Here is a 275,531-nt window from a genome sequence, read left to right as displayed (position 1 = left end):
ACCTCTCTTCTTTAAGGGGAAGTATGATATTAGTTCTCTCCTTCTCAGGATCTTCACCATACAGCAAGCATCCTGCTAAGCTCTCTCACCATGTGCCAAATGCAGCATTTATGAGCTTCTTGAAGCATTTTTTAGTGTCTGACTCTGAAGAAAAACCCTCAGCCAGGCTCTCCAGGCTGTGCATAGTGAGAGTTGAGTGGCTCCATATGGAACTAAGATAGACATCTTGTGATACAAGGAGTATCCTAAGATCAGCTAGAAGCCAGGATACACATTTAGCTATACAACTTGTTCTGAGGACTGATTTTTTATTTTCCATCAACTGTTAGCTATAAGGTACATAGACAGCATTAGAAGGATGGACTAGTACCAAAGGTCTTCTGAACTCAAAATGGTCTCCTCTTGTGGTTTTCCCTTCTAACCCACTTTATGCATGATCATGGGTTGTTTGCAGAGAAAAATAATTCTGTTAACATCTGGGTACAGATGATTAGACTGAGATGACTTTCAGCTTTCCCTTGTTACACTCTGTGAGAGTCTGACCTCATTGATTTGCAATTGTCTCAAAGGAGCAATTTTAAAGTGAATAGCCCTGGCTAGGGTGGAGGACCTGGCTGGCCAGAGCTGAGCAGGGGGTGACACCTCAGGATGTGATAAGACATACTGGGTGGAGATTACTCCCCTCTTCTGAGCATCAGCCTGCAATGCTGGATGGTCCCTCCAGGCATGATTGGGCCACCTTGATTGTACTTGTGAAGTACCTGGCTACGGGGGCTGGAAGAGAGGAGGAATGTCACCTGAAAGAAGATAGGAACTGATGACTGGGTGGGATACTACACCCTTCTGCTCCCTGCCAGGCAGCCTGTCTTCTAATGATCCTGGCTGACTGACAGCTGCCCCTTCAGAACAAAAAGGACTCAGGGGTATGTATGGCTGTCCATGCTCTGGCTGTTTTGTTGTCTCTTGACTCGCTGCCATTCTGCACTGGACCCTGTCCAGAATCAGCACCATCCTGAAGAACCTCGCTAGACAGCTGGGCCCCTGGTGGTGACTCTCTCTCTCTCTCATTCTTCTCACTTTCTTACCCTTTTTCTCCACTTTTCTCTCTCATTCTTTCTTACCACTTTCTGACCACATTTCTCTCTCTCTTATATCTTCTTTTCCTCTCTCCCTCTTTTGCCTGGCTCTATATTTTTGCCTGTGTCAATTGTCAAATAAAATCTGCTTGCACCCGACCTTTCTACGGTTGGACTTTGTTTTGCAGATCTAAAACAAAAATAAATTTTAATGTTACCTCAGACCGTAACATTCTCCTCTGGGGTTTGCCCTTTTTCTTCTTTGAATTTGTTCTTTTGTTCCATTTGGAGAAATCAGCTGAACTGTGTTAGCAACTGACCCAAAGGAGATAAAGGATAATTGCTATAATTATTCCTGGAGAGCCAAGCTGGAAGACTTACAACCTGACACCACTTCAGGAGAAAAAGAGTTTGAGAAATCTTGTGTATGAAATGTTTCTAGGTTCTGGGATAGAATTAGTGACATGGCAGTGATTAAATTGTGATTTCGTACATTTTGGTATGTGATTTTAGTTTGGCTTTTTTTTTTTTTAACCATTTAGGACTGAAGGCTGACTATTGTCTGCTTAGAGAACCACAGTGGAAATAAGACATTCCCTTGAAAGATGGCAGATGTTTCAACCATTTAAAGCTGGGAGAAATGGAGGCACCTTCCAAGCACCCTGGCTGTAGTAACCATTGAGTTATAAAAGGAGTCCTTGCTGGCAAATAAATCTCAATGTATTAAGCAGTCATGACCATTTAGATAGGGTCCTTATCCTCTTGTCATGTGTTAAATCTGTTCAGAGCACATGAAGCTGATCTGGCCCCTTGGACTGCACATCAGTGTATTTTTGAAACATGCTAAACCAGTCTCAGTGATCTGGGCTTCTTGAGCAATCTCTTTAGCATGCAGTGTCTCACAAGTAGACCCTTTCTGTGTGGAAGTCAGACTGTATGGTGGGTACACACCACAGGCTGACTCTATTAAGAAGATAGAGAACTGCCTGGGCATTTCTCTTCACCTGGGAAGTGTTTATATGGAACCACTCTACTAGGAAGTTGCACAAACTTTGCACAGATAGTCTGAGATAATGTTCCTTTCACTTTGTGATTCCCACTGAGGTAAACAAAGGAAATTTGGGGTATACACAGAAGCAGAATTTTTGGCACCTCAGGAACTTCCAGGCACAAGAGATGGATCCTAAATAAAGAGCTAGGGGACTGTTGAGTAGGTTTTTTTTACTTAATCTGAGTTCCAGTTTTTCAGTTAGGCCCTTAAAGTTTGTCCAAGCCTTTGAGAGAGGAAGTACATTTAACAGTATAAATCTGCAGTAGCATTTTGACTGCTGGTGGACTTGGCCATCAGTGCCAGTCACCATTTGTGTCATTTCATGAGGTAATGATGAGGGGGATGGTGTTCAGCAGGAGTATCAGAAATGTGTCATAGAGGCAGGAGAGTTTTGCATGATCACAGAGGAAAAACTCCAGAGGACCACTAACATGCAGTGGTCTCCAGGACTCCCTGTTGACAGTGTCAACAAGGCATTTGTTGACAGTTTTCAAAGTGGAGCTACTGTAAAGGAATGATTAAACAGGTGTTTCTGACACTGACTGTTTTACATGAAGCCAATGTATCACTGTAGCCCATGGCACTAATAGCTTAAACATGAAAAGTGGCCTGTGGCCATTGATGAAGGAGCCAATTGCTTTACTTTGCTAGATCACACTGGGAAAATAGAAATGATTGATTTAAGGCTCCAGCACAAACATGTGCTTGCCAGCTCTCCAGCTGGACATTTCCACTCTTGGAATAGGCATTGCCTTGCCTAGATGAAATCTTTGGAGTCTGCTGCCAGATCTTTTGCCAGAATCATTAAACTGGTTGAAAGAGCAGTACTGTCATTTGTCTTCTGTTTGATAGCTAGTGGGCATACATCCAGAGCAGCATGAACACGAGATCTGGATTTTTCTCTCCAATTGAAAATAATTTAAATGTTTTTCTAGAGTTACAACAGAGTGTGTATCAGGCCCAGAGCCTTATACTGCCTAATTCTCCATCACGCCCTCAGCCAAGAGTAAGAAAGTTTGCATGGTACAGAGGCTGCTAATTAGGCAGTTCTTACCTGTCACTGCAGGTTACTGCTGCTGGTAACACATTGTACTGCAACAGAGTACAACAACAAAGCACTGGAGCTTCTATTCAATTTGCCAAGAACAGCTGTTCTGTGTTTTACAAGGCAAAGAACCTCAGGAATATGATTTACTATTACTAAGCATCTCACTTACCCATGTGCTTATTTTTTTCCAGACAATATTTAGCACTTAACTAAGAGGCATGTCCTGACAGGAAGGCATGTCCTGATGGGAAGCTGGGTGTGTGGATGTGCTGCAGGATTCAATGCAGCAGTGTCAGTAAAGTCAGGTTCCTTAAATGAGAACGCTGTTCGATGTCATCTGGCCTGGCCTCCCGCACAGCTCCAGTCAGCCAACTTCCTCCAAGCACTTCTGTGTGAACACTTTGGCCCATCTACAGAAGAAGGCACCCTGTCCTCTCCTACTTAGTCAAAGAAGAGGATCCACCAATGCCATTAATAATTTGTATTAGCAGTGAGTCATTGTTTGCTTTTGAACTGTGCCTTATGTCTATTTTAACTTGCCTGGATTTAGCCTGGGGCTGTTTGTTCTTTGCCAGTGATTTAAAGCACTCTGTAAGTCCCTCTAGTAAAATACAGTAAGATGACCTGGGCTTTTGACTAAGCCAAACAGACAGACCTTTTAAGTCTCTCACCATCACACATTTCTGTCAGCCCTCAAGCTGTTTTGCGTGGTTGCTTCCTGCTTTCTCTCCATTTTTCCATTGTCTGCAACTGGCCAAATACAGAGTAAAAATTACATCCTTGCAGGGGTGAAGTAGCAGTCCAGAAGCAGACCAGACCCAGGTGCTGCAATTGGGTGCCGGGCTTCACCTCTTCCCAGAGCTGCACTCAGCTGCCACCTCTCCCTGGAGGTGCCCACACTTTCTCCTTTGGCACTGATTTAACAGTGACTGTCTTGCACATCCAGAGATGGAGCAGCCTTCATTAATTTCAACAATTTGACTTCTGGCTCATGGCTGAGTGAGTTTGGTGAGAAGAGTAGGTCAGAGTCCCCCAGGAGGCCCAGCACAACAGATCATGAAACCCTCTGTCCCAGAGGCGGGCACAGACCTGGTGGGACCTGGTAGGAGCAGTGAGCAACCTCACTGAGCTGCTCTTTCTCCAGAGCCAGTGGGACTTGAGAGCTCAGCCTGCACTTGAGAGGAAGGTGACTCATTCAGCAACTGTTTAAGGTTCAGTAAGTAAATAGGCTTTGGGAGGGGTGCCTGGATGTAAGGAGAGCCTGACCAGGTCAATTGGGCTCTACTTGAGGATGGTGATGGTGCATTGGAGAGAAAAGATGCTCAGATTTGTCGTATAGGACAGAAAGGCTTCTGCTCCCTTTACCCCTGGCCACTCACAGCGTCATAGAGATGACGCTTTTGAAAGCATCAACTTGGGCATCTCCCCTCTGAGAGGATGCAAGGACATGAATGGGGCATCCAAACCCCAAGGAGCAGTGGGATGCACATGCCAGCCCTGGCATCTTTGGATTGTTCAGGTGACCAGCAGTTTTCTCAGGCTGTGGACATCCCCACCATGAGGTGCCCAAGGATTCGCATAAGATCCTGCTTCTTAGTGGACCCTGTGCTTCTAGTCCTTCTTCCTGTCCCTACACAGGGGATGAGTCCCCCCCAGCCCTTTTGTGGATCTAGATTTTGAAGGTGTTTGTGTTGGAGAGAACATTGTGGTGAATTTACAGCTCAAGGTCCCTTGTTACACCATGGAGCAGGCACAGCTATTTTGCTGGTACACTTGCACTATGAATGGCTTTAATTCAGTGTTTTGAGGTGTCCAAGTTGGGTTTTTTGGGGTTTTTTTTTTTAGGAATTTCAAATTAACAGCTCAGTAATGTCATCTCAATTAGCCTGAGGTAATTTGTGCTAGAATTCTTCCTTTTAAAATAAAAAAAAAAGAAAAAAAAGAAAAGCTGCTTTTTAATAGTGAGGTCTTTGCAAATAAAAGGCCATGCTGGAGCACTTTGAATGTGATTATAGTGACTCACATTTTTAATGGCTTTTTTTTATCTCAAAAATGGCTTTTTTCCAAACCAAGTCCTACAAGGCCTCATATAACAAACAAGGGTTACTGCTCTTTTCCACACATAACATGAAAAATATCCTTGAGCAGAGCACACTGCAGCCCATCTGCTGTAGCTTGGCCCGGCCCTGAGCAGCTCCCTGACCATCCCGCCTGGCTCTTGGAAAAGCAAACCACCTGCTTCCTGTACAGGGTCCCGCCTCAAGCCTCCCCAACACTTCTCTGAGGAGGAAACCCATCCAAGCTGCTGACGGGGGATGACAACCTTGGCATTCCCTTTTGCTGCATTTGTTCTTATGCCATTTGTTGTTCACTCAAGTGCTCCATGGACTTTCGTCTTCTTTTCCACCCAGAGCAGAAAAAGGCAGCCTGTGCCAGAGATAAACAGGCTCTAACTTTCCTGTTTATTGCACTCTCTTGCTCTCCAGATGTTGTTGGCAAAGTCTTAGTTTGGGAACCCAAAAGGGCACCCTTGAAAGGGAGAGAAAAGGAGAGAGGGAAACCTCGGGGAAGTTTTGCCAAGGAGTGATCTGAACTCCAGGTCCCCTCATCCCTTGTTCAGGGTCTGATACTGCAAATGCTTTACTGAGCTGAGCTTTTCATGAATCCCACTTAATGTCAAACAGGAACTCACAGGAGTTCCAGAAGTATCCCAGACACATACTTCCCAGACACTTCACCTGGACACCTGTAATGCAGACAAATTAATTTTGCAAAGGCCGTGCTGAGTGAAAAATGGCATTTCCCCCATTGCACCCTAGAGCTCTGCCAATTGAATGGACTGAAGCCACCACACAGTGCACATTGAGCATCCTCACATTGCTTTCACTCTCAGCTGATCTCACTGTCACTGCCTGAAGCAGATTAGGGATGATTCCCATAACTCCATCCATCAGCTACCCTGGGAGTGCCCTGCAGCCCTGGGCTGTGGAGGTGGGCATGGTTTCTAAAGGACTCAGACCTCTACAAAACAAATGGGTTCTTACCACCTGACTTCAGGGAATGTGCTGCTCCAGGGCACCTCTCAGTGGTCAAAACATTAATATGAAATTTAGAAGTCTTGAGTTGAAATCCTTCCGCAGTCTGAATGGGACATCTTTAACTACAACTTAAGAAGCTGGAAGAACTGAGCTAATGGAAGATGAGGACTTCTTCTTAGCCATGACCATGCTGCTGCCGTCCAGAGGTGCTGTAGTGACACTTCATATGGCCATGAGGACATGATGCTTCTCCCCTCACACTTTAAAAAGAAAACAAATTCAGTGTTGTTGCTTCACTAGGAAATGAACAGGCTTCACTACCTTTTTCTCTGAAGAAGTTAAGCCGTATTGTAATCCACTGATTATAAATAATCATCAGCAGTACTCTGAGGTAAATACCTCATATGAAAAATTTCAGCTCAGATGGTAGAAATCTGGCAGAGTTTTATGTTCAGCTCAAAAGTGGATCTTACAGCAGAGATTGAAGCACGGTTGCCAGCAGTGCCTGAGACTGGGATGTTTGTCTTCTTGAAATAGCATTATTTGGAGGAAAAAGTGTGGATAAGTCTGGTTAACTGGGTCCTTGTGTGGCATACATTAATATCTTAACTGGTACCAGCCCTATTATCTGCTTGTTAGGGTGCAACATGCTGTGCCACTCAGGGCTTAGAGTGCATGGGTGGTTTTTATTTCTTTCTTAGAGACCAAAGAACCAAAAAAATTATTTATTTGATATAAAGAACTAAGTCTTATAATGCAGAATAAAATCATGGTTTTAAACATGTCACCATTAACTTTTTGCTCAGAATGAAATCATAGCTTAAAAATGTGTCACGACTGACTGGCCAAAACTAAAGTCTACATTAATTTACTATGATAAATTACTCTAAACTGTCTTTAAATACACCAAGCCACAGGCAGAGGAAAGCTGCAGTTGGGGCTACATGATATAGGGTAAAATGTTCAACATTCACTGCAGTAAAGCATTGGTTAAGATGATCTCATCAACAACCTACAAGTATGCAGTTGTGCTAAAAATTATAGGAACAGTCCTAAAACTTATTTCAGCAAATGCTGGTGCTCATTGAAGCATTGCAGAAGTCACAGAATATGATATCAGAATCCCTGTGCTTTCTTTCAACTGCTTAGTAACTAATACCCAAAATGCTGGTGTGAACTGGGGGTTACTGGGAGGCATTCAGATCCTTGACTTGAACTTGCACTTGTAACAGACTGTGCCCCAGTACAGGTAAGAGAGAATTCTGATTTCCTACATGCACATGGATATGGCAATGTTTTAGTTTAGTTTTTCAAGGAATTGAATTCAGGTGAAGTAGGTCCAGCTGTGAATCCTGGCCTCCCCCATGCCTGGAACAGTCACTCCTGTTGGCTCTTCCCAATCACTCCATTTGGCTTTCACAGCAAGACTTTGGGTTATTTCTGTATTCCCATTGATGGAAGAGGCACCAGATCTGTCAGCAGTCAGGACACCAGCTTGAGTCCTCTGCACAATTTTTTTTTTTTGCATCTTGTGCTTGGAATCTCATCCTGAATCCTTTTGGGTCACCTGCACATGCAGAATTTGCTGGGTCCTCAGCAGTGTCTGTGTAGGGCCCACTGATGTGACTGCAGTACAAATAGTTTAAGATAACAGGCAGCATGAACATAATAAATAGGCTTATATGCACCATAAACATGTGTCTGGAATTACAAAGTTTCTAGCAAGCCCTGGTGGAACAAGACCTCAACAAGCTTTACAGCAGAAATAGTGGGAGCAAGAAAACAAACTGGATGGAGCCTGTAAAAATATGATCTCTTTGTCTGCAATAGCACAGGAGCCTCTGATGCAGAGATCTCTACCTGTCTCATGCTCCACAATCTGACCTTACGTCCCGGCTTGGCTTCCTGCAGCTACAAATCTGCAATGGGAATTGTGCACAGCAGAAACCCCTCCTCCTGTGAGGAAGGGAAAAGACTTGCATCTGAGCAGAGGCTATGCAGTAGCTGAGATACTCCAGGAGCAATGTTTATACTGGAAAAGCCAACCCAGCCTACTGCAAAAGTGGAAGTAAGGGCTTCAGCAGCATCTGAGGTGGTGTCCAGGAGACAAAAGGAGTGAAGTAAAATAATATGAAACTGCTGGGGCTTATTACTAGCACTGTTCTATCTAGTATGCTTCATTCATGAGTTTTAAGCACCTGCTGGAAGTTGGAAGCCTGATGCAGCAACTTGTCAATCACTTTAAAGATTACAGATAATGCATGAAGCAGGTATTTTGGGCCTTCCCAAACACACAAAAGAGTGGATGAACTTCTCTAAAGCAGTGTTTGTCCATGCTTTTTAATCCAAAGATCCCCTAACTTTTTGGAGGACTAAGCTACAGGCTGCTTGAGAAGTCTTAATGCCATAGTCCTCATGAATAATCCACTAAAAATTATGCTGCTCTCTGAAGGCTGTGATGGGGGCAGGGGATTTGCACAGTTTGGGGATGGGGGAAATAGTGGGGAGAGTTGCTTTATTTTGGATTGATCTCACAAACCATTCTCTAAGTCTTTCAGACCACGAGTGGTCCCTAGAGCACAGGTTGAAGAATATTCTCCCACAGACACAGTAACATCTGAGAGCAGAACTGCAATGTTCCCCAAAGCTGCCAAGCTCATGAGGGATTACTCAGAGAGAGCACTGGGTGGTTGGATCTCTCCATTGTTATTCACAGTTCTAATTTGCAGTGGAACAGAAAATAGTGCTCTAATTGTTGTCATAGTGAAGGAAATGTTTAAGCCCCAATGCAAATGTAACCCATACTGTTCCTATGCAAGCTTGTGTGGAAAGCCTGGAATGTAAGATCTCCTGAGTATTCCCATGAACTAGAGTGTAAAATCAGAGCTGAAACATTCAACACCTCATGTGCTCTGGTTTCACTGGTGGTCAAATCATGGAAGGAGTGAGAAGGAGTACAAATTTTTAAAGACAGTGGCATCAGCAGTCACCAGTGTAAGAGCATCCCAAGGAAGAAATGGGGGTGGGCTCTAGAATGTACAGGCAACAAACATAGAGCCCAGGAAAGATCCAGTCTCTTAATGTGTTTCTTTCATTTTCCAGGTTGAGACGAAGTCTTTTAGGAGTCTGGAAATGTTTTCTCAGTGAATGAGAGGTGCCTCAGGAATGAGACAAAAATTCATGGTCTGACTGGAATCAGTACTGCCTCCCCATGAAACCTTTTGAATAGTAAAAAACTGTAAATATTGAGGAGTCTCCTTTTGGTACTTACAATGATCTTGCTTTTTTGTTCCTCTTGAGGCGTCCTTAAGAGAGATACTTCTTTTCCCTTTGTCAGCAGGAAAGCAATAAAATTACAGTCATCTGAAAAATGATGGCATCAGCTCTAAAAAGCAGTAATGCAGAAGTATGTCAATTAAAAAAAAAAAAAAAAAGGAAAATTAAATTTTTGTTTTAACTTGTTTAAGGTAACTGAATTCCTCTGAGTAGCACATTGATCGTCATGAATGTCAAAATTTCCAAAGGTAACCTTCATAAAGTCTCTTAAAGTTAACCATCATCACCCACGTTCAGAATATGTTTCAGAATCTGCACAGCAAAACCAATGATAAAACCAGTATGTGTAATAATTGCTGCTGCTTTCCCTCCCTATTGCTTGCTTTCTTTATGTATGTGTGTGCCTCAGTGTGTGTTTGTAAAAGAAACATAGATCTAGCAATGAGCAGGACTTGCATGTCTCTGCACAGATCATGCATTGGTGACTCAGAAACATATCAGCCTGAAAAATAAAGATGTCTTCCCTCTCCAGTATCATCGCCCTACAGAAGGATCTTTCTTTGTCCTTCCCAAATCACCACTTAAAATATTTCAGGACTAAAACATGAGTAAACATAAAGATTATTCCTTGGAGCAAGCATTTTCCAGCAGATTTGGGTTGTCAGCTGTGGAGATCATTTGGCTTCCATGAACTTATTTGCAAAGAAAAAAGTTCTTATAAGTGATTTCATTTTCTTTCAAAGATGACTTTTCTGATAATGTTATACAATAAACCCCTAATAGCTGGTTTACAGGCCAGCTCCACAAGACAAACAGACCAACTTACACAAGAGAAACAGTGAATAAAATTGGCCTGGCCAAGGAAAGCTTCCCTAAGATAATTAAAAACACCTCATGCCTGCAGTGTGAGAAAGAAGACAGTTTTCAAAATGTTTATCTTAGAGCTAAAATAAAGGTCCCAAGCCTGAGTCTGAAAAGCAGATGAAAAATAGTTGGCTGCAGTAAGGAACTGATGCGCATCTGGGGGTAGCTGGGCCAAGCTCTGAGCACCGTGCAGGAGGAACCAGGGCCAGCGGGGTCAGCTGGATGGTCCCAAGATGAGGTGGGCAGGGACCTCCTTCCTCTCATTTCTGCTCAGCTTCACATGGTGGAGAGGCACATCCCCATGGTCTCAGTGCTGCATCTTCTGCCCTTCTCACATAAGGCTCACAGTCCCTTCTCACATAAGGCTTCCCATGAACTCACCCCAGCACCCCTTTTTTGCCAATATGTTCTTCTCCTTTTTTTGCTTACCATCATGTTGGCTTCTTTAGGCAGTGATTTGCATGAAATCTTAGAGTGAAATCCAAAGGCCAACACCACAGTAAAAAGGCTTTGGTTATATCCCCACCTTCAGTACCTAACTTTGGGGAACAGCCGACTGTCAGCTCCAGGTTTCCTGGTGTCGTGGCTGATTCTAACTCAGTGGGTTTGTTCATTTTGGAAGCTTACCTTCACAAGAAGAAAGGAAGCAAAGTTCAGCCATCACTGTGTGCATAGGAAATGAAAAAAAAACCCTCTCCTTGTTATAAAAATATCATCAGGCTTTTTCCTTGCCTTTCCCCACAACCCCAGGCAAGACTTCAATGCAACAGGCAGTCTTGGGCAGAGACATTTGCTGTGGAAGTACATCCATAGAGCACAGCACGGGGCTGGGTCCCAGAGGTAATTTTTGTTGTTGACTTGGCAGCTACAAGGATTTGGAAATCACCTAATGAGCATGTGCAGTAGGGTGTTACTACTTCACACTCTCATTAAATGTGCACCTGGTGTATTTCTGGGCAAAACAAGCAAACAGCCATGTGCAGAATGACCGTCTCCAGAAATAAATGGCCTGAGGAGGCAAAGGTTCTTGAGAGGACAAATCCAAAACCTTGGGCATACCCTTCAGATTGCAACATTGTACAGCAGGTACCTCCACTGTAAACCTCATCCCAGCACATTTGGCTGACCCTTGGCTGTGGATGAAGCCCTGCTGAACTCTGTGGGCTCACCATGTAAGGTCTTCTGCTAGGGCCTGCACACAATGCAGTGTGCTCCTGAGGGAAATGCAAGCAAGATGGACATATAACCAGAGAATATGACACAGTGGAATTATAGTTTTAGAGCCCAATAAACTGGCTACAGTAAATGCTGGCCATCCCCTCACAGAAGCCTGCACAGAAGAGTGACATCTTTCATCAGGTATAATTTCTTATTTGTGTCTCCTACTTTATTTTGGCTCAGAGTGGCATCTCTTCTTAGTAAACACCTGATCTGTCCTCAGTGTATTTTGTGCTACTAAATGGCTTTGTTGAGCCAGGAGGCACAGAAGTCCTAATGTTTTGCAGGGCCTCTGGGAGATCACATCAGCTGTATCAGGAGCAGCATTGAGTATTCAAGAGGAACAGATTAAAACACCCTACTTGTGGAAAAGAGTTGTTCAGAAAAAGTTTCAGACCCAGCAGGAAGAGTTTCAGAGGCTGAAAACCATGTGTTGAATATTCTCTAAAGATGGAGAACTACTAAATTTATAAGAGACATGCAACACCAGGTAACACCAGTGGTGCATTAACCTGTCTGCAGCCACAGCCAGGTGGTGCCAGAGCAAAGGGCAGAACACCTAAACCCAGTAATTGCATGTTGGGTCAAAGTGTTGATGGTCTCCTTGTCAAGACTCAAGGCTTCTAGGAACACATCCTTGTGGGATGAACACAGAGTTGCCTCATTGAAACAAACCAAAAAAAAAAAATATAGAGGGGCAGGATGTGCTACCAAATTGCACAGGTAAACACTAGGGCTATGTTTCCATATGCTTTCATGTTTATTGTAGACAAATTAATGTTCCGTTCAAGACAGATTTAAGGTTTGAGCACACTGAACACATGAGCAACTGTGCAGACATCAGAAGTAAAGAGACTACTTTTTTTGTTGCAAGATTAGCAGCTCAGGTTCAGGGAGATTTGTTATGGTTCCAGCACTTGTGCAGCACTTACTTGCACAGACAGAGCAAAACACAAACATGAAGCTGATAATTTCAGCAGTATGTTGAAGGGCTGTAGCAATCCGGGAAAGGGCCAAAATGGATGGTGGCAAATAGTGGGGAAAAGGTCATGAGAAAAAAAAAAATGAGGGAAGTAAATTGTATTAGCAGAAAAACAGGGCATGACCCTACCATTTGGCAAAGTTACAGAAATGTTAACCTTTGGAAATGCTATTAGTTCATTGCTGTTGGAAAGTTGGCTAGAAAGGCAAGGCTGAGGACTGACTCAGTTCTAGGGTTTCTGCTGTGCTAAGCACAGTAACACGCGAACACACCTCCCCTTACGGAGCCACACTCCTGAGGAACAGCCACTAAATACTCTGTTGTTCCCAATATTTTGCTGCCCTAGGCAACCAACCACCAATTCTGCTCAGCATGACACAGCCTGGAAGAACTAGATAGTCTAGAATCAATTTGCTACTCCAGTTGAATTTGATTTTATGATCTTAACACTTGTCATTTTGGGAATGAACAAAACATTCGCTGTTCCCAGGGTATGTAATGCTACTGGGAAGCCATAAATTTTAATTCAGTGCTTTATTTCCCTCATGAAGAGATGTTGTTCATACGTGCTGTCACAGTTGGGGGTTCCTCTTTTTTTTTTTCCTTTTGGTTGCCTGTCCCTTCATTAAGCTGGAACATACTCAGTAGCACAACAGTTTTTGTTTCAATCAATGATGGATGTTATAGTGAGAATTTCAGTCTGGTTTCCTTGGATCAGGAATTGTTTCACATGAGTTTTTCTGCTGGATGAGCTGGCACTCCTTTCTCCTACTGGCTCCTTCTCCAAGCTTTGCCAATCATTATTTTTCTTCTTTCAGCATCCAGCTTGAATTTGAAGTGGCAAGAAATTGGGATTGATGGTTTTATTCTTCAGAGGAAAGGAATAAATTCAGAGTTCATGCTGGTGCCCAAAGAGACTTAGGGGAAAGAAGTGCTCTTCAAGTGTGTCCAAGGGTATATCAGAGCTTAGAAGCAGAGTACTATTAAAAATATTTGGGCTTTTTATTTAAATTAATATTTTAACTTACTGGAAAACCATGCTCCCAGAGATCTTTTCTGTAAGATATATTGCTTCACACTTGTGAAAAAAAGCACCTGGATGTCTAGAGGGTAAAAAAAAAAAGTTCTGCTTTTCATTCTTCCCCTGTATATTCTCAATTTGAAACCAAAATTTACCACGACAAAAACTGAAGGTTCATACAGAAAAATGTCCAGTTAATTGAAGGATGAAGCAGTCTCTGAAAGAAGAGAGGTGATATCCTAAAGGAAAGAAATTTTAATGATAGCAAGCAGAGTTCAAAAGCTGATCTTTTAAGGATTTTCTATATTTTTGTGTTATGGTATAAAAGTATATCCTGTCTGTAAGGTCAGAAATCCTGTTTAGCTCCTGTTTGAGGAGACTCAAACTTTAGTCAGGAGGTTGGCTGAAGCTTTTCATATTTTTCAATACTCAGTGGTCCTAACATTTTGAGGACTGAAAAGGAAGAAACAGATACTGCAACTTGTATCAAGTCCAGGTCCCCATGGACTAATTCATATTGTTGAAAATATGCAAATTAATTTTACAAATGGATCTGGCTAAGAATCAGGTTTTAATGGTCATCAATTTAATGAACTTGCAGAGAGAAGAGGTCACCTCTTTTGCTTCTTAATAAACTCTAAACTTAATAAACTCTAGATAGCTGACATGTGGAGTTCACAGTTTTCAATGGTGAAAGGGAAGTTATTATTTTTGGTAGGGTTTTTTGTTCCCATCCCTGAAGACCACATGAAACCTGGCTACTGGCCTGGGACTTCCAGTTCACATTATTGTCTCAGTAGTCCCTGGAGTTAACCTAATAGCTTGGGATCTTGTCTGTAGGAAACATTTGGAGAAAAACTGATTTATGTTGCATTTCCTGCATAATTTTGATAGCTGCTTGGCTAGACTGACAACATCCCTCCTTGCACTGTGGGACAGTAATCTTTCAGCATTTGATGGCCTTTTACAAAAGAAAATCTGCATTTAAAACAAACAACAAAAAAAAACCATACAAAAAACCCCAACAAAACAGAACACCACAAAACAGTATTTCAAAATGAAGGCCAAGTTTTATTTAGAATAGACACAAAGCAGAATTTCAAACACACAGCATAAATATGGCCCTTTCCCTCTTCTGTGGTCTCTACTACACTGGAACAGGAAAGGTGCCAAAAAATAATCCATTCCACTTCAAACAGTGAGGGTACTAGATACAAACTCATTGAGGGAACCTAGGAGAGAACCTCATGGAAAGATGTGATGTGAATTAGAGTGGGGGCTGTGGACCCAAACCCCAAAGTCAGGGGCTGAATTCTGCTTTGAGGTTCTGCCCAGCTGAATGTTGCTGGATTGAAATGCTTAGATCTTAAAAACAACAACAAAAAATTAACTACTGAAAGAGAAGTGTTATTTGAAACACATGATAATGCTATGGACATACATACCTGACTCATGATTTGATCTGTTTTAACGTACACATTAAAGTGTATATGCTATCGAGCACTGAAGTGTTCTAAAATCATCAGAAATTAAATACAAAAACCCAACAATAGCAGAAGGAGAACCTTTGCTGTTAACAGAGTGGGTTCCAACAATCCCACCTAGTGTCCATCCAACAAAACAGCCCCAAAACTGTGTTGCTGGTGGCACATGTACACATTTCATCACTGTACCATATATGAGTACAGGTTCTAGAAAACAATCCAGATGGCAACTGAATCCACCTTTCTAGCCCTGGAAGGCATACCTGAGGCACAACAAATGGGCCAGAAGACAGCATTTTTACACCTTGTTTAAAACTGTGAATGACAAAACATGTTCTCTAATCTGAATCTCTAATTAGAATCTCTAATCATTATCTTGCTGCAGGATTTCCATTTCTTTATGCTCTATATTTCAGCAAGGCCTTTCCTGGGACTTCTGTTTCCCTGATATGATCATGTTTTATTCTATCTGCAACATCAACAGTCTGCAAGGGTGCTTTCTACTAAGGAAAAAAAGATGAACTTAAAGCTTTTTTAGAACTTCAGATACAGCATGCTATTCCAGTTCTAAATAAAGAGAAAATTCAAGTTTCAAACCCTGGTGCTTTCACCAGGAGAGATTAAAAACATGTCAGGCTTTGGAGGTTTTGATTATAAAGTTGTGTTGAGCCTCTTCTGCTCCTCAGACAATCACAGAAGGTAACACATGATGTTAGAAACCAGCCCTAGTGCAGAAAATTGCCATTTCAACAGAGTTCTAGTTGGACAACTTCAAGTGAGCTGCTGTCACATTGCTCCAGAAGCAATTTTAAGAGGTTGTTGTCTCACACTCCAGTGTCTATTTCAGCTGGGGGCTCCTGGACATGCACACCCAGGTTGAGCACTGCCCTGGAAACCTCCTCAGTCCCAGCATCAGGTTTGGGGACACTTTGGGAGCTACACAAACCTGTAGTATTGGTGTTGCCATTTTAGAAGTTGCATCGCTGTGTGCCACCCTATAGGCAAGTAAGGTCTTACAGGCACTGACATAAAGTACAGATAATTTTTTAAAAATAATTTACTCTAATGGTCATTAATGCCTCAAAACACAGTGGCTCAGAGTAAGTCTTACAACGGATACTGCAATTCATTCTCTAGTAAGATTTTCCCCAGACTACTATTTTATTGATGCACTAATGCTTATTTTCATCTGCTGCTCTTTGAAAAGATGTTTTTAGCAAATTTCATATATTTTTGTGATTTCATTTCAGACCTTTTTGATTTGTCAACAAACTTACAAGAATTATTGCATTGCAAAACCGTTCAGTAAACTTAGATGCAATTGAGTCTTATAAGACATTTTGTCTTACAGAAAAATAATTATCCACTGTTAACCCTTTAATCCCTGCTGGCTTGAATCAAAACCACATGCATCTTAAAAAAAAAATAATAATTTAAAATTGCTGCATTAAGCAGCAACAGCCAATACAGAGAGTACATTTTAAATTGCAGATTTACAATTTGTTCTTCTATGCATGTACTCTGGATTTTCTGAGTGCTAAGGAAAAGTAACAGACTCTGACATGTGTGGTCTGTTTCACCCAGTCTAACCCATTCCGAGCAAATGACTTTGCACATGGGTGAAACTGCCTTGGGTGACACCTGGTACAGCTCAGGTAAGGCTTTTCAGAAGTACATAATTCATTAAAACTGTAAAACACACAAGATCTGTCACAAGAGCCAGTTAAAACCACTGAAGTGTCTCAAGTGGGAGGAAGAGGTGGCTTATTTCTGATGTGGCATTTACACTCATTTTTTGAGTGACAAAGCTCTAAATAACTCAGGCTTCGCCTGTCAAAATTTGTTTTCAATTCATCATATTACCCAATCTGAAAAAAAAAAAAACAAAACCAGAAATTAAAAGATGTGATGTGCAAGAGTGAGCCCTGACAGGCACACAGGTTTAGAGAGGCACAAGCTCTCCCATCTATCACAGCCACTGTAGTCCTTTAAAATCAGAAGATTTTCTGGGTTAAGAAACAGGATGCTGAGAGGACTGAGCTGAAACAAACAGCTTTTCTCATCCTTGCTATTTATTTGCTCTTTTTGAGATGAAATGAAATACTGTATTTCCCCATTGCTTATGGCAAACCCTCACCTATTTGGATCATGAAACCTGAGCTGCACTTCTCCTTCAGACTGATTTTTTTTTTTTATTTTTTATTTATTCTCTGCTTTATTCTTGCTGTGTCCTGGATGGTTTTTGATTTCTGTTTCTTAAGAATCAGTCTTAGCAGTGCAAAACTGTCAGATTAGGGGCAGAGCCGTAAACCCAGGATGGAAAGGCAGCTAAAATGTATCAAGCAAGCTGACACCAGAACATGTTATGCACATCTTGAAGTGTCTAAAAAAACGTTCTCCATAGGCATTTTTCCCACTATAGAAGAAACTGCATTTCTTTTAACAAGGGATCCAATACAATAAATGAAAGCTGTTCTTTGTCCATTCTGTTGTCACCCCACCTACTTTGAAAATTTCCTTGAACTCATAAATTTTATTTTGTCCAGCATCAAACAGGCTCTGACTTTCAAAGCAGCCACAAAATGGTTTCAAGCCTATCTTCTGTCCTGTTCCAGAGTTCTCATTATTCAGTACAAATTTACTTGCTCTTGCAGGGATTTGATTAGACCAGTGTTCACAAAGAAGAATTTTAGTACAGCTGAGTTGAATTTGCAAGAGGTAAACTGTGGGTGCTATTTAGATTGCTGACTGCTGGGAATAGTATTTAAAAAGCATTGGAAGGCTTTGGGGTTTGGAGGCTTTTTTTTTTTTTCTCTTTTTCTTTTCCCTTTCTTTTTTTGTACATTGTATTTTTGGAAAACAAAACAATGCTATTTCTTTTCTGCTTTTCTCAGTCTTGGCCCTTTAGGAACCTGCCTCTGGTAGTTTACTGCCCTGAGCTCCTACTACCTACCTCACATGGACATGTGGAAGGATCAGGTTTGACAGCACTGAAAGAAACCCATCATGCTGTGTTTGACTACACTGTGAGTGCCATGATCCCCCCAAGGTTTCCACCTCCATCAAGAAATCTGTCATCCAGCTGATTATTCTTCCAGATTTGTTTCAACAACCCCAGCTGCTTTTCTTCCAGGTAACCACTTCCATTACTTGCACTCTGCTAAACAAACCAATTGCCCTGAACGTCTTTAACAAACACACAACCATCTGGCCAGGGTCCCACTTCACCTCATTCCACAGAGTAATCACCCACCCCCTTCTGCAACCTTAGCTGGATTTGCAATGGCAAAGAATGTGCATTTCAGAGCCATGAGCCCCTCAGCTTGGTAGGGCTCTTGGTCACTTTTTCTGTCCTAACATAGCAGACAGCTACCATGTATGTAAGTAATGGTTCAGACTTGGAAAAGACCCTTCACCAAACGAGTCTCAAATACAGTATTCAGCTGCCCTCAGGGAGTACTGCACAGTGCTACAGATAATACCACAACTGCCTCCAAAAGCTCTTGCCCAGCAAGCAGTGAGAATTAAAGGTTCATACTGGCATCCATTTTGGCAAAGTTATCTGGAGAACAGCCCAGGAGCCAGAGGGCTTGTGAGAGTGTCTTTCACTGAGCAAGAGCTTCCTGGGTTCCCAAAAATGCCTCATGTCTCAGCCCACAGGAGGTGATCCAGATACTCTGGGGTAGTTAACCAACAGGTAGTAACTGTGGTAAGATACAGCCCGAGAACAGATGTGTGCTACAGACTACACCTGATTCAACACAATGAACAGACATACTGTCCAGCTGATGCACAGACAACGCAGGTTTAATTACCCACAGCTTGATTAAGTGGTGTTGACATGGTTTTTATGACTAAGTCACCCTTGAGATGCTCACAATCTGGAAATCCCAACCACTGATAAAAATTTCCTTGCAGCTACATAAAATCATTGTGTTTTTCCTGACAAACTTTGGCTGAGAGTTTTGAGCATTTTTAACTTATCAGGCTTGCAGTATATTTTACAATGAGAGTGAAATCTTCAGGCATAAATCACTGACTTAAAGGAAAACAACTGTGTAACCTTACAAGATATACAGAAGAGGATGCACTTGGATTCCAGTTTCTGTCCATGGGCTCACCAGAGAGAAGGATCATAAATCAGAAATAGAGAATGGAAATCAAAGTAACAGGAAGTGTCAAAATGAAAACCTGGCAGAAATTACCAATAGGAGGAAAAAAAAAAAAAGTCTCCAGATGTTTTTTTATAGAATAAAAAAACTGAGATTCAGTGAACAAAAGATCCACAAGCAGAAAAGAAAAAAATTGCAGCTTGGGTGGGGGCTTCTCCTCTTTCTTTCCCACATACAAGCGAGGTCTAGTGCAGCAAGAAAATATGTATCTACTAAGAAGATGAGGGAGGCAAATGGGGAAAAAAGCAATAATATAAATATTACCTCCCCTCCTGTCTTCCCATGAAGCACAGCTCTGAAAACTCTGATCCTAGAAATATTTCAACCGGGCTCACAATTCAAAAGGTTCAATAAATCCAGGGTTGTTACTACAAGAGAACTTGATCAGAGCAGCCAGGCTGTAATGTTTAAGGGGCTCCTTATCCACACAGACCTACAGGCTGCAGCACTCAGTCACACAGTGAGGAGTGTGAGTCCCAGCCCTGACGAACCATCAAGGTTTTTCCTCTGGGGCCATCTGCTGGCTTTTGCATAGATGCTTCTTAGGGCTTTCTTAGGATGAAGATTGCTTTAGGTGCATCAAAAGTGAGGGATGCTGCTGCCATCAGGCATCATTTCTCACAGAGTTGTAGCCCAAGCTGTGAGTTCCCACAAATGCCACTGTAACTCCAGCTGGCCTGTGATTCTGACACTGGTCTGCTTAAGAATTAGAAAAAATATATAATCCAGCTCCACTTTCCGTACTTCTCTTGCAATCAGACATATTTTTCCCCCTTCCCAACGCATGTGCCACATTTAATCCTAAATTTTAATAATTTTGAAGGTACTATACATCTTTCCTCCAACAAGCAACTTCAAACATCAATATGTTCACTGAAGACTTTCTCAAACAAAACTGTGAATGAAGGAATTTGCAGACTAATACTTAGAAAGACTAAGTCACTGACTGATCCGTTTTTGATTTCTTAAAGAAGTTTAGTCAGTACACTGAATCAAGAATAGACTAGATTTTTATTTGTACATGATTGTTTCAGGGTAATTTTACCAATTGTATTTGTATTACCATTACATTATTATGCAAATTTATTCCCAATTTTACCATGTATTTGTATCATACTGGTACTAAACTACAGTGTACTATTGTAAACTCACTTTGAAGCTGCTTAACTCAAGAATGGCTGGAAGCTTAAGGCTATTGTTAAAAAACACCACTACCAAAACCCACCCCATCCAGTCAAATCAAACACCTTTTTCCCCTCATCCCTCCAGCATACTTTACAAGTTTTATGAATCTGTTCAACATTCATCAAGCATACAGTAAAATTAAGAAACCTTCAATCCTAGCACATTCCATCCAAAAATAGCCTTGTGTGTTAAGAAACCATAATATCCCTTATTACTAAGGGAAAACGTGTGTTGACCCACCAACAGCAATTTGCACCTGAAAGGCTTATTACCTCTCAAAAATAGTTTTGTCTCTTAGACTAGAGAGAGACTGACATGCTTTCCAATCCAAGAGTTCCAGTTGCTGTAATTTAACATTATGTAAATCAAGCCATTTTTTATCCACGTTTAACTTAAGCACAGAGCATTTCCAAAGTAATTACCCTCCTGCTTTCTTAATAGATTTGTCTACTTAGCTCTGCTCTGCTGCAGCCACAAATACTCACACACAAAGAATTGGGAAAAGCCACTTGCTGCATGCACTGGTCCAGATCACATGCACATAGATGTCAACAATGCACTGGAAAGTTACAATCCGTCTCACCAAAAGAGTTCTAAAAGGAAAACAACGATTTTCTGTGTACTGTTATAGCAACCACAGCACTGAGTGTAGAAATGAACAATATTCTTCCTTAGAGGTGAAGGAGTTCATGACAGTGGATGCACTACTGTTAGAAATCCTTAGCAATAGAAGTAATACTTGGTCTGTTTATGCACTAAGTTATTTTCATGAATAATGCTACAAAGTTTTTTAATTATTTCATAATCCTCTAAGATCTTGGGGCTCAGAATTACCTCAAACTCTAGACACACTGGAAAGGCCACAGAAGACCAGAGACACTCTTTGGTATTTTTGGCATTCTACTGCATTGCAATAATACTTAAACCTCAATAGTAAGTCTTGCAAATCTGTACTGGAAAGATGCTGGAGTTCTTAACAAAACAAGTCCTTTTTTATCTGCTGGCTGGTTGTATAACATATAAATTAATCCTGTCAAACTAACAAAACCCAGTGCTTCTCCACAGCCTGTAGCCAATGAAAAATCCCCTCGAGTGACATATCCCAGGAGAGTTCTGGAGCAGTGGGAAGTAACATCTGGGAGAGCACCTGACCAAAGACCAAGAATGAGGTCTTCACACTCCTCAGTTGTTTCTTTATCTGGAATGCTCAAAGATTCACTTTCTAGAGCCTTCACATTATTTCTTTCCTTCTTCTTCTTCTTTTTCTTCTCCTCTTTTAGTTCCTGTATCTTCTGCTTGAATATGTCATGATGTTTAGGTTCTTCAGGACCACAGAAGAGTTTGTCTTTGCTTAGATGCAACAAATCATCTTCTGTTGGGATGCAAATCATGGTATGTAATTCAGGGTTCCCCTTTCTCAAGAGGGACAGGTGCACCCATACGAGAGCCCTTGGATAGCTCATCAAGATTGGCAAAAAGACATCTTCAGTTATTTCCTTCTGTCCCAGTCGAGAAATAAGGCGGATTCGCCGATCTTTTCCAGCAGTGGGATAGCACCAGGCTGATAACTGCATAAGTAGTTTCTCACTCCTATTAAAAAAAATTCAAAAGGCAAAGGATAGTTATTACACAGAAACACAACACCCCACATATTTCCACGTGATTAAAAAATTCCCCAGGGCTTTCTGCAACCTTGCAAACTTGTATCACTCCGAGCACAAAAAGAGCATTGGTGAGTGAAATTCCTGAGCAAGGCTGCTACTTCTTCAAAAGAGACATTACTTGCTAAAAAACCCAAGACTTGTTAAATCACAAATGCTCAGAAACTATTGTCCAGAAGTGTAATTGTTCTCTTCCCTCAGTAACCACACAAAAATGAAAGACCAGCATTCAGGCACTTTCCAAACACTGTTGCTGCCCTCATGTGTTGCATTGGAATGCACAGAATTGTCTGTTTCCTTTACAGACCTTATTAAGTAGCAGAAAAACCACCTGTGATGGTATTTTAGAAAAAAGAATGCAAGGTTATTTGCACAGCAACAGTTTCAAAGTCACAAATATGATCCTATAAAAGCTCCATCCACTTGGAAGTATACAGAATATGCCAACTCCAAGAACACTCTAAACTCAAGAGTGCTAAGATAATTTAAGAAATTTATTTTATCTAGTCACTAGGTTTGCTAAAGAAATGCAGATCTTAACAGCAAGCTCTGATCCACAACAGAATTATTTCATCTCCTCACTGTATCTGGATCAAATCATGCTCTCATCTTAATAATCAAGGCTGAGCTCTTTCCCCAGTTCAGAAAAGTAGTGACATCTCACATGCATGTATTATTTTGACATACCTGAGAACAATAAAGTCACTTGTCATAGTTTCATCTCTCTCACCAGAATCCTGGGTGCCTGCAACATCATCCTTCTTTATGACACTTTCAGAGCTTGTCACTTCCATGGTCTCCTCTACCTCAGTCTCAGGGGAAGTTTCTTTGACCTCTTCAGCTTTGGGCCCAGAAAAGCTATGCTCTTCACTTGCACAGCACTCAGGGTGTGGGGAAGCAGCATGTCCAAATTCTCCTGAAGTTTTCATTCTTCCTTCCCAGTTCTTCGTCAGCTGTCCCCAAGGACAAACAAAAGGGGACAGAGTGCCCAGCTTGACATAATTTGCCCTTTTTGCAGGTGGACGTCTAGATGATAAATCAAATAGGTAAGAATGTTTGTTTCCTGGGCCCTTACTAAGTACCCAGCACTTCAGTAGGCTGTCTACTTTGTCCTGCTGGTCTAATAATGCTTTCTGTTTTCAAAACAAAGTACTCAGAACGGAGTCACCAGTGCATTCTTTTTGAAATCACATTAAGCAAAAAATTTAAAGTTATACTTCTAGACAACACTGCTGTCTCTATCTACTGTGACTGACACTGTGAGCTTCTACTTCACCCTCTTAGCTGGAAGGGGAACCAACAACATCTGGTGCAGAGGACACTTTCAGCTACACCATACTCATGGTTATGAATTCTGTATTTACTGTAGTGAAAAGGAAGGCAAACTAAAGAACAACTGGTATTTACAAAGTAGACACTGAAATACATCTCTTCATTCACTTTCTTTTTTAACAGTTAGTACACAGTGTGATACTCTGCCTTCGCCTTCTACCTCCTCCCTCATTTCATGCTAAGGGGGCTTGAAATAGTTTTGTTTATTTTGTTATGCAGCTTTGTCACAACCTTATAACTGAGAATATCTCTGGCAATAGAACACTTTATTTAATTTAAATATGTAATACATATAGGATTTTTTTCTATTTTAAATACTAGGATTTAAATCACTAGTGAAAGATCTTACTGAGTAAACAAAGCAGATAATTAAGGGAATATTTTAAGCAGTATTAATTTTTTTTCATTCTTGCTAACAATTTTGAAGTTGATATTACCGTTTGAATTTTTCAAGAAGACTGGTTTCCAGTTCTTTGGCAAACATCATTCCTGCCTGGCAGTCTGGAAAATCATTTGGAGTGTGAGGTGTTCTTTTATATTCAGAATGCTTTAAAGCCTCTTGCAAGCCACCAACTTGTACACCTCGATATATCTGTTATAAAACCCAAAACAAGCAATGTTTGTACTGATTTCAGGTTCCTGACACTAAAAAACAATGCTGCAAATCTACTGCCTTAGCAACCAGAAAGTCTACCACTACCTTCCGAAAAAATAAACTTAAGTATGATTTTAAAAGCTCTAGATGCTAATTTCAAAAAAGATGTTTCTTGTGCTCTTTCAACTTAATTCTGAAAAACTATCAACAAAGCTGAAGAGAATTTCCCAGGTTCTGATCTTGTAATGCCATATTACTTCAATGTCACTGCACAATTTATATTAATGGTAAAATAGGTATGACTGCAATTGACCCCCCTGCCCATTAAAAAGCATAAATTTACCTGCAGAAAGACATTAAAACTCTCATTTAACATTCAAAGTAGGGTGCTCCAAGGACCACCAACGAAGTATTCAAGCTCAACTAATAATTTTTTATTTCAGGCTCTCTCCGAAATCAGAAGAAATTTATTGACAGAGTAGTGGAGAGAGCCAAGCTGGAAATGGATTAGCAGCAGGTACCAAATGGTTTCTCTTTAGAGACACCCTTAGAAATTCAGAGCATTCTGGTTTTCTTTTTTAAACTGCCATGTGGGCACAGTTATACCAAACAGATGTAGAAAGCTATTGTTTACTTTTAAGATTTTTAAGACCAAGCCTCTGTCATCAACCAGTTCCCTCTTTTCAAGTGGAATTTTGATACTGCAATAGTGAATTGATCAGGCAAATATTAAATATACTCTCTAAAATTGATGTTGAACCAAATTGTATCATTTGTTGTATTTACTTGCAATTTGCAATGAAAATCACTTACAAAAGGAATCCAGAAAGCCATGCCCCAGCCCTTTGGCAGATAGATATCCCAGCCACTACCCCATCCTGGTCGATCTTCTCCAGCAATTTTTCCTGGCTGCTGCACCAACAGAATGGGAATCTTAGACTCAGAAGGACCCAAATCAAGGTGTGATCCAGGTACCAGTAATTCAGCTCTCATATGGTTTAAATCCTAAGAAAGAGAAGGCATTTCCCATAAGTTAATAACCATTTTTCTCTCTTCTAGATAACCCTTCTAAGATATGGAGAGGTGAGATTATTAAGAAGGAAACATATACTAGATGATATGCACCTGAACTGACCTTCATGGAAGATGTTTTTAGGAAAAGTCTTAAGCACCCTTGGAGGGTAGGTACTGAAATTCAGAGCAAAAATGATGTATAGCACACACGAAGGAGGAAAAACAAGTATTGTAATTTGGTATTTATGATTTCTGCACAAGACTAGACTGAACAGGTGCTTTCAGACAGTCTGTCAATACACAGAGCAAATCTGAGCTACATTGAGGGAGATGAGCAGAACAGTTGGTCACAAAACAGTTTCACATAAAGCATGCTGGCACCAAGGCTTTGTCAATCACCAGTTGTTATATTTAATTATGCTACATTTAGAATATGTTTACAAAAACCAAAAGACTAACTCTTTATGTGCTTCTACATCAGATATTTTTTAAGGTAAACATTATATTTCATGATAGCATGAAGAACATACAAAAAGATTGTGCTGTTATGCAGTAGTGTTGCATTTTTTAAGAACTCTGCTTTTTTTACACTATGGCAGCCAGTGTGGAAGACTACAAAACTAATTCTTTTTAAGAGAATATTTAGATATTTCTGTCGTACAAATATTCTCTTTTTTCTACAGCAAAATTTTATTACCTGTTGTGACTTAATCACCATTTTAGTCATGTTTTATGGGTTCCTCCTCCCGTGTCAATGGAAATGTCAAGATTTCCAACCAGTAACACCAAATTTAAAACTGTCTACAAATCACAACCATTGGACAGAATGCCCACAACAGTGTGCTGCAATTCAGAACCAAAGATTTATTTCCTTCCAGATTTCATAATTCTTTTCTCAGCAGAATTGTCCCAAGTGACTGAGAAGTGAATGGCCAGTGCCTCTTTGTGCCACTTCATGCCTTTTATCTGCTGTATACAAACCAAGGTGATGCAGAGCAATCCAATTCCAAATCCTTCTACTAAATAAGCCTACAATTATTTAATCCTATAGATGATCCAATAAAGTTTTATTTTAATTCAATCATGAACAAGTTTTGCAAGAACATCACACAAAGGCTTCAAAGTAAACACTTCCAACTCAGCAGCTGGATACTGTGACATTAAGAAACCACTGGTCTTGGATTTATATTCAAGAGTCTCACTCTATGGATCATCAGCCATTTTCTCCACGGCAATATTCCCTTAGTTACCTGCTCAGAGATTTTATTTTCAGTGACGTTCTTACAGATGTCTTGGTCCCAGATAAAGCTGTGAGCACATTCTACAGGTACACCTTCCAGGTACAGCTGCCTAACTTTAGCATTATCTACAAAAGAAGAGAACCTTCAAGCAGAATTCAAACAACTTGCAATTAAAGCATCAAATTACTAAACCCACTCCACTAGCGTAAGTACTACATGTAGACAACTAGAGAAACAGACTACTAAAAGCTTAACAAGCACCACTGCTTCTGCAATACCTATCATGCTTTTCCTTACACAAAATATGAAATAAACTTAGTTTTAGAAGCATTAACCTGACATTGTCTTACGAACAGGCATCTCTTACAACAAATGCCAGCACCTTTGGCAATATAAAGTTATGCCTTTAAAATGACACCTTTAATATTCTGGAATCAAACCTTTCAGGCTGAATGTGAAGCTCAACAGGTTTCGTAGGGATCAGAAAGAGCTACATTACAGAGCCTGAAATAAGTCTGCCTAAGTAAGCTTGTAAGAAAAGCAAGGGCATCCAGTTTAAGAACTGTACACACAGGAAATATTTTTGTGGATATGACCAGCTTGCAACTATGTATTTAGAACTCTCTTCCCACACCAGTTTTTCAGGCTCTGCACTTCAAGGGACTATTCTTTGCATATGTCTGCAAACACCAACAGTTGTGTTTATTACTGAAGATAAATATCACTTCTAGCTTTAAAACTGATTGCTGAGGTATTAAATAACCTTTCTTTTCTTTAGCTCCACAACCTAACCAAAGCAGAGAAAATAGGTATACCTACCTTTAGTGAACTATGGATTCAAAGCCTCCAGTGTACATTATGTAATGCATGCAGATCCATATTTTAAGTGAAATAATTCTTACCAATAAACAACACACCAACCCTATTAATAGTTCTGCAATTAAAACTTAAGAGGGACTGCTGCTAATTCTGTTATCTACAAGGTCTTACACATTAAAGGGACATAATGTGTTGGGTTTTGGTTTTTAAATCACTTCTTTCAAAAGATGATTCAGCCAATATGTCCAGTTAATGTTGACAAAGACTGTTGAACACAGAAGATGTGGATTATTCAGTGGTACTAACAATACAACGTACATTCCGTCTACTTGATCCCCAGTGAACTGGGAGAATTTAATCTCTCTACTCAGAATATTATAGCCCAAATCATAATCACAATTCCTTACACCAGTTCTCCTTATTTCTTACCTCTCTTCCGTTTTCTTCAGTCCACATTTTAAGACTGCTGGAGAAATAGCCCTAATGATGAATAAGTTGCTGATGAAAGTGGAAGTAAGATATCAGAGCCAGTATAGGAAATAGGGAGTTGTATTACTAACCACACGAAACTCTGCAACAATCAGCACATTATCTACTTCTTCCTGTATCAATGGCTGGTGCTCAGACAATACAGGCAGACAGAAGTTTTGTTCTGATTCATATAACTGATTAACAATCTTAGAAGATAGACCTAAGACTACTTCTGATTCTAATTCTTCCTTCCCCTCTGTGAGAAAAGAGCAGAAAAAGCAAAAAAAGCAGTTTCAGAGCCCATATGCACCTAGGAGTGAGTACCTGGGCAACTGATGCCAGATACCTAAACCTCTGCAAGAGGTGCATTTACAGGCAAGGACTCAGGTTCTGTGTTTGCAGAAGGAACTTTAGCTCACTTTTTTTTTCATGATGCATTCTCCTTCTATGCACCTCATTCACTGCTTGTTTAAAACCCCCACCATACTCCACATTGAGCAGTTTTTAAGGCAGTGAAATTTGCATTTCTCCATAGAAGAAAAAAGCAGACCAGAATGTCAGAAGCATACTTTAAAATGAAAAAAAAAACCCAGCACTAATGTGCAGTCATGTAAACAGTGACTGCCTACTGGGAGTCTTGACTTCCAGAAGGAATAAACTGCTGAGAAGGCACCAAAAGCTGATTTATTAAAAAAGCTTTCTATCCCCCAGCCAGAAGAAATGGGGACAGTTCTTTTATTAAATCCCATCAGCACATGACTGTAACACACAGCTTGCACACATGCATATGTATTCAGGAGTAACAGTAAGACCAGAATTACCTTAGATTTGTTAGCATGTGACTCATGGGGGAAAAAACCCACACAGGCATATATTAGAATAGAATTTAAAAAAAAAAAATAAAAATTGTATGGATAGCTGTGTATCATTTCATAGATTGCATGTACAACAAAACACAAGCAAAGAGCATGGCTGTAACTTTCCTAAAGTATACACTCATTCGACAAATAATGCACCTTTAGTTTAGAAAAATTTTTCTTAGAAAAACATTTAGCTTTCACACACACTAAAGAACAAACAAGCACAGACAGAATTTGCTGTCATGCACAGTGCCATTTCAATCCTCCTAATACTAATCCTAACTATTTGAATATCCAGGAAGCAAAAAGTGCTGAGCATCTGGAGGTCCCTTTTTATTGCTCAATCAACATGGCATGTCAGGAAGACAAAAGAATTACTACAAACATTTCTTAAGTATCAGGTTGCTATACTATCACATCTGACTAAAGTTACACCAAAACCAAGGCTCAGAAAGTTTATGTAGTTATAAAGCTCACAGAAAGGTTTTTCACTTTTTTTTCGTTGGTTGGTTTTGGTTTTGTTTTGGTTTTACATAAGAGTCAAACTAATGGAATTACACAAGTCGAATGTACTTTTTTTTCAGGTGGGTGTTCCTGTGGAAATGCTGGTAATACTATTGCTGTAGTGATGTATACTAGGGCCATGATGAAATTCTTTTATTTGTTTTAGACAAACTGCCCTTCAAAAAGGTGGCTTACAGACTTCTCCAGTTACAGATGATGGTTTTGCTTGAGAGGTCTTCAGTAGGTTCCCTTTCACATATTTAACTGATTTAACTCATGCAAACCTGCCAGGCAATATAAGAGGCTTACAGGAAGAAGGAATAAATCAATAAATCTAACTGGTTTACAGAGGCAGTGAAATATGCAATAAGACACCCAGTGTTCCAAGGAGACTACAAACTAACTAAACTTAATTCAGAAAGACCTCACAATGGGTCCTGAAACAGTGAACAGTGGCAATAAATGCTTTATGTTTGCATATATATGAGATGCAAAAGACATTCTGCACAGTAACTGATTATGTCCAGGCTTCCTTTTATTTGTAGGCATGCAACTTTACTTTTTCTTATAAACACCAAGACCTAAATGCACTTGAATGCTTCCCCCCTGAGTAGAAAACAGAAGAAGTATCTGATCTTAATAATCTAACATGGATTTATTTTCTGTAAGTATTTAAAAGTATCACTTCTCTGCTTTTAATTACTTATACAAGGAGGCTCATTAAGGAAGACACAGAGCACAGGTAGTAATTGTCACATAAACAACTGCAAAACTGTCAGGAGCAAGTCTTTTCAGAATAACAATAGTTTTCCTTTCCAACTAAACTAACACCAAGGAATAGTCAACAAGGAGACAGAGGAGTGGCACCTAGACCTCAGTCTTGAGTTTCTCAGCTAGGAGAGATGAACTACACCACAGGACTCTCCAACCCCACACATGTAATAGGTAGGCAGGAGATTGTGAATGATGCTGCAGCTCTTCCCACACAGTGACATGAAATCACACAGGTGGGAAGCATGGAAAACAGCCACCTTCCCTGCTGAACTGTGTCCCTGGTATTGTCCCTTTAACTTCTTGTAGGAGAGCTGACCTCTCCTTTTCTACTCCCTGACAACAATGTTCTTTTGATTTTTGACTAGAAGACAGCTGTATTGTCTAAGTTCTTTCATGCTTCTGATTACTCAACTTCTTTAGCAGCAACATGAAGTCCTTTAGCAGAATCTAAACTAGACAGTACCATGCAGTTTACCTTGCTAGCTGATCAAGGACCTTCTTCCTCTCGTAACAGTCAGAAAAAAGAAGTTGAAGTTTTTAGTTCACAGTGAAACAAAAAAACACTCAGAAAGGAATCAGAAAGCAATACCAGATTTTCTGAATATTTGTGATTTAGAAGTTTCTTTGCAAGTGAAGGACAATCCCAAGCAGAAAAATCTTGAAGAAAGTCATTTGTAGTCAACCAAAAGAAAAAAAGACTTCCTGTCCTATCATAACCATATCCCTCCTTCCTGAGGGACAACCACCTCTGGCAGTGGGAGAGAAACTATTCTGAGACTCTTTGATGCCCAGATGCCTTCTGCTAAACTTGCCTTCTTGAATGCATCTTCACAGGCATGGCAAGCAGAATGTAGGGCTCCAAATCACTTCCTGCATTTGCTAACACTAGTTCAAACCAGTATCTGTAAACAAGTGCTGTATCGCTCACCTTACTTCTCAGCAGGAGGGAATCAAGGTAGAGGTCATGTATGCTGCAGCATTTCCAACAGGAACATTAATGAGAAAGTTAGCTGAGCAAAACTAATTAACAGAAGAAAGGCTGTTCTACATACCGAGAGTAGAATAGGAGGATGCAAGAAAATACAGAAAGCTGTGCAGAGCTAAAAGACACTAAAATAGGTGTTCAACCTGATTTAAGTGAAAAATAAAGCTAGATTATTCTACTATCTTGCAAACACACTACCAAGGAAATGAAGTATTTTCAAGAACCTTCAATGTGTTCAATTTGTTTTAGCAACTACTGTTTTCTAGCTGGCTACTATTTCTTGTATTAGGTAAGGAAGTCTGTGTCTAGGCAACTTCACTGGAAATGCCTACACAGCACCATACACAAACGTCACTGTTTTCTGTATAGGCTCTTGCACATTTTCCAGAGACATTCAAATTCAACTGTTTTTGCATTTCGCACAGAAATGTTATGTAAGTCAGCACTGAAATGAAAGTTCATTTCATGCATGAATCCTTGATTTTTAACATAAACAGCACTGAGGACATCTGAATTGCTAATCTTGCAAAGGTTATTTTATATTATTTTCAGTGAAATTGCAACTTCCTTTATTGTAGGACTGCAAACCAAAAACAGCAGCTATCTTCTTGGGAGAGAGAAACAGTACCAGGAAGACACAACAGGAAAGAGAAACTTACTAAGCATCTTTTAGCACCTGGTTGGCCTTGCCAGGATTCGAACCTGGATCATCTGTATGGTCAGACAGAGGCTTCCACTGAGCACAAGACCAGCTTTGGTGCATGTCCCTCCCTCACAATTGCTGTTCTAAAACCTGTGCAACTTTCAAGTTGTTTCTGCCAGGGGCTGTAGAAAGGGGAGAGAAACATTCTAAAAACAAATGCTAAAGGAAAACAGCAGGAGGCAATCAGTAGAATATGAAAGTAAATGAAAGTGTAAAGAGAAACTGAATCTCTTGCATTTGGCAGTTTCAGGAGAAGCATAATATTAGCAAGGCATTTTACCTTGGTATTTTTCAAAGTCTGGCATGGCTTTTGTCTTCTTTTTTGGCAAATTGACTCGAGGATCTCCAACAGTGAGGCCCAGTATTGTACCTGGTAGCATTTCTGATGGTGAACTTAACCCTTTAAAAATACACAGATTAACACTGCCATGAAACTACCAATTAAGTTGTGATCTTTTTCTGCACTGCTATTTTGTGTGGTTTTGCCTGCAAGGCTGTAACACCACTGTAAGTCTGAGAAGCAATTCAGAGTACTCAATTTAACATGTTTTGAAAACTCATCAATGCTTGTTAAATATCCTATAACAAAAGACAACAACAGCAGCACAAGACTTGGTTTGCAATTACATTTATGCTTAGCACAGAAGTGAGGTCACTCTCACAATTTGGACTTAATTGATCCTTTACATTTGGCATGTCTCAAAGAAAAAGCAGTTTTGGTTTTACACTGTCTTCCAGAGAAAGGAAATTTAAAAACATTTTTTTTAAAGTTTTACCTCATCTCTGCTTAACTGCCTCACATTGGCTAGCTTGAGTATAGTGTGATACCAACCAAAGCCAGGTCCTTACCTGCTCCAGTGCAGGGAGGAGAAAGGGAGGAGATCTGTTAACTCTGGGATACTTTACAATGCAGCCAAATATTACAACTGTTCATTATAAACAAAAACATATAAAGCAAGGTATAACGCTTTCACCTTGGGGAGGAGCTTGCCATTTTATATGTGAAGGTATTGTACAGCTTATTGCCTTAACTTGGTGAGAACGAGGGGAGAGAATAAGAGCATACATCAGGCTGTACATCCATCAGCAATCTCAAATCTAAGCTCATGAAGATAAAAAAAAAGATTCAGCTTATCTGATAAGTATGGACTATGTAGAGGATTAAAATTCCCTTAAAAAAAAAAAAGTAACAGAAAATTTCTCAAACCTTTGACATGCCAAAATAATTACCTAAGCACATATTCCATGGCAACACTCTCCTGATAAAGCAAAAAATATCCATTTCCAAGTAAAGTCAACTCATTAGCATGCCAGTTTTGACCACCAGAGTTTGAGTTCCCCCATCCTCCCATAGCATCTAGATACCAAATACCTTCTAATAGCTCAAAGATAGCACTTTGACGTTGATGAAGAGAGACTTTTGCAGAATCCTTGCAGTTCTCTACCCACCAGCTATTCTGTTCCGTGTCTGAATCCGCCATCTCCTGGAAAACAACATATGTAATTAAATTCAAGTGCTCATTCAGTATTTTTAATTGGCATTAATTCATTCAGTTTGTCTTAATCACCATGGTTGCTATCTTTAAATCTCAAACCAAAAGAATTTTTCTTCATGCAGTCTATTCCTATATTCCACCTTACAGTAAAGTCCAGGACCTGTGTTCCAAAAACAAAGCAACCCACAATGCCTCCCACTTCTGTTTTTAGTTATTTCTTACAGAAAGCCAGATATTTTCTGGCCTCACAATGTATGCTGCAAGAGACAAGAAAACCAAACATTAAAACCACAGTGATGCCATGCACCAAGTGGACAAAATACTAAATCCTGGAGAAACAGTGTATTTGATTGAAAATACAAGTTTTCTATAACTTACACAGCCCCCCCTTTACTGACAGGTGCTCTACCTCATTGCTTGAGAAATATGATCCAACGTTTGTCAAAAAGAATATGAATTACTCTGGACCTCTCAGCACAATAATCACTACAGCAGAAACTACATAGCCTGCTTGACAGTCCCATTGCTTTTGTTTTCTTCCTAATTCCCTTAAAATTCAGACAGGACTTCTTCCTCAGATCAGCATCAAGAGGCTCAATACAGAGAAGCTAACAGAGTAGATATACATACATTAGCTTTTATAATAAGTAAGGATAGATAATTTACAATTCTTACTATAAAAACCAAGTTTGTACATTCTAGAAAACTTATCAAAATTACAGTAATATCCAAACTGCCTATTTCCTTACCGTTTGGAGAGCAGCAGCTTTCAAGGTCTCTGTAAGGACAGAGTGTGATAAAGGGCCAATGAGCCGGTACCTGAGAATCTCCATAGATCTATCACTGTAACAGAGGTAAATTTCAGGTCAATGTACAATAGTACAATGCAAGATTCTTTTTTCCACAGCACTGTTACGCCAGAATTCAGCTATATAAGCTGCTTAAGGGTCATAGTTTTCTGACTTTACTATGAACAAACCTGATCACAATGCCAGTAGCATGAGAGATCCAGGAGTAGGCCTGGAATGGATCTCTAGTCCCATCACCAATTATTTTTTTCACTGGAACAGCTTTTTCTCCTTCATCATCTTCCTTCTTTCTTTTCTTGCCAAGACTCAGAACAATATCCATTTTTTTTTCCTCTTGAACTGATGTTGAAGCAGGCTCAGGAATATAGATTTCTTCAGGCTCTGAACACTGAAAAATTGCTTTTAGCTCTCTCAATATGTCCTTAAGAAAAAAGAAAAGCTTGGATTTAGGATAATAAGCAGCACACTGAGAAGGTTAAGTACATGATTAAGAATTACACCCTACTATTTTATGTATAAAAACATACAGGAAAATAATACATACTTATTTTCCTATATGCATTCAAGGGAACCAACTTCATTCTGCTGAAGGCTGGGGTTTACTATCAAGAGCTGAAAGGAACATTGAATATTGCTAATTTATTCTCACTTGAATTAATATAAGGAAAAAAATTAACTTGTTAAAATTTATTTACTACTGAAACTCATTTGTAAGTATCTGATTATGACTGTGATGAGACCAAACAGCCTTTTGGGGGTGCCAGTTGGAAGGATATGAATCAAGCAACATCATCTTGCAAAGGTATGCTATGCTGAAGCTAGTGGTGCTGGAAAACTTTTTGACAAGCTCAAACACTTAAAAAAAAGCAACCTCAGAGGCATGCACCTTCTGTACAAACTATAAAAACAAGCAGCAGAACGTATTGTACAACTTATTGCCTTAACTTGGTGAGAATGAGGGGAGAGAATAAGAACATACATCAGGCTGTACATCCATCAGCAATCTCAAATCTAAGTTAGAGTGGAAATGGTCTTCCAACTTTTTAATTCCTAAAGCCATTTATTATATCCAGCTCTTCTAAACCTTTCAGAATGTATCTTCAGCATTAACAATGCACAACGCATAAACTAATCAGAGTACAACTATAAAGAAAAAAATACCTGCTTGAGAGCTGGATGCATCCAGATCCACAACTGTCTGTTTTCAGACCCATCCTTGGGTTTCCAGATAAATGTAACAGGACCAAGCATATCCTCAGGATAGCGATCTGCTCGGTAAAGGTTCAGGGAACCCTCAAATCCTCCAGAGAGACAATAGGCTTCTTTAAATGTTACCCCTAAAGAAAAAGATACTTTTAGAGAAACGAAATAGTATATTGTTTAAAAAAAGAAAAAACTGACATTCAGTCTGGCTACTGGGACAGTATCAAAGGAAGAACAGGCACCACAATTAATTTATAAGTAACTGAAAATAAGGATGCCTAATCCTAGTAACAGACACTTTAATTATGGATTTCAACCGAACTGACAACTCAGTATCAAGTTGGTTACTATTACTGAGATTGGCAGGACATTTAAAGGAAAAGGATGGCTCATCCCTTAGTCCATTCAGAACCTTAATTTTGTTTTGAACTACATAAAATTTACCTGTGTCAATACTACATATTCGAGCAAGCTGCTGCAGAAGCTCATTTTCTTTACCAGTCAACTCCAGGCAACAATAATACGATAAATCCTGAAACAACAGTATAGTGGTAAAGTGAGAATAACTCTTGAAGGCAAGCCTGGTAAGGAAGGACCAGACAGAGCTTCACTATTCACAGCGAAGTAGTAATTTTTATTTATTTTATTCACTAAATAATAGTAATATTTATTTATTTATTACTAGTAATATTTATTTATTTTATTCACTAAAATTTGTGTGAAAGAGAAATTAGTTGTTGGGTTTTTTTAATCAAAAATTGTTAGCTCTAGAGAGCTCTTGGGCATTTCTCGTTTGAGGGCAAATCTGCCTCTCTAATCAACAGACCAGAAAGGACACAGAACAAAGCACCTGTCCTCAATAACACCCTGCTCAGAAAGATGATGCAGGGATTCACTGAATCTCTTGCCTCTTGAGAAGACTGAAGAGGGCAGTATTTCATAGTTCCCAGAAGACTTTTCCTAAGGCTCATCTTGCCATGCTTAATTACAATTACAAAATCACTCATTTCATACTTAGCATTTATTAACAGATGACAAAACAGTACTTCAAAGAGACAGAAATATTCATTGTAACTGAACAGTTCATTTCTTCATCTTGGCAAAACAACAGAGAAAACAAACACAAAAGATGTAAATGTGGTACCTGAAGAAGGCAGTGCTTTGTCATGGCTCGGTAACAAGCCCTGTAGCTCTTCTCTGTAGGGCTGTCTCCTAAACAGTATCCCCATTTTTTTACCATATGAAATCTCTTTGCATGCCAAATATGTGTTTCCAGCCAAATGTTCTTTCTTTGCCTGCGATTAAACTCTGCTACCAAATTTATGTGGCGCCTTCTAGCCTTGCGGCATTTAGTCTTTGACTGTTCTTTTTTCTGATGTACAGCTTTCTCTGCCTGTTTGTGAAAGGAAAGAAATTGAAGTGAGTATCAAAAGCAAAAATTTTGGCAGAAGAAAAAGGCTGATGTATATAAGGATGCAGGAAACACTAGCATCAAGTGAGTTTGCTTCTTAAGAATCATAGAAACATAGAATGTTAGGGGTTGGAAGGGACCTCCAGAGATCATCTAAGTCCCACCCTCCTGCCAAAGCAGGATAACCCAGGGCAGGCTCCACAGGAACACATCCAGGTGGGTTTTGAAAGACTCCAGAGAAGAAGATTCCACAACCCCTCTGGGCAGTTCCACAATAAAGAAGTTTCTCCTCATGTTGAGGTGGAACTTCTTATGCTGTAGCTTAAACCCATTATTCTTTGTCCTACTACTGGGCACCATCAAAAAGAGACTGGCCTCATCTTCTTGACAGACACCCTTCATACATTTATAGACATTAAGAAGATCTCTTTGCCTTCTTTTCTCAGTGCTAAATAGCCCCAGTTTTCTGTTTTTCTTCATAGGAGAGATGTTCAAATCCCTTCATCTTCCTCGTAGATCTCCACTGGACTCTCTCCAGTAGATCCCTGTCTCTCTCTTGAAGTGGGGAGACCAAAACTGGATACAGTATTCCAGGTGTTGTCTCCCCCCGGCAGAGTAGAGGGGGAGGAGAACCTCCCTAGACCTGCTGGACACACTTTTCCTGATGCACTCTAGGATACCACTGGTACTCTTGGACACAAGAGCACATTGTTAACCCATGGAGAATTTACTGTCCGCTAAGACTCCAAGGTCTTTCTCCATGGAGCTGCTTTCCAGAAGGATGACCCCCTAATCTGGACTGGTGGTTGGTGTTATTCCTCCCCAGATGCAGGACTTTACACTTGTCCTTACTGGACTTCATGAAGTTGAAGTGCCTAGAGATGATAAAGTGATCAATGCCAAACATAAGACAGATCATTTTGCAATAAAATTCCTTTGAACCCATTTTAAGTATTTTTTTAAAGAAAACAGATGAAGGCCCCAGTGCTTAAGGAGCAAGTCACTCCTCAAGAAGATTCTTACTAAATGCTGAGATACTGCCACAAAAGCAGAGTTTCATGAGCAACCAGGAACAGTCAACGACTAAGTCTTAAGCTGCATGCAGCAAACACCTCCCATGCCTCAGTGGGAGGTACACATGAACCATCATGCCAGTCATGAACAGCCTATGCTGGTTTGAGGCCAACAGAGTAACACCCAACAGCTGTGGTGGGGTGCAGGGCAGGCAGGTATTATCAAGGACTCCTGGACCACCCAGGACCAATGCACTGCCTGAGCAACTCTTCCTGAAGTGGGCCCTTTTATCATCACTACTTACCTTTTCAAGATGTTAAATAATCACAAAGCCAAGTTGTTAGTGAGAACTATTTGAACTACTACCTAAAACTGAGGTCTTCATGCATGTTGAGTGCCATTATCAGTCAAAGTTTGAGAACCTGTTTATGCAGGGAAGTTTTGCAGATAAGCTCTGGTCTAAGCATTATTTAACATACAGCTGAACACTGTGCATTAACTATGCCCACTCTATAGTCTAACAAATACTATAAAATGCACTTATACCTCTTTTTTAGCCATCTCTTGGAGACGTCGGGGTAGGCGTTTGATGTTGTGACTCATAGCTCGCCTTCGCATGTGCCTGGGTAAAGTCTGGAAAACCAGAGAGTTTGAAGACTTCTGAGTAACTGCTTTCAGCATGGCACTGATCTCAGCAGCACGAGCTTGAGCAAAGGTTGACACTGGAATGCAAAGAACTGCATTAGAGCTCGACAAATGGCAAAAATCAAAGAAGGAGATGCTGCATGTAAATTACTGAACTGTGGCAGAGAATTCCCAGTACATCAGTCTAAAGAATTCTTCAGATAACAGTAAATACCGTATATTATTACTGAAGAAATATAAGTTCTCTAGAAAAATTGAAGCTTACAGATATGGGTAAAGAAATACTTAAATATGAATGAATCTTAAAGCCATGGTATAACCAGCAAGTCCTATTTGCATTAAGTACTTCTTTAATAAAATAGCAATCTTTTCAGAGAGATCAAAAACAAACTTCAGTACGGAAAAAAATGGAAGCAGAAATCATTAAACTGTTTGGGTTGAAAGAAACCTTAAAGATCACCTAGTTCCAACCTTCCTGCACGGCCAGAGAAACCTCCCACTAGACCAGGTTGCTCAAAGGCCCATCCAACCTGGCCTTAAAAACTTCCAGGGATGGGGAAGCCACAGCTTCCCTGGGCAACCTGTTTCAGTGTCTCACCACCCTCAGAGTAATGAATTTTTTCCCAATATTTAACCTAAATCTACCCTTTTTCAGTTTGAAGCTGGTCCTATCACTATATGCCCTTGGAAAAAGTCCATCTCCAGCTTTCCCATTGGCCCCTTACTACAGACTGTTTAAAAATTATTAAATAAAAAAATCAGGGGCTGGGTCTTGTTTTATGCTTATGGAAGCACTATCAGAGCATCCTGACATTTTGAAAAGCATTCTGCTCTCCTCAATAGACACTGTTAGATACAAAGTTGTTTTTTACTTACATCATTGGCAAAAACAGTTTCACTGACTATATTTCAAGCAGGTGAGAGTCAGTACTTACTGTACTGGCAAACAGAAACCAAACTGCCCATCCCTCATTACAAGTGCAACATTGCAACTCAGCAGTCTGAAGGGACTCACTGACCAATAGCTGGTCAGTCATTCTTACTAGTACTCAACTTCAGAATTTTGGAGAAAATTACAGAAAAAAGAAGGACCACAGCATAAGTTCTAATTTTGGGTCCTGCCCCTAAAACAAAGACAGACAACAAATGTACTCATCAGTAAGTTGGCCTGGACATAGTTATAATGACTTCTTTCTTACATACAAACCTGTTATGTATTTTGGCATTTCCTCAGAAATACTCTGGCATCCTCCTTGCCATCCTCCTCTTCCTCTGCCTCTCTCTCTTTTATTTTGCCCTTTTGGAAAATACTGGTCTTTCCTGTAAGAAGGCCCAGATGACTGATTCGAGTATTTTTGCTGATGATACTGGTGCTCAGAACGAATATCTCCTGCAGAGTTTACAGGTGAAAAGAAGTAACAGAAACGCAAAGCAGTCTGAGTAACTGATAACTATATGCAAGCTTTCATCATAAGATGGTGTTGCATATCCCTCCTATTATTTGTAAAATATGTACCTGAAAAATCCATCACGAATTAGAAGAATTGTTATTTTTTTACAGCAATAAAATGTTTGCTCTGTCCTGCAGCAAACCTGCAGCAGATTAAGTAACTATTAGACATTCTGAAAACAGAACCCAATCCAGACTTTGCCTCCAATACTCTTACCAGTTCCAACAGACTTAACTAACTTCCAGACTTAACTAAAATCGGCCTATGCAACATCAGTAGTTATTTTTACTATTGTCTATCGAGGGTTTTAGTACCAAGCCAGCAAAGCAAATGTTCTTCCCTCTCACACATTGATTTTCTTCCCACAAACTAATGTATTCTTGTCTCACTGCCATGTATTTCTGTTATAGCAATAAATAAAGTAGACACGATACACATACATTGGTGCAGTAGGCTACTTTTCCAGTACAAGCATTTAATATTCAATTTCAATACTGAAATTAAAAAAACCTAAAGCCTACAGTAAGCTTCCTAAGGTACAGAAAGACCTTTCAAGAATAAGAACATAACAGTACTTCAAGTTTAAGAGGGCCTTGAAGACCGTATTTAAAGATTAGCTTATATTCAACCTATTCAGGTAAGTCTTGGTTAGGATTTCTAGTACAATTTCACATATATATATGGTTCTCAGGCAGCTCATGCTGGAGGAGACTAAAACGTGCCAAGACAGCCCCACCCACTGCACCAAAAGGGATGTTTGAAGGAACAAGAAGCCATACAGTTCAGGGAGCTCCTCTAGTGAAAGTCAGCCTGTGCAGGAGAAATGGAGTAAGAGATTTTAAAAAAAAAAAAAAAAAAAAAAAAAGTTTGCAGGTTAATCAGCTTTTTAAACAAGCCTATCCCATTGTCCTCAGAATGCTATCACTGGCATGAGGAACAGCCAGGAGAAGATTGCACCTCCAGAAGCCTCAGTTTATATGAGCTGAATAACACTTCTTTTACTGTTTCAAAGAATCATGAAGCTGAAGTTTCATGCTCAGCAGTAATGCTGTTACAGCCTCAGTGCACCTACATATCATGCAGAACCGAAGTAATTCAGATGAAAAAATAATTTGGATGGAAACAAAAGCTAGATTTTTATGTGGCATAACTCGTGATTTTGGTTCTCCCCCTGGCTAAGAGCAGCACTATCCAGACAGAGAAGTGAAGGTGAGATGTAAATAGTGGTGAGAGATAGACACTGCCTCAGTCAGCAAATCTGTTAGACCTACAGCCCAAGACAACTGTGGGAGGGTAACCAGACAAAAATCCAACTACTATCACAAAAACACCCTTTTTCAAGCTGGCATAAGAGCAGAGGAACTAACTATTTTACTCAGAAGAGGGGAATGTTTCAAAAGATAGTGACTAACCTAATACCTAAAGGAAAAATATTTTAGGTACCATATAGCTTCATGGTTTTAAAATTAATTTTTACTTTCTTTCCTGTTTTAAAAAACAGCCCTATAAAACCGAGATATCACTAACATGACAGAAGAATGGTATGTGGATGAGTATGTATGCTATTCAAGAGGACAGAAAATAACCATGTACTCTTAGAAGTTAACTGTTACAAATAAAAGTTAGAAAAATGCATTTAATCTGGCATTACTCCAGTAATGATATTCCAAATTCTTTGGTCAGGGATAATTTGCCGTGTCATTCTGTCTAATTAGGAATTCCTCAGTCACCTAAATACAAAGTGTCACATAAGCATTTTTTTGTTCAACCACAAAGATGCAATCTGTCAGCTTCTTGAGGCCTAACAGTAACTCTTATGCATGCTTATTTTTATCCCAGAAACAATACAGGTAACAAAATGAAAAAATGAAACGAGGGTTGTGTGTGTGGAGATCAAAGTCCAGATGTGGGTTGAAACATTGACAAAAAAAGCATCTGGAATACAGGTTGATGGGACGCTTCAGGCTTCAGCTGCAAAAGTTACCTGGGTAGAATATGCCCCAGCAATGACCTGGCAACAACACTGCCATTTCTGGGGAAGCTTCTGCTGCCTCCTGACAGTACTCCACAGCTACAGGAGCTACAAGCACCAGAAGGCAAATAGGTCGGGCATGCTGCTCGGATGGAAAGAAAAAACACTGCTTTTACCGCAGGGCCAGCAGGACAAGCCAGCTCCTCCCAGCTCTCACGGAAAGAGAAAGAAGGTCACTAGACGGAATGTTAACAGTCGAATTCATCTTAAGACGAGGAGCACTCCCAGCAGGGGGTGGACACGGATTTGTTCTGCGACCGAAGAGATGACGCAAAAAAAACCCCAAACCAACAAACCCCGTGTCTGACTGAGAATCACGGCTAAAGCGGTCAACAGCAGAGGACGAAGCCCAGGGGTGCTCCCACACCGATCACGCCTCCCCAGCCGCCAGGGCTGAAGGGGAGGTGGCACCCGGCACAGACTGGGGACAGACACAGACAGACACCCAGACACACTTGGCCCTGACTGTGGAGGAGACACCCTCGCAGTCACCGCCCCCACCCCGGCCCTGGGTAGGGAGCCCCCCCGGCTGTACCTGGGGACGGGCAGGCTCTGCTCCCGCCGCCAAGGAAGGGCCCCGGCTCGGCGGGAAGGGTGACGCTGGCCGGCTGGTTCCTCATCCTCTTAGCCCGCTTCTTCTCCCTTGCCCCGGACATCTTCCGCAGGGCCCGGAGAGTGTGCGGAGTCGCACCAACCCGCCCCTCAGGCGGGCATAAGGCTTTCGACTGGGCTTGATAGGCCTCTCCGTACCGGAGGGGTAGGCGAGGAGGGGCTGGCGAACCGCGGGTGGGCGAGCGATGCAGCCACGGAGCCGCTCCCACCACGCACTCACGACGCGGCCTCCTCCCGCTCCACGCGGCCACCCAAAGGGGGGCAGTGCGCATGCGCACCCCTCCCCATCTTCCCCCGAAGGACTACATTTCCCAGAACCCCCCGCGGGGGGGGGGGGGGGGGCGGGGGGCGGTGGCGGCGGTCGCGTGAGCGCTGGGGCGTTAGGAATCGATCGGGGGAAGGCAGGAGCAGCAGGAGCCGCAATGGCTTCGCTTGTGAAGAAAATAATCAGCACTGCTAAGAGCCCTCAAGCGGTGGGTCCCTACAGGTATGCCTTAGCGAAGGGGTGGCTGAAGCAGAAGTGAGCAGGTTTTGCCGGTCGGGTCTTGAGTAGGACCCTGGGGCGGGGAGGGAGGGCGGTGTCTGTCAGGCAGCGGTGGTGAGGGGTCTCCCCCCGGTCAGGGACCCATCTCCTCATCTCCCCTCCCGGTGATCCCCTTCAGGGGGATCAAGGGGTCTGCAGTGCCACCGGCAGCCTTCAGCCTAACTGGAAGGCCAGGGGTGTCCTGATCGTTTTAGCTGAGGTTTTCAGACATTTTTCCGAAAGTCAGTTTGGTAAAATAATCCTGAAATTAGTGAATGAATCGGTGAGTGAAAACAAACAAAAATACGGGGAAAGAATTATTCCTCTCAGGGAAGAAATAATGCTTGCCTGGAAAAGAGCATGTGGAGTGAGGAGATGGACAGGAGGCTGAGCCCGACCCAGCGAGTGTTTTGGCACTTCCAAAGTTCCCAGGAACTACAGATCTCTTCTTATTTTGACTGGGACTGCCAGCAGGTTGTGAATGTTTTTCAGTCTAAAAACTAACTGCTGTAAAATTATATAAGATGTTGTTCAACGTTTTCACAAGTAAGTTGTTAGTTGCAGCAGTTCTGAATGTAATTTTACAATATCCCAGCTTTAATTGCAGAAAGGTTTCTGGTTGCTAATTGGGTTTGGAAAAAAGTTCAGTAACTATTGTAGACCCATATTGCAGGTAATAAGGCATTCTTACCAGGGCATTTTCAATTCTGCTTCCAGGATTTGTTTTCCCAATAAAAACACAGTTTCCTTTGGTTTAGATCTTTCCGCTTTTAGCTTCTTAGTGCCTTCCAGGTGCATCTTTGTTCCATTACTTGGAAGTTGAGCTTTCTGAGCTTCAATCTCTATCTTCTTTATAAGAATTGTACAAATGGAGAAATAGAAAGGGTAGAAGCAGAGAGACATGACATGATGGTTAATTTGGTGGTGGATTACTGCCAGGGGACAGGCATTACCTGGTGTTAGGAGAACATCTAAGACATGGAAAGGCAACATTTCTTTGACTGTACACACACTCATCAACTGGCCAAGTGTTGAACATAGGTCTCCACTTCAGTTGTGAATTAACTGAACTCCACCATTTTGTGTTTGTTTGTAGTTTTTGATGAAATAATGTTTATTATGCAGCCTGTTAATTCTGATAGGTCTAGCATCAGTAAGTTTATCACTAACTTAGTTTATCAGGTTTCAGTAAGCCTGTCAAAGTCCAGTGAGCAAAAGTTGCACAAGAAATTACTGCCACATCTTTGCTGTGGATTCTGAGCATGGTAACAGAGGAATGAGAGCTTAATATATAGAATGAAGAATTGGGAGGTGTGGGTGTGGGAGGTCCTGGTTCTGCTACAGCCTTTCTGTATGCTTTTTTTATGATCTTTGAATGTATTTTTAAATTTCCTTTACTGCATCCAGTGTCCAGGACTTTAAGATGGGGAAGTGGGTAGATATATGAAAAGACTCGTGTGTGCAAGTGTCTATGGGTATCTATGTATGTATATATATACACACCCCTGATTAATAATATTAAACTATTTAAAAGCACAGATTCTTGTATCAATCAACAATCATTTGTGTAAAGAAGATTTTATTAACTTTGCAGTGGTTGTTTGGAAGGTGCTTCTTAGCACCATCTCTCTGACCAAACGTATTCTCTTAGTCTGTCCAGTTATGCACTTAGGTATACTGAAATCTGAATGACTTCAGGCACACACTCAGATCTCTGCTAAATTAGAGATTAAAGAATAGCTCTGATTTGCCCTGGTTATAGGTTACTTCTGCAGTTAAAGTGTGATTGGGGTTTGTGTAGTTGCACTTTATCTAAGCTTCAGTGATGTGTTTGACTTCAGTAGAAGTTTACCCTTTAGTTGGTAAATTGTTAACAGACTCGGTGAATGGAGGATGTCATCTGTAAGCATACCTAGAGAAGAAAGTGGAGGATCAGAGAAGGGGATTAAACTGTTGCAGTTGTTACCTGGTAGTGGTATCAGAAGGCTTCAGTTTGTTTTTTTCCAATTATTCATTATTTAGGACTGTCCAAAATTGAAAGGCCCTTGTTGGGATAGTCTATCCCAATAGTCATTTCCTTTCTTGCACCTGGGACATGGTGACCCTGGATATTCATACACCCTGGAGAACAGCCCCAAGGAAAGGGATCTGGGGGTTCTGGTCAGTGTCATGAGCCAGCAGTGTTCCCTGGCAGCCAGGAGGCCACCTGAGTCCTGGGGTGCATGAGGCACAGCATTGCCAGCCGGGCAAGGGAGGTGACTGTCCCAGTGTACTCTGCAGGGATGCAGCCCTGTTGTGAGTTCTGTGTGCAGCACCACAGTGCAGAGAGGACACAGAGCTACAAGAGAGTGTCCAGAGGAGGGCTATGAGGTTGCTGAAGGGTTTAGAGGGAAAGCCATATGAGGAGTGGCTAAAGGCACTTGGTCTGCTTAGCCTGGAGGAGAGGAGACTGAGGGGAGACCTCATCTCAGCTTGCTGCCTCCTCACTAGGGAAGGAGAAGGAGCAGGTGCTGACCTCTTCTCTCTGGCACCCGATGATAGGATCCAAGGGGATGGTAAGAAGATGTGCTGGGGGAAGTTTAGGTTAGATAACAAGGAAATCAGAGGGTGGTTGAGCAGTGGAACAGGCTTCCCAGGGAAGTAGTTATGGCACCAAGCCTGCCTGAGTTCAAGAAGCGTTTGGATGATGTTCTCAGGCACACGGTGTGATTCTTGTAGTGCCCTGCACAGGGACAGGAGTTGAACTTGATGATCCTGATGGGTCCCTTACAACTTGGCAGATTCTGTGATTCTACAGGAAGCAGTACAAGGCAATCTCTTTCTTTAGAGAGCTCATACCTTCTCGTTGCATGGTTTTCTCTGTGTGAAACAGAAAGAAGCTTGTGGTCTGAAGCCTTTGCCTCAAACAGGACATGGTAGGAAAGAAACTAATATTAAAGCATCACATCTGTTTGGCTCATAAACACATCTTTTTTTGATCAGCAAACCTTAAATAGCTAGAAAACTACTTAATATATTAGTTTCTCTTCCTTAAATGGTGTACTGTTTTGGTTTTTTTCTCCAGCTCTCTTAGTTGATATAGAGAAAATAATCACTACATAAAATATTATGCTATGTCAGAGAAGTAACTGGCTTTTTTTTTTCTCTCATGAAGTTACAGGAAAGTGGAGGACAGAGTGGAAGGAAAGATAGGAGTGCTGGCACTGTTCAGATTGCCTAACTAATCATTTTTCTGAGTTGGTTCCCTGTGAAATTGATGGATCAAGCTGATCCAGTTTGATCAGTCTCAATTAAGAGAAGAGGTGTAATAAAAATGTTCCCTGAGAGTACCTTCCTTCTTTCATTGACATGAAAGGGAAGCTAACTTCATTTAGATACTTCAGAGAGATGCCTGCCTCTAGTTTGTATAACTTGAGGGCCTTGTTCCAGTGTCAAAACAATGTATTTTCTTTTGGAATGGGAAGTGATAAGAAAAATGGTGTTGGCACACCACAAACACTTTAAAAAGGATTTTTCTCTAATTTCTTTGCACAATATTTCATTACCAGCTGAGGAGAAGTAAATTGCATATCTTGCATGATATTTGGTAGATAGCTGAAACTTCTGTTTTAATCTTTTAATCTCTTTGTGGTAATTAGAGACATTAACTGCCAATGGCTTCACCAAAAACACACCTGGCATTTATATAACATTTTTTTGCAAATAGCTTTAATTCTGCATTCCTCTGAATTAGCCCAGTTAACAGGTCATCCAGGTTATGTTGTTGGAAGAGTATGATTGTTTTGGGAGTGAAGTGATCAAAGTACTGTACTGAGTGGCCAAATTCATGACTGGAGGAATACTGCCAAAGCACTGGCATGCAGGGGGCTTCACCTCACAGCTCTAACTCATTATCAGGGTTCCTGTTTGAGAAGAAAAATGTTACATTTTCTAATCAGCGCTTTTTTATTATTATTTTTTTTTTTTAATTGCTTTGCAGCTGAGATGCAGATGAAAGGTATTATCTACCTCTCAAGCTAGGATGGGGTATTTATCTGGGCAGATATGTGTCCTCTGAGCTATCTGCAGCGTGGAAGCTGTGTAGCTGTGTTTAGCATTGTATTGCTGTGCTCATACAGGGTTTATTACCTGGAAAACAAAGCTACAGTAACATAGCTGTGTGCTTCCATGAGTGATCTAATCCCAGCTCTCCCAAAGCATAAGCAGATTCAGCATATGACTACATGTACAGACTCGCTGTGCATAACCTAAGCCCTCTGCCTTTTTGAGGTATTATAACTTGCTGAAGAAGAAGTGAAATGTGCTTTCAGATAGCTAAATGTTTCAGTGGGGAAACATTAAACCTAAAATGTCACTTGTGTTTTTAGCCAAGCAGTGCAGGTAGACCGGACAGTCTACATAGCAGGACAGATTGGTACAGACCCTTCCACTGGGCAGCTCATCTCTGGAGGGACAAAGGAAGAAGCTAAGCAGGTAAGATGTCTTCTAGCAGTAAAGTTATATGGAATTGTCATTTGCTTAGTTAAACATGGACTTATAAGAAACTGAAGAGACCTAGAGAGCATGTGTCACATCCTCCAAGATGAGGGAAGAGCTGAAGGAAATCAATCCATCCTTTTCCTGTCATTTTCTACCCAAACAACTTTGAGGTCAGGGAAGGAATATGTGTTTGTAACAAAGGTTTAGATCCCCAGTAAAATCAGTAGCTTGAGTTGAAAGATTTATTCTTCAAGCAGCAAAGAGGTATGAGGTAATAGGATGTGATGGAGCTGCATCATGCATCCATGAAAGGATGGTTTAATGTTTGTAGTTCATTAGAAACTCCCTTTTATTGATTTCTGATTTTTGCTTATCCACTGAAGACTGTTGAAGATTTGCTGGGTGAACTTGTAACTTGGCTACATCCGTGTTACAGTATAATTCATATTTATGTACTTACCTAAATACAACCCAGCTGATAAAGATATTTGTCTCATATTTCATTAGGCTCTAAAAAATATGGGAGAAATCCTGAAAGCTGCAGGCTGTGACTATGGCAGTGGTAAGTACTGCTAAATAAATACTCAACGTGCAAGTCTCTGCAGTCAGTGGAAGTTTTCTGCCCATGGCACTGATATTTTAACTCTTAACTGGGGAAGCTCAGGTACAGACAGAGCTGCAACTTGCTACAGGGATTTTAAACACCCTGGGCTTTGCTTCAGGAAAAAGCAGGTTTGTATCTATGGTGTTAATATTCTAAGCACTTTCAGTATTTTGGGGGAGGAGAAATCTAATAGTGTGGCCAAACCAGGATTAATGCTGTATTGGGCAATCAGGAATACAAAATTGTAGTATAAACTATATTTTCTCAGACCTTTTATAGACTTTTTTTTTGGGAACTGTCGCGATCCGACCTATTATTTTAATATTTTGTTTGAGGAAAACCAGCCACTGCTTCAGAGACGCGCAGAATTACAAAAAAAAATAATAATACTTAGTGATTTTAACAAGTTATAGGGATTTATTTTCAGGGAACAAGAGAACAAGTAAAGAGAGGAGATCGGGTTACCGAGTCCAGGCCGCTGCGGAGCTGTTCTCGGCTTTGCCTTCAGGGCTGGTTGCTCGTTGGCTCCTTTGATTCTAAAAGTTTTATGTTTTCTCTCATCCTTTTTACCTCTTGGCGCAATTCTTCTTTCTCCTGCCAGAATATTGTAGTGAAGGTGAAAAAGAAACGAGCATAGAAAAAATCTATTCCCTTTTTTTTAACATTCCTTTTGGTCTCCTTATCCAAGTTGGATGGGTTTTCTAATGGGGTAACTAATTTACCAAGAGCAGCAAAATTTCCACTTTGATAACGTTCATAAATCAGTTCAAAAACAGGTCTCTTTGGGATATAATTATGGGCTTTTAGGTTTTCCCAATAGGGACTAAACACTATAGCCTTGACAAATTCATCCTCTTTATAGAAGGACACAGTCTGGTCCTCACTGCTGGTCGAGCTGGCAGAACAAGCTACGGACTCCATTCGTTTAGATTGTTTTAAATTCCCTTTTAAGTTAGTTTTGCAATTCAGGCGCCCAAGAGCAGGCTCTGATTTTTTCCTCAATAAAGATCCTGCCGACTACGCCAATAAAAATGTCACGATCCAACCTATTATTTTAATATTTTGTTTGAGGAAAACCAGCCACTGCTTCAGAGACGCGCAGAATTATAAAAAAAAATAATAATACTTAGTGATTTTAACAAGTTATAGGGATTTATTTTCAGGGAACAAGAGAACAAGTAAAGAGAGGAGATCGGGTTACCGAGTCCAGGCTTGTAGTATAAACTATATTTTCTCAGACCTTTTATAGACTTTTTTTTTGGGAACAAATATTATGCATGATATAATTTATTGCCAACAGTTGTCTTACCACAAGTTTTTTTAGTTGACCTGCTTATGAGTTCTGCACCTCTTGGAAGAATAGGGCTTAGAATGAAATTAAAATATATATTTTCAGAGCTGGTCAGAAATGTCTAATTCCTTCAAATTTTATGTGCTAGGTATTCATATTTTTTTAGGTGGTTGCTCTAATGGTCAGTATCTATTTGCAAAACTTGTCAAAATGTTTGGAATAATTGACAGGAATTTTTGAAATAAAAGCAAGAAATGTCATAAAGATTTTCATCTTTTGTATGTAAGAGGTCTAAAATAACTGCAGCTATGTCATTTCTAGTTGTGAAGACTACAGTTTTGATGGCTGACATGAAGGACTACAATGATATTAATGATATTTACAAAGAATGTAAGTAGATCTGTGGATTTATGTCCTAGTACCCCACTAACTCACTGTCATGTGAAGATCAGTTTCTGCTATTCCTATAGGTTGATCTTCCTTGTCTCTTCACCTCACTAGGTGCTGTGCTGTCCCTACTATAATTCTGCTGTAGGAAGCTACAAATGCTTAATTTCTGATTTTGTTTCTCCATTTTGTTAAAGTCTGTCTCTTTGAATGATTTGTGGGTCATTGTTATGGCACAGGGCTCACTTTTTATACAAGGATGAGACACATTGTTCCACTTAAGAAAAGAAAAGCTTCATTTAATGAAACTGAATGTAGACTGAAATAGGCCCATTCCAAGTTAGCCATATTATGCCGAAAGATTTGGGAGAGCATGCACATAAGTTCCCTATTTATATAGTTTATAGGGTATTATTTAGATAGGAACATTTGATCTTGAATCAAGTCTTTTATTGATGAGCTATAAACACAGCCTTCTACATGTCAAAATTGAATTCTTTTTGTCTTTAAGGAGAGTAAAAGCAGACGCACTGGATACTTAGTTACTTGTTGCTTCCTACCTGTGGTTTAAGAAAGCTGTTGTTTGAGTTATTATCCTGTCTCTTGTCAGTGCAGGACCCTGAATTTATCATTTCTGAGCTTAGTGTTAACTCTTGCTAGTAAAACTTTCATTTAATTATGCACATTCCTTGGAATCCTCAAAGTCAGGTTGGATGGGGCATTGAGCAACCTGATCTAGTGAAAAGTGGTCTTGCCTTTGGCAGGGGTGGGGGTTGGACTAGATGGTCTTTAAAGGTCCCTTCAAACCAGAAGTGTTCTATGATTCTATACATTGAGTTCTTATGTCTTGATCAGTACTCTTCTCCCACTCATACCCTCACCCCCAGCCCACCCTGATTTTTAAAAATCCTTGAGCATCAGCCTAATTGGGAATGGAGTTCAAGGGTTTATTTTTCCTTTGCCTTCTGTTCATGTGAGGTTGACTGAAGGCAAATCTAGGATCTTTGCTCATGACTCTCTCAGCAGGAGGCTGATTTTCCCTCTTGCTCTGTCTGTGAAAGAGCCCTCTCCCACTCCATGGTGATTGCAATTGGATAATCACCATTTTGATTTAATGTCTGTTTCCAGCCAAGTTGGTGTTAAGGCCATGCAGTGACAGCAGGGTGCAAGGTATCACTGGCCACTGGGGCACAACTGCAGCTGACATCTTGATGAATGGTAACTTGCTGAGGTGTCAGAGCAATCAGTGACCCAAAAAAAACAACAAGGGGGAAATGATAGCTGGCACAGAAGACTATTTGCTTGTAGCCTTGAACCAGAAACCATTCCTATGACTGCATTTTATACAGATGACTTTGAACTGTGTTTTATCAAGCAAAGTTATGTGACTGGTGGATGTTTCTGTTTAAATTACAGTTTTCAAGACAAACTTCCCAGCCAGAGCAGCATATCAGGTTGCTGCTCTGCCAAAAGTAAGTGTCACTTTTCTGCCTACAAAAAAAATAAATCTGAAACTCTTCATTTCTGAAGCATTCTGACAGCTTTTCTTATTCTAGAGTTGTTTCCATTGCAATAATTTTAATGAAAATTCTTAATTATTTAGTTTTTCTTTCTAAGCATATCAGTCGTCTTCCTACACATAAGAGCTCTGGCAGTGTTTCTGTCTGGTGGAAAATGGCCACAACACAAGAAATAAGGGGTTATGATACTGAAAGAAGAATAAAGTGAATTTTCAATATTGTTTAACATTGCTAAATTAGTCGTATAACTGTCAGAAGTAAAATCTCACTCAAATGTCACATGGTTCTTACAAGGTTGTGTTATACATGCAATTTCTTCATAAAATAGATGTAATAAATTGCTAATATGTTTCTTCATTGTTTTCTGACAGGGTGCCCGAGTTGAGATTGAAGCTATTGCAGTTCAAGGACTCCAAGATGCTTCAGCCTGACTATAAATAGAGACTGACTATACTACAACAGCAGTTTTAGATATAAGACTTCTCCCTTAATCCTGTTCCTAAAACTCACATCCCGTATAGTTACATTCAGTTGGAATCACTAAACTTAGTGAGGAAGGAGGCTTTGTTCTGGATTGTGGCCTTGGATTCTTGAAAATGTAAGCACACAGTGAGTTCTGTGCAGACCAACACTGAAACCTCCAGGAGTCCTCAAATCAGCCAAGCTTGATTGTAGGACAGGGCCCTTTTGTGATGGTGACTGGATATCCAGGTATTAAATTCACATTTGGGGGATGACATTTAGACTATCGGTGATGTGGACATGAGAATTGTAATGATTTATAATAGTAGGGTTTTAGTAGCAGCTTTAATAAGAAAATGTCAGATGGAAAACCAGTAGCAGACTTTAATTGCTTAGTCTACATTTGGGGAATTTTGGTATAGTTGTTTCTGAACTGTCTTAGACTCTTTCTTTACAGAATTGTATTTACTGTCTGGGGTGCTCCACTTTTGAAACTTACTTTTTTTTTTTCATATGGAAGCATTAAGTTCAGCAAGAAGAAAATAAGGCTTCTGAAATAGAGTGCTAACTTTATAAATCAACTGTAAATGAATCACTGTAACCTTTTTCATAATCTTTTCATAGCAATTCAGATTTTACTATCTCTTGATTAAAAACAATGAAAACAATTAAAAAAAAAAAGCCTACCAAAAATAATCCTGTTTGATGACAGTAAGTTGTATTTTCATCTGTAGAACTATTCTGGGAACAAACTTTTCCTGGTTAAGCTTTGATATTCCATTATTAAAAAGTCCATCTTGCTTATTCAATAGAAATCCTTCAAACCAAAAGAATGTTTTTATTACCTGTCTCCTAATAGCTATTGATGAAAATAATCCTCCAAGAAAGGAAGCTTTGAGCTACCATGGCATTGCACTTCTTGGCATTTTTCTTTCTGCCATTAAGGACAAAAGCATCTGCATGATGGGGCAGTTAAGCGATGTTGAAGTCTTACTAGTGATGCTACTAAGTTATCCCATTCCTCTGCATTTATCTCCTCACCAAGCAGAAATTGATATCCTGTTTTTCAGGAATTAGTTTCAAAGTCAGCTACCTCCTGGTAGAATTGATTCCCTGCCTTCCCCACAGCCATATGATTAAGCACAGAATTGGTTTCATCTGAGGAGAAATGAGCATTAGTCTGTGCCACCTCAATGCCTTTGTTTTGGTCTCATCTGGGAAGATGACTGTCCAGATACATATGGGGTGCTACTATCATTCTATCTTTACTTTCTTTGTGTAGAAAGTAAAAAGCTAAATATAGCAGTTTGGAGAATGTACCATGAGTGGCAGAAATGTGTATCTGCTTTATCAAACATACTGTGAGAGGGAATCCTGGAGGCAGCTCCTTCCAGACACTGCTGTTTCAGAGTGCCATGATCAAGCACTTCAGAATCTGTTTTTAGTCCCATCTCATGGCACCAAACTCACTGCACTTTGGAAAGCCACAAAACCAGCAGCACAGCAAAGAGAGGGCATAAAGCTGGTTTGCTGAAGGTCAAGTCATATACTGTGGGGTCAACAACTCAAATACAAACTTTGGTTCTCCTGTGTGTATAATGCCTACAGATGATCATCTCACATACTTCTTAATCATTTAATGCTGTTGACATGGTTGAGCATGCAAGAAAAATCCAGTCTGGCAGCATGTTGCTGTCTGGCTTTGCATGGCACTGGCAGATTCTGTCTTGTCTGAAAATCCTCTTGCTCTCAGTACCACAGCCACATTGTGTGGATCAGCTTCCCTGGATTAACCATAGGTGTGTCACACTTGGGGTTTCTTAACCCTCCTGCTTGTCAGTGGTGCTTTCCAACTCGAGTTACTTCAGCTGCAGCATTTTGTGTTCTTCATGCATTCCCAGTATCACTGAACGTACACCAAAAGGGCAGTTGGAAAGTTGTAAGAACAGTCAACCCTATTTACCCTTTCTTTGTAGTGTGGACATTTCTGCTTTTTGCTGAGCTTATAAATTGTATCTTAATAGGAAAAAATTGAAATGGTTACAAATAAGTATGTACTCTTTATGGATTTTTTTTTTAACAGCATTATCTTGCTTTCCTTTGACAAAATGGGAGATACTTATTAGAAACAAGATAATGCTTTGGTATTTCAAACAGTGAATTTCCAGCCTTTGAAAAGCACCTGACCTTCCTGCATTATAAACACAGGAGTTTTGTTAGTCTTGGCTTCTGCTTTTGTCCTCTCTCTTTGCCTATACTATGAATGTCTTTTATGCTCTACAGCTCTGACTCAAAAAGCAATCCCACCTAAGAAAAACATTACCAGACTTATTAAGAAGGAGCTGGTACTAACATGAATATGACTTTCTAGGAAACAGCACGTTTCTTCACAGTTGCTTGCCAGTTAAGGATAACAACAGTGTAATGGACTTGCATTTAAACATTCCTAGTTTCTGTTTCTATACTGCAGCTTTGCTCAGATAATTGCTTGTTAGAATACATTTCACTTATTTGTAGCAGATCTGGTTAAAGTCCACTTTCAGCAGATTTCAGTAGTGTTGAACAGCTCACTTCAGCCTTGTGTATCCTTGTTGTTACCCTTACCTCGCCTGTTTCTCTCCACGCCCTTGTGCTTTGCTGCCTCTTTGCCAACCTTGAACCTGACACTAGATGGCAGTTTTGATTTTTTTTCTTTGTACTGCCTTGTTCATTTGCTGACAGAAATCCTCTCTAGAGCTCCTTTGTCATCACTCATACAGATGAGTGTGGTGTACCATTGCTTTCCACAGTAAGGAGCAGTCTGAGACTGAAATCTAAGTGAATCACCCAAAAAAAAGCATGCTGAAAGGCAGCTCACAAGACACAAAATGCTACTGCCAGTAAAAAAGTTTGTAATATAAGTAGGTGCCAATTATAAATCAAGTCCACTTTTAGCTCTGTGATTCTTCGGCTTTTAGCTGAAGAGCAGCTACACAGTTTCTTGAATGGCTCAGGCCTTAATCTGTATTCTTCAGGTACTGGAATTGTAGAATGACTGAAAGAAACTCTTACTTGCAGTGATAACATAGCAGTTCTTAAACCCTCAGCCTTCCATTAAAATGTTTAGAGCTTTTATTTTTTTTTAAGCAGAGTTACTACATTTATTCTTTAAGACAAGAAGGCTAACCCCCATAATTCTCCAATATGAAAAGCAAGTTCTGTGGATATCACTTTGGTCTTAGTTTAAAAGTCCACAAACATTTCAGAAATCCTGTTTAAACAGGGGCTAAGTTAAACTTAGCTTTTTTTTTTTTTTTTGCTTGGTAGGCTAAACTGCTGGCATGCAAAATATGAAGCTCAAATTCAGCTTGTGCCAAACTAATTTCACCATTTAAAATTTGCCCCAATCACATGTAACTTTAAAAAAAGCCAACAAAACAGGTCCTCTATTTCTGTGAAAACAAAGCAGTACTGAAATTTGTGTGTTCTACCTGTTGTTTCTTTTAAGGTTTCTTTTTGTCTTTTTTTCAAGTGATTATACTTTCTACAGATTCAAAAATGCAAAAATAAAACTCAGTATATAATCCTAACAAAACTTTATTTAAATGTATAGCCAAACTTAAATTGCCCGCATCTCCTGATACAAGCACCTTGGTTTTGCTGCAGTTTTAACCTGAAATCAATCCCATATTGAGTTAAAAAGTCAACCCTTGCCAGCCAGAGCTGACAGGGTACAAATGTAACCTCTTCTAGGGCTGTGCTTATTGGTAATTGAAACAAATTTTTTCTCAGAACTTTCTTGTTAGCTTGGAAATTGAGTTTATTCTTTCCAGGTTCCTGCCCAGCACTCCCTGCAGCATGGAATTACCTCCACCCTGGGCAATGTTAAGGGCTGAAAATTGTCCAGCTTTTGATAAACGTTTCTGAAGCTGGTTTTGTTTTCTGATTACATTAAAAAAAGAAAGAAAACCAAAAAAGCTGAAGTAGGTTGCTCTGTCTCTGGAGGTGTATGTTGTAAACACAGACTTTGAAGCATATCCTTAGCCTTTAACAGGAGAAAGCTTTTTGAATGAATATTTTAGCCAATTTCTGCCCTTGGCAGTTGCTGTGAAGTCCCAGGTTTGTAGAAACAACCAACCACTCCTATTTTGGCCCTTTACAAATGCTTTGGTAGCTTACAGATAGGGATGCTAGGCCCCAACATATTTCTCAAAGTAGCAATGCTCAGCAAGCATCTAGCAGCCCAAGTCTTACCTTGTGGTAATTTAAGTGATTAACAATTCATGTTTAGCACAGTGTCAAGCATATCTTTTAGAAAGCAAAAGGAAAAATATCTTTCATTTGTTATAAACACAAAATACGTAAGGACTGAAGATGACTGAGAAGAGTTGATACTCTCCAATCAGTGACTGGCTTATATTCTTGTTTCCAATTAGTGTTGCCTGGTGACTTGAAAACACTGAATGGTGAGGTAAGAATGTATATTGCTGACTCCCTTGTATCTTCATAATTTAATTCTCAGTGCAGTCTCCTCTGTTGCTATTACTATTGCCGGGACTTGGAGAAACCCAGTCTAGTGGGAGGTGTCCCTGCCCATGCAGGTGGGTTGGAACTAGATGATCTTTAAGGTTCCTTCCAACCCAAACCATTCTGTGATTCTATGATCTCTGTCACAGAACTCCTCTTGGTTTATGTTTTTCAGTTGTTTGGTCTTGCTGGTCAACCTGCAACTCCTGAAGTAATACTCAACCTGGAAGTAGTCAGCACAGCTCCCCAGCTGATTTAATCTTCTGTGTTTTGGAGCAGGACAGTGCTGGCACTGGTGCTGGTGGCTAAACCCCAGCTCACAGGAGGAAACCAGACACCAGAAGGAGCTGGTGCTGAAAGTTCCTGAGGTGCCCTGGTCCTGGCTGTACACCCAGCCCAGTCTTGTATCAACCCAGGGAGTCCTCATCCTGCTCAGTACCTGTTCCCCCACTTCTCAGATCCCCCAAATGTGTGGTGTGTTTCTCATGGCTTTTTGTCATAGAATGTAATGGAATGTCCACATGGGCATTACTATTATAATCAGTAATTTCCACTTTAATTTCCAAAGATTTTTAATAGAACTAACGGCTTGATTTAACTTCTCTATTATAGAAGGCTAGCAAAAAAAAAAAAAAATCTGCAACATCCACCTATCAAAAAACTCCTAAAAAAAACCCCCAAAGTAAGCATTTTGCTCCTAAATGTTGATGGTATGCCTACAGAAAGTTGATATTAAATTAAGCTGACAAGTTCATAAGACTGCTGATAAGCAAAAAACCTTAGATTTAGTGATATAGCCAAGGCATATCAGTTTACACAAAAGGCTGATAGGTCAGGGATATAAATTAGATTATTTTATACAAACCGAAATCAGATGGAGTCAGATGTGCATATGCAGCACAAAATTGAGCTCTTAGAGGGGATTTGTATAATTTGCTAGTGACAGCAAAATTTCTGTAAAGTCGTTTTTTACAAAAAAAAAGCTAATAAAATAGCAACATGTGCTTGGCCTTTTTAGATAACTGACCTTTTCTCCAAATTCTACTTCCTAATGCCAGAAAATCCTGTAAACACAATCCTCAATGAAAACGTATAGTCCCTTTGCAACATTCACAACCAGAACAAACTTCTACTCTCTGTCGTATCCAAAACATCAATCATCTTAAGGGCCCATTTTCACAGGAAACTTTTTTGAAAGCTTTGCCATTCAGCTTCAGCTCCAAAAGGATTATTTAGCTTTTTGAAAAATAACCAAGACAGCCCCTGATAGCATACTCCTGGAGAACAGCACTACAGGGAAATGTAATAGATGACCTCTCCTTTGGGAACAGCCTTCTTTATGGGTCTGCTTAGAAATGTGTTTTAGAAGCCACAACTGTGTATGAGGAGCTCTACAGCTAGAGACAGGATATTAATCACTATGAATGTTAACAGCTGTGAAGTTATATTTTAAGTATCCTAGAATTTGTAAGACTAAAACATCCTACTCATAGTTTAAAATGCCCTCTTCACCCTGTTATTGCAGAAGTCATCTCATACACTGCACTACTTGCCTTGCAATAAATATGTGTTTAAAAATTGAGTGTTAACAGCAGATACCCACTTGAGTCCTGGACACTGCACACTCTATTTCTACCTTTTCCAAACCAACCTTTGTGTTTAGTTACAGCCTGCTAAATTGGAACTTGGACAAGTTGCCTGCATACTACCATTAGGGGAAAAAAAAAAAAAAAGCTTCACTATACTCTTGATCCTGTATTACACTGGTTGAAGGTTTCAAAGGTTTGAAGTTAGTAACCTGAACCTGGAAAAAATCCTAATTGAAAACTGAACAGTTATACTGACATCAGGAAACAATCCCACTGTGCCAGCTGTGTAGAGAAGGCATTTTGTGGCAGGAAGGTGTAAGTTCAGGTATTTCAAAACACTTGAAGTCTTGGCAGCTTGACTTAGAAGAATATATATTATATAAAACTTTTCCTGATGTCTCTTATTCATGTTTGTGGTTCGTGGCTCAATCCATAGATGTTCTTCTATTTTCCCAGCCTGATAAAATTTCAATTATTCATGTGGACAGAAGAGCAGGCCCAAGAAGAAAATGTTCATAGAGACAAAACTTCTACTCCTTGTTATTAGCTGACTCTGAAACACATGGAAAAAAAAAACCCAAAAAACAACAATTAATTGCAGAATTGATATTCACTAAATCTTACAGGAATTAAATGTGAAAGCTTCCTGGAAGCACTCCAGCAGGAAGAGGGTATCTGCTCTTCTCCAAGATGTGTAGGGAGGTTATGTGTGGACCCTGAAACAGGCACAAGCATCCACTGTCTCTTCTTCCTCTTTCCCCATCCTGTGCCTACAGTTTTATGGAAATCCAGTTATGCTGCAACAATCTTCTTCTCCTCTCCACCCTGCTGCATTTTCTCTTAACTTTTGAAATCACTGTGTAATTGCAGTCATATGTGATACAGAGGAGAAGATCTCATGGGCTTTGAATCTTATATAGTAGCCTTGAATAAAAATAAGAGGCAAACATCTTAAATTCTAGCACAGAAAATTACATTTAAATGTAAGAAAACATTTTTTAGATTTTATTTTATTTTACTATTTAATTCAAGGGCAAATGATTTATTGGAATAGGCTGCCCACAGAATCTGTAGTTTCCATCCTTAGGAATATCTAAAACCCACCTGGACAACCTCTCCAGCTGACCCTGCTTTGTCTAGGGAGGTTGAACCAGGTGATCTCCAGAGGTACCTTGCTACCACAACTATTCCATGATAACATGTGATTGAGGAGCTGCTCCCAGCCCCTGAAGGCCATCAGTAGCTGAGAAGCCATGAATCTCACTGGCTTGCATGACAGATAAAAGATGGTGCCCAAGGGAATGATTGGCAGAAATCATAGTGTTGGAACACTCCAGATCAAGGTACTCCTTTCCCAGCCAGAAGACCCTGCAAGGATAGGTTGGGAACACAGGGAATTTTTCAGGGGATGAAAGTGACAGCAGAGACATCCAACTACAGTGACTCTCTGTGACAAAGGGTTTCACAGTTAATCTGCAAGAACGTTGCTAATGTAAGATAAAAAAAATTAAAAATCCCCTTTAGTGGTATTGAATGCAACATGCTTAGTGTTCACTGAGCACTCCCTAGCTCAGTTATGGACCTCAGCTCCCTCTACAGCACTGTGTATTTTGCACTAGGGTCAGCTCATATCCTTAGTTGTACCTTCTCAGAGGCAAGACTCTGAATGTCTCTGAACTCTCTCTCAGAGTAAGAATTTTTCCATTCCCTCTAGCAATTCTGCTTCTCTGCCCAGAATCTTTAGTTATTCAATATCCTTTCAAGATGGAAGAATTGCTCCCTTACACAACAGCACCCCAGATTTAAATGGCCACTGTTCCATTCTTAGCATCGTTTCCTCTTCTCACCCACAGCTGTTCTGAAATGTATTATGGAAGTAGGGCTGCTCTTCCTGCTTCCTTACAAAACTGTTGAGGAGAATATTCAAAAGGCAGGTAAATGCAGAAAGTAAGTATTTCAAGAAAGCTGTAATCTTTACATGATGAGATCTCTGAACCTGTGATTCTTCAGGAGGAAAAGGAGGATATGCTTTGAGGTTTCCCAGAAGCAAATTAAGTCCTTTGCTGAACTGGGCACAAACAGATAATTCTTTGCAAAAGAAAAAAACAAGGTGAATGAATATATTTTTTTTAAAAAACTGCTTATCTAATTCCACTTGTGTAATCCTGAGGTCATACAGGCACATACACCATGTCCAAACTGCTTGACCACCACCCTACTAATCTGGCAGGCTGCAGTGCTCATGCTGCAAACCATTTTTCTTAATCCTGTAGCACAGATGGAACATGCCAAGACACCACAGCATAGGCATGTGTATGCAACCCCTTTGACTACAAGTTTTTGTGGACAACCAAGACAAAGAAAATGATCTTGGGCACAGTTCAATGTGTTAAAGACTCAGCAGTGCCAGAAGCCCTTAGTAGGACAGGGTGCTGCTCTGAACTGCCCTGTATGGCAGTGGCTTTTCATATTTTGTCCTGTAATCCCTCTTCTGCAGGAATTTCTTACGTGACTGCTCCCTGCAAGTCAACCACTGCAGATACTCAGTAGCTCCCCACTTTGAGAAGAACTTGTCTTTCTCCACCAGTCACAGCAGGTGGCTTGAAGAAGTCTTGCCCATCTTTTTAAATGCATCTTTCTGGACCTACCCAACAGTTCAGCCCTGCTGGAACACATGACTTCAGTGCTTCTCATTTATCTCCTACCAAACAAAGATCTCCCAGCATACCAGGAAGGGTGACAGATGTAAGGCACCTGTAAGGGTGCCTTGCTGGTCTGTTTAAGGGAGCCCTTACCCTTTATATTCAACAGCTCAAAGGCCAGCACATACACTAGCACTGGGAAGGAACCACAGACCTCTCCTTCCAGGTGCAAGAGGTTAATTTGGAAGTCATGAAAAGTGCTCGTGTGAGATATCTCCCACCCTTCCTGATAAAGCTGTCCTCTTCTGAAGTTTTGAGCATGGCTATGTAGGCTCTGTTAGGACAGAGGGGAGAGAGGAAAAGTGAGTTCATCCACTGCATACCTGTTCACTAGGGGAAGGAAGGAGGTGTCTGCATTGCCTGCTCACCCTTTTCCACATTTCAGTGATACCATAATGTAATTCTAATACCTCACATGGTGGACTCAAATGAATGTGGCATTCTTAGTGAATGTGGAGGAACAAGAAACAACTTTTGCAGAAAGACTGTGACAACAAGAATTGTGAGCATAATTTCCAAGCCTGCCAGAGGGATAGTCCTACCCCCTCAATTTCCTCTCTTCACAGGTGTGATGGTTTCCTAAATGTAATTTATTTGGCTTGTGATTTTACTCTCCCACCATGTGACTGCAATTGCTGTGCAATGTGCTTTCACCCTTACAGTGCTGATTTCAGATGATAAGGAAAAGGAGGGAATCTAAAATGACTCTTATAGAATGGAAATCACAAAGCAGCATTAAGGCACTAGCAAATAAGAACAAGCATGCAAATAATAATCCAGAGTCATGATTTGAACATAGGTTTTAATTTTCCAAGACTGCATGTTACAGTCTACAGTCTAGAATTCTTCCCAAAAAGGGGAAATTTATCATTGGTAAGACTCATGTATTATGAAAAGATGACCCATGTAAAAAGCATGACTTCTTCTTCTTTTGAAGCATGACTGCTTCAAAAATATCTCTTAATGTAAACAAAAATATTTATGACTCTCTTGTGTTAAAATGCAGAAAGCAGGTGTAAGCAGCCAGGGCATGACAAGATGTGCTCATTAAGGACACCACAGTCTTTTCTGTCTCCTAAACCATAACCCATGTGGTCCTTCTGTCAACATACCTATCTCTGTCACTGCTGCACCATCCACAGCTTCTCATGTTTCTTCTTTTGTTTCAGGCCCTCCACTTACTATCTCACTCAGCAGCGCAGCTTCCATCTGTTCTGCTGTCTCACCTGGGAATGGTAACCATGGAGATCAAATTAGGATTCACTGAGAAAAGCACCATGTACCCCAGCTCCTTTCTGCAAACCTGACTCTCCAGTGCTCCTTACCCAGGTACCCCTTGAATAAATCCATAGGAAACAAACAGGATGCTCTCAATCACTTTCCATCATCCAGCTACTCACATGCCTCATGCCTGTAAAGTCCTGATGCTGTAATCAATACACATCAAAGTACTATTTATGTTCAAATTATTTCCCCTGGATTTTATTTTCTATATGTGCAATTTAATTGCAATTGGAACAAAAACAAAAATAGAAAACACAGTAATGCAGCTCTGGCTGAAACTGTGCTTTCCCTAGGAAGCTGCTACCTAATTAATTTACTCACACAGCTACCGAAGCACAAAGGAAAACAAAACAAGTGTTAAGTATCATATGCACCACAGCAGAAAAATGGAAGTTCCCTCCATCATATGTATCACAGAAAGATAATGCAGAGTGAGTTAAGGTACTACTTCTAGCTTGGAATGAATAGCAGCAGAAGCCCTTTTCCCAAAAGCCTGGCTCGCTTGCCCTGCATACAGCACAAATCAGTTGGTGCTCAAAGACCTATAACTTCAGGCAAATGGTCACCGTGCTCACTCAGGGTGTCCTGCTCTGCTTCCAACACTATGCCCTGAGTCTTAGAAATAGTCATTAATGAAACTGTGAGTTCCCAGGTAGACAATCTGTTTCACAGTAATTCATTGCTTACATAAAACAAGACTTCGTTCCAAAGGGTAGGTTCCTATTTCATGTAGGAGAAACCCCACATTTCTTTTGTGAAGAGACATAGAAGACAAATCAAGCCCCATGCTCAGCTACTGGGATGCAAAGGGTTGGATTTATAGAACCAGTTCAGTGACAAGCACAGCAAATCCACGAGGTTATTGGGAGTGCATGGTATTGGCTCTGGGCTTCACACAGATCAATCCTTCTGCAACTCACACTTCTTCAAGGCAAACATGGAATGAGGAAGGCTGCTGACAACCATGTTTCCCTGCAGATAAGTACTTCTCAGGTTTTTCACATGCTTATTCCCTCAAGAAATGCTCCCCCAAGAAGTATCCAATTCCTCACTGAGCTGCTTTGTACCATTTAGGAGAAATTCAATTCCTCCTGTGAAGTGTTCACCTTCTGTGTGTGCAAGGCCAACGGAGACACAAATGCTCTGGGCACTAACCCAAAGATGAGCACAGACTGCAATCTCTGGCAATGACCATAGCTCCCAGTAAAGGTGCCTTTCTCAACTCACCCAGAAACCACTGGTTCCTCATGCAGCCTTCCTCCCCAGTTAGACAGCTCCAAGCATTTTTGGAAAGCCCATTCCTATGTCCCTTCACAACTACTCATATTCTCCTTGTATAGTAGCCAAGCTTCTAAGACAGGCTGGGTAAGTCCAAGGGTGCATCAGAGAGAATGTTTTTTGTACTACAACTAGACATGTACCCTCCAACTTCATGTGCACAGGGATGGTTGCCTTATCATAGAATCATGCTTTGGATTGGAAGGTACCTTAAAGATCACCTAGTTCCATCTGCCCCTGCATGGGCAGGGACATCTCCCACCAGACCAGGTTGCTCCAAGCTCCATCCAACCTGGCCTTGTACACTTTCAGGGAAGGGGCATTTACAACCTCCCTGGGCATCCTGTTCCAGCGTCTCACATTCTTCACAGGAAATAATTTCTTCTTCATACCTAATCCAAATCTGTTCTCTTTCAGTTTGAAACCATTCCCCCTTGTCCTATCATTACATGCCCTGCAAAAAGATCTTCCCCAGCTTTCCTGTAGGCCCCTTCAGGTACTGGAATACCACTACAAGGTCTCCCTGGAGTCTTTTCTTCGCCAGCCTGTCTTCACAGGAGAGGTGTTCCAGCCCTCTGACCATCTTTGTGGCCCTCTGGACTCGCTCCAAGAGCTCCATGTCCCTCCTGTGTTGGGGCCCCAGAACTGGACACAGCCCTCCAGGTGAGGTCTCACTACAGGGGATTAGAGGGCAAGAATCCCCTTAATTAGTAATTATAACTTAAGTAACAGAGCCTTTGGTCTCCGCACATACTAGGGAATATGCAAAAACGAAGGAACATGCCTGATGTATACAGAAACACAACATTTTTAATGAAGGGTATGATGGGGCATTGTACCTGCTGTGAACATAAAGTCATGCAATGAAATAACAGAGATGATGACTGTAAATGCTTATTAAATTGGACAGCTTGGACTTGTGAGTCTGAAGCTTCCCCAGCCACAATCTTCAGTGGTCCACATTATATAGAATCCCCAGACTAAATTCTGATTCCAGAAGCTCATGTGAGGTTCTCAGTAAAGTCGAAAGGATCCCCCCTTAACTCCCTGGAGGCAGAATTTGGATTCCTCAATTTATGAAAGCACGAACATTACCCTCAGTGAGGTCCTCTTCAGTAATGTGTGTATTCTCAGTGGTTTCCACTACAGAACTGCCGCTGCCCTCTACCAGTCCACTATCCTCTGCTGGTCCTGGCGATGCTGACCCAGTGTCCTCCCTCGGTGAAGTCCCAGTGCTCTCCTCTGGCAGAGCAGAGAGCAGCTCCGAGATCTCCTCTCCTCCTGCAGGGGAGGGCTCGGTGCCCTCCGGCTCCTCCCTTTTACAGACCGACTCAATCACGGCTGCAGCCTCCTCTTCGGGCAGATGCTCGCCGGGGTTTGTCTCCTCTGAAGCAAGGCTCACATCCTCTGCTGGGTCCAACTGTGTCTGGTCAGCTATGGTTTCATGATCATCTACAGCTGGGGTGGTTTTACCTGATGACGCTTTTAGTTATGGCAGAGCAAGGAAAGAAAAAAGAGAATTACAGATAATTAGTGAGTAGGCACGAGTTAGATGAGAACTAGACCCACAGGAGACTGCACAAACACCACCCATCAAAGAGATCCCACCTGGCTATGGACAACACTCCTTCACCAGGTCTGCTTTTCTTACAGGCATCCAGCAGAAGATGGTTCTACTCTTACTTTAAAAAATAAAACCCAAAAATTTTTGGCTTGATGCACACCATATATTTTTATATAAAGAGACCAGACCTGTTTGTAGGTCAATCTCTTATTACATTTTGCCTTGCAGATCCAAAGTGTGCAGAAGGTTTGCCAGTGATGGGACCCTCCCTATGCAAGAAAACACCTTTTCCTGCCCCAAACCAGGCACAGAATCAATGTGCCAAATGTGACAAATACTTTGCCCTCGGCTGTGTCTGGGAAACCTCTAGTGGTGCCTCCAGATGGGCTGAGCAAAAAACACTGAGAAGAACTTGCTCATCCCAGAAGATGAGCAGTGCCCATTTCCTAAAACAAAAACCAGTTTTTCTGTCTTTTTAATACTAAACTACCACCCACAGTACACCTTACCTAATAAAACATTCAACTCAGGAAGCCTAAAAAATTAAAACTTCTGCTTCTTTCACCTTTCATCAACGTATCAGCCAACTAAAGCAAAGTGTCTTTTTGGCAAAGTGTATGAATAAAGAAACAGCAAAATTACATTGACAGGTATTTGTGGATAAAAGTTGAAGACTCAAAATGAACTACACCTACCTATCAGGTTGAATTTAAAATTTTCTGATTAAATTCAGTTTGACAACAGCTTGTACTTAACCTCCTCTGAAGGAATGCCAAGAAGAAAACCCTGGGAATTCATGCACAAAATCTGTTTATACAACAACTACAAAATCTGGACATATTATAATTTCTGAGAAAATTATGCTTTTGGTGTCAAATCCAGCGTGCAGAACCGTATGATTCTTCACACACACAGATGAACAGCGAAAAAATGTAACACACACTTAAAACAGCTGCTCAAATACCACTGCTTTTAAGACATCTTCATAGTTCTTTTGAGGTGTTCAAGGAAAACACTTCCCCAGCATGTGTCACCTGGTTAGCAGGTGCCTGCAGTCCCCAGGAAGGATGGCTAAGCCAGAAGAGCAAGAATAGTGAATCTGGAGCATCAAGACAGACAGAAAACAACTTTGACTATGGGACCCATAAAATCTCATTTGCACCAGGAAAAAATCATCCGAGGTCCAACCAACTCCTCCAAATTTATGGTGGCTTAGCTATTTATAAATGCAACTCAGAAAAAGGAGGTAAGCTCAGCTCCATGAGTCAGAGCACAGGGGTGGCACCCCACCTCTCAGAGCAACCCAGGAGCAATGGGAAGGGCAGGGACATTGCTCTGCAAACCCACCCAAGCTACTTTTCCATCTGGTTACCTTTTACATTTTTGGCCTTCACCATGACCATGGGCAGTGCAGTCTACAGCCCACTTGCACCCCCTGTAAAACACATTCTTGCTGGTTTTAAGCCTGCTTCTAATTTCATCAAGTGATACAGTTCTTGTGCTACAAGAAACAGCAAATATATTTCCCTGTGTGCTTTCTCTAGACCTCCCTCAGAACTTATCTTCCAGGCACTCCTTTCCCTAACATGAAGCTCAATGTGCTAATCAGAATAACAGCAAATCAGGGTAACAGGAGCTATGTCTTAAAGTACTCAATGCAGGGACCAAAAAAAAAAAAAAAAACCAAACCAAAAAACAAATAAAAGAAACCCCATAAACTCAGAGATAGATCACAGACTTGATCTTTTCACTTTTTTTTTTTTAGTCCTTTAGACACTACCTATGCATAGTACCAGGTAGACAGGGAGCATTTAAAACCTACAAACAGAAATAAATGAGCCATGAAAACGAGTATGTTACACAGAGTTTACAATTGGTATTACCAGTAAAAGAATTCAAACCCATTATTCCTAGGAATCTCCTGCAGCTTCTATAAACATCAGCCCTGTAACTTCCATCTTCATCAAGATGTTTTATATAAATTGGATTATAAAATACTGCCATGCACTGCTGGAAACCCTGGAAGCATTCCTCTGCTCATCTGAAATGCAAAGAATTTTCTAATATGGAAAAAATAAATCCTCCCAGTAATCTGTTCAATACTTTTATCCCCTGGAAGAATGAACATCATGTGGCAGTCAACATTCCTAGGATGCCTTCTAGTTTTACTTATTTTAAATTAATAATTTTTATTTTCCCTTGTGTAGACAATTTCAGCTGGAGAAATAATGAAAAGCACAGTGAATTTAAGTGGGCCATGGCTACAATATTTATATCTTTGCCTTTTTTCTTTCCTTTTGGAAAAGTCTCACATTTTTGTGAATTACCCACCAGTGGAAGGAAATTAAATATTTTTTTCCCCATTAACACATTCAGAGAACTTTCTTCCAAAATATTCTCTTATTAAATTAAACAATACCTAGGATATCTGGCTGGTAACTGCCCAGCTAATGGAGATCTTTCAGCTGTACTTAAAATCTGCACTTTATAATTACCATTACATTAGTTTATGTATCTAGTACATTTCATCACCTACCCTAACACAAAAAGGCCTTTAGACAGAATGCCTAAAATACACAGAAAAAATTACCTCATTTTCCCCCTGACCACCCCCTTCAGTATTCCTGTGCAAATATCTTTCAGTAGAGGATGGAAAGACAGAGGAATTTGGTACATTGCCCCAGTGAACTGGAGAGCAGGTGCAGTCTAAAGACATTTCTGCCCATAATTTTAGCAGAGCTCCTTGGTTTGCAGATGTGGGCTGGTTCCACGGTGGCACAACCAACACTCACCCCAAGCAACCTCTGCAGTCACAAACCACAACATCACCAGACAACAAATGGAAAATAAACCCATACAGAAAACACAGATAAAGTACACAACAGATAATATTTATAACTCAAGCAGACAGGAAAGAAATGAAGTAAAATGGAAAACAACTTTTTATGCATCTATCTTCATGATCTATCTTTCGGGAGAAACGAGTATCTGTACCTGCGGCTTTCACATTTCTTATAAAAGTGTTTCCAAACCTCCCTTGGTTGCCTTAGGGTGAATGCATAGATGTTCACAAGAAAAAGGCAGGGGTCAGCTCGCTGGCTATTATTTTAAAGGGGGGAGGTGGAAGCACTGGATTTGCGAGCTATTATACAAAAGAACCTGTCTGTAAATGAAGATTGAAGGTCTGTGAAGAACGGAAGCAGGCAATTCATTAATCGACACGAAGCAGCGGTTCACTCGGACATGTTCACATCCTTATTCCAGCTTCCTCGACAGCGCGGGCAGAACTAGAAGCGGGGAGAATCCCGATGGGCCCCGCCGGACGCCCACCCGCGGTCCAGTGCCGGCAGCCAGCGGCTTCCCACCCCCCGCAGGTTCCGGGGCAGCCCACCCCCGGCTCACCCCCGCCCTCCCCGGCCCGGTCCGGCTCATCCCGCGGCGGCGGCCCAGCGGCGGCGGCGGGAGGCGGCTCCGGGGGGTGGGTGCGGGCGCTGCTGGAGCAGCCCATGGCGAGGCGGCCGGCGCGGTGGCCTCGTCCCGACTGCGCGTCCCGGGGCGGGGTGAGATGAGGAGGGGATGGAGGTGCCGTCGAGCAGTGGGGGTGGCCGCAGGGGTGGCCCTGGCGCTGGTGCCTTAAAACACCTCCCAGCCCCCTCCCTCGCTGCCCTGCTCACCTGGAGCCACCCGGCTCGGTAATTCCCGCCTTCGGGACAGTTTACTGGGCGATGTGCGGGTACCGCAAAGTGGAGAATGCAACAGCCGAAGAAAGGACTGCAGGTCTGTGTGGCCGCAGCTGGAGACATGAATTAAACCCTGGGTGCGGGTGCGGGTGGGTAAAAGTCGCTAGGAAACTTCAAGCCGGGTTAGCCGGTTAGAGGGAGACCCACATGCTGGGTGAGAGAATCCAGGGTCTGGGCAGAGAGATGAGACGGACTGCGAGGCGATGCTAATGTTTTAGGGTCTATGGATGTGTTTGTGCTTGTGAGCCTAAAGCTGAGTGTGTGGAGTTTCTGTGGGGAACCCCAGTTCGGACCATCCGCGGAGGAGCAGCCGGACCGGGGTATCTGCGCTCTCGCTGTTTGTGTAGGTGCTGCTGAACCCATACTTAGGCAGAGACAGGGGCTCAGCCTCCCTACTGGCCCTCCCTGCAAACGGGAACAACAGTGAATTCAACAGTGAACTGGGATGGGGAGACGTCTGGGGTTTTGTCAGCTGGGAGGCAAGAAGAAATCCCTGAGTTGCAGAGTCCTCTGGATTCAGCAGCCACCTGTAACACTTTCAATCAGCCTTAAAAGGTAAAAGAAAGATAATAGGATTTTTCTATTTGCATATAGGCAGATCAGTGGATGTCCAAGGAAGTCTGTGTGGCTTAGAAACTTCCCATAGAGTTAGAATGAAGAATGTTTGCCATAGATCTGCTTGAATAAGCAGGTCCAGTGTACTTCATAAATTGCACCCAAGACATGTTTCATTATGTCCTTCAAATTTAATCACCCATTCTTCCAAATAAATGCTTTTTATCCATCCAGAAACTTGTCCAAACAAATTTTATTGTCTTTGGACTTCTGTCCAGGGTTTGTTGATGTCCTGTAGCCAAGGAGAAGCAGTAGCAGTAAGTCCAGCCAGGCTGCAGGACATACAGAATTCCTGGAAATACGGTTTACCATAGGGTACGCGCACTAACACTGTGTGTAGCACAAGTGTTAAGCTCTGGCACACCTGGGAAAGACTGATACAGATAAGGTATGGATTGTATGGATACCAGGTGTACCCTGGAGCTGTCAGACATGCAATGCACACTGAGTGCACCCATGGCACTCCAGGAAATTACCAGGCAAACCTACAAGGAGGAGCACCACATAAGCCTAAACATATTAACTTCTGCTTCCTCAGGTACAGCTCATATTTAGGACACTTTAAAAAAATAATATTAAAAACTTTAAGCTGCATAAAGTTCTCTGTAGCTATATATAAGATTCCTACCAGACACTAGACAGTGAAATGCTGGTAACTTCAGCATTAGCAAAGCATTGCTTCGGTGCAAGCACAAGAGCAGAAGTGCAGCTAAGATCTAAGTTGCCCTTAGTTAACTTGAAGTTAATTTAACTGCCCTAAACTTAAAAGGTAATTTCAGGAGTATCTTATGTTCATTGTGCTTGTGTGCAGCCCTGCCAGCCCTGTGGGAGGGCCAGGTTAATTCCCCACACAGCACCTGTGGGTTCCCTGCACAGCACAGATGGGGGTTCCTCAGGGTCACAGGGGGATGTTCATGTGAAAACACCCAAGCACCCCCGCTGTTGCCTGCTCTGTGGGGTGGGTGACAGTGGCCTTTGCTGTCAGATAGGAAAGCAGAAGTGTTTGTGCTTGGTAAGGAGTCCTGACAACTGGGGACAGCAGGCAGCAGTTTCACAAGGGAGGGATGGCAAACATACCTGATATCCCACCTTTCTTCTATGATGTTCTTCCAGAAAACAAAGAAAGAAGTCTGGGGCATCAGGAGAGATTCATGGAGCAAAGTGCACTGAGGAAAATAAAAAATGGAAATCTACACTCAGTTCCTTCTCTTGCCTGCAGGGCTTTGTACCTGCTTCCCTTTGTGTTCAAACCAAAGGGTAAGTTGTGCAGAGTGCACCAACCATCCATCTTACAGAAAGAAGTGGAGAAAGGAATTAAAGATTTATGAGGACAGAGAGGGAACATGTGTGGGCATGTATTGGCAGCCGAGGACGCCTACTGTGGGGGTCAGGGCTGCTCTGTACTTCACATTCTTTAAACAGGCCTTGGGTAAAGTACAAAAATAGCAATGAGAACCCAAGGGCCATTTGGAAGTGACTCCAGAAACACTAAATAACAATTTCATGGCCTTCCTCCCTCCTACCATGACTAAGGGAGAAGCTGCATCTTTTCAGAGGGAAGACTGGACACAACAGAGCTGGTGATGGAGATGGGCATAGATAGGGCCATGGCAGGAGCAGGCTGCACCTCAGTCTGTCAGTGTAGTGCCATGTACCAGGTGAGGCTTGGACATGATGTTCCCTCTGCAGATCATTCAGCACAACCAGGTTCCTGTGGGGTAACGTGATGCTCCACAGCTGCCTATGACACTGTCCTGCCTTGCTGGGAGCTCCAAGATGATCACCTTTCCACCAAAAGTGGTAACACCATGGATTTACCATAGGGAGATGTTACACATGATGATGTATATCAAGAGTTCACTGGCAAACCCAAAGAGGTGTATGCTCCCTTCTTCCAGCTTCTGTATATTGAAGCAAACACCATTGAGGCAAAGACAGAGCTGGGGCTGATGCCGGTGAGGCTCACACTTTTAATTTCTGCTTTGTAGATGGTGTGTATCACCTGGCTCACCTGTGGGCCACGGTAAGGAGTAGTGAGTGCCATGCACCTTCCAGTGATGATGCAGGATGAGGAGCTTTGGGATCAGGAGACTCAGGGTTGGGGAAGTGAAACAAAAGTGTGAGACTGAAAATGAGGGGAGGTTCCTGGGTGTGACAGGCAGAAGCAGAAATCAGGGGCAGCAGGTGAGGAGGAATGGGAATACAGGCTACAGCAGAGCTATTAACAACTGAGTGTTCAGAGCCCCCAAAATGACTGCAAATGATCCAGCAGGGGGACCTCTCCACAGACTCCCTGCCTTCCCTAATCTGAACCACCCTGGTACTGCCCCAATTGAGAGCTAAAAATAACCTCTACCAAAAGCTAAACAATCATCCTGAATGAGGAAAATTATTTTATTTGGGAAAATAAATAGTGAAATTAAAATAGAATGTAAATTGGGAGTGTTCAGGGATAGCTGTATCTCCAGAGGTAAAGCAGCAAATACCTCTGTCCAACAAATACACCTACAAAAAGGCAAACTTTGTTAAGATTTTTCTAAGGACCTGGCAATTTTTTAAGTTCCCAAGCCAGTACTACATGATAAACTTGATTAACTCATTCCAGAGCTCACTAGCTGCTAATAATTTTGAATAATTTTTATGTGTTTCCTACTGAAGCTATTAAATTTATATCTATTTTCTGATAGACCCAAATCTTGAGACTTTCCAAATCACAGTAGACTTTTCAGAATATTATTTTAATAATGAGTTGGTTTTTTTTAAAACTGTGACTCCTTTTCTCAACTCTTTGGCTATTCTGTACAGAAAGACCAACCCTGATCAGGCAACAAAATATTCCAAATTGTTTATTGTGGCACACAGTTCAAGCCAAACCTGACACTGATGCAAATTTGCATAGTTCCACTGAAGGCTGCTCTGTGATGCCAGTTTAGGAACCTCAGAGAACTGCCTTCGGAAATAGCTATTTCTGTTTCACCTGGGATGCCCATGACCTTGAAACTTAGCTCCTAGGACATGCACTGTAATTTCTTGGAAAGGAGGCAATCTGCAGATCTTATCATACTAATTACTGTCTTTAGAAGTCTGCCACTGTCAATTTCTGCACAATTTGGTCCTCAAGAAAATCAAGTATCTTGTATTGGCACTTTAAGCTGGCTACACATATAAGTATACAAATGTATGTATTTATATGTAGATATATGTGTGCATATACACATACTCCTTAGCACCCTTTTTGTTGGCTGAAAATAAGCCCAAGCTGTGCAGCCACAGGCAATATTTAACCTAAAGGTTTTCCCTGTTCCCTAATGAACATTTATGCATTTGGCAAATTTTCTTATACAGCTCTTTTCTTTCCTTCCTTCCTTTCTCATTGTAAAGCTGCTGAAAGGGTGCCCAAGGAGAGGTTTGAATCCAGATCCACCAGAGCTGTGCATTACTGAGCAATTCCCAGCAATCTGAAACAAGCAGCTGCATTTGAATGCTTTACAGTACAGGGGATAGTTTGGAGCATGACCCTGTGAAAATCAGATAAATGTGTTTGCATTTGCTGTAAATGTGATGATTATCAGAGAACACAGTCTGTCACTTTTAATAGCTCTGACAAGTGCAAAAGGAGAAAATAATGGCTGCAGGTGTTCACAAAATGTTGTGTAATTGTGATTTTGATGGAACTGAAAATGTAAGGAAGAACAGGAGTGTGTTTATGCATATTTTTATCCCATCAAAACAGTGTCTTCTGGTCCTATTGGTAAAATAAAAATGTAGGCCTAGCTTTTGAAAAGGCCAGTCTTTTTTGAATTGAATCTTGTCTTTCAGGATTAGTCCGTGGCCTCTGCCATCTGAAGGATAGCTAAAGACATTTTGCCTTCCCCTTGCAGTGGCTTCAGCAGATATTGCAACTTGAAAGCCCCCTCCTTAATGACATCACACAAATCACCCAACACCTCCTGGTTGGTTGTTGGTAGCAGATCAATACCTGTTACCATCTCAGGCACTCAGTGGCTCTGACAAGGAGCAAGTCCTGAGGGATAAACCATTGCCTGCAGATACCTACAGACAGAGGGTAAGCAGAGAATGGCTTCAGACTTTGTTCTGTGTCCCTTGCTGCCAGGGTGATCCCCATATTCTTTCCATTTGAATGCAAGAGGACAATTTTTCACTATGAGGACAGTCAGACACAGGAATGGTCTCCCAGGGGAAGTGGTGGATTCCCCCACTTTGGAAAGATTTAAGTCTCCCCTTGACAGTGTGCTGAGACATTTCAATACAAACAATAGTAGTTGAAGAGTTGGACCAGATGATCCTAGAGGTCCCTTCCAACCTGACATTCTAAGACTCTGTTCTAGGCTGGCACCACCATGGGATTGAATGCAACTGTTCCTAGCCTGACATTGGGAACCTCATGTCAGCCACGTTCACAGCCAGCTCATGTGTGTCCAGCAAGACGATTTTCATGGACACACAGAACAGAGCCCATGGCTGGCAGGAGATTCCCTACACCATGACTCCAGTGCAGCAGAGGACGGGGCTGCCCTCCTGCTGGCCAAGGCCACCACGCAGCCAGGCAGGAGAGCGGTGACATTGCCCCAGCAAACCCCGGAGCTGCACGCAGGCAGCATCAGGCCTGGTGAAACAAAGGTGCTGCAGCTTTACAGAAACTTGATGTGTGGAAACAAACCTGCCCACCCAGGGAAGGTGATAAAGCGGGATGTTGGCTGAAACGCCGGGTGCCAGGGGGATCTCTCCTCCTAACCTGCACACCGCAGCTAAATGCAGGTAGCTATTTATCACACAAAGCTATACATATGTATTACAGAAACATGCATATGCATACAAGAAGCGAGGTTATTCAAATCAGCATTAAATAAGTTTGCATCCATCTCCGCATGCCCACCGTCCCCTGGTGGTGGCGGGCAGGAGTCTTCTGGAGGAAGGCTCCGAGTCTTCCTCAGGGTGCCCTTTTCACCTTTGCTGAGTTGGCAGGGATCAAGACAGCAAAACTGCTTTCTGCCTGCTTAATGCTCAGCTGTACATTGTTCCTGGTATCTGTTACAAAGATAAATGAGTGGAGTGATAGGGCCTCGCTATCTGGCCTTCTACATTTTAACCCGTTATTTTCTGAATCAAACCAAGCGCTCAGCGCTTATACAGCAGCAAAACGTGGTCAGACCAGGACGCGTCTCTATCGCTCCAGTGGCTTGTGACGCCGAAAAGATTTATTTTCCCTGTACCGTAATTTTCCATCTCTGCCCTGTGACAGCAGTGACACCCCCGCAGGGGCTGGGAGGCTTAGGACCCTCGGACTCCCTACAAGGGGCTTCCTTCAGCAGCACCTGGAGCCTACCACAAACCTATGAAGGGAAAAGCGCATTTAAAATCGCTTTGTCAAACACGGGAGAACGTACAGCCCACAGAAGGGCGACCGGAGCCTCCCAGCACTCACCCCCCGACTCCCCTCAGCCGCTCCCGGTATGGCGGCCGCGTTGCCCCGCCCCCCGCCCGGCCCCGCCCCTTTGCCATCCAGGCTCCTCCCATCCCTCACCAGGCCCCGCCCCTTTGCCCTCCAAGCTCATCCCATCCCTCACCAGGCCCCGCCCCCTTGCCCTCCAGGCTCCTCCCATCCCTCACCAGGCCCCGCCCCTTTGCTCTCCAAGCTCCTCCCATCCCCCACCAGGCCCCGCCCCTTTGCCCTCCAGGCTCCTCCCATCCCGCACCAGGCCCCGCCTCCCGCCCGCTCCTTGGGACTCTGCGCGTTGGTGGCGGGAGGGAGGGGTTTGGGGGTTTTTCGCGGCTCTCGCGAGAGTTCCCGCGGCGGTATCCGCGATGCCGTGTGAGAATTGGGTCCTTTCTGGCGGCCCGGCCATCTTGGCGGCGCGACTCCGGTGAGTGGGGGGCGGCCGGGGCGGTGGCGGGGGCGGGCGGGGGGTCCGCTGCTCGGTGCTAACCCCTTCCTCCCCACCCCCCGTTCACCCCTCTATTCCAGTTACCGCCCGACCCGACGCAAGGCAGCAACATGGTGGCCGCGAAGAAGACGGTGAGTAGGAGCAGGCCGTGCCGGCCTCACGTGGCGGCGGCCCGGCCTCAGCCAGCGGCGGGCGTTGCGCGGGAATGGGGCGGCGAAGCGCGGCGGGTTACGCGGCGGGCAGGCGGAGTGGGCACCGGCTTGGTTTGCGGCGAGGTGCATGGGCATAGCCAGAGTCGCCTGTCGAGGCCCTCAAAGCCTCCCGGGCTGCCTGCCGCGCCCTGCAGCCTCCTACCAGCGGCTCCTCTGCCCTTAGATTCCTCCCGTGCCCGGTCCCGGGTTGCTTACAGGGTCCCTGTGGTACCTGGTGGAAGGGGGTGCCGGCACTGAGTTCCTACTGCGGGTGGAGCTCTGCTTTTGCATTTTCTGGTGTCTTCTTGCCTTTCTCCTAAAGCGACTCAAGCAAGCGTGGGTTTCTTGTTATGTGGTGGCTGTCGGGTTTGCAAATGCACGCTCTGTCCTGAGCACCGCCTTCTCCTGTTGGGGGTCTCATCTTACGTTGCATGTAATTATTTGTTTCTGCTAACGGATATAATGCTAGTATTGGCTGTCCTGGGAAGAGATGTACAACAAAACTGGCTTAGATTTACAAGGAAGAAGCAGTGTTTACTTGAATTTCACTAGCTGAGCTTTGATGAAGACCTGTCAGATACATCCAGATGCTACCATTTAGCACAGGTTGCAGCAACAGTCCTTTAAGAGATCTTTTCCAGTTGTAAGGTAAACTGGGTAAAGATTATTTTTATGAGATTAGGAAAGCATCAGCAACCCCCTTATTCATGAGCTTTCTCAAACTCACACAGTAGGCTGGCTTTTCTTATTATGAATTGCAAATTATAGGAAATTGCTAATTGATAGCATTTGGAATGTCATTTTCTTATGTCCTCTGCAATTTTGCAATATGTAGCATACATTAATGCTTTTCTCTTTTTATTTGTTTGTTTTAGAAAAAGTCCCTAGAGTCCATAAACTCTAGGCTTCAGCTGGTTATGAAAAGTGGTAAATATGTGCTAGGATACAAACAGACTCTGAAAATGATTCGGCAGGGCAAAGCCAAGTTGGTCATCCTAGCCAACAACTGTCCTGCTCTGAGGTAAGCATGTATGAAAAACCCAATACTCTTTAAAACTGAGCCTTATTGCTCACTTATTCCAAAGTGCTGTGTAATAAATGATGAGGTTTTTTAGTGTGTAATGATCTTGGGTCTGAATGCATTGAAAGGCTTCTCAGCATTTTTATAGCTTTCTTCAACATAGAATTCACACAAGTGAGGTAGCTTTTCACACTGTGCTTTATTTCATTAAAAGTATAATGGGGCTGAATTCCTGTGGTTTTTCCAAGTAGCATATTTGGAAATACTATTACAGATAGGAAAACTGGTAATTGACACTGATTTAAAATATTACTGGAAGCACACAAAAATTGCCTTCCAAGTAAAATAGAAATTAGGTTCCTGGTCTGTAAAACTTCTTTTTTTGAGTGTGAAATCCTTTACTAACTTCCTGACATTTTCTGTGTTGAATTTCTGGGCCCCGTTTGCCACCAGGGGATACTGACAGGTTCAAGAAACTGTAGATGCAGAAAAGCAAAATTAGGTGCTGGAGAGATGGCAGGACTGTTGCAGTTTGTAGTATGTTAGCATGTGGATCCCAGAGGTGCCTGAGGAGCAGTATTGACCACTAGAATATCCTGGTGGAAATTGGAAGAGAAGGGAGAGAAAAAAGAGTTAAAAAGAGAAACATACAGTTTCTTTCTTAATTGTCAGCAACCAGATCTCTGTTCAGCATATGCCTGTTTGGGATCAGCATTATAATGGTTATCATCCCTCAGTTTAGGAAGGATATCGAGGTCCTGGAGCGGGTCCAAAGGAGGGCAACCAGGCTGGTGAAGGGACTTAAACACAGATCCTATGAGGAGAGGCTGAGGGAGCTGGGGCTGTTCAGTCTGGAGAAGAGGAGGCTCAGGGGAGACCTCATCACTCTCTACAACTCCCTGAAAGGAGGGTGTAGCCAGGTGGGGGTTGGTCTCTTTTCCCAGACAACTTTCAACAAGACAAGAGGGCATGGTCTTAAGTTGTGCCAGGGGAGGTTTAGGTTGGATATTAGAAAGAATTTCTTTACGGAGAGGGTGATCAAGCATTGGAATGGGCTGCCCAGGGAAGTAGTGGATTCTCCATCCCTGGAGATATTTCAAAAGAGACTGGATGTGGCACTCAGTGTCATGGGCTGGGAACCACGGGGGGAGTGGATCAAGGGTTGGACTTGATGATCTCTGAGGTCCCTTCCAACCCAGCCAATTCTATGATTCATTTATATACTTTTGGTTAGCTCCTGTAACATTCCTGGAGCCTAGAAGACTCCAATCCCCATCCTTTCTGTAGAAAGGAGCAGTAGGAGCAGCCTGAAGATTTGCACTCTGAAAGTGGGTTTGGTGCTAACACTCTTCAAGTGTGCTGCTGGGTGAGGGTTCCTGAGTCTGCCAAGGAACTGGTGTTTTTTCTGTGTGGGAAGGATGACTTTGTAACATTTAAATGTGATTGGAGTTAAAGCTACTCTTGCTGTATCACATCAGTGGGAATTGTTTGTCAGTGCTGTTAACACCCAGTTGTTGCCTTTCAGAAAGTCAGAGATTGAGTACTACGCCATGCTTGCCAAGACCGGGGTCCATCACTATAGCGGCAACAACATCGAGCTGGGCACAGCGTGTGGGAAGTACTACCGGGTGTGCACGCTGGCCATCATCGACCCAGGTAAGGGCTGCTGCATGGCAGCAGTACTGTCATCAGTGCTTCCTCCCTTCACCTCTCAGGGGCAGCACTGAGCAAGGGATGTGCAGGGGTGATGACACATTTTGCTCTCCGTTCCAGTCAGGTTTAACTCTGAACAAGATTCTGTTGTACTTTTGTGAGTTCTGGTTTCTTACAACCTGGAACTACTGCTGCTTGTTTTTGCATATAGCTCCTTTTGCTGCTGAACCCTGGGAGCTTGTGTTTGGTCTACTTGCTGGTCTGTAATGCAGTTTCAGTGGCTGGGACACAGCTTTATGGTACATGTTTCTGAGCCTGTCAGCTTGAATGTGAGCTTGTGGGAACGTGCTGTTTACATCAGCCCTGTTTGACTTCTTAATCTAAGACAAAGAATTGTGAGTTCTCCTGCTTCCCAGAATGATGTATGAAAAAATAACGTATATGCAGGTGGATACTAATCTTAGGTTGAAAATCATACTAAGTTTTTAATTTTTAAACTGTAAATCTGTATACAAACTCTTGTTTGGTAGCATTGCTTTTTGCAGGGAGTTGTTCAAGTTCCTCATGAACATCAGAATTAGGTGACTCATCATCCTTTTTCCAGAATCTTTTCAGAGAAGAATCAGTCTTTTGTTCTGTTTGTTGAACAAAATGCATACACACAGAGTTAATGATTTCTGTAATAACTTTAACCAAATGTTCCTCCAGTGACCTCTGTTGGAATTACTGTTTCTTCAGAAAATTTGATTTACCTCGCTTGTATTCCAGTATTCGCTGTGAAATGTTAGTTTTAGGCTTGATTTTTGGGTGGGGAAGGAACTGCAAGTAAATCTTAGCGCTGTGTAACGCGAATATTCTCGCTGTCCTGATCTGTTTGTGACCAGGGGAGGCTAGACATTCGCTACATCAAAACTCTGCATTGTGTCCTCCAGGACTAGACTGTTGCTCTAGTACTGGCTTTGTAAATGCTAGTGACAGGTACATAAGTACTCTAAAAATGCTGTGTATGGATTAGCAAAATATAAGTATTTTTATCAAGTCATCAAAATACTTTGCTTTCTTCTCTAGACAAACTATTGCTTTTGAGTTATGTATTTGTAGAATCATTGTATTGGGTTATTTTTACTTTTTGGTTTATTCCTATAAACAGATTTTTCTGTGGGTCCTCTTGTAACAAGGTATTTTTGTTTTACAGGTGACTCTGACATCATTAGAAGCATGCCAGAACAAACCAGTGAGAAGTAAATGCTGTAAAGGTGTTATTTCTACAATAAAACTGGTTACAAATCTGTTTTAAGAAAAATTTGTATCATACCTTTGCTGGTTTTAGGGAACAAAGTATATAAATGAAGATTCATTACCACTACTGTGTTTCCTGTTCTGTTAAAAAAAACCCTTCACAGGACAAAACTTGCCTGTTTCTTTATCCAGAAGTTGTGAATCTTGAGAGGTAAGCAGAGCAAGACTTGATCATGGCAAGTGTGGTGCCAGATGCCAGCATACAAGGGTTTCCTTTGGTTTTGGGGTGCTGATGCAAAAACAAATTATGTGAGGTTCAGTAGCAAATTTGGGATGTCAGTGGAGGACCCCAGAGGGTTTACTTACACTAAGAAAATTCATGCTGTTTTTACTAAATCAATCACAAAGTACTAATGCAAATTATCCCATTTGTCTTTTTCCTTCCAAAATAATACGTCTGTCAGATGGCAAATAGGACAGCTGCTACACACCATGTATCACATCATACTTTCTCTAAGATACCAGTTGTCTTCTCAAAGCTGAGTTTAAGTTAGTCCATTTGTGTAATTTTTTTGAAGATGTTACATTAGAAACAGATGAGTTGGTGTTCCCAAGTCACTGAGGACATTGGTATCTTGGATTGCATGAGTGCAGGATATTCCTTATGACCAGTGCTTATTAATTGAGGTGTCAGTACTTTGCTGACATGGTAAAAGGAACACCTAATGAAAATCAGTAGGTACTGGTGTCCTTGCAGAACTTGTGTCCTCTTTGACAAATATGCCAAAACTCAGCATATCTTTTTAAAACTTGCTGTCATGTATCCAGGAGCTTTCATTAGCTTATCTGAGAGCATTTAATCTGGTTTTGTTGCAACAACTGCTGCTTCTGGTGTAGACTGAAGTGTTATGTGTTTCTATTTGGAGATCTTCTTTTCTAAGAGGTAAATCTGTGTGTCAAAGCATAGGACAGAGTGCTGGTGACTCTGCCTGTTAAACCACAGATTTAACCATCAGTTAAATCATCATCAGTCCAATCATCAGATGGAACCACCAGTTCCAGAGAGTGTAGATACTGCTGTCACTGTGAAATTAAAGCTACCTGACGTGTGCCGTTGCTGCCATGGGAAAGGAGTAAAACGTCAAGGCACTGTAGCTGGCCTGAATGGCTGGAAGCAATTTGCTGTTGTTATGTCTAAGTGACAAGAGTGGGCAGAGCTACTTGTATTGCCCAAAGAACAATTCTGCAGTTAAATACTATCTGCATTCAGAAAAGTTGGAGAATCACCAAATGCTGACCAAGGAATGGTAGGGAGAAGTTAGATGGTGTGGATGGGGCAAGACAAAATACTTGAAACTCTGCATTTGATACCCTGATAGTCTGGCAGACTTCCCCCTTTGTGCATTCACTTTCATCACAGTTTCAACACAAACATAAATTTATATTTTTGCTTTGAGCTGATTTCAGCAGTTTACTTGTTCGAAAAACTGAAACCTGATCTGTAATGCTGCCCCAGTTGTTCCGTTCTTATATAGATGTGTATGTATAGAACTATATCAACACAACTAGGGTGCTTGAAATACTAGCAGAGTGAAGGGGGAAATAAAAGCAAACCAAATAAACTTTTACCCTAAAATGACTTAAAAACACAGAAGTTTCACTTCAAAAAATAACAGCATTTTATTATTTTGCGTAGCTTATTTGTTCAGTTGTGCTTAGAGTTCTTGATAGTTGCTGAATTGCTTACATATATAAAATTTTCAACATTTCTTATCAGCAGCCAATGCAAGACAACAATACGTAGATGCAGGGATCCAAAATAATCTTTTCAACTTCAGGAACAAGGATTTATTTTTTAACCAGTTTATGAAAATAGCTCTGACAGATTCGTATGTATAAATAAACAGTGTAGTATACACTTAAACTTTTCATCAGTGTTTTAGCCTGCTTTCCAAGTCTTCCATTCTCTTTGTCATTTCTTCCAGTAGACAAAAGTTAAGGAAAGAGCAATGATGGTATGCATTAACAGTAAAACAGTGTCAGCTGTTGCTGTGGTCCATAAACGTGTTCTTGTTCCTCCTCTTTTTTACCCTCTTCGATTCCCAATAGTTTCTGATATAACACTCCCCCACATTTTCTTGTTCTGGTTTCATCAGCTTCTCAAAACCAGCAGATTCTCAAAAGCTGTGTGAAGCCCCATTCATTAACAGTTGTGTTACACTGCTCTGTGTAGTAATCTTACTGCACTTTAAAACCACAACTTTTATCTGTGTATCTGTTCATGCAAAATTAATCAGACTTCAGTCCTCTGAATTTCTTCTTTTGGAGTATTGTTTAAATGACTTGCTGCATCTGGTTCTTTACCAAGAAGTTCAGAAGAGGAACACCTCTCTTCTGACCCCTGTAATCAGTAAATGCTACTTTGAAGCCATCTGAAGAAATAACCCAAAGCAGTGTTACTCTTGCATTTGAGCAGTCATTTCTTACCTGTCCCTGAAAGTGTTACTGTTGGGGATTACTGAATTTTAAGATCCTTACTAATATTTTGGTCCTTTCTATGAGGGGAAGGCAGATTTCAAGTCTGAAAAGCCTTGCTTCTTGGAGATTAATGTCTGTTAAGTACTTCTCATTACACTAATGAGCTATGGAGGCAGCTTAGACTTGATGCATTGTCATTTCTTGATGCATTTCTTTTAGCTTGCCTCTTATATGTAAGAAGCAATTATTCTGAAAGGATATATCTCTGTGTGAGTTTTCTAACTTCATTGGTTGCATAGTTCTGGAACGTCACAAGGTTTTCACATTTGCACTGTTCTTTATCTTTAGAAGATTTTGCTGAAAAACAGAAACCATCAACTGTAGGCTAAATGCTGAATAAATTAAATGGGGTGGGGGAGGAAATTATAAGGACTTATAAATGCAGAGCAGGTTTAATACAGTTTCCTGTTCTCAAAACAGGTCAACATCCAAAGGTATGCTCTTATAAGTGCTGGAAAACAGTACATAACACTTAGGCCATTATATTCATACAGTGGTCTGGATCATTCTAAAGTAAGGTAACCTGATTACCTGTTGTTCCTGTTGGGTGAGTGTGACTGTCTTCAAAGAGATACTTGTAGTGTACTGCAAGATTGGGACAGGCAATGACATCTGTGATGGCTATTGTGGTTGATTCGGATCCTGCAGGAAACCACCCCCAAAAGTCTAAAAATCAGACCCTCTTAAGTATACAGTGATTTTTCTACTCACATGCACTGAGATCTTAATTAGTGAGTAAGCTTACTGAATGCAGTGAGGATCATTCACAGAGAGGACTGGGATACAAAGGTGTGAAGGAACTGAGCTTTTAGGCTGTATATACTGTATAGATGATTTAAGCTGTGGGTTGCAGAACTGAAAGGGACTTGTGAAGGCTCCTGAGCAAAGTGACTGAAAGCTGAACAAGCCTCAACATAGCAAGCACGGTGTTGAAACAGAAGTTTCCCCATCAAGTAATTAATTTGGATGGTGTAAGAAGCAGGCAGCCATGCATTTGTTAAAGTATCTCAACTTTTTCTGTGCAGAGTTGAATTGCAGAAAGGAGGGAGGCCTGGAGGGGGGTAGGAAGGGGCAGGTAATGAACAATTCTCCCGTAGGTGAATTGTTGGAGTTCTTTACAGAAGGCAGCATTAAGAAGCAACTTAGCAAAGATTTGGGGAGACAGCAGGACAGTGAGTTCAAGCAGCCAACCTGAAGGCTGTGGACCAGTCTTACGTAGTCTCCCAGAAGATGAATCCTGCTGGTGAGCTGATTCTTTCAAGGCTGGTAGAAAGAAAGTGCCGAAGGAAATGAGGTCACAAGAGACACAATAAAAATGTTCATGTTCCCTAGAAAGGGAGATGTGTGTTAACAGTAATTTGGGAGTTTGTCTCTTGTAACACATGGAGAATGCCTCATACCCATGCAGTTAGGAGGTGTCCATTGTTGATGGAAACTCCAGGACTTGCCCTTCAACTCAGACTACCAGAGGAACTCTACCAAAACCAGAGGTGCTTTATGAACAGTAGTGAAACTATCAGAAATAACAGCAGCCTCCTTTATGTCCTTAAGAGAAAAACGTGTCTTTCATCGTCATGCATCACTCTTTTGGGGCAAGCTCAATATAAATAAAAACTGCTTGGAGAAGGAAGACATTTCTTACTCCGCAGTTTTCTGCTTTATAATGGGAAATTGATCAGAGAGAAGTATTTAAGTGAGAAGGGTGCAGTAGATTTTATCTTATGCATTAAACTTAAAAGCAAAAATACAAGCTTGTAATTTATGAAGAACAGCCTTTAAAATATAGGAATTTATTTTAGACTCCACATACCCATCTTTTTAGTTAAAGGGTACCTGGAGAAAAACGTAAACCTGCTTGACATGTTGGTATACACCTCGAGTCATCCTTTGCTCACGTTTTTTGCCGCAAGAGGGTGGTGTAGAGGCAGTTTGGTTCCTTAAGAACTGGTGCTTTCCAGAAAATAAATGCTTCACCTTCGATTAACTGTAGGGCCTAGATGAGCTGAAGAACATACATTTAACTGCACGACTTGATCAGCTATGCCAGGGGATTGGATGAAGCATCTGCATATCCCAGTGAATATATCCAGAGTTCCTTTACTGAAAGTGAGTGCATCAGGGTAAAGGGTGATGGTGCAAAGTTTCCTGATATGCCAGGAAGATGCAGAAGGGAGGTGGAAGATGCTGCAGGGCCCCACAGGTTTGCTCTGGTATCGGGATCTCTGTTGGTCTGGTGAATTTTGACAGATGCAGGTTAATGTGTAGCTGTGCTAAGTTGCACTGGAATGGAGATGAGGTCCTCTAAGTGAAGACTGGAATGATTGAGCATGAGAACACAGAATGAACAGAGATCATAGAATCAGCCAGGTTGGAAATGGTCCCAGATCAAGTCCAACCTTTGACCCACTACTGCCATAGTTCCCAGACCATGGCACTGAGTGCCACATTCGGTCTCTTTTTTAAAAACCTACAGGGATGGAGAATCCACCACCTCCCTGGGCAGCCCATTCTAGTGCCTGATCACCCTCTCTCTAAAGAATTTCTTCCTAATATCCAACCTAAACCACCCCTGGCACAGCTCAAGTCCATGCCCTCTTGTCTTACGGAAAGCTGCCTGGAAGAAGAGACCGACCCCCCCCCTGGCTACACCCTCCTTTGAGTGATGAGGTCTCCCCTGAGCCTCCTCTTCTCCAGACTGAGCACCCCCAGCTCCCTCAGCCTCTCCTCACAGGACTTGTGCTGGATCCCTTCACAGCCTCCCTGCTCTTCTCTGGACCTGCTCCAGTACCTCGATATCCTTCCTGAATTGAGGGGCCCAGAACTGGACGCAGGACTCAAGCTGTGGCTTCACCAGGGCTGAGTACAGGGGCAGAATCCCTTCCCTGGACCTGCTGGCCACGCTGTTCCTGATACAGGCCAGGATGCCATTGGCCTTCTTGGCCACCTGGGCACACTGCTGGCTCATGTTCAGCTTCCTGATGACCCAAACTCCCAGGTCCCTTTCTGCCTGAGATCACTGGTTGAGGAAGACCGGAGTTAGTGGGCAGAACTGAAGTGTTAATGTATCAAAAAGGCTGGGAACTTGCTGGTGAAGGAACTCAGATTTTCATAGAATCATAGAATTTTCAGGGTTGGAAGGGACCTTTAAGATCACCTCGTTCCAACCCCCCTGCCATGGGCAGGGACACCTCCCACTAGCTCAGGTTCCTCAGAGCCCTGTCCAGCCTGGCCTTAAAAACTCCCCGGGATGGGGCTTCTACCACCTCTCTGGGCAACTTGTGCCAGTGTCTCACCACACTCATGAAGATTGTCCTGACTTCCAATCTCAATCTACCCTCCTCTAGTTTGAATCCATTCCCCCCCCGTCCTATCACTACCTGACATCCTAAAAAGTCCCTCCTCAGCTTTCTTGTAGGCCCCTTCAGATACTGGAAGTCTACAATAAGGTCACCTTGGAGCCCTCTTTCCTCCAGACTGAATAACCCCAACTCTCTTAGTATGTCCTCATAGGACAGATGCTCCAACCCTCTGATCATCCTCGTGGGCCTTCTCTGGATGCATTCCAGCATGTCCATGTCCCTCCTGTAACAGGGGCTCCAGAACTGGATGCAGTACTCCAGGTGGGGTCTCATGAGAGCAGAGTAGAGGGGGAGAATCACTTCCCTCAACCTGCTGGCCACACTTCTCTTGATGCAGCCCAGGATACATTTAGCTTTCTGGGATGCACATGTACGCTGATGGCTCATGTTGAGCTTCTCATCCACCAGCACCCCCAAGTCCTTTTCCTCAGGGCTGCTCTCAAGCCAGTCACTGCCCAGCCTGTATCAGTGCTTGGGATTGCCTCAACCCAGATGCAGGACCTTGCACTTGGTCTTGTTGAACTTCATGAGCTTGGCATGGGCCCACCTCTCCATCCTGTCAAGGTCCCTCTGGATGGCATCCCTTCCCTCCAGCGTGTCAGCCACACCACACAGCTTGGTGTCATCAGGGAACTTGCTGAGGGTGCACTCAGTGCCACCATCCATGTCACCAACCAAGATGTTAAACAAGACTGGTCCCAGTGCTGATTCTTGTGGGACTCCACTTGTCACTGGCCTCCACTTGGACATGGACCCATTGACAGCCACTCTTTGGGTGCAGCCATCAAGCCAGTTCTTAATCCACCAAGTGGTCCATCCTTCAATCCCAGGTTTTACCAGCTTGGAGAGCAGGATGTCGTGTGGGACTGTGTCAAAGGCTTTGCTCAGGTCCAGGTGAATGATGTTGGTTGCTCTTCCCTTGTCTGTTGATGTTGTGACCTTTTCAAGAAGGGTACAAAGTTCGTCAGGCACAATTTGCCCTTGGTGAAGCTGTGTTGATCACACCCAGTCACCTCTTCATTATTCTTCTGCCTCATCAGTGCCTCCAGGAGGATCTGATCCATGATATTACTGGGCACAGAGGTGAGAATGACTGGCCTGTAGTTCCATGGATCTTCTCCTTTCCCCTTTTGAAAATGGGAGTTATGTTTCCCCTTTTCCATTTTGGAGAAGACTTCATGGTAGAGAGGTGTGGGATGAGATCATAAGGTAAAGAACAAAACTGAGGACTCCAGCAGAAGAACACTGGTAACAAGGATGGTGAGATTTCCAGTGCAGGAGGGAAGAAACAGGAAAGATGAATGTTGAGTGTTTGGCTAATGACTTGCCCTAGAAGTCATTTAAGACCTGTAGGCTCATGTGAAGGCTGTCTAGGAAGGGCAGAGGAACTGACCTGAAAAGTTTCAGCTGTAATGGATGGGAAAGGAGACTGATAGGTACACACTGGTAAAGGTGTAGCAGAAGGTCTCCAGTCTGGGACAGTCACTGGGCATTTCAGAAACTCCTCATCAGGTTCCAGAAACTGGCTGAGGCCCAAAAATATCTGATCTTAAGACCTCCGTAAAAGCTGTGAATAATCAGACAAGTAGTGGACAGAGGCTTCTAACTCTAAGTCCCTTGGTGAAGTTGTACAATGAATAAAAATAGTAAAATTTGTTGGGGAACAGCGCTAACTTGGGTGTTTGTTTTTAGTGTTTTAAGTATTTAATTAGGAAAAGTTTGTGAGAGTCTTCAAAAAAGTGAGTCTTCAAAAGCAGTGGCTGACTTCACAGCAGTGATAAAGAGCTGCAATTCAGAAGAACAGAAGGTTAACCAGCAAGCTGGTGAGTACTGCCATCTGATCAGGGCTGGGGTCTTGTGACAAAAATAGTACCTGTCTGTGTAACTAAAGGCTCCCATGATGTACATGCTCAGAACAGGGGTGAAGAAGCAATCATGGTGAATGTATTATGTATGACATTGCTGTAGCCTTGTTAGTGCTTCCAGGCAGATGAGAAATTAACATTAAGCAAGGCAATGTATGGGACCTTTCCAACTGAACTCCTCTTATTAAGAGGAAAATAATTTTTTTTCTTTTTAACTAGAGGTTATCAAGAATAATCAGCACCTATTCTACAAGGCTGATGCTTTCTTCCAGAATAAAAGGGAAAGCCTTACCCCAAAAGAGATTTGGAGGATTTCTGCTTTGCTTGGAAATACACAGCCCATCCGCAGCTGAGGTGGGATGAGAGGCTCTGTCAGTGGATGTTCAGAGGGTCCCCACTGCCCTCCCAGGCTGGAGCCTCAAAAAGCCTCAGCTGAATAACAAGGCTGGAGTAGAAATGAAATTATTGCTATTGGAAGGGAGGGAAAAATATTAGGTTGTACACCAAAACAGAAGCAGGAACAAAAAATGAAAGTTCAGTTTGTGTAAGAAGCTTGGAGGCAGAATTTCTGGTGGAGTGAACTGATGAGCAATGGCCTGGAGTGTCCAGAAAAACAAGGCTGTGTCAGTCCTCAAGTCACAGGTTTGAGGCATTGCCTGTTGGTGAGAGAGCAGGTAGGCAGAAGCTGGGAGGCACCAGCTCTGCCCAGTCTAGAAACAGCCACAAAGGGGCAGGATTTACTTATTTTTCATATGGTAAGCAATGCAGTTTAAAAAAACCAACCAACCAAAGCAAGCATTAAAAAATCGCTGTTCCTAAACACTACTGTGGGTGCCTGAGGAATGCAATTACCATCACTGAGCCTGAGTTTGCAAATGAGGGAATTAGTACACCAGTTGCCAGATAGTTCTGGCTTTGGCATCTCCCCAAGCTTTTGAGGTGACAGGCTGTCATCAGCAAGCTAATCTGTTAATTGAACAGACTTGGTTACATGCTATCATAGTACTTTGTGTTACAGAAATATAGAACTAAGAATTCTTAGGACTGAAAGAAACACAAAAAATATACAAGCTAATTAGTATCCTCATATTCTTTTTTTTTTTTTTTTCAGGTTCTTCCTTGATATCTGTATGAGGAAGAAATGCATTGCTGCTTGCCAGCCAGACTTACACAGTAACATTAAAGAAGAAAATAAAACCTGGTTGCATTTAATTCCAGCCAAGTAAAAGCTAGTGAAAAGGAATTAATCTTGAAGAATTCTAGATTATTATTCACAGTGACGTTTCTGAATTTTGCTTCAGGTACCAATTTGAATGTACAAATAGAGTCCTGGAACTGTGGGAATGGGAAAGACTTGCTGACCTCTCCCTGGCTGAACAGATTTTGCCCCAGCTCACATTCCCTCTCCTCCCTACCCCTTCTAAAACTTCAGCTGGTAATGTGTATGTAGAGGCTACTTGTGCCAGAGTGAGGAAAATAAAACCTTCCACATTTGTGGAGCAAAACTTAAGAGCTTATAAATAACTGAGATCCACTCTTTGTTGGTGTGAATGTGTGTTCAATGAACTATTTGGAGTCTTCTATAAATACACACAACTCCTGATGATTTGCTTTGCTGTGGTTTAGGTTTCTTGCCACTGGTCTTAAAGAGTGATTTTTGCTCTCACTAAGACATTATAAATCCCTGATTATTATCCCGCATTCCTAATGAAGCAGATCATGCTTCTTTGGTGGGGCAGGGTTCAGCATACGGCTGATTTGACTGCAGAAAAAGAAAGAGAAGGGAGCAGTTAAACCTTCCAGCACAGAACTGTACATTTTATGAAAATAAAGACCATTATTATAAGCCTTTACCTGGTGATAGATTAATGGTATATGTTCCTCAAATATTAAAGGGCAGGAAAATTACCTTGAGTGACATATGCCTTGCAATGAGTGACAAATGCCTTGTCAGGCATTTCTGACACCAATGATTTGTGACCTACATACTATAACACTAGTGGTCTGCAAAAAATCTATAAGCATCCCTTCCTTTTCTACCTCAGTGAAAGTGGAATACCTTCACAGATCTGGGCTGTTAGCTCTTCACTTATGTCCTCCAGAGCTGTAAAATCCTCAGCATAGAAGAGATGTTTGTATGGTGGCTCTGAAGCAATTTCCAGCAGTTCTTCCTCAATTGCTTTTCCTATTCCAACAGCATAGATAATTATACCTAGATTCAAAAGAAATTGCACATAATTATTACTTGAGCAGTTCTAAACCCTTGTTTCTCCATGAAAGGAAAATATGAGCATTAGTAAGAGAGAGAGAGAACGGGAGAGCACAGCAAATGTATATACTGTTTAACTTCAAAATTGGTTTTAAGAAGGCTTAATATGCTTTAGTGATTGAGAGATGTGTAGGAACTCACTGCTTTGCTGTAAATTGGCAGATAGATTTTAAGTTAAGAGATAACAGTTGTCTGACCACTACTGATAGTAAAAGAACACATAAGGGTTACTGCAAAACATCAAAGAGAATCACATCAGCCTCCCAGTTGAGCTTAAAGTTCCTGGTTTGTGTGTGCCTACATATGTAGGTGTGTAGAATAAAGCTAATTACTGGGTTGAAGGGAAGACCTGTTATATATTAGCAATTGGGCCAGAATCCTGAACGATGGCAGTAATTTTTTTGTGAAAAATATAAAAGCTTAGTGTTTCACCAAAATCCTCAGAGCATGTTGAGATTAGATACATGCAGTCTAAATAACACTGGTAAGCTGTGAGGTTTACACAAAGGCTCCCAGACCTGTGTGGGTAAGAACAGGGGAGAAGTGACTTGCGGGGCCAGTAGGGAAATAACCTTACAACAGGGATGCTTGGAACAAGTATTTCCCCAGCAAAGGTGCTAGGGAGAAAGTAAATGCATACTTGTAGTTTTCTTCACTCTGAAAGGAGGGAAGGAGAAAGCGGTTCCCAGCTCTCCCCCTGGCCAGATTTTAAACAAGTAATAAATAGACAGAATAGTGATCTCCAGTATCGCCTTTTTAAATTATTTCTTTATTCTCATGAACATTTGATCTGATGCATTTCATTAGGAAGTATCCACAACTCGTACTGATTTTGTTATTCATATACTACTATTTGCTTCATTGTATTTCAAGCTTTTTCATAAGATTCACCTGCCTTCTCAGCTGATTGTTTTCATGGAAAACTTGGGATGAGGAGGTTTGATATATCTTTATTATCACGGGGTAGTAACAGCCACACACTCACTGAATTGCAACTCTACCCCTTTTGCTGAAGAACCCTGGGCCTGATCACATCATAAAATATGCATCTTCCAACTCCTTAGCTTTTAATGTAGGCATCTCCTTACTTTTCCTCATGAATCTGCCTACCATTGCTCTTCAGCCAGCAAAGTAAAACACCAGAAGCTGATTCAACTTAATGAATGGACCAGTCATGCTGAGGTCTGTTGCTTTTTACAGAGTTGGAGATATCAGTGATAAAGCATTCAAGGCCAATTTCATATTCAGCATTACTACACTGCCTACACAGCAATTACACAGGGGATGGATTTGGCTTGTAGCATTACAAATATCAGTGTCAGCAGTCCAGAGCTGAGGTTTCATTCAGCAAGTACCAAGGCTGGCTTGTACTTCTTCCCTCCTTCAGTCCTGTAAATCTTCTATGCACTTCCCCAGATCTTACTAGTTAGCATATAAATATTTGGTTGTGTTTTAAAATATTATAAATAATTTTACAACCACTTTGTTACTTGTAATGCCCCCCTGTTAGCTTATGGTTTTCTCATATCCTTAGGCATTTTTCCCTTCTTACAGAGAGGTATCAGTCCTGACCAAAGCAATGCTAATCATGTACCAAGCTATGATTGATATCTAGCCAATAAAACAACTACAGAAAAAAGATGTGCAGCATCTTCTAAAGTCTGGCTATTTTCTCTGTGTTGTGGGACATCAGCCATGGTTCTTAAAACACTTTCTCATAAAAGAGAACACATGTTGGAAAGAAAAAAGGAATCCTTCATTTTATTGAAAAGTTTCTAAGATTTTCAGTTGACTCTGCAGAACAACTGAAAATTTCTGATTTGTAGTATGGGTGTTCTAGAGAACAGAGTTCTGCCCAGACATATTCTAAATTAAAAATCACCAGTATTCAGTAACATTTCAGCCTGTCACATGATAAGGAACAGAAAGACAAGAAAGCACTGAAGCCACATCCTTTTCTAAGAGGACCCATCCTCCTTCCTGAACAACACGAGCACTGTAAATTTGGTTAAAAATACAGAACATATGAAATTAACCAGTTATTATAATAGCTTTTTTCAGGAGCACAGACATCTCTGTTTTGAAGGGACATGTTCTCTGTTGCAAAATCTTTGTCTCAAATGTCCTGTCCCTTAGTGGGTGTGTTCAGGGCACTGCATGGCATGCCAGAGGTTTAGTACCATTACCTGTGGATGGAACAGAACCCCAGTGGTGTGACACTCACCATGGCTCCTGCACTAGGGTTGAGCTGCATGCCTTGTAGCAAAGCCTCCTGTGAACACCAAAGATCCAATGTTCTGCTACAGTGGTCAATAGCTGGACTGCTATGGCAAATGTTCTCTTGATCAGCACACTCTGTAGCACATCCATATTATTATCATATCTCTTAACAAAACCCACCAAAAGTCAAAACCATCTTCACTTACCACCTCGCTTTGCTCTAGCAGCCCACATGGAGACCTCATCCTGGGCCCGTCCATCCGTAAACACAATGGAGATTCGAGGGACATTTGCTGAAAATGGTCTTGCTCCCTCTGCTTCAGTGAAGCTTCTCTCAAACATGTGCTTCAGTGCCAGTCCTGTCATGGAGCCTCGCCCCATGTATTTCATTTGTGACACAGCTTTCTTCATGTCTTTGGCTGAGCTGAACTGCTTTAATGTAAACTCTGTGCGAACTTCATTGGAATACTGAAGCAAACCAACCCGAGCAGCTTTGGGTGAAATCTCAAGTGAATCCAAGATTCCTGAGACAAATTGTTTTACACTTTCAAAATTTTCCTCTCCGAGACTTTTTGAGCCATCGATGACAAACACCAGGTCAGCTGGGCCTTCAGTGCATCCTGTGAAACAGCAGCAGAGTATTCAGATGATGAAAACACTCCACATATCTGATAAGGGGACCTAGATAGCCAGGGACTGCATAAACTCAGAGATCATCTAGGGCACCTTGTTCCTACTTCATCCAACCTTACCAGTGTGTCTAATATGTTGTGTACAATCTATATCAAAAGCTAAGAGGGTGCCTATGGCTGAGAGTTTAACAAAAATATAATCACAGTGAATACTTACTGAGGCATACTGCTCTGCAGAATTATTGCAATTCTTAAAAATACAGCAACAAGCAGCAAATTTCATGAATTACTGTTAAGTGGAGAGAACTGCCTAACTGAAGAGTATAGCTAGAATACAGAAACAGTTTCCATCTTTTTTTCCAGGGACAGGCCAATATGCTAACTTTACATTTGTGTATTTGATCAGCACTGAAAGACATTGAAGAGTGACATTAGCATTTGTGCTGCAGAAGTAGCAAAAAGGTAAAAGTGGTACAAAGAAATGAGTCAGTGAAGCCATACATATATGAGATTAAAATCTAGTTCTGTTGGGAGTGGCAGGGAACAGAGAGGCAAAAGCCTAAGAGCTTGGTGAAGTCTGAGTGAGAAGGGTTAGCTAGCCTGCCCTAAAGGTTAGGGCGAGGGTCAAGCCTGGGGACCAAATTCAGACAACAGAGTTTTTATAGCACAAATTTAAACCTCTAGTGGCAGAAAAGCAGTACAAAAAATATAGATGGGAGAGTAAATACCAGAACTGAGCCTAGATGCTAAACATGGATCAGAATAGTTTGTAATTTTTTTTTAATTCTCTAACAATCTTGTAATTAGAAGGCTTATGTATTTCTGAAATTAACCTTTCCTGGTTTAGCTTTTAAAGCTAGGAGTCGGTCAGAAGACTGACAAGCAGTGAGTCCTCATACTTTTTGGCAAGTGAGCATGTAAATATCAAGGCAGTTTGTAGGCACCATGCATCCCTGACAAGATTAGGGAGTATGGGGACTGGAGAATGTCTGAACCTGCAGCCTGGTTCTGCTACGTGTCTTTTCCAGCAGGCATCAACTTGAGTGCTTAGTGCAAGGGGCTGGCTTGACAGATAGATAGATCCTCCTATTTGATCAATATGACTCTCAGGAAGAATGTGCCATGTTCAGGAATGTAAGATGTAAATCTTAGTCTGGACCAAATTAACTCTGAGCTCCACTCATTTCTGATGTTTGTAAAATGAGAACTATGCAGAAGAAGTTACTTTGACTCCAGAAACTGCTGAATATGTCTGTTATCAAGTCAGTGTAGGAGCAAGGAATTTTCAGCTTTAAAACTTGGGCTTTTTTTCTTAGACAATATCTCTGTTTTAAAACTACTGTTCAAGAATTCCTTTCTGTAGATATCTGGGGAAAAGATGTGTCATGTGTACTAAGGCAATGGAAATGCAATGAATATGAGTATCAAAAACCACCTCAATATCATTATCTAAGTCAGGACAGGGCAGCAGATCATGGTGAATGGTTTTAGTTAGGATTGAGATCACCATGAATATGCTGCCATTATTTTGGCAATAACAGTCTCCTCAGCTAAGGCATCCATATTTTCACTGATTTTCAGTAGAAGAATTTCTCCTCCAAGTATTAAGAGGTGATGAGATAAACCATGTCATACTCTAACCATGCCTTATTAGAAGATAAGTGAATAGAATTAATGAAGTTTTTAAAAGCAGTATGTAAAGATTAAAGCTCCACAATATATTAATCAGATTAAAGAGCACATTCCTTGATAACAAGATTTGACTTTGACTTTTTTTCCTGATATTTGGTAAGAATTATTATCATACTTGCTGCTATACCAAAACAACTGTCCTGGTTTGTTAGGTTTTTTGCTTAGAAGAGCATAAACTTAGTTGTTCAAAACATTTTCCATCACACTCACATATGCTTTGAGCTTTCAAATAATAGATCATTTTTGAAGTGAGGCATTTTTTGAAGAGTGATCAAGTAACTTTAGAAATTGAAGAAACAAATGTTTTTAAAATAAAATGTACCTACTTCTGCATGTTTTCTCATCCTCTTTTAGTACATATCCCTCATGGCATTTGCAGATGTATGAATCTTCATTATTGACACAAATATGCTCACAACCATGGGCAATTGAATTGCAGACATCTTCATCTAGGAAAAATTGAAATATTTGTATGTATTCTATTTAACATATTTATAAATTCAAGGACTCCAAACACTATATTTGAAGAATGAGGAGTGCAACACCTTTGTTCATTGATGTGGCAACGTGAGGGAAGAGTTGCTGAGAGGCATCCTGAGTTACTTACTTCGACACGTTTTCCCATCTTGTCTCAGGACAAAGCCCTCATGGCACTGACAGCTGTAGGAACTGTTGTTGTTAATGCACACGTGCTCACACCCATGGTCAACAGATTTACACGGGTCTTTACCTGAGAATTGTTAAGAGAAATGCAAATTCTCAAACACAAAGCAGGCATGAACATGTTTAGTGAAATTAATTCTGTTATTTCTTCTGTGCCTGAAAAAATATGTTCCCCATGTAAGTTTCAGCTACTCCTGCATGTTTTCCTGTCTCACCTCAATATAAATCCCGTGTGACACTGACACATGGATGAATCACCAGTTGGAACACAGACATGTTCACAACTGTGGTTGAATGTTTTGCATATATTTTTACCTTGGAATAATGAAAATTTTATTTATCACAGTTAGCTAGGTAGATAGCTTCTACAAAATCTAAAAAAACTAAGGCAATAATCTTCCATGAAGTAGCTCACTTCAACTTGAGTTGATTCTAAAGACACAAATAACACACTGCCATTGGATAGTGTATTCCATCAACAGATGAGGAAGTACCAAACAAAGATTAAAGAACTTACTTCTACAAGTTTTTCCATCTTCCCTCAGTATGAAGTCCTCATGACACTTGCAGATATAGGAATCATCAGTATTAACACAAGTATGTTCACATCCATGGTCAACTGAGTTGCAAACATCTTTATCTGAGTGGATGGATTTGGTGAGGTGAGGTTTGTTAGGGAGAGATAGTATCTCTTATTAACCAGCTCAAATAGTTGGAAATCACAAACATACACACATAGAAATGCTCACAGCCACAACAGCTTAAAAGCCTCAAATAAAAGTTTGAGCCTCATACTTTTACAGATCAAGCTACTCACATCTACATGTCTTTCCATCTTCCTTCAGTATGAATTTTTCATGACACTTGCAGATGTAGGAATCTTCACTATTCACACAAAGTTGTTCACAGCCATGGTTTACTGCCTTGCAGACATCCTTGTCTGCAAACAGAAGAGCTGGTAGTTAACATACATCAGCAGAGACCTTGATTATTTGTGTAATTCATCAAATTAAGTTCTCATGCTACTTACTCCTGCAGGTTTTCCCATCTTCTCTCAGTAGGAACCCATCATGGCATTTGCAGATATATGAATCATCAGTATTAAGACAAACATGTTCACAGCCATGGTTGACTGATTTGCAAAGATCTTTATCTGAAAACAGGTGACAGCTCTTGCTGGTTAATGCATTTCTATACAACCATAAGTGCAGGAGAAGAGTATGCTAATAAATATCAGACTACTTACTTTTGCATGTTTTCCCATCTTCTCTTAGCAGGAATCCCTCCTGACACTTACAAACAAATGAATCACCAGCATTAACACAAGTGTGTTCACAGCCATGGTTGACAGATTTGCAAATATCCTTTCCTGGGAATATTTACATAATATTAAATTTAGTTTTCCAGTTAAGCTCTTTTTATAAATACAAAGACTAGGGGGGAGGGGGAGAGTGTAATCCCATGAGCAAAGAAAGATGGAAAACTGCACACTGAAAGCAAATCCCTGGCTAGTTAAATGATAGGCAGCTTGTAAGCTGCCTTGTAAGCCTGAGTTCTTTACCATCTCAGCAGAAAGAATTTTACAGTTTGGGGGCCTCCCACTGGCAATAAATAATTCTAGAATTAATCTGGCTAGATTTAGGAGAAGGACTTTACATTGAGAGCAGCAACAGTGAAAGGAGGGAATATTTTAGTACAGTCTTAAGCACCAATACATGTTGCTAAAAACAAAATTAAACAAAACACCACAGGGAACAAGGCAAAATAATTCTTTAGCAACTTTACATCAGTTCTAAGAGTCTGCAGAAGCAAACCCCAGAAGAATAGGAACTACTTATTTAAAAGTAAGGATAAACAAATTCTAGCTGGTATTGCTGAAAATTGATGGAAGGATTCGTGTGACTGCAATGTTAAAACCAGTTATTTAAATCCTCTTCAAGAAGGATAGATGGGGAGAAAGTACGGAAGGAAACTGAGCCATCTATCAGAATTCCCTATTTCTTTTCCACTGCAACCCACACACAAAAACCCACCCTCAGTTGCTAATGGAGAACTACCTTCACATAGAAAGCAGGCATTGACAGACAAGTTCAGACTGACTTTTCAGCAAAATACTTCGGTTTAATATGTGGAGAAGAAAAACATATCTTTACAAGATATGTCAGTCTGAGCCAAATTACCTGGAGGCCTCATGCTGTCAGTAAAAAAATTCTCAAGACAGAGGACAATCTTCTAACTCAACAAGCATTACATTTAAGAGATGTAACAAAGAGATGTAATGCAGATCCCATCATAGCAGATAAAGAAGAAATCCTCATCTAAGTAAAAGTTAGCAGTTAAAGAACAGTTTAAGTCATGATCTGCATGCATAATCACAGAACAACACAGTGGCAATTAGAACTTCAACCCATAAAGTAAAATGAGGCATTTTAAAATAACCCTGTGCTAAAGGTTAAAGCTCAACATCCTCAATCTAGAAATTTAATTCACATTTTAAAAGCTACGTTCAAACCATAAAATTGCCTGATTTTCTGAAATTTATCTTTAGTTTAAACAATAATTAAGTCATAGAATTCTTATGATCTAAGTAGAACAATATTACATTCTGACCACAATGAATCAGTGAATTATCTACTAAAGGGAAAATGAAATTTCTTCTTTTACTGATAAGCTACTTACTTCGGCACGTTTTCCTGTCTTGCCTTAGTACAAATCCATCATGGCACTGGCAAGTGTATGAATCATCATTATTAACACAAAGATGTTCACAGCCATGACTGACTGACTTGCAGATGTCCTTATCTAGGAATAATTTAGATTTTATTTACTACAGTTTGATGAATGAGAGCATCTGCAAACCTTTAAAGACTAAAAGTAATAAGCTCCTTGTACAGAAAGAATGTATCCTGCTTTTTGTCAGGGAAAATGCCCCATTAGAAGACCTACCTCTCACAAAATATATTTCTTCAGTAGACCTGTGAGTGCAAACAATACAGTGACATAAAATAACTTATGTTTACAGGTTTTCTTATCTTCCCTCAATACAAAATCCTCAATACAATCCTTCATAAATGTATGAACTATCAGTATTCACACAAACATGCTCACAGCCATGGTCAACAGAATTGCAAACATCTTTATCTGGAAAAAAAAAATAAGGTTGCCAGTACTTAAAACATGTCTACAAATGTACCAACTACAAAAAAAATATCTTCTATTAAGTATAAGAATACCTACTTCTACATGTTTTTCCATCTCCTCTCAGTACAAATCCCTCATAGCACTGGCAGATGTATGACTCCTCAGCATTAACACAAACATGTTCACAGCCATGGTCAACAGAACTGCAAATGTCTTGATCTGAGAATAGTTGATGATAAATGGTTAAAACACATCTACAGCAAACGCATCAAACAAGGAGAAGTAATAGCTTTTATTAGGCCTAGTGATAGCACTGGAAGAAATGGGAAGAAATTTAGGCAACAAACACTTCTAAATCTTCACACCTGGAAACTTTTGAGTCTTTTTTTGTCTGCAGTCACGGAAGTTTGGCTAATAAATATGCTATTTCTGTCCTGAGAGTCTCTTACAAGCTTCTAGAAAGTACAACAATACTACTCCTGTATTATAACAGTAAATTGGTGGTGGTATATTTTTTACAACACTTCCACAAATCTACACAGTGTAGATTAAAGACTGTGTGTAATTATCAGGGTACTTACTTCTGCATGTTTTCCCATCTTCTCTCAGGAGAAAACCCTCATGGCACTTGCAAACATAAGAGTCACCTTCATTAACACATACATGCTCACAGCCATGGCTGACCCATTTGCAGATGTCTCGTCCTGGGAATGATTGATACAAATAGAGAATTCAAATGAAAACACATTAAAAAAATGTGTATCTCAAAAGGGAGGGGCTTGGGTTTTTTTTCCAGTCAGAACTGAAAAAAACCTTTCTTTCCTTGCCTGATGCAAATGCAAAAATGTTCAATAGACACCAGTCACTCACTTCTGCACGTCTTGCCATCTTCTCTCAGAACGAATCCCTCACGACACTTGCAGATGTAGGAATTGTCAGTACTAATGCAAATATGTTCACAGCCATGGTTGACTGATTTGCAGACATTTTTACCTGGGAACAATTTAACAGGTAAAAAAATTGTATTAGTTAAGGACAAAATGTTCAAAGTCTTACAGTTCCCAGCTACTGAATGGTTTTGCCCTTGCTAGTATATCAGCCTCAGTCGTGCAAACCACTTACAGTACCTCCCGTCTTTTTGTTGTTGTAACAAAAACATACATCTTTGTCCTACTAATTTTACAACCTTACTTCTAAGTAAAACTGCACTGTCCCAGTTCTACAGTTTGTAGAATTTTATTTGTGCATAATATGCAGATTCTTGATCCAAAGGCACCTAAATCCTACATCCACATTTTAAGTAAACTTTTTGATGAGAAACAGATTTTTCTACCATTATATTTTTATCTTCAGTAATGAACCTGCTCAAACCTGAAATAGTTATGCTTTTTTTCCCCCCTGCTTAAGGTGAGAAAGTGTTTGTCATTTTCCATAAGGCAGAATTACAAAAGTTTGGTGTATGTAACGTTTAAAGGAAGTGAGAAAGACAAATTATGTGATCCTGCTGTGAAATTCTGGAAAATTGTCAGCTCAGCTATAACTTGTAAGGCAGGTGTTCAGTTGGGTTTTCTGATGTAAAGTTTAAATACAATTCCTATTTCACAATAAAATAATAATAATAAAAAATTTTATTAATCATATATAAAATAGGATCTTGCTTTCACTTCTGCCCCTAAACCTGTTATTTTCCTTCAAGGACTTAGAATTAATTAGAACATTTCAGCTGGAAGGGATCTATAATGATCATCTAGTGCAATTGCCCGACCACGTCAGGTCTGAACAAAAGTTGAATGATGTTGTCAGGCACTGTCCAAATGCCTCTTCAACACTGACAGGCTTGGGGTGTCAACCACCTCTCTAGGAAGCATGAGTCTGACCAGCCAGTGTCTGACCACCCCCTCCATAACAAAACACTTCCCAACACCCAGCCTAACCCTCCCCTGGAGCAGCTTTCAACCATTCCCACACATCCTACCACTGGATACCAGGGAGAGGAGATCAGATCACACTTCCTCTCCACATCCCCACCTCAGGAACCTGTAGAAAGCAATGAGGTTGTCCTGGTTTGGGCCAGGATAAAGGTGATTTTCTGTCTTGTACTTTTGCTTTTAGCTAAGTCTCTTGTAAGTAGCTGCACTTGCTGAAATTAACAGCAAGTTTCTCAGACAGTGTTTGCTTCTAGGACTGATAACACTTGATGTTTATAGTTACTGCTAGAGACTGGTGTGCAGAGCCAAGGACACTGCTCAGCTCTGAGGAAAACTTTTACCCTCCAGAAGGAATAGAGGTCCCATCTGCAGCCCTGCTTTGGGGAGGAACGGACAAGATAGATGCCAGAATTGACCAAACAGAGTATTCCATCCCATATACATCATACTCAGTATAAATTTGCGGGATCACGAAGGCCAAGCCAGATTTCCTGATTTCCTGCTTCCAGCTTCCAGCTGCCTGCCCTTCCTGCCTTTCCTGCCTCCCTTCCTTCACCCAGCATCCTGGAAGGATTCCATCCGTTCCTCTGCCTGTGGTCCTGATCCGTGCCAGCCCATATCTGTGTGTTCCTGCCTCCAGATCCTGACTCTGCTGATTCCAGGAGTCCAGCCTGGACTTTCCCAGGGCTGCCCTGCAGCCTTGGTGGTGACATGAGAGTTACTGGGGGAAAAGGGGGGAGGAATGTGGCTTCCATTTTCCTGTATATTTGTATAGATTTAGTAATTTTTCCTATTTATCATTACTGTTTCATTAAAGTTGTGTAGTTTAGTTTCCAACCCGTAAGTCTCTCTCCCTTATTCTCTCTCCTTTCTTTATCAAGGAGGAGAGAGAGATTAATAGAGAGCGTCTGTCACTTGGTTTAATTGCCAGGCCAGTGTTAAACCGTGACAGAGGTTTCCCCTCAGCCTCCTTGTCTCCAAACTAGACAAGCCCAAAATCCTCTGCTACTCCTCACAGGACATTCCTTTCAGCCCTTTCACCAGCCTTGTTGTCCTCCTCCAGATGACCTTCCCATCCTTCTTCAATGGTGGGGCCCAGAACTGCATACAATGCTCAAGGTGAGGCTGCACCAACACTGAATACAGGGGGATAATAACTTCTTTTGACTGGCTGGATGTGCTGTGTTTGTTGCAGCAGGGAATGGGGTTTGTCCCTGTGACTGACACTGAGCCTGCTGCCAGCCAGCACCCCCAGATCCCCCTCTGCAGGGCTGCTCTCCAACCTCTCCTCTCCCACTTCATGCTCACACCTGGTGTTACTCTGTCCCAGGTGCAGAATCTGGCATTTGGACTTGTTCATTTTCATCTTATTAATTATTATCCAGTGCTCCAATCTATCTAGATCCCTCTGGACTTCTACAGGGACAGAACATTTAACTTGCTTATAGAGTGTCAGTACTTTCTGAGACAATCACAATTTGTCTCTGTTTGCATGGAATAACAAAGCAGGGTGTTGCTGTGATAAACAGACTGAGAATAAAGAGCTTTTAATTTGTCATGGGAATTTCTGGATTATTATAATTTTTTTTCTGTATGTTTTTTAACAGCAAATGTTGATGAGATCTATGGATATTATTGGGATTACAGTTGCAAAATAGTGCTTGTGCATTTTTCAGACTTATCCTTGATTCTTCTGATAATTTTGTGATCAAAAATATAGAAACAGAGAAAAATTTGCAATGAATTTTTTTTTATATCTGCCATTCATCAACACTGCATAATACAGTCAAATGTGTAATACAACTGTGATATCTCTTTTGAAATCATACTCAATCTATGCTGGACAACAGGAACTTCCCATTAACAATATCACAAGCTTCATGCTATATAAGACTTTAGAAACATGATATCTGTTTGATATTGATTTGAGAAGAAAATGAGAGTTGTAATAATACATCCATGTATCCATATAAATATATATCCATATAAGGATGTAAGTCAGAATAAAATAGCTTTGGATCCATAACATTCCAATTTCAGGGCTACTTTTTAAATGGTACTGACATTTAGGGTCTGATTCAGGTGTCTAAATGTATGCACTAAATACCACTTTAGATGCCTTAGCATGCCCAAAGGTACTGACATACTGCTGGCAAACACAACACCAAAGGAAAAGCTATGAACTTTTGCAGTCCTTGAGAATTTGAAACTACATTGGTCAACAGCACTTGGGCAATAAAATCCTACCTTACAGATTTCTTCTATTTGTGTAATAAAGATGTAGCTCTGAGTTGCAGAATAGTAACTTACGTTTACATGTTTTCCCATCATTACGGAGCCTGTATCCTTCAAAACACTGGCAAGTATAGGATCTGTCACCATTTACACACAAATGTTCACAGCCATGATCAGTCAAAGCACAATAGTCAACTCCTGTAGGAGCAATTGATGTTATTAAAAAAATGTAACAATGAAACTGTATTTGCCACATACAAGCAAGTAAATATAAATGCATTGAACTGCATTCTCAGAGATCATTTATAAAAGGTGGAGTGCCATCAGGGCAGTTTTAGTTCACTTATTAAGGGTTCCCAAGCAAAATGTAAACCTCAGTCTGGAACTCTCACTTCTCCTGCCCCTGGTAAGTGATGCAGTCTGCCTGAGGGACACTGCTGTCAAGATGACCTGTCAGTCAGACACATCACTCATGAGACTGAAAAACTGTCAACAGCTGGGGATCAGAACAGATCTTCCAAAACTTTTCTAAATACATGATGATTTCGTTATCTTTACACATATCCTTTCCTAAATCCTTTTTCTGTTTGTTTCTGCTTTCTAATATTTTTTTGAACTACTATCAAGATGCAGACAGTAAGAATAAACTGAAGGTGTGTTCTCTTCCCTGGATGAAGACAGAAGCCATTCCCAGGTGAGCTGAGACCAAGGAGCTTCTCACAAGACTTACGTGTGCATGTTTTCAGGTCCTCATTGATGACATATCCCTCAGAGCACTGACACACATAGGAAACACCAGTATTTAGGCACAGTTGCTCACAGCCATGATTGCTTCCAGCACAGTGGTCCACACCTATGATTTGTGTTAATAATTGAAGAAATCACACTCAAAGTTTAGATGCATACAGTATGACAGTATAGTTAGTATATGATACCTTTGCAGAGGAAAGAAAAAAGAGCAGTACAGCCTTTTATTTACCAAGTCTCCTCACCTATTTGAGTAACCTGAGTGAATTAACAACACCAAAGTGTTGCTAATGCAACCACCCCACTTAGCAGATGACAAACTTGAGGAAGTTCAGATCACCCTTGCCAAAAATTACGAATGGAAACCAACCCAAAGTGGAGTGAAGGGAGAATCCTAAAGTCCTGCTTGGTCTTACCCACAGATTCATCCTCACTTTCTTTAAAAAGCAAGACTCTTGTTCACCATAAAATTTTCTCAGACAGGAAGTATGAATATTAGTAACTCTTGAAATGATGGCTTTCAGATTATTTCATAATCAGTAAATTAGTTTTCAACAGGATGAGAAATCACTGATTTAAAACTGCCAACAGGTTCAAGCATTTGAAGCCTAGCAGGGGGCAAATAAATATTGTGAGTGTGAGTGTCTTAATATGATCCTTTTTCTTTGATTTTCCTATTGCTATTCCAAGTAAAATAAAACAGAATAATTTTTTAGTCTTGTATGTAACTGCTTGTGTGAAAGATGAATGGTGAGGGAAGGGAGAGAGAGGTTTAAAAATTACACAGTTTCATAGTATGAACAGGAAAGCAGTTGGGTGAGACACATGCACTTACAGGTGTACTTTGTAATCTGCTGCCTCTGTAAGTACAGAAAAAGCACATTTTAGGCAAAAGGCTTTCTACTGAACTTCCTTATAACATTTAATTGCCAACTTGTTCATGGCTATTTTTAGTTATATATGCCCAAATGACTTTAGCTGAACTTGATCAGAAGTGGTGGAGTTCCATCAGACACAAACACAGTCTCCTCTGTCTTCATTTGCAAATCATTTACAGATGTGAGCAGGCATGTCTGAAGCTATTCGTTTATATTTAAAAAAATCTGTACTTAATGTAAAATTACTTAGTTCAAAATATTGCTTTTATTAGTTTATTTAACTAAGCAATGAGTTTGCATAATTTTGCATAATTTGTCCAGATTTACCATTATACAAGGATAGAGATATTGTTGGCTTGAACAAGTGGAGGTGAGGTGTCAGCTTTTACTAGCTAAAGCAAGTTCCAGCTGGAACATTCTCCTTTTTCCAAGTGTTTACCTCATTATGAAGAGGCTTATGTAACCTCTCAGAGCACACCAAAAATATGGAAAAAAAAGAAAATACCTCCTCCCCCTCCAATATCTGTGAAGAATTACATCTGTTTGGCACTGTCTTTTACAATACAAACCCACAATAACGTGAGTTTTAGCATTTAAATAAACTGGGTTCTGTCAGAATTTTTCAACACATTTTTTCAAAGAGTGGACTAATGACAAAGCTGCTAATCACCAGGCTTTAGAAATTAACATAACTGTAAATTTGGTCATCATTTGTGCTTCATTACATGTGTAAAAAAAAAAAAAAGTAAAAAGCAAAAGGGACAGGGGAAGGTTCAGTCATCCTAAAAAGAATGAGTGTCTTGAGACAATAATTTTTAGATATTCAACTTGCAACAGACTAAACCCATAACTGTTAAAAATTTCTCAGCCTGGGCAACACATCCAAGCTTCCCTAAATATGGTTTTGTAACAAAACATTTATTTAAAAATAATTATTCCTTGGCCTATCAACTTCTTTTTAATTTCAGTGACTGAGTGTTCCTTTGGAACAATATGTCATAAGTACATTATGAAAAAAATGCTTCCAATACTTCAGATTATGTGCAAAATGGTTCTTTGCAATAGAAGTATCTTCTAATAACTGGGTTACATCAAGTGGGCAATGTTATTGCATTTTTCTGGTGCAACACTGATCCTTTGTTTAGTAAGATACTTAATAAAAGAGGAAATTTTATCAAACAGATCACTGAAAGCACAGACATAGAGGAGAGAGGTGTCTACATATCCCCACATATCAGCATCCATCAGTATCTGTTGTGCTGCCCATAGCAATGATACAGATGTTAAACAGTAAGCAATGCCACTGTGCTAATCACCTTGGCTGAACACATTTTTCCAGCTATTTGGGTTGAAGAAGATGATGCTTTAGTTCTCTATAGGATCAGGCATCTCACAATAGCATTACTTCACTGAACTGGGCTTGTGGTGGACTTCACATTAGCCTAGGTTTGCAAAGCTCAGAGAGTTCTCAAAAGGGACCCAGGAGCATTTTCTCATTCTGTTCACACCTCGCCCCCTCCAGCAGTTACTTTTTAGTTATTTGCTGCACTTGATGAGACAAACTCATTTCTGCATGTATTGCCTCTTGTTGTTGGGTGTATCCAGGATGACATTTGCACACAAATGACTCTTCCACATCAACACATTTAAATTCACAGTCATGCTGAAGTTTACTTCTGTTGAGGGAAATCCAGTAACAGATTCAAGCCAGCCATAAAGGTTTCTTAAGTAAAACGGCTTAGAAAAACTTGCTTTACTTAAATCAGACTGGATTCTGTGCTTTGGTCACCTCTTAAAGCCAAGAGTGAGCTGAGGATCTAAGAACACATTGCAAATACTTGGCTGCACAGGATGTTTTGAATCCCATAGACCTGCCCATCAGAAGTCATACGTAGTGGTGAAGAAGGAATGCCTGGTGCTAGTTCCTAGTGATGCATGATCCCTGATATATAAAGAGGGCATATATGCAAATGTTCTGCATTATTTTACAAGATTATCCGTCATGAGCCTTATTATTACAAGATCTGGAATAGTAACTTCATGCTAGAAACATCATCAGGTTTATAGCCAAATCCAAAGCCCTCTAAGGTTAAAGAAAAATAACCCAAATGGGAATTACAATTTGCCTTTAATTAGCAATTACATCTTTTGCAATAAATATTCAACACAATGCTTTTCTTTTGTTCCTGTGCTCACCAAGGCACAACCAATCAATAAAAACCTGAATGTATTAAATTACCATATAGATAATAAACACAAGAATAGCATGGATTGCTGTTAAAATGGCACCATGTAGACAAAGATGCTCAATGAGAATGCATCTTTGAGACTGAAAGACAATAGTTCCAAAACCAGATCAACTCTATGAGGGTCTATAAAAATAACTATGTTGCTCCAGGCAAGCTTCTTATTCATAAAATATCAGCACTACTATTCTCCCTCACAAGAACTGAGTCAGGCAAGTTTATTTTGGTGAATATATTCTCCTTAAATTTTAACAACACAAAACTGAAAATCTGCTGTGATTCCAGGCCCCCACTCAAGAAGAGTTTTAACACAAAAATCTGTTTAAAGTAAATAACATCTGTGATTGGTTTAAAACCTTGAAGTGGCTGATTCTGTTTTTACATATTTTGTAGGAAAATGTTTTGTGTGTGACTTAGATTTTAATAGCTATGTTACCTATCCAAAACTTTCCCAAGCTAATGAAATACATCTGTCTTTGGCTAAACTAATTGGAGAAAGCAAGATTACTTACTTTACTTTTTTTTTTAAATAAAAGCTGTTTGTGTCCCTAAAAGAAAAAGAAAGTTTCAAATAAGCAATAAATTTACTGGTTTTGAGCCACTCTAGTTCCTGTATTACTGCTCAGGTTTCCAAACATGTCTTCTGAAAACATCTATTATAGTTTAAAAACCAGCTAACAGTATATTTTTTCAGCATGACTGGCACAGCTAAAATTCAAGTTTCTAAATAAACACTTGTTTCAACCTTAATTATAGAGAAAACTTCTATACTTTCAGTAGGAAAAGCAGTTTTAGGAAATAAAAGCAGATAAACTTTATTACGTCCAGAGGATTACTCACTTTTACATGTTTTCTTATCTGGATTAAGTGTAAATCCCTCTTGGCATCGACAAAAGTAGGAATCATCTGTATTAACACATTCCTGTTCACAGCCGTGGTCCTGAAGAGCACAATAGTCTGGCCCTAAGTGGAAAAAAATTGTGACAGTGAGGAATATAATTCCTCAGAAATAAGTTAGGTAAAAACCAGCTACTTTGATTTCTTTTTTTGGCCTTTTTTTTTCCCAGGCACTATTCTGACTTTTTGCCATACTGCTTAAAACTCTGAAAACAAAATTTTATTTATTTTCCAAATCTCTGTTATCTTAAGGCATACCTGAGGTAAACCATCTGTTATCTTAGGTATATATATATATATATATATATATATATCAACCCTATATACTTGAACAGATTCTTCAGGAAAACATGTACTACATGCAGTAGAAAAGTTAGAATCTTAAATATTTCTTAACATTTTGCAGATAAGTCCTACACACTGCCATATCATAACTGCCTCTTTATTTTACTGAGCATGTTAGACTTGATCTGTATTAAATGCACAACCTTGCTTTTGAAGGCTGTGCATTAGATCAAAGCAGGACAATCAGGTCATCAGGAGCACTGGGGTTTTAACAACTCTGGGGGCTTGCTATATAGTTCTGTTTAAAATGCTCATGAAAGGGAAGATAAGCAGTCTAGAGATAGCTACTTCTTGTGTATAAAGTACCCTCACAAGAAAAGCAATTCTGCAAGGAGCACTGGGATTTTATTGTTATTGATGAAGTCAAAAAGTCTGACATTCCCTTAGATGCAGTGTAATTAATTAGTTTATACTAGTGCAAGAATGATCCTAACCCCTCAGCACTGCAAAGAATAGACTAACAGGCCACAAATCAAGTAAGTCACACTTTTAAAGACATCCACACACTTCTGAACACCTCATTACACAACCTGTAAACTGACAGAGGTCAACTATTATTCCCAGAGGTAACGGGCCTCCTGAGGTAGGAACTGTTCTTCCTTGTATGTGTGGCAGGTTAATGCAATTGAGCCTTTATACATAATGAAAGCCCCTAGAAATAATAAACCAGCTATATTTTGGGGATAAACAAAGTAGAATGTGACTTTCTAAGAAAACCTAAGAGGAATATCTTATCAATTTATGAACTCTACTCCATATACTTAGACATTTTTTTCCAAAGCTTTTTATGACAGCAGATGCATATACACACATAGATAACACAGGAATAGTCTATCTGTTTACTAAAAAAAAAATAAATTTGAAAATATGGTTTGTTCACGAGTACACTGAGAGAAAGAATCCATAAAGCCATTTTTGTGCACAAGAGGAATACAGGTGTATGCCTTCTGGACCTGGTCAGTGCTGTGTTGCATTTACCTGCTCAAATCCTTGCTAACACAAGTGTGCAGGACAGACTTCCTGGATAACTGGTTCTAAAGATGACCACAAGAGTTGAAAAACATATATTATTATCTTTGTTGAAACCTTGAGGCTATTACGTTGGGAACTAAAACAGATTTCACAGATTTCTGTTCATTAACACAGCCCAAATTAAGGATGCTAACAGAAGGCCTCTACCTATCTATAGCTCATATGAACCCACCCACAACTCAAACAGGAGCCTTCCCTAAAGAACAAGAGTTGAGGCTCAGCACCCCAAACTGCTGCAGGAGAAGCTGCAGTAGCAGAAGCCACTGTCTGTCCTCTTGAGAGGAACAGCAAGAGTGGCAAAAGTCCTCTTAATAGTTAACATCATAGCTAGGGATAACCTCTACCTGCCTGGCTGATAATCTGAATTTGCTGCTCTCTTCCAGCCACACGAGTACTCTGCTGGCGTTGGTGTGGCTGCCCTCACGAGCCATGTTCCTTATTATTTCATCCTAAGAAGTCTGGAGGAAATCCCGGATGAAGCATTTGTCAGACATCCTTGACAGTACTGATAACATTTACATTTTCAAGCTTTTCTTTGCAGCCACAAGAATAAAAGCTTGCTTTCTATGTTTGAAAGGAAAGCCAGGATTCTGAGATAATCAGGAGACCTTGGAGGCTGCTGTCCCAGGCCCAGGCCTCCTTGCTGATGCAGGGAACTGGTTTGGCATGGGTCTGAGTCTTGACTATCTGGCAGTCATCCTTGAGCTTCAGCACATAAGCCAAATACATAGAGATTTATGTTAAAGGTTTTAAATTTACAAACATTTCAAATCCGGTGATCTAAATCTCTTTCTTCATAATGTTTATGCTGACTCAAAGCCAGCATGATTCATAACATATGGGAGCTAGGGGACACTTTTGCTCTGAAGAGCTCTCATGCTGTCTTGACTTTCGCAGCATAATGAGCTAGACAGCTCTTTAACTCATGCTTTATTTCATCAGCAAGGCTCAGAAGACATCAAGTATAAGGGAAAGTGCCTCCACAAGTTTTATTCATGCTTAGATTTAGGGCATACAACTTGAAAGAGAAAGATTTGCCATAGTATTTGCTCCTGACTGCTCCTTCTAAATCAATCTCTACAGCTGACTATGTTCAGTCTCTTTGATTTTTCCCTAATTGCAACCTGATGGAATTTTCTCTCGTAATTTTAAACTAATTTAAAGCATTTGCAGCAAAACAGAATGCAGATAAACATGGCAAAGATGCACAGAGTTGTGAGAAGCCTTGTTTGTGGCCTCTGCCCCTTGGCTTGGGAGCTGCATTTAATGTCAGGCTCTCACCCTTGGTTCTTGCCTGTGCCTAGCCTTGTTTTGTTGATCCTGACCTGCTGAATGGCTGACTTGATTTCCTGAATTTACCTGACATATCTCTTGATACTATAAACTTGTCTGGTGATGACTGAACTGCTGGCAGAGCCTAGTTACTGTTCTAGGGCCTATTTTGTTCTTTTTATTTAGGTGCTGTGGGACCAAAACCCTGTAGCCATCCTTGGCTCCCAGTTTGCACTGCTTTGTGGAGCAGTGTACTTTTGTGTTACATGTTAAAAATCTTCTCCATTCCACAGAGATCCAACATGAAACCATAGCTGTGCCTGTTGAGATTTTCTGGTCAAGATCTGAGGGGAAATGACACTGGGAATGTAGTGATGGAGTCTGTCACCCTCCCTTGACCCAAAGGATACAGTGAATCAGACTTTCTACAAACAGATAGCAGAAGCCTCCAACTCACAGGCTTTTATTCATGTTGGAAATTTCAACCACCCAAACACCTAATGGGAGAATAAGACATCACTGTGCAGGCAACTCATTAGGTTTCTGCACAGACTTGGTGACAACTCCCTAATTCTTGAAGGGTGATGTTCTTCCTGACTTGCTGCTATGACCAGGAGCATTGGATGAGCCAATCCAGAAGGCTGCAAGAGGAAACAGCAGAATTCTGACTCCGTATTTTACAAGCTCAGATTTCAGCTTATTCAGGGAATCGCTAGGAAGAATCCCCTGGGAAAAAGCCAAGGAGAGAAAGGATGTCCAGGAGAGCTAGATAATTTTTAAAGAAAACTAGCTAAGAGCTCAGGAAAAAATGACCCCATTGTACTGGAAAATCTGCTTAGAAGATCAAAGAGCTTCTTGGTGAACTAAAACACAAAGATGGAAAATAGTAGAAGGAGAAAGGACTGAGAGAAAAAGAGGAGTATAAAAGCATTGCTTAGGTACTTTGGGACTGAAACAAAGCCCAGCTGGACCTTTTACTGCTGAGGTACACTAAGGATAATAAGTCTGCAAATATGTTGGTAGCAAAATGAAAATTACAGAAAATGTAGGTCTTTTGGCTGGGGAAACAACCTAGTGATGAACAGTACAGAAATGTCTGAAAAAATAATGCCCTTTTCATTCCTGCTTCCCACAGCCAAGGTCTGCTACCAGATTTCCATGTGTACCAGCACATTTTGGGAAGGAGAGGCTCTACCGACACCAGTTAGAGACTTCTTAGGGAAACTGGATATATTCAAATCCATGTCACCACTGGTGACACCTTCCTGAAAGAGGGAGGTGGTGTGACAACACAGCCCATCACATATGAAAGTTCACAAGGACTGAGAGGTGCCTGATAACTGAAAAATACCAATGTTACGTTCATCTTTTCAAAAAGGCTAGAAGAAAGCATAGGCTGGAAGAAAGAAACTGTGAGGTGCAGTGAAAATTTTCCAGGCTCAAAGGATCATGATCAATGGCTTCCCATCAGGCTGGTTGCTAATAATGAGCAGAGTACCACAGGGTAAAGGGAACAGTACTGGGGATCACACAGCTAAACATCTGCATCAGTGACAGGGATGATGACACAAAGTGCACTCTAAGCAAATCTGTGGCTCATACTAAACAAAGGACAGTGACTGAAAGCAAACAGCAGAACTTCAAGACAGAGAACCTTGATAAGCTTGATGACTGGGCCAGAAAATGTCATTATGAAGATAAGCAAAGAACTGCAAAGTTCTACACCTTCCACCTTGGCTGGAAACACCCCATAGTTGTTCAGACTTGAAAGTAACTTGCTGTCAGGCAGCGGCATGGGCCAGCTGCTCCCTAAGGGAAGGAGAGCCAAGATGCAAGGAGTTGAGTAGTGATAGGGCCTTCCCAGACAGGAACCACCCCGCACTACCCAAGAAAAGTGAGCTAGGCAGGTCTGGAAATGATAGTCAGGTTTAACCAGAAGTCCAGAAGATCAGACAAGTACATGCTGCGGAGGCAGGTCAGAGGTCAAGCCAGAAGACAGCCTGCATGAATGGGCTGAAAATAACCTTGAGGAGAAGAACTTTAGGGTGTTGGTTGATGAGTAACTCAACATGTGCCAGCAATGTGCACTTGCACTACAGAAAGCCAACTGTATCCTGGGCTGCATCCAAAAAAAGTGTGGCCAGCAAGTTGAGTAAGGTGATTCTTCCCCTCTACTCTGCCCTTGTGAGACCTCATCTGGAGCACTATGTCCAGTTCTGGAGCCCCTAACACAGGAAGAACATGGAGATGTTGGAGCGAGTCCAGAGGAGGGCCAGAAAGATGATGAGAGGGCTGGAGCACCTTTCCTGTGAAGACAGGCTGAGAGAGCTGGGGTTGTTCAGCCTGGAGAAGATGCTGGAGAGACCTTATTGCCTACAAGAAAGCTGGGGAGGGACTTTTTACAAGGGTAAAGTGATAAGACAAGGGGCAATGATTTTAAGTTGAAAGAGGCTAGATTTAGGTTAGACATTAGGAAGAAATTCTTTCCTGTGAGGGTGGTGAGACACTGGCACAGGTTGCCCAAGGAATTTGTGGCTGCCTCCTCCCTGGAAGTGTTCAAGGCCAGGCTGGATGGGGCTTGGAGCAACCTGGTCTGGTGGGAGGTGTCCCTGCCCATGCAAGGGGTTTGGAACTACATGATCTTTAAGTTCCTTTCCAGCTGAAGCCATTCTATGAGTCACTGAGGTAAGGCCATTCCTGGTGAAGACAGCCAAGGTCTGGCACAGCCCAGTGATCACTGGGCAGGTTCGTAGTGGCAAGGCAAGGCCATGGTCAAGCTGGGAAGTCAGTCTGCAGGTCAGGTTCTGGATCAGCAAGGTGTATTGCAAGGCCCAGATGCATTTGACATACTTAGTCCAATTCTGGAACAATCCCTTCCCTTCTCCTCCCAGTTAAAGGGAGAAGAAGGTCTCAACAGAGACCTTAGATGACAGATACTTGACAATTGAGTGAGTCCATTCAATCTACAAGCAATGTGAACCAGTACAAACTGGACTCTGTCCCTTGAGGAGTCAGGAAATTAACCTCCCTTGACTTTGACTATCTAAAAATTATGTGTCTCCTCTGGCAAGTCATCCAGGCTCCCTGCACAATCAAGGAAAATACAGGCACTTCCATAAATTTGTGTAAGCAATTGCCTCCCAGAAGTGTATGTCTGTTTCCCTTGATAAGGTCAGATGTACAGCCTGGATTAGATGCTTTCTTTCTAAATGTTAATTCTAATTGAAATAGATACAAAGCATAATACACAATAGAGGCTGTGGGTTAACAGCCTCTTGTCTTGTCACGCAGACTGAAATGCACCCAAAGCTGTAAAAGCACAGAAATGCAGTGCTATATTGATGCTTTTTTTTTTAGAAAGTTTTTCAATATTTTTCAACATTTTCCAATAATATTGCCTAATTTCACCACTGGCATCAGCAGTTCCACTAACCTAAAACTAGTGGAGAGAAATGTCTTTATTGAGGCCCATATTTATGAAGGTAACTAGGAAGTTATGTTAAGGTTTCCCTTTCACATTTCCTAAAGGTGAATTACAACATTAAACCCTGTGGAGGTTTTAGCTGGTTTTCCCAATTATGGGAAGCCTTGGCCAGAGTATCATCTGGTCTCTAAGTTCCCCTCCATATCCGCTCCTAATTCTAATTCCACTCCTAATTTTTGAGCTTGTTAGCTTGTTATCAATCAAATTTGACAAATATAAAGCAAACAGAGCCATAAATTTATTATAAATTGGTGCAAACCTGAATGCTTGATAGAAGATAGTGGTGCTGCTACAGCTTTGGCACACTGTCAAAGAACTCTCTTGAGAAAAATCCATAGGAAAACAGGCTGCAATGTTTCCTCTGATTATGGAATTACTCTATTTAATTTTAGCGTGTCTTATAAACCAAGCTGATTATAAATTTTCTCATACAGAATTTTTGGTTTATCCAGCTAAGGAGATGATAGTCAAACTGAAAAATCTGGATAATCGAGGAGACCATGCAAGACAAAGTTTGGGTTTGGTTGAATTCTTGAACAGGAACCAAGTTTCATGTTAAAAGTTTCCTGTTCATGAGAGGGACCCCTACCCTTACACCCTCCCCCCCCCCCCCAAATAACCAAACTACCCTAATAAAACAACTTCCATTGCTTTCAAAACCTTTGGCTTCCAGGGCACTATCACATTTTCTACATCTGATGCATTATTCAGTGTTCCCAGGACCAGTGGGAATATTATGCTGAGAACTGAAAGAAAGAAGAATATCACAAAGTGTTCATAATTAAATCTTAACACAACTTACTTCTGCAAGTTCTTTTGTCTGGATTTAAAATGAACCCTGGGTGGCATCTACAGTAATAGGAGTCCTTGGTGTTAACACACTCATGTTGGCAACCTTGGTTATCCAAAGCACAGTAGTCTACAACTGAAAGAGAACAAGACCAGCATGCACAATTAGAATAACATAATTAGATTGATTATGCCTTGATATTTTTTATTATACACATATATTTTATTATTTTTTATTATACACAGTAGCTATATAAAAAAGGAAAAGCTGAAATAATTTCTGCCCTGAAGAGACTTTCTGCAAAAAGTAGTGCACTTTCAATACCAGTGGGTTAATCAGATTTGATATGAGTGCTTGCTAATTTCTCCTACCCTTCAAACATTAATAATTTTTCAGATTGTCAGGAGCCTTCTCCATATGTTTTCTCAGACCTGGAAACCATACATGAATCAGTAACTCTGTTCAGATGTTCTCAACTGTAGACCAATGTGTAGCAAAATCTGGTCAATTTAGTTCTTTCTTCTGTCTCTCCGCTCCCAGTTTTGGAACTTCTCTACTTTTCCTTCATTTCCTCTCAGCTGTATCAGTTCTTAAGAGCTGTCCCTGCAGCCTGAGAATATAGGAGACCCGTGGCAATACCTTTTATGTTGAGGACTGTCACAGTACATTCATTCCCTCTAATGTGTTCCAGATTCATCCTGGACAAAGCAGCTGCAGCTATGAAGCTGAGAGCTTCAGGCTGATATTATCCACTGACATTTTGTTTATATCATGCCTTTTGTATGAGAGAAATAAAATATCACAGCTAGTCCAGTCACTTATTGAGTCCAGTCACTTATTGCGTAAGTCCAGTCATTTATTATACAAACCCATATTTACAACATAGATTACCAAAGAGTAACAAGGTAATATTGAAGAGTTTACTCAGTCAAGCCCATTCAAAAGTGCTAAAGAAATTTAATTATTCATGGTTTTTAATTTCTTTGCAGTTGAAGCTGTTTCTTCACAAAGAAAGTCTTAGAAGCAATTAAAGACATGTCAGAAAGCAGATGTTCTGAACCCAAAAAGGTGCCAGGACCATATTGAGCAAGTTTACCTGAGTCTTTCAACAGAAGACAGTATTGTGCTCAGCTTCACACAGGCATTTAATGAGACAGATTCCCCTTCTTTGTCAACAAAGTAATTTTTTCATTACCTTATACTGCTGAGCCTCCAGAATTCTTTTAAGAAGTAGTAATTCATCTTAATGAAATCAGTTCCTTTACAATAGCTGTACCTATGCAAATCGTGTATACTCAGGTGTGCTAAGTCATTTAGTCAAGGTCATCTAGTAAGAAAAGCACATGAGAATTTTTTTTACTTTGAAGGAGCTTCTTTTAACCCTTTGGAATATTTTTGTTGCATGAAGTCAAATTAGACTTATGGGTTACTATGTGAGACTATTTTCCTGGCAAGCACTTTCCTCTTTCCAGACTAAATAGCGTCATTTAAAAACATAGTTACTGAGCATATGTTTCAAGGGTATAATGTATCATACAATTAGTCGGCTTTCCTCTTAAATTAAGTACATTTTAAATACATGCAAGTGGTTTAAAATGTACATTAAGAAATAAAATTTTTTCTATTTTTTTCTGTCTAGCATCATACCTGGGAAATAACACCAGCCTCATGGATTGCTCTATAAAGTTATCTCCTCTGCATTTAAACCCTAAAAAATGCATTTCTACCACAATACCTACCACTGTCTGACTAAAGATTATAAAGGTGAGAATGGAATAGTTCCAGTTGTAAAGGACAGCCATCATCTTGTCCAATTGCCTGACCAGCTCAGGCCTGACCAAAAGTTAAAGCGTGTTGTAAGAGTATTGTCCAACCATCTCTTCAAGACTGACAGGTTTAGGGCACTGACAACCTCTCTAGAAAGCCTGTTTCAGTGTTTGACCACTTCCTAATGTCCAGACCAAACCTCCTCCAGAGCAACCCCTCACCTTCCTTTTCTCCGAACTACAGAAAAACTAAGTCCTCAGGCACTCCTCATAGGACATTTCTTCCAGGTCTTTCACCAGGTTTGGTGTTTGAGAGACAATGGACAGGTCTTAGAATGCTTTGTTATCAACATCTGAACAACTATGACCACAAGCACTTTCAAATGACACTCTCTTGAGGGAGGACCTTTGCCTTCTTACAGATGTGCAGCTGCTAATGTGCTGTGGTCAGAAAGAAAAAATATATCCAACAACATAAATAACTAATTTTTCCAGGCTTGCTCTTCTACATTTACAGTCATCCTTGGAGCCTATTACTTACAGAAGTGTGTCTGCTGGCCTGTAAGAATAATAAGCATATCAGTTTGAATAATGCCTTTGAACAATGCCTTTCCACTACCACAGTTAAGAAGTAAGAACATTCTGTTAACAGTTGCTTTTGGAGATAAGTATTAGTCCCTTTTTTCAATAATATTTGTATACAAATTGCCCTAATTCTAGACAGGCTTAGCCTTGCAAACTGACACTAGTAACTGACCTACAAAGTCATTTTACTTTTAGCTTACTGTTTAATTTTGGGGGTACTTGCTCAGAAGGGAAACTTGACAACAGCATTCCAGTCAGCAAACAGGTAGGTTGTCCATGGAGTTAAATCTTCCTAAAAAGACTGAGAAAAACTATACATCTATGTTTCTTACATTGAAGTACTGTAATCCTGTAGCTGGTATGCAGGAAATAGACAGTTTGTATAAGAGCAAAGCAGAATAATATTTCATTTTTTAAAAGTTTTATTATATTCATATTTCTGTATTGAGTCATGAGATACACATTAGAATTAGAACACTTAGAGATCTCACTGCGTTTAATATTAGCCCATGCCTATTTCAATAAGAAACTTTTCTAAAGCATTAATTAATGACTTTTTCAGGGAGCAAGGAATTAATTATGTTATCATCTCCCCATGTTTGTTTCTCCCAGATCTTCTGGCTTCAAATTAGTTGGTAAGTGATGAGAGCCATCTTTTACTTCCAGTTACTAGTTCTGCAGTGAGTGCTTACATTGCCCTCTCTGAACTGCTGACACCTTTCTCTTGTACTGTTTTGCTCCTGTCTTGTTTATATAGATTATTCAGGGTTAGGAGAATGAAGTACATTAAGGAGGAGGGTAGAAGAAAAGGGTAGAAAGGAAAGGTGACAGAATAAGGCATAAAGAGGATGAAAAAACCACAGTGAAGAGTAGAACAGATTCATAGAAGGCTCATAAACTATAAAGCAGCCAAAAAGATGTAGCGGTGCCAGGACTGCAGAGAGGTGCCAGCAGCCAAACCACTGCCAGGAGGAGAGGTCCAAAGCCCAACAGCTGCAGTAATACAGAGCCAGTCTAGCACCAGCTCCAGGAAAGAGAGGACAGTGTGTCCCGCAGCACCAAGCAGGAGCAGAGACTCAGTGTCCAGCAGCATGATGGAGAAAGAATGGCTCACTACCACCAAACATGAACCAACAGGATTTTGTTCACATGAATGGAGGGCATTTAACATAAGAAGCTTTTTAAAGAGGCAAAGTGACAGTGCTCTGCCAGCCATACTTATCAATGAGCAGAGAGTTTCAAATGTTGTTTGGCCTACAAGTTTGTTTATATACAGACAGAGTGACTGGGCATGCAGTGGTCACTCTGAAGGGATAAGTTGCAAGCTGCTGATTGTGTGATTTTATTTAATTATTGCCAGTCAGGTAACTGGCTGACACCTGTGTCCATAAAGCAGTTAGCATTGCCTTTGATCCTTAACCAGAGCAATTAGCCCACCAGAAAGTAGGTAAAGAACTCAATAAACCTGCCTGTGAAATGAGTTTCCTGCACTTTCTCATTTACTTTAGTGGGACTTAAAATTTTAGAAGTCTTAAGATATCTTAGAAAGAAACCTTTGGGTCTTTGAGAGAATCATGATGTGTATGTTCTACTGAAATTCTCTTCCTTCTCTGGAGGAAGAGGCAAGGAGACAGTAGCCTTAATGAAGTCACTGCTTTCTGCAAAACTGTTATACTCAGTGGTCTCTGGAATTTATGCCCATCAGGATATAGGCAAATCAACAGCAGAGAAATACATGCTTTATTCTAACACAGATAAAGGTCATGAGGATTAGCTGCAAATGAAATTCCACAGAGTGTTAGATGTAGAAATTTGGGCCAGAATATCTAGCAGACATTCTTGCCTAAAGAGCTATTTGTAGCTGCATTTTCAATATTTATTTTGGAAAGTGGGTTCTTAAAGCTGGTATATTAGCAGCCAAATTATGCTGAGAATAACCTGAGAAACTGTTGGGGAATTTAAACACTCCTATACTGAAATCCTGAAGTCATTAGCAGGAGAGACTTTTTTGAAGAGTAAGTAGAGAATGAATATTCTTCAAAATTGCATGTGTTATCCTAGAGTCTAACAAGCCTCAATACCCTATCTGTGCGTCCCATGTGAAACTACATGCAGGAAGTTCAATTCCATAAGCTGTCATCTACTTTGCACCCCAAAATAGGCTCATTCTATAAGGTAAGAGCTCTGTGAACACAATAAGAGACAGATTATAGAAAGTTAGAGTTCTTTAAATATACAAGAAAGAATAAGCTGTTGGACAAAAGCATTGTGGTGGTCTGTGAAAGATCTGGGGAAAGGAATTCACTTGGATTCACTTCCATGGGATTTCAACATATGTTTGAAACTAAGTATGCATTTAAGTGCTTCCCTGAGGAGAATACTTAACAAATAAGTTTTTGGTTTTTTTTTTCAAGGACTCACTAGGAGCTGTTGTTCTCTTTGGGTTTTTTGTGGTGGATACCAGAAGACATGTTTTGCCAAAATATAGGAAGGGATGAAAAGTTTACAAGGCAGCTAACAGGCTAATGAAAAAGATGATGCTAAAAGTATTTACTGTGTATAAATGTGGAAGGAGAGTGAGCTACTTATATGGTAATAGAGAGGGAAGAATATTTTGTGTTAATAAGTTATTATACAGTATTTCCACACTCCCTCTTTTGACCTGTAAATCTTAGAGCTGATGTTTGCTTCTTCACTGCTCACAGCAAAACTTAAAGGCACAGTATATGGGTTCTTAAGGGGGGGCTAAACTTTCCTTAAGACTTTGATCTTCCCAGAAAGAGTTTGAAATCTCCCCTGGCATGACCAAGTGAGAAATGGCAAGAAATGGTCCACTTTCAAGTTTTTCCATGTATAAATTCTGTCTGAAGAGGAGCCACTGATTTTGTCTGGCTTTGTTTGTTTTATAATGGTCACATACATCATGCAAGAGCATTGCTGGCCACCTACATGGATCTAGATTAAAACATCTGCTGTGTTGTTCCATAATAGCCATGTTACTTTCTGTGTGAAGTTAGTTGAAACAACTTTCCCAAGTCACCATTCATTATCAGTAAGGGCCTATGAACATGCCAATTTGTATTCTTCCTTATCTACCACTCATACAGGAGGAGACAGCTTCCCATAATTTTCTATGGCTAAAGTGAATATTAGTTTACATTGAATTTCCCTTTGGCTTGTGCCAAAGAGATAAATGTGAATTGTTAAACTCATACTCACTGACACAATTCTTTCCATCTGCAGCAAGTTCATACCCTTCATAGCACTGACAGACATAAGAGCCAGGAGTGTTCACACAGATCTGCTCACAGGTGTGTTTCTCCACAGCACAAAGGTTCTGAGCTGCAAAACACAATTGCATGAATATGAAATTCTTTGACCACCTACAATGCATGGGTAGAATACAGACCCAAAATAAAATTTATGAAAGGATGAACAGCTCTCCAGAGACAAGCTCATGTTAACACACATCATGCCAACGTTCTGTCAAAGAGTGAGTCTTATGCCAGCAGGAGCTCAAAGCCAAAGAGCTCATTTCTTCAGCTGAAAGCAATGATCAGTGATGGGGCCAATCTTGCCTGGTAGAGATGCTTAACTATATGTTTCTCTCCCTCTCTCTCTTTTTTTTTTTTTTTTTAATATTTATTTAATTACATTTTTTTTAATTGTGAAATGAGGACCAGGTTGGAGAGGGAAAGCAAAGGAAAACACCAACACCAAGAAACTCAAGGATATTTCATTCCTGAGTTTTATAATTTTTTTCAGTTTCATGCAAAATAAGATAGCAAGTTATGCCTCCCAAGCCAAAGATCTCATTAGAAAAAATACTATGACAAATGAGGTCAGTTCAACACATGTTTGAAGAAAGAAGATCAAGCTTTTGATGAAAGTTTCATCAGAACTTTCTGAGAACCCCAAGCTTCCCCAGTGACATCTCTGGGAAGCAGAGACTTTGTGCTGCTCAGAATCAGGCCCAAAGACTCCTTAACTCCATAATGATCCTTTAGAGCTACAAAAAAGGCTATTAGAGGATATTTGAGGAAAGTAGCCAAGTAAATATGAATTTTCTTTTACAGCTGTCTGCTTCTAATCAAGTGGCATGATGAACAGAATAAACAGTAGTTTAACTCTCTTGTTCCAGTATAAACACTCACAAATAGATAATTTTCCAGCTTGCTTCAGCTACATTTTCTCTTTGTAGTGTTTTGTGTATTAATGTATGGTTTGAACATCTCTAAAGAAGAATGGCAGAGATGAAGTTAAAGAAAAACAATGTAACAAGGAAAGAGCAGCTATTATCTGACACAACCACTATTCTTTAGAATCAAGTTAGAGTAGGGCAGGTGAAAGGAGCATCCTTTGCATGGATGCAAAGCCATCTTACTGAAACAAATAAAAGAATATTTCAAATTTTAAAAAAAAAAAAACTTATTTTCCCCTAGTGTTATTCTGGAAGATATATGACTTCTTGGATTTCTTTTCTTAGTGTGGAAAGCAATAAATCACAAGTATGGCAGATTTTCATTCCCTAATGCAAAGAAAAAAATTCTAGCAATAATGTTATCACCAAATGTATCAAGGAACAAAATTATCATCATTCAAAAGAGAAATGCACCTTCTCCCAGCCTGAAACAAAGTTGTCAGTTTGTTACTCGTTAAAGTAATTTGGTTAACAGCTTTTAAGAACTGAGTACTGTTATGTTGTACCCTCACAATATCCAAAAAGAGCACAGAAGACTGAAAAGAGAGTATAACTTCAGGTACATACAATTCATCTTTTCTGCATTGTTTAATTTATAAAGTGTTAAAATGTATATGTAAGGAAACTATTTGTCTATTTGTTCAGGAAAGAGCTGACAAATACATCCAAATCTTAGATAAATACATCTGGTTTATGGTGATAGTGTATTACACTAACCATAAACATGATGAAGAGTTATTCTAAATAGAGACCAAGTGACGAACATTGAGTCATAGCTTAAAGAAAAACAGGTGAAATAATGCAACAATGGGCTTCAGAAAATGGTAGGGGGAAAAAAAAAATAATTTTGAATTTAAAATAATTTCCAGAAAACTGAAAGCAAATGCTTTCTTAAAAATTCCTTAAGAAAATTAATAGCATGGGGACAGTTTCAAAGACAGGTTTAAAGTGTGCAAAAGTTTTAAATGAAAAGGGTTTTAAGAGTGGCACAATGAAAATAATAGGTTTGAGAACATCACTGAAAGGTGACTACATAGCTGAAGGCATCATTTAGGATTGTGACTACCCTCGTTCTGAAGAGCTACAGCAAACATGAGAAAACAGAGAAAACAGGCTGTGTGAAATATTGTTCTTCTCAATGTTGGGTTTTTTGGCTCAGCTACTAGAACAACTAATAACTAGGACACATTCCAGATTGGACTGAATTTCTTGCATCTTTTTAAGGAAACAAAACCATGAAGTGTTAAATCTTTTCTATCTAACAGAAAACATTATCCTGTAGTTCACACACATGCATATTTCAAGTGTCTGCATTTGGTGAAGGATGCTGGTGAGAAGGAATAGAAAACAGATATTCCTAAAAATAACTCAGAAATCACAGAATTGTCACGTTTAGAGATCTCTAGGATCACCTTTTCCAACTCTCACACCCCCCACCCACCCCCCAAAAAAAAAAAAAAAAAAGCAAAAGATGCTTCCATGCAGCAGCAGCAGCAGCAAGAGTGCTCTGATCACTCTGGTGCTGATATTATTTTGTTCCCATCCTTATTTCACAAGGCTCTAACTGAGACCAACTGTCCCACTGCACATGTAAAGACTTTAATTCCCAAACAGCAGGGGCACCTCAGATACTGGCATCCTCTTGCTGTTTCAGTGGTCTTTAAGTATTAATGTAAAATGCAACACTAAAGAGAGACTAAGAACACTCTAATTCCAAGCTAACTGATTCTTTAACAGCACTGTCCTGAGATATGGAATGTGCAAATAATGAATGTTCAAACACAAGGACAGGATTTGAGCCTACATCCTTCAGCCTAATTCTAAATTATCAGTTGTGAGGGGTACATCCCATGACCTCTTCATTTGTACTGCATTTGTTTCTTCACCCCTCTTCCTATGACTGTCTTCTCTGCTTTTTGAAAAGATGATTTCCAAAATCCTTCTTCTGGGTATAATCAGCTGGGCAAATTTCACTCGAATCCATGCACTGGTCTTGGGATAAGAAGCTGCATTTTTAGCAAGTACATTTTCCACAAATAATTAAAAATAGTATAACTTTTTTTAACCTTTTTTTTTTTTTTTTAAATAACAATAGTGGATACTGAAATAAATTTGGTATACCTATCTAATGTACTCTACTGTTAATTATCAGGAAGTAAATAAGGAAAAAAGAAGTACTGCCTACAAAGATCACAATGAAAGTGAAGTACAGTCTGTTATAAAACAACAAAGCCAGTTACTAAAATTGAAGGAAATGAGAGCATGAGCAAGACTTTTGAAACTATTATTTTGAGAAGCTGCAATCCCTTATGGGTAAAGCAGCAGTCAGGAAAAGCTTTCTGGAATGGCAAGTTATTTCAGAGCTCTCTAGTAAGGAGCTTATTGCACCTTTCTGTACTAAGTACTGGCAGTGATCTATGAATTACTAAAGTAGTTGGATTCACTTCATGTGAGATGATAAAATTGTTCTGTCTTTGATTGTTGCTTCGTTTTTGAACTGATTACACCAATAAAATTCAAAGGTAATTTTATGTTGTTACAGTGTACCTCTGCAGAGCTGTGTGTAAGAAATAGCTTGGTGTATTTCAGAAAGGTTTATAGGGACTTTTTGGGAGCGTGCAAGAGAAAAGTTAATAAAGATAACATACTGCTGCAAGTTTTCTGGTCAGCATTCAGAATGTATCCTTGTTTACATCTACAGACATAGGAGCCAGGGGTGTTTATGCAGAAGTGATCACAGCGATGCTCAACTGTACTGCACATATGGGGCACTGAAAGGAAAAAAAGAAAAAGTAAAACATTATTAACTGCTGGTCTTACTCACTTGTGGTCACAACTAAATAAAAAGAATGTGTAGAAAATTTTACTGAAGTAATATGGAAATTTCAAACTAAGTGTTGACAACAAAGGCAAAAATCTAAGTTTATGCTCATAAGACTGTAAAAAAATGTTAACAAACAGTACCATGTATTTATTCCTAAAAAAGTAGGAATTTAGATATTTTCTCTCTGGTTAACATTGGTGGCATTTTTTTGGACATGAAACTGCATGTGGAATGGAGATACAAACAAAAGAAGAATGTATGAGAGAATATCTGGAGACACTAATTATTTGATGGTCCCAAGAAGACAATGAAACAAAATTACCACATTCAAATTTAGAAAATAAGTGGAATTTGAGTAGAAACTATTCTACAGACCATTCCATTTCATGAATGAAGAACATCCCCACACTGCACAATAATAAAGAAGAATGAGTAGAAAACAACTTGAATAATCTTGCTTGCTTAGTTACTAATGTTGAGGAACATCCAAGCAACACTGAGGTCATGCACTTCCAAGATTCAGTAAGTGGGAGCTGAGCTACACTCTAGAGTATAAGTTTTCTGAGTCTTTTTAATCTGTATTTTATGTCTCCATGGCAAGTAGTAAAATGTAACAGACTGAGACAGTAAGAAACAAAAAGAATAGTAGGCCCATTCTGTCACATTCGTTGCTGAACAGTTTTTCTACAGATAAATATTTGGGAATCAAGAAGTCTCCTTGATGTTTTCTTTCCACTGGAACACTGGTTTTATGTAATTTCTGTAATAAAAAGGAAAATTACTTCTCAGAGAACATTCTGTGGAAAATAATTTATTTTGCTCAGCAGCAATTAGGGACTGATGTGCTCCTTATTGTGCTAGGAAAACAAAGCCCAAAATTATAATAACAGTAATTTTCTGGAAGCCACAACAGAAGCCTGATAAATAACTTAATATGCAGTATGTGTGGTGCTTGTGGGAGGAAAAAAAAAAAAGATTTTGAGATACACACTATTTATCTCATTTTGTAATGGTTACCAGAGTTATGCATTTATTACTAATATAAAAACCACTACAATTCCCAAATCTATTAATTATCTTTTTGGATCTCATAATTTTGTGCCATAATAAAACTTTTCAAGTACTTTTATTTATGTGAATTCAGACCTGCTTGGAGTTCTTTTTATTTTTCTGTCATTCTGAAAATTAAGTTTATGACCTCTGATAGTTTCTAAACAGAAGTGTCCTCCTGGCTGTATTTCTATTTTAGCACCAGGTATAGATTAGGACCAAGGAAGCACTTTCAAATATGACAAATGAAAAATACACTAAGTTCAAGAGTCAGAAAATCTTACCATATACTAATGCTATAGAATGTAAATCTGTAGAATATCACTACAAAAGCAGTGAGTCCTCCCTCCCATATCAAAAGAACATAATGTTGCAAAACAGAGTACTAAAAAATGGAAAGAAGAAAAAAAGAGAGGAAAAAAAAAAAAAAAAAAAAAAAAAAAAAAAAAAAAAAAAGAGGAAAAAATAAGTATTCAGGGATTCAATGCTAGGCTTCCCAGTAACTCAGTCCCTTCAGGGAATATATTGCTACTGCCTGTTACCATCTTCCAGAATACTGTCATGTAGAAGCCCCTGCTGCACCCATTACAAAGAATCAGTGGTGCTCTGGTCATCAGTCAGATTTCTGTGGTGAAGGAGGCTGCTGTCTGTTTAATTTCTGCAACCTCTTTCTTGCAGGAGGTGTTTGATGGAGATGACCAGGGACTGAAAGGAGAGTTTGAGCCTTGCAAATCAGATTTTATCTCTGTCTATGTCACAGGGTCCTGCTAGGCAAGCCAACAGTATTAGTACCTTTAAGCAAACACCAGTCTTCATTCACACTGTGTGTTCAGCTAGAGACACCTGGATCTGGATTTGCTAGACTGCAGAGCTCTCTCAGCTGCAAATGAAGGCTGTAGAACGCTTAGTGGTCTGCTGTGGTTGTCAAGAAATGCCAAGTGCCCCCGGAAATCAGAACAGGGATTGCACTGAGTCAAATATTTAAAGTAAGTGGGCAATCTTGGCAGTCTTAACCCTATTTCTGCACCTTTGTTCCTCCAGTGTAAAATGAAGATGACACCATTACCTACTACACAGGAGAATAATAAAGACTTTATTTGCTCCTGAGTGCTCCATCCCAACATCTGTCCTTCTCACTCCTCTATTTCATCTCTATCTTCTTTCCTGGATTCTGCTCTCATTTGTTTCTCCTCTGAGTTTTCAACTCCTGTCTCACTCCTCATGCCTGATTCCCCAGGATACTGTTTCTTTCCCTTTTATCTTTTGGACTGGTAAGAAGCAGCAGCCTGTAGGATTCCCTGGCTTCAACTACTGTTTCTGACACACTCAAATCTAGAGCAATCAGAGGCACCAACTGCAAGGAAAACCTGACCTAGCAGAGGATGGAGCACAGATAGTTTATATGGATTCTTCTGAGCACTGAGCTTCTAGGCACTGGTTAATCTATGCCATCCATAGGCAAGCAGTGGTTAATTTAGTTTACTTTTTATTATTCCCACAGAGCTCCATCATGTGGCCAGGTTTTTCTCTTTTCTTGACAAGGAACCCTGAAGACATTCCCAGAGACATAAGGGCAAGTCAGATACACAGACAACTCAGGGACCAAAGTCCTTTCCTACAGCACAAAGCCTGGCAGAGTGCCAGGAGACTTGACCACAGGGGTGCATTCAATGCTCTAGCAAAGAAAGAAGGTGTTCAGATGTTCCACTTGGCTACCATGACATTGCCTCTGGGTTCACTCTGTGGAAGACTTAAAAGTAACTAATCACATTTCCTGGGAAGAACATGGTCTAGGGAGCAGAGCCTATGAGATGCTTAAATTACTCTCCTGAAATCCAGCAAACTGAATACTGCTTCACAGTCCAGACTCAACAAAACAGGAAGGATTCCACCTGCAATTTATTTCCCAAACTGAAATCCATAAGATTCTAACAGCTCAAATTCTCTGTTTGCACCTGAGTCTGGGTTTCTAAAGGGTTTTTTTTGATCTCACCTCCAGTTCCTGACACAGCAAATGCTGTGGAGGCATTCCTTGAGAAAAGGAGACAGCAGCTATTCTTGGCACCTCCATACTCCTCCATCTACAGAGCAGGGTGGTTTTACTGATTATCATATATATTTGGACTAAAAGTGAACTTTGATACATTTACTGGACACTGCCTAGTCAGGAAAAAAAAAGCCACTAAGTGGTATTTGTACTGGATTTCTTTCTAAACTGCAATTTAAAAATCCAAAAGGATGAATTTTGAAGCATTTGCTATTCATTCATTTTAAACTCTCAATCTATGCTTCGCAAGGTCTTTTTTTTTTTTTGGGGGGGGGAGGGGGTGGAAGGGGGCATTTAAATGAATCTTACTGTGCCAGATAATAAAATGGTAAGGAAGAAACAGGAAAAAAACTCTCTGATGTGATGGTGTTTTGTGCTGATGCTGTTCAGTTGGAGCCCTGTTGCTCTTTGCAACAATTTTGGAAAAGAACATGTACGGAAAATTCTCCAGACTATCTTGACAATAAGCCCCAGATATTTTCTGGCAAAAGCATCCTTAGAGATAAGTGAGCAGTCAGTTTCAACATGCATTCTTTTTCTGGGCACTGCTGAAAATTTAATGACAAATCTGTATGAAGATATTTCATATTTCTATAATGAAAAACTGAAAAAGAAGATTATATTAAGATTGGATAAAAATTAATTATGTATGCCACAATATTTGTCAAAGTTAATTTTTAATCAGGGAATTACAGATGGAAGCAATTTCTCTTTTGTATATTAATACCTATTAAAATATTATTTACTATATGAATTAATAATATAACTAATGGATTTTTCTTTCTTTACTCAAAACAGATAGAAAAATAAATACTGCCACATCTCTGTGTGCTACTTCCAGTCACAAGACAAGTGCAAAGACAACTGGTAGCACAGAATTAACATATAATTTTTGGAAGAGATGAACTCCACAGGGGTTTTTTTATAACCAACAAACTGTTCATCATTTTGAAGTTTCAGTACTAGGAGAGCTCAAATTTAAAACCAGTTAATGAAACAATTAATCTAATATTCAAACAGCAGAGAGCTGTAAATGTATCACAATTAAGCAATGAACAGGAATATATTTGCATTTGTCTCACTGCTTATGACCACTAGGAATTAGATCACATTTCATGGCACACAGTAGTAGAATCAGCTTTTCCATATATGTATCACTGCTGTTCTGAATGTTGTCTGGCTAGTGTTTCTTTTTTTCAGTAACTATGCCCTAACAGACAGGTTTTCATTTAAAAAATTAAGTTTAATGACATTTTTTTTTTTTGATGCTATACTTTCATCTGTTCATTCAAATCCATAGATAAAAGCCTTACCACAAATTTTAGCCTGGAAGGCAGAGGTCAGTGTTTCAATCTGGCTGAAATTAGCAACCAGAAACACATGCTCTTGGTGGGGTTCACTCCCAATGGACTTCAGCGTGTTCATATCTACTCTTCCCACTCCAATGGCAAAAATCAGGATTCCTGAGTTCCGTGCTTTAGCAGCAATCTCTGCCACAGGATCCTGAGGTCTTCCATCTGTCACTATCATGATAATTCGGGGCACATTTTGCTTCAGAGGTCGAGCTCCTTCTGACTCAGAAAATGCAATGTTCACTGCGTACTGAATGGCCAGCCCGGTCATGGTGCCACTTGCCAGGTGCATCATCCTCTTCACTGCTCTCTCGATGTCCTGCTTCCTCCTGAATGTCTTCAGTGAGAATTCCTGTTTGACTGTGCTGCCATACTGAATCAGACCCACTCGGGTGGCATCAGGACTGATGTCCAGGAACTGCAAAATGGTCAAAATGAACTCTTTCACTTTTTCAAAGTCATAAGAACGCACGCTGCGAGAGCTGTCAATGATGAAGACGAGGTCCAGACGTTTTCTGTTGCAACTGTTTTCTGGAAGACAAAATGCAAACAAAGATACTGTACAAGAACATTAACATGCAAATCAGTTCAGGCTGACCTGGTGTCTCAAGCACGCTGTCTAGAAAAAAGCCCTGACAAAGGCTGGGAAAACACAGGAAAAATACAAGATGCCAGAACAAAGGCTACTTGGGCAATACAAATTCTGCCTCCAGTGAATAAAACAATCTGCCTCTTACCTGATCAGTATATATTTTTTTCTGGTGATACCAGCACCCAGAATATCTACTGCCAGCAGAATGGGCAGATACTTGTGCCATATTCTGCTTTGTCACCATTGTTGAGATTTTGACCTCGTACCCCACACAGGATGGAAACCTCTGAATTGTGTGGCTATTGTGGAGTGGGCTGCACCATGATGCTTCTTGTGGTAGTGCCTGAGAATTTACAAATCTAACAATCTAGTGAAACAGGATGGTATCAGCCCTCCATTAAAAAGAAGGAAACAGAATACAAAGAAATTTAGGTCAAAAGCATCTGTTAATTGCAGTCACCACCATGAGATGTGAAGGATCTGATTTTTCAGGGAACTTGGCAGTAAGCAGCACTTTGCATGTACAAAATACACTTCTCAATGACATCAACTGCAGCTGTGAGTGCTCAGCACTTCTGCAAATCAAGCTCCTTTATTTCAAACACATAATTAATGACCATCTGGAAAAAGTCTTGTCTACTGGACTAGATCAGCCTTGCACAGATATTCTGAGGCTGCGTCAGAGAAAAAATCCAGTTGTCTACAGTGGCACTCAATTTGGCTAAAAGACCACTCATACACTTCCTGAAATCTTCTGCTTCAGTCATCAACAATCTTTTTTGCCAAGGGTCACTGAAGTAGAAATCCCACAGGATATGTCTCTATCTGACATCTGCACAGGCAGGCAGGCCAAGCTGTCATGGATAACATTAGAAGTGAGGGCCAGCTGCTTTCTGAGTCTGCTACCAGCTTTCTGGGACCCTGGGCACATCCCTTGTTCCCTGCTCATCATCCTTTTTTGAAAGAGCATGAGGCATATGCAGGAGTTGCATGATGAGGACAAATAGGGACTGAGCATTCACCAAATGCCAGCAAAAGGCACTCAGGTGTGCAGGGGGAGGTGGGCCATGAGTGGTGCCACTGAAGGAGGCATACAGCAAAGTATTAAAAAGAAATTAAAGGGATTAATAGGATGCAGTTGAAGAGAAATCAACTAAAGTTTAGCACTTACATTAAAGACCCCTCCAGTCCAGGAAATACTTGTGCCACAAATTTGGGGGAATACCTTGTTCTTAAACTATTTATGTCTTAAACTTTCTGCTCTCACTTTTGACTGCTGCTAGGGACAGGATGGACCTGTGGACTCAGTCAGTGTGTTTGGTCTTATGTTCTTAAATTCCTGAGGCTATGAATGAAAACGTGAGGTAGATAGCTCCAGATAAAGTTAGCAGACTTAGATAAAGATCTAAGATCAGACTAAAGATCTTAGATAAAGATCTAAAAAGCAGACTTAGGTAGATAAAGTTAGCAAGAGTGCTCATCAAATTGCTGTAGTGTCCTCATCTTGCTAAGCTAAGATACCCCTACCCAGTAAAGTCCCTTATTGCCCAACTCTGTTCAATTCCCGGTGCAGTCTCATCCATGTGGAGCACTGAGTGAGGCAGATTTTGGGTGGAAAAGCAGTCTTTAACTGCACAATTGAAGGTCATGTCATTCAGCACAAGTGCAAATGGGCCAATCAAACCCTCAGCTGGAAAAACATCTGCCTGCAGACAAGCTTTTACACGAGTCCCCTCGTGACTGCTGATGACTGCTAACCACGTACTTTTGCCAAGGCAAGGGGTGAGAATGATGCCTATTTTCAATTACTCAGAGGCCTCTTTCATAGATTACCAAGAACGTTTGTGGGCACCGAATAAAAATGCTCTTTGGTTACAATAAAAATGACTGTCTGGATTTATTCATGTGCGGTCTACAGTACAGCTTTATTCATAAGTGTAGGAATATGCTTGCTTTGCTTATTCTTCCAAAATCAGAGGATGCCGAATGCAAGCCAAACTGAGCAGGAACAAAATTCCAGTTTTAATGGGATACAGATATCCTGACATATTAACTATTTTCTATCTCATTATCTTAGCAGCATATCAAATTATTAGTTATTTTTATTTATAACACATGAAATATCCCAGCATGGTTGTAAGATTTGATTTGTGGGAGCATAGCAAGGGGAAAGAGAAATAGTTACAGGAAAAAAAGGCTAAGACTATGTGTGTCTGTATGAAGGAAAGGACTGGGGAGGGAAAAGGGTAAAATTACTATTTAAATTTTTAAAAATTAAAATTACTATTTCCCATTAAAACAAGCCAAACTAGAGCCATGCTGAGGAATCCTTTTATTTTGAAGATAAGGATTTGGATCCCAGTCTGAAGAGACTCAATTATGTAACTTGAAGTCAGGCATTAATCTTGGTGGGAGAAAAGCTGGATGACATTAGTGGACAGCAGTACCAGGAACACACCCCTTTTTGCTATATTAGTAAACAAAATCTATCAGTGTGAGTGCAATACAGTATATTTCAAAACTGCTTTCACTAGCAAAATTCTGCCAATATAGGGACAAAACATTTCCAAATAAAAATATATTTTAAATATTTGTCTTCTGAATTGGTGAGTATTTTTAATACCTTTGTAATTATTAAAGTTGTTTTAGCTGGGAGGGGCTCAATAAAATCTAAAAATGTAATTGTTTTACTAAGCAAAACTCCAGCTGGGTGGTGTGTTGAGTGGCAATCCATCATGACTAAAACATCAGAACCCTCATCTCCTCAGATAAACTGTCAGTGATACCTTTTTAGTAATTTCATGCTTTTACACTTGACCTGTAAACTATAACCTCATCTTCCTACCAGCTCTCACACTTAAACAAAGAACTTTCTCACAACTTTGGCAAACATCCTTGTACCCAGAAGTAATTTCCTTCCACTCTTCTTATGAAAAGTGACACATTCATTGAAAAGAGCTACTCATCCATAAACCTGCTTCTAAGTCAGCAGAGGTTTGTATTGCCAACACAAAAGTTAAAAAACCCCTCAGTTTGAGTTGCATTATTCAAGGGCAAGGCACAGCCAGGAGAGGCCAGACAAGGACAGACAAGGTAAGGGAAGGAAAGGTCAAGCCAATAGTAAGTACATTCTCTTCCTCCACTCAATACCCAGTTTGCCTGTAGATGACAGCTACAGTGATGCCACCTTTGGAAAATTAACAATGCAAGGAAATTTCAGCTCTCCCTCAAAGAATCCAGCTGGGATCCAATTACACAGATACATAAAACAGAGCTTAAAGGAATATTTTACATTAAGCATTGTTCCTCTAAAGCTGAAAATTCCATTAAATTATTTTCTCTAATCCCTGCAGCTTTCCTTCTGCTCCTTTCTCAAAGCAAATCATGCTGAGGCCTGAAACTCTACTTTGGCCTTGACAAAGCTCACACTGCTTTGACTTTGCTCACCCACCCAGGGTCTCCATCTCAGAGTGTGCTTGAACCCTCTCAGCTTAATTCCAACCATTGCCACATTGTCTTAGTACAACTATAGCAGCACCAGGGAGTTTTCCTGGGCACTGGAAATTACTCTTCTAGGCTGTGAAATCATTAGAAGAGTTCCTGGTATTGTTTGGCCTAGGACAATTAACATTTTTCTCAAACAATCCTCAGGCATGATATGGGAAGCAGCGCGAGCCAAGGACTCATCCTAATAAGCACCACCGATGCAACCACTCTGCGAGCTCAGAGTATTTGGGCAGAAACAGGATGCTTCAGACCACTGGTCTCAGTGCCACAGAGCAGCCCAAGGCACAAGCTAAGCTCAATATCCACTGTATTAAGCTCACCTTGCTGTCAAAACAGAGTGGCTGTACACGGGCTGCCTCCTGGGAATAACCCCTGCTCCCTGCAGCCTTGTGTGCAGAGATTGCTTGGGGACTGCCAACCCCTGGGGGACAGAGACAGCTCCAGCAATTTAACAGCAGCAATCATGGTGGAGTCCCAGTGCCCAAGAACGTCCCCAGGCAATGTTTAATTTCCTCAAACATTTCCATTTTGGGATATTCAAGCAGAACACAAAGGACCCAAGTGATTTTTCAACAGTTTTTGCAAGCTAATTCTCTTGAAAAGATTGATTGTTTAAAAATGAGCTCTTTATTTTCTATTGTTTTCCTACCTCTTTATGATCCCTTAATACTATTTTTTTTTCATCTGGTTATTACTTATTTGGTTATGTAGACCTTTATCCTAATGCATGAGTATGGATAAATATTAAAGAAGGCTACTGCAGTACACAGAGCAGAAGGAAGTTAGCTCAGTTTGGTAAATACTACAGTAATCTTAAGACATTGGAAAAGTAATTTATAAGAAGTAAATACTAGTTCAATTAAGATTTTTGTTACCAATTAAGGCAATTTAAGTAAAAAGGAAGGATGAGATCACTTATGAAAAAATTAGATCATTGAAAAATTATTGCCTGAACAGGTAATGCATTAGTGGTAATCTTAGGACTCAATAACTTTCTCATCTCACTCCACAGTAATGTATATATAAAAAACCTACATGTTATTGCCAGCAGTAACACCAGGTTTATTTTTTAATTTTATCTTTGAATAACAAAGCAAAAGCCTTCACCCAGAATTAAATAAAAAACTATTATTTCAGCTAGCACATTATAAAGTTTCCTAAATCTCTTATTTCATTGTAATTTTGGTTTTTTTCCCTCTAGCTGTCAACCTTACTTTTCTTCACAGTTTTTTTTTATAAATTTTGGTATAACTCCTACCAAATTTGTTTCAAAATGTATGAATTTGCTGGCTGTCAAATATTTGTTCTTATAGTCCAGAATTCTTTCCCCAAGGTAGGCATCCATCCAGAAAGATTAGGTTTGACAGGTTCTCAGATATTTTCACAAGATTTCTCAGATCATCAGGAATGTTTAATTTCATGCCATACAATTATACAAGAATACTCAAATTTGCAATTAATTCATAAATATACCAAGAGCAAGATGCTCTGGTGGGAAGAAAGACAGATCTATGTGTTACCTACATACACCTAGGAAACTGCAGAGGCTTCATTTGCAAGGATGGATCATGAAGTACATAGTAAAGTTGTTCCTGTTTTCCAAGACATACTTTGTGGTGGTTGCCAAGAGTAAATGAAGAATAGCAATAAATCCAAGCACTTCTTGGCTCTCATGAGACATTCTGTGCTAGTTAACTTCCAACCCTTTTCTGTTTTCTCATTTTAATTCAAAGAAGGGCAAAGGGTGGTATGGTGGATTTAAGATATATGATACTGGTTCTTGAAATAAACTTTAGAAACTGCTCAGTAGAGCTTTCCTGGCATACATATGTGCTGCACTCAGTTCTGCAGGTGACTCTTATCAGCTCCGGGACAGATCCTGGGTCCAAGACTTGCCCTGGGCCCCACCCCTGCTCTGAGCCTTTCCCCAAACTCATAGGCCTCTGGCCCTAACCCAGAGATTTATTATGAGCTTGGCAGCTCACCCATTCCTTCTTACAAATTTCTTCATCTGGGAACACTCTAAATGGAACAGAGCCTCCAGATATTTCTTTATTGCTTCTGACAAAATCTTTTCTAAACTTCCAAAATTTCTGGAAGAGCTGTACAGCAATAGGCTCTTTTCCAGAGATTTCCATTTCCTTTTACATACAAATGCTCCATTATCAGTCACCTGAAGAGGATTCATTCCCTCTTTCTCATGTCACCTCACTGTTTCTATTCTTTCCCTGTTATTCTATCCAAAACAACAGGCAATTATTAATATAAAATTCCAATAATTCCAGAGTCCCAAACTTTTTCTGAGATGGGTGCTCTTAGACATCAAGTCAAAGGACAGTGTAAGGATACTCTCAAGTTCCTCTGTTGTTTTTGCTTATTTCAGCTGTACTGAGATAGAAACTGCTGGGGTTCCTGATAGGAGACCAACCTGCTTTTGCTGTCAGGAGGACTGGGAAGTGGGTTGCTTTCCCCTGCAGGCAGGAGAACACCTGGATGGAGGTTCCTGATACCCTTCTGGAGCCCACAAGAAAGCTGAGGAGGAACTGTTAGCAAGAGCGTGTAGTGATAGGATGAGGGAATATGGCCTGAAACTGGAGCAGGATAAGATTTAAATTGGGTATTAGGAAGAAGCTCCCTACTATGAGTATGGTGAAACACTGGAACAGGTTGCCCACAGAGATGGTGGAGGTCCAGTTCCTGGAGATATTCAGGATCAGACTTGATGGGGCTGATCTAGTTAAAGGTGTCCCTGCTCACTGCAGTGGGGCTGGGCTAGGTGACTTTTAAAGGTCCCTTCCAACACAACACACTCCATGATTCTATGATGTGCATGCCAGTCCTGGAAGTACCAACATCCACCCACTACTCTGCACCAGAGACAAATACCATGTGCTCTCAGCTGAGCACTGCTCACAGCCATGAGAGGAGAGGAATTAAGTTTTCTGACCCCTGATGGAGAAACCCTGTAGTAACACAGTTAATGCTACCATGAATCCAGTTCCCACCAACAGCCTTGAGTTATTTACTCTGCCCGAGACTTTGTATTTTCCTGCAAACATCTCTAAAACAGCAAATCAAGACGAAGAATAAAAAAGGTGACTGTACAGATGAAGATGATGCTTGTATCTTTCTCCTTGAAGATCTGAAACTCCAATCTTGCCTGAGCTACTTGCAGCGCTGTTGGAAGGAGACAGATTAATATCTTGAAGTAACTTCCTTAGAGTAAGTAACTGTTAATAGCAGCATAAAAAATTCAGTGAAAAACTGAGACCATACTGAGTTTGTGCTGTTCTGGTTTCAGGACATTAGCTTCATGTTTTAAAAGCTCCTGTCCCTACTTTTTTTTTAAGTCACCCATATCTTTGTTTACAGGGAAAACTGTTAACAACCATTACTCATTGATCAGCAGACCTGAAACCACGGATTTCTATCTATTGGTAACCATCTAAGACTCTCTTCCAGAATAGTTTCAGAAACAGCACCAAGGGATATTACCATGTACTATTTCCCTCTGCCCCCAAAATATGTGGGACATTGTGCCCACTGGCAAACCATTGGTTCTACCAGTTCAACAGAACTTATTTAAGTTGACAGTGTCTTCTACCTTCCAAAGCAAACAAAAGGCATGTTGTCTTCATTCACAATAGTATCTGATTATCTACTTCTGCCTAAAAATGAGTCATTCCTCAAGTTATGCAAATGCTGTTTCCAAGATTTTCAAATAATCTGTCACATATGTTCACATTATTAAGTGAAAGTAGTCACAGTGAGCCCAAAACACCACTTTTAAACATTGAGCATCCTTCCTTTTGGCCTGATCTTCCTTCAATACAAAATGCACAGAGGAGACTGAGTTCTTTAAGAATATACACACAAAAATAGTTTGTTATTTTACTCAGTGTATTATTGTCAAGGCAAACTCCTTTTCAAACAGAAATGGTATTTCACAGTAATTTGTGGGGGTTGTAACAAACAACTTCAGAAATACAAAGAGCATTTTGCAGTTTAGTACAAAACAATTTTTTTTCTGTAGCAACATATATTCTTTCTTCCTTATGGAAACCTTACAAATCACTTAAAAAAATTAAAAGGAAAAAGAAGAAAAAAGGGGTTGAAAAAGATAAGAGAATAAGAAAAGAGAAGAGGAAGGAGTGAAAAGAAAAGGCTTTGCTTGAGGAAATATTTACGCATTAAAGAAACACAAGAAAATTCCTTGTGCTGCTAGAAATAGAATCACATCCCCTATAACATTAGTTACTGAATTGCCCTTTAGTTTGCTTAAAAGTGAATGCTATTTGATACATGACTTGAAAATTAATAATGAATTCTAAATATGAAAGTCGGCAAGCAGAATGTTATGTGATTAAAAATTACTAACACAGACCAAAATCCAGACTTTCTGATCTCCATGACAATTGGCTGCAGATGAAGGCACACACAACAGGACACAAATCCTTGGGGTTTGTCATGGTCCCAGCCAGCCCTCATGGCTCACCAGCTGGGCCTGCTGAGGGGATAAGAGCTTCTGTAGGGTTGTCAGGGATATGATAGCTGTTCATATCTCACCTTCCCAGACTCCAGGACCTCTCTTAGGGGCTGGGGGAGGCAGAGCCTCCACAAGAAGCCAGGCTACCAAGACTCAGAGAGAGGGTCTCCCACAGCAAATAAAACTCAGAAACCTGAAAGAGAGGGGTGGTCTGAGCAAGTGCAACCTTCCTGCTACTGTTTTAGGTTCCAGCCAGGTAGATAATGGACAACAGCTATTTCAGGGGAGAGGCCAGCAGCTGAGGTGAAAGCTGGCACTTAGCTGACAAGAGACCTCTCAGCTATTGAGATAGCCACCTCTAGGAAGCAAAACATGCAGTAGCTACTACTGCCCTGAGGCACACTTGTAAGATGTTACCTACATACCTCAGAAGGACGAAACAGGTGATTTCTGACTGTAAAACGATTTGCTTTTTCTCTTTCCAAATATTGCACTTCTCTATTTATATGGTAATTTTATGTTTTGATTAGAGAAAGTCTAAATTGATATGTATTTGATTACCTCATATACTTAAGAAGTTTTGTTAGGATTTTGCTCATATTTTAACCTAATACAGGATGTTTAAAAAGATGTACCTTTTAAGCTCTTTCTATCTACCTGGTGCCTGGAATAGTTTTGATCTCCTCAGCTCCTGTACCAGGCTAGTATGACAAACAGATGACGTAGTTATCGTGACACAATTCTGACTTCAAGTGCAATGCAGACTTCAGTTTCAATGAGTCTACTTAACGTGTTTGAGGACAAAAAAAAAAAAAACTTGGCATGGTTGTACTTATGTGAAGAAATAGCACATACACACAGATGCTGCAGCTGTGAATGAGTTTCTTACAGCAGTTATCATCCCACGTTTGTTCAGCAGTCCACATTAGCTGGATTTAGAGGTCTCTGACCAGCTCTTTGTGTATAAATGTACAATGAATTTAATCAAAACTAGACAAAACTTATCTGTGCTCCACAGAAGCACCATGGATCAGATGTTTGTCACGTATTTTTCCCTCTGATTTGCAGCTAAAAACGAACTCAGAATGATTAGCTTCATTATCCTTATGAGCCCTAAAGTTAAATACACAGAAGTTTAAGAACTGGGTTGTATGTAAGAATGTATGGAATAATTTTAACTGACTGAAGCAAGTGATTCATAAATTTAGAGAGCACTCTATGTACTTCATATGACTTCCCTTCAAATTATCAGTGGAATCATATACAGAAAACCGAGAGATAAATCATTATAAATTTTGTCACAAAACATAATTTAACACAGACAGGGACATTTGCATTTAGCAGCAGTTTCTGCTGAACAGGAGCCAAGTACATTTCCTTCTTGGCATCCTTTCCTCTCTCTGTTTCAATTTTGTGCAGTATCACTTAATCTCTTGTAGTTCCTTTCTTTTGGTATTATGTAGTAGCTAAAGGGATGCCCTCTAAATTAGCTTTTCACCTCAGATAAATAGTTATTTTCAAAACCAGGTAGGTGCATGTTTTATATTCCTAAGGAACAGAAGGAATGTTATTTCTTAAAATACTATTCTATAGCTTATTCAGTTATTCCCATGCATACACTTCAGTGCTCTCCAAAGAAATATGCCCATGTGAAATACATGCCCAGTTCGCAAGAACAGAGTTCACAAAGAAACAAAAAAAACCAAAAAAAAGAAAAAACAACACAAAAACTTCTGTTTTTTCCACAATGTTGAAATGTCACTTTATTTTATAATAAAAGACTAAGATGCAATAGGGTGTAGGACTCCATCTGCTTCACCAAAAAAACCCCACAACATCAAGCACCAAAAAAAGCTACAACTTGCAAGGACTGGGCACGTTTTGCTTTCTGAACATGGAACCTTCTGAAAGGTGTTGTGCACCTCTGTCTGTGGCCTTGAGATCACAGTATGGAAATCACCACAGCTGACATACCTCTTGGTCAGTCTGTTTAGGTGCAGAAGTCCATCTCAGTTATATCTGAAGGGCATTAGCTAACACAGTGGACATAATTTTATCTTTTAATCCACGTAGCTAAGTCTAGTTCCATTACTGCTTTCTTCAGTATCCAAAAAGCAATGCTAAGCTGGCAAACTGTGCTTTCAGTGACCTATATGTAACCTAACAGAGAAGGTATGCTCAGAGAGAGAAATTATTTCATCAGAGAGCTCAGAAAAAACTCTCCATAGCTCTGGTAAAGCCTTTAAAACAGAAGATTCTAAACTGAAATATTAATTTTCTTTAAAGAATCAGGATAAGGCAAAGATCCAATACTCAAGACCAAATTACTGATGAGGGGAAAGAGCAAGATTTAATTCATACATCACATAAGGAGTGAGAAGAACACTCTGCTACAGGAAAGACAAACAAACCATCATTTTTCTTTCTGTTACTTCCCATGATCTTGCAGAACTAAGGAAGTAATCCTTTAAAACATAAATACACCTATATTAAAACAATATTTTCCAGCAATCTAATACAAATGCTATTATTATGAGAAACACATGTATATTTTCTATCTCTAAAGCAACTACACAACTACTATACTGCAAAAAAGATGTAAGAAAATATTAACAAATTTAATTAAGTTGGAACAATTGACAAGTTCTAAATACTCTGAAGTTTGATTCAGTGTTTAAAGAAAAAAAATTTGCAAATCTGATCCTTTTCAATGCAGTTTGGCTTTCAAGGTTCCCATAGAGAAATTTCAAAAAAATTTAGATCAAATGAATCCTGGCACAAAAGATTTCTGGTCCTTAATGGACATTATAAGCTATAGCAATAAGAATTTTAACAACAATATGTGCTGCAAAGATCTCCTAAATTAAAACAACATGCACTGAGGTTTAGCAGAAAGACCAGAGACAAGAAAAACAAAGAAGATACTGCTCATTTCTTCTGAAACCTTTATAAAAACATATAGGGTATTAGCCCTAACAAAACAGTTAAGAAATCTATGACGTATTAGTGCATGACTGCCAAAAAAAAAAGATCCTTCTAAAGTTGGATACCAAAGTACTTTTATCTGTATGTAGACAACCCCACAGGATTTTTTGTCTGTTTCATTTTGCTTATTTTTGTTGACAGTTTCCTGAATCAAGAACTTTTACTTCTGTACATGGCCACTACTAGTTGTACCAGTAAGTAATACAATTTTGTTTAAAAAATGAAGAAAAATGTTAAAATGAAGAAAAAAGGACAAAAATTATTTTAATGCTACTAATAATTACATTGCATAATCCTTCATTTTACCCTTAGAAATAGGAGATGCCTCCACCTAGAAAAAACAACTTGAACTGTTATTGCTTTTCCACGTATCTGTTCACTCTTTGCAGCTATATTGCTCACTTTTAACTTGCCAACCAAGTCTTTCCACAACAGCAGCAGTTGTCATCACCACTTCTATTTATAATATATCATAGAGAATAGGACTGCTTCTAACCCCTGTTAAATTGCTGCAAATCTGGGGTGATTTTACTAAGTGTTATACTTGATGTCATTGACATAGTGGTTTGGCACTGCTCTTTTTCATGTCATTTAAAGGAACACCACAGCTTTCCAGCAGAGTGGTACACATTTTACACATTCTGTTCTTTACAGAGAGACACGTTTTGAGCCATGCCACTGCTTATGTGCACTGCTGAATTTGAAGAAGGTGACCTAATTTATTGTACTGGAATGCAAGGCCCAAGAGTCTGACTCCAAACTGCCACGTACTTTTATGGGTTGGACCAGAAAATGTCCCAAGTTTCTTGCATCATTTAATGTCTTGAAAAGGTTCTTTCAGACAGAGCTGCCAGAATTGTTTGCATCCTGTACATGCCAAACTGAATAGGTATCCAGAATTTTCCAAATGCAGAGAACACAAATTGCTTGGCTTTTGAAAGAAGGAAATAATTTAATGTATAAATTTTGATTTTTAATGAGTGGTAATTATTTTAATATATTTCCCACTATTTCAAATAAGAAAAGAGGCTATTGAAGCTATTTTTAAAATCATAGAGATAAAAGGCAAGCTGAAATACGTGAAAACTTTAGTTCCTCCCCATTCCATATTGCTATTGCATTAAATTCTTAGAGAGATGGGTAGTTTATTTCTAAAAATTAATAAGCTCATGTAGGGTACTTTGCTGGGGACCCTAATGTATTAAGGAGGGGCTGCTATTGAATCACATTTTAGACTTAGGGTTTCAGAAAGTTTGAGAGTCCTGCTGAGCAAAGTGTGAATGTGGGTATTTCTCTTTGCTGTTCCATATCCACATTTTTTGATGAACTACATCTCCAGAGCTGTGGTTTTAAGACTTCAATTGCAGAATCATGACTGTCTCAAGACAACTGCTATTAGTTTTGAGAAAGATGAAGTTTTGGGAAATCTGTTGTCCTTAGACTTAGATTTGTTCTATTGGAACTGAAACCCAGTAGCTTTAGGTTAACAAAGGGCAGATTTTGCAAGGTTTTTAGCAGAATTTTACATATTTTAAGGATTATGTTTTGTTCGAAGAAGGGTGTCACTGATAAAACTTGGTGCTCTCTGCTCTGCCATCCCTTCTCCCACGTTCTTGATTTGTTTCTTGTCTTTTCTTCCCAATACATCTTCCACAGGACATTTCACACTCCTTGTGTTCACCTAGGTTAGGTCACCTTCACAGGAAGGAAGACCACTCAACATCTCCCAGTGGCTAAATAGAGATATCTGATAAGATCTACTATTGATCTGTATCATGAATCCATAATGATGGGCCTTGTTCAAACCCCACCTATGCTTTTTATAATATGACAATTAAACAGTGAGCAAACTGACCATCAAGCAGCCTGATGATGTACAGGCAACAATCAACAGAAGAGAGCTGAATCTGATGTTTTAAAATACAATAGCCACAACCTACAGCTGCTAGATCCTGTCCTCAGATTTCTTGGCAAAAGAGGAAAATATTATATATATTATAAATAAAATGAACCTGACAAAAAAAAAAAGGGATTAACATTAATAATGTAATGATGAGCCTCATTTCAATAGCCACCCATTTCCACTCAATCATCCTTATGCATAGCACATACAGACAGCTAAAAGATGCTGGCATGGTTAAATGCAGCTTTGACAGAACCTCCATGGACCAATATGCATTTTGTCTAAACAGTGAACATAAGGTCTTTTCTCCAAGACAACAACAGGATAGCAAATATTTATTCCATAGGACTTACATAAAGTAGATCTAGTCTCCCAAAAGTAAATACCTTCTTTCAGCAGCTGTTAACTGGTCAACAAAATTTGTCATCTTCCTTCTTGCAAATGGTAATTTCCTTTTTATTCTAAACTAACTCAGTCAAGGTTTGGCCGGCTGATCATGTCTTTCATAATTTTTATTTGATATGGCCTCAATTTGGTTGTGGTGTTTGGGTTTTTTGTAGATTTTTTCGTAACTTACCTAGTGTAGATTGTGAGTTAACATCCCTTCTTTGGGTGAAATGTGCACCAGGGAGATCTTTTGCCATGACAGACACAGTGGAAAGCAGAGTATGCCCAAACAGCAGAAAGAAGCATGCAGTCACTTTCTTCATCTTCAAGAAATAGAGGGACATTCAAGGATGTGAAACTGCAAGAAAAGAGGTAAGAAGATAAGCTCTTTGACTACACATAAAGAGATACTGTAACCATGTCAGCCCCCCAGATGCATTGCTTCCCTCCCATCACTTGCAAACATGCAGATATACTGGCATGGAATAATAGCTATACTTCAGGAAAGCTCTAAACAGTACAGTAGCAGTTAGCAGCCCCTGAATAGTGTTTATAAGCACTGCTAGTTGAAGTTCATAATCATAATCTAAAATTTATTGACCTCTGCAATAATTTATATTTGTATTTTTAATACAAGATAAGCAGCTTTGTTTCACACAACAGCCTGTTAACATAAATAGGTTCGAGGAAGATACAAATATATTTATGTTATCCTAATAAACACTCAGTACCATTTTTTCAGAAGTTTACTGGTTCTTGTAGTCAGAGGGATACTGGTTTCAGGAAAACTTAAGAGAATTAAAACATGAAAAGGGAATATATTCCAGAAACAGCAACTGTAAATATAAACTTGCAACAGCTCATGCTTCCTTTTCAGAAGACTGTCAGTGCTTACTAGCATGAAGATAACAGTGCAGAATGAATCCTGTTTGATAAAGGAGATTTCCAAGGACTGGCAATGAGTTTGGCCATAGGTTATGGATATATTTTGTCACACAGGAAAACAAATTAACTGGCAAAATTCCTACACTTAGAGATGATTCCTGCCCATGAGTTTGTTAAGGCATCTTCAAAAGCCATGGCTGACACTGCCTACAAACAGACTGACACGCTAAGGCTCATCTTCTGGCCACTTCCTCTGTTGGTGGTCTTCCTTAGATGGTGATTCCTTCCACCTTCCACCAAAACTTTGTTGTTGTGACTTCTGAACAGATCATCTCAGAGGAGCCAGATTCAGCCTTGCAAAAAGGGATCTGATAAAGTTTAGTCAAGAGCACACCAAGGTGCACAAGAGATGGATGAAAACAGAGACCGAGTGGAAACTTCACAAGCAGTGCAAATTTTACCTGTATTTCTTCATTAATGAGCTAAGATGTTGAAAAAAAAAAATGAGTATCCTAAACCTAAGAAGCACATAGAGCCAGAGGTCTGCAACAGAAGGCAACTAAGTGCCCCAGTTCAGAAACACACCATGAGGTACTCACTGGCAGAATAGAAAATTCTGAGTAAATACTTTGTCTCCAATAAAGAGATTTTATACATTATTGTAGAGAAACAAGATAAACCAGGTGCCTCGAGTTGCCAAAGAGTGGGTGTGAGTCCACCTGTGCCTGGTTAGGGCAGGCCCCCTATTACCAGGGGGCCAATAAAGGTGGGACACACACCCACAGAGAGGAAGCTCACTCTTGTATGAGGCAATGGAGAGGCCAGCAGCTTATCAAGCCTCAGGAGCAAGAAAGGCTCTTCCCGCTACACATTATTCTTCAGTCTGTTCCACACAACCATTAAACGCTCATCTATTTTTCTATAATCTACTTTTCCTTTTGTGTATCCTACCAGTATCCCCCAAATGCAAACACAGTGTTCTTTGTGTATATGCCATAGAGCAAAAATGAACTGAGTCTTTGCACTCAAAATGCCCAACCTTGCTTAAATATTTAATATTATTCAGTAACAGGCAATACATGATGTACGGACTTTCAAACTAGGAAAGAGATGTAGGTAAATAGTTGACATTTATAATACTGGCAAAAAAAATATTTTTTCAGCCCTAGCAGCATGGTCACCTGGATGGTATCACTATTAAGATTATTTCCAGAGCTCTACTCAGAAACAGACAGACACTGCAAACAGCATGCACTACAGGAAATGGGAGAAATTTTTGCTGGAGGCAACAGTTGTTCCTGCTGGAAATCACTGATGAAAGGTTCTACCAGGCTGTCTCCTCACTTCTCAGGACACTGGAAACAAACACAGTGCTCTACAAGGAGCCCTCCTCTCTCTCCCTGTCTCTGCCCTGTTTCTTCAGCACACAAGGCAAATGAACCTCAAGGATACACACCAGTTCTAACACCAGTGCTTTAGAATACACAGAATCTATGTTCAGAGAGCTAAGGAGCATAGAGCAGTTTTTTGCATTTTTGCAAAGCTGTCACAGGAACCAGATGTGAACAGCTTGTTCTAAAGGGCTATCTGGCTGTTACCTACTTACCAGTGGCTTAACTCACCCCTTCTTCCTATCCATCCTAAGCAGCTGTGGAGATTGCCCTAAAGCCACTTTACCTGATCCCAACTGGTACATTAACAGAGAACCAAAGATCCTGTGGCAGAGCACCTCCACTGAACCATCCACTAAGAGCGTGATGCCAAAAAAAAACAAGATGAAAAACTGACTGAGAACAGACCTCCCAGCTCTGCAAAGTGCCCTAAACCCTCTTATATTCCAGCACTTAACGGATTTTATACCTTTGGAGCAATTCTTGGTATTGGGTAGCAATTTCAAATTCACTAGGCTCATAATTGTCCCCAGACAGACTTCAGAAAAAAAGAAAGAAAAAAATGTTTTGTTTGCTGTGATTTAAAGTCTTCAAATTCTTCCTAGGAAAATTTTTATATTGCATGTAAATATCATACTGTTAGCTAATCATAAAAACTAAAATGCCTACATAAGCATTCATAAGCTGTCACCAAATTCTGAAACATATTAAAGAAGTATATTTTCAATTTTGCATGATTTTACCAGTCTCTTTGGAAAGTAAGGTGGGGAGTAATAAAGAAAGAGAAGCACTGAATAACAGTGCTTAGTTTTCTGGGGATCTTTTTATTTGAACTTAACATAACTTCTGTTGTTCAAAACTACTTCATTTTCATTCAGAAACCTTAGATTTCAATATCCTTATCAGACAGACAACCACAAATTGCAGTTCTACCAAAATGATCCAATTCTCATTTTAAAAAAAAAACCAATTACCAACATATTCCTACTTTCTGAAACTGTGGTTTAAAATACTGTTTCAAACCAAAGTAGTGCTTAGCAAAGGAGAGCTTTCATTGCTAAAATTTTGATATATAAGAATAATAAAACTTAAAAGTGAGATTGCATCTGTTTGCAATGAGAAAACAAGCAAGCTCCCAAAGGCAAAGGCTGTGGGATGTGCTATTCCATGCCTCTGATCCAAGCCTGTTGCCACCCTTTCATCCAAACTGAGAACTTCTGTGCTGCTTTCCTGAGGTGATGACAGTCTGAATTTGTGTGGTTTGTTCTAGTCCCAGGTACACACTTGTGTCCACTGCTGCTTGCCTTTTTACACGACCAGTTTGCACTGTGGTTGCACAGCTTCTCTGCAAACAGTCCTCCCATGGTTCTCTGTTTATTTTCTGGGTCTTCTGCAAGGTCCCGTCTTCACTCTAGAAGCTGGATGGATCTTACTGCACCCCATTTAACTCCTCATTTTCCCAGCAGGTTAAGCCAGACTGCTGGCACAGCCCTTTGTAAGTTCTCATTGCTGGATAACTTTTGTCTTAACAGCTGAGAACACATTCCAAATGTACCAAAGTTATAAACACTTATTTGGGGGGCTACCTGGAAAACATCTTTCAAGCACTTTTATTCCAGCTGTCACAGAGGGACCATTCAGCACTATACTAGCCAGTCCCCTGGGCAGACTCCCAAACAAACATCCCAAACACTTCAAAAGCAACAGAGATTAAGAGGAGCTGTGGCAACCCAGAGGGCTCAAACAAGCTGAGCACCAGATGTACCACCTTCCACTGCTCCACTCTTCTGCCCATGGAGAGGAGGATGGTCCTTTGCAGGGCTTCACAGCAACCTTGGAGCAGTAACTATAATTTCTCTTCATAGATGGAATGGAAAGGGAAGACAAAAATAACCAGAGGCAATAGTTATTACCAGTATAGAGGCTGCCTTCAGCTTTCCTTGTTTGATAGTTAAGAGACAGCCATTTATTTTATTAAGCTGCCAGAAGATCTAACTTCAGTGATTTTAAGTTATGAAGAACTTGAGTGCATAAAAGTAAAAATATTCTGAACTTCTTTCAGCACTCATTATCTACCCATTTTTTTAAATATCAGGAAACTGCAATCAAATCAAGAGCTTTTACTGAAGTTAAAAGAACAGCAAATGATCCATTTAAGCCAATAAAATCCAGAGGGTTTGTCCTGAAGTTAGCAAGCACAGCGGAAAACCAGTGAGCTCTTATTACAAGAAAGCCACAAAGTATCTGATACTCAATGCCATCATCTCCATAATTAAAAAAATTAAGGACATCAGGCACTGTAAAGCCTTGGTAACTATCAGTTAGAATATGTTCACTGTCCACAAGCCAGCACATGCATTATTAGTCCATGACTCATTAAAATCACTGTGTGTGGCATGGGTTTGGGGACATAAGAGTATTAATGATTTCTTCCATCTTTCTGGACCTCCAAGGTGAGGCTCTTGTGGCGCAGCTGGTTAAGACCCAGTACTGCAATGCCGAAAGCCCCGGGTTTGAGACTCCACAGAGAGCCTCACCTTGGAGGCAATGAGCGCTGGTGGTGCAATAAAGGTAATACAGTGCTTGAGAGTGAGCTAGTCTGTGGCTGTGAGTTTCACCTTTTATTGGCCCCCTGGTCTTGCACATGCTCAATAGGGGGCCTGCCCTAATTGGGCACAGGTGGATTTGATACCGGCTCACACCCACTTCTCGGTAATCAGAGGTGTCTGATTGCTTTGTTCCACTACAAAATGATGCACTGGATTTTCTTTGCCTCCTTCCTGCTCAAGGAGGGCTTCACTGTGCTCAGCAGTACAAGATGGGTAGAACCCCCTTAAATCATGGTCATTAACTGCATCTCACCAATGTGGTTAAATAATGAAGAAACCTGACTGTATGTGCTCTAAGTTTGTAAATTCCTCACCTGCTCCTCAACCCTGATGGCAGGCACTACTTGCACATGAACCTACCCACCACTGCACCAAATCCTGCAAAGAAATAGAGTGGCACTTCCTTGTTAACACCTTCTTTAACTCCTTTTTAGAGGCCAATTTTGGCTATTCATGCTGTCAATAGGATCAGATGAATATGGGAAACTCATTATCTAAAAATCAATTGGTAATTCAGGTGTATTCTGAGACAGACAACTCAAATGCAAGCAGCTTTCATAGCACATCAAACCACCACAGTAATAAAACTAAAAGATTTGGCAACACCAGTCTTTTATCCATCTAAAATGATGAGTGTCCAGACATGAAGAGCAACCCAAACCAACTCCACAGAGGGGCACAATCCTAGCATGTGTAGACAATATGTCTGCATAGTGATTAGGACAGGATGACAACCAGAGATTCAGAGTATTCCAGCTCTATTTCCTGTGCTTGTATGGTACTCCTTGTCCAGCATTTATGCATACATAGTCCAGCAGCTAAAAGGATATTCCAGTGCTCTCTGCTCTGAAAGATCCTCCTGCCTGGTACAGCAATCGGGCTGCAGCTGAAAGAAATTCCATGGTACCTAATTATTCTGACTGCTGCTACAAAAGCCCACGGCTGAGTTGTATCCTGGACTAATAAATTTAAATGTGACAGTGGACTACACTAACTTAGATCTGAAAACAGCACAGGAAAGACCAAAAATGCATTATAAAGCAGTTCCTAGGAGGAAAGTAGATGACATTTGGTAGTCAGCCAAATATTCCCCCAATCCCAACATGGGTGCCTATGCGTACCCATACATGGAGCATTGCTGAAGGAGCTACAGGATACAGCAGAACCATGTTCTGGAAGCTGTCAGAAGAGCACTGGGATGGAGGAAGAAGCAGTTTGCCCATCCAAGCAGAGGTCAGATAAGGAAGGACACAAAGGTCTTGAGTACACACAAAAAAATACAGTTTATAGGAGCAAGCAAACATCTGGATTAAATTTTGTTCTGAGATGTAAATATTATGGTAGGACTTTGACACAATTAACTCAGTTATCTATAGGGCTGAGAGTAAATGTACTACATGTGTAATATAGTTTTCTGCAGTTGTAATGAAATGAAGAACTTTAAGGGATCCAAGTCATGTAAATCACATATAGATTTCCTGATATCACTGTTGTAAAACTAATGATTACTAAACCATAGATTCATAGAATAGTTTACATCAGAAAGGACCTCTGATCAGGTCCAAAGCCTGCTCAGAGCTGAAGCCAATGACTATTTCAGTAACTCACCATATAAGAGGAAGTGGTGATACTGTAGAACAGTGCACCCATAGTATGGTTTACTCTGCATAGTTTCCAGTGGTTAGACAGCAAGCTTTAAGAGTGGGAATTCTTATTTTATGACAGCATCAATCTCCATGTTGTGATTTTTTTCAGTTGCCACTTGGATAATAGACCTTTTCATTATCTTGTTCTTTTGCAGAAGGCTCATCTGCACTATTTGGTTCTGGATCCGATCTAGACATCAGAGTTTCCACAAAGTTCCCAGAAGAGTGGCATGGGAAAATTGAGAAATTTCACTTTTACCATGAAGATGAGGTATTTATATAAAAGCATGTATTATACAACATATAATATACGTGTGGGCTGCTCTAGTTTTATCTCTGTGAAGTTACAAACCATAACAGACTGCTAATTGTAAACAGAAAGTCAAGGATAGAGTAGTTCTGAAACTTATTTGTGAACCCACACTGACCTCAGTACCAGCACCAGGGTAAAACAATAACCTGGGGTTTAAAACCACTCCACTCTAAACACTACTTGCTCATAGTGAAAACATGATCTAGCAAGGAGTACACTGTACAAAAGGAACTTCTTATTGTCCAGATTATAATTAAAGAGCAGTGTCTAGTGTTTCACCCTCCCATTGCGATGGTTTTTAAGTCATGGGAGACTAGTTAGATCTGATTAGCCTTTCTCTAGTTTCCCTGGACTAAGATATCTTTTACTATTGCAGCTGGGTCCCAGGATCCCAGCACATAAGCACCAGAATGTGCATTAGGTTGTCCATAAGATGTCCCAGCAAAGTCAATGGAAAGACTCAATGTTATTAGCTGTGAATATTGAGTGCAGGATTTAGGGTCTTATCTGCAGAATTGTGTGACTGAATGCCAAATTTTCTTAAGATATAAATCAAATTTAATTTTATTGACCATAGTTATAATTGTAATGATATACAGCACATGAGTAGAAGTTGAAAAAGCGCAGTGCTTAAAGCTGACATATCTATACGAAAAGTGTAGAATGAAAAAATTATTTTTTTAGATTTGTAGGATTTTATGGAAAAGCCATATGTTTATTTTATTAAAGTCTTGATTTAAGGGATGGGATTCAGTATGATAATTTCTTCTGAACTAGTCAGCTGCCTGACAGTAGCACAACTGCAACATGTAATACAGCATGTTATGTTTTCAGATCTCAGTCAGGATCATCCACCTCTTGAGTGAGGTCCCCAAAAGAAAACCCAGGCATTTAAGGAGTATTACACAGATCAGTAGGTTGCCCTCTTCCCTCTCAGTCAACACTAACCCACTGCTAAGCAGTGACAGCCGCCAGCCTGACAGGGAAAGTGCTGTCTTCTGAAACAGCAGTATGTGGTCATTAGAGTTGCCACCAAGATTCTTAGCTTAAGCAGCACCACCTGGGTTGTGTTTCCAGGGTGAGTATATTACACGCAGCAATCCATACCCTGCTCCTTCCCCCTGCAGCAGCCTCTGCTCTGGGGAAGCCCGGGCGCTCCCACGCCGCATGCCAGCGGCGGCCGCTCCGTGCAGAGCTACCTGCGGGGTGAAGGCACCTGCAGGATGCTCACTAGCAAATGTTTCCAGAGAAAGTTTGGCTTTTGCAAACTTCGTCAGTTTTAAAATATAGCGGCGTTTCTCTTTACAGCATGTACGCTGTTAAATAAGTTACAGAAGCACGCAAGAGGGAAGAGGGGACTCTTCTCAGATGCACGCAGTTCAAAAGAAAGGGAAACATTTGTCCCGCGGCTGAAGCAGGAGCAGCAAACCGTTCCAGCAGGACCCAGCAAGCGAGCATCCAACCCAGCCCCAGACCCCGCCGCGGCCCCTTGCCTCGGCCTCCCGCTCCCCGCAGGGCCCTGCCGCCCGCACTGCAGCCCCCGCCGCCCACGGGCCCCTCCCTGGCCGCCCTCTCACCCGGAGGGGCCCCGGGGGCACCCGCCGCCACGGGGTGGGACCGTCCCTCCGCCGAGCCACGGCCCCGGGGCGGCGGTGACCGCGGGCTGTGCGGAGGTACCAGCGATGCCGAGCCCCGCCGGGCAGACCGGGAGGCAGCGGGCGGGAGACTGGAGGCGAGGAGAGGCGGGGCGGGGCAGGACAGGCGGCAGAGCTGGGCTTACCTGAGGGGCTGGCGGGGCCGCTCCGCTCGGCAGCGGAGAGCGGCTGCGAACGGGAGCGAAGGCGGGAGCACCGCCTCCCCCCTCGGCGCGGCCCCGAACGGCGCTTCCCCTCCCGCCCCCCTGGGAGTGCCGCGGGCTGAGGGGAGCTGCCGCCTCCCGCCAGCCCCGTTCCCGGGCAGCCGCAGCCCCTCTCAGCAGCACAGCGGTGAGGGAAAGGTCCCGCTAGGGAGGCACCGGGCCCCCTGTTCGGAGCTCCGCAGCGGAGTGGAGGACGGGACCCGCTCCCTCCCGTCAGCCCCGATAGGGACGCGGGCTGCCAGCCCCACTCCCTCCAGCTCCTTCGGGCTCCCGGCTGCAGTGCTCCCGTCCGGGCCACGCCACTCCCGCCGCGCCCCTCGGCCCCGCCACCGGGTCCTCCCTGCCAGACCTGGCCCTACGCAGCGAGGGAGAGGCGAGGGCAGCTCCTGCAGCCCCGAGGAGGAGTGTCTGCCCCGGCCGAGGAAGCTCTCCTGGCAGGAGAGAGCCGTGGGGGTGCCCGCGGAAGCAAAGCGTGCCGGTGTGGTCTGGCTGCTCAGCCCCGGGCCGGCAGCATCCTTTCCCTACCACCACCGTGGTCCTCACGTCGGACTCGCACTCCCTTCCAGGGAAGCTAACCAAGGGAATCGTCAGGGAATGGAAATCCCGTTCCCCACGTGGAGGGACTCCGGGCCAAGGCAAACAGTCCCTGGTGAATCATGGGGGGTGTCTGCCACCGCGGCAAGCCTGTGGGAGCCTCCGTGGGAGAAAGTGCTGGGGGAGGCAGGAAATAAATGAGCCAGGTAGAAGGGACCATTGTTTCTCAGTTCTTACGGCAGTGGCACAGTCAATAGTCCGAGCGGAAAAAGCTGAGTACGGAGTTCATATTGACACTTACTTTATATCAACATACTTCTGTATGGAAGAATTAAACATAAAATTCCTACTTTGTTCCAACGAAATTGTGATTTCTGTTTCAACAACAGTGAAAGCCATTCCAAATGCCAGAGGTGAGCTGGACTCAGTGTTGTGCCCAAGAGGAAAAGGGATAAAATCGCCAAGCCATGCCAATTCCAGTGCATCAGGTTCCAGCAGGGCCCAAACAAGGAGGAGGTTGGTATCTCCTAGAGTTGCTGGGATGGTGAGCAAATTCTGGAAATCAGCAGAGCTAATTTTGGAAGGCACAAGTAACTGTGAGACAGGTGTACAAAATCTGATCCCTAAAAAAAGAAGTGTAAGTGATGGACAAATCTCAAACTGAAAGAGGCTGAATTTACCCCATCTTTCAACCTGAGCACTGGCTCCTGGGCCTCTCCTGTAGCTAAAGAAAAGAGAAAAATTAAAAAGGCAGATGAACATTGCTAGACATTACAGCAAACCCAGCAGAGCCAAGTGCTGAACAGTTTACCTTTGTCATGTAGCACAGGATGAGCCTGTAGCCATGGTCCCAGCTAATGCTCCATCAGCTCAAAATTCAGAATATGTACCTCTCAACATTTCACTGTGCTGGGGCTTGAGGTGCCAGCTGTGTTGCCAAAGGAAGACAAAATGCAGGAAAGAAAGTATTGTGTTGAGAAGATGATGTGAGTGCCCACAGGCCGGGCTTGGCTTCAGCTACATCTTACACATAAGAAATCCCAGCACCAGCTCTTCCCAGAGGCCGTGCATCCTGCTGCTGTTGACAGGTTTAACACAGGGAAGATATCTCAGCTGGAGTTTGGAGGAAAGGGAATGATGGCAAGTAAACCAGCACTATAAGGCACCTATTCTTCTAAGACACAGCTTAGAAGATGGGGAGATTTTTATTTGACTTGATTGATCACCTTTTTACCATTTATTTAATACTGCACTGACAGTTACGTGTATTCCTCAAATTACAGAGACCTTTCACCACTTGTTCTTCCTCACATCACGAGCTTCTGTGTCCTCCACTCCCACAATGTGACTTCTTTTCTGTTTGGTAGAGGCATTTTTCAGTCTATCAAAGATCTGGGGAAATGAGAAGAGCCAAGTCGGGATGTGTTAATGTTAGAATAAGCTGGAGGATTCTATCAAGACATGCTTTAGAATCTGTAGGCAATTATAACTAACTAGGTACCAGAGGCTTTCTGAATCTTCTCTCTCCTTTCTTGTCTTCTATCAGTGCCTGGAAGGATCATTCTAATTCTGGAACAAACTCCCAGTAGTGCAGGCTGCTTTTGACCTTCATTATACACATAAAACCAGGGGAACTGAAATGGATCAGTCTTTGAAGGACTAATGAACTGGTAAAGAGCATGCATTACTTTTGTCTCACACTTCTGTGTTGATTTTGTTGTGTCTTAGTTCCAGATGTTTGAGGATTAGGATCTTGGCTGCCTCTGTACTTGATTGCAAGAATCAGATCATCTTAAGGCATCTGACAAAGGCTAATAACTTACTGGAGTGCCTGGCCAGACAATATACAGCTTTACCTCAACCCTTTTTGCTTTGCCATCTCTTACTACCACTGCAGGCTTCCATCTTCCAGGCTTCCCATGGCTAGCAGCTGAAGTCTCCTGAAATGGCTCAGAGAAATGGGCAAAAAGGCAAAACTTTGGTTATTGAAGCCCAGATGCTGCAATTAACAAGGGTTTTCCTGCTGAAATTCTTCTGGAGTCTTAGATTCCTTAAAACGTTTTGAAAGGAGACAATGAGAACTCTTGCAGCTGCTACCTGAAAAGCAAGTATTTGTCATGTACTTAAGTTACAGCATTTCTTCATAGTCCTTGGAAGAAATGTGTGGTTACTATCCAGGTTGAACAGTAACCTGGCATTCTGAAAGGATTCCATCCATTCCTCTGCCTGTGTTCCTGATCCGTGCCAGCCCATATCTGTGTGTTCCTGCCTCCAGTTCCCGACTGCTGCCGACTCCAGGAGTCCAGCCTGGACTTTCCCAGGGCTGCCCTGCAGCCTCGGTGGTGACGTGAGAGTTACTGGGGGAAAAGGGGGGAGGAATGTGGTTTCCATTTTCCTGTATATTTGTATATATTTAGTAATTTTTCCTATTTATCATTACTGTTTCATTAAAGTTGTGTAGTTTAGTTTCCAACCCATAAGTCTCTCTCCCTTATTCTCTCTCCTTTCTTTATCAAGGAGAGAGACATTAATAGAGAGCGTCTGTCACTTGGTTTAATTGCCAGGCCAGTGTTAAACCGTGACAGATTCACCAGTGTTGACTGGTAAAAAAAATGTGATATATGCTATCATCAGTGGCTGGATTCAATGAAGCTCTATGCTGTTGATAATCTACAAACTGACTTCATCTGTGGACAGCACTCAACTAGATGAAAAATTGTCTTGGGATTGCCACTCTGCCAAGTATATTCACAGGCTTCACTTTTGCTATAACTCTCAATATGTGGACAGTAAAAGTGTATTTTCAGTATTTCCCCAGATAATTTAAGGCATGTCACTCTGAAATTCAACCTTGCTTTCTTTCCAAATCCATGACAATGGTTCTTTACTCACCTCTTGGGACAAAATTGAGATCACAGACACCAGGAGGTGATCTTACAACATTATTCAGGAAGCATGGAAGATGCTAGCTCCAAATCACTCCTTGCACAATGAAAAATATTCTAAATATAGTGTTGTGTTTGAATTTTCACTCGTGTCTGGATCATAAGTGAAATAACAATGTTCTTCATCAGTCTTAGGTAATGTCTGTGTTGTGCTCAAAATAGGCACCCAAATTTCATCTGAACTACAACTTTGACAGAATTTAGGCAGTCTGGCTCTCAGCCTAACAGTGTTTGTACAGAACCATGGAGATCAAAGATTGAAAAAAGGAACTGACACCAACATCTAAATTTTGGTGATTCAGGTGGCAAGGCACCAAGTGGCAGACAATCCAGACAAATCCTTTGGTGCTTTTGGGGTATCATTTGCAGCAGAAACACCTTCATGATTGATCTTGTCATTGCTGTGGCTCCTGACTTAAGATTTACCCTGATTTCATCTTTGATGAAATTAGTTGATGATATTACCACTTTAAAAAGGAAGCAGACTGTCTTGTAGCAAGTATCAACAAAAACACAGTAGTTAAAGACATATACTGGTCATATTTATTTTAAAAAGGTTAATAAAAATATTAGTGAAACTTACCTGTCTCTGAATGACCCAGATGAAATAACTTCTGCTGAAAAGCTACTAGGGTAATGTATATTAATTAATACAGATAACTGTGGCTATTATGAACCACTTTGGTGTTGATTAAATCTTGCATACTGGAAGCACCTTTTCTTTTGGCTGTGGTACAGCTATGATGCTGACGTGAGGAGGTCTGACTCAGGAACCATCTTGAGGATATAATAGAAGGCACCAAAGCCTGCACTGATCTTACATTTAAAGGAGACTACTCATGGTCAAGTTAAGCATATATTCAGAAGTTTTGGAGATTTCTTAAATAAATCATCAACCTTCAAAAATCTTTTACTTCTGAAAGTTTGGCCCTGTAACACCTAAGTTTGTGGCAATGGCCCTAGGAAAATTCTGTGCTTCATGAAGTGCATAGGAAATAGAGATGTTAATTCCCTTTGTTGCCAATTCTATTCCAACACCTATAAGACAAGACAGCCTGGTCCTTGCTGCCAGGACTGTCCAGAGGAGCTGAGAAAGGGCAGTAAGTCTGCGTGGCTCTCCAGGAGTCTTTGTGCTGGCCACCCTGTGCTGGCATTCGGGAACACCTCCAGGGCAGGTGCTCCAAGCCCCTGTGCAAACCTGGGAGTGTCCTGCACAAGACACCAGGAGCCACTTCTGCATTTTTTAGTGAGCAGATTTCAGCCCATTTGTGTTGGGTGTGTGGTAAGAGCACACAGGGGGTCTCAGGTGGCTGAATGGTTTCATGGAGCTTGAGCATGAGCTGGGCACCAGCCTGCTCAGCCCTGTCCAAATTGGTGATGTGTTAAACATCATTTTTGGATCTTTCCCCTTACCAGAGCCCCATAGGGCCAAGACAGGAGGTGAATGCCAAACTTCACAAGCTGTAGAAAACCAGGTTCACAATGTAGAACTGTAGGCACCCTGAAAGCAGTGAAATGTTGAGCAAGTTGAAGCACTCATAAGGCTGGGCAGCAATTGAACATGCTGTCTAGAGATCAGTTTTGGGGCTAAGCATCCAAGTTATTTTTTGAGCCTTCTACATAACAAAAGATAGAGAATTTCCTGAATTAATTGATTCCTAAAGTAATTTATGAATTGTCTTACAAAACCAGTCCTTTATTGCTGAAAAACTTGCCAAGAAGAAAAAAATCTTATCATAGATGAAGGATGGAGATGTACTATAACAGAAAACCAGCTCGTTTCTAGTCTGATTTTTCTATCTGCAGGTTTCTCTCATTAAGTGCTGTTACACTTCTGTTGGCTGCATTGAAGACACAGTTTGCTGAAGTTTTGTTCCTTATGTACTTACTTATATGGTGTCCTTAAGTCACCTCCTAAATCTGAGTTATTAAAGGCACAGCATTTCTTGAGTTGTTCACTTGATGACATATTTTCCAGCTCTCTAATGGTTCTTTCAGGTCTTTGCTAACCCACTCCAAAGCTGTCTAAATACTCTGCTTGAATTATTTGCAGCTTTAAGGTATAGGCAAAACAGATTTTTTTTTTCCTTTTTATTGATGATTTTTACTTTCTTTAAAGTCATGGATGAAGAGTTTTAAGTACCGTGGATTCAAAAACTGGTCCTTGCAGAACTTCTCTTGAAACTCAGTCACTTACTGAGTAATTTTTGCTCACATACAGCTGAGATTTATCAGCTATTTTGCAATGTATTTCATATGTGCAATGCTGTTGCTATATCATTTTAGTTCCCAAGTCAAAATATTGTGTTCTACCAGGTAAAGTATCTAAGAAATGTCCAAAATGCAACTTTTACACTCAAGCCCATACTGATCCATTTCATAGCCCCTTTATAAAAAGAAAAGAAGATTCTTTGACAATGTCTGATTCCCCATGCAGTCCTGTGTTCTATTATCAGTTTTCTGAGTACTGCAATCAATGACAGAATTATGGAAAAATTTAAGTAGTAAGTGACAAAAAAAAAAAAAAAAAAATTCCTCAAGGATGCTGGTCAGCCTCTCTAACTTATAGCCTTGCATGATGAATTTTCTGCAATACCTAAAATCTAGATATTTAGTATAGTAACTCTCCAAAAGATGCTTTTTGGCTTTGCAACAGATCTCTGTTTTTTTAAAGACTGAAGAGGAAGAAAACTTTGCAAGAGAAATTGTAGTGAAAGAACAAAGGATGAAATGCTTCTTGAAAACACTACTAAATATAGTAGTAGGTGCGGTATATAAAGACTATCTGAAAGAATTCAACTTGTTCCTAGTAATGGTAAAAAAAGTTCCTCACCCTACCTGCTACCAAGCATCTGGAAAACCCATCCAAATGTAGGATGGTATTTTCCTGAAAAAGGCATCAGAGCAGTAAAAGTATGAAATGCCAAAGAATATTTGTAGTAACCATGGAGCAATTTGTAGCTGAGTATTAAGTAGCCCACACCTAAATGTTGCTCCTGCACAGCTGCACAAGGGCACTTTTGGAAACATCTGATATGTTGCATGATGCTTGATATACAGCTGTTGCTGGGCAGCTTTTCCTGAGCTTCACTTTCTCACAGGGAGTCTACTTTTCTAGACCTCTGGAGTGTTTACAGTGTCTGCTCAGCATAATGATACTTTGCTTTTATTGTACTTTATCTTTTCAAATTACTACACCAGAACTTCTTATCTAGGATGAAAAATTGAACTGCAAAGAGAGGAAAAAGCAACCAAAAGATAACGATGTATTGTGTTATGTTTTCAGCTTTTTTTTTTCCCCCTTTCTTTTTCTTCTGCTAATTCACAAGATAAAAAAACCCAAATAAAACATATCTATGAAACAGAAACCAACCAGTTCCTAGGATGAAAATGTTTCCACAGATACCATTACTAAATATCTGTGAAGGAAAACATTTGCATTAAAAAAGATGCAAACGCCAATATTTTTGTAGGAGTAAAACAAAAAACCTCTTTAATTGCTTTTTCTTTATCAGAAGCAGAGCAGGATCACACAGTAGCAGGAAATTTAGGCTGACCTTCGCAACTGATAAAGTTAATTTAATCCTCAGAGCTAATGCAATGAAGGAAATTAAACTCATTCCAATTTTTTAACGATTTGGTGGGGAGAAGAATTAATGAAGTCACAGAAGATAAATATTTGTAACTAATTGCCAGCTCTCATCACTGGTCCTTTACTTTTATACCCTTGCTGCCCCCAGGTGAGTGCATGTGATACTGCCCAGAATGACTGCATTCATATAAACAGCACTGATCTCCCAGAGTGTCCCACCAATTCGTTACTTATCGAGCAGTCTTAAACTGGGGTTCTGGTGACCCACAAAATAAAACTGTAATTTGCCTGTCCATCTGCTTTTCTCTAGAAAAGACAAGATGCTTCTGTTTGCCTCCGGCCCAGAGAGAACCTTAAAGATCTGCCATTCATAAAGTAGAACATATCTGTCTTATTAAGATGATATGTGTATTTTTAGGAACACCTTGGCCCTCCTGACACTGAATGTGCTCAGAGGAGGTGATGATCTGTCTACCAATGTTGAACCCCTGTCTCTAAATTCATCTTTGCTTCTGTTGTCATGAAAGGACTGAAATGTGTGCTTTGAATAGGGAAACAGCTTCAAAATTTCAGGTGATGAACTCCCCACAGTTCTTGGTGATGAAGTAAAAGGCATCACCAAAAAATAAAAAAAATTGTCAGACCCTCAAAAAAACCACCAGAATTATTTGGACATGTGGGTGAAGGGTATATGAAAACAGAAACTTGTTAGACTTAACAGCAGGACGTACTGAGGTACTGTAATGGAGCCCAGGGTCTGGGCCACAAGCTGTGTTTGCCTCATCCCTGTTAGTGCTGCTCATGCTGACCTCAAAGAGCCAGCACAAGTCTGTGCTCTTGCAGAGCCTCCACTGTGCTGCATCTCCCTCTCTCAGAGCAGCTGCATAGCTCTTGTGTCTCTGCTGGCCAGCAAGCTTCTCCAGTAAGCCAAGTAGCCAGCTCTACTCCCTGCCTGATCCATCTCCTTGCTGTTTATTCAGCCTTCAAGCAGCCCCGTGGCCTCTGCTCAGCCCAAGTAGTTGAATCCAGCCCTGCCTATAAAGGACAAACCTTTCAGGGCTTTCTGAAAACCCTCCTGTTTGAAGGGCTTCAATAATCTGAAAGAAAAGAGAGGTAATTCCTGTATTAAATTTCACATAAGTTCTTCATTAAAATAAATAAATATTAAAATAAATAACTATTGTAGCTCATTCTCTAGGGCACAGCTGTAGAGCTGCCTCTTTTACTTTGAAAAAACTTTTCTGGCTGGGTGACAATGAGGTTCCCACTTGTGTTGCTTTGGTATCTTATTCTGCTGGAGGTAGAGCCAGGCTGCAGGCAGAGGGTCACAGATCTGGCTTCCACACCCTGCTGAGCTATTCACTTGAAAAACTGGCCACATTGCAGAACCATTTTGGGTCAAATCCATGGGTGTGGAGACATCATTTACAAATACCAGAGTCCTTCCCTGAGAGAACTCTTATCCTGACATATCAGAGCCAAGCCTCCCTTTAGATAACTGTGCCTGCTGTTTTGGGTTTCTCAGAGCTGCGTGTTGCAAGACGAACCTCTTTTAGGGTACGGCGCTTCAAGGTCCAACCAGGTGTTCTAGCAGAGACAAACAGTGCTCCAAGCCTATAGCCCACAGGGTTGACTAGTCTGGATCAATGCTGTTGCTCTGAGAGCAACTGACCTCTCTACTGGCTAGCTCGGGGGGGAGCCCTGCCTGTGTCTCAGGACTCACCTTTTATTGGCCCCCTGGTCCTGCTCATGCACAGTGGGGGCCCACCCTAATTGGGCACAGGTGGGCTTGACACAAGCTCATGCTCACTCCCTGGCAATTAGTGGCACCTGGTTGCCTCGTTACACTCCAGCTGTGAACTGAGATAGCACTGGAACTTCTCTGTACCATAGGCACTGAAATTCAGCAATAAATATTTTTGGTTTTTTGGGTTTTTTGTATGGCACCTGACTACTATTTCTGCATGTAAGAGGGAAATGTAAATGGGAAGGATATAACTTGGGTCCAGAGAATCTGCCTCTGAGGAGAACCACCTCTAAGGATATGGTTTAGCTCCAGAGAATCAGCTTGTAGTCATCTGTCAAAGTAGACAATTTGGTAGAAATTTTACCACTATTCCTTTTAGGTTTAACAAAATAAAGCTGTACATTTCATCTCATTATATCAAGTAAGAATAGGGCATCACCCATTCCAGTGTTAAAAGCCTGAAATAGGGTTTGCATAAAAACTAAAAACCAGGTTACAGGGCAGTTATATTTCTTCCTGATCATAGCAGAAGAGAAAGACAGCAGCAAATAGGCCAGCCATGTTTGTAGCTGTGAAGCCTATCAGTGCCACAAACCTTGTCTCTCTGTGCTGTTAGAAGGACATACATGAACCTTTCCTTCCCATACTCTGTCCTAGTTGCTGCTCTTTGCTCCTTTCTGCCCCTACCAGTAACCACGTCTTCCCTCTTGCATATTCCAAGCATCAGTGTGGAGACTTGACAATATTAACAAAAATTGTTTAAAACTACCCACAGTGCCTCTAGTTGCTATATTTTGGCTAACATGGTGTGGAATACACTATTTTGAAAGCAGAGAATTTAGAATTTCATACCTATCATTACCTCTGCTTCCTTGACAAGCTTTTCTCTGGCCATATATCTATCTGTTACAGTTTCTGGTAATATATAAAGTCTGGATTTTTTTTTTTTTTAATAAACCAGACATCTTCTCAAAGAAGTAGAGCCAGGCTGGCCTGGCTAAAATAATGGTCATTAGTAATTGTTTTGGAGAACAGGAGGTACTTACAAGCATAAGTGCCACATTGATTTTTCACCATTACAAATGCCTCTTTGCTTGCTCCAGTATGATGTAGGGGTGAGTGTGCAACAAACAGAAGCTGCATTGCTTCATCAGGAATAAAAACATGGCATGAAGATGAGGGAAACTGGATTTCTGCCTCACCATGCATAGGCTTTGTGAAGCCTGCACTGCCCTATATTTCAAAAAAATTAGAAGATTTCAGCAGACTATCTACTTGTATTTCTGGTACTGTTAAAGTTTAGATTCTTATTTGCTGGCTTTGTATCCATTTTTATAATGTTCTATGTCAATATACCTTGAAAACAGTTTCTTTCCACCAGTAAGTTACTAGCAATTATTAAAAATAAACTGCTATATTAGATTTTAAGATAATAAAACATGAGAATTTGAGTAAGCACATGCTCATAATACCTGGGAGAAAGGGAAAAATGCAAGGAATAGTGAAAAAAAAAACAATGTTAGCAGCAAGCAGTTCCCAAGGCATTGAAACTTAAGAAAAAAGGTTTTCAGTGGGGTTTTGTGTCCCAGATATTAGACTGACTATTAAAAACAAAAAGCCAGAAAAGCTTGTGTGTGAATTCCCCAGGATTAGACAAGGAAATGGAGAATAAATTCAACAAATGAGGATAAAAAATCTTCAGCTGGAGTTCATGTCTCTTCATATAATCCAAAGGACCCACTTCATTTTTGGGAGAGAGGAAACTTGTCTCCCATGAGGATCCTCTGGTACATTAGGAGAGTTGGAATTATGTTACAGGATTTCCTCCCTCCTCCCCAGCTGTCTATCTGCAGCATAGGCAGGAATGCCATGAGTTTGATGCCATAACCTCCCAGCCCTCTTTAACTCAAATTGGAAAAAATCCAAAAGGTTTACTCCTAATCCAGTTAGGAGTACTGGCAGGACAAATGCACTAGCACTTAGGCACACATGGTGTCTGAGGAAGTCTTGATTCCTTAGTGAGACAAGTTAAAGTCTACAGAAATTTTGTGTGAATTAGCACATTATCCCTATAGTGATGTGGAGAAAAAGTAAACCCAGCTTTTGGTGTAGGTCAGTGTAGTCTGGGTCTGTAATCACACTCTTCATCAGACCTGGCAAACTTCCTGCAATTCTGGACAATGAACTAAAAGCCTGATTTATCTCATTATTGAACAATAATTTTTTGAATTTTCTGTTCTATTCTCCATTTTTTTCAGCATGGAGGGAAAACAGGTGAATGGATTAGTGAGTGGACTGAAAAAAAATTGTTGCTTATGTAATTTACAGAGAAAATCCTGCCATGCCAGATTGACTGGACAAGAATTTGTGCATGTTTGTGCTTGTCAGACAAGAAAAAAATATTTCCATAATCTTGAGGAAACACCTTTTTATTGTAGAGAAGTTTATATACACAGATGCGATGTATTTACAACCAGCTTTTCTAAAACAGATGACTGTTTAAATTCCTTCACAAATCTGTCAAGAATAAAAGAAATGAAGCGCAGAAGCCCAGCCAGCCAGCCCAAACCACAAACTCATATTAATTCCTGAAGATAACTGTAATGAGATAATAATAATAGTACATGGAGTTATTCTGAAGGAAGCAACAGGACTGTGACAGGAATCAACAGATCAGCTCCAGAATTGGTTCAGTCAAAAGCGTTGCTGATTTTTGTTTGATCTCAGTGTACATGAACCCTGAAGTAAAACAAAAAACAGATAAGGAAGACAGGCAGAAAAAGTCTGGCCCTTCCTTCCCTGGCATCTGTGAGGACAGGTCACAGTGACAGCCTCCGTGTAAAGAAGTGGTTTGACCTGCATTCCCCTGGAAAGATATCCAGAAAAAGGCAGGAAAATCTCCACCCTTCTTCAGTCTGCAGATCTGAGCTAATGCACTGAGGGTGAGAATGGGTGTCTTCCTTAGGAAGGGTGTGGGATTCACATGCTGGCCAGTCACAGGAGAGATGGCACATTGGTATCTCCTGGTGCCCCTTCAAACCTTGGCTCAGTTCTGCACCGCCCTTTACTCAGGGCAGTGCACAACAGCATCAGTTCAGCTTCAGCCTGTTCTATCCCCAAATGCAGAGGAGACAACAGAGGGGGAAGTGATGAGAGGAAGAGACACATCTATATTTCCTTTTCCTGCTCCTTTAACCTTCATCAACAACAAAAAGTTACATGTGCAGGAGGCACTTCTCTGGTGAAGGAAGGAATACCTCACACAAGCATTCATGAATGGATGAGTCCCATGAGACAGATTCTCAGCACAACCAGATATAAAGGGAATTTACAATCCCCACACGGATGTGTATGAGAAACACAGAAACATAGATGCTAATGCTCAGTGAACTTACATGCATAAGTTTCCCAGAGGTTGGGAACATATATCTTAGCATCTGCATAATTTAGTTCACACTCAGCAGAACATTGCAATATTTACAGACACATTCCAGTTGTAAAACAGTTGCATATTGAGTGTGAAAGACACAGCTTTGACACCTAACTGTGGGAGTTCAAAAGCAGCAATTTGTTGAGTTTAAAATATTATTTGTGAAGATGGTGAGGAGGAAAAAGGTGTGTAGGCAGGAAATGAAAATTACCAGAAGATGATAAGAAATGGGGTTTTTTGAGCTTTAGTGTGGTTGCAGGCTGGGACAAAGTGAATCTGTATAGACCACAGGTTCTGGCTTGTAACACACCACAGAGGGATTTTCCTATTCTCATTTCCCATGCTTATTCCTCCCAATTAAATTTGTTTCCCATTAGCCAGGTTGATGAGAATAGTGCATATAAGACTCTTTCTTTTTGCAGTCGTCATTCTTCATAGCATAATAACTTAATCAATTCTTGCAGAACAGGAATGAAGTGAAATGCCACTTTTTGGGACTTGGTTTGTATTCTGAAGGTGACAGTGGGTATAGAAGAAACACATTTGTAATGCTTTGGATGTTTTATCAATTAAAAAAAAAAAGTTCCACTCTGAACCCGGTTGAGAATGCAGAGTTCTATGTTCTCTAGCACTGCATGTCAGACATGGTGGAAAAAGCTATTAAATGACTACCATAACTTTAGCTCTATCCAGAATTGTTCTGAAACAAGTTCACTAGATTCTGAAACACTACTGTAGTTGCAGCAAATTCTTAAAACTATCTACAGAATTTGAATCATACAATTTAGGTTTCAATATGTCAGCAAAACATCAAAGTATAACCACGGAGGTTGTATCCCAGAAGTGAAATTATCAAACTATTGCTCCAATGTCTGAAAAGTAAAGCTATCCTCCCTAGGTACACAGCACTCTCTCACTTATGCTGACACATAAGGTGGAGGTGGGTCTTTAGCAGTTCCATTTGCAGAATCATCATATGGTGGCAGCAAGACCTGCAGGAAAAGAAAAAATGGTTATATTTTTTTAAAAGAAGCCAGCAGATAAAATTTACAGAAAAGAAAACCTTTAAGGCCTTCACCTAAAAATATATTTAAAAGAGTAATTATCAAGCAGGAGCAGAATAGTTAGAAAATGAAACATTATTAACTTGAAGTTCCTCCTTTTCAATTTGTGAGTCTGTTTTCATTATGAAGGAAAAAGTTGTTTCTTCTCATTTCTAACTGACTTCAGTGACTGCCTGATTTCAGCCAAAGACCATTTACTGCTGGTACCAGAATTTGTTCAACCTGGTAGTGACAGCAGCTGCTTATTCTGCAGCTATCTTCTGTCAAAAGCACTTAAACCATGTCACCTGGAGGAGTGCTCAAACCGCTAATCCAGAGCAAGACCTTTCTTTGGAATAGCTCATTCTCTCCTGGAACAGCTCATCATTATTTTGGACAAATAAAGCAAATGAAGAGCACATCACCCACTGTCTCAATAAATCTCCAGTTGTGTCCTTCTGGGGCATTCTGGTGTGAGAAGGAAGATCTCCCATCTCCCCATGAGTCCTTCGGTGAATACTTGAACATTTGATAAAAATTAGCACAGTTTTAATCATGTATCATCCCCATTCATAGGAGGCCAGGAAGCTTCCTAGGACATGGAAGATGCAAGTTCAGACCACACAGGGTAGAGGAGGGATTTGAGTCAAGATTTCTACTTCTTTAAGCAAGCATGCCTGCTATCATGCAATTTTTAATTGCATCAGCACTGACACTAATTAGCGTGCATGTGACAAGGCAAAGGAACTCTTGGTCTGTGAATCCCAACAGAGACTGAGGATAAAACAGATGTCTGAATGAAGAATGGTTATAGATGCCCTAAAATAACTCAGTATCATGTAAGAATAAAAATTGTAGTGGACTTGCAGAGATACTTTAAACAGCTGAGGATCAGTTATTAATAATGGAATTTCCAGACTTATCAGCATTGCTTCTTGGTCATTAATGAGCACATGAAGCTAATTATCTAAACATACAGAGGGAAAATCCTGGTCTCAATAAAGTCAGTGGAAGTTTTGCCATGAGAGGATTTCACCAGTTCTTCAGGAAGCTGATAAACTGCCTTCTGCAGAGAAACCTCAGTAATCAACTTTTCTGGACTTCATCCAAAACATAATAAAATCAGTGGGAATGTTTCTATAGGTTAAAGTAGGCTTTGGATGAGGCTTATATGGGATAGTTCCAAGGGTGATTCACATTATACTTCCATAAGTTTACAGACATGGGCTGATGACCCCATATTCAAATACATCTGTGCATGTTTGTTAGACTACAGAATGGCTACCTTGGCATCTTCAGCCCTTAGTCAAAAAAGTTTCATTATTTATAAAAGGAAATTTTCACTCTTTATTAATACCATATGTTTGAGCTTGTAAATGCATTATACATATCCACTGCATAATCTGAAAAGCTTTGTATCAAAAGGCATTTTAATAAAATATACCAACTTAAATTGTGCAAACAGCTTATGGCAGACTAATTTTCTAGTAAAATTGGGACGTGTAGAACTTCAAGTAAGTACTGTGATAAATGTGTTTTTCAATGTAACCTAAGTAAATGTAACCTAAAGCATGTGAACTGTGAAAAACACTCCCATTGAGACCCTCTCCTTAGTGCTGATCACTGGTTTAATAACAGGATTTTGAGTAAAATCCTTCTATTACTAAAAAAGGCACTAGTTTCTCAAATATACTGAAAATGTGTTCATTAGATGATAATGAAGCAATACAATTAGTAATTAAATCTGATCTGCAAATGAGACTGAAAATGAGTCAAGTTCACTTGGTGAAGATTTAGTCATCGTATTGAAGTCTTGTAATGCTAAACCACAAACTGGAGTCCGTTCTGCTCAGGTTCAGAGTCCATTTCATCATGATAAGAAATAATAGACACAACCCAAAAAGCTGTCCATCTTCCATGTCGAAGGGCTGATTAAAAAAGGGCAATACCTCCTTCTGTGCTCTGCTCCTTTTTTAGATCCCTGTGTCCTAAGATTACTGTAATTGCCTCAATATTGCTACTTCAGCATTGAGGTTACTGTCATTTGATATTTGATATATGAGTGAGCTTCCTCATTCCCTTCACTTCTTGTAGGAAACAAACTCTGTCTGGTAGAAGAGCCTCCTGGGCAGGCTTTTACCTCTTGGGAGGTGAACACCCCCCTTTGCTCTATGGACCTAAAATTCATACGTGGGTCACTGGCCCTCAGAAGACACTTTCTCACATAAGAACTGTTCAACAAGAGGTGAGAGGAGACACGGATACCTAGAAGAGTTGTTTTGGAGAAGCCACTACCTAAATCCTAGTGCTTATGGATTTCTCTGGGAATATTCAAGTTCTGTGAGGTATGAACTGGGGACACCACTAGAAATGTTCAGAAGTTTCACAAGGAAGTATTTCCAGGGGAAAGCTAAAGACTATTTGCCAAATGTCTTTAAAGTTGATGGTCACTTTATTGCTGGCCAAGGTTATTTGCCTGAACAATTCTATCAGTGATGACTTTATAGGCTTCCTGCCCACACATTTTTGTGTTTAAATATTCAAATATGCCAGTCTTGCAGCTCTCTGACATGAAGAGAATAGTGATAAAAAACAAGGAGTGTAGAATGAGCAGAATTCAAAATCATTACATTTGCCTTGCAGTGTTTGAGTTAGAAAAAGAAAATATGGAACAGCTATTAAAGAAAAGTTAAGATGAATTAATATGATAGGCAACACCTGGAAGAAAGCACTTTGTGGAATACCTGGCTCTGGATGGGACCACAAGTATCTCACACCATTAGTATCCTTTAAACTAATTTAACTGTCTTACTTTCAGTCAATGTGGTTTTGTTACTGTTACTTAATCATCTGTCAACCCTGAATCCAAATAATCATCCTTCTGCTTCCATGGAAGTTTAAGTAACTCTTCAACCACTCTGGAGTTACAAATCTTGCAACTCTGACTCTAAGACTTCCTTTTAATTATTTTTTACAACACTATAGTCTGAAGCCATTGCTTTTCCTTAACAATTTTTTATCTTTTCTCAATTAAATCTATTTTGGAAAAAGAGACAAAAAACCTAATAAAACCTATATTATTTCAGCTTTTAACTGTTTACTGTTGAAATGGTTAACAGTTCACAAAATCTCAAAGAAAAGATAATTCCATTAGAATTTTAATTGAATTTAACCCAAAGCAGCTGAGATGAAAATCTAGATCAGAGTAGTTTTTCCTTCTTTTGTGTTAATTTTAATTCTTAATATGGTTTAATGGAAGTGCTTTGGACAAAACACAGCAGTTGTTCAGGCAGTATGTTATGCTCTCCAGAGACATAAAATGGAAGGCAGCCACTGAGCCAAAGGGTGAATTTAGAAACTGGAAAAATAGAAACTCACTATTCAGTCTTATCTAAGAACAAAATTAGAATGGATGCAGTCTAAAATAATTCAAGCAGGACAAAAATACATGCACATTTTAGGTCCCTGGTATTCCCCAAGGCAGAATATCCACTAGGACAACTGATGCATTTTGCTTCCTAGGCACTTCATTTGAGCACCTCCTTGTTGGTCGTGAATTAAGAAAAATGTGTGTTAGTTCCCCTGGATATTCTAGGACTAATGTTTACAGGATGTTTGAGACTGTCACTTACAAGTTACTATAAAAAAGAAAGTACAAAGGACTCACATTTTTTGGAAGCCAAATTTTTTTGGAATTCAGTGATCCTTGTAAAAAGAACTTGTGGCTTTTTATCAGTAGACCAGCAAGCAAGATTGGAAGATTAGATGGTCACAGGGTTCAATCCTATAGGATGCCTAAAATCCAGAGGACAGAAGCTCCTAACCTCTTTCACAACTTCTAGAACTCTACTTAAGAACCATGAAGCATTTTAACATCATTGTTTAATACACAGCCAGAGAAGGAGGTAACGTTATATGTTTGTATAGTTGCCTGGTGATAAAAGTGCTGCATGGAGACTGAGATGAGAGCTCTAGGGCCTCCCAAACCAACATGGTTCAAACCCACAGATCATAGAATCATAGAATCAGCTGGGTTGGAAGGGACCTCAGAGATCATCAAGTCCAACCCTTGATCCACTACTGCTGCAGTTCCCAGACCATGGCACTGAGTGCCACATCCAGTCTCTTTTTAAATATCTCCAGGGAAGGAGAATCCACTACTTCCCTGGGCAGCCCATTCCAATGCCTGATCACTCTCTCCGTAAAGAAATTCTTTCTAACGTCCAACCTAAACTTCCCCCGGCACAACTTAAGACCATGTCCTCTTGTCTTGCTGAGAGTTGCCTGGGAAAAGAGACCAACCCCCACCTGGCTCCAACCTCCTTTCAGGGAGTTGTAGAGAGTGATGAGGTCTTCTCTCAGCCTTCTCTTCTCCAGGCTGAACACCCCCAGCTCCCTCAGCCTCTCCTCATAGGGTCTGTGCTCGAGTCCCTTCACCTGGTTGCCTGGTTGCCCTCCTTTGGACCCACTCCAGGACCTCGATATCCTTCCTGAACTGAGGGGCCCAGAACTGGACACAGTACTCGAGGTGTGGCCTCACCAGCACTGAGAATCCTGGGGCAGAATCCTTGGGTCCACTTCCTTGGACCTGCTGGCCACGCTGTTCCTGATACAGACCAAGATGCCATTGGCCTTCTTGGCTACCTGGGCACACTGTTGGCTCATGTTCAGCTTCCTGTCTGCCCTATGGATGCTCCACACACAAGGTTTTCAGCTAGATCAGAAGGACCATTTTCCAATCTCCTGTTGTCACAGTCCAAGGTATGCAAGAACCCATGGGCAAAGGAAGAAAACTGGAGATAATGTGGCTATGAAGCCTCATGGTTAGGGGGCTTTAGTGGGACAGGGAGTCCTGAGTGCTGGGCTTTGCTCCTAATAACATTTAAGCATTTTGGTATACGCAGTCTGGTTGTATAATACACAGAAATAATCAAAAACTAACCCATAAGAAATACTTAGTTGGTATCATCCAAGTGGTTTGGATAATTGTGTTACATAAGCATCTATTATAAACCAGATGATACAGGATGACCTTCTTTGGAAGAATAGGAATCTACCAGTGGTTATCACATATTCAGTTAATATAATCATATATAATTTCTTATTTTTTACATCCTGATTAATCTGGTTTTGGAGAAAAGGTTTTTTTAGACATTGCTTAGAAATATGCCTAAGAAGAAACACAGGCAAATATTTGTATATTCAAACAGTCAGAAATTAATCTTGGCCCAAAGGTGTTTCTTTGGAAGGGAATTGCAAAATTTCAGTAATCGCCCCATATTTTTGCAGCTGATTCCACATTTATCTGAACCTCCAGTAGAAAATTTTCTTTCTTCAGCATATGTACAAGTTTTCTCACTTTCCTGCAATTATCCTGTTTGAACTCAAGCTGTATGATGTCAAGTACATTGCTAGAGTAGAAAATGTGCTTAGTTCTGTATAAGCCAAGCTAAATATGTGATTAATTGATTATTTCTGCATTCTTGAGGGTCTCACCCAAAACTCACTGAACTCAATAGAAATCTTTCTGTGTCCCCAGAGAGCTTTGGATCACTTTTTCCCACAGCCATTTGTACTCTTCACTGGCTGGAATGGTACAATTGTCACATAACAGCTTTGAGTTTGAACAGTATTTTGGCTGGCAGCTATATGAAACTTTTATGAGTTGCCATGGCTTCTTGATGTCTTGTTGGAAACAAACATTGTTACAGGCAGACCTAACACTTTTCTCTAGCACCAAGAACAGGAATGCACTCATTGATGCCAAAAAAAGCTATTGATTAGAAATCTGTATGGTAAGTGCTGATGGTTGTAGTGAGCATCCAGGATGTTTTCTCAAACTTCAGCTTTTCAATAAAAACTCCACTCCTTTACACTGAAGAACATCACACTGCATTGATACAAAATACATAGGGACAGGTGATGAGTAGTTGAGTACAATTAGGGTCATCATTACTGCAATTTAATCCTGGCCCTGCCACTGAATCTTTTCAGTTTTGACAAATCATTCCACTTTTTGTCTTAGGAAGATCTCCCATTTGTAAAACAGACAAACTATTTGAAACATCGTAAAAGGTCTTGGAAATAGATTTATAAATCCCTTGGATGAAACTTCCATAGGACTATATGAGACAGGGACTAAATTATGGAAATATTTACAAACTAAATATATATTTTTGCTGAAATTTCAGCCCATGCCTGGAAATGTTTAACCCAACTTCTTTGCCACAGCTATGTATGTGTTACATACATGTGTTACACTCTTCTACAGAGTGACCTTTACATTTCAGACACCCAGACCACAACCAGAAAGTCTTACAGGAAGCCTGTGTGAATACATGGGCAGGAAAGGGACAGAGAGCAAAAGCAGCCTTTGCTTTCACACAGCTCACATACAAAGTGTCACTGGGTTCAGGTCTTATTCTGTTTACTCAAAAAGGGAGGGACACCAAGCACAAAGTCAACAGTGGTAGGCAGGTGGCAGAAGTATGCCAGAGCCAGTGCTATACCATTTCCCAGGTAAAAGTGCTGAGCCACAGGGATTTCCTGCTACAGGAGCCTATGTCACACGTGCAGCCTCTGGGCTGGTGATGGAATGAACACAGACACAGCTGCAGGCTGAAGTACAGCCACTGCATGCCTTGCCTTTCCTAATTCAGGATAAATGTTCTCCTCAATGTAGCAGAGGGCTGATGCTTTGGGTTTGGAGCCAACTGAATGGAAAGATGAGGCTGTAAGCAGCACATGCCCAGTTGCAGTGCTCCGGGTTCATCTCATCTCAGTGACTCCAGCTCAAGGCCAAACACTGACGTGTGCCAACCTGATACAGCTGTGCAGCTTGGAGAGGACTTAATGGGATGCAATCCCATTTACTAATTTCATGTTTACTTCCCTGCTCTCCCATCATTCACCAGCCAAGAGGAGTGGAATTTCCTCCCACAGCTGCCGTGCTTTGAGGAGCCATGAACTGCAACCTAAACCCTGCTCAGCTGCAGTGAAGCAAGCAGCAAGCCTACAAACAGCTCTGAAGTGAAGGCTGCTGATGTGACCACCTGTCCAGTTCAAGATAGTCCCAAAAGCCTTCCCAAAAGCCTTCCCAAAAGGCATAATTTCTGGGTTTTTGACTATGCAAACATTATGAAGCTCACCTGTGGGAAACAAGATTTCCATGTGCATAAACAGCTATAGCTCGCTGATTGCTTCACTCTGTGTGCAGGGAAGGCTGAGAATAATTAACTCTTTGCAAAGTTTTCCTGTCAGGTTTGAAAATGTGGTTTTCTTCTGAGAAGTCTGAGATTACTGAGGAAAATGTAAAAATTAAGGTGTATTTTTTGCTTGAAATTTTCAGAAATATGAATCTTCTCAGTAGGGTTCTAAGAAGCTCCAAGAAGTAGCATTTTTCAAGAGTTTCTGAATAATTGTGTTTTTTCTACAATGAGTCCCTAAGAGTTTTTTTAAGCCCCAGGCTTTCCAGATACCTGTCTCAGAAGTGCATCAGCCAAGATTCTCTGCTACTTTCAAAAATTCAGTTTATAACTGCAGGTGCAAAATGCACCTTTGGGTCACCTCTGAGGCAACTTGAGAAACATAGGTAATACAGAACAATATTATGCACATCAGATCAGCAAGGGAGACAGGCTGACTGAAACAGGGAGTATGAAAACTAATCCAATTGAGAATTTGGGTTTTCTATTTCACATGAAGACACACTTTACACTGACTGTATGAAAAGACTGACAGGAGTCAGGAGAAGAGGAAGCTCTTCTTAGAAGTGAAGAAACAGGAATAACAATAATAATTTTGTGGCAGAAGCAGTCACATGTTGCATACAAAATAAGCACTGGGGAAAGAAGCAGAGATTAGCTTTCATCACACTGCAGTTAAACATGTGCATGTAGGGACATCACTGCTGGGTCAGGTGAAAAGTCCATCCAGATCACAGGGATTAGTGATGGCTGATGAAGGAAGAGAAGTGAAAGACAGAAGAATAAAAGAAATGAAGAAAGAGCAGTGCAAGCATGTAGAGCCACGACTTGCCCAGAATATTCTCCCAACAGTCAGAAATTTGAATGTCAAGGACTTGCTGAATTACTGGCCATCTATTTTTCTATGATTTATTACATTAATTTCATCATTCATTTTTCTAGCCTGCATTTGAACCCATGTTGTCTTTTAGCACTCTCAATGTCCTGTGATGAGCAGACCCACAGTGAGGTCTTTTTTTCATCCTTTACCTTCTCTGCCACTTATGATTTCAAAGATTTCTATTATATTTTCACTTGTTCTGTCCCTCTTTCATCCCACTAAGGATCCTTGTTCCCTTTCAGGGCAGCCTGCAGTTACTTTCTTCATATTAAGAAACCCACTTGACAGTTCCAAGACCAGGCATATGGAGAAGGCTTAGCTGGGAGGGTGCTTGGGAAGGAGCTGACCTCCATCTGCATGAAGCTCCCTTCATGCTCAGGAGAGCAGCAGGAACTTTCACTCATCTGCCCTGCACTAGATATTCTTCCAGGTGGGATCAACTGCTCTTTAGAAGTAATTCTTAGAAATAAATGCTAATACTTATATCTATTTCAGAGGTGGCTGTTTGCAATGTAAATGGCTGTTCTGGTCAAATGAATCCAGTCAAAGCAATTGTTTATGAGGAAGTCAGAGAGCAATGCTAGAAAAAATCTTTCCTTTCTCTTACCCCTGTCCCCAGATAAAAATAGCCCTAGGTATTGGGCCAAAGCTTCATGTTCAAGCCAAATCATGTTTGATATGAAAAAAGAAGTGGTTTACTTTGCTTTATGCACAGATGCTCTTGCTTGAAAATTTTGTCCAAAATGTGCTAGTTAATTGCCATTTTAGGGTTTCACAATATGTTGACTGTCAAATAAATCCCAAGAAACCTTCCTCTCAACACGGACAGGAAGTATTTTCGTGTTTATATGTATGCATTTCCTTTAGAAACCACACTAGAATGATTACAGATGGAGTATCTGGAAGCACAATAGCTCAGAAATAATTTATAGTCCCAATCAGTGAAGAAGTAGGCCTCAATGCTGCAAAATCATCTGTGCAAAATTAGAGTTGGTATGTTTTGTTTTCCTTTGACAAAACTCCTTGTTTATTCCAAGACACCAGCTTTCCAAGGCTCTATTTAAGAAACCTTACACGAGTTTATGTATTTTTGTAATGAAGCAACCCAATGTTTTCAGAGCTCCAGAGAGATGCATATATTACTAGGACACAGCAATATTTAGGGACAGATTATGATTTCTCTTGCATGGGAAGAAAATTGGATTCAGGAAGCTATTGTCTTTTTACATCATATGCAACCTCATAAAAGTCATTCAGAATAATGGTGCAATTACCCTCTCCTTTCAAAGGCGAGGAGGTATGGTCCACCTCAGGCCACAGAAGTCTTTCCTACATCTTGGCCAGCTGTCTACTGCTGTATCTCTAGTGGTGTATCATGATTTTGTACAGATAGAACATATTTATCTTTCTAATTTTTCCTTAATTTTTTCAAAATGATCATTTGCTGGATGAGAACATTCTCAGGGGGAATTTGCCTGCATTGTCATCAGTACTGAAGATTTTAAAACTACTTTGACTCTATGTAGCAAATAGTTGATGTCTTGCCCTGAGTGCAGAGACTGTGACAGTCACATCTTTCAAATGACTTTTAAACTACTAACCTGCATCTCTTTCTAACCTTATCTCCTCTTATGGTTACATTGTGTACACCACTCAAGAGTTAACAAGACTGGAACGTAGGAACATGTGGGGCACCTAAACTGTTTAACAGGACTGGTGATCCTCCAGGAGCATGGTTATCACACTGTGCTTGCCTTGCAGATATTGCTGGAAAGGCTTCTGTCTCATCTTCATCTCATTTTCCCTACTCCCCATTCTCATTTTTCCCCTCTCTAAACACCGAGGGGCACAGGGTGACCCAGTGTCAGATTCTGGGCACCACAGCAGAGACATGACCCAGCTGTAAAGTTTGGAGGTAGATTTTGAAGTCTCATTGTAACATTTGGGAGCAGTAGGATCTAGAATCTTGACATGACCAGTTCCTGGTTCTGTCTTCCATACATATTTTCTACTAGTTTTTATTTTTACACAAACATATTCTTTTGGTATCATTATTAAAAAGTAAGGCATAATATTGCCATATAAAATACAATTTTTCTTGTACAGCATATTTAGGCATTTCCAAGTGAATGCTGAAGGGAAGCCTTTGTTTCTAACCAAATTACAATAATACTATGCTAAAAATACAAAGTACTAGTGTCATGGAAGGTGATGAACTGACAGACTGAGGGAAAAGTCTTATGTTTACATAAAAACCTGTTAATATTAGTAAAACACATTTGTAATGGAGCCATCAACCTCCCACAAACTTTTGCAGATCTTCTAAATTTGGTGCATAAATTCCCACTTAGCAGCCCTCACTTTACAGGGCTCAAAACCACAAGGTCTGCAGAGTTTGGGACAGAAAGCAGCGGACAGTCCTGACTCCATAAGGAGTCCCAAGGGACACATGGGAAGAGTGCAATTGCTTCTTGGAAGTTATTAAAGTGAACAGAAATCAGACTGAAAGAATGACCCAGAAATCACCAGAAGCCATTCATTAATAACTGCAGGAAGTCTGATCTCTCAAATAATTGTCACACCCTCAACAAAAAAACAGCAGCTGGGTGCTCCTCCCTTGCACAGTGCACGGGGATGGGATGGGATGGGATGGGATGGGATGGGATGGCATGGCATGGCATGGCATGGCATGGCATGGGATAGGATGGGAGGGGGAGATACGGGATGAGCTCGTGCTGGAGCTGGCCCGCCCTTGGGGAGCGCAGCCCTGCGGAGGGGCTGGGATTCCCATGAGGACCAGCTGGAAGGCTGGAAAGCCGCAGCGTGGTTCCCTGCTGCTGCCGGGACGTGGCCTCTTGCACCCTGCTGCCTTCCCCTGTTTGAGCAATAGCTGCCTGAGTGAATGCAGGCACAAGTCCTGTGAGGAAGGGCTGAGGGAGCTGGGGGTGTTCAGTCTGGAGAAGAGGAGGCTCAGGGGAGACCTCATCACTCTACAACTCCCTGAAAGGAGGGTGTAGCCAGGGGGGGGTCGGTCTCTTCTCCCAGGCAGCTATCAGTAAGACAAGAGGGTATGGACTTAAGCTCTGCCAGGGGAGGTTTAGGTTGGATATTAGGAAGAAATTCTTTATGGAGAGGGTGATCAGGCATTGGAAGGGGCTGCCCAGGGAGGTAGTGGATTCTCTGTCCCTGGAGGTTTTTGAGACTGAATGTGGCACTCAGTGCTATGGTCTGGGAACCACAGTGGCAGCGGATCAAGGGTTGGACTTGATCTCAGAGGTCCTTTCCAACCTGGCTGATTCTGTGAGTCTGTGATCCTTCCTTGCACTGTAACTATGACTTGAGCCTGACCTGGAAAATTCACATGCAGCTCAGCTTATACACCCATATATCCTTGGCAACAGGGATTTAAGCTGTCATGGGCTTTCACCACACTGATAGATATCCTTGGAATTATGGTGAAGACTTAAGACTCATTCTTTGAAGCCCACAAAACAGCAGCTGTCAGTTGGTTATGAATCAACCCTGCTAGCAAAAAAGGGCCTGTGAAGTATGACTGCAAATTTATAACACTGGGTTTTCCTACATTGCAACATTCCCAATTAGTATATCCAAAAAGATGTGGAAGATTTAAATTACACATCCCTATTTCATGTCTGCTTTTTAATCTAATTATGAACACCCAGAACAGATTTGTCTGTCTCTATTGCAAATTTCTTATGACTTTTCATGTATTAGAACAATTCCCGCGTTTGAGCTGCAAACATAAATACAGTTTATGTATTTAAAATAAAAATCTATTGGGGAAAAGTAATAACATGTATATCTTGATCTTTTAATTTAACTTCTAAGGTAAACGTACTGACTGTAATGACAAGTGAACATGTTTTGGAAATCTTATTTTTAAACTTCAGAGGGTATTTGTCCCAAAATGACACCATTGATGGCCTGCCCCAAACAGCACAGCTGGCTTCTGACAGCAGCTACCTAGTAATAGGTGAGAACTATAACAAGATGTGTGATTAGCTAATAGCATTGAGCAACAGAATAAACAGGCAGCATGATGCAATTCAGCACTTTTCTCCAGGAGGTCCTTGGAAGGGCTAAGAGAGTAATGCCAGCAGTACTCATCTGCTCACTTTACAGGTATGTCCAAGAGAACTGCCTCTGATCTAGTGGCTCAGTAATGATGTTATGCATAGAAACTTCCATGAAGACCAGATGCCTGGAGAACACTGCCAAGTTTGTAAAATTTTTATGCCACATTATGAAAAATGTATTTAATACAGGATTTTTCTCCACTTGTTTTCTACTCTGACACGTACCATTCTCAAACTGGCTCAGTAGTTGGAAATAACAGGTCCCAAAGCACCTATCAGAGCTCTTACTCATGGTTTATCTGCCTCTGGTTCATCTCACACTTCAGTCAGTTTAATGGGTATGGGTCCAAGGGTCCTTCTCTCCATCCATAGCTATACTAATTACCTTCCATACATGTAGTATAACACAAAGAATGGCTCTGCCAAATAGTCTTCCTCTTAGACAAATCATCCAGCAGAAATAAAAGACCTAACTCTGCACTTTTCAAATAGTCCTATTGCTTTGAGAAAGGGAGAGCAAACAAAAGTGTTGATAGATTAACCACAGTCTACTTAGTTGATGTCATGTCCACAGAAAGACTACATCTGCACTGAAAATAACAAGTAACCACTGAGAATAAATACACGTCATATAGGATCTATTGGTGTGATTTGATAAAATACATAAGTATCTAAATCCCACTTTGAAGAGAGATTTACAGCTTTACATTTTATCCCCACTGGCAGCATGACCGGAGATGAAACTTCTCTTGACTGACTTCAGTGAGAGTTAAAAATAAACAAAATGACAACCCAAGTGTCCAAGAGCATCAAGGAGTTTTTCTTGCTCTGAAGAACAAAATGTCTAACTTTGGGTTATGCTCCGCACTGGTATGCTGGCAGTTTTTCCAAATTGGACAAACATTTCCATGGTACTACTGTCACAGTTTAAATTAGTGTAGAAAATCAGTCTTCAACCATGATATGCTTGAACAGTTGGCAGGAAAAAGCAGTTTTGGAAAAGTGGAAAAAATAATCTTCAGGTTATTATGGTTCACTGTGAGGGAGCCACCTTGCCACATGCCAAAATGTCCTACAGATACCTCCAGAGACTGAGGGGAGAAATGTATTGGAAAAACACTTGGAGAGGGATGATAATATCCCCAAGTAGCTCTGCTGTGACTGAGGTACATAGCTGGATCCCCAGGTCCTGGCATTATCAGGCCTGGATCATAAGAGGGTCTTGCATCTTCCCACCATCTGGGGTCCAGGCCATTCCCTGCCCAGCACCAGCTCTTTCCTCCACCCCATAACACAGTCTGTTCATGGAGCAAAGCCAGGTGTGTTCACCTGGTGTCAAGCTTTGATCAAGGGCCACAGAATGAGGACTTCTCAGCTAACAGGAACAGCCAGAATATCCCATTCACAGCCTGCAACAGGATGGACATCCATTTGTGCCAGATGGCACACTTGCAAAAAGGATGGCAAAAAACACTTACAATGAGTGAAAAAAATTGATTACCTGGTAGATGGTAGCTGTAGCTGTGAGGTTAGTTACAGTTCAGACCTATGGGCATTATTTATAAGAACCAGTTTGACCAGAGGGAATTCACTGGAAATTTCTGTGCTGGGCCTTTCCCCCTCCCAAATCAGTTCACACTTAAGGTGTTCTTATGGCTTTTAGTAGAATGAACATGAGACAGTTAGTAAGAAGGCAGAGAGGCAGCTGAATATTTTTTTAAATACCATATTATTGAATTGGGGGTTGGTAACAGAGAGGGGTCATTGGAGAGGATATCCGGAGGAGCATAAAAGAAGGTAGAACAGATGCAGGAGAGTGCTAGTGACCAATGTTGGCAGAACAGTCCTGGGTGAGGACAGAAAAGACTAAAGCTCATCTCTTGGAAGGACTTATCGATAGATTTCCACCACACAACAAGCCAAGAAGATGGATAAATACTGCTCCTGAGACCTATACACTCTGTGTATTATTTTACACAGTTATGATGGACTTGTTTTAGACAGAAACTGGGAAAACTAATTGTAAGACCCAGCAAGGACTTCCTGAACACAGAGAGACAAGGAACCTGAAGCAGGCCAGCATGGCTGTGCATGAGGAGCTATCCATTCTCCTCATCAGATCTGGATGTGAGGTGTAAGTGTGCTTACACACCTTGCCAGTGGCAAATTGAGAAATGCACTAAACCAAAACATAATCCTGTTGTTATTTTCAGAACAACTTTCTGAACTGGAGAACAAGTTATATATAATCACAGCTTCTTATTCTTTTGAACCAAATCCTAGTACTCTATATTAAAGAACTTTCATTCTTTCTTAAGAAAGACACCTGTAGTGCAAGCAGTTCAGAAGCATTCACAGCTGCTGCAGCCAGCAAGTGACTGTGGACCCTTTCTATTTTTTATGCCAGAGTATTCCACATAGGAGAGATTTCCTTCTTCCAAGTGCTTTCTAGGTGATCAGGCAGCAGAAAGCACTTTGGTAATTACTAAATAGGAAAGTATCAGGAAAAGTTTTGGTATCTTTTAAAGAGGAGTCAGGCATCTCTTAAATCCAATCTTTTTCCTTGAGAAGGGAGCAGTGGAGTAGGTGGTTTTAATGTAGCTTTTAAAAAGCCTTGGTAAGTAGTTTCCCAGATAATCCATCTGACACTCTCCCACAACCCAGCCTGCCAGTCCTGTGGGTTGTAGAGTTAGCAATGTCTGAAGCTGAGTTACAACTAACCACAGGCTGAAAAAAAGAGCTACAGACATTATCTCACATAAAACTCCTGGTTTTACTGAAAATATATTCCAGTAAAGAACATAGTAATACCTCAGCTTTCAATAAACCTATTTTTTTATACTTAAATGTCCTGGTTGCCAGCTTTGATCAGAGTCAGTAAAACTTATGGTTTTCTTAAAGCTGCAGGTATTAAAGACAAATTACTATGCAAGTGTTACAACTTTCATGTAGAAATAGTAATCATTTTCTAAGTCCTTATGGCTGCAGAGGAATAGCTCATTCCAATGTTTTAAAGTTGGTGGTTTAATACCTCAGCATGTAGAAACCACCCACAATTAGGAAAACCTGAGGAAGGCAATCCTGATATTTTACTCAGATGATCCAAAGGACCAGGTTCATGCTGCTCTCATTCTCTGACGTAAATGATGTAAAGACCCTCGTTACATAAGGTAGTGGAGTTGCCCCAGTGACCAGTTTGGCACATTGCCTTTAGTGTGTAGTTTGGGTGGAACATAGGAGCTCCATGGAGATACTACTGCACACAGAACTAGCTTTTCCCAGGGACTCTGTCTTCTTCTATTCCTTCAGTGCCTTCTGCAACAGGCAACACATTGCTTAGCAGTCAAACCCTGCAAGTATGCATGTCAGCACCAAATTACTATAAAGTGAGCTGACACCTTCCATTCTATGATGTTAGAATATTTTTTTACAGTTCTTTCATCAATCTTTATTTCCTTGTCTCCTTTATCTACAAAACTCATCATGTGCTGGGAGACAAATCACTGTACTTTTGTTGCCTTTTAGCTCCTCTCTGTGAGTGTGTAAAGCACTACACCAGATGCTGAGTGTCCCAAGTCACAGTTTCTATAGCTAAATCCACATTTCATAGCAGGTGTAGACCATGGCATACCCAGCTCTTAATCAGTATCCCCCCTCCCTTTCCAGGTGATCACACAGCTGGAGAGGTCACAACTGGGGTCATTCCTGGGGCCACAAGGTAAGCTGTTGTTTATGCTTAACAGATTCTTTAACAGACTATATGCATAAAATAAACCCAGCATTTTAGCAACACATCTGATTTGTAACTATAGCCTCTTGAATCTCAAGCCTAAACATAACCAACAGATGGACACTCAAAAAAATTAAGATGTTAGTTAGAAATCAATATAAAATAAAGCTATTAGAAGCATAATATTAGGCAAATGTTTGGGGTCTGATATCCTTACCGCAGTGTCATTGGTGGTAATGTACACCAATACATCTGAGTTGTTTCTGCTGTTAATGTATCGGTAACAGTTCCACACGCAGCTTATCAAGTAACCCTGCAAAGAAAAGAGATTTTATTATTCTGTGCAGAATATAAACCACATAAATTTTTCTTAAATAAGAATATGAGCCTGAAAGAAGCATGGGACAGTCACTTTGCTGGTTGCAGTGACTGTAAGTATGTGTAGAGGGTCTGTAAGTAGTCCAACACTGTTCCTCATACTGGTAGAGCTGGAGTCATTCAGACTTGAGCATAGAAGGCTCTGGGGAGACCTAACTGTGGCCTTTTAGTGTACAAAAGGGGACTTACAAGAAAGAGGGAAACAGCCTTTTTACCAGTGCCTGTAGTGAGAGGACAAGGGACAATGGTTTTAACCTGAAAGAAGACATATTTTGATTGAATATAAGGAAGAAACTTATGATTTAAGTTTATTTATGATGAGGTACTGAGAACCTGGAATAAGCTGCCCAGAGAAATTATGGATATGCCATCATTAGAAGTGTTCAAGTTCAGGTTGGATGGGGCTTTGAGCAATGTGGTCTAGAGAAGAATGTCCCTGCATGCAGCAGGGGCATTGGACTGGATGAACTTGATGTGCCCCATCCAACCTAAACCATTCTGTGATTATATGGTTCTGTATATAATTATGGAGACCTGAGTTGCACTATGAGCTGCTCCATCTAAGCAGAGATTCTTGACCTATCTGAATGAAGTCTACTATTCTAGATATTCTATATTACAGCATACTTAATGTAGACAAATTGTTCTGAAAAGAAACAGTTGCTTTGGGACTGGATAAAGCTAACATAATATTTTGTGCATATAACCTCAATTTTACTAAAAGCAGTAGGTCCCATACACTGGTTTGCTTTCTTATATTTCTCTAGAAATAGAGATAAGAGTTCAGTCTGACATGCTGTTACTGTGCTTGAGATCTTTAATAATAGCAGGGGCAAGTTTTACAATATAAAATAAAAGAAGAAGTTAGACTGTTAGTTAGACAGTTAGAAGTTAGACATATAAAGAGAAAGTGATGCAGATGCAGAATGTCTCAGGGACAGCAGGAAGAAGTAAACAAAAAACAGTATTGGTTCCTCTGTGGTAAGGATATTTAAATGTTGTCTACTGGGATTTTGTACTACTAGAAAGTGGAAGCAAATCCTGGTAAAAAGAGCATAAGCAAGCTGAGGAATGAAGACTCATCAAGAAAATTACAGGAAACCCTCTTTGTCCTGTGAACAGAAACCTGCCCAATGATGATGTGATCATCCTATATCTCACCTGCATTGTTTCAATAGTATGTTTCACTTAATCTGACAATAAAATCAATGTATTCTGTATGACTGATGGTCTGGGGTCTTCCTATTCTTGCCTGACTAGAAAAAATTGACAGCTTAAAAGTTTTTATTGAAATCTGAAATTAGTTCTGACCTTTTAAAAGTTATTACCAACACTTCATTTTTTCAGCATAAAGGAAAAAAAAAACAACTTATTGCAGCATTAATCTGCAGGATCATAAACTTCAGTAATTTTGTTCTTGGAGCTCACTTGACTCTGGGTAGGCCGGGCAAACAAATAGCTGTCTCCACATTTTTTTTAACTTCTGGGGCAAAGTGTTCTCACCCACCATCATCTTCACCATCAGAGGAGATTCCAGTTTGGCCAGCAGTGATAAGCAAGCTGACTGGAAGAAAGACAGGAGGCAGACATTTGGAGGAGCAGGAGTAAGATCCTCAGACTGCCAGTGACAAGGCTGTGGGACTAAACAGTTCTCTCTGGAGCTTTCTGCTTCCCACGTAGTCACACACAACAGTAATGAGGAGAGCAATGTCATTTGATAGTGCCCAATATATATTTTTACTTAGTAGGTTCTGCACAGCAGTTCTTTCACAAAGCAAGTGTGTGCAAATTAAATTGCCAGCGCTGATGGGATTTGCATCACTCATTCTGAGTGAGTCACAAAAATGTGACTCACTTGCACTGACGACCTTCCAAAAGCCTCTTATCCTTTTGAGCTGCCCCTTGGTTCCTCCATTTCCAGAGCTGTCACACACAGGATGTGTTTTTTGGGGTGCCACATGACACACTGATGGCTTGCCTGCAGATCAGGAAGAGTTTTTTCCTCAGGGCTGAGAGTGCTGAAACCCAGTAAGTTTACTTCCTCTTCTTTACAGCATCTTACAGACCCTGGAGGTGTAGAAGACTTTGACAATACTTTTGACCATCAAATGGAGAGAACAAAAGGCTTCTGGAGCAAGCTGAGCCCCAGGGGGAGGTTATACTGGCTCTACAGCCTGAGCTATGCAAACCTGCCTCAGGCTACTGAAACGTGGGGTTAAGACACGTACACAGAGAACTGCACTTTTTCCAGAATTAATTGAAATGTCATTGTTAATTATAAATAGTACTCACATTGAGAAAGGGATAAGACTGTCTGAGAAAGGCATAAGAGCTGGTACAGAACAGGGACAACACGGTACACTTCTGTGGGGCCACATCCCATCTTTATAAGAAACCCTTTACATTAAGCTTAACTATTTACAATCCCATTTCTATACTCCTGTCAAAATGCAAACTGAGGGAAACCCTCTTTCAGATAATCCAGTCTGCTCTGGGAGAAGCTAGGAGAAGCTCTGGGGGAGTTATTTTTAAATGTTCCCATTCCATTGCATGTGGACAGTAAAACACATTTAACCCCACAGTGGAGCCCTGGAGCTTCCCCAGCTCTGAGCCCTAGTTCTAACCAGCCCTGCTCCTGCATGTGTGGCTGTTTCTCAGTGAGTGAGGTTTGTTCCAGCCCTTGAATTAACGAGGTCATTGGCCAGCACACACCAAGTAATTGGCCCGGAGACACTGACCCACATACAGCTGAGAGTGGTGGCTGCTCAGAGCTTGTCCTTGTCCAAGTGCTTTGGACACGTGCTGCTGGCCTGCTAATTGTGAGTCAGGGAAACTCATTTTCCTCAACTTGTAACTTTTTCTTTAAACTTGTTCCTAAACGTTGTTTCATACGCTGCAGCACTGTTCAGTGGTATTGGTGATTCAGTTATCAATTTTTTTCCTGAAAAACTTGGCTGAGCTTTTAAATACTGCTTTAAAATGTGTGGTTGGACACACAGTATATAAATATGTCAATATTTCTCTCAGGAAGCCAATATTCACATTTGGAACAGGCTCTATGAAAAGCAGTTAAATTACTTCAGCCTAATCCACTCTTAGTGGTATTCACATGCACCACAGCACAGGCTGCTGGCAAAAGCCATTTCAGGGGGCAGCCCCAATAGCCACCATGTAGGACAGGTGAACAAGAAGGGCTGAGTGTGGAAATGGGCACTGTGCCTACTTTCACCAATTTTCAGTCTTCCCATCTGAATTTAGCCCCTGAGAAACTGAAACCCACAAACCTTTTTAGCCCTGCCTCTTGCTTCACAAGAGTAATGTATGGCACGGCTTCTGCTCACCAGACACGTGTCCAACCAACTGACTGCTGGCATGACTGTGAAAATAAGATGCTGCTCTATCCTGCCATGTCTTGTAACACAGCAAGGGAAAGTCTGTGCTGATCTGGGTCACAGCAGCCCTCTGGGAAGCTCCCTGGCTGGCAGCAAGCACTGGATGAATGCCACAGACTCGACAGAGCCCCCTCAGGTTAGGAGCTGTCTGCACTGAGTCCTGTTTTTTCTCCAGGCTTTGAGTCTTATATTGACAGAGCTGAGATGACCTTCACCAACTGGTGGAAATGAGATAAAGATTTCTACATAAACTGGAATTTACATGAAGATTTCATAGTAGTGGGATACTGCTGGCAGACCAGTTGGCCATGTGTATTTCATGAGATGGTGATGGACGAAAAGCAATGGGTTGCTGTGCTGATGAAACCTGAAATTAAATCCATCTTCTCAGGACAACGGAACACGTATATTCCGTACAAGAAGCATTCCTTAAAACTGCACAGAAGTGGTGTAATGGAAAAGAACGAATGATGTCAAACCAAACCACTGGCCTGAAACACTTTAAATGGCACCTGACACAGGCCATCACCTGATAGCTCAGTCTCACATATAGTGGGGTACACAATATAAAGCAAATGATCCCTGCTTTAGAGATGCTTCTTTCCCAAGTACCCTGCCACCAGCAAGCCCAGTGCTGGGACCTGTCCCAGGTTCTCACAGAGCAGGTGGCAACCTTGTGGGTTTTCCTGGGAGCAGGAGTCAGAGCGTGGCTTTTGGTACTGCATTCATGCTCCTGGCTGCTGCTTCATCATCCCTGCAGGGAGGCAGCAGATGATGAGGAGATATGCTGAAGGTCAGGAATTGCCCTGCCAGGGGCATCCGACACTAAATCTCTCAGAAGCAGTATAAAACTACACTGTGCATCATCCTTCCCTACCTGATGAGGACACTAGCAGATGCTGAGTGGTCTCATTCCCAGACTTGACACCTTATACACACAGGTTATGGGCATGGAGATCAGGGTCTATATTCTGTTTGCTGAAGACCAGCCTGTCTCACTGAACTGGAATACCTTTTGGCTGCCCAACAGGCAACTGCCTCTTACTACCTCCTTTCTGGGAAAAGAAATGCCAAAAAAAGAAGAGGAGGCCATACCCTCCAGCTGCAGCTCAGGACAGCCTGAAGGAAGGGTTGATTATGGTTGTGTTTGTGCTTGCCTGAGCCTGGCTCATCTGAGCCTGGGGGTCTTCACACACAGTGTGGAGAGGGAGGCTGAAGCCTCAGATGTTCTGTTTCAGCAGCTGGGGCTGGCCAGAGGAAGCTGAGGCCCTGCTTCCCAAACCAGCTGCAGAGGAGAGAGCAATTTAAAAGCCACTGAGCTGGCTTTATTCCACTTGAAGTCCTGTGTACATATATATAAACCCACTTATGCTGCTGGATGCCCTTCCTCAGCCAGATAGGAAGCACCAATGTTTCATGGTGGTTCTGTTCATTCTGGTTCAGTTTCTAGACAAACACAGAAAATGGTATATCTCATTTTGCTCTACTATGAAAGATTCTGCATGAAAACACCTCCAAAATCTATTAGCAGCTTTAGATCCAAGTAAATCCTAAGGACTAAAAAGACAAGTGCTTTTGTGTGGTTAGCTTGTTCAATTTCTTACCACCATCTCTGGTCCCCCTTCCCTTTTCACAGTCCCGTGACTACAGAGCACAAACCCACCATATGATACTGCTACACCTTGATTTCTGCTCAGCAGTGTTTTTCTTCTGCATGTAGCTTTAGTCAAAACAAAAGTGTCATGATTCCAAATGTTTCTGAGGAATTAATGTGATTCTGTTTCATATTTGCTACCAGCTGAATGCAGCTTTTCCTACTGTAGTTTTTTTCTAAGTTACAATGTTTTGTTTTCTCTCCCTATTTCTAGTCAAACTCCAGGGGAAGAGGATGCTCAAGCTTATTTTTATGCACAGTAAGTTTTCAGTTTCAGAATGTAAATGTGGTGCCATCTGTTAAGTCTACCAGTGATAGTGTGATGCATCTGATAGCATCCAGCTTTCTTTTCATGGAGCAGATTCCATAAATCTGCATAGCAGCTCTTCTGAAAACACAAGAAATTCAAATGAAAATGCTAACTGGAATTAAGCATGTGTTTATGTGTGAGTCATAGTTTTGTAATGAGCATTATATGAGACATATTTTTTTGTAAAGATATGTGCTTATCACTTTAGAACTAAGTGAGTCTTTTGCACTATTAAGTGGGGGTCGTTTCTTAGTGGTTTGGTTTGTTTTTCTCTGTAGTATTTTTACCATTCCAGTTTCAGCTGTATTTCTCTTATAAGCTTGAGTCTTTTTTGCTGTACTTAGTTAATGAAATACCAGACCCACCTGGGGTAAAAATGAGCTAATGCTTGCATCTGAGAAATTTAAAGAGCATGTCCCTTGTGGCACCTGGCAGATCTACATCTTTATTACTTTCATACATATTTCTTAAAGGTGCAAACAAAATCAACAGTACAACTGTGAATGCATAAAGCCAGAAGGCTAGACTGCATTTCTAAACCACAAGAGAAAGTGAATATCACTTCCAACACTACCTTAAAATACTCTGTCTGGGTTGTTTTTTTCTTAATTTGGAAGTAGCTTCAATAATCCAATCAACCTCTTTTTTCACAGTAGATTTCTTTGTTCATGTCATCAAATGTATTGTCTGGAAGCAACATCCCTGTTGTCACTGTGGCTCTGTGGGACTTCCCTAATCTAATGCATAATTGCTCCGCAGAAAAAGAACAAGAACTATTATGAAATAAAACCCAACACAAGAAACAAAAGAATGGTAGCACTGCACTGCAAGAAACTTGCAGAAGGGTACAAAAAGAGGTCAAACATACCAGCATACTTTCCAAGACATCCAAGGCCCTGGAGATTATTTGAGCCATAAGTGGCTGGTTTTTACACTTTGATTTGTCTGATCTGCCTCTGAGCTCCTTTTAGATTCCTAACCCACACAGCAGGTGGGGGTTGGCTTAGCTCAACCACAAACCTGAGTGCAGGGATTTCACAAGAAACCTTCCGGATGCACTGGGTAATAATACACCTCTTCATCTGCTAACTCCCACCTCCAGCCCTCTCATTGGTGAGCTTTGCATAACAGCAAATAAATCATCACACCTTGTAGCCTAGTGTGACAATCCTTTATGTTGTCCCTCCCAGAAGGGGTTATTTGGATCTATTTACCTGCTCTACAACATCCTTTTAGAGACCAGGCACCAGAAGTGAATGCTTGCTTCTAGAGGTGGTAGGCATCAAAACTGTCAAAGGCACCTTTGGTTTCAATTTTTTTCTGTTCCTTTCCTAATATTCTTAGTATTTGATTTACTTGTCTGACTAGAACTGAGCAGCTAGCAATATTCTCACAGGTCTATTTCAGCTACAAGATCCCTTTTTCAGGTGGTCAGGCCTAGTTCAGAGTCTACTGCGGTGTCTGTGAAACAAAACTGTGCTTCCTCTGTGCCCATCACTTAGAATTTATCACCACTAAGTTTCCCTGCCATTTCATTGTACAGTAACTCAGGGCCATGAGATCCTTTTGAAAAGCTTTCTTGGCTGATTGTTTTCCCTATTTTCAATGACACTGTGAAAAAATGTCATTAGATTTCTTTCCCCTTCACAGATTTTTTTATTAATGTACCAAACAGCATGGGCCTTGCTGTTGTAAAGACTGATAATTTATCCTTATTGTCTATTTCCTAGCTACAGACTAGAAGACAACCTTCTCTTTAGTCCCTGTGCATTTTAGAGTGCTTTTTAAAGCCTTTGATGGGAGACTCTGCCAAACATGTCTTGATAAACTAAGAAGTCTGTATCTACAGGCTTGTTCACTGGATGACACACTCTTTCAAAGGATTTATATGTCATGAGCTCCCCCTACAAGCATCATGCTGCCCCATTGTGGCCTATATATGTTCCTGTGTTTGTCTATGAGATTTTCTGCTTTTTTTCCATGATGTCTATCTCTTTGCTTTGTGTAGCTGTCAGGCTGCATGGTTTGTAGTTCCCTAGAACTCTTCTAAAGCCAGACCTCCCAGCAAGGGACATTCCGCCCACAACTAGATTTTATACACAGTAATGCACTTACCTTAAAAGCCAAAATGATACTTATGAAAAGGAGGATAATCACAACCAGACACGTAGGGTTCACAGACATAATCTCTTCCTTGTAGGGAAAATTAGCAGGCTGCAGAAACAAAAATAAGCAAAACACTGCGAGTTAATCTCACCAGTCATCTAAGAGCCATTCAGAGAGTGCACTCTATAATTAACAGCTTACAAAACTTTCTGTGATTTACTAAATCAGGAGCTCCCTGCATCAATAAGCAGTTTCAGTAAGTTTGGCTTGAACGGGCATTGTGAAGGCTCAGCTGCCAAATAATCCCTGGAGGGCTGAGGGATTTGCTTTTTCTTTGCCTGTGGTGGGGGGCTGTCTTTTCCTCTGTGCACACTGGGTTTGTATCTGACTCAAACCAGCAAAAGACTTTCCTCTGGTAGCTTTGCAGCTGGAAAGCTACCATCCTGGGCAACAGCAGGCAAGTCCTGTCCTTGTCAACTAATCATTGCCTCTGGTTGCCAAAGACCAGTGCCAGCTCCTTCCAGAAAGCTAAAGCAGAAGAAGCTGCGCAGTGTGAACCTTTAACTTAAATAATTGATTAAAAAAAAAAAAAAAAAAAAAGAATGGGATCTATTTTCTTCCATCTTATTTTGGCTAAATTTGGACTACTAATCCAGGAGCACTTGTTAGTGCTGCTGCCCATGTGCTTGCCTTATGAAGGCATGGGTCCCATGGGAGAACAGTGTCATGATTTCAAACCAAAATGTGTTCCAAGTCCTTCTGTTACCTCATACACAGAATGGGGGATGACAGAAATAATCTTCCTACTTAGAATAGGCTCTGGTGATTTACAGTAGTGAAACAGTTTAGGGCTAAAAAAGTTTCAGTGCATTTGGTATTGCTTAAAGAAAGCAGACCCTTTAAAATGAATGTTCCAAATCATTTTGAAATATTGCAAAGCACAAGTTCCTGTTTCAGTTAGAATAAACCATTGTTCAGAGACAGAGCTGCTCTCCACAAAAGACAGCTCTGCTGCAACAGTAGCTCATTATAACTGAATGCATCAGCTCCTTCCACACACAGCCCCCTTTTCCCTTACAGGTCTAATTACTTAGCCAGGCCAGCCCTGCAGCCTTGTCAGGACAATTAACCAGACCCAGCTATAACTGTATCCTTGGCTGTGATGGTATAACTCCTTAATACCCCTTATACCAACGCTTGGCCCAGTGCACCAGGAAATTCTCTTTTTTTTTTTTTTTGGACAGCTGCTAGTGAGAATAGCTCTTTATTTAGTGCTTCCATGAACTGTTCAGAGTGGTTAACATCAACAGCAGCACAGTAACTGTTTGCAGATAAACCTTACATAAGCACATTTTCCGCTTCTTGAGAGCAATGTTTCTGTCCCTGTTCTGAATTTCATGGCTGAGGTTTTTATCATGTTATCTTCTTTGTTGGGGTAGAGCTTTTGTAGGAAACTAGCTTGCTCTAATTCAGTAAGTTGCTCCTTTTTCTTTTTTTTTTTTTTCCACGGAACATTACTGCTAAATATAGTGGATATGGTCACTCAGAGACCAAGAAAGCAAGAGGAAATGCCAAGAAAAAAATGCACTGAAAAATAAACACAAACCTTATATGTAGAAAATTTAAGTATTAATGCCACAGCCTGCCCTCCTGATTGCAGGAGAGAGCCATACAAAGTCTAAGTCCAACACCAAGTCAGTTAAGGACAGGTACAGTCAATCAATTTTTTTAGTACTGACCTACCATTAAAAACCCAGTCAAATGAGTTTGTGAACATACTACAAAGCTCCTGGTGAGGCTTTGGTACTCCCACACTCTGTTTTTTGGGTATTTTGGTCAAGGACTACATGACTGCATAGTCTGGTCTTGGCCACAACCTTATGGCTTGTTTCCAGACATCAGCTCAACTGGGACTTGCACAGGCACAAGGAGGAAGGCAGGAAAGTGACCAAGAAAGACTGAAGAGCAGGAACATCTGCTGGAGCCATGAGCCCTGCCCAAGTCTGGGAGCAGCACATGATGCTGAGCAGTGCCTGGTCCCCTGTCACATGAGCAGTGTTTCAGGTGAAAGGACAGTAATTCAGGACTGAAATCAGCAAGACAGCATGTGAGGAGCAAATTCTGCATCTTAATCCCTTCAGGCTCAGCTTTTTTGTTCTCTGTTCTGAAGAGATACAAGGTGTAAGCAATCCCAGTGAGGCAGTGGGTGTGAAAACTGAAGCCAGCCCTTCCTTGAGCTGCCCTTGCTGTGTGGGACAGAAAGATTTCAGGGCTTCATAGCCATGGGCATCAGGTCAGAAAGGAAGAAGCTCCCATTGTTTGCTGACTGGGCTGGTAGCATCTGCTGACCAGGAGATGATTAACTCTGCTTGCCCAGGCTGGCCTAGGAGCAGCCTCATCATGACTCACAACTACAATCTCCTTCAGTGCAGTAAGAAAAGCAGTTTTTAAAACCTGCTACTTTTGGCACAGAGGAAGGAAAGTTGGTGAGAGGCATCTCAGCAGGCACCATCATGGAGCTGAGGCCACCAGGAGGCCCTGGGGAACCTCCCATGTTCCCAAAATCTCATTCACTCCCATGTAAAACAGGTACCCACAGTGGTTCAACTGATTCACAGATCCATTGCCTCTCTGCAGTGATAAGCTTTAATACTAATGTGGGTGTATGTGGTGAGAAGAGAAATTCTGCTCCTGTGCTGGGGGTTTGCAAAGACCAGAAGTAGAAATCCTCCTGCTGGGAAGGCCCTGGTCACCAGGCTCAAAGCTGTGACCAAAAATCTCAGTGTCAGATGCTCAGTGCAAGATCTGATGAAGCTGAGACTGAAATATGACTAGGTAGAGAAAATCAAGCCTGTCACTAAAAATACAGGAGTGATTTTTCAGTAGGACATGATGAAATTTTCTATGCAAACAAGAGGCACTTGCAGTGGTGTGGCGCTGGCACACTAAAGTCATAATTGAAGTGTCACTTGTAACTTCGTCACAGATGCAGAAAGGGCTGCATTCATAATAATATACTTGGTAAACTCAATTTAAGAAAAAAAACCACCATCTTATACATAGAAAATCTCATTAGACACTTAAGAGGAAGCTAAAACTTGCATGGAAAGTATATTTCTATTGCATAGGTATTGTACATAGGTACAAGAAGAATGAAAAGGACAGGGCTGAAGCCCATTCTCATTCCTTCAGCCTGCTTGCATAAACTTGCACATTTTCCTTCTCCTTGGGCCACAAACAGTCCACTTTAAAAGATGGCGTGGATTCTCATTCACCAGTTACAATCCTGAGTATTAGAGTCTTAAAAAAACTGAAACAAAACAGAAATGTGACTGTAGAATTTTTAAAGCTCTGCTCTGAAGCCAGCAGTATTTCTTTGGAATTGTAGCATGGCATTAAAAATGGCAGTAAGGATATTCCTGTTTATAAGCTTTAGTATTTAGAAAAAAATTTCCTAGATTTAATCTATTTTATGTTCTCTCAAAGGTTTCTTTCCCCTAGGATTTAAAAGCATGACTGATACCACCTGAATTGTTTAGACAGCAGCATTGCAGGTAGTCCTATAGTAAAGTGTTTAATGTAGTTTGAGACTTTCTATATTTTCTAACTGCTATAGTCCTGGACTTCAATAAAAAACAAGTTTGCATAACTCAGCTGCAGAATAGTCTTGTTTGCACCTCTGCTTCAGTTCATTTTGTGTCTGGTTATCAGATGACAGAAGATGAAGTGTTTAATTTGAAGGCTTTAGAAAGCCAATATATCAAAGTTTTAGTGGGGCTAAAGATAAGAACTGCTTTAGACCACCACTGCTCCAAGAACCAAATGATTTTTAATTTACACATGCTGGATTTACTGAATGTGAAGGTTTCTGCTTTTCCAGTGACAGTGATAATGACCAAGACATCCAGCATAACCCTTGCAAAATTTTATCATGTGATCATCATACAACATTTCAAATGCTAGATTTATAACATCTACTTATTTTATATGACCCTTCATGGTGAGATGGTCTTGCAATTTATGGGTACTAAGTGGCACACCTTTGTGCAACTGGGCATTAAAAGGCAACTAAAAGTTTCCAAAGACATTTGTGCCTTTGAAAGAAGCAGCCATTGTAGGTGGATATTGCCAAATACCCTGTGAACAAAATGTTCTGTCTTTACAATTGCAACACTTCCAACTAGGACTCTGCCTAACCTATGGATAGGTGCTAATTTATCATCCTGATAAAAGTACATGGAGGGTTTCACAGTAGCTTGCAACTCATTACTGATAGACTGAAATCTGGCAGATGTGCACCAAAGTGAATAGAGAACAGAATTCCAGTAGGAAAGTAGAAATGATCAAAAACATAGGGGGTTCACCTTAGAAAAAGAAAAAAAATGTTCTTCTGAGACTGCCAAATATATTCCATTACTTAATGCATATCATCTTCCAGATATTCAATAATGGATTTGAAGAACAATTAGGATTTTTCATTTCCCTTATGGAGCTGGACTCCCTGAAATATCATTCCCCAAATTCAAAGCAGTTTTAGAGGAACAAAAACTGTAAGAATGCCAGAAGACACACAACCCTTGCTTTCTGCCTACCTTGGCAAACCTCTGCAAAGGAGGTGAGGGCAAGATGAGTCTAGGGATTATTTATAAATCATCAGGAGGGATCACACCCAGCTGTCATGACTCAGACCTCACCTACAGGGACAAGGGTATTAAATGCAGTCTTGTTATAAAGGTGGTGCTTGAGATCACAGAACTGTTTACCATGAATATTATTGAAAGGCAGGAAAACAAGGCCAGGGGTACAAGCCTGTTTAGCAACATTTGAGCACTAGCATTGCACCGATGGCATTATTGCTAAAAAAATGAAAAGCTTGGGTTTAGTTTAATCTTGTGTTCCATCATGCTGTGTTGTCTGTGTCTGATACCAGATTAAAATAAATCAAAATATGATTTTCACCTCTCTCTTTCAGTTTTGCCCTCTCAGAGAGATGGTATTTACTCCAAACCAAATGCAATAACCTCCTGCCAGCTGATATGGCCCCTCTGAGTAAGGGCATGAGCAGTTCCTGATTAGCCACTTGTGCTTGGGACCACTGTGCTTGGGAACACAGGAGGCAGCTTGAAAGCAGGGGTAGAACAGCTTCAAAACAGCTCCAAAACTTTGTTGAACAGTTAACACTAACTGTACAAAATTCAGCACAGCTCTTGGTAATTTTTGCCAAGCACTAATCTACACTGTGAATGATAGTATAGAAATTACTCTGGTTTTAAATTAACTTGGACTAGCTTTTAGCTACTCATTATGCCTCTCATCTAATTTGATCACCCTTCTAAAACCTCATTATTTCATTATTCTGCATATGAAAACTCTATGGCATCACCTTTTATTCTCCTTTTGGCCCCCTTTCTCAAAAAAAAAAAAAAAAAAAAAAAAAGCAAAAAAAGCAGGAAAGCCTGATTGTTTCTCATTATACAACAAGGTATCCAACTTTTATATAGAGGAACTTTGCTGCATGGTCTCTGACTTTTAAGCATTGGTCTTTACAACCAGAGGCCATAAATAGACAGATGAAACCTGTTACCAACTGAGAAGTGAAGCCTCCTCTCTGCTACTATTAATTGCTGATTTATTCTGTCCACAAATCCCATGAGCAATTTTTGCAAACAGGAAAAAAACAGGAAAAAAACAGAAAAAACCCTCTTGTTTTGGCACTTAGTTCCCTAGGCTGCTTACAGGGTCACAGCATCAGGGACACAGTTGCCATACTGCATGCTCATCTGTATTCCTCAGGTTTTGACATTTCTTTGCAATGTAGCAGGAATTAATGACTGAACACAGGTTCTCAGTCAGTCCAGTTCCCGCTGACTAATGGTTCCATCCTTAGTGTTATTTACTTCTTGGTTAACCTTTGTGTCAGCCATAGGTTTTATTGGAAAAGATTTTGCTGGGAAAAGTCACAAATACTGCCTATGGAAAATGCAGAGATGTGATGACTTCGGGCAATGCAGGGATAGGATCTTTCAGAGGATGACACAGAACAGCAAGATTAGGCTTCTGCTCACAATTTCCCTCTAGAGTACTTGATACCTCTAGACAGTGAGCCTGGGGAAGCTCTCCCAAGGCTGATGTTAGCCTTTGTGAATGGCCTCTTGGGTCCTGAGGTTATTAATGGAACTCAGGAAGAGCATGAAATCTGCTGCTGATTCCTGGAGACCTTGCTCTACCCAAAATAGAAACCTATTGGCAGATGGTTGGCTTGACTCTTATCGTTTGCAAGTCTGCCAGCTAACCTCTCCTAATCCATTTGATACATCCTTTATTGATCTAGGGCTTTATTGCTGCTCTGAGCATCATGCTGTAGAGTCAAACATCTCATGAAAGTCTATTATGCCCCTGCCCATCTTTATTGGAAAAGGCAGTAATCTTGTCAGAGAAAGAAAATGAGTTTGCCTGCAGGACTGATTTTCCATGCAACCATGCTGGTAGCCATTAATCATATTCCTCTGGTCTGATCCTTTATCAATTGACTCTCCTCTCAGCCCTTCTGTTATTATTCTGCTAGGTAGCAATGTCAGGCTAATCAGCCTATAATTATCCTGGAAATCCCCCTTGCCCTTTTGAGAACTGACAGTTCAGCACTCCTGAAGTCTTGCAGCATTTTGCTACCAGTCTGGAAAATGATTTACAACAGCAAGGCAAAGATGTGTGCAACCAGAGATTTTAATGCTTCAGAGCAGCAATGTGGCTAACAAGGTGTTCTGCTGAACCACTCCAAATATCTTCTAAGGCCTGCTCCTCATATTTCTTTTATGGAAGGGACTGTTATTTTTTTATTTGCAGGTACAACAGTGATGTTTTAGCAGATGTATTGAGAGAATCAGCTGCTCTTTGCCCTTCTAGTGATCCAGCAACAGATGTGGGACCAGGTTTTCAGTGGCAGAGCAAGGGCTTTTTGGTATGCAGCTCCCAGCCTGCTCCTGTCCTCCTCACATTCTTGCACATTGTCCAAGACTGAGTAAAACCTGGATACAACTCCTGCTTGGGGGACAGAAGGGAGTTCCAGCAGCCACACTTGCACTGCCACAAGAGCAGCTCTGGCACTGAAGTAGAAGCAAGAGATGTCAGGGAAATGATGGGCAGGAAGGCTCCAGCCAGTGGCAGTGCCAGCTTCAAGCACTCACCAAGCTATGGTCATAATTTGCTCATTTCCACTTGTACCTATGAGAACCTTTTCAGTTATTTCTCTAATGATCTTCCAGTGTAGCATCAGCAGGCAGGTGTTAAATAAGGTAAAGGATAACAGGCTCCTGATGCATCCTAGCTCCCACTGGCTTGACACATCTTCCCACAGATTTGTGTGGCTACTTATCTGCCTCTTATTACCTGTTATTTATATTGCTCTAGCTAGTCTGCCATCCACATAACAAAGTTCACAGCAGAGCTAATCTGTATTCAAGCTCTCGAGGCAGATTTTCAGACACAGCCACAGTGTTGGCTTCTCCAGGGCCTGCACCTCCATTTGAACTTTGTCAGACATGGTTCATGGTCTTGTGATAAGGCAAAGGGTAGTGGGCTCTTGTCTTTACTTTAGGTGGCTGCAATCATATCTTTTAAACTTATGCAGTACTAAATATAGATGTTTGGCCAAAGTAGACAGTGGCAAAAAGGAAGCTTCTAATTGTTCCTAAGACAGAATCAAAAAATATTTTCTAACAAAACCCATATATATTGAATTAAACTCCTGGCCAATGAAATCTGTGTTAAAGCCACCAAATGAATTAAAGAACAACAAAACACCCTTGAAATACCATCAAAAAGAAGACACTGGATTCAAACACAATAACTCTGAATCCAACAGCAACTGCTTATTAACAGTCTTGCAATATGAGTCCTATTCTAAATGAAGTGGTGCCAAGAGCTTCCACAACATTGTAAAACTCCTGAGTTCTGCACAAATACTGTATGTCATTAATGTAACTTTGCAAAGATATTTAATACAGACTATCAAGGACTGGAAGGGCTTTTCAAGGACTGCACAGAAGTTAACAGAAAACTGTTGGCTAGAAATACAGGACAAACAGTGCACTTTGCAGTTTTTTTCCCTCAAAGTTCCCAACATCAAATGATTTACCAGCTGACGTAGGTAGTCCTGGATTGTGCCGGGATAGACAAGTACACTGATGGCAACCAATGTGTTGAGAGCAAAGTCAAAGATCTGGTAGCAGAAGAAAGGGATGATCCAAGCTGCATGTTGCTAAAAAGGAAATAAAATAAAAACTCATCAACCACAAGTTATAATAGAAGGATATATAACTTCCTGTACTAAAAATTAAGGAATATCTAACACAAAACAGTGTTCAATCAGCTAGAAGATATATGATTCAGCCAAAAAGACTGGCCAAGCCAGTTTGGCTGCTGAACTGTGATAATATGTGTGGTGTAAATCCTACAGCTCATTATAATAGGATATTTAGAAACCACATGATGCATTCCCCCCCTAATTATCAGGATTAATGCTGGGACAAATCGCAGGCTTGGGAAGTAGATGGGAAAAAATTCCCTTAATTTTAGTAGGTACAAGAGTGAATTCTCTGAATTCACAGTTTGACCTGAGCTTACTCATATTTGAACTGCAGACAGTCAACACAACAGGGCAGCACGAGGCCCTGGGATACCACTGATCTAAGCAATCAGTGCTGCTGCATCTCTCACTTTTTTTTTTCTTTTTCCCCTCTCAGTTTTTGGCTAAGCAACTAAACAATGTATTGTTAGAAAGAAATTTTCTTCATTTTATTTCTATAGAGTTGTATAGTTTGCTTGATTTACATCTTCCCCAAATATAATGAATTACCTTATATGCACCATATGTAGCCATCGCACATATCAGAATCATAAGAAGAGAAATTGCTGTGGCAATGCACATATCTGAAAGAGAAACACATCAAAATGATTGCAGGTAAATTCAGAGCTTGGTTCAGTTAATTTGCCATCCACCTCATGCAGAGCGTCTCAAAGGGCAGGGTGAGAAGTGAGTGGAGATAGGGTCAGATGCATTATTCATCCATTGCTGAAAGAAATCTCTGGCTCTTGTGGGAAACCTCCAATATATGAGAAACACAGACAGTTTAACTTTTCTGAGAATTTTCAAAAATCAGAAGCAGTCTTGACCAGAAGACCTTTTTGGTGGTTATGACTATATCTGTAGGAAGAGAGTGTCTTCTTTTCTGTCCTACAGGCTGGTTTTGCACAAATAGCTGCAGTGTACATTTGCTCACATATCTCTTTAAAAAATCCTTTTTTCAAAGGAGAAATTAATTTTTAAAAGCAAACGTGGCAAGTAGAGGCATCTTAGGGCAGAAGTGACATGCATGTCAACCAAGAATTCTACAGAGATACACAATTTATTAATGAAGATGCATAACTGTAAGCAAAGGTGAAGTAGCAAAGGAAGGAAAGAAGTAGATATAAGTTCCTCAGACACAAACAGAAGGAAAGAGATTCTGGGAGAAAAAAAATTACGTATGTTTGGTCTTTTCATATGCACTTCCCTTGAAATCATTACAGGTCACAGTCAGGATACCAGAAGTGCATTTCTGAACCTGACAGAAAGTTTGGGAGTGCAACTGAACATTGCAACCACTTTTCTGAGGCTAAGCCAGTGCCATCACTCCAGCACATGATGAGGAGCATCCCACAGCACGAGATAGTTCCTCCAGCTCCCTGTCTGCATCAAAATGAGGTTCTGGGTAGGTACCCTAGACCTTCATCAAAGTCCCTTAAAGGTCGTGATCTGGTAGCTGTGTACAGGTCTCACCTACCACCACCAGGCAGCAGTGTAGGTTCACCCAGGTCATGGATGAAGAGCAAGGATAGACACTGTCTTGTCTGTCATTTGTTTCCAGCCTACAAGTATGATCATCCATGTAGAAGACAAAGGACCCAGTCCTTGATCCTGCTCTAACTGAGGAAACACAAACCTGGTACTAGTGCAGAGCTCCTGCTGGCACTAATCCAGATTTCTGCAGAGGAACCTGAGACTTATGAAGCTGGCAGAAAAATGAACAAGATGAGACAGTTGCTGGATGGTGGCTTGCTGGCTTCTGATAAGATTTGTACTTCAAATCCTTCACCAGTTTGTTGCCCTTCTTTGGGCATGCTCTAGCACCTCAACATCCTTCCTGTAGAGAGGGCCTGGAGTACAGATGTCTTTACTCACAGTGCAAATGCTTTGTCTTGTTGACAAAATAAGCAGACCCTACCAAGGAGAGGCACGAGCACTCAGTGCTCACTGCTTCCCACCCAGTACCTTCATGCATCTCTGCTTGGAGGTATTTGGAAATGCCATCAGGAGGCAGCTAAGTTCCTTACTCATAATTCAGGAGGGTATGACATCTCAGTGCATCCTAAATGGCTCTTTAGAGACACTTCCTTCTCCTCTTTGACTGTGTAGAGAATCCAGACTTCCAGTGCAGACATCTGAGCTGCCTTGCCACTCCCGGTCATCTCTCTAAGAGCTGTAAGGTTGTGCTGTGCCTGCTAGAGGAGATCTGAATTCTGCTCTCAAGGGGAAGAAGCACCCATGAAACAAATCTTTACTAGTAAAGTGCACTGCAGCCTCTTCTGACACTCTAAATTGTCTAAATTGGTAAAAGAGTTGGACTCGATGATCTCTGAGGTCCCTTCCAACCCAGCCAATTCTATGATTCTATGATTCTATGATTCTATGATTCTATGATTCTATGATTCTATGTGTGGTCACTAACTTTGGCTGCCCACATATACCCTGTGAAATCAGAATGATTGTGAATAGTCCAGGTACACAGGAGGTGGTGTGAGTTAGGCCCAGGCAGAAACAAAGAACCACAAGGCTGCTCACCCACTCCTGTCCCCACTGTGGGACAGGGAGGAGAAAACATAACATAAAGCTTGTGAGCTGAGACAGGGACAGGGAGGGTTCACTCACCAATTATGGTCATGGGCAAAACAGAGTCAAGTTGGGGATTAAATCAGTTTAACTTTTCACCAGTCAAACAAGAGCAAGAGACAATGAGAAACAAAACCAGATTTTAAAAACATCTTTCCCCACCCACTCCCTTCTTCCCCAGGCCCATATTACTTTGCTCTGGATTTCTCTACCTCCTCCCTCACAGCAGCACAAGGGGGGGTGGGCTGCAGTCAGTTCCTCTCACATTGTTTTCTGCCTCTCCTTCTTCCTCAGGGGGAGGGCTCCTCACAGCCTTCCCCTGCTCTACCATGGGGTCCTTCTCAGGGGAGAGTCCTTCAGGAACCCCTCCAACACGAGTCCATCAGGCACAGACTGCTCCAGCCTGGGCTGCCCATGGAGTCCCTCACAGCTGCTTTGGGAACAGTCACCTCCCCTGGCACAGGGTCCTTCATGGCTGCAGATCCACATCTGCTACACCAGGGTCCTTCAAGGGCTGAAGGGGACAGCTGACATCTCACGACATGCTGCAGGGATCTCCTCCCCTCCTTCACTCACCTTGGCAACTCTTCTCAGGGATTGCTCTCATCTCCTCCCTGCAGGTCTTTTAGCAGTTTCCTTTCCCTTTCTTAAACAAGCTAATTGCAGAAGTGGTTTCACCATTAGGCTTGGCCTTGGCCAGGGGCAGGTCAGGAATTTGGAGCTCGGGGAGCTTCCTGCAGCTTCTCAGACCACACCTATGGCCTCCTGCAGTACCAAAGCCCCACCAGACAGACCCAACACAGGAGGCAATGAAAGAAAAGGAGAAAAGTGGAAATGGCTGCCAGTAGCCACTAACCTCAGCTGAACCTCTTGTAAAGGAGGCTCTTGTTTTTATTTTAACCATCAGTTTGACCGCACTGCTCTTGTATTTATTCTGTCCATTCTTCATCCCAGTCACCTACTCACTGTATCCAAGGGGAAGCTGCTGTCACTGTCACTTGCAGCAGATGCATCTGTCACAGCCCTTGCTTTGCTCATGACCACGGCAGTGCTGGCTCACAGCCAGAGCCTGGCAACTGAGATAGACTCCACATTGATGCTCTGCTCTGATACACTCATCCTCCCTGACTCCAATGTCTCTCTAGCTGTGTTCTGCTGTGCCAAGTCCTAGTTGGCTCGAGCTGGTTCTTTTTTCATTTAAGGCTTCCTTGGGTTTTTTGAGCATTGTCAGCTTCAATTAATCAGAATGAAACATGATATGTAGCACATTAAAAGAAGAGCTAACAAGGGTATCTGAATTTTTTTCCAGCCATGTTGTACTTTGTATGGCATTCATGGATAGATAGGAGGGCTGTACTTGGACCACTGCAATGGTTATACAGCCTATTGTTCTAAATTGCTTTCTGAGTGTTCTGCTTAGGTTTAAAGAAAACAATTGGTTTTTTTTCCTCTTATAACTTACAGTGAGATCCTACCTTGCTGCCACACTGGGGAGAAGATGCTGCTGGGGCTGGGCCTCTGCCATGGGGTGTTTGCAATGCATGGCAAGCCCTGCAGCTGGAGCTCCCTTGAACCCATCTCAAAGCATTTCCTTGCCTTCCCCTCTCCTCTTGCAGAGGAGGCTGGTGGCAGGTGCTGCAGGGATAGGAGGGAGCAGCCAGCAAGGCCAGTCCCTGAGCCAGGACCTGTGTGGAATGATAGAGACCTCAAAACCTCCAGCTTATCACCAGCCCCAGCCCTGGAGCTGATTGCTGCCTCACAGCTCTAACAGCAGGGAGCAGAAATCTGCTGCTCAGCAGCCTGCAGTCCTTAGGCAGGTTTGGCTCACCCTTCCAGCCTTGTTTATGCAGCACCCTGGCTTCCTTGCTGCTAGCTGAGGATTACTTCCTCTCACTCTGCAAACTGTTTGTGCAAGCTTGGTGCCACTGCTGCCAGCCACCATGCAGCCTCCTCAGTCACAGCCCACATGGGGTGGTAATTTCTCTCCAGCAAAGGAAGGAGGCCAATGAGAGCAAAAGTTTTCTGCACCTTTGAGACCATCTCATTTACTCCAGAAGATAAGGCTAGATAGGGGTGAAGGTGCAACCCTGAACATGCTATGCTGGGACAGGGATCTGCTTTATTCCTCCTCCTTGTGACATGGGGCTCATGCTACATGGGTTGTGCTCATAGATCCAAGCAGGAAGAGTAACTACTCTTCCACTTCCCTTCACCTCTCAGGAGAGGCCCAAGCCTGCTGTAATTAGGTTTCTTTATTACATTTTTTCTATTTGAAATAATATTTTTTAAGCCCTGGGTGCATGTCATGTTCGGCAGCGAGAGCACCACATTATCCTGCCCTGCCCTGAGACATGTGGTTATCTCATCTCCCCATCCTAAGAGGGTTTTGGCTTAAGTTGTTGGCATTGGTGTAAAAGATGCCCTCAGTGTCTATACAGCACCCATAGGATTTAAGTCCTTATTGTCACAGGGGGCTTCATAGCATCACAGACATCTGTGACATTGTGAAGGCAGTACATAAAACCAAGCAACACTCACTGCTTGTTTGGGCTGTTGGCTTGTCAGGATCATGGTCCATGTTTCTGGAGAAGCTGAGCAGGAGGCTCAGGTGAAATCCTTTGGGAAGTAAAAATGATTTATAGGGCATCTCCTGCCCAGAGATCATTAGTTTTTTAACGGCAGCAGTATTACATTGGGCAGCTCACACATTTCTAATTTTTCCTACTCCACTTTCTAGTGTATAAACTCCCCCAGGTCCTAAGGAAATAATAAAAAGAAAGATGAGCCTAAGTGGGCTCACTAAATATCCAGCAGAGGAGGAATCCCAGCATTTTTCCTGCTCCCAGATATATGTCTGGGAGAGACAGCCAAACCACACACACTGGTGTCTTCCAGTTCCTCCACCCATTGCATGGCAGGTCTTGGCAGACTTTTCCCTCTCTTGTGTCCTTTTCTAGAATAGAAGGGAAATGATATAACCTACATCTTTTTCTCAGTGCTCAGATAAATCCTTTCTCTGCTTAATCAAACAGGGATTTTGGAGCCTCTGGTAATGCCTTGGGAAACAAATCTTGAAATTAAGGATGAGGCCAAATTCATGGAAGAACTAATGCTGCAGTGGCATTTTCAAGCAGTTTGCATTAGACTGGCTCCTATTTTGCCCGTGGCAGAAATTCTTCCCATTGCTGGAACAGCAAATTGAAAAGTCTCCATAAACCAGGCCTGAGCACAGCCAGAAATAAACATGAATACAAATGTTGGGGAATCCTGGTCTCTTGGAAGTTAAGGGAAATCTGTCATTAACTTGAGGTTAGCCATAATTTCAGTGCTGTGACTCAGCTGGTAAGTTTCTTTCCAGCTGATATTTTCAGATCTTTTATGATGGAGCCTACTGGAGGAGGGAGGAGTCTGTTGGAGGAGGGAGCAAAAGGGAGAAACATTTTACAAGCAAACTCTGTGTTTGCTTTTTTGTTGTTGTTGTTTGCTACTAATAGGAGCATCAAAAGTAATAAAGAGAATATAGCTACTAGTATTTCCATCATTATTATTTGTCATCACAATTACATACAGGTAGCAATTTTGAGACTTTCATTGGCATAAAAATTTACTTTTCTTTCTCTATTCCAAGCACATTGTTTCACTATTAAGATTTTCAACACATGCAGCTAAGCTGGGACACATTTCTTTAAAAAAAAAACACCAATGTAGGACAAGAGAAGAGAATGTGGAAGTCTATCTGATGTTTTCTCTTGTAAGTAAACATTTCCACAGGTTTGAACAAATGTAGCCATACTTAAAGAAAAAAATTTATCTCCTGTCAGATATTTTCAGAAGCTATACAGGCCAGTAGTTTGATTCAGCTGCCTTTACTCAGTAAGACATTAAACTGGATGGAGAAAGAGAATAAAAGGAGACATTAATGCAAATGTTCATTCATAATTTAACTGCCTGTGAAATGTTCCCTCTGCAGAATGGAAAGGACACTGCTTAGCCCACAAGCCATCCTCTTACAGTCTTGCAGTGTTCACTTCAGAAGAGACAATTAAAAATATAGAAAATACAATTTTCAAGTGTAAATGGAAATCCCCAATGTACTTGATCTGACAGCTATTGCATTACAAAACAGAATTACTATTTTAAAGCCTTGGGCACTGGCAGGGCTCTGATGCCAGCTATATAAAACCACCCTGACAGACAGTCATTACCAAGGTTAATCTCTGAGAATTAGGACGAGGCAGTCAGTTTTAATATATCAGAATCAGCTAGGATCCCATCTGTATCTACTATGGTCCTTACTTTCTTAAATCCAGTTATATAAAAAGATTTTTCATCGGAGTTGTAGGTGTTTTTTCAGTGAGGGACCAGTTGCTTATTATTATTAATTAAATATAAACTCTCAAGACACATCTCTCCTAAAGACCTTGTGGAAAGAAGTGTCCCTTATCTGATACCCACTCAGATCTGACACACCATGGGTACAATTTTTTTTTTCAAGTGTGGGACAATTCTTTTTCCTAATGATATTTTTAATGAGTTCAGGATGAAGGAGTGAAGGACTTTGAGCCTTTTGCTGTGGATGGGTGTGAGTTTGAGCAGCAAGGCACCAGTGTAACTAGCAGGACACAGAGAAACTATCAGAGAAACATTGAACAAATTTGTGAACACAAATGAAAAAAACACAGACATTTTAATAAACATTGCACCGAAGGAAAACTTTTCTAGATATGAATTAAATGGCTTAAGAAAATCAACAAACCAAATATCACCAATTTGAAACAGTCATGGAAGAAAGAAACATTTGCAAAAGACAGGAGGTGTTTGCAGGAGACATAACTGTCCTAGCTCACCATTCCCTGAAACTGTATTGAAGATTTTCTGTCATGTCCTTTGATGAGAGAAGGAAACAGCTCTATGTTACCACTGATATGCCTATGACCATACAGTTAATAGTGACACTTGCACCTATCACAGCAGGTTTGTGCAAGTCATGTCATGCGCACACGGGGATGTATAAATCTGTACATCAATTAACACATTAAGCCACTTACATAAGAGCCATGTGGGTTCTTATGCATGTGCAGACACTATGGGACACAGTTCTGGGAGGGGCAAAGACTCTGTATCTCCCCCCTGTCTTGCAAAATCCCCTGAGGCTTTCAGCATCATGCTCAGGGATAACATCTCCATGGCAAGGGCTGTCTCTGCCCCTGCCAAGCCAGGGCACGGCAGAGCAGATGGATTACGAAGAGGTTGCAGATAAGGTTATTACTAGGCAACCAGTTTTAACTATGCCATGAATACACCTTTCATGATAAAAATTCATCTGTAAATAGTGAGGTGACACAGCAGTTAAAGGACAGTAATTACTGAAATGATAGGACAGTTACATAAATGCTGAAGAAACAAGTAGTAGTATTTAGGCAGTTTGTACTTACTGGCATCATCCATAAATTCAAATTCACCCCCTAGTTCAGCACTGGTTAAGTGGTACTGGTCAGGATCAGTCAGGGCACTCAGCAGAATCAGCAAAACCACTGAATTGATAATCTAGAGAAAAAAACAGAAAAAGGGTCAGACTGAGAAAGCAATCTTCAAAAAAAAACTCTGGGCAGGATATACCCACAACAGTCCCTAACAACTATGGCAGAGGCTGCTTTCCACCTGTACAACCCTTAACTAACAAAGAAACCAGTTTCTCTGTGTTTGTGTAAAAAAGACCTATTTCTTCCCCAGGTGGCAGCAGGAAAGTGAAACAAAACACAGATTATCCCTTTTTATTTTCTCTCCCACACCATCAGACAAGTTACCCCTGCACTTTTAGATTATAAAACATGTTAGCACATCCACTTCAGTTTGTTCTATAGCAAAAACTAAAATAAATAAAAAACAATAATTATTACAAATTAATGTTGTAGTCAAGAATTATCATCATGACAGAGCTGGAACTGGGGACAGACCCTGTAAAATTGCTAGATGACCAAAGAAAAGCTGATTTGGTGAAAGAAACTATTTTAAAAGAGGCTGTGAGTGATGAGCTGGTTTAACCGAGCTACTTAGATCAGGAAACCTTGAGGGGATGGGTGTAAGTGGCAATGTGAGCTCAGTGTCTGGTGTGCATGTTTCTGTGTCTTATGGCCCAGAGAGACATTCACATACACAAAGGCTTTGGCTACAAAATGCAGTAAGTGACTGAAATGCAAAAACATAGCCTTGAGTTATTCAGTAAAAGTGGACTGGCAAGTACCAGCTATGAGAGTACTGCAGAAGTAGCCAAGATCTGTATTTTAAAACAAATCTGAACAAAATCCTACTAACACTTTGAAGTGAACTGAGCTAATTGCAGGAAAGAAGATTGCTCAGTGGGAAACAACACAGCATGGCTAAAAATTATATTACAGAACTAGGAAGATGACTGATGAATGGGGAAATGGAGACAAGAAAGCTGATACTGGAGTATGCTGGGAAAGATGGGTTTTTATTGCTTTGGTTCTCACTTCAGGGTCATACTAATCTGATCGTAAGTTACTAACAGCAACAAAAAGGTGTAGGAACACAAACTCTAATAAGACAAAACAGACTAGAGGATTTCTTGGCTAAGATCAATGGGTTTTGATAGGCAAATTCCATCAAGTTTAGCTTATACCAAATCTGTTTGAAAAACTGAAAACAGATTGAGCTCAGAAGAGGGGGAAAGCACAGTTTATTCATTTACAATGCATGAAGGTCACATAAAGAATCTGTAGCTAGATTGTGAGGTTTAAGAATAAAATAAACCCAAGAAAAGATAATCAAGCATTCTTCCCATTAGCACTTCAAACTTAGATAGTCATAACCTACAATCACCATGGACTTGTCAAGGACAAATTGTAATTATTTCATCTTATTTTCCTTTCCTGGAAGAGTAGAAGGCCTTGTCGGCATGGAAAAAGTAGTAGATATTCTCTTTTTGCATCTTAGCAAGCCTTTTGACATTATGAGGTTCTCAGAAACATGTAAGGAAACCCTCTCTAGTTCAAAGTGCAAGCAGGTGAGGTGAGTGCACAGCCAGCTGGAGAGTTGCAATGAAACTACAGTTGTCAAGGATTCACAGACAGGATGGAAGACACACTGATTAAGGCTTTCCAATACTGTTGGAAGATTTAGTTTCCAGTAATTTATGACTTGTATCTTTCTTGTCAGACAATGCTAAGCTGTGAGTACTTTAAGAGATAAGATTTTGACCAACTATGGCAAAATTCACACAACAGAGCACAATTCTGAGTATAAAGAACATAAAGCATCACATTTGTGACAAGAGGAGAAGCAGAAGAACAAGAAGATAAATAACTGAGTAGGTAACAGTTCCTCAGAGAGGAGTCCAGGTATGACTGAATAAACTGAACGTGACTCAGTGCCATCCCATGAGCTCATCTTTGCAGCTACATGGTGGTGGGCAGTTCCACAGAAATATGAGTATTAGACACACAAATCTTCCTCCAGCTTGGCCTCCACAAGGTCTCTGCAGAAAGAGTTCAGTTCAAAGTCCTTCTAAAACACACCAAGAAAAGCCCTGGGGAAGATCCTGCAACAGAACAGAGGGTGATCAGACATCTGGAATGTGTGACTGACAGGTTAAAAACTAGGGGTTTTCTTAAGAAGGAAAACATGGAAGGAGATGCTCTCAGCCTTTAATGTGAAGAAGGGCCAGGACAAGAAGGAGGCAACAGACTTTTCACGAGATCCACTTGGAGGTGAGTAAAGTAGCAGACTTAAATTACAGTAGAAGCAAATTTAGGCAGCTTGCTGAACAGTAAGAATCAGCAGAAGAGATTGTCTGGAGCAGGGTAGAAATCTTCCTCACTGCGTTTTGTCATAGAAGAGTTAACAGCTTTGTGCTGGCAATGCTGTAGCCACAGACAGTCTTGCCTTGGTTTTGAAGAAACATCAGATTACTATCAAGATTCAAAGTTATATTCCATAAGTTCCACTAATTTTCAACATTGCTTATAAATTTACATTGCAATATTGCTTTTGATTTTACTCTTTTGTGGAAAGCTAGAGGACATATGCCAGTAATAAATGTTACTTAAGGAGAGTTCTCAAAATAACCAAGCAATCAGAAACTATAAATTTATATAGTGTTGCTATTTTAAAGGCATTAAAATTTAATCCTTTTTACAGATGTAGTCAGGGAGATTCATAAAATACTGACCTAGGCACAGTGCTTTCTTCATATGGATATGTCCAGATTCAAATTACGTATCTGTCAGCATTGCCTTTAAGTCTCTGGATAAGACACAGATTTTGTTTGTCTGATCTGAAGTCTGCTGCAGTCAGTAGGAATCTCTCTAATGCTCTTTAGTGCATCACTTTTCTGTTCTCTCAGGTTATTCTCTTGAGATCCTCATAATGATCTCTGAGCACCTTCCAACTGTGCTGTCAGCAGTGCAAATGAAATACACCATGTGTTTAGTTGCTCACTCTCCTTCTTAGTGAAGAAATGTGTGCACAGCTGGGTGTATTATATTTGTTAAAGTTTTTCATTTGTTTTGAAAGTGAGGCAAGTGCTAAATTTCAAGAAATGCTTTAAAGCATAAATTTAATGTGCCTAAAAACTTACTGATGTAGCATCTTCCAAGGACACATAATCAAGGACAAGAGCATAAAGTGATTCCCTGTTGATACCTGCAGTTGGCATGAGAGTTGAAATCTCTATTCTAGGAAAAGCAAAGGAGATTTTTCTGCTCACTAAATAAAGAGAGTTCCTGCAAGATGTTTTCCGTTCTTTCAGCAACAAATTATGTAACAACTAACTAACAATGCTTAGAAAGCTTTTTCATTATGCAGAGTTTCAGTAAGCAACTAAGCCCTACCCCTTCCCAATGAGACATGCTGTCCTTTTATGGGTGGAGAAACAGCATGAACATGCAGCAGGGTGGTGTTCTGTGGTGTGAATAAAATGCAAGATTTTGCATTATCAAGACAGAACTGTGACACTGTGTCCTGCTTCTGGTTATGGCCACAGTGCTACTCACAGTCATAGGAGAGGATCCCCAGGAGCACTAACAGGCATTACTGGCTCTGCCCAACCCCATCCTTGGGCCTTTCCACATCCCTGACTGCAGCCCAAGACACCATTTCAGCTCAGCCTGGAGGTACCAGTACCTGTCCCAGTGGCACCACAGGAGTGCCAGTCTTCAGTCATGCTCCCTGCATGTACCCCTTGAATGAATCCTGTAGCCTGTGTCCAGTTGTGTCCCTGGTATCATCCCCTTTTGCTCCTGGCTCAGCCTCCTGGCTGGCCCCTGGCCCTGGCTCATCCCCTGTCATTCTGGGGGTTGCTGATGGACACCAGGATCTGCCTCCAGTTCTGCACCTTGGCTCAGCCCCTACAGGATGGTGCCCAAAGCACCCTAACAAAAGACTGGACAAAGATCCCTTAAGAAGTCCTACCTAGCATTGCCCAACTCTTATCCTGATACAGAAATAAAATAATAACATTTTAAAAACCCCAAATCTCACTTCTCTGGCAACCAGATTGAATATAACCCCCTTCTCATCAATGTGGATGAGGAAAATAACTCTGCCTTGTAAAGACCATAGAATGTGTAATGAAGAGGAGGAAAACAGGAAATATTATGGAAGAGATAGCTAGTCCAAATATTGGAGCTTTATTTAGATTACACTGTTTCAGATCTTTGTAGAAATATTTTAACCAGCAACAACTGTGTGGGAGAAGGTATATGCAGGCAAAAGGGAGAAAGCCAGTACTAGAACCAGTACAGCCATTGCCACTGCTTCCATCTCTACCATAATAAGGAACCAGCATCTTATGGTGATGTGAGGCAGCTCTGCAAGAAGGAACGTGCAGCATTTAGGATGCAAGGAAGCAACCTCCTGGCTTCCACAGACAATGTTCAGAAGCTAATGCACTAAAATTTCAGACCTCTGCCACCAATGAGTTGCCTTCATTTCTATGTAATTTGTTCCAGAAATCAGCAGTGAACTGTGATGACCCATGGAGATAAAATACAGGGGAGGGAAGGTGTCAGGAACTATTGTATCAAAAGGTGATGAGAAAATGAGTACCACTATGATTTCAGACCCTTCCCAGAAGTGCTGCTGCATGATATCCATCATACTTTATCCAGAATAAAACTATTTCCAGTAGCTCCAAAGACTATGTCATTAACACAGATATTTTGCTGACTCCTGACTCAGGCAGACAGAGAAATGCTCAAGCCAGAGACATCTGTAGGTTATGTAGATGTCTGTAAATACTAAAAGGATTGTCAAGAGTTACAATGGTTTAATTTTTCACTGCCTTTCTCCAGCTTGCAATCAAGAGTTGAAATAAAATTGCTCTGATAAAGGAGCTTAGAAGAAGAAATATTAAGCTTACTTTAACTTGATACACCACATTAAAAATACACCAGTTTTTCCAAAATACACCAGTTTTTCCACTGAAGCCCAGAGTCTCTTCTACAAATGTTCTACTACAGCTCTCCTAAGAATTCCTAATGTGTTGAGGAGAGATCCTTATATTTTAAAATGCAAGGAAACCCCTTGGCTTTATTTATATTGAAATTTATAACTGAATCTGTGCCTGTAACTGTCTGGATGCTGTCTATGCAGTGAAAGATGTATGTACACTTTTAATTCTGGGTCTGTTTTCAGCTTCACTGAACTCAAAGGATCCACTGAAGCATACTCCTTAAATCTCTGCATTGGTGTAGAACTAACTCGCTGCCTCTGCTCCCAGCTGAGGGTTCTTTACAGTTCCAGAGAGTTTAATGACAGTGAACACCTCAGTAATATTTGGGTACAACCCCCTACCCCATGCTTTTAGATAAGAGGAATAAAATAGAAAACTCCAGACATAAACTTTGTTTTTGTGATGTAGAAAATAATTAAAAAATAGATCAAATGAAAACACAGCCATTCTGGCCACCCCCCCCCCTCAACTTTCTGTAATTTGTATTCATGAATACTATGCTTGATATGGGCATCTAGTTACCAAAATCATCACTGTAATTTATTCTATAGTTGCTTACCTGACATGGTATGAGAAACCAAATGAAAGTGGAAATTATATTTTTGAACAAAAATGGTGGCAACTAAGCAGCAAATAACAGCAAATTTATTTGAGGATGCTGAACAGTGAGCCATCTTCAGGTATTGCTGACCAAGGCTCCTAAACCTTAGCCAAGTTCTGGCACACACCATTCTAGCATATTTTAAGTACCCCACAATACTGGCATATTCTAAATATTTTTAATAAAACTCAAGAAACTCTCAATCAAAACTCCCATGCCCTCTATATCTCTCTTAAAAAAAAAACAATCAAGGGATGATTCTAGGTCCTCGCTCTCTATAGAAACAAAGCCCTGGTCTTAATTTTTTTTTTCTGCTTAAAACTAAATTAACAACAGAAGAATATTTTATTGTATTTTGATATTTGAGGTCACTATTAGTATTAGAAAAAGGGAGAAATGTATGGAAAATATATAGTTAGCTAATGCAACATCTTTAATTCTCTCCATCGACCTTTGTCTTCCCACTTGGCATATTCTTTGCATTTTTCTTGTTTTTTTTCTTTTAGAGTAGAAGATAGTATTAAATCAAGAACATTTTTGTTCATTGAGAGGACACAAAGACCCTACAAAAGGAAAAAAAATCAAGATAATTTTTTAACTCAATAGTTCAGGGTAGATCTGCACTATCTGAAGTGCATTTCCTAAGCTTCTCTGTTAGCATTGATGGTAAGATACATGATCTATGGGGTCATATAGGCAGATATTTCTATCTGTTCTCTGTCTGTTATGAAGAGTTTGTTGTTTTTATTTGTTTTCTTTGCTTTTCTGAATTTTGATTAAAGAGGAAATAAGGAGGACATTTTAGCAGTAAGTTTTACAAATGTCTAACTGCTGCAACATGAGCAGGAATGATGTGTCCTCATCCCTGTGTGCCCAGATTTCTTTACAGATCTCGTAGCAATGATCAGCCACCTTCCCCAACAGGGTCCCCAACAGGACCCAGGAGCTACCTCTGAATTCACCTCGGTCAAGTGGCTTGAACTCCTAGGAAAGGAGGAACAGAAGAGTCCTGGCTGTCAGCGTAGATACCTGTCACAATTTTTTTTTTGCTGTTTATGCCTCATGCTAATGAAAATGTTTCAACTCTCCAGTGCTGGGGAACAAGCTGCAGATGTGTTAGTAATGCAGAAATTAATGAATGGTCCAAGGAAGGAAACACAGCCACACTTCATTATTTTTTCACCCAATGAAGCACATAACAGTCTAAAGGAAAACAAAGATGGCCACATAAAGTTAGGTTAAATCCTTTTCACCAATGAAATTTACAGACATTAATACTAAAGCCAAAAGGTTGGAGTAATAAAAAAAAAAGACGAACTGTTTATTCAGGAAATTCAGTGCTTGGTTGTTTTACAAAGCATCTTAAAAACAAAAGATAAGCCTTTCTGTTTTGAGTTATTGCCCAATCTTAGAATAACAGGAGAAAAAATGAAAATGTTGTCCATGTACAAGTTGTTCTTTCTTATTTCTCAAAGCTCACATTTCTGGCTCCTACCTGAAATACTGCACTGGAATAAGGAGTGTGTTAGTCATATCAGAAGAAGCAATTAAGTTTTTATGTTCCTTGATCTGATGAAGGCAGGGTAGAGTCTGCAATTCTTGTTGCTTATTTTTCCACATTACTCATGAGAAATCAAAGGACGATCCAGGCAGGCTCAGACTAGCATATGACAGAGTGCATATTATAGAGACCATCTAATAGAAAGCTGCATAAAATATTTTAATCAGATTTTATATATAATTTCAATGTTGATTATTACAATGACACTAAGCACTGAACTCTAAAGGCTGTGCTGATTAAATTGATATAGGAAGTCCAGCATAATTTATCATCACTCTTCTAAATATTTCAACTACTGCCTGCTGCCAGCCTTTTAACTGTCCTAAGACCCAAATCACAAGAGGTCTGTTATTAATGAAATGTGGTAATGACTGCATTTATTTAAAGAAAAAATTAGATGGACAGGCTGTGCAGGGTGCACACTAGAGGTTTCTGCCTCCCTAGAGATAAAGAGTAATTTGTTACATACTGATTCTTAGTCTATGCATGGCTTAGGATAATTGCATGCAAATTTGTCTATGGATTCTTTGTCACTTTGCATTGTATTTAAAGAAAGTTAAACCTGTATCTGAATGAAGTCCTGAAAATGATTGCTGAGGTCTTCTGCTGAGCCCTAGGGAAATATGATCATGTACCCATGGTCAAGTCATAGAATTGCCAGACTGACTCACAATTTCTACTAAAGCACATCTCAGTTCAGGATGCTGTGAAGAGCTAGCAAATAATTCATATGCATTAAAACCTGATTAGAAAGAGTTGTTCAGCTGGCCAGTTGGGATTTGTTTGGTTTCCTTGGCTTACAGAAGTGTATTTGTGAGTCCTGCAGGTGACTGTGAAAGGTTGAGGGAAACCAGTCAAAGTCTTGCTGTTTATGTGAGTTGTGGCTGCTCCCATGGGTCTGGACCTTAGTGTGGACCCTTGACAGAGGATGGGCCAGTTAATGCAGCTGTAACTGAGGAGCTCAACACCTGGGCTGGATTGCCTGAGGCAACTGGCCCTGGCCAGCAGCTACTGTGCCTTTCCCACACCAGCTCATGAGGCTGTCTGTGTGCAGACCAATTTCCAGCCTCCTTGGACATGTGTTACTGCATTGCTGAGAGGAGCCTGCCTCAGCTCTTGGCAGTGTGCCACATATGCCCACTTAATTAAAACAAACAAAAAACAACAACAAAACAAAACAAATGAGATAAAACAAAGCAACAAAACCAAAACACACCGGAACTTTGATCAATTATTCTCATGTAGTTACCACAGGCAACTTCCACCAAAGTCATGCAAGGGATGAGGACAGCTGTCAGCACTAAACTGCATCCTTGCATCACTCTGCATCCCAAGGCAGGGATTTGGTTATGCAAGGCAGAAGCAGCCACACTGCAAAGGATGGTACAGTACAGACAATTACTGAAACAGTAAACATTGTGATCACATGAATCTGATCTGTGTGGGCACAGCTGTTTCATGGCTGGAAAATGCATCTCCATAAGGTGAAAATCTTCCACAAACCTGTGTTAATGTCAAAAGCATTTATCCTGTCTGCTTTAAGTAATTTAATATATCTTCTGACAGAACAAGACCTTGCTCAGCACGAAATGGAAAACAGCCACAGCACTTTAAAAAGCTCTTCTAAGGCAGGGGATCAGGATGACTGCAGACATCCAAAAGACAGCAGACCCACAGGAGGTCCAGGAACAGTGCACTAGGCTCAATTCCAGAGTATTCCTTCGGTGATCTCTTGCTGGCAGATCCAATACCTCAGATCGACCAGGAAAACTCCCACCTGCAGCAACAAGCTGTTTTTTCTCTTCCTGTTCAGCTGTTTGGAGATTTGGGGCTTTAAACCTGTACCCCAGCTGCAGAACAGCACAGAAACTCCTGAGCAAATTTTCAAGCCTCAACCAGTTTAAACTTCCAGAGTTTTACAGTCAAAGCATAAGCCTCACAATAAAACCAGAGAAAAAGAAAGCAATGAAGGAAATTAATTCTTGGCTATTTTGCAACATCCGTTCCATATGTCCAGGAATATATAAGACTAATTGCATTTTCCCTGACGTCAGCCTAATCAGCAATCAGTTTACGGAGCTTAATGTGTCCTCCTCTGGCTCACTAGGAGATACATATTAACCTTCAACAGAACTTCTAAACACATTTTATTTGATTAATGTAATACCCCCTCTCCTTTATATAAATACATTCATGATTTTTGAATAAGACACCAAGTGTAATTATAGCATACCAGACTCTCACTGGGTTTCTTTCCTTTCACAGGCATTTATGTAAACTCTGCTCTTCTTAGAACCAACCATCTGTTTTCTCACTGGAGGGAGACAACTGCTCCTTGTAATCCAAATGAATTTATTATCCAATTGAAGACTTAACTAAAAAAATAAATAAATAAAAAAGGTATTTCACAAAGGTTTGCATTTTCTGGATTGATGACTGTGTTGATGAGAAGAGACAACTGTATTACTATCCTGGACAACCAGTGCAGATTATCAGCTATCATTGCAATGATTCATATACTCTGTGAAAAATCCTAGCATGGCATTTGGGGATGTAAGAAAAATTGCATATGTAAGGGGATTAGAGCTTAAAGACATTTTCTGAAATCCTTGTGTTGTGTTACAGACTAACAAACAGTCCTGTAAATGCATAAGCTGTCCAAAAGATGCTTACAAGAAATTTTATCCCTCTAGTGACTTAAAAAGTTTTTAAAATGAGCCTAGTAATAAACTCAGAGATATATGACAGATTCTGAGGAGGAATCTGTTAAAATACTGTTTCTGCTCCTCTCTGCAAAACAGCAAACACACCAACCTGGCTATTTTCACTCATAACAGGAAGCACAGGTAACTCATGATTTGGCATTGCAATGAATCCATCCTTTTTTTCAGATAATCTTTCTAGCCTGTTCATGGATTGATTCTGTCACACAGAGGTGAATCACTGGGGTCTTACTGATTGTGTGATTTAAATTCCTTCCATATGGCACTTTATTTGTAATTTAACTGAAGAGGGCCTGAAGCATGAACTGGAGAAAGGAGGTGGGATGAGGTCCTGCACTGCAGAAACCCACTAGACTGTGCATGGTGAGAAGGAGTACTTTAAGGAGCTCTCCAGAAGCCATTCTCAGAGGAGTTAACTGTTATTTTATTTAATACTATCTAGTATTAAGTTACAATATTAAGGTAAGTTACAACCAGAATGGAGTTACTGAGAAGGTCCTTCAGACAAGGTACATTTTGTTCATGCTAATGATCAGTGCTGGTCTTTGTTTTTTGCTCTATCATGTCTAAAATGCATACATATTCTTTCAGCCACACAATGCAGGCCCTGAACAGATATTTTTGTGCAGGATCTGTCATTTATTTCCTGCTGGTCTTGAAGTTAATGAAATGGATGTGATCCACCCAAAGAGGAAATAACCTGAATTTCCTCCAGTTCCTGTCTCAGATGGATATTCAACATGTCCATCAGTCGTACAGGGAGGCCTTTGAAATTAGAACTCACATTTTTCTTTATTCATAATGAATTTCATTTTTTTTTTCTCCACTCTCCTCAAGAACAAGCATAGGCCCAGTAAATCTCCAATTAGTTACTTGGGAATATTACTCTTCTTTTTGAGAACTTGAGTTTCATTTTAAGAAACAAAGTGCAGACAAGAGAAAAGCCAATGATAATGACATGGCACTCGAGACATAAATACTTAATCACTGCAGCCATTTCCACTACAGAAATTGTGGATCTCAAGTCATTTCTGATTCTACCATGACCTCTTCACTTGCCAGTGGAGAAATCTTACTTTCTGCTGACATTACATCTCCTGCCAAGGGATGGGAAGCAGCCACGTCACTGGCACCAGCCAGCTGTTCCCTCTGAATACACTGTCCAGGTCAATCACCTCCTGAACCCTCAGAGAGCCCCATTCTGCAAGACTTCTTTCCCCAGTGCTACCAGTAAGGGATTGTTGGTGGAGGTGGTCAAGGTGGTGTTGCCTGCAGCATAACCTGACCCAACATCCCAGCTATATCATGTTGGTAGGACACAGAAAGTGACATCCCTGACTGACATGAAGGGACAGAGTCTTCAGTGAGCTTGCTGGTGTGCTATGATTGTTCATACAGAGACAGAGAGCCTTTATTATTCGCCCATTTCATTACATATAAAATCACAGAAAGCTGATTTTCTCAGTTCTTGTACTCAGTACAAGGCTTTGTACTTGTATTCATTCAAATTGCCACAACCTGGCACTGGAAGAACCAAGTTGCCAATCCACTGTAACAGCAGGCTTTCTAATGGTGCAATTTCCCCCTTCTTACTGCTTCTATTCTTTTTTTTTTTTTTTTTTTCCAAAACTTCCCAATTCTCACAGGTTTGAAAATAATTAATAATTTCATCATTCCTTAGAATTTCTTTTTTTTTTCCTGAAAGGACCTTTCCACCCTGTTCAAGGAACCCTTGCTTACAACTCCTTCCTGATATGAGTGGTGTCAGTGTAAAGGTTGCAGGAAGGGGGAGGGAAAGGCTGTGTGGTAATGTTTTGTTTAGATGAGCAGTCAGTGATGATCTCCACTCCCTTCCAAGTAAGCCTGCAGATTTCATTAATCTTCTAACTGGTACTTATGCACGTTGCCATGCATGCTGTTTCACATGGGGCTTAGGAAAGATGAGGAAGTAAGTGTGGCCCAGTCAAAAACTATACATTGAGCCTCTGTGTGACATGAGATCAAGTACATTCTACTGATCTCTGTAGGGTGTTCAGCCTGTAAATCAGTGAGGCCACAGCAAGCAGTGCTTGTCTTTTGCTTTGATCATAGAATGGTTTGGTTTGGAAGAGACCTTTAAGATCATCCAGTTCCAACCCCCCCGCATGGGCAGGGTCACCTCCCACCAGACCAGGCTGCTCAAGGCCCCATCCAACCTGGCCTTGAACACTTCTAGGGAGAGGGCAGCCACAACTTCTCTGGGCAACCTGTGCCAGTGTCTCACCACCCTCACAGTAATGAGTGTCTCCCTACTATCTAATTCAAATGTACCCTCTTTTAGTTTGAAACCATTAGCCCTTGTCCTAATACTACATGCCCTGGTAAAAAAAAATACCCATCATAGTACAAAGAGGCCACCACCCGTACATTTTCTCATCTATAAGGAATCAATACTTTTATTTAAAAATTACTGGAATTACTGGAATGAAGACAGAAATTAGGCATGTTTTCAACTGTCTATTTAGAAACATCCAGAACTGAAATATTACAGTTCCCAGTCCACAGTGAGCTTTCCACAGCTTGATTTACCTTCTTACCATATACCCTTCAGAGAGAGATGCCCAGCCTGGTAACTCACTGCTAGAAAAGATTCCTGGTCTTCTATTTTAGCCACTCTCTGCAGGGCCCTGGGAAGCATCAGGGAAGGGAGCCCTGGGCAGCTCTGGTTGGAATGGAGGGCTCCTGGGGTGACTCAGGGGTAGCAGCAGGTTTCAGGCACCCTGGGGTCTGAGGGAGCAGCCCAAGCCCAGGGCACTGACGCAAGGGACATGCATAGCAGGCAGCACTTGGCACACATGGCTCAAAAATGAAAGCTCCTACTTTTAATTTTTTTTTTTTTTTTTTTTTTTTTTTTTTTTTTTTTTTTTTTTTTTTTTTTTTTTGTATTCTTGCTCTTCCCCCTCAATCCAAGTCAATGTGAAATAATTCCCACTGTCCCACGTGGTACTGGTGGAGCCTCAGGGAGCGTGTAAACCCCAGTGCTGCGTGTGGAGAGAGTGGAAAATCCTTCCATGACACGGTCTGACATTGTTCCTTCTTTGTGTTTTAGATAAAGAAAGTGGAGTCAACTTACTCAGGAAGAAGACACGCTGTGCTTATAAATGCTGGTACTGATGGGGATGTTATTCTGACTCACGAGTACCAACCAAGTCACTTGGAACAGACAAAAAATGGCAGTTTCCCCCCAGACTCTGGCACTGGGGTTAAACCAGGACTGCCTTGGGTTCATTTCAGCAGTGTCATTGCTGTGAAGAGCACACTGATGAAGTTTTTGGTTTTTTAGCTATGGTACTTGTAAGACTTTATGCTCAAAATTGTTTCTGCAGTATTATTTGTGACCTTTGGATTTCATGTTTTAATACAAAGAAGTGTAAAGTCCACGCCAGTGAGATAAAAAAAACAAAGATTAACAACGAGCTGAACCAGACTGGTCCTCAGGTCTTGAAAAAAGTATTATCCCCCAGACAGCCATATTACTGCCATTTTAATCTTCAGCATAGTGATTATATTCAACATTGCAGCACCCTCTCAAGCTTTTCTTCTCAAGGCAGCACACCAGTTCCTGAAGTGTAGGTTATTCTGCAACCCTATTATATTTTCTTTTGAGGAAATTTCCTCTGGCTGCTCCAGCCCTTTACAAGTTACTTTTTACAATGACGTACCTCAGAGCTCTGTGGCAGAAAGTATATGGTATTATGTATACTGTTTTGCCTTGTCATGTAATGCTATATTATATTATTCTAGATGCAGTTGCTGTGGCTCTGCCAGGAAGAAGTTACAGAAACACAATAGCTATAGAAACGTTAGCATTCTGGGATCCATTATGTTCCAAGATAAAACAAATTTAAATATTTATTTCCCAGCTAATGATGCTTTATAGGACCATTGTAAGTGGCCATAGCTGCTGGGCATGTGTTGGAAATGCACATGGTGTTCCTTCCCCTTACCTATGTGGGAAAGTGCTCCCATCATGCAGCCCTGATGACTCCCCCTGCACTCAGCTCCCCACTCTCTCCACTATTTATAGGATACCAAATATACAACAAAAACATTAAAACTAAAGAGCTAAAACATCATCCCAGAGAAATCCACTACTTTTTCCACATTTATTCAGACATGAAATTCTGCCTTCCGAAATAATACTAACTCAGCACCGATTGAACACAAAAAAGTGTTATTTTAAAAGCCTACCGCCACTTTGAAGCTATGGATTTTTTCTCCTCCACAAGGTTCTACTACTGATTCATTGTATTCATAGTGATAGAAGTGATAAAACTTACACCTCACAGGTAGTGAGATATGAAAAGGCAACAAGAAAACCACACATTCTCGAGGGGGATATTTTTTCCTCAAGTAATTTCCTATAAAGCATCATAGCAAACAGTACACAGAGTACATGCTGATGTAGTGAAAAGACCCCTTGCTGACTTTGTAACCTAGCAGAAAAGCTTTAGCATTCATCATCAACATATGTCTAAATTTCTATGCTTAACAATTAGCCTTAAAAATCTGAATATTCTCAGTAGAGGAGAAAGCACAGAAAGAAATGGTTGTTATTGTCAGTTTGAAGTCACTTAGAAATCAGCCCTAAAAAAAATATATAAAAGCAGAAGGAGCACAGTAATAAAAGGTGTAAATCAGGAAATACCAGCTACTTAGAAAACATGTTTTGCAGAAAAATACTACATGAAATCAGGGCATTGGTATTTCAATGTTAGCAACTCGATAGGTAACAAAGTCTAAAAAGCTGTCAGACTTGTCTTTGTATCTAATACCAGCTGATGCGCTTAATTCCCTCTTCCTCAAATATCTTTAGGTTCACTGAACAACTAAAATATCTGTATCCCTGTCTTTGTGGAGCCAATGTGAAAAGGCTTCATTCAGTGAAAAGCAGAAAGAAATAACAAGCATCCTGGAAGAAATGCTCAAAAGCTTTCAGGTCATATTAAAAGTTACTGAAACTTCATTGCAGCCAGGCTGTGGATATTGCATTTAACTGTATTTCATTAAACAAGGATAGTTCTTTGAATGCACCTTTTTCTCAGTGGTGCAATATGTATTTCACAGGAAACAGAGCATTTTATCTGATTTCTAGGACACAAATGTCAACCTAGTCTTTATTATGCTGATTGAATTTATTTAATGAGCTGTCCTACAATGGAGGCCAGCCCTGCACTTTTCACTTGCTTCTGAAGGGAATTTCAGTAGTTAGCAAATAAGCCTGACTCTAATCTACTTCGTCTGCAATCATTTGAAAAATGATGCTTGGCAAACAGCTCTGCACAGCCTTGCCATCAGACCGAGACTGATTCCTCCCACCATGAGATGGTGAGGATTGAGAAGTAAATGACCTGCAGCAACCAGCCAGCTCTTTTTATTCTTGTGACACCTTTGCGAACCCTGTGACTACGGCAGGGACGGCTCTGGCAAAACCGCTTTTCCTGCATTGTCACCCAAGGGATTGAGAAAAGATTGTCAGAGACAGGAGTCGAATGGAGGGATTAATTCGCCTCCTCCTCCTCCTCCTTCTCCTCCTCCCCGAGTCTTTCCCCTGGTTGAGTAACCGAGTGTCGAGCAGCCCCTGGGACTAGCGATAAACCATTAATGCTGTGCCTCCAGGGACAGCTCTTCACTCCTGTCCTGAAACCCAGACGGAGGAGTTAAAAATTCGAGGGTGGGAGGTAGCAGAGGCTTCCCGGAGGTACCCTACGTGGGGAAAAAACCCCGAGAGGGCTCGACGACGACGTAGGGACGGGGACATCCCGAGGCCGCTTACCAGGTACCAGATGCCGAGGATGATGGTTCCGGTGCGGACATGGCAGCAGAGGCAGCAGCTGTTGGAGTAGAAACGCGCCCAGGGTGAGCTCAACATCTCCGCAGCTCCTCAGGGTTCCGCGCCTCTCCGCGCTTCTCTCCGCGCCGCTCCGCGGAGGCGGGACCGAGGCAGGGGCCGGGGCCAGGCATGGGGCCGCCCCTCCCGGAGGGCGGGACCGAGAGAGGAGGCGGGGGGGTGACATCCCCCTTATCCGTCCGTGATGGGGATTTCGAGTCCCGCTGTGCTCGTGTCCAGAACTAAACCCACCCACCCACTCTTCCACCCCCCCCTCAGCACCAGAGCGGTCACGCAGAAAAACGGAAGGATTTTCAAGCGCAAAGCCGAGGGAACTCAGTGAGCTGGCAGCCTGGCCTGCGTGTCCCCAGCATGTCACAGCTGGTGGCAAAGTGCCGTTCTCCTGGTGGTCCTACCCACCTCCTGCCAGGTAGGGCTGTGCTTGGAATTCGGGTGATGAGAGGGAACCCGTCATGGTGATTCCTTGGCAAAGCTTGCAGCTCATTTAGCAATTCTTGACTAGCAAAGCAGTAGAAATAAAATTCCATATTACTAAAAAGAAAGGTAAAATAGGAGATGGTGGTAAGGTTTGGATTATCCCCAAATTCTGAAACCATGGTCATTGGTTTTCTTTCACAGTGCCCTCTTAATCCACTCCCCAAGTCTCTGCAATTAAGGAGGCTGGAATACCTGGTACACAGGTTAACATGAACCACATTCCCAGTGCCAGGAGTCAGTGCCCTGATTGTGGTGGGGAAGCTGCAGTGGGAGGAAGACTCCACTGCTGGGTGTGTAGCACCAATGGAGGCAGAAGCTAAACTTCCTACCAAGCAGCTGACTTAATTCATGTCTTATTACTTGATTGATTATATTATCGTTCCCAAGAGGAAATAAGAAAGAAAGTTCTACCAGGACATCTGTATGCCTAGCCTGACCCTAAGAATAACTGATTTATTTCTCCCTATCTTGGCTACCTACCAAAATCCCATAATTTATCATCAAAAAATAACCTAGAAAAGTACTCAAATGTTTCCCTATATGGTTGCTTGGGGCTCTTCTGTATTAGATACATACATCTCCACAGAACAGGAGTTCCGAGATAAAAGCTAACTTGGCACTGAGACACATTTCTAACTCTGCCTTATCCCTACTTGTAATGCCACTATAGTAAATTAAATGAAAAAACACTTTAAGTAGGACCTTCACATAACCTTTGTTCTCTGCTTATCCTTAAAAAACTTCCAGGGTTTGGGGGTGGGGGGAGGGGGGTGTAGGGTGGGGACTTTTTCAAATGAAGAGCAAAACCACTTTGTGAGGCATTCATAATATTGACTAGTTATTTATAATATTGACTAGTTAATATGCATAAGCAAAATACTGTATTTTCAAGATCCATATCAAAAAACTACACTAAAATTCTTGTAAAATGAAAAATCCATATAGACAAAACAAATATTCAAGAGTCCAAAGGTAAATTCCCAACAATGTGGTCTGGACTATCTCGCTGCTTGCCTTGCGAGATCTTGACCTTTAATACCAGAAAGTAAGCAACGTAGAAAGACTAAACCCTGTATGCACACCTTGTAAGGGTAAGAGGAAGGTGAGAGCAACTGCTTGTTTAAGGTTATCTGACCAAGGACCTGATCTTTTCAAAGCAAAGGGAGTAATAAAGGGGAAGTGATAAAGAAGGACACAGACCTGGTGGGTAAGGGACAGTGCAGACAATGCCAGAGACTGAAAGTCTCAGGTTACTGATTGATGGAGGAGCCATTGAGGACCTTCAGGGGTAGCTTTGGAAAGGGTCACATGGACTTTGTTACTGATAAGAAGGGGCAAATAAGAAGAAGACAAGGATTTGGGGTATTTGACGGGCAGGAGCAGGTTGGGGGGGGGGAGTGACAGAAAGGGGGCCTGTATAACTTAGCAAGATTTAGGAAGGAGTTACTAGGGGAAGGGGATTGGGAAGGAGAAAATGGGGGATCAGACAGAGGGTGGTATAAAGGGGGTCAGTTGTGTGTAGTAGGCACACTTGCCTGACTCAGCCCCTTGGCCAATCACCCTCTCTTCTTATAAAACCTTTTGGAACTGTCTCTCTGTGTGCTCTCACTCTCCACGCAAGGTGTGCAGGGGCTGCAAGGAGCCAGTGCCAGTGTCTGGAGGGGGGGTGAGAGTCAGGAGAGAGATGGTCTCGGTGCTGGTGGCTGGAGGGGACCATGGGGCTCCCCCTGTGTGCCTGGAGATGCCCGCTGGGGGTGGAGAGAGTCTGTGTCTGCCCAAAACTGTGCTTCTCTTCTGTTCATTTGCAACCTTCAAGCTGGACCAGCTGGTCTGCACTAAGGTCTTTTGTGAGTTCCATATGAAGAAGGCACAACTGAAGGCAGCACCTTGTTTGTGACCACCTGTGTAGCTGTTCCTGTCACTGTCCCATGGCTGCAAGTGGGAAAGCAGCAGCCACATCCTTCTGCTTGAGATGGGCACAAGAAGCTGGACTCCAGCAGCAGGGCAGGAAGAACCCCAAGTCCTGGATCTTCTGGAGGCAGTAGCTGCTTGTAACATCCCCCAGCACAGCTCTCATCTCTGTAAGGAGAGATTAACTGCGTGTCTTCTTTTGCTTGTGTTTTCCCATCAATGTATTTAATCTGGGTATCCTCAGAAGGAAAATAAAGGAAGAATGAGAAGGTGAACGCTAATTACTACAGAGCAATTTTTTGTATAATTATTAATTTCTATTCAGAAAACCTGATGGGGAAAATGGGGAAATATCAGGCTTTGTATCACACTCCTGATTAATAACCAAATTTAGAAGTCCAGAGAAGTATAAATCACCAGCAGAGTTTAGAGAAACAATGAGGCTGAACCTGCTTCTTCCTCTCTTTATTTCTGCTGCATAAGGTGTACTTTGCAGACAGAAGAACTACTCCCTGCCTTGCAACATTTGTAGTCATCAGCTCCATCAGCACCTGACAATGCCCAGGCACAAGTGCTGCTCTGGACTTGCACAGGACCCTCCTCCCCAGGCTCTGAGGAAGACCACCTGTGGATCCCAGTTCACTCCCCTTGCTACCAGCTGGAGAGGAAAGGATGTAGTGCCCAAGCTGAATTAAAACAAAAAGAAGTGATAAAAGGGGGTAAAAAAGTGGGGATGGTCACAGCACAGGTTACAGCATGAGGCTCACTGGGCTCCCATGCACACTTTTCTTGCAGGCAAATGGGCTTTGAGAGGACACTTTGGCTGCTTCAAGACAAAACGTGCAGCTTTCTATGCAAAACCTCATCCAGAGGTGAATTTGCTTTCCTGACTTGGCTTCTGAGTGAGCTCTTTGGGAGGAGGGTTGGCTGCCAGGACATGGGCTCTGCTACGATCTGAGCTATTATTTTGTATTTTGATTGTGAGGAAAAACCAGCGACTACTCATAGATGTCGCCCGAATTTACAAAAATAACAGGCTTTATGATTCAAGCAAACTACAAAGATTTATTTTAGGGAAAGGAGACAACAATGCCACCTTTAAAAGAAAAAAACAAGTTTTTTCTCCTCTCTTACAAGAGGAGAGAATTTACACAAATTGGTCACTCTGGGAAGAGAGTTGTTAAGAAAAGGAAAGAAAACAAGAGAACAATGAAGTTTCATCACTGTCCGCTGGCCCTGGCCTCTGGCTGGAGTTGGGGGGTGCATTGGATCCGTCGTTCCTGCTTGGTTGATGTTCTCCACTTTTCCTTTCTTCTGCTGTTGCTGTCCCGTAGCTGAAGCCGAAGTGGTGAGAGAAGGCGGGGAAGAGAGAGCCGCATCTTCTCCTTTTCTCTTGGAGTTTTTATACAGCAAAAAGGGTTCTGTCTTTTCATAAATCACTGGCACACAGATTTGCTAAAGATGACACAGACTTTGCCATCCTAAGAATTTCTCTTCTATTTATTACCTTTTGGTCCTTGTTACTTTGCTAACTTTATTGTCTTTGTCTGGACAACGTCCCAGGAAGCAACCTGATAAACACTCTTATCTTTAGGTGCCTGTCAGGCATGATACAAAACAAAAGCTAGGTAAAAATGTGTTAATTGAGAATATGTTTAGTATATTTTAAAAGAGCAGAAAAAATACTGATTCAAGAGACATATTTTGTATTTTCAAAGTGTTTACATCAGGCTCCAAGCAGCAGTTCCTGTCAGAGGCAGTTGCTGGCCCCACGTTGGTCTCCTCCTCTCAGTTCTGATGCTGGACATGCACAGCTCCCTGCTGCCCTGTGGCCCTCCAGTGTCAGTGGTGCTGAGCATAGTTGTGCTGATAAAAAAAATTCTTTCCAGTGATATCCATGCTATTGACTGTGAAACACAGCACAGGGTCAAAACCTGATGCACCCTTTCTTCTGTGTCAGGTACAATATACATGGGTTGCAGTCTCCTCAGAGGCAAACCTGCTCATGCATGGAGCACCTCCTTCCAAAAGTACTTACCCATCATGTCCCCACAATGTCTCCATTTCTCCTCAGATTACTCTTTTGTGTCCCCTCCCTCTTTTCTCTCCTTTGCCCCTGCTGTTCTTTCCCAAACAGGCTCACACAGGGGTGTCACAGGCTCCCCTCACTGAAGTCTTGGCATGCAGAAGATATTTATCATGGAGTGGGAGGTATCTGTCACTGGCTGTGACAAGCACAGGGCACCCCTGCAGCCCCCAGGTACCAAAACCCTGCAGTTTATACCAAAATATGTTCCACCCCTAGAACTAGATGATGACATTGGCTTTATTACATACTGAACATACCCTTACCAGAGTTCATCCCTCCTCCCTGCTGACCAGGCTGCAGGCACTAACACCCTCACAGACTGGACATGGACTGTTACAAACTTCACCTCTTGCTCCTGCAAAACACAAATCCAAGAAGTTAATGGCTGTTTAAGTAATTTGCTGTATTTTGGAAAACAAGCAAGTGATTTATATATAAGCAATACAGATTGCTTATTTTTAATATAAGGTACCAGTTGGGTCATGTACTCTATAGCAACAGAGATTCATCCAGACCTGTAGGGAGCAGAAACCAGAGTTCACTTGATGCAATATGGGTATTTCCTTCTTTGAGGAGTCAAATTAGGCATCAGAGAGATTTGCTCTCTTGCTCCAATTCCTCCAACAGCAGTAGCTGAGCTCTGATCTTTTCCCTGTGCAAGTCTTCATCTCGTGGCACCATCTCTCTAAAGGACCTTTCCACCCTACTCTGCCACGGCCTCTCCCTTGTCTTTCTGGAAGTTAAGTCTCAGTCTGAAGGGTTGGATAATTTTCAGCATGGATAATTTTCAGCCCTTCTTGGAAGTTTTTTTCAAGGTGAACCACACTGTGGGATTTTCTTGGACGTACTGTTAGTGGTGTTCCTCCTGTGTACTCTTCCAGTACAATACCTATAGATCCCACCTTGGTCAACAGATGACCCACCATCAGGTGACATCCCAAGGGCATTTGTAACAGTGTCTAACTGTCAGGGCTGTAACAGTGTCTAGCTGTCAGGGCTCTTCAGTCATAGCTTTGAAATTCACCACTCTTTCAGGGTCCCTTACCTTTGAGAGGACCTCCAGCAGTCAAAGCAAATGTAGCTACTTCCATGTTCCCCCCACATCAGGGCACCTCATCTGTGGGACTGGCAGAGTTAGGCCATTGCTCCACATTTCCCTCCAGCAGCAGACCTCAAACCCATCCTCCCTCGTGCAGGGCAGTATTTAGAAACTGCCTTGGCCCCAGGCCCCTGAAAGCTCTGCTCTTTTGTGCTACCACCACCCATCAGTGGGCCATCAGCCCAGCTCCTCCATGATACCCAAATGTCCTGGTCCCTCCAGAGCCACACTGGGAACACATGGCAAGCCCTGGGCCTCCCATGGCAGCAGAGCACATTGATCTCCCTGAGTTTCACCACAGCACCAGAGGGTTGGGGTTGGTTGGGGTTGGTGCATTTCTGCTTCCTTTGACAACTCCTCCTCTCTCTTACAAGTTCCTCAGCCCCATGTGTGTCACCTGCCCAACACAGTGGGTACTTTCTGATAAAAGCACATAGGGGCACAAGGAAAAGCAATACAACAGCAGGTCCTGCAGCCACTAACCACCAGAAGCCCTCCCACATAATGGAGATTTTCTCTCTCAGGTTCAGATGGGAGATATCACAATCTCAGCTGCTGCCTGGTGACATTGCCAAACCAGAAGACTCAGTAAGTCTGAAAATTTGGAGTGTCTTGTAGCTCTCTCTGGCGCTGGTGTTCATCATGTAGAGACACATACAAGTTTGTTCCTTCTTAAGCATCAAGACACAGAATGTATAGACCTAAGAAATTTGTGCCATACAGCTCAACCTTATCATGGTGACACAAGAACTGTTTTGTTACAGAAGCAAGTTGGACTGGTTTAGAGGATTATTAAAAGAAGAATATCACGACACAACAAATATGATAATTTCAGTCATTTAGATTACTCAGTATAATTTTTGCTTAGTAATACTTCACAAATTCAGCAGAAATTTTAAAAGTGCTAGTGGAAGTTTTACTGAAGATAAGTTGTATTTTTTATATGTGTATTAACTAATGTTAGTAAAAATGCGTACAAGACATGAAAGTACATAGAATGACAGAATTGTGAGAGTTGGAAGGGACCTTAAACTCATCTAGTTCCATCCCCCCTGCCACAGGGCAGGGACACCTCCCACTGTCTCAGGTTGCTTGTATCTTTCTTGTAACAGGGGCTCCAGAACTGAATGCAGTACTCCAGGTGGGGTCTCATGAGAGCAGAGTAGAGGGGGAGAATCACTTCCCTCAGCCTGCTGGCCACACTTCTCTTGATGCAGCCCAGGATACATTTAGCTTTCTGGGATGCACATGTACACTGATGGCTCATGTTGAGCTTCTCATCCACCAGCACCCCAAGTCCTTTTCCTCAGGGCTGCTCTCAAGCCAGTCACTGCCCAGCCTGTATCAGTGCTTGGGATTGCCTCAACCCAGATGCAGGACTTAATAGAGTGTCAAGCAGAGTCTGAAAAGTACATCTAAAGATAGAGCATGATGTATTAAAAGCATGTTTATTCTTTGAAATTTTCTACTCAGCTGTGTTTCAATACCACTAAGCAGTACTTAAGCAAAAAAAAACAAAAACAAAAACTTCAATCCTCTCTCCTTTTACCCCGTGTAAATCTATGCGTTTCTGTATGAACTTCAGTTCTCTCAGCTAAACAGAGCTAATGAACCTTGTGTTTCAGCTTATGCCAGTGTGATGAAGAGCACTGGGTTTTCCCCTCCTCTGGCTCAGTATTCCTGAAGACAATGAGAAACAGAGACACCACCACCAATCTTGGCAGCTTGATTTCAACACTGACCAATCAAATTGGTAAGCACAGGGGTCTTGTATCCAGCTTAAACGCATCATCTCTTCCTCTATCAGGGTCATGAGCCCTTTAGCACCTCTCATCCTAGTAAATTCTACTTTAAAATGAAGTTTTCTCCAAGTTTTCTTGATAAATTAAACTTCTACCCATCAGACACGGATTCCAGTCCTTTAAATACACTTACTGATTCTCTCACTAGTGTGGGGATCTAGTCAGTTTTGTAAAAACCTTATAAACTGCAGGCATTAGATATGACAACATTTGTTTAATCAATGGACACAGTTTTGAGGTTGTAACTCCCATTCCTCTTCGCTACTCAGATGCAATCAATCCAGGATTTACACTTGAGCTTTTACTACAGCGACCCAATGGAAGGTGATGCTTGCAGGTTTTTTGCCTTCTGGCTTGAATGCATATGCTGAACACAACATTAAACCCACTGGTACATATGGGTACATTTCATCCATAGTCTGTATCCCATTATAGAACCTGAAATGCAGCCGATGAGGATGAGATGGCAGCTGTTGGATAGAGAGGCTGCTGTGTTGCCAGCAGAATTTCAGTGCTTGCCAGGCTGCTTGAGCAAAGGAAACCTCAGTGATAGTTTTTAATGCTGGGTTGGGTTTACAGTCAGGGAGGTGACAGGTCTTTGATTGATAAGAGAGGCAGACCTTCTAAGAAAAGCTAATATACATCAAATAGTATTTACTTCCTTTTAGTTCCATTAGTTAGATTAGTTAATGTTTAATTTACAGATTCGAGTATGGCTCAACACTGGGAATGTTGCCAAATTTTATTCCCTTTTTCATTATGTGATTATGGTTTTCCCCACTTCTTATAAAAGCTCTTTTATTTAATTTTTTTTTTTTTTTTTTTTTTTTGTGGAAGAATGTAGTTATCCCACCAGCTTTTCTCTTCAAGTGTGTTCTGTTTCCATATTTCTTTGGATTTTTTTTTAACCTATGTCAAGTAGAAGTCATGATCACCTTCTTTTCTAACCCTCTCAATCTATTGATGAACTATTTTATGCCATCCTATTGAGAAACAACCCTGATTTTTAAGTACAATCAAGAGGAATTAGCACAACACATCTTCCAAAATTGTAATTTATTACTGCCTGTAAGTTACACAGCAAACACTTCCCAGTTTCATAATTTTAAATGCTTGTCAGGTTTCAAGCAGTAACTCACCACCTTTTTTTTGAGACCTTTCTCCAGATCTGTTTTGTTCTTTATCACAGTAAGCACCAAATGCCTTGGAGTAATCACTAACTTTAAATTAATGGAATATCATTATCATCATAACTCTGCATTATTTCTCTTTTCCTGCTCTCTTTAAAGCTTCCTGGACTCTCGGACAAACTCCAGGACATTCCATGCACTTCTCACCTGTGTTCACAAGAGGCAGAGGTTTGCCACGGAGCCTTATGGAAACTTCCACTCTCACCCACAGTATTTTTTTCTGTGCTCAGAAGAGTGCTCAACTTTCTCATACTGTCACATCCTCTGCCAATTTACTGCTTAATATGGAGTCACCAGTGGAGATCACTTGCTTGCCAGCCAAGCTTGGAGCCCATGCCATAGGAGCTGGGGGCTTTATACCATGAAAACACTGTCTGGGTTTGACCCCTTCAGTCTGCCTTGAGTTCCCTTGCTGGGGACATGATAGCCCCAACCTCTCTTTTGCTGCAGCACATGCAGAGTATTACACATGCAATATAACTCCTTCTATATACTAGATATAGTTATGGGTCCATGGTATGTCCTGCATGAACTGCAGATATTGCACAGATGGATTTGTTGCTTCAAGAGCAAGGAAAACACTTTAAGGTGCTGAAGGTGCAGAAAGTTTGATTGGATGAAGTTGTTTCCGATTTATAAATCTTTTGTATGCACTGGGAAATGCAGCTAAGAAATCTAGATTAAAAACTACATAAAATGGAGCCACCAGTACCAGGTGTAAGTGTAGGGGCTGATACTGAAGCTCTTTACTGCTTATTTTATACTGCTTATTTTATACCATCTCTTCTAGAGAGACAGACAAGGCTGCTAATGTTCGTCTAGTTATAGAAACCAAAGATACTCGTGGCTTTTCTGGACCACAGGTTCCTCTGAATGTACAAAATGTACTCTTAAGTTTCTTCATGTCAGAAGTAATACTGATAGTTTATATAATCTCTATTTTTTAGTCCTCCAGTTTTAGAGCAAAAGGAAGATCTATGGTTAACAGGAGGCTGCATGACTTGGATGACTTTGAACTGCACTGCTATAGTATATGAATACAAAATAGCACAGTATTGATTTTACTGCTCAGTTCTACCAAGTGCTGAGCATCCTGAGCCTACTCCAGAAAAGCACTTAAATACATTTTACTGCTTCTACTGCTCAGAGGTTTAAGCTGTAGGTCAAATCTGAGTAACATTATTTAAAAAAAAAAAAAAAAGAAAAAAAGTTTATTTTTTTTGTCTTTAAGTCATTAGTTTAGAGCAGACAGCTCTTCTAACCTCTGAACCTCTGACCCTGGAAACTGCAGAAAAAGAAGAAAATACTTCAAATCTTTACTATGATTAAGATTTCCTAAAGTTTTTAAAATGATCAGCCAGACATGTGGAAAGAAAAAAAAAAAAAAAGCCAATGAAGGGAAAAAAAAATCTCTCATGTTAAGTCAGCTGTGGGGAAGTCTCCTACTTCAAGTAACACAGTATCAGCCCTACTCTACAGATACGACTTATAGCAGAAGTACTGGAGTAAGAGTACCCCTGAGTACCACTGCAGCTTCAGCTTCATTTCACAACCAGGTGCATGGAGAGGAGGCAAAGAGGCATGGGAGGAGTGGGCAAGCTGGCACTGCTGCCCCAGGGTGCTGGGCTGGTGGGGCTGCAAGAGCACCCAACTCACCTGCCAATCTCAGGCTTGGTTCTTCTTGAATTGGCTACTCAGCCCAGGCTGGCAAGCAGAGAGGAAGAAGTTTGCTGACATCAGTGTCACCACAACTGGGAACCTTTGAGGAGTTTGTGTGTGCAGATCAAGTAACAGAAAAAGGTGAGGATGCTCTGAGGAAAAGAGTGAAGCAAACAGCCCGAGTTCCTCTCGGAGATTGTAGGGCAATTCTTTCAGTTTTCAAGGCAATGAAGAAAAGTTTAAGGAAATACCCAATCACAAATAAGAAATCAACACAGCTGTTCATTAGCAAAGTGAATAAACAAAAGTGGAAAATTTATTAGTTTGAGCCATAAATTACTCTAAATAGGATGAGTTCACTCTTGTGGAGAGCCTAGAATCCAGCCTGTAGCTCTTTGTAAATCATAATGACAGCTTTGGCATTGTCTGTTCCCCTCTCAGAAAGACATTGCCTCGCTTTTAGTAACCAAAGATTATAAACCAGAAGAGGCCAAAAAACTGATTTCAGATACGATTGCAGGCTGCTCATGTAAGGACTGGGTTTGAGTCAGATTTGTACTTCTAAAGATGGCAAAACTTCTTGAGAAAACTCATTCTGTAATAACTTCTGACATCTGCCTAAATGTATGCGTGAAAATGCGAAGGCATTACCCACTTTTATAATGCCTTCACTTCTGAGAGCAGAAGCAGTTTCTGTATTTCCTTGGAAATAAACCCAACCACAGGGCCCCTCAGCAGCAGAGGAGCCATCAGCTGACAGAGTTCCTATGGTTTTAGGTAACTGGTTTAAGCTCAGAAAGACACCGATCCCCAGTCCAGCATGACTCCTGAAAGAAAACACATTAAATCCCGGCTGTCCAAGTTACAGCATCACATCAGAGGGGAGTTACGCCCCAGCCAGAGCTGCACTGCCAGAGGCAGCTCAGGGCACAGCTTTGCTCATTAGTTACATAAGGAAGGATGCTCAAGGAAATAGGATAGGCATGGAAAACAAACTGTGGCAGCCTTGCTCAGAACGCCCCCTGAAAACAAAGCTCTCAGTAACAAAGTATTTGGTTTATACTTCATCAGATTCTTGAAATGAGGAATCACTTAACTCAAGGTCAGAGCCTAATGAAGAGCTATGTGGAAATATTGTGGTAAGAAAACTTGCTGTTCCTAAGAGAACAGGAACCACCTTGAACCAGTCTGCTTTATGAGTTCATTGTGGTGACCCAGTTCCAAGTGGTCTGTGACTTACACTCTGCCCTGGACTGAATTAAAAATACTGAGCCAAGAGGTCACTCGATGCTACAATTAGGACAGAAAATGTACTTGCTTTGAGCTGCACGCATTTCTAAACATGGGTTTTTTGTGTGTTTTTTCTTTTTCTTTTTCCAAAGGGCATTGTATGAAACCCAGAAACCAGGAGTTTCAAGTTAAGAGTTTTAAACAGATTTTTCTTTTCCAGAATACACCAAAATTCAAGACATCATACCTGCAGTAAAGGAACTGGATTTCAATAAACCAGAAACCTTCAGCTTGGTACAGCTAGCCAGATACTTAAAAGAACTGAAGTTCAGTAGTTTCACAGACTGGAAAGGATCCAGTACAGAACCTAGGTAACTTCAGATGTTCAAGCAAGTTTCAGTAAGAATGGTCTGTGACCCATTAATAGCAACATGCTATGGAGCACAGGAAACAATTTCCCCCTCCCATCTGACACAGTACAAGTTCTTCCACTTTGCTCCCAACATCCATCCCAAGAGTTCTGTGAGTTCTGCAGGGAATAAAACTGGCAGTGATGCTCTGCTACTTAAGATAAACTACTGACCATGCTGCCCCTCCTCCCACCCAAATTCCCTCATCTGATGTTCTTCAGTTCAGTTCCACTGGAAATTTTAACAGTAAAAGAATTTTAGCACTATGTTTTCCATACAGAAGAACGAAGACATCTCTCAGGACAGGCCTGGAAAAATGAAATTGTTATTCACTGGTTCTCAGCAGTCACCAGGAGGTGCACAGGTTCAAGTGGCAGCAGCAGACTTCCATTTTTTTAACAACTGAAATCTAGAGTGGTGACCGACTTAGAATCATAGAATTGGCTGGGTTGGAAGGGACCTCAAGAGATCATCAAATCCAACCCTTGATCCACTACTGCTGCAGTTACCAGACCATGGCACTGAGTGCCACATCCAGTCTCTTTTTAAATATCTCCAGGGATGGAGAATCCACTACTTCCCTGGGCAGCCCATTCCAATGCCTGATCACCCTCTCCGTGAAGAAATTCTAATATCCAACCTAAACTTCCCCTGGCACAACTTAAGACCGTGCCCTCTTGTCTTGCTGAGAGCTGCCTGGGAAAAGAGACCAACCCCCGCCTGGCTCCAACCTCCTTTCAGGTAGTTGTAGAGAGCGATGAGGTCTCCCCTGAGCCTCCTCTTCTCCAGGCTGAACAGCCCCAGCTCTCTCAGCCTCTCCTCATAGGGTCTGTGCTCAAGTCCCTTCACCAGGTCCTTTGGACCTGCTCCAGGACCTCAATAACCTTCCTAAACTGAGGGGCCCAGAACTGGACACAGTACTCGAGGTGTGGCCTCACCAGTGCTGAGTACAGGGGCAGAATCCCTTCCCTGGACCTGCTGGCCACGCTGTTCCTGACTTAAGAAATATAAAAGCAAAAAACCTACTGATTAATGGCACCTGCTTAGACCATGTATTCTCATGTCTGCACTTTAAGACTTATTCATGGGGCAGTCCTATGGCTGGGAACTGTTAGTAAGGCAGTTTACAATCAGACAACACTTCAGTTACAACACAACAGCACTAGAAGTATTTCTATAAAGTTTGAAATGTTTTTAATATGTACATTCTTTCTTAGCAAATATTAAAGTAGTGCTTTTCTCTTGCACTTTTTTCTTTAGACTTCTAAAAGGGCATCAGAAATACAGTTTTCACCCCCCTTCAAATCAATGCACAGTTGCTACCTTCGTAACAAGCATATAAGAATTCTGTACACCTTTCCCTCCCCACAAAAGAAACAAAAATATGCCATGACTATCCAATTACACATCATCACAAGTTTAAATTATGCATACAAAGAATTCCAGAGTATTTAGAAAAACTCAACATATTGGATTTATGAAACCATTCCATGCATTCAACAACAACCAAAAAAAAAAAAAAAAAAAAAAAAAAAGAGAAAAATAAAAAAAAAGTTTTCTTTAAATGGCATTTGCTCTTTCTGTCCAAGTACCAAAGTCTGGATTCAGTGTATCCTTAAGACTAACCACTGCTCGAGTCATAGAAACATGACAGTACACAGATAACCAAGTTTCTATTTATAGACAATATGCTATAGAGTTCCTACCTCTTTAGTGAATGTCAAATAAAGCAAGTTTTGCTTTCTAAGACATTGAAACTGCACATTAAGAAAACAGTTAAGAGGTGCTGCTAAACAGGTAACAACATTTTGAAAGGAAAGCTGTATATTTGTATAGTCCTGTTCAGCAGTAGCAGTTAATTAGCAGGGTTCCTATTTACTTCTTTTTTTCCAGAATGACAAGCTATTTGAGAACTAGAGCTTACTAACCCAGAAGTATCACCAATATTACCTTCAAGAGGAAAAAAACAATTAAAAAAAAAAATCATAATTTATGCAGTGAAAGCCCTTGGGGGCAGTGTTTCTCATTACATAATATCCTCGTATTTTCTACAAAAGAAGCTCGTGGCACAACACACAGATTGGAAACAGACATTTTGGACCTACATTACAAACTTGAATTCAAAGGTAACTCTTTTTAACCTTTACGATGAAGTAGCAATATCATTTACATGCAAAGAACTCTGCATGATTTTGTATTATCCTGTTTTTGTGTTTGCCTTAAGATACTCCTTGAGCAGCTGTATTTCAGTTCTACATTTATTTTACAAGAAACTTGACAGGTATCAGTCTCAGGCATTACTCCCTCACAGTAAATAAATCAATACTGACAATATGCTCAATTTATTTTAGCAAACTGTTTTAGAGTGTCACATGTTCCTGATACACAGGGGTTAAGACCTGTGCAAGTTAGTATATCCATTTATTAGGAAAGCTCTCTATTAGAAAGGTGCATTTCCAGTACAATTAAAACCAGCTTGCCACATTAACTATTCTTGCCTTGCAATACTGTTGAGCTGCAGTCAAGTACAGTCAGACAGTACAAGGTTGTTAATCAGTACCATGTTTTACAGCTGTTAACAATTCCATTTGCACCACAAACCCAGAAGTAATTTATTGTAAAAAAACCCATCTTGGCTCATCTTTAGCTGAATTTACTGGGTGATGTTAATTAACACCCCTATCAAACAAATTTTTGGAAAGGCTATTTACAGTGTACATGGCTGAGCATGCACCTTACAGACACAAACACATTTGCCAGTTTGATACCATGTAATTACACAGTGCCTGAAAATGACAACACATCTTAAACATCATTTTAATTAACAGTTTCAAGCGGGAAATGGTCTTTATTTTACAACTGCTATACTTGCATGAGATTTTTTTTTTTTTAATATAAAAACACTAACTTCTGTCCAGAAGTCTAGACACATTCTACATACTACAGGTTAAGGCAGTAAAAAAATGTGTTCCTGATAACTGGTCTTGACAATGTCAATTAAAGCTGTCTGAAGCCACTCCAGTTCTCCAACAGATCTCTGAAATCCCAAACAATTTTTGAGTGAAAAAGGTTCACTTTGCTTTCTTTAGAGTTTCAGTTATAAGAGAACAGAACAGAATTGGGTATAGAAGAACAGAACTGGGTATGGGAAGTTAAAAAGTAAAAAAGTTTAACCTCCTTCCATGGTTTAAAAGTAAAAAAGGACACAGTTTAAGGTGGGAGTCTGAACCAACCAAGAACTGTAGGGAATGGAGGAGAAAATAAAATTTATGCACATAACTGCAGTCTTAAAAATATACTGTTATCTTCAACAATTCAAGTAAGGTAACAGACATTATCAAAAATAACTTCATGAACCATACTCAAGTTTCAAATCACATTCTCAAACTTTTAACCCAAAGCAGTTTTATTGTGTTAACTTCATATGATAAACCATGAAGGTCTGACTGTACAAATGGTTAATGATTTGCAGTTGTCATTCCTGTAACAGCTAGCAGACCTGCTAACCACCTTACTGTAAAGATATGGCAGATTATGTATTTAATCAAAGCACTTTGATTTAGGCATGAAACAAATTCAAATGGTTGACATTCTGTGCTTCTAATGCATCACTCAAAAGAGAGGCAAGAAACACCCACTATAGTACAGACAATTATTTTTACAGAAATCCCTTCCTTGAAATTAAATCTTTTATCCGCAGCTGTAGATGAAAGTATAATCTGTTGTAAACAGGGCACTGTGTTGTAAAACCAGTTTGTTTTTTTAAAATTAAGATCTCTCTCCAAAAGTTGGAAAAACAGACTCTTCAGAATGTCTTTCAAATGTAGCATGTTCTGTTTGCTCTAGTTACTTTCCTTTGATTCCTTTTTTAAAGATGTTTGTGTTCACAGCAGTTCTGTTTTTAAAAATTGTTTGAAATTTATATAAAATTCTGTACATGTTCACAAATTATTGCATAAACAGCATAATCTTCATGACAGTATTCAGCAACACACGTCCAACCCAGGAAATTCACGTTTCCCTTCTTGCTTTTTTCTTCTTTTTAACTTGTTTGGGGGATTCCCAGCTTTCTTCAGACTTTGCTAAAAAATAAATAAATAAATAAATAAAATAAAAATACAACTACAGTGTTAGGAATGAGGAAGAATTAACTTTTAAATCCTGGATAGTGCATCCTATATTCTAATGAAGTTATTCAGAACAATCAATCAGAATGATGTTTGAAGGAGAACCATATTTACCTTCTTGTCTCAAACAGGATATTTTGGAGTGCATCTAAAAGAAAATTTGCTAATTTCAACCTAATTTCTAAACACTGCAAATACAAAAAACTGAGATGCAACTAAGGGTCCTCATTTTATTACTATAATATTTACAGTTAGGAGGTTTCTTGTTTAACTGGAAATAATGTACATGTGCACAACTGATATGAGTTGCTCCCTTTTATCAGATTACAGTATTTTTAACCATTATGTGACATGTTAGGAGATTAAATTCTGTGAAGATGTGATTACTGTGGTAAACAGGTAAAATATTTCATATGCTGAACGAGATGTTCTTTTGATTGCTGAGGCATGAATCAGTCAAAAGACTGTGTTCTAGTTCTGAAATACGAAAAGTTCTAAGTTGACACATTGATTTATAAGATTGTTTTTAATCTGTTCATAAAGAAGCCAATTAGTGCAGTCGAATGAGGCTAGTGTTATGACATCATCTAGTGTCTTCTGCAGTCATTAAAAATGGTTTAGTACAACAACTTATCCAGGAACATCTTAGGAAATGTCAGTATTTATCAATCTCATTAAGAAGTCTAATTCTAGTATTTTTTTTTAAGCAATGACTTTCAAATCCTTACTTCCCTTCTAAATTTTCCGTCCTAAGAGTGAGTACTTCAATACAAGCACTTTTGCTGAGTACAACAGAGGATATGTTTAACACCTCTGAAGACAGAATATTTTTAAAAAGCAATATATCTGTAGTACTTAAGCCTGATGTATGTGCTGCTAGACTACAACAAAACTAAGTGTATCACCCAATAGCTTTCAACTCCTGTGTTACCAGCTGTCTTCCTCCATGATTTCAACATTTCATTGAAGAACACAAAAAAAGATGTTAAGAGAGAGCTAAGTTGAAAAGTCAACCCCCTCCCCCGCCATCTCAGTAGTTTCAAAGTTGAATTGCTTGCATTTCTTTTTCCAAATTTGTGGTAGCTAAACATCCTGTCAACTACTATGTTAGTACCCATCTGTCCACTGAAGATTTGCAAACAGGCTTTTTAACATTGTTGGCAGAACTACTTAGTCACAGCATAGAGCTCCAGTCCTGATGGTGAAGGGTAAGTCCAAATGTCTGTTAAGGACTGGACTAGACTAACAGACATTTTCCATCATTCAAGCAAACAAAAGTCAGCTTTTCCTCACAGTAAAAGCACTTTGTCAAAGTACTTCATCAAAATCTAAGATATGGCAAGATACATAAATGAAATCTGTATGTATTTGACACAGCACTCTAAACCCAAATCCTAGGGAAAAGCATTCTGACTATATATGCCCTATGGGAAAAAAACACACCCTGAATTCAGGCAAACGAATTGTACTGATACTTACTCTGTGGAGGAGGCACACTGTTTTGCTTAATATTGGGATTAGAAACATCTGTCTCTTGCAGCATCTGTGGCACTTGGGAAGCGATCTTGTCAGAACCGCTCTCTGATACAATTACAGATGGCTCAGTAGAAACAGCAAGCGAAGGAACCTCCTCAGGCTATGAGAAAACAAAAAAAAAATTCCAGAAATTTATCAAGTCATACAATAGTAGTACACCCTTATATGATGTTATTTTGGGAGTATATATAGCAACTTCTGGAAAGACTGCATTGAAAAATTAAGCCAATATTAAAATTCTTCAAAATTTTACCTCATGGCTGCAAGACTATGCCTGCCATCTAGTGCCAAGTTTTTTAGTTGCATAGATGTAAAGATCCACCACACCAAAGAATTCTTATAATATATGACAGCAAACACAATCTAAACATCACTAAGATCCTAAAAAGATTCTAGAATACACATTCAGAAGAGATGCAAGATGGTGAAATGTATGCATCTGGCAAACGGGCAAGCTTTATAGGACCAAATATACATCTCAAAACCCAAAAGAAATCAGATTTGATAGTATTTAGAAGGCATTTGCAGTTATTCCTATCAAATGCTCAAAACACTGTGCTTATATTAGAATAACAGGGATTTTTGAAAGCAATCAAAAAGAATTTCTGTGGAAATTGCTGTAGGAATAACTATGAAGTAAAAAGATATTGCTAGTTCTCTTCCAATAACCTGGTCTGTTTTGAAGGTTCCCACTACAGAGACAAGACGTAACACTAGCTTACTGTGTAGCACTTACTGGAACTACAGGACAGTCCAACAGAATTCAAACTTCAAAAAACATGTTGACATTCCAATAGGAAAGTCATAATATATAAAACATGATCCCACAACAGGAGACAACTGACAAAAGGTTTCAATTAACAGTGTTTTAAGAAACGGTGCCTGGGTCAAACAAACCTCAAATGATGTTTATGTATGTTAAGAAATCATGGCTGTAGCTGTGCCAGGACAGCCAGGACCTGGAACCAACACAACAAAACAGTGAAGTCCCCTTCCCTTGATGTGGATGTACACGGACCCCAGAGCTAGTTACCCATTTGCACTGTTTCTATCACTGCAATAAAAGCTCTCACAAATTTAGTCAGAACATAAAGACCAAGATGATGCACTTTTTTACTTTTTAGCCATGTCATGTTGGGGAGGAAGTTAAACAGCTTTAATTAAAAAAACCAAACACACAGATTTAGAGGGGAGTGGTTCTAACATTACAGAAGAAGTTTGCTGTGCCCTTATAATTATTTAAAAGCTTGTTTCAGTTTGTGTAACAATTAGTAACTGCAGTATTTCTCAATGCACTGAAAACATGATAATTTTTTTAAATAAACCACGCTGATAAAGTGAACTCCCATCCTACAGCCTCTCCAAACTTAGCCAATACAGCTGTGTTAGGAGCCAGTCACTCTCCACCTGCAGGTTAAGCAATACAATTAAGTTTTCAATGACATGCAGCTGTCTGAGGCTCTGAGACCAACAAGCATGTTGCAGCTTGCATCTTAAGTATGCAGTATTACTGCAAATGGAACTACACAGGTACATACAGCATTGCCTGGATATTTTTCTAAATACCATACTTCTGTCTGAATTCTGGAGGGGAAGTGGATACCAATACACAAAATTAAAACTTGAGAACTACTATTCAGTAGGATTGTCTGTGAACAGATCAGTTCAGGAAGGAAACCTGACACAATGAATAAAGCATATTTGATAATAGAGTTACATGCATAATTTTACATTTTATAATGGAGCAGTCACTTGTGAGACTGTTACAAATGAAGGATTTCTAAAGTTCTCTTCATTTAAAACCTGTGCCTGCTGATAAAATGCAAAACGTGTAATATGGGAAAAATATGATCACCAGATAAAACCCAGAAGTGTTCAACATTCAGCTGTTTCTCATCTTTATGAAGATATTCTGGATTATGACTTTCTTATACTCTAGTATCAGTTTATTTTTTCTCATATTTGATTCTCATGTTTTGAAACATTTGTTCAACACTAGATTACCTATCTTAGAAACCTAAGTCAATTATTTCACACATCAGTCGTAGACTGTTTCTACATTTTTTTGGAGCAGTCAAGTCAAACAACATCAGAAGGCATCTTTGTGTGTGTGAAATTACAATAAAGCCAAAAGTGATGGCAAGGAGACTGACAGATCATCTGCACTGTCAGTACATCTCTTCCTAGATTTCAAAAAAACACTTTGATGTCACAGTCCAAGTATGAGTTTTCTGCTCAGACAGTATCAACAATGCCTTCCAACAGAAAACAACATAATTGCTTCTAAGTTTTAGGTTTTTTTTTTTAAATACACACACTGCCAGGAATAAAGTCACTTCCACACATAGGCTGATAACTGCTTTTTTAAATACAGCTTCAAAAACTCACACTTTGCACTAGTCCAATAGAATGGGTAGGTGCTGCTGCTAACCATGAATAAAGGTTTAACTGAACCTACATGAAATAGTTATAGTAAAAGCTCTACTTCAATGCAGGATATTAAGAATATGATAGAATATGTCTCAGTGTGCTTTTCAAGGCACATACTTCCCCCTACATCTCCACTTGCTTTTAGAGAACCTGTCCTATGAAGTGAGGCTGAAAGTTGGGGTTGTTCAGCCTAGAGAAGACCCTGGGAAGACCTTATAGCAGCCTTCCAGTACCTGAAAGAGACCTACAGGAAAGCTGGGGAGGGACTTTTTACAGGGATGTGTAGTGACAGAAAAAAGGCTAATGGTTTTAAGCTGGAAGATGGTAGATTTAGGTTAGATATTAGGAAGAAATTCTTTAGTGTGAGGGTGGTGAGACACTGGAATGGATTGCACAGGGAGTTTGTGGCTCCCTGCCACAGCACTGCCCTGGAAGTGCTGAAGGCCAGGCTGGATGGAACTGTGAGCAACCTGGTCCAGTGGGGAATGTTCCTGCTGTTGGCAAGGGGGTTGGAACTAGACCATCCTTAAGGTCCCTTCCAATCAAAACCATTCTATGACTCTGTGTTCTCAATAAAAAGTTTCTGTACTTTTTCTATAGTGATCTTCTAATATTTTCATCTAGATGTTAAGACATTGTTCTTTATAAAGCAAATGCGTCAGCAATTAAGTAGTAAAATACAGTATTCTGACAGATACTTTGTGGTACTAAACTACTGTTTCACTGGTATTGTTCACTCTTTATGCAACAGAAAATCAATACCACTAGAAGTATTAAATACTTTACTTATTGCTACAATGTGATGCTTGTAGGATCATCGTATGTAAAAAAGGTGCTAGATGAAAAAGGTTAAAGAGAATATGTGTTCTCTAGAACATCTGAACTGAAAGTTGAAGCAAATAGGCAGTTTGTGAACTGGTTCAAATAAAAACTTTTGTTACTTAGTCATTAACATTAAGGTCAGCAGTCATGAAAATAAAATTTAGACTGCATTTGAGCCAGAACTTAGTACCACTTTAGTCTGCAGAAATGAAACAGTAAAGTATGCTATAAGCCTTGAGCTCATATCTATTAGTTCTTAGGTTTCCAGATTCCAATTTTTTAAACTATTGCTTGAATATTCAGACAAGAAAATTATTTCACAGTCATGAAAGTGACTACTGATTTAGAAGATGCTTCTTTTCATTCACATCAGACATCCTTTCTAAAACTTGTGCCTGACCTACAACTAAAATTCAACCTCTCTACCACCTGTGTATTCATCAAGATTTACCCTGAAGCAATATTCTTACTGTAACCTTACCTACACAAATTAATGTTTCAATGGACTTGAGCACTTTCAAATAACAAACTCAATCTTGTACCCCTACCTTAGCTGGTTCACTAGTACTTATGGTCTTCAGAGAAAAAGCTGTTTCCTGCTGTGGTTGAACTTTTGAGGTATCCTCCTGAAATTCCTCTCCAGCTTCTCTATCCAGTTCTTCAGTGTCCTACAAAAGTGGGAAGTGAGAGAGGAAGAAAAAAAACCACAGAGCCTGTGTTTGCAGTACAGTTCTGACCGTTCTTCCCTGCACAAGTTGTCGCTGTAAATGAACTTCTATAACTACCACAATCTTCCTAAAAAATCTAGTGGACTAAATAATAGCTTATACTAACACTTAAAACTTAAAGAACAGAATTAAAAAATAATCACAGAACACAATAAAGCTCAGAAGACAGTACCCTTCATGTAATTCACTAACAAAAATCCCAATCTCTGAAACAAACTGTATTTCACACTCCTGTGAAATTATAAGGATGTGAAACCAAATGGAAGCTATTCCAAAAACTTTGCAGAAGTATCACAATGAGACTTAACTGCTCTTAATTCTGTGCTTTATTACTAGAAAATGTTAACCTGTTAATCTGCATAGTTTTTTATAATATACTAAGTTTTAATAATAGTTTTGCAACCCAATTTAGTCTGCCATGATGACTATAAAACAAACCTCTTAGTACAGAAACTGAAAATATACCTGAAGTATCTTAGAGTCTCAATCTTTATTTCTTAAAACACTGTAATAGTGGAGAGTTGTCATTTTATATGAGGAATTAGAGTAGTTACATTTCTTTAGTGCACAAGAATGTGGGGGTAAACAGTGAGTAAAACACAGGCCTCCAGTTTTATGCTGAAATTTTGTGAAAACAGTCATATTCTATGCCTGCTGATTCTTGACAGGAAACAATATTACTTCCACTGCCTTGACAAACACTGGAGTCAACAAGCTGAGTGTGAACACTTAAGTACAATCAATGAGAAAGGTGATGCTGTTTAAACTGAACATGTGCAATTTTCAGAGGATAAATACACAAATTTTGCCAGTCCTACTTCAAACTCACTTAAGTTAAATTACTGAAATGCTTTAACAAGGATAATTTATCTGATGTATTACCAGTTCTATATATGCTTTTCTCAAGCAATGCTCCATAACTTTCCATAAAATATAATACAGAAAAGTGATGGTATTTACACTGAATTTCTCATGGATTGACAGATCAAAGGAAAAAGTAACAAGATCAGAATGACTGGAGACCAATGGGTAGAATAATAAATCTGATCATGTTGGCATGGACAGTAGCATTCCATCTGACACGTACCACTTTAAAGGCAGCTCACAGGCAGCAGAAAAAAATTCAGAATGCATTGACTGACCCCGAGATCAACGCAAGGTATCTGCAAACACCTGTTAACCATAACCTATTATTCTTGAATAACACTTAGGAGTCACTGGAGATACAAGAACACAAGATTTCAATTATAAAAAAGCTGCAGTCCTGGTACCCTGTTTGAATTTGCCTCAAAACACTGCAAATTGACACAAGCATCCATCTCCACATAGACAACTTTAAAAGAATTTTATCCTTTAAAATTGTTTTAATAAAAGCCCAGATAACATGATCATCATAAAATGCACACTGAAAGCAAGAATGACTGAAGTAATGCTTTCTCCCTCTCTAAAATTTACCCAGATTCAACTAAGCATTTTTTTGTAAAGAATGTAAATTATGAGTGGCAGCCACTACAAGCAGAGACAAGATGTTTCCATAGCATAAACTATTAAAAGCTTTCTTTCCTATTAGGAAAGTACTTGTTTTCATCTAACCAAACATGATTCAATTGCCAAGTGAAGGGCAATCTGCTTCTGCTATTTTTACAACAAATCCATTTCACTATTATTCTTCAAGACCTACTTAAGTAACACTGAAAATTCCAATCCCCCTCAGTTTGCAAATACTATCTCACTCAAATCTGACTTACAGAGTAGCTCCAATTACTGAATTCTAGGTATTGATACTCATCATTTCACATAAATCAAGCCATGACAGTATTTCAGAAAACCACTATATTCTTGTAGAATTGTACTTTAAAACAGCCTAAGAGAAAACTGCAATGTCTCTCATTCTCCTAGCTAGCTATCTTGGCAGCTGTCTTTGAAAGAACAGGAGGAGAAGGCTTCCCATGAAGAGGAAAGCTCCTCCTGGAAGCATCCTTACAGTACAGAATTTGATTCGATGAAAAACCAAATAACTAATGATAAATACTTTTCACATATTTCACATTTTCAATAAATCCATAAAAACTACATTGCATAAGTCAAGCATGCAATCATTCAAATGAAAGGAAAAATTAGGATGAGGATTACCTTAAGTATTGAGAAACAACAGGAGACAATCCAATACCAAATACAATTTTGCCAAAACAATTTTAGTTTAAGACACAAATATACAAAAATAAGGTGATTTTGTGAACTCCTCACAAACTGCCTTTTAGACTACCCCAATTCTGTTCCTTTTACCTGTGCAGGAGAGTTAGCTTCTTCACCCTGCTTCTTCTTTTTCTTCTTCTTTTTCTTGGATTTGCCACTTGTAGAACTCTGAAGAACTGGCTCTGCTTTTTCTCTTTCATTATCTGAAGGCTTCATGCAAGAATACAAATTATTTAGTATTTAAAATTACAACTGAAGCAAGCCATCAATAAAATAAACAAAAATTAATAGTTATAAGGAATTCAATTGTATATAAATGAACACAAACTTATTTGCTTAGTTTATTTTAGGAAGACCATGTTCTTTATCTGCTATTTGGTAATATAGGTATAGTATTTGGGACTGAACAAGGCAACCAAACACCATGTACTGGTGGCATGGAAATGTTTTTCATACAGAGAATTAAATAGTTTAGAAGTATTTAGGAAAATTAAGATAGATTTTCATATGATTCCATAATACAGGTCTAAATCCTCCCAGACTACACTGATAAAGTAATCCTTATATTGTGGTGAGACACTAGATTTGACATGGAGCTAAGTGCTTCTATTTTCTCAATAATAACATTCAGCATTTTCCTTCTCTATGTACACCTTAAACATAAGTGTGCTACTCTTAACCAGTGTGCAAGAGATGACAGGTTACCTTTGTCATCACCCTTTAGTTACTTTAAGAAATGGCAGTGTCTCGGAGCTAAGGAGAAAATATCACCTTTTACCTTCTGAACATCAGATATCTCTTCAGGTTGAGGAACAGAAGCAACTTTTTCTTCATCTACCCAGTTTCCCCACTCTTCTGCTGGTGCATTCCAATCAGAGCTGGGATCAGCTGAAGAAAGTCCATCTACAAAGATAAAGATTTTCAGGAACGTCTCCTTACTTTGCAGGTAACTCTTTGACAATTCAAACAACCCCCCCAAAATTAAAATCTGCTAACACCACTCCTTGAAATCAAAATAATACCTCAATTACACTTACTTTGGACACTAAATTTGTTGATTTGAAAAAAAAAACTCCTGGACAACAAAACACTTTACAGCTTATATACTGCCCTCTTACTAGTTGTTTAAAGGAAAAAATCCATTCTTGGCTAGTAATAAGAATAAATGTAAGTATTTTTACATTTTAAGTTTTCTTAAAACCTGAAGAACTTGATAAAGCAGTAAGGTGTGTGTGTGTGATTGGCCTAAACTGCCATTATTTCTCCACTTCTCTTGGAATACACTTCAATTATTAGACATCTATGACTATTAACAGAAGCTATACACAAACAACTCTACAGGCAGAAATGTGAATAGATTATGCTTATGATAGTAAAACTGATTACTTTCAAATTATTGAATGAAACGTGTTTTCCATAACCTTAAACCAGATAAAAGACAAAAGATAATTTCAAAATTCTGTTATCAGTGCAGTTATGCTAATCTGGTGGAATCAAAGACTGAATCAAACCATTCCTTCCACTTTTGCAGTCATTAAACAAGAAAAATTTTTTTTAGAGAGAAGATAACATGCAAGGCAACTTTTCTGGTCAACTTCTTGACCAATTTTTCAGGTCAATGACCTATTTAAGTAGAACAATTTTTTTCCCCTAAATACTCTTAGATCTGAGTAAATATGCCAACTACAAGACAGTTCAAAAAGTGAATTTAAGATTTAAAAGCTTTATACACAAGTATAGTTTCACCGGCATAGATTTAGGACTGACTGTAACTAATATACTAGTTTTAGGGTGAGACTGTGGTAAGAACTACAAGAATATTTAAAAAATGGCAGGAATGGCAAATGGAAGAGTAAACACCAATTTTACTACAATTATCAAGTAATTTCAGTGATTTGTGCCCTGCATATGCTTTCTATATACGTAAGAACTTCCTAATGTTTGCTAAATTAAAGTTAGACTAAATACAAGACTCCAGAAAGGTACAAAAAATACAAAATCAAACTGACAAAAATACAATCTACTAAATACCTACAAGTCTTTTGCAAACTTGCCCTATGTTTTTCTCATCATTTGCAATAAAACTGTTTTAATGGACTACTAAGATTTTCTAGCAAAAGCCAGAACTACCTTAAAATTAATGAGCTTTCTTTCACTTCTGAGTTTCAATATCCAAGTATTTTTCCTAAAAATCAACCATTTTCTATTATATTTTATCAAAATATTTCAGGGTTTTCTTTAGTTTTGAGCATCTATCTAATACAAGTAACTATACTTTAAAGTGACAGTAGTTAACAAAATTTGTTAATGAACATTTTAAAGGAACATACTTAACCCAGACCATTCATCATCAACAGGTGGCTGAGCATGACTTAGATCCCACTGAAAATCAGAAGCACCAGCCTGAGAAACTGGTTCATTGTTGGATCCTGAGAGGGAATAAATAAAATTGTACTTGTAAGTTAACAAGCTTCCTGAGTCTTCTTGGGTAAATAAATTCAAAGTAGGAAACAATGGCTCAAAAAAAAAAAAAAAAAAAAAAGTAAAACAGGGAAACTACAAGGCTCTTGAAAATCAGATATATTCAGAAAACAAGAGAACTGAAGAATGAAGACACAATAAGTCAGGAAAAGAGAAGAGCACAAAAAAGAAATATGAAGTGAGTAACAGCAAGCTAAGGGCTTACAGCCATCTCCTCAATCTGAAAAACATGATGAAACTATAGGTAGTAAAACTGCTATCCTGTATCAATTAGGACCCTTCCAGAAAGATGTTTAAAATCCAAGAGTACTAAAGAGAAACTTCAAACACATCGCAGATACAGCAATTAAATTATTAATTACTAAGAATCCAATTCTCATTTCAAATAAAGGTTTCAGGAGCACAAAAGCAGCATGACAAAAAAGTCATGATAACAGAAAGTGCTACACATCCAACATTGTTTTAGGAAAAATAAGGTATCAGCAATCTTAAAAAACCCAAACAAAACAGGACACCAAAACCCTTCCTTTTGACAGAAAGGAATTTATGTATTTCTTTTGGATGACACTTTTGAAATCAAGTCTGAATAGGGCCATAGCTACCTGAACTGTTTATTTGATAAACTTTATCTCTGAAAAAGATACCTCATATCAGGAACCTTGACATGTTCTCTTTTTTTTTCCTAGCCAGTTGCAACTGAGAAGCAAATACTTATTCATGTGGTTGCTCTGCATTACAACATTGCTGGCTAAGGTGCATCAGAGATGTTGAGCACCCTTCACTGTCTTCACACTTCTCTCTCAAATTTGGAATGGTGGTTCTGCAGACTAATATCAGATCAGTGAACTGAATTTGAATTCAAGCGACTCCCCCAGCAAATGCTATTTTATGAAAACTCTGTACCATTAGGAATTTGTTTCTACTTCTTCTTTAATACAAAGTGTCTTTACATTTTCATTAAGTGAACTGTTCTTTGGAAAGTCTGATAAATAGAACTTGTTCTCCTGGCTCAGATGTGTAGAGAATGAAGCACTGGTGTGAGCTTCAGGACATAGAGATTAAGTTCCACAGTTAAAAGACTGCAAACTCCAATGCAAGTAAGCATAGCCTAAACCCATGAAGTACTTAGACAGATACTTCCTAAAAGAAAACAAGACATGCCAAGCCTGCTAGATAATGGGAGTAGGCAAAAAAGAGCAGAAAAGCTGATATATGATTCCATGATTGTATAATAAATCACAGTGGCACTCATGTCAGTAGTTTAGGAGAATTGCTACGAAGCCAGGTTTGGACTCCACATCGATTTCATCCTTCACAATGAGAAAATCCCAGACCTCAGCTTTCCCATGCATCATACAGAAAAAAACCTCAGGACTTCAAATCCTGCCCACAGAACACGTTTTGAAACTCACCGTTCAGATCCTTGAATGGAAAAAGCTCAAACGTCAAATAAGAAACTTCCCATAAGACACAGCTAAACAGACTTACTTAGAAAGCAATCTTCAGATGTCCATCTTGAGACACAGCAGTACTAAGCAATCTCTCATGCCCTTATTTCAGACTCAATGCACAAATAGGAAAGCTAAAATACTATCACCATCTTATGGTGATCTAGCTTTTGATTATCAATTAAAGCAGTTATTTTATTGCATAATTTTAATGTAACAAAAAAGCATTCTAGCCTTCCATAAAATGTCTTCCACTTATTTACAGTTCCACGTACTGTTTTCAAAGAACAATGAGAAAAATGCATATTAGTAACACTTGACAAATTCTGTTTCCACCTGGTTGGGATGGAGAAGAATAGAAATATCTTTGGAAGGGACTACATACCAGAAACTCCAGGAGTTAATCCAAATGAAGAAAAAGAAGTAGAATTCTGTTCAGAGGTATTAATCCTTGAATTCACATTCCAAGCAGCTGTAGGGAGAAAAAAGCCAGAATTTGACACTGCTGGCAATGTTGAAAAAGTCAGCTATTAATACAGTCAAAAACCAGCAGAAGTTCCAGCCATGTAAACATTTCACCCAACTGAGGGCATTATTTTGCTTATTACATGAAAAAATGCCGACAGACATTTGACTTTATGATCATGCAACCTGAAATGATTCTCAGCCTTTCCAAGATCTGTCCTTTCCAGTCTCTTCTGAGTATGAACTGCTCACAAAGGAAAAGTAACTTGTGCTTTGAGACCCACATTATTATTCTTCCTATTACTGCAATAGTCTAAGCTATTTAAAAGCATACTTATTAACTCTATACTTGACTGTTGAATGTAAGGTAGAAAATAAGCAGAAATAATCAATGGCACTAATGTGCCAAAAGAAACAGCTCATTAAAATGTGATTCTAAATAAGGAATAGTATGAGTTACAGTAGTTTTTATTTAAAATTATGTTTATTTAGCAATGGGGCGGAAGGGGGGAGGAGGAGAGATGGCACTGCACTCAAAACAGGACAGTATTCCAGATGCTGTCCAAGAAGTGGATAATTACTATACCCAATTACTGACTCCACCAGCTTAGTGTCTACAAGCTCCCTTATCCACAGAGCTGCTCTCTAGGTGCTTCCTACCCAGGTGGTAGCACTTCACATTTTTCATTGTTGAACTTCCCCAGGTTCCTGTTGGCCCACTTCTCCAGATGGTTTAGGTCCCTCTGGATGGTATCCCTGATCTGGACTGTATCAACTGGTTCCCCCCTCCCCACTCAGGTTTGGTGGAATCTGGCAATCTGATGTGAATGACACCATGTTACTTCTTCCAGGTCAGTTATAAAGATGATAAACAGGAGAGCCATAAGGACAGACCCTGTGGTATTTCCCCCGTTACCAGCCTCCAGGGACAGTATTACTCACTAGCCACCACCTTTGAGCCTTACCAGTTTTACAACCATCCTAACCTGGATACAGTAGACATTGATGAAAGCTTTATTAAAGTCATTGTAACAGACAGTTTGCTGCTCTCCCCTCACCCACAGAACTAATAATTTTACCATAAGCCAATGAGCACAGTCAGGCACTGAACCACCTTATTAAAATTATTAAAATTATTATTAAAATATACAGCATAATACAAATAACTAAAAAAAACCATAACAAAAAAATAAAGTCCTTTGCCTCTACCTGGGTATCACACAGCAGGTCCAGCCCCAGGCACCACATTTGAAGATAGAGGAGACAAAATACAAGAGGTGTAGACTAAAGCAACAATCCTGACTACAAAGGAACACAGCATTCCAGAACAGACTAGGATCAATTTGACTGAACATTGGGAAGGACCACATTACAGTATCTACCAATAAGCTGAAAATTGTTGTCCAGAGAGGCAAGAATTTTCATCTCCTTTGTTATGCAGAAGTAACTTACATACACATGTACCCTTATGTACAAGTGATAAAGGCAAAAAACTGTACCAAAGGCTAAGACAATCTAACATGAAATGTTGCCAAAGCTTAACATAAATCTTTGTCTGAAGCCTAAACAAACACCTGCCCAAACCACACACAATTTTGATCACAACTGATCAACAGATTAGACTTACAACCTAGGTTTTAAGACATTTATTTAAAAAAGAAGCTACACTTCAAAATGACTCAGTAAGCACTTCCAGAATTTTAGAAAAGAGATATATACATTTTTTATTCCTTCACAAATAATTTATTTCAGATAAACTCCAAAACCCAGTTGAATTTTAAACAGACATAGCTGTGAAGCCATCAGAACTTAAGAGTAAACAGAAAATGTTTAGTTCACCATTTCACTAGATCACTCTGAGATTTTTTAAAAATATATAAACATTAAGCTGCTTAAGAGATTCAGTTTGAAAAAAAAAACTTCTGTAAAAAATTAAGTGAAATAAGTTTTCCTTGGAATAGCTTACCAATAGGAGTGAACAAAGAACGTTCCTTCCAGGGTCTGCCCACCAGGCTTACACCCCAGTCCTTTCCATTTCCATTGGTGTCTCCAGTGTCCTGGCCCCAAGCTGATGTCTCAGTCTTCCTCTTCCCAGCTGCAGCTGAGGGAACAGACGTCCATTTCTCCTCCCCTACACCAATCTGGGAGGCAATTTTCACGGACTTCTCGTTCCAGCTTCCTCCATTTACTGTATGGCTTTCACCCAATACTGGAGAAACTTTAATACAAGCATAATGGAAGCATTATATAAAATAAAAACTGGAGGAGGAAGATTTGAAATATTACTCATGTGCAAACATACTTAACAATTGAAAAAGTACAAAGGAGCAACAGCTTTGCTACACCAGTGTGATTTAGAAGCACTGCTGCTCTGTCTCAGTTGATTTTCCAGTTGAGATACTATGCACCATCTGTCTAACTTAAAGAGTGAGGAAAAAAACAGAACCAAAGTGCACTCTCCTTCCTGCATCCCCTTCTCTGTAGGGCTGAACCAGTACTTCTAGATCAGTTGAAAAAAATAAATATAAATAGCAAGGTAGAGGTGCCTCCAACAGTGCCAAGTAATTTCTCTTACACAGTATGGTGATGATTTTTGGAAAGCTCAATGCACTAAATGAAGAATAATTTCTGCTTCCAAACTGCACAAAGCAATTCTCTTGCCAGCTCAGTAGGAAGCCGGGAAAATGACCAAGGATTAGAAAATGTTTCCCAAACACTACACAGAATTTACAAAGAACAAAGATATCATATTGACCATGGAGTCCATCAAAATAAGAGGAAAAAAAATCATAGTAACACTCTCAAAAGAATTCACAACATGTTTTATGTTACATCACAATAAAAGACCACAAGCCTATCTGCAACAGTCTACCCTGCTGAGGAATTACTTACTAGTCACAGCACATTTAGTGTACATTTTGAGGGGAGTCAGCAGTGTAACAATCATCATGTCTCAATATAAAACTTTTAAAAAATTATTTTTAATTTATACCTCTGTAAAACATAAAGGCTAATGGTCACCTTGTGTACCCAGCCCGACCTCCTATATATTACAGATCTTTCTCAAAAGGCTTTGTATATCAAACCCTCTCTCTTTTTATGTGCAAATGTAAGCAATGGAAACACTTGTAATTTACAAATGATTATGAAATATTTGCATATTTCAAGTAAAACACTTAAACAGTCAGCCTTTTTGGCCGATGCAAAACTCAGTCAACATTATATGCCAAGAAAAACTATAGACCAAGTATTTAATTCCTCAAATGAACTCATACCTCAGGCAGCACGAACATGCCACATTCAAGGAAGTTTCACCAGCAAGGAATTGATTAGGCAAGATGTGCCTAGATTTTCTTAGACACATTATTTCCCACACAGACATCTGTAAAATTACCCTTGCTGTACCAAAACCCACTGCCCTTCCTCTATACAACTCCACAGCACTAGAAGAATGCACCAGTCAGCATCCTTAAGGGTACTACGATGTCTTAGGGGAAGGCAGTAACAAGAACAGCAAAGAGATAGAAATCAAAGTGTAGCAGTTACAAAAACTCTTACAACCTTGCAAAAAGGCAGCAGAAGTTCTGAAGCAGGAGCCTGAATAGTCCATGTGTATCATACTCCTTTCACATCACAAACATACCTTCTATGCTATCAGTAAGTTTTCACAGAATCATAGAAAACTTAAGACTGGAACTGATCTCTGTAAGTTACCTAGTTTTACCTTCTGCTAACTTCAAAAATATACCACTTGATCAGTTCTAGAAACCATCACAGCTGGGAGTTCAAAGCATCTCTGGGCAATCTTACAAAGTACTTTCTTCCTCGTAGCCAGTCAGAATTTCCATTACTAAGTCTTGACTTTTGCCTCAGGGCCTTCCCGAATGCATCTGTGAAGAATACAGCTCCTTTCTTCTATGATAAGGTCCAGAAAGCTTGCATGTGGAGTAAAGATCTCAAAGTAGTGGAAAGTAAGTCACTCCCTGGACCTGTGTGCTTTTAATAACTCATTGCTGACTTGCTTCATTGCATTGAGTACTTTTCATTAAACCAACACCACTAATGCTGCCTATAAGAAAGAATCAAACTCTGGATTTCTTTATGCCAAACTAATTCACTTCAAGTATGACTATAATGATATGTCTTACGAGAAACCCACTAATATTCACTGGTCAATCACACTCTAAAAATAGCCAAATATTTTAACAAATATGTGTATGACATGTATAACTATTAATTTACAAACACACAATTACTACTTAATGCATGCCTCTCAAAGAAGTATGTAAAGAAGTGACTGACTCATGTATACAATCTGAAGCAAGTGCAAACTTTACACCAAAGAAGACTGATATCTTTTGGCTCTTTGCAGTTACCTATCCTAAGTTTTGAGCAAAAAATCAATTCTTCAATACAAAAAAGTAAGTTTGAAAAGCTAGAATAAAGAATTTTTAAGTGGAGCTTGAGAATAAGTTTTACTATTCTGTGAGTAACAATAACAAGTAATCTGGCTGAAAGTTCTAGATACAATTTTTTTTCCTCATGTAACAGAGACTGTGTTCAACCTGTTAAATAACTACAACTTTGAAACATAACATTTGCATAGTCAAACAAGCCAGCTCCATAATAAAAGTTTCAGATCAACAACTGCACAGAATTCTGCACCAATAATTTGTGTTTTCATTTCTATGGAACACTTTCCTAGTAAATTAGAATGCTTAACAATGAAAGTCTTTTACCTTGTGGAATGGATGACTCCCCCTTTGCAGGCTTAGAGCTGCTAACTTGTGCATTCGGAAGTGCATCCCCTAATTAAGAAGAAAGAAAACTAGAGGTTTTTTTCAAATAGCAACAACTGTAAAAAACTTCTAAAAGAGGATCCATGACTGACATTTTAAGAAAAAAACATCAGTCCTCAAAGTAAATGAAGATGTTTTCAGAAAATTTAAGAATAAAATTTAAATTCTATTTTTTATTATTTGTGTTTATTTTGCAGACAGAATGAACTCAAAAATGATCGAGGGCCTCTTAACCAAATGATGACAATTTCCAAGAGCTCCAGCTAGTTTCCCTAAGAATAGTGAGCAGAAACCTAAAATAGAGGCCATCATTTTCAAGCAAAGGGCAGCTCTAAGTATTTCAGAAATGCAGAGCTATTTCTAAGTTCGACCTCATCATGACAATGCTAGATACAGATGTATTATTTACAGATTGGTCTTTAACAAGGCAATACATAAGAACAATCAAACAAATGTCAATTAAAAACAACAGGTAGGACATGTAAATTTCAGTGTACTGTTACAACCAGATTATTGCTAGACTTAGTCTTTTTGTCCTTTTGCTGGAACACATAGTTTCATCTAATTAAAGCACCAAGTGTTAACCAGTAGGTTAAAAGTACATCAGACAACTAAATGATTTGTATCTTCATATTCTTTTAGCTTCTTAAACCATCTCCCAGTTGCAGCCAAATGTGAATTCCTGTACCTATACACTGTTCAAACCAGCCAATGCAGTAGCAGCCACAGAAGCTTAAGACTATATTTCCTTACTGAATCCCTAAGTGTAGCAATTGATGACTGAATCTCTGCCAGATGCCTCCCACCATTACGAACAACTTTAGCACAGGTACTACTAAATCAATGTTTGAAAACATGTCTACATCTTAAACAGTAAATGATCTGTAAAGAAAACTCATGGGCATAATCTTCTTACAAGGAAGCGTTCAAAAAGTTAAGGAGTTGATGCTGCCTGAAGCAATGCTGAGAATGCCTTTGAAGTTTCCAGAAACAAAAAGGGCAGTCAGCAGAATATGACTGAAGGAATGGGGACATCTACCTACACAGCTGTGCAGCCACTGACAGAGCACTGGGCATGCATGGAGGCCAGTGTCTCAGCTGTGACTCCAGAATGTTCTCTCCTAAGCTTCCTCAAAACAATAGCTCAAAATACCTTCACAAGTTTGAAGGTTTCATTAAGATTTACACCTCCAAATATGCCTACCGTACGTTGAAAACGGTCACCATTTAAGCACTCAAGTAAAGTTAACACAGAGAACATGTTCAGACCTATCGACCATCATACCTTTATTTTTTCTGAGACCAGCTGGAAGGGATGGTGTTGGTATCAGTTGTTCAGTAGACACAGAAACTGTGTTTTCCACTGCTTGAAGATTTGATTCTCCTGAGCCACCATCAGTCAGTCCCTTGTCTCGCTTACGCTGCTGTCGCTTCTCTCTGTTACTGATTTTTGTCTCCCAGGCTCCTAAAATATTCACAAAATGAAAGCACCACAAAATACATCAGGTTGATGTTGCTTCAAAAGTCTGATTTCCAGATATAATATGCAACGGTGGAGTCAATGAGTTTCTTGTGTTTATTTATGAAGCACAAACTAGTACATCTTTAACAGCATTTAAGGCAACACAAATCTAACTGCATTTTTGTGGTTTTTGTGCTCAGTACCTTCATCAACTTCCTTTCCATCTTGACGTGACGGATCCTGAATGGTTTTAGCATCTCCCTTTGATTTCTTTTTTTTCTTTGACTGGAATAAACATAAAACATTGTTTTAATAATTACATTGTGATTACTTATCATAACGACTTAGAATTTCCCACCCTGCTTAAATACAGGAGTAAATTTAAAACAGATTTTCCTGAACAACCCTTATATGGAGAATATCTTGAAAGAGGTACTCAACTAATTCCTGAGCAGCAGCTAAGAGTATTGAGTAAGAAGAAAGACTTATAACACAAATGGCAGGTGGGGGGACCGATTACTTATGCTACAGAGGACAAAGCCAGGTGAAAGAAGCTATGCATCACACTTATGAAGGAGTATGAGCTGCTTGGCAGGCAGATTCTACTCTGGCAAAATTTGTTTTGTGCAGAAGTATGAAGTTATATACAGAGAAAGAAAGGATGTCAATGATACCTCTTTAAAAAAACCAAAAAGCAAGTAAGAGAATTCCAGTTTGGAATATTACTTCAAAACAGGACCTGTGATTAGAATGCATACATTGGATGAGCAGGCTTTTTTTCCCAAGGTTTCACCAATTATGGCTTCTTGGCTATACAAGCAGAAATAAACAAACAATAACTGAGATGACTACTTATGCAGGCAGTTCTGGTGACATAGGTAGCAATACATTGCTAAAAAGAGAATACTGAGGAACAAAAGAGATAGAAAAATGACCCAAGATATTGGGAAAGAGAATATTGCAGAATGCCTTGGAGTTTTATCTTCTGATAAGTTAAAACAATGGCAAATTGATCTAACTAGAAAGAAAACAGTATTAAAAGCCTTTCAGTCTAGTGAAGGAAGGTCTAAGAACTACTAGATATACCTCAATTAAAAATATCCAAACAAAACAAAACACAACCCAGACTTTTAAAAGAAAGATAATTATTAACTCTAATTTTGTAAGAGGACCTATTTGTGATTCAGTGTGGCTGGAATGTTCTAATAAGGACATGCTAAAAACGCTGGATGTCTTTCTGGAGTACATGCTTCTGCCAGAGTAAGACAAATAATTGCCAGCTTTATATGCAGGTTCAAACTATATGATTTTCTTAGCTCAGATGACCAAGAAGAGCATAACAATCTCTCTAGAATTTAGAATTTATAATAATTAAATTATCACCACAGCTGCAGCAGCTATCCTTCAGGCCCACCATGGCATGCTGTTCACATGCCTTTGAGTTAACACACCCAAAAAGCATCATGTAGTTTTAATACAGGTACTGAGCACAGTACAGCTGGGTACTGCAGCACCAGATAAAAATTTAACTGCTTATATTTAATGGTCTGCCAACACACCTGTACCACTTAAGGAGCTGACCTGAGCAGTTAACTCATGGTTTATTGCACTAGGGGACACAAAATAGGGATGCATATTTCTCAGTAGACGACCTTTACCCACATACCATCTCTCTAACTTCATAGAAGTCTCCCAAAGAGCTGATTTCAAACACAACTCAAGAAGAATTAGTTCTAATACTATGACAAGCCAAATTATTTACCAGAACACCTTCTATGAAAAGAGTTAAAAAGCAAAGTGGCAAACAAATTATTAACTGCTTCTAGGAGCTCAAGTAGAAAAAAAGATTAGTATGTTTCTACCTATGTCTCCCATTTTCAGCTATTAAGAGAATGGAAGTTGAGGTCTTTGCATCTCCCACCAACAAAACCTATCAGTAACTATCAACTGTCCCTTGTCACTAAGTGAACACCTGAAATGACTTCTGAAGTCTGCCAGACAACAGTTTAGCATGACTGCTCCTTCATGTTTTAACTCTAGTTTCTTGAATAATAAGCTCCTACAAAGGTACCAACAAAAACTTTTATATTTTCACAATAAATGAAAAATTAACAGTTTTAAAAATAAGTTATTAAACCCTGTGATTTTTAAAAAGGTTAAGTATTTGAATTGAGGAAATATATATACTTTTCTAACTTGAGTAACTACAATCTAATCTGAGAAACCAGAACTATAATTAGTTATCCATTTTAGTCATCACCTGCCAAACTTGTTGTTGTAGTAGCAGCTCTCAGTCAGTAACAAACTGACAGAAACAGCAAGAGATGTTAAAGGCTACTGAGCGGGCTGGCTGATCATTTTGCAGAAGCCTCTTCATTCACAGTGTCACCTTCTGCAACACAGCTGCCAGGGTCAGCTCTGCCACCAGCCAAAGAGCACATGAGGAACTCGACAGGCCTGCCAGAATTTTTCAAGACTTTAAAAACAATAGAAAAAAAAAGTTTCTTCCTCATCCTTAGTGGCCTGCTTATTTCTAGTATTTAAAACAAGGCAGATGTGTGTTTGCAAACAGAATGGGCGATGAAGTTTTAACATCCTGAAATCTCATCCAGAATCACTTTTACATACAGTCTTTTACAATAACAACTAAAAAAAAAACCCTGTTCTGTGCATGTCACTAGAATGGAAAAAAAGGAAGAAACTATTCAAAACATCAAGACAATCATAATCCAGACATTATCCAAAGCGTCTCCTCTCTAATTAGAACAAGAAGTTACAAATTAAATTACTATCCTGAAAAATGTGTGAAATTCACAACCCTGAAACAGCTAAGAAATACAGAAATACAAAGCATGATTTTCATTGAAATCATATGTTCAAGCAACAAAAAAAAAAAATCATACCCTTAAGTCACAGATTATATATAAACATATACTTACACATATGCACATAGTACTTAAATCCCACCCATTGACTTACACTACTCATCCCAGTCTATACAAAGAAAAGCGCACAGGACCCATTACAATTATTCCTGGCTGGTTTATAATGTTACAAATGAAAGAGATCGACAGGCTTAATCAAATAATTAGATGCCTGAAAAGTTACCTGTAGTTTAGAGAAAGTTCTTGGGTATGTTTCTAATTGAAGACTAGCAATCAACTCCTGAGGATATCATGCTTTGCCTAGGGCTCCCCAAAGGGATATGAACATTTAGTCCATATCCATATAATGGTGCTCATTTCCTGGAGCTGCTCCTTACACTTAACATTTTAAAATTCAGATCTCTAAGTTTGCAATTTTAAGGTAAAGCTCCAGTTTAGCATTTTAAGACCTTACTTGAAATCCAATTGAGATACAGTGAAAATTGAGAAGAAATATCTATTTACTCCTTTAGTATCAGATTTTATTATTTTCTTGAAAAACATTCCACAAAGTCAATCTGACATGTGACACGAGATTTTAAGTCAAACTCATTTTAGAGAAAAGTCTTATTTGCCAGCACCAAAATCTTCAGAGCCCTAAAGCCAACCGAGAGGATACTTAGCCAATATACTAACTGCCAAAGAAGTTGTGGGACAGTCACGTAAGTCAATCAAGTTTGAATGAGCTAAAAAAATTGTAATAATCAACTACTGGTGTCTGACTGTTTATACATAATAATTTATCTTTCTAATACTCCTCAGTTTAGTTAGAACAAATGCATTTTGTTCAAGAAAGTGAATCAGAAAACCATGACAACTGGAAAACTCCATGCACAACGTAAGCAAAAGAAGCAAGCCAAAAATGATCAAACACCTATCATAAATGTATCCATGTTGCCTACAAATGACAGCATTTATGATGCAACTAGAAGCTATTAGTGTTCAGGGGTTAAAAAAACAACAACATTGCCACCAGTATGGCTACCTTTTATATAAAGCTACAGACCAAGCTCTAAAAACATGCTTTTAATGTAGCTGTTTAATTTGTGTAACAAAAAGCTCACATCAGACTTCAAAGCCAGAATCTGTCAACAGAAATTAACAACTCTAATCACTAATGGATATATCTGACAACAGAAATAAGCAGGTACATGCTGTTAATCATTTAAATACTAGTCCCCCAAGTAGTCAGACCATTTACAAGCCACTTAATACTATGATTATGCTGCATTTCCACAGAACCCAGGAAACATGAAACACAAACTTACCTTCTGTAGGATTAACATTTACCACAGTGAACACAGATACCAGTGTTCAGTGGAGGGGTGGGAAGGGAGCTACAGCTGATGCAAACATTCTTTGTCAAGGCATGGCCTCAGAAGTTAAGAAAATACTACTTTTAGCTATTACCAACAGCAAACTAGGTGAGTACTCTTGATAGTAAGAAATGTCCCTCTTCACTTACGTAAGTAACAGGAATTCAAATCACAAATAGAGTTACTAGATACTGAAATAACATGCACTAAACTTTGATATTGGAGTTTCATATCAATAACTGACCTTTTCATTCTTCTTTTCTGTGTCCACAGGCTGCTTTGCATTTTCTTTACGGACAGTTTGTATTACATCATTCTCAGATACATCAAGGAAAGACCGTCCATTAGGCTGTGTAAACAATAAATGCAAGTAATAAAAAAATTAGATAAAGCAGATGAAACAAAACTCTATTTAAACTATTACTGACATGCAACTAATATGCAATATCTACTGCATTTTTCTATAAAGCATAGAAATGAGAAAGAAAACAGGTCTCATTTCATTTCAGTCCTACTCAACACAGGAATTGATTATCAAAAGGTAAATTTCTGAAAGATGCCAGCTTTCAGAACAGTACGGTTATATGTGCCATAAACTGTCTAATTTAATTAAAACATTTACCATTTTGTAGCAGTTTAGTGATGGACCAAATTTTTAAAATACCTTCTACCTTCACCGAATTTCTGATTTCTATCTATGCATATCCCTCATAGCTCATTTCCTTCACAAGTTAAGCTTCATGGCAAAATAGAAATTAAAGTCAAACAAGAAGCATGACTAAGCATGACATCCCATTGTTCTCTTCAGACAGACTTGATTATAGTCATTATATTAATCTACTGTTTTCCCCTTACATAATAAAGGAAAGAAAATTAGCATGTATTGTTTAACATATACGGTTAAAACACTGGACAGTCATTAAATTAGTCTTTATCCTCACCTTTGATAACAAAAGCATGTATCTTAGCCTACACATTTCCTAGTAATGATTATTGTAAACAAGAAGCTGTGACTAGCTACTCTGTTTAACTGAAGAAGAAATTAAACAGTGGATTATACTGCTAGCCATTAGTTTCACAGAGTGAATAGTAATTCTCAAGAGTAGTAATTCATACAAGAGTCCACAGCTTTCTTATGGATTCACATTTATAATGACTCAGATAAATTAAAGACTGAAAAACAGGTAAGAGGTTAAGGATAGTTATTTCATAGTTGCTTTACTTTGCACAATTTCTTTAAAAATTAAGTTTAAACGCTATTATATATTTTTTAATAACAAAAGTAACTATTTTACCTCTGTTTCACCTAAAAGCAAAAAAGCTTGTGTGATGCAAAGACCATAAAACTTTGTGTGACCTAGTCCTTCAAATATCAGATCTGATCCTCAGTTTAACCAGTACAGGTATTTCAGTCTGGACATGTTATATTACGCTTACAGATCACCCTTGGCATGCTTTCACCAGCACATAACATAGTATTGCTTACTCTAGTTAGTCAGCAGGCCAACTTATTTTGTAACTATTAATAGAAATTGAAAGATCAGGTCACCTAAACCCTCGTTTGCAACAACCAGCTTTTAACTTGACTATTTGTATCAAAGATATCAAAGTGTATCAAAGATACACTTCACTCAGCATTCTGAAAATTAAGTGTATTTTTAAACTCCTCCTTTCAAACTCCTCTCAACAAAGCTCACAGTACTCAATTCCACAGGATAGAACTGATATTCAATCTTGAAAATAACCTTTTTGCCAAAAATCAGCTTTGAAGTCTTGTAGTTCTCCAGATTCTGCACAGCCATGTTATTAGTGGTGTCATGCCTTTCAAATCATGTTAGTACCTGTGATGTTTAAGACTTTAAGCTTGAGAAATAATCACAATTCCAAGTTATTTAGTATTAGAGTTGGACAGCAAATTTCACTACATATAGAACTGGATTTGGCTCGAAAATACTTACAGCCAAATAACTTTTTAAAGTCTGTACCTTGCTTTGCTTCCTTGCTATTACATAGCAATAATGCAACTTTAAATTTAAACTAGTTTTCTACAACCCGTCTCAAAAACTCAAGATAAAAATTTAAGCTTTAATTTAAAAAAATGCAGCTGTTTCTCTCACATAATAAACTAACTCATATCAATTAAGAACCCTCTGGAAAAAATCCATCCACATGACTGTTTAAAATGGTGTCTGATCATCTGATCATAAAAACAATTCCCATTAGAAATATGTTTAAAAACTTGTACTTTCATACATTTCTCCAGGAATGTATCTCTTAATTGCAATAGTCCCCTTTTCAGTGGAAGCTTTCCACATTTATTTCCTGCCCACAGATGAATCATAGAATTTTAACCAAAATTCATGTGACCATTTTTGGATACAAAGATAGTAACAGAAGCAGAAAAGAAAGCAGCTTTCCTATATTATTCAGAAATTCTTCTTTTAAAGGACATCTATAGCGAAAAAGATTAGTATAATCAACTTCTAAGTTTAAGCATCCAGAGTATTAATCCACTGATATTTTTTAATTTATTAAAGGCCCTCTTTTTTTTTCTTTATCCTAAATGCTACAGGAAAGATGAAACAAGGCAGAAATAGCACTGTCAGTAACACTACTCATTTCTGAACACATTTCTTGCCTGCTGATCTTAAAACCCCAATATTTAAAGAAGCCTTTTTCACACACACTCGAGGGCATTAAGATAATCCAAAAGTAGAATAAAAGTTTTGCCAACACTGTTGAAAATATATTATTCTTTAAATATGATACAGAGTAATGGATAACTCAGTTTCATGTGTCAAATGGCCATGACTATATTGCTATAATTTGAGTCTTAGAAGGCCATCTTAGCAGAAGTCCTTAGTTACACATTATAAAGAGTATCTTTGGCCAATGAAAGAGATTTAATCTGTTTACCCATGTTAGCTTAAGAAAGAAAATAAGCCATTTTCTCTTAAAGCATTGGAAAATCCTACAGCCCAACTTCTGCAATTAGACAGCTACTATACACAAATCCAAACATGAGTATCAGCTGAAAGTATGAATAGTTCTTCATGCTATGTACAATAAGCATAGAAGTCATAGCTTGAAAAGTGCTTTCGAGCTGACCAAGCAGGAAACTATCAAATGAATGCAAACGCTTTGGGTAAAATGTGTAGCATTTACTGTCCAGGTATACTTCAAACAACAGGAAGTACACAGTCAATTTGCTATTTTCTGCAATGGTTTACTAAAGCTATAGCAGAATACAGAAGATGGTTACTCCCAAGTTTCTGAGCTGTTCTGCAGATTTGTACAGAAACCACGTAAGAATAATTTCACCTTTTTCTGCTAAATGTTTAAGAAGTAGTAGAGAGAGAGAGAATAAGTAATCAGAATAAAGAATTTAAATTAAAGACCAAGAAATTTTTTCAAAGAAAAAGAAATAATCTTTTTGCAGGGGCCAAAGAACTGAGATGGGAAACAAAGAGCTCTGCCACTGCCAGGAAAAAAGAAAACCAGAAAAAAGAAAATTAGAAAAAAAAAAAGGAGAAAGGGGCTTCAGGTTTACTATACATGAAGGATACCATGATACTATTCTGCTCCAATTAGTTTTGATTCTGTAACTACAGTGTTAACGAAAGCTAAACCATTTCAGCTTCTTTTTTTTTTCCTCAGTCTGCCCATAACAAGTAAATAAATAGAAAGTCATAGTTGCTACTGTATGCGGTCAACGCAGCACTACTCAATTATTTTACTAAAAATACCAGGCAAGTTGTACCCTAGCTATGCAGGAACTGAAGTAAGCCACATACAAGAAACAAAGCAGTTATATTCTTCCCCAGAGAGGGTACTGTGAAGAACACTTCAGATTCTCAGTGATGAGAGTTACACATCACCTGCCATATAATGAGTTCAGTAATTTTTGTATTAAAGTAACTTTACAGCTTTTAATGAGACACCTGCAGTGTGTTCTTCAGTGCTGCAGACCACTTGCTTTGAGCTTTCTGAAATGGCCACAACAGAAAACTAGACCTTGACACAGCAAACCCTGAAGTAAATCTACTGATAATAGGCTTACTCTTTTCCCTTCACAGACCTCAGTATTTGCATCACAGTGTACAAAACCACAAGGTGATAATAATTAGGCAGCAATCAGTAAGAACTTCTGCAGTTCTTTACATTTCCAGTGTTATTTTGAGAATTTTTCATGTGAAAGTCATAAACATGCTAATGTCACAGATATGCTAACACAGGTTTCCATGAACTTACCTCGGAAACTGAGCATGAGGGTGGCCTAACAAACTTTGCCACTGGTATAAACTTATTTGCACTATAGTTAATGATTCAGTTTGTGCATTTTCCTTTTGGAAAAGCTGGAGGATTTTTCACCTCTGCATGGAAATAATGAATACAAAATGCTACAAAAATAACTTCAAAAATCCTAATAACATAGAATGACAGCTTGACAGTAAAAAAACTAGTTTACTCTTTTGATTATTAATATATTTGTTTTTACATAGCCTCTAATTTCATTATATTGTCCCTAAATAAGTGCAGCTTGCAAAAGCATATTTATATTGAAAAAAAATGTCATTTACTTAAGTTTTACATAAAATTAATGCAAACTTTGTTTTTATGAAGCCCTGTGCTACAGATCTCTGCCAAATTAACTGTATATCTACCCCTTCGCTCTACCTTCTGCTGAGGCCTTTTAAAATGCCTTCAATGATGACTTGCAAGAGTTTATACTGTTTTTATACTGGAGTTTAAAGAAAATAAACCAAGCAAAATCTGAATCTGTAAGATTAGCCTTTCAAGACGGTGTAACAGATCTATTAAATTTTGAAATATCTGCTGTTCAAGATGGGAAAAAAAACCCCAACCCTAAGACCCTGCACCTTTAGCATGCCTTCTCCAAAATGGAGACCTAGCTACACTGGAGACTGAATCACGATGCTTCCTCTTCTGGATGCTCTTGCAACTTCCAGAATCAACTTCAGTAGTTCACCACTCAAAGAGAGCTTGGTGGTGTATGCAGACTTTGTTTTCTTTAAGATATTCCAGCCTTAACTTCTCATTAAAAAAAGTTCAAGTCTTAATACTGCCACGGACTCAAATGAAGGTACAAATCCATTTCCTCCCCTTTTTCTGGTAATTAGGCAAGCAATTCAGACATTATAGAGAAAGATATAATTAAAGACAGTTCTAAAAGGAAGGAGACATCTGCTGCCCTTTCATTCCTATAAGCCATTTGGACATAAATAGGATTACAAACACCCTAACAATATAAAGCTATGGAAGCAATCCCTTCAAGCCCCAAAACTATGATAACTGGAAGGTTTAGAAAAGCAGTGAGAATTTCTGTGCTATACTAATTTTCTCACGGAATGCACACACAGTCAAGGACGGAAGGTTGCTACACCACATACAGAGGACTGGAAAATAATGAATGAAAAAATAATGAATGGAAAAAGAAAGTAGGAATGATCTGTTTTTAAGGGGCTGCTAAGATACAGATTTCCTTATTAAAGGAGATGATCCGTACTGTAACAGCTAAATCAGACATTTTCCTACCGAGGCAAGCTCACCACAACATTGATGATAACATCAGTTAAGTTCTAAGCTACTTAAGCTTTAGTTAAGTTCTACGCTACTGGTTTCTAACCCTACGAGCATTCAATCAATAATAATAATAAAAAATAATGCTTTCAAGTGATTTTTTTTTCTATTAAAATGCTTCTAAAAAGATACAAGGCTTTTCATCAACACTCTGGACTATTAGCATGTAATTTCCGTCTGTGCGCGCTGCACCTCCACATTTTCTAAGCAGTCGAGTAACCCAGACGACACGAGTCTGCTCCAGAGCAGTCAGTCAGAACCCCCCCACTGCTTCCACGTACCACCCAGCTGCCCCGCACAGCGACTCGGAGAAAGCTCTAGAGGCCCCAGACCCTACGGGCCGCCCTCACCGGTCCTTAACCAACCTCAAAGCGTCTCTACGAGCAGGGGGCAGCGGGAACGAGGCCCGGGGAGAGGCAGCCGCGCTGGGAGCTGCTCGCCATACACGACCTCCCCAACCTCCCGCCCCTTCCTCCAGGTTGAAACTCGCCGCGCCCGGCCGGGTGCCGCGGCAAGCCCCGTCGCCGCCGCCATCCCCATCCTGCCGCTGTCAATGAGCCTTTCATTCCCCCTCCCCCGCCGGCGCCCGGGTCCGGCTGCCTCCCCCGCCCCAACGGGGTGCCTCAGCCCTTTCCTCCCGAGCGGCGCGGCTCCCCTCACCCGAGCCGTCTTCTCCGGCAGTTTCTTCTTGTTTCGTTTCTTCTGCTCCTCGCCTTTCAGGTGCAGCTGTCCGGATGCCTTGCCCTGCCCCCCGCTGGCTGTCAGGCCCGCGCCTACCGCCTCGTCACCCTTCCTCTCCGCCGCGCTCCGCGTTGGCTTCTTACGGAGGCCGCCTCCGCAGGCGACGGTCAGCAGCAGCCCCAGCAGCCCAAGCCCCAGCACGACCGGGACCACCAGGGCGAGCCAGGTGGGCAGGCCCTGCGGGTCGAGGCCCAGCTCCAGGCCCAGCTCGGCACGCAGCAGGCCCAGGCCACCAGACAGGACGTCCCGCACTCGGGCCGCTGCCTCCTCGGCCTGCTGGGCCGCCATCTCCTGCCAGTTCCCCGCAGCCATAGCGACCCCCTGCCCCGCAGAGGCCCACACCGGGCGGGGCGGCGAGGGAGCGCTCAGGCCGAGCGCATCGCGGCCGCGGGAGAGCCGCGCTCGTTTGCCCGAGCCGCAGCCGCCGGGGGTGTGGGGAAGGACGGGACAGGAGCGGAGGCTCGGCGGGACGCGGCTGCCTCAGCCCCGGAGGCGCCCGGGTCTCCTCCTCTTCCTCCCCGCCCTCCGCCTCGCGCTCGACGTCACCGCCCCGCCGAGCGCCCGCCGCTGCCGCAGCGCAGCGCCGACATCACCGCCGAGCGCGGGGCGGAGCGGGACGCCTGAAGGGCGGGCCTCGACCTCCCCGCCTCCCGTACCCCCGGCGGCCGCCCGGCGTCCCGCTCCACCTCCTCCTCCTCGGCTGCCCCGCCCTGCTCGGGGAGGCGGTGGCCGCGGTGCGGAGAGCAATCTCGACGTGGCAGCCAGCGAGTGGGGCGGCCGCGGCGGTGGTGGCCGAGGGGTGTCGGGGCGCCGCCCGGTGGTGTGGGGCCGCATCGCCCCTGGGGCCGGGGCGGCGTAACCCTCTGTGCTTCACAGGGGGCCGGGAGTGGTGGCCCGTGGTGGGCGTCTGCCTGTGTGTGTGTCTGTGTGTCTGTGTGTGTGTCTGTCAGTCTGTCTGTCTGTGTGTCTGTCTGTCTTTCCCGCCGTTGCTGCGGGCCGTGCTCCTTTTCCTGTGGGCACCCCCCACAGGAACGTGTCCGTGGTTTGGTACGTTCGGCGCTGCGCGGAGACGGCCGCCCCCGAGCCGCCGGGCGCCGTGCTGAGGCAGCGGGTGAGGGACAGCCTCTGTGTTCTTGTCCCTACCCCACCTGGGCCTTCGGGGACGGCAGTAACGTGGGTCCATTTCCACGGTGACGGCCACTAATCAGCTCTGGTTTAACCAGTCTGTGGATGCTCCGGAGGCGGCGCAGCTCCCGTGCTGAGAGCAGTTTGTTGCCGCCGGTGTTAAGCCAGCAGCAGGCCTGGGCCCCTGGCAGGGGTCTCTGGGGCTTGCGGGTGGATGCTCTGTCGGGCTTCAGAAGCTGCGATCAGGGCTCCTCAGAGGCCATCTCTAATGCAGAAATAGCATTTGAAACTGTTGCCCAAAGTCGGCGTGCTTGGAGTTATTTCTAAATCTCCCAGTCAGCGTAATGGGATGTATTTTCTGAGGCTGTGTTTCAAAGATCTTAATTCCTTCAGACTGGCTTAATACATCAAATTAAATAGCTTTATGTAAAATAGAACTGTGTGCATCACCGTGGAAGCTGTTTTGTCATTGGAACCTAAAAACCGACACCCCAAAACCTGTCTCTCCTTTAAGAACGAGCTGTAAAAATTCTGATCCCAAATCTATCTAAATTTTTCAGAAATCTGGTTTCAGAGAGCATCCAGAGCTGCAGAATTTGAGTGGTCAGAAACTCTGAGATGGTGTTGAGCAGCTGTACAGTGGCTGTAGGTCTGCAGTAGTGCGCTGCTAGAAAGCTGTGGTGTGTCCCATTCTTTCTATTTGCAGTTCTATTTATAAAAAGGATCCTCGTAGCCCGCTAGGAAAATACCTGGGTTTACTGCTTTGAAGGCTGCATGGGATACTTAAAATAATTTGTATCTTTTCACTGTGCTCAAAGTTTTTTAGTGAGGTACCCCTACTTTGCTTCTAAGTCCTATTTTTTTATTATTCCACTAGGCAGACACTTCCTTTTCTAACTGACCTGGGTTGGAACAATGGAAATTGCTGGAAGTAGTGGTAGCAGCAATCTAAGCAGGGCATTTTACATGTAGACATTTATACACTTGTTAACTTTTTTTAGTTCAAGGTCATAATACTTTGTTGGGTTTTTTATAAGGCATTAATGCTTTAGCATAGACCGTGCACATGTAGTGGACAATATTAACTATATTTGTACTGGTTGGTTGGTTGTTGCACAACTCAGCCACTCTAACATTTAAAGTAAAGTATTTTGTAGGTAGTTTCTCTGATGAAGATGTCTCCCAACATAGATAAAGGTAATAGAACAGTGATCATGTATTTCTAGTTCAAAAAGCATTATATGAAAAAATATGCCCATCAAATTTGAAAGCATCGTCCAGCTAGAATGGATGTATTTTATTTTTTTCTAATTTTTTTTTTTTTTTTTTAAGCCGAGGCCAGGGAACAGTAAATACATTATTTTAAGGAAACACTACAAAAACCTGGTGGGACTGTATTCCACAATATGAGCGATTGAATCTCAGACCGCCTGACGATTCGAGATGCAGCGCTTTGGCACCACCGAGTGGCAACTTCATGAATAGCCAAGAGGTCACGGGAAACCGAATTATGTGGGAAAAGAGGCTGCAGATCCTTACTTGAAAATAGCCACTTTTGGTTTGATTCGGTCTGGAACCGATAAATATATTTTTTTTTTAATTCTGAATTAATGCGGTACAGCCATCAATGGATATAACATTTGAAACAAATAGAAATATTTTTGAGAAAGTTTGTGTGGCTCATTAAAATGGTGGGAACATACATACTGCTCTGGCAGTACTCATCAAAAAATTTCTATTTCATAATAATTTTGATACTAATATTAGTGTAATATTAGTCTTGAAATGTCTTAATAGATTTGATCAAAGCTACCCCAAGGATTCTTTGTGACAGTGTGACTATAAAACATTTTTCTCATGTTATTCTCCCAAGGGTCACAAAAGAAGGTTAAGTGACATATTAAAAAAGAGAAAATAATGACAAGACAAAGAAGAATGAAGACAAAGCTGAATTTAATTTTTTGTTGTATAATCTCTCTTGTTCCTGCAGACATTTCTTACTTTATCCCAACTGCTCTTAGACATACCCTATGTAATGCCTTTCCACAATGCTATTTAAAAGTCAGCACCTACCATTTGGCATGAGAAAAAAGGAACTCTTGCTTCACAGATACCAAAATGCCTCTTCCATGTGTTTTTTTTTTTAATGTTTATCATATCCAAAATATTGAAGCCAGGTGTCTTGCAGCTCTAGGTATGCTTTAGACTAGTAGTCAGATGGGTACAGTAGAAGCAAATTAAGCTTCTCAGCATTTCAATAAAGTGAAGAATCCCAGGAAAACACGTTTGAGGTTTCTCTTATGTCAGGAAATGGAAAAAATCCTGAACGGAAATTAATTTCACTACCTCACATAGGTCATAACTCCAAGTTGCTTTAATGCAAATGCAGTACATAATCCACCAAAAATCTGGAGACAAATACTCATTATTTATCCTCAAGTTGGAAACAGCAACAACAACAATAAAAAAATAATCATCATCTTTGGCAAAGCTGACAAACAACTAGGAATGGGATGAGTAGGCTGCAGACAGAGTTTTCCTTGAGCAATTACTCATCTAGGTCATGGCTGGGTGTCTTGGCCTAAGGCTCAGCCCAGGCTGAGGATTTGGGTAAGAGTTAAGGATTGGATTAAGAGCAAGAGAGTTAGCATGCTTAGGAATGCACCTGGAGTGGAGTTCCAAAGGGTAGCCAAAAAGGGATTGACAGGAAGCTGAACATGAGCCAGCAGTGTGCCCAGGTGGCCAAGAAGGCCAATGGCATCCTGGCCTGTATCAGAAACAGCGTCACCAGCAGGTCCAAGGAGGTGATTCTGCCCCTATACTCAGCCCTGGTAAGGCCACACCTTGAATACTGTGTTCAGTTCTGGGCCCCTCAGTTCAAGAAGGATATTGAGGTCCTCGAACAGGTCCAAAGGAGGGTAACCAAGCTGGTGAAGGGACTCGAACACAGATCCTATGAGGAGAGGCTGAGGGAGCTCGGGCTGTTCAGCCTGGAGAAGAGGAGGCTCAGGGGAGACCTCATCACTCTCTACAACTACCTGAAAGGAAGATGGAGCCAGGCGGGGGTTGGTCTCTTTTCCCAGGCAACTCTCAGCAAGACAAGAGGGCATGGTCTTAAATTGTGCCGGGGGAAGTTCAGATTGGATATTAGAAAGAATTTTTTCACGGAAAGGGTGATCAGACATTGGAACGGGCTGCCTGGGGAGGTGGTGGACTCTTCATCCCTGGAGACATTTAAAAAGCGACTCGATATGGCACTCAGCGCCATAGTTTAGTGACTGTGGCGGTAGTTGATCAAGGGTTGGACTCGATGATCTCTGAGGTCCCTTCCAACCCAGCCTATTCTATGATTCTATGATTCTATGATAGGGATATGCCACAAAAAGAATTCCTACCTGAGATATTTTTATCCCAGCCACGGTTTGGCATGTTAAGGGGAGCTGGAGTTAGGATTAGTTAAAGAGTCAAACCTGAGAACAGCAGTCGTTGTGGGGCAGCAGAAAAGGAGCCAGAGCAAGGGGTAGTCTGCAAAAATAATTCTTCCTTGATGTCATTTCATCTCAGTGCTGGCTCAGGGTCTGGAGCTAAGGTCTTTTAGTTTCAGACAAAGAATTTTAACAGAGCAGAGCCACTTGGACCCAACTTGAGAAAGGGTTGAAATTATCTTCTGAGGACTTTATAATCCTGGGTATGACTAGGGGATTTGGGTTAGTCTGTGTTGGGTCTTAGAGTTGGGGCTGCAGTCAGGGTTAGGGACAGGGAGTGGGCAAAGTTTGGATCTCCATTTGAGGTAGGGCAGAGAAGGGGCTGCAAAAAGAATTACCCTCTGCAAAATTTCCTGTGTGTTGGATGGTTGGGAACTTTGGCCTAAGTCTCAGCCCACACCTTCGGTTTCTAAACAGAAAGTCTAGAGGTCCATTTGGACTGGGAGTGGAAGGGAACAGAAATTATTGTCCTCTCAGGACATGTTCACCTGGACTATCATTGAGGATGCAGGGCTAGGACTCAGCTGACATCTAGGTTTGGGGTAAGGGTTAGAAGTTAAACAAAGACTGGAAGCTCCAGTTTAGTGGTTCTGGAAAGAGGCTACCAAAAGGAAGAGTGGGGTGTCAAAAGGATTATCTCCTGAAATCTTTACTGGCTGGGCTGTCCCTGCAATCTTGTGCTGAGTTTCAGCTGACATGAGGACCTGTTTGTTTAATGCATCGCTAGGATATTTTGGTTTTAAGTCTCATCCGATGCACTACCTGAGGCATTTCAGGCTAAGTCTCTACCAACATAGGTTTAGGGTTGGAGCACAGAGCTCCATTTGGAGAGAGGCTGCTGAAGGAAGGTGTAGGTTGCAAAAAGAATAGTGATAATTGTTGCTAAGCCACTACCATCATATATGAGAAGTTGTTGGCAGTCTGGTGTAGTTTCTACTGACTGGAAAAAGGGGAAACATAACCCATGTTTTTAGAAAGGGCAAAAAAGATGACCCAGGAAATATGCTCCAGTCAACCTCATCTTTTTGCCTGGCATGATCATGAAGATGTTTCTCCTGGAAACTATGCTAAGGCACACAGATAATAATGGCATGATTGGTGACAGGCTACATGGCTTCAGTAAGGGCAAATTGGGCCTCACAAATACGGTGGCCTTCTGTGATGGGGTTAGAGGATCGGTGGATAAGGGAGGAGCAACTGATGTCATCTACCTGGACTTCTGCAAAGCATTTGACACTGTTCTGTTTGACATCCTTGTCTCTAAATTGGAGAGACATGGATTTCTTGGATCACTCTGTGGATAAAGAATTGACTGGATGGTTGCACTCAAAAAATGTGTGGTCAATGGCTTGATGTCCAAGTGGAGATCAATGTCAGGTGGTGTTACTCAAGGGTCAGTATTGGGACTGGAGCTGTTTAGCATCTTGTCTGTGACCTGGACAGTGGGTTTCAGTGTACTTTCAGCAAGTGTACCAGTGACACCAAACTGTATCCTATGGTCAACCTGTTGGAGGGAAGGCAGGCCATCCAGAGTGACTTTGACAGGTTTGAGAAGCAGACCTGTGCAAACCACATGAAGTTCATTAAGGGCAAGTGCAAGGTCCTGTACCTGGGTTGGGACAATCCCAAACACAAATACAGGCTGAGCAGAGAATGGATTGAGCACCCTAAGGAGAAGGATTTGAGGGTGCTGCTTGATGAGAAGCTCAACATGAGCTGGTAATGCATGCTTGCAGTTCAGAAAGCCAACAGTATCCTGGGCTGCATCAAGAGAAGCGTGGCCAGCAGGTAGAGGAAACTGATTCTCCTCCTCTACTCCACTTTCATGAGACCCTACCAAGAGCAGTTTGTCCACCAGTTCTGGGTTTCACAATGCATGAAGAAGATGGAGCTGTCGGAGTGAGTCCAGAGGAGGGCTACAAAGATGATCAGAGAGCAGGAGTGTCTTCCCTATGAAGGCAGGCTGAGAAAATTGGAATTGGTCAGCCTGGAGATGAAAAGGCTCTGAAGAGACCTTATGGTGGCCTTCCAGTATCTGAAGGGGGCCTACAAAAAAGCCAAGGAGAGACTTTTTACAAGGACTTGTAGTGATAGGACAAGGGGGAATGGTTTCAAACTGAAAGAAGGTTGATTTAGATTAGATACTATGAAGAAATTCTTTACTGAGAGTGGTGAGACACTGTTAACAGGTTTCCCTGGGGAAACTGTGGCTGCTGCCTCCCTGGAAGTGTCCAAGGCCAGGTTGGATGTGGCCTTGAGCAACCTGGTATAGTGGGAGGGGCCCCTGCCCATGCAGGGGGGTTGTAAGTAGATGATCCTTAAGGTCCCTTCCAACCCAAGCCATTCTATGATTATGTGAAAAAAATTGTCCCTGAGAATTTGTTAATCTGTGCTATGGCTGGGATACCTGAGTTTAGTGACCTTCTGTTCTTAGAGTAGTGAATGTTTTCAGCAGGTCTTTGAACACTTTTAGTTTTTCTAATGAAGTGCTTCAGGACAGATTTATTTCCTACCTAAGGGGAATGGAAGAGGATAGTTCATAGAGAAGGTGACGAACCCATGTCCTGCTTTGACCTTGGAAGCTCACCATTTTTCTTTTCTCCTGTTGGCATGATCAGCTTTTGAGCTGACACAGAATCCTAAGTAAAAATTCAGTGTTAAGGAGTACTGTGATTTTCAAAGTGCTTATTTTAAATTATTATTCATAATATTAATACCATTCAAATGTAGAAACATTCTGATAAAAGCCCTGTATGAAGGACAGGTCTGTTAAATAGTGTTTAGTCATCAAAGCAAAATTGTTACAACTGGTGGAATGCAGGAGTGTCTTGGGAGGTGAAGAACACTTTGGCAGACTGTTCACATTCAAATTTCTGTCAGCTCTAAGCACTGAAAAAAAAATATTCAAAGACTTGCTACCCAGCTGTGAAAAAAAAACGCTTTGAATTAACAGAAAGCAAATATTGAATTATAGGCCTATTAGCTCATATCACTGGTTATACAAAATTGTGTTCTGTATTTTGTAAAGTGTACATTAAATATCCCCTGTAATAGGTCTTACAACATTTATCTTTGGAGAGCTCTCACAGCTTTATTTTATAGGCAAGACAGTTTTCCTAATACAGAATTTTAATGATGCAGAAGTTGCTGTTCATACAGATGGCACCCAGCTAGTTTGAAACCATGTGGTTCATTTATTAAAAATACCATTACAGAATCAAAATGTAACTTATTCAGTTATGTTTTTTTCACTGCAATCCCCTGCACTGTCAGTGCCTTAGCTAGCTAGTGGTAGTGTATTCAAGCTTTTAGTTTTTCCTCTATGTGATACTCTAAAAAAAGAAATGTTTTAGGTTTGTGCTGGCTTCTGTCATTCTGACCTAGAGGTAGCTGGGAATATTCCAAGATACCAAATGTTATCAACGAACTCCAGTGCCAGGAAATGACAGTCAAGGAGGGAAACATCTCCAATTCAGTGAGCTTTTGATGCAGTGCACCTGGGACTCCCACAAGAAGGCTCATCTGGTCTTGTTCTTCTGATGGCTTCCATAGCAAGGTGCCGTGAGGCCTGTGCACCCTTGGCTGTGAAGTATGCCACAGAGAAGACCTGTTCTGGGCAGCTGTACTCTTAGAAACCTAGAAAATCCAAGCCCTCGCCTGAGGATATCATGTTTTGCCAGTCCCTTTTTTAGTAGATGGAAATCTGTATAGCCCCATGCAAGGAATTAAAAAAAAAACCAAACCCCAAAACAGTCAGTCATGAAACTATGAATAATACATAGAACATATGTGAATTCAGTCTGCACCTTCAGTGCTAGTGATGGCATTTCCTGATTTTTGGGTACTTGATTTGGTGTTCTTAGTTATTCTTAGTGCACTGGCTATAGTGAGCATGTCTTCACTGCACTCTATTTTATTGATAAAATAATCCCAGGGATTGTTTCCATTCCTGGCCGTGGTGTGGAACTCAGGGCTATGCTGTTTAAGACTCTGCTATAGCTAACAGTCTGTGTCCATACTGAGTTGGTTCTGTCTTTGGGTTTTGTTTGCATGCCATGTGATGTTCCCATGACCCTAAGAGATAACTGCTGGTTTTCTGTTGTTTTTGGTTTTTTTGTTTTTTTTGTTTTTTTTTTTAGGCCAAACTGTCTGAAACAACATGAAGACTGTGTTGCAGCTTGCCAGAGGGAGGTTTTTATAGAATGAAATTGAAGGGTGTGTGCTTGGCTGTACACTGTAAGGATCTGTGAAGATGTTTCAAAACATGAGGACTGTGTAGGTCAAAACCAAACCTTGTCAACAGTTTTTACTGTAACTGTCCTGAACATGCTGCCTGAATTTTGGTTGGAAAGTTAGATGGTGTTGTCCAAGGATGCAAACTAATGGTTAAGGGCCATGAATAATTAGAGTAAATGGTTCAAATTTACTCTTTGGCCTCTTATTTTTATAAATAGACCTATCTAAAATGGCTAACATAGGTACTGAAAAGAAGTGTTTGCTTTTGAAAATTTCCTCCTGGGTATTACAAAAGCTCAACCTGAAAGTCCAGGGTAGAGCATGAAAGACCATGTAAGTTCTATGATATTTTGAGCATTAGCTGCCAGACCAATGATTTTTGGTAATCATGTGGTTGTTTCTTAATCATTTCATATATGGTTTTGATCTAAACCAGAGCACTACTGTGCTCTAAATTCACATTTAGAAATTAGGTTGGAGTGACCCATCCATTCTTTGAAGTCTTATCAGGGTGTGCAGACTTGCAGTCCAGTATTAAAAGTCTCCAAGAATGGACATTTTTCAGGTTTTCTAGTTTCAAGTTTCAGTGCTTGCTGTGAAAAATACTATCTTTATATCCAACTGGAATTTCCTCTGATGTGGCTTGTGGCCACTGCCTCTTGTTGTTCTGCTGTGCTCATCTAAGAGTCTGCCTCTGCTTTCTCCAGAGCTTGAGTTATCTGAAGACAGCAATTATTTTCCTCTTAGCCTTCTCTTCTCCAGATTAACCAGAACCAACTTCTATTTTCCATGGTCCAGCTTTCTAAGTATTGAAAAAACACTGAAATACTGGGAAAGTAGTGACCTTCACACCAAGAAAATACATTATGGAGCCTGAAAATCACTATGTAAATGAAAAGAAAGCTAGGAAGTAAACAGATATTTTGGGCTGAAAGCTAAACCAGAACAATGGCAAAAATTCCTTTCTGAAAAGGCAGAGACAATTTTGCACAATCAAAATTTGAAACATGCCTTTTTTACTGTTTCATTTAGAGTTATGTCTTGCTTAGTCTTTTTCTTGTTTTAACTTAATCTATTTTTAAAATGGGAAAATGTTATTTCGAAAAAAAAAAAATTGCATTCTAAATCTTTCAACATTTCTGAAAGAAATATTTTATTGCAAAGAAGCCAAACTGTTTTGAACTATATGGATTTTCCACCAGGTCTTCTAGCTAAAACTCCTATTCAGCAGCTTGACTCAAATTCAGAAACATCTTCTTTTTGGTTCCATTTTACCATACTCATTATTAATTGATACTTCTGTATATTGAACATCAAGAAGTGTTGTATATCTTCCAAGAGGTGAACAGGCCTAAATATTTCAGTAAAAAAATGAAGACCTAAAAAGTCACTGATGTTTAATACTACGTATTTTTCAAATCATATTCATGATCTTGAGCAAGTATTATGCAAATGCTACAGACTGAATTTCTGAGCAGCATCCCAGCTATCTACCTGCAGACGTCCCTTCTCCATGCTATCAGCACATCATCAAGCTGGCCTATGGACTTTGGCTTTGAAGAAAATTCTGCACATACTCCTGTGTTTTTTCCAGCTTATTGTTGTATTTCCTTTGAAGTAAAAAAAAAAAAGAAAAAAAGAAAAAAACATTCTTCTAACCTAAAGACTAAGTTTTATTATACTTAGAATCATAGAATTGGTTGGGTTGGAAGGGACCTCAGAGATCATCAAGTCCAACCCTTGAACCACTGTTGCGGTTGCTAGACTATGGCACTGAGTGCCACATCCAGTCTCTTTTTAAATATCTCCAGGGATGGAGAATCCACTACTTCCCTGGGCAGCCCATTCCAATGCCTGATCACCCTCTCCGTGAAGAAATTCTAATATCCAACCTAAACTTCCCCTGGCACAACTTAAGACCCTGCCCTCTTGTCTTGCTGAGAGCTGCCTGGGAAAAGAGACCAACCCCCCCCGGCTACACCCTCCTTTCAGGGAGTTGTAGAGAGTGATGAGGTCTCCCCTGAGCCTCCTTTTCTCCAGGCTGAACACCCCCAGCTCCCTCAGCCTCTCCTCACAGGGTCTGTGCTCGAGTCCCTTCACTAGCCTGGTTGCCCTCCTTTGGACCTGCTCCAGGACCTCGATATCCTTCCTGAACTGAGGGGCCCAGAACTGGACACAGTACTCGAGGTGTGGCCTCACCAGGGCTGAGTATAGGGGCAGAATCACTTCCTTGGACCTGCTGGCGACGCTGTTCTGGATACAGGCCAGGATGTCATTGGATTACATGTATTTTGTGGACATTATTCAACAATTGCTACCCCATTTTTACTTTGTCTAAAATAGACATTCTGTTTCTTGTATTAGAACCACACTCTCAGACCCTCTCAGGAAGTGTGGGATATTCTTTGGGGAGTTATAATGAACAATAGTAAGAAAATATTCTCAGTATATCAGCAGTCTGTGAGCAATAGAGAAGAAATAACAGATGCTTAAAAATCCTTGCAAGACAATGGACTCCCATTAAAATCCAAGCTGATACAAGTATGCAGATTCCCAAGTGCCTCCAGCAGTTAACATGCAATTCCTCATGCTGATGTCTGGGTAATCCTTTGCAGCATTTCTATTTATGGTGACCATTTTTCCCAAAGTTCTCTGAGATAAATCCTTCTGAAATACTGCATTTCTTGCAGTAATGTTCACAGAGTATGAAAGAGAGGAGATTTTTAAAAAGGCCATTAGACAGTTCATTTAATCAGCAGGGCACAAATGCCATACTTTGGCATGCTTTAGAGTGCTTTAGAGTGGAAGTTAAGTGTTTTTTTTCCTTCTTGTTGGGTCTGTTCTACTGCAGTTTCTGTAACCTCCTCTATCTGCCCTCTGACTTACCTCTCTCCTAACCCTTCCTGTTCTCCTGGATCCTGCCATATTTTTCACTCCAGAGTTATTCCCTGTTACTCACTCTGGGTTTTTTTTGTTTTTTTGTTTTTTTTTTTCATGAAAGGCATGCCAGTATAATATATAACATAACCAAACAAGAAACAAGAACCAAAATATAGTTGAAATATTTCCTACCCTTTATTCCACTTACTTCATGTGTATGTTACCTCTTTGTTTTATCCTCTCTGTGCAAACGATACCTTTTTTTTTTTTAATGTATCATTATTATTTGTTCATGGGATCAGGTACACTCGTGACAACCTCAAGATGTGCCTTCTACAACATTGCTTTTAGTTACTGCTGTAAGGACCCAAACACTTGAATGTCAGTCTGGCTGGAAAAAGTATGAAAGAGGCTTCACATGC

At 40.6% G+C, this 275,531-nt stretch overlaps 6 protein-coding genes and 1 non-coding gene across 9 annotated transcripts; 3 read left to right on the top strand and 4 right to left on the bottom strand.

Moving 5' to 3' along the window:
* Positions 1-20,359: 20,359 nt before the first annotated feature.
* On the bottom strand, positions 20,360-42,304 carry POP1 (POP1 homolog, ribonuclease P/MRP subunit). Its single transcript, XM_008502456.2, has 15 exons — positions 41,971-42,304; positions 39,160-39,342; positions 37,854-38,029; positions 36,027-36,275; positions 35,327-35,414; positions 34,841-35,016; positions 33,850-34,100; positions 33,620-33,713; positions 32,747-32,858; positions 31,655-31,774; positions 26,268-26,383; positions 24,817-25,008; positions 23,846-24,000; positions 22,764-23,102; positions 20,360-22,005 (listed from the first exon to the last, which is right to left on the bottom strand). The coding sequence occupies exons 1-15, from the start codon at positions 42,089-42,091 to the stop codon at positions 21,336-21,338; spliced, it is 3,042 nt and encodes a 1,013-aa protein (XP_008500678.2). The 5' UTR covers positions 42,092-42,304; the 3' UTR covers positions 20,360-21,335.
* A 115-nt stretch (positions 42,305-42,419) lies between these two features.
* On the top strand, positions 42,420-52,117 carry RIDA (reactive intermediate imine deaminase A homolog). Its single transcript, XM_008502455.2, has 6 exons — positions 42,420-42,534; positions 46,938-47,043; positions 47,557-47,611; positions 49,266-49,334; positions 50,748-50,803; positions 51,223-52,117. Exons 1-6 carry the CDS (start codon positions 42,470-42,472, stop codon positions 51,280-51,282), a joined length of 411 nt encoding a protein of 136 aa, XP_008500677.1. The 5' UTR covers positions 42,420-42,469; the 3' UTR covers positions 51,283-52,117.
* Positions 52,118-74,388: 22,271 nt separating this feature from the next.
* Positions 74,389-78,725, top strand: RPL30 (ribosomal protein L30). Its single transcript, XM_030445460.1, has 5 exons — positions 74,389-74,476; positions 74,578-74,628; positions 75,564-75,709; positions 77,235-77,365; positions 78,558-78,725. The coding sequence occupies exons 2-5, from the start codon at positions 74,608-74,610 to the stop codon at positions 78,605-78,607; spliced, it is 348 nt and encodes a 115-aa protein (XP_030301320.1). The 5' UTR covers positions 74,389-74,476; positions 74,578-74,607; the 3' UTR covers positions 78,608-78,725.
* On the top strand, positions 78,208-78,342 carry LOC115597964. The gene has a single exon (XR_003987306.1). It is a non-coding gene; the product is annotated as a small nucleolar RNA SNORA72 (small nucleolar RNA).
* A 1,673-nt stretch (positions 78,726-80,398) lies between the features above and the next one.
* On the bottom strand, positions 80,399-149,201 carry MATN2 (matrilin 2). Its single transcript, XM_030445459.1, has 25 exons — positions 149,144-149,201; positions 140,710-140,877; positions 126,621-127,190; positions 122,035-122,157; positions 118,405-118,527; positions 112,847-112,969; positions 105,855-105,977; positions 101,874-101,996; positions 101,219-101,341; positions 97,851-97,973; positions 97,562-97,684; positions 97,077-97,199; positions 96,519-96,641; positions 95,086-95,208; positions 94,870-94,992; positions 94,657-94,779; positions 94,357-94,479; positions 93,784-93,906; positions 93,503-93,625; positions 91,059-91,472; positions 88,423-88,575; positions 82,331-82,402; positions 81,671-81,781; positions 81,341-81,436; positions 80,399-80,585 (listed from the first exon to the last, which is right to left on the bottom strand). The coding sequence occupies exons 2-25, from the start codon at positions 140,861-140,863 to the stop codon at positions 80,533-80,535; spliced, it is 3,591 nt and encodes a 1,196-aa protein (XP_030301319.1). The 5' UTR covers positions 140,864-140,877; positions 149,144-149,201; the 3' UTR covers positions 80,399-80,532.
* A 12,782-nt stretch (positions 149,202-161,983) lies between these two features.
* Positions 161,984-218,586, bottom strand: LAPTM4B (lysosomal protein transmembrane 4 beta). The gene is made up of 7 exons (XM_030446387.1): positions 218,366-218,586; positions 202,627-202,738; positions 195,119-195,192; positions 194,399-194,521; positions 186,274-186,372; positions 178,642-178,737; positions 161,984-162,461 (listed from the first exon to the last, which is right to left on the bottom strand). The coding sequence occupies exons 1-7, from the start codon at positions 218,459-218,461 to the stop codon at positions 162,387-162,389; spliced, it is 675 nt and encodes a 224-aa protein (XP_030302247.1). The 5' UTR covers positions 218,462-218,586; the 3' UTR covers positions 161,984-162,386.
* Positions 218,587-232,551: 13,965 nt separating this feature from the next.
* MTDH (metadherin) lies at positions 232,552-263,936 on the bottom strand. 3 transcript variants are annotated; one of them, XM_030444483.1, is made up of 13 exons: positions 263,303-263,936; positions 257,286-257,390; positions 253,005-253,086; positions 252,625-252,804; positions 251,280-251,348; positions 248,507-248,758; positions 246,461-246,547; positions 244,477-244,575; positions 242,925-243,049; positions 242,237-242,356; positions 239,771-239,890; positions 235,914-236,070; positions 232,552-234,389 (listed from the first exon to the last, which is right to left on the bottom strand). In XM_030444483.1, exons 1-13 carry the CDS (start codon positions 263,693-263,695, stop codon positions 234,319-234,321), a joined length of 1,860 nt encoding a protein of 619 aa, XP_030300343.1. In that variant the 5' UTR covers positions 263,696-263,936; the 3' UTR covers positions 232,552-234,318. The 3 variants fall into 3 exon arrangements, with proteins under 3 accessions (XP_030300343.1, XP_030300341.1, XP_030300342.1); XM_030444481.1 differs by having other exon boundaries at positions 248,507-248,749; positions 263,303-263,781; XM_030444482.1 differs by lacking the exon at positions 239,771-239,890 and having other exon boundaries at positions 263,303-263,871.
* Positions 263,937-275,531: the final 11,595 nt, after the last annotated feature.

The sequence above is a fragment of the Calypte anna genome, chromosome 2 (genome assembly GCF_003957555.1).
Source record: "Calypte anna isolate BGI_N300 chromosome 2, bCalAnn1_v1.p, whole genome shotgun sequence".
NCBI lineage: Eukaryota > Metazoa > Chordata > Aves > Apodiformes > Trochilidae > Calypte > Calypte anna.
This window is presented reverse-complemented; position numbering and strand designations above follow the sequence as displayed.

What these genes read in the sequence shown, in the direction of transcription:
- LAPTM4B (XM_030446387.1), bottom strand. Translation starts at nt 218,461, where the DNA reads ATGTTGAGCTCACCCTGGGCGCGTTTCTACTCCAACAGCTGCTGCCTC. An exon ending in TGAATTTATGGATGATGCCA is followed by an intron (nt 195,193 to 202,626) that starts GTAAGTACAAAC and finishes TTTCTCTTTCAG; the next exon opens with ATATGTGCATTGCCACAGCA. An exon ending in TTACCACCAATGACACTGCG is followed by an intron (nt 162,462 to 178,641) that starts GTAAGGATATCA and finishes CTTTTCCTGCAG; the next exon opens with GTCTTGCTGCCACCATATGA.
- RIDA (XM_008502455.2), top strand. Translation starts at nt 42,470, where the DNA reads ATGGCTTCGCTTGTGAAGAAAATAATCAGCACTGCTAAGAGCCCTCAA. An exon ending in CAAGCGGTGGGTCCCTACAG is followed by an intron (nt 42,535 to 46,937) that starts GTATGCCTTAGC and finishes TTGTGTTTTTAG; the next exon opens with CCAAGCAGTGCAGGTAGACC. An exon ending in AGGCTGTGACTATGGCAGTG is followed by an intron (nt 47,612 to 49,265) that starts GTAAGTACTGCT and finishes TGTCATTTCTAG; the next exon opens with TTGTGAAGACTACAGTTTTG.
- MTDH (XM_030444483.1), bottom strand. Translation starts at nt 263,695, where the DNA reads ATGGCTGCGGGGAACTGGCAGGAGATGGCGGCCCAGCAGGCCGAGGAG. An exon ending in GGAGTCATCCATTCCACAAG is followed by an intron (nt 248,759 to 251,279) that starts GTAAAAGACTTT and finishes CTTGTATTAAAG; the next exon opens with TTTCTCCAGTATTGGGTGAA. An exon ending in GTACTAGTGAACCAGCTAAG is followed by an intron (nt 236,071 to 239,770) that starts GTAGGGGTACAA and finishes GTTTTCTCATAG; the next exon opens with CCTGAGGAGGTTCCTTCGCT.
- MATN2 (XM_030445459.1), bottom strand. Translation starts at nt 140,863, where the DNA reads ATGTCCCTCTATTTCTTGAAGATGAAGAAAGTGACTGCATGCTTCTTT. An exon ending in TGACCAGAAAACTTGCAGCA is followed by an intron (nt 118,528 to 122,034) that starts GTATGTTATCTT and finishes TGTGTTTTGCAG; the next exon opens with CTCAGAACCTTTGTGCTGTG. An exon ending in AGATGGGAAAACATGCAGAA is followed by an intron (nt 97,200 to 97,561) that starts GTAAGTACCCTG and finishes AACTATTCTCAG; the next exon opens with ATCAAGACATTTGCAGTTCT.
- POP1 (XM_008502456.2), bottom strand. Translation starts at nt 42,091, where the DNA reads ATGTCCGGGGCAAGGGAGAAGAAGCGGGCTAAGAGGATGAGGAACCAG. An exon ending in AATGCCAAAATACATAACAG is followed by an intron (nt 38,030 to 39,159) that starts GTTTGTATGTAA and finishes TTTGCATTCCAG; the next exon opens with TGTCAACCTTTGCTCAAGCT. An exon ending in TGGCTTTCTGGATTCCTTTT is followed by an intron (nt 24,001 to 24,816) that starts GTAAGTGATTTT and finishes GTTTTATAACAG; the next exon opens with ATATATCGAGGTGTACAAGT.
- RPL30 (XM_030445460.1), top strand. Translation starts at nt 74,608, where the DNA reads ATGGTGGCCGCGAAGAAGACG. An exon ending in TGGTGGCCGCGAAGAAGACG is followed by an intron (nt 74,629 to 75,563) that starts GTGAGTAGGAGC and finishes TGTTTGTTTTAG; the next exon opens with AAAAAGTCCCTAGAGTCCAT. An exon ending in GCTGGCCATCATCGACCCAG is followed by an intron (nt 77,366 to 78,557) that starts GTAAGGGCTGCT and finishes TTTGTTTTACAG; the next exon opens with GTGACTCTGACATCATTAGA.